This window comes from Pelophylax lessonae, assembly GCF_965119305.1.
Source record: "Pelophylax lessonae genome assembly, chromosome: 1".
In the NCBI taxonomy this organism is placed as follows: Eukaryota; Metazoa; Chordata; class Amphibia; order Anura; family Ranidae; genus Pelophylax; species Pelophylax lessonae.
The window spans coordinates 332,116,200-332,348,656 of NC_138768.1; the positions used below are offsets into that span (position 1 = coordinate 332,116,200).

General features: G+C 44.8%; 2 protein-coding genes across 4 annotated transcripts; one reads left to right on the forward strand and one right to left on the reverse strand.

Moving 5' to 3' along the window:
• Window positions 1-12,499: 12,499 nt before the first annotated feature.
• On the reverse strand, window positions 12,500-41,830 carry PSME2 (proteasome activator subunit 2). The gene is made up of 11 exons (XM_082263270.1): window positions 41,598-41,830; window positions 25,591-25,623; window positions 24,348-24,410; window positions 23,688-23,774; window positions 23,168-23,204; window positions 21,818-21,915; window positions 21,666-21,734; window positions 21,411-21,478; window positions 16,098-16,152; window positions 15,869-15,955; window positions 12,500-12,682 (listed from the first exon to the last, which is right to left on the reverse strand). Exons 1-11 carry the CDS (start codon window positions 41,643-41,645, stop codon window positions 12,602-12,604), a joined length of 726 nt encoding a protein of 241 aa, XP_082119396.1. The 5' UTR covers window positions 41,646-41,830; the 3' UTR covers window positions 12,500-12,601.
• A 17,407-nt stretch (window positions 41,831-59,237) lies between these two features.
• RNF31 (ring finger protein 31) lies at window positions 59,238-188,610 on the forward strand. Of its 3 annotated transcripts, none has more exons than XM_082269225.1 (22): window positions 59,238-59,309; window positions 94,274-94,458; window positions 94,631-94,774; window positions 99,666-99,821; window positions 99,936-99,995; window positions 106,641-106,689; window positions 114,531-114,693; window positions 114,777-115,377; window positions 115,473-115,670; window positions 123,861-124,109; window positions 142,920-143,102; window positions 146,350-146,574; window positions 147,461-147,634; window positions 150,075-150,173; window positions 157,379-157,468; window positions 161,138-161,252; window positions 161,348-161,466; window positions 169,188-169,301; window positions 183,835-183,892; window positions 185,607-185,703; window positions 188,212-188,380; window positions 188,474-188,610. In XM_082269225.1, the coding sequence occupies exons 2-22, from the start codon at window positions 94,303-94,305 to the stop codon at window positions 188,528-188,530; spliced, it is 3,276 nt and encodes a 1,091-aa protein (XP_082125351.1). In that variant the 5' UTR covers window positions 59,238-59,309; window positions 94,274-94,302; the 3' UTR covers window positions 188,531-188,610. The 3 variants fall into 3 exon arrangements, with proteins under 3 accessions (XP_082125351.1, XP_082125349.1, XP_082125350.1); XM_082269223.1 differs by having other exon boundaries at window positions 59,240-59,309; window positions 114,777-115,392; XM_082269224.1 differs by having other exon boundaries at window positions 59,240-59,309; window positions 114,534-114,693; window positions 114,777-115,392.
• The last annotated feature ends 43,847 nt before the right edge of the window (window positions 188,611-232,457 follow it).

Here is a 232,457-nt window from a genome sequence, read left to right on the forward strand (position 1 = left end):
CTTCCGATCGGACAAGCTTCCTAAACTGGGAGATCGACGCTACCCCACGGTATACCACGGCTGCTCTTCTGACTCCAAAACTAAAGGGGTGTGTATACTGATTAATAGTCGCGCCCCATGGACGTTCTCGGACTCGTGGACTGATGGTTCAGGGCGTGCTCTCTTTGTTAAGGGGCGACTGGGGGTCCTGCCGGTTACGTTGGTCAACCTTTATTTCCCGAATACTGGTCAGGTGGCTTTCATGGAATCCCTGCTCTCGCGGCTGGAGGAGTTTGCGGAGGGCCAGATCGTCATGGGTGGAGATTTTAACCTGGCTCTAGATCCGGTGGTGGACACATCTAAGGGGTCCTCCCACCTTTCTTATGCTGCCCTGAAACGTTTCAAGACGCTGTTCCAGGGTTCCGTCTGGTTGATCCTTGGCGTATCCTTCATCTGGAAACAAGGGACTACACCTTTTACTCCCCCCCTCATGCCTCTTATTCTCGCATCGACTTCTTCTTGTTGCCCCAGACCTTGCTGCCACGCGTCGTCGCGGCTTCCATTGGGTCTATTACATTCTCCGACCATGCCCCGGTCCTTTTGGATCTGGATCTGAGCTCCTCGGACCGCCCGCAGTGGCAGTGGCGGCTGAATGATAGTCTCCTCCATGACACTGCCGTGGTGGAGGAGCTGAGCTCGGAGCTTAGGGGTTTTTTTACCACGAATGCTACGTCCGAGAGCCCTCCCCTGATGGTATGGGAAGCGCATAAGAGTTACATGCGTGGCGTTCTCATCAAGTTAGGGTCGCGCCGCAAAAAAGAACGTATGCAGCAGTTGAGTGATCTTCTTTCTAAAATCGGCGCTCTGGAACTGACCCACAAGCGCTCTCTGGCTCGGGCTGCACTGCAGGAGTTGACGGTTTTGAGGGAGCAGTTGCGGTCCTTGGTCCTTTTCCGGGCTAAGGCGGCACTGGCCAAGTGCAGACGAACCTTTTACGAGAATGGGGACAAATGTGGGAAATTGCTGGCTCGAGCGCTCCGTGCGCAGAGGGCCCGCACCTTCGTACCTGAGCTCTCGACTTCGGGGGGTCGCAGAGTGCATTCTACATCAGACATCGCTGAAGCCTTCTGTCAATATTATTAGTCTCTTTACAATCTGTCACCGAACTCACCGTCCCATTCCGGGGCTGGGCGGATCGACGCGATCCGATCTTTTCTTAGTGCTTCGGGCCTCCCCTCCCTTCCGGTGGAGGATGTGGAGAGATTGGATGAACCTTTGCGCCCTGGGGAGCTGTTAATGGCTCTGAAGGCGACACAGCCGGGGAAGGCCCCGGGCCCGAAAGGCTATTTCATCCGTTACTACAAGTGCTTTAATTACATCCTTTCTCCCCATTTCCTTGCTGCATATAACGCTACGGGGGAGGGAGTCGCGTTCCTCACGGACTCACTTTGGGCTCACATCGCGGTTCTCGCGAAGGAAGGTAAGGATCCACTGGTCTGCGCCAGCTACAGGCCTATCTCGCTCTTAAACGTCGACCTGAAGCTATTTACTAAGATACTGGCCTCCAGGCTGCCAGGTTGGCTGCTTCCGCAATTGATCCACGACGACCAGGTGGGCTTTGTCGCTTTCCGGGAAGCCCGGGACAACACCACCAAAGCGCTTGACCTGGTGCACCTTGCCAATACTCGCCGAATCCCGACTTTACTTTTATCCACCGACGCAGAGAAGGCATTAGATCGGGTGAACTGGGAATTCCTCTTTGCTACCATGGAGCGCGTTGGAGCGGGGGAGCGGCTCATGTCATGGGTTCGAGCACTATACTCAGCCCCATCGGCGAGGGTGAGGGTCAATGGTCACCTATCTGACCCCCTGGTCATCTCCAACGGGACCCGACAGGGCTGCCCACTCTCCCCGCTGATCTTCGTCTTGACTCTCGAGCCTTTCCTGCGTACGGTGAGGGCCAATGTTGATGTTGCTGGGGTATCGGTCTCCCCGACGCTTTCCCCTAAGGTGGTGGCGTACGCGGATGACCTCCTCTTCTTTCTTACGAAACCTCTGACCTCTTTGCCCAATTTGCTGAGAGAGTTCCGCGTTTATGAATCCCTTTCATTCTATAAAATAAACCAAACTAAGTCCGAGGCCCTGGCGGTGGCCATTCCACCCGCTCTCTCTGCTCTCCTCCGGGCAAATTTCCCTTTAAGTGGGGATCGACCCATGTTCGCTATCTGGGGATTTCCCTGCCGCACTCCCCGGACCGAGCCTTTGACTGCAACTTCCCACCCTTATTGACACGAATCAAGAAGGATCTCGATGACTGGCACGGGGGACGATTTTCGTGGTTCGGGCGTTGCAATATCATAAAAATGAACGTGATGCCCCGCCTATTATATATGTTCCAGGCGGTCCCGGTGACCTTTCTGGTCTCCTTCCTCCGGAAGGTTAATCGAGTTTTTCGGGAGTTTCTGTGGCGCAGGGGCTCCCCGAGGCTGGCGTTGCGTGTTCTGCGCATGCCTAAATTGAGCGGTGGCATGGCTCTGCCGGATGCTGTCGCCTATTATGAGGCATGTCACTTGTCCCGTATTTTGGACTGGTACCGCCATGGCCCCCTGAAGCAGTGGGTTCGATTGGAGCGGAGCTCGGTGGGGACCCCGCCGAGGCCTCTCTGTGGACTCCCTCGGCTGTCCAGAGGGAACTTTCAGACCACCCGACTATTGGCCCTAACTTGCGGGTGGGAAGGCGACTGTGCCACGGGGGCTCATTGGCTACCCTGCCGTCCCCCCTTCTCCAGGTGGTTGACAGCCCTGATTTTCTTCCGGGGGTGGACCAGCCGGGATTCCGGTCTCTGAGGGATGCGGGACATGGTCAGGCACGCCACTTTGTGCGGGACGGGTCATGGATCACTAGATCTCGCCTTCACTCGGACGCCACCTTTTCCGAACTGAACTTCTGGCAACAGGTCCAACTCTCGCATTTTTTACAGTCTCTGCCAGCGGCGCCTCTATTTGCCAGACGTCTCACCTACTTTGAGGAACTCTGTTCCGTTCCGGCTCCTTTACGTCACACTATTTCCCTCATGTACAAGACTCTGGTCACCCCTGAGGCGTCATTCTGACCTCCCTACGTTGCACGTTGGGAGCGGGATCTTGCTCTATCCTTCACTGATCAACAGGTGGAACGCATACTGTTTTTCACATACAAAACATCGATTTGCTCTCGCTACCAGGAGGTAGGATATAAATGTCTGACCAGGTGGCACTATACCCCGGCGCGGTTGAGTCGGATGTTCCCGACCAGTGTTGACACCTGTTGGAGATGCGGGAAGGAGCGAGGGACGTACCTCCATATTTTCTGGTCTTGTGAACGGGTGCAGCCATTCTGGACATCGGTACGCCTCATTGCCCAAAAATTCACAGACCACCCTCTGACGCTTGACCCTGCGCTTTTCCTGCTCCACCATCACGAGTTCCCGAGGGCGTCATATCGGAAATACATCTTGCCGTTACTGTTCACGGCAGCGAAGAGTTGCATCCCCCCCCTTTGGAAGCAGACCCAGCCCCCGACCGTGGCCATGTGGCTTAACAAAGTCAAATGCATTAATGAGATGGAAGATCTGATGGCGACGGAGAGGGGAACCAGAGAGAAATTTACGAAACGCTGATTCTACTGGCACGAGTTTACATTCTCTGCGGAATACCGTGATTTGTTGCTTTAAATGCTCTGTAATTGTAGGTGCTGGTGGGCTGCGTGGTCCCCTACCCCCTCTCCCCCCTTATCTTTCTCCCTTACCCCTCTTTTTTCTTCTCATTTCTCTTTCTCCTTGCTGCCCCTCCTATACCCCTTTTTTTTTTATTATTCTGTCTGGCTTACTCTTGTAGGCATATTTATCTGCTTATCTGTTAAGATCTACGTCTTGCTCCTAGACGGACGTACTGGTGTCGATCCCCCCCTGCCCCTGAGGGGTTCTTGGGAGACCGTTGGGGGGCGGCCCCCCGCACGCCTGATACCGGCCATGTGTTGGATGCCGGTGGTGGCGGGGGTCTGCCTTGCGATGGCCCTTGGGCTCCTGATTTTACACTTGGTACCATTTTTCCTATGTGTTGGGTTCTGGGGGATCGGAATGCTTCTGTTTAAGTATCTGGGGCTATATGCCCCCATGTTTCACTATGTTATTATCCTGTTATTCCATGCTGTCTGAATGAGACGAGAGCTCTGTTTCCTACTTTTACATTGTTACTGCTTACTGTGTTTCTCTGGTGGCTTGTAATGTGCCTTACTTTTTGTTTCAATAAACAAATTAAAAAAAAAAAAAAAAAAATCGCACAGGTGATCAAATACCACCAAAAGAAAGCGCTATTTGTGGGAAAAAAAGGACGTCAAATTCATTTAGGTACAGCGTCGCACGACCGCGCAATTGTCCGTTAAAGTCACGCAGTGCCGAATCGCAAAATAGGCCCTGGTCAGGAAGGGGGTAAAATCTTCCGGGGCTTAAGTGGTTAACTGCCCCTGCCGCAATCCCATAAAGAAAAGGGGGGCTAAATTACAGCTCCCCTTTTCTCCATAACCGCCTTATCAGGGGCACAGACAGCAATAAAAACTAACAGATGTTCTAATCCTTCTCTCTATCCAAAACGAAAAAAAAAAAAAGAAGTTTTGCCTTTATTTATACTTTTATACTTTAACCCTTTCAGTTTGCTAAATATGGTCAACCTTTTCATAACTATCAAATATGCTTAAAGCGTAACTCTTGTGGGGGAAAATATAGCAAATAAAAAAAAAAAATTATAATATAGCGTTTACAATTGGGACACAAGACATAGTATAATTGAATGTTATTAAAAATACCTTTCCTTTCCAATCTGCAGCTGTTGTAATGTTCTGAAAATACAATGCAATATGGCTACCTGGAGCTTTTCTGTACACAGAATGTGTACTGACCACACCCCCGAAACATCATTTCCTGCTTGTGTGATTGGCTCACTAATTTTCCCAGAAGTCTGCACTAAGATACCAGTCAGATTTCTGGCATCCCCTGCAACAAAAATGTAATTTTTGGTGAGATACTCCCAATAGGAACACGTCTAAAGGGATGCAGACCCAGACATTTTCCTCATTAGAGCCCTACAGGCACAGCAGCTGATTGATAATTATGAAACCACTCAAAATTATATTCCCTCAGCACATGGACACATACACACAGGGATTTATTCAGAATAACAAAAGGTAGGGATCTGCAACAACGTTTGTTAAAATCCTTGTAATGTACATAGATCACCAAGAGGGGAATGTTTTTTTCTCTCAACAAAGGTGGAGTTACTCTTTAACTCTTTCATTGCTGTTGAATCAAGTTGCAAGATATGGTTAACCATTTTTTGTTATTAGTAGAAAAAATCTGTTTTTATGAACCCTGCCATTACAAAAGTATCTACCACCCTAAGAACCTGTGTGCCAACTGCCAGTAGTACTGCAGTAACCCCACAAACACCTTTGAGGATACCTGTGGACAGGGGAGGACTGGCCCAGGGGGCAGGGGGCAATTGCCCCCTGGGCAGCTCTGATGCCCCATAAGGGATTCCTGGTGAAGAGAAGTAAAAAGTTCCTGTCGCTGACCTAGTAAGCGCGGTTTGAAGACAAGGACAAAGCGCAGGCCTCCCCCCCAGCATGGAATGGTGTAAATTGTGTCTGAGCAGAGGTCAGTTCCATGCCCCACTGGAGACTCTTCTACCCCGCCAGCCCCAACTGAGCTGTCCCAGCTCCCTCCAACCTCCCCTTGCTGGCAAAGTTAGGAACCCTGATTTAGCCAGTGAGTAGAGAGTACCTGGAGCGAAACTTCAGCCTGGAATGGAGGTCAGGAGGAGGCAGGGAAGAGGTAGAGTGGTAGGGGGGGTTGAGTTTTCTGCACCATGGGCCTCTGGTTCGTACTTGCCCCCTGGGCCGAAAGTTGCCAGTCAGCCCCTGCCCGTGGACCTTGTATCCAATAGGAGATACCACATTTCACAGTGAGATTTAACAGTGTAGAAATGCCTCTCAGCAACCAGACTTCCTACAACAGTGCCTTCAAATCTGCCAACACATGTCTAGACTTACGGGCATGGTATGCCTATAGTGGATGGCAAAAACTTTGTTCAGATTTAGCAGAGTAGCAGGGCCTCCAAAGCTGCCAAACTATGCACCACCATCCAGACATCCCCCAATGCTGGATGTAAAACTGCCAACACCTTTCGGGTTCACCTACAGACTTGTACCCCAAGGTGTAATAGTCCCCCACCCCAACAAACTACACACTGCCAAAAAAAAAACAACAAACATGTCACAATTTGTCCAGCCTAGTGGACCAGATTTTCTCAGGGAACCATTTCCCATAAGGGATATCAAATTTTACATCCAGAATAGTCCATGCTCCTGCCAGGAAACAACTTTTAAACTCCCTTGGGTGCCCAAAAACAATAGGGTAGCCATTTTCAATAGGGAATACCAAATTTCACAGCAAGATGTTGCACACAGAGGCAGACTAACCTCCCACTCTGGGACAGTATGCACCAGCTCCTACAACACTGCCTGTTACCCTGCTAACACTCATCCAGCTTCTTCAGGTACCTGTATCAATCCAGGTTAGCCATTTACACCAGGGGATACCCAAATTTTACATTTTAGAACACTGCAATGTTGCCTTTCATCGTAAAAACTGCGCACCACCTACCAGACATTACCGAAGCGTTGTACTTCCAAGACTGCCAAAAGGTTTTCAACTCACCTGTGCACCAGCAAAATACTGATTTCTCAGATGGGATACCACATTCACAGTTAGATTTAACACTGTAAAAGTACCTGCTACCACCTGGACAGCAATAGGGCCTACAAATCTGGTAACCTATTTCTAGCTCCCCAGGGACTTCATGTGAACAATTTCAATTAAAGATACCAGCTTCACCATTGGGTGAACACTGCAACGGTGCCCTCTGCCCTGCACAATTGTCCTACCACAGTGCCCACAAACTTAAAACTTACTTAAAATAGTTGTAACCCTAAAAAAAAAATATCCTCATCTTTAAAGCATGATAGACAGCAATGCTTGTGCTGTGTCATTTACCTCTCTGTTTTAAAAAACCTGGTTGATCCTGCAAGTTCCTGTTTGTGCCCATGATAATCATGGCTGCTGATCCCCGTGGTCAGTTTACCTGCCTCCATCATCCCGCTTTATTCTTCTCTTCCCCTCCCTCCCTGTCTGTTAGCTTGGGAGTCTATAGCATTAGCATTAAGAAATCTTGTATTTTGCTCTTTTACAGGATTATATAACGTGCAGTGTATTGTGTAAAAAATATTGTGCAAAATACCTTATTTACAGTGCTGCTGGACGTTCACGTGACCTCCTGCTGCTCTCCTTCTCTCCTCCTGGTTGACGTCAGCAGGGGATCTCGGCCCCTCCCTCTGCAGTGCTCAGAGTGGGGAAGGAGAGCTCCGGCGGATCACATGAGTGCCCAGCAGTGCTGTAAATAAGGTATTTTGCACAATATTTTCACACAAACACACACACTGCACATTATATAATCCTGTAATAGAGCCGATTACAGGATTTCTTAATATGACATGAAAACCACTTTAAGTGTAAATTTGACTCCCACAGTGCCAAGCAGCCAATCCCAGACATCCTAACTAAGAACTTTCCTTTCAGTAATTCCCAAAGATGCAATAGCCAAATAGGGGTTATTAAATATCCCAACCTCTCCTGCAGCCCCTGTACAGCAGTTTTTCAGGCTCCAAGGGGTTTACACTGTATATAATTGTATTCCTAACAACTTGCCGACCGCCTGCCCCATATATACTGCAGAAGGCTGGCTCGGCTGCACGAATAGTCAAACCTGTACGGCGGTTCGCGGGAGCGATCCTGGGGGCAAGCGCGCACCCCCGGCGGCACGTGCTCGCCCCCACTAGGCAGCGGGGATTCCCATCCACAGGACCGATGGCACCCACGATCGCTCCCCGCTGAGAGAGAAGGATGGTCTGCTGTTGTAAACACAGCAGACTGTTGTTCTCTCTGAAATAATCACAGAGCGCCTGTGATCCTTCTATACAGGAACACAGGTCTCTATGTTCATTTCACAACTCCCTGCCCCATTCACTTAGAAAACACTCCCCTAGGCTCACACTTAACCCTTTGATCACCACTGGGTAACCCCTTCCCTGCCATTGTCATTATTACAGTAACAGTGCATATTTTTAGCACTGATTACTGTAGTAATGTCACTGGTCCCCCCAAAAGTGTCACAAATGTCAGTAAAAATGACACAAATCTTTCCCCTAGTTTGTAGACGTGATATATTTTGCGCACACCAATCAAAATACGCTTATTGCAATTTTTTTTATCAAAAATATGTAGCAGAATACAAATTGGCCTAAAATGATTTAAAAATTAGATTTTTAATTTTTTTGGGGGGAATGTTAAATAACAGAATGTGAAAAATATTGTTTTTTTTTTTTCAGAATTGTCACTCCTTTTTTGTTTATAGCGCAAAAAATAAAAAATCGACCTTGTGATCAAATACCACCAGAAGAAAGTTCTATTTGTGGAGAAAAAAGGACATCAATTTTATTTAGGTACAGTGTTGCATGACCGCGCAATTTTCCCTTAAAGTAGCGCAGTGCCGAATCGCAAAAAATGGCCTGGTCATTAAGGGGGCAAATCCTTCCAGTCAAGAAGTGGTTAACTGACCTATCTTTTAGGCCTCGCTAACACCATATGCGCAGAAAAACTGATGGAAAAAAAAACACACACAGATTTTATTTTCAGAGATATCAGTTTACATCAGTTTTCATGTGAATTTCAGTGAGTTTTATACATATTGCAGATTCCTGCGCAGAAAAAATCCACACGTGATGTTAGTGTTGTGGTGTGAACAAAATACATAGAAAACAATTATTTTCTTTGTGCCCTTGCAGAACGTGTGCAGAAAAACTCATGTCTCTACATGTGGTGTGAATGTGATCTTAAAGTGATTGTAGAGCCTTCATTCATTTTTTTCATTAATAAGATGTTATACTTACCTGCTCTGTACAGTGGTTTTGCACAGAGTGGGCCTGATTCTCCTCTTCTCGTGTCCCACAATGGCGCTCCTGGCTCCTCCTTCCTGTCGGGTGCCCCCATAGCAAGTTAACAGTGCATGTCAGAGCACAAACCAAGCCATGAAGTCCAAGGAATTGTCTGTAGACCTCCTAGACAGGATTGTATCAAGGCACAGATCTGGGAAAATGTACAGAAAATTTTCTGCAGCACTGAAGGTCCCAATGAGCACAGTGGCCTCCATCATTTGTAATTTGAAGAAGTTTGAAACCACCAGGACTCTTCCTAGAACTGGCTGCCTGGGCAAACTGAGCAATGGGGGGTGAAGAGCCTTAGTCAGGGAGGTGACCAAGAACCCGATGGTCACTCTAACAGAGCTCCAGCTTTTCTCAGTGGAGAGAGGAGAACCGTCCAGAAGAACAACTATCTCTGCAGCACTCCACCAATCAGGCCTGTATGGTAGAGTGGCCAGATGGAAGCCACTTCTCAGTAAAAGGCACATGACAGCCCACCTTGAGTTTGCCAAAAGGCACCTGAAGGACTCTCAGACCATGAGAAACAAAATTCTCTGGTCTGATAAAACAAAGATTGAACTCTTTGGCCTGAATGGCAAGCGTCATGTCTGGAGGAAACCAGGCATCACTTATTACCTGGCCAATACAATCCCTACTGTGAAGCATGATGGTGGCAGCATCATGTTGTGGGGTTGTTTTTAGCGGCAGGAACTGGGAGACTAGTCAGGATCGAGGGAAAGATGAATGCAGCAATGTACGGAGACATGCTTGATGAAAACCTGCTCCAGAGCGCTCTGGGCCTCAGACTGGAGCGAAAATTCATCTTCCAACATAACAGTGACCCTAAGCACACTGCCAGGATAACAAAGGAGTGGCTACTGGAAAACTTTGTGAATGTCCTTGAGTGGCCCAGCCAGAGCCCAGACTCAAACCCAATTGAACATCTCTGGAGAGATCTGAATATGGCTGTGCACCGATGCTCCCCATCCAGGCTGATGAAGCTTGAGAGGTCTTTCAAAGAAAAATGTAAGAAACTGCCTAAAAATAGGTCTGCTAAGCTTGTAGCATCCTACTCAAAAAGACTTGAGGGTGTAACTGGTGCCAAAAGGACTTCAACAAAGATTTGCGCAAAGGCTGTGAATACTTATGTACATGGGATTTTTTTTGTTTTTTATTTTTAATCTGCAAAGATTTTAAACTTCTTTCACGTTGTTATTATGGGGTATTTTTTGTAGAATTTTGAGAAAAATAATGAATTTAAACAGTTTTGGAATAAGGCCGTAACATAATAAAATGTGGAAAAAGTGAAGGGCTGTGAATACTTTTATATATATATATATATATATATATATATATATATATATATATATATATATATATATATATAGTATCTCACAAAAGTGAGTACACCCCTCACACTTTTGTAAATATTTTATTATATCTTTTCACGTGACAACACTGAGGAGAAATGACACTATGCTACAATGTAAAGTAGTGAGTGTACAGCTTGTATAACAGTGTAAATTTTCTGTTCCCTCAAAATAACTCAACACACAGCCATTAATGTCTAAACCGCTGGCAACAAACGTGAGTACACCCCTAAGTTAAAGTGTCCAAATTGGGCCCAATTTGCCATTTTCCTTTCCCGATGTCATGTGACTCGTTAGTGTTACAAGGTCTCATGTGTGAATGGGGAGCAGGTGTGTTAAATTTGGTGTTATCGCTCTTACTCTCTCATACTGGTCTCTGGAAAATCAACATGACACCTCATAGCAAAGAACTCCCTGAGTATCTGAAAAAAAGAATTGTTGCTCTACATAAAGATGGCCTAGGCTATAAGAAAATTGCCAAGACCCTGAAATTGAGCTGCAGCACGGTGGCCAGTACCATACAGTGGTTTAACAGGACAGATTCCAATCAGAACAGGCCTCGCCCTGGTCGACCAATTGAGTTTAGTGCACGTGCTCAGCGTCATATCCAGAGGTTGTCTTTGGGAAATAGATTGTATGAGTGCTGCCAGCATTGTTGCAGAGATTGAAGGGGTGGGGGATCGGCCTGTCAGTGCTCAGACCATACGCCGCACACTGCATCAAATTGGTCTGCATGGCTGTCATCCCAGAAGGAAGCCTCTTCTAAAGATTATGCACAAGAAAGCCCGCAAACAGTTTGCTGAAGACAAGCAGACTAAGGACATGGATTACCGGAACCATGTCCAGTGGTCTAATGAGACCAAGATAAACTTATTTGGTTCAGGGGGTGTCAAGCATGTGTGGCGGCAACCAGGTGAGGAGTACAAAGACAAGTGTGTCTTGCCTACAGTCAAGCATGGAGGTGGGAGTGTCATGGTCTGGGGCTGCATGAGTGCTGCCAGCACTGGGGAGCTACAGTTCATTGAGGGAACCATGAATGTCAACATGTACTGTGACATACTGAAGCAGAGCATGATCCCCTCTGGGCCACAGGACAGTATTCCAACATGATAACGACTCCAAACACACCTCCAAGATGACCACTGCCTTGGTAAAGAAGCTGAGGGTAAAGGTGATGGACTGGCCAAGCATGTCTCCAGACCTAAACCCTATTGAGCATCTATGGGGCATCCTCAAATAGATGGTGGAGGAGTGCAAGGTCTCTAACATCCACCAGCTCCGTGATGTCGTCAAGGAGGAGTGGAAGAGGACTCCAGTGGCAACCTGTGAAGCTCTGGTAAATTCCATGCCCAAGAGGGTTAAGGCAGTGCTGGAAAATAATGATGGCCACACAAAATATTGACACTTTGGGCCAATGTGGACATTTTAACTTAGAGGTGTACTCACTTTTGTTGCAAGACGTTTAGACATTAATGGCTGTGTGTTGAGTAATTTGGAGGGGACAGCAAATTTACACTGTTATACAAGCTGTACACTCACTACTTTACATTGTAGCAAAATGTAATTTCTTCAGTGTTGTCACATGAAAAGATATAATAAAATATGTACAAAAATGTGAAGGGTGTACTCACTTTTGTGAGATATTGTGTATATATATATATATATGTATATATATATAAATAATTATAATAATAGTATAATTTATTTTATTTTTTTTACCATATTAAAGAAAAATATGTACAAAGTCTCTACACATTATGTATATATACACTGAACAAAATTATAAATGCAACTTTTTGGTTTTTGCCCCCATTTTTCATGAGCTGAACTCAAAGATCTAAGACTTTTTCTATGTACACAAAAGGCCTATTTCTCTCAGATATTGTTCACAAATCTGTCTAAATTTTTGTTAGTGAGCACTTCTCCTTCGCATATATATATATATATATATATATATATATATATATGCAATTTAACCCTTTTGTGCTTTGACCTTTATTATTGCTAAGGTAGTCCTATGCTAAAGTCATCCAGTGTATACAACATATGAAATAATCATAATTCAAGGTCAGTCAATGTCACAGTCTTTCCAAGCTCATTTTATTGTATTTGTTTACAGTGTACAAGTAAGAAACAGAACATTCTGGGAGGATGTAGTACGTAGGAGTCATCCTGGATTAAGGTCAATACATTGGGCTTTTCTCCTCTCCTTTAGGGTTTGAGATTTTCTCAAAATTTTTGTAGATAATATCAAAAATTTCAACCTGAAACAGAAAAAAAATTTGTAATATTTGTATTAGTTTTTTTTTTTCTTTAAGTGCTTAGAAACAGTACTTTATTGTACACAGGACCTAAATGAAACCCACAAGTGGTTATCCCCTAAAACTTTAAAGAGAAAAGCAAGTTTTATATAATCTGTAGCAATCCATAACAGTAATCAGTGTGCGATACATTTTAAATCATTGCTCTTTAGTCAGTATGCTTGACATATCAGACACGGGATTTCAGGTAGCAGTTTCTATAGTGTAAAACTATATGTGTTAAAACCCGCGCTAAAGGTAAAAAATATATAAATAAGTGTTTCCTGAAGCTGCTGCTCACTTAGGTAAAAACCAAGGAAAAATAGTAAGACAATCTAAAACAGCGCTATCAGGCATAAATATTCACAATAATGATCATTATTGTGAATATTTATGCCTGATAGCGCTGTTTTAGATTGTCTTACTAGCAGTTTCTATAGGCTGAAGTGATGGCACCCATTAAAATGGTGGGGATTCTGACACTTTTAGTGCCACCACGGTTGATGCAAGATTCCAACAGGCTTAAGTACCTTTGCAATTATGAGCCAATTGGGGAGGAAGGCCTGATGTCAGCTGGTTCTGGGTCACAGGAGTGCACTCCTGTGACCCATGATAGAAGTATGGCCAAAAGAGCCTCACATCACTTGCTTTTAAATGTATTACACAGTGCAGTTATGAATATCACTCCATAGAAAATGCAATTAAAGGATATGTCAACCCAACATTTCATATTCCTGATATGAGCCTGCTGTACCATGTACTTGTATGAAAAATTATCATGTTCTCTTTGTATTGCTTTCTCTGTGTGAAATCCCTGATGTTCCTGCCAGTCCCTCTTCTTTCCTATTTAAAACTGACCACACTAAGCAGGAGAACACACCATTGTCAGTTCTCTAGCTATGCTGGAACTCAGTCTGCTCTCCTCCAATGATCAGACTGGTCCTGACATGCCTCTCACCCTCTCCCTCCAACCCCCCCCCCCCCCCCACACCTGCACAGCCTGTCAATGGGAAGCTGATTGTGCTGCTGTTTTCTCTCCCCCCCCAGCTCCTATGCAGCTGAGAACAGAGGAAATGTGATCACTTAAAAAGGGGGAAAAAAGTATTTATGATGTTTTTTTTTATATCTACACAACAATGTTTTGCCTTTTATTTCTATTTTAAACTGAAAGGCTTATTTTACAAGGTGATAATATACAATCTCTTACATACATTTCAGTTTGGATAAGTGAACCCTTACAGGCCATGAAAGTTTACATGATTAGATAACATAGCAACATAGAATGTGTCATAGTGGTGATGTTTTGAGTTTGCTCGCCATACATGTTAATGCTTTTAAAATATAGCATTATCATTAAGGTATGCCACACCTCTGTGCCTCTCCCTGTAATCAACAGCACAGACCCCTTCTGTTTTAATGCCTATTAAACAAATCCAACCCCCACCTCTGGCCATGTGGATAAATTAAATTTTTACAACTCGGTGATCCCTGGCCCATTGGCCAGTTTTTGAAATAGGTCAGAGGAATAATAACACCTGATTTTAGAAGGAGACTCCATGTGAAGGTTCTTATTCCATGTACCATAGATTTCTCTACCTAAAGCAGACCTGTCCCAACGCTTAGCAATTCTGATTCAGCATATGATAAAAAATACATAAGCTTATCATCAGTGAAAACCACATGTTAAATTGATCAACAGACTAATAAGTTAGAGGCAGCTGATGCACAGTAGCTTTTCCTGTAAACATTCAGTTTGGCCAGACCCTCCCATCTTATACTTCCAACTGGTCAAGGAGGCTGTCTATCACTAGGGTGCCTAATATGAGGCTTAGAAGGATTGGGAAAAGCTTTTTTTTTACGGAAAATAAGTTAAAGATTTTCTAAGCTTGTTTGACAGGTTTTCACTAGGTCTTTATTCCTGAACTTATACATAAGCCAAATCAGATAGACAATAGAATGTATTTTTTTTATATTGATTTTTCAAATAGAAAAAAGTTGTTTCATACTCCAAGTGAACCAACCTATGCACTTGTGCAAAGCAAAGAACACAAACACCCATAATACTAACAGAAGGGGCTTATATACCAGTTTACGGTGCCATGTGAAATGTAGGAGGGCAGCCTCCTGTGACGGGAAAGACCACAGTAACCGAGAAGGTAGGGACGATGGAAGAAGCCCACAGCAAATCTTAATGCCTATTAGAGGGCTGGGTCCACAGCAGTTGATGGGTCCTCAAGCCAGCATGCCCACTCTTTGTCAAATTTTCTTTTGCAACCCTTGTTTTTGTAAGTATCCCAGTACAGATAGAGGTTCGAGTTAACCAAGCATTTCCAAAAACGTCAGAGGTGAGATAGAGGTTTAAACCACTCACTTCACATCCCAGTGCCTAAAGCTGGATACACACTATACAACTTTTGTTGTTTGATTTCCTTTAGATTTACCTTCAACTATGTAGTGTAAGGGTCTACCTGATTGCATACAAATTGAAAGTGTTTAGGTTTGACCTCATATTATATGGATTTGGTAAATCTAAAGGAAAAAATCTAAAGAAAATTGTATAGTTTGTATCCAGCTTAAGGCTACATTCACATAGTTGTAACACAGCCATGAAACATTTACTGATCTTGAGGCAAGGAACAACAGTTCCTGCGTAAATGATCAGAAAATAGATCAATTTTTTATGGAAAAAGTGTTTTAGTTACATCTGTTCATCAAGTGCAAAAATATCAGTTGAACATGTCAGAAATTCAGAGCTGTCCTATGTCCATTTCCTGTGTTATCCCAGGGAGTCTAATAATTAGCCCTTCCAGTCGTTACCTTCGACTACAGAAAATCAGTGTGCATTTCTGACAAATCAACACCAGGGTCTTTAAAATGTATAAAATATGAGGAACTGTGCATTTATTTTTTTCACTTAAAAAGTACTCATTAAATGGGCCCCATGCCCTTTAGCCTGCTAGCGTTCAAAGGACAAACTGTTCTTGTTTCATACGGCAACTAAACATTATTTCCCTTTTTATTTTACTGGTGCAGGACTTGGGAGAACACAATCCAGAATCTAGTTAATTTTCATCAGTAATAACAAATGATGCTTTGATAAATACGTAAGTAATGAATTAGAGTCTCTTATTAGAAAAGTATAAAACTCACATAGATATTTCTCACTTCAATTAGAGCTAATCTTAGCTCTACAAAGGCACCTTCGTCTTTGTCATGGACCAGGGCTCTGTAGTCCATCTAGAAAAAAAAATAGGAGATCAAGAAAATGACAGGCAGAAGATAAATAAAACAGGGGATACAAATGATTACGACTGACAGAAAGAATAATGTAAAACAGAGAAAAACAGGAGAGCAATGTCTGAAATATACAGTCTCTCACCACATGGGTTTCCTTTGAAGCTTTAGCAACAGCATCTCCTCGTTCTGTGAAATACCTAAAAGGGCAAAACAGTAGACAAGTCTTTCCTTTATATTTTTATATTTTTCTAATGGATACATTTGAGGAATGATTTTATATATATATATATATATATATATATATATATATATATATACACACACTGCTCAAAAAAATTAAAGGAACACTTTGAAAACAGATCTCAGTGGGGAAAAATATCATGCTGGATATCTATACTGATATGGACTGGGTAATGTGTTAGGAAGGAGAGGATGCCACATCATTTAATGGAAATGAAAATTATCAACCGACAGAGGACTGAATTCAAAGACACCCCCAAAATCAAAGTGAAAAAATGATGCAGCAGGCTAGTTAATTTTGCAGAAATTTCATTGCAACAACTCAAAATGGTACTCAGTGGATTGTATGGCCCCCACATGCTTGAAGGTATGCCTGACAAGGTCGGGCATGCTCCTTTTAAGATGACGGATGGTGTCCTGGGGTATTTCCTCCCAGATCTGGACCAGGGCATCACTAAGCTTCTGAACAGACTGAGGTGCAACCTGGTGGTGTCAGATGGACCAAAACATAATGTTGCAGAGGTGTTCTATTGGATTTAGGTCAGGAGAGCGTAGGAAACATTCAATGGTATCAATTCTTTCATCCTCCAAGAACTGGCTGCATACTCTCGCCACATGAGGCCGGTTATCCTCGTGCACTAAGAGGAACCCAGGACCCACTGCACCAGCTTAGGGTCTGACAATGGGTGCAAAGATTTCATCCCAATACCTAATGGCAGTAAGGGTGCCATTGTCTAGCCTGTAGAGGTCTGTGCGTCCCTCCATGGATATGCCTCCCCAGACCATCACTGACCCACCACCAAACCGGTCATGGGGAATGATGTTCCAGGCAGCATAAAGTTCTCCATGGCTTATCCAGACCCTTTCACGTCTGTCACATGTGCTCAGGGTGAACCTGCTCTCATCTGTGAAAAGCACAGGGTGCCAGTGGCAGATCTGCCAATACTGGTGTTCAATGACAAATGCCAATCGAGCTGCACGGTGCCGGGCAGTAAACACGGGGCCCACTAGAGGACGTTGGGGCTCAGGCCACCCTTATTAAAGTGGAGTTCCATCCATTTTTGGAACTTTAGATCTATGTAATCCCCTTTAAAATGGCTTTTACCAATGGAAACTTTTTTTTTTTTTTTTTTTTTGCTAGTAAATACCTTAATTTCAGCTTTATTCCTCCTCTCCTCACTTCCTGGTCCGATCGGCGATGAGGTCATTCGGCGATCCGCAGTGTCTGCTGGGATGTATTCTATTCCAGAAATCTCGCAGTAGCTGTATCTGTACTGAGCCGTGCCTGCCCCGCCTCCGCCCCGCCTCCTCTCATTGAGTTGCATTGTATGAATGTATTAAGGCTGTTCTCTGCCCCGCCTCCGCCCCGCCTCCTCTCATTGAGTTGTATTGCAATACAACTCAATGAGAGGAGGCGGGGTGGAGGCGGGGCAGAGAACGGCCTTAATACATTCATACAATGCAACTCAATGAGAGGAGGCGGGGTGGAGGCGGGGCGGAGGCAGGGCAGGCACGGCTCAGTACAGATACAGCTACTGCGAGATTTCTGGAATTGAATACATCCCAGCAGACACTGCGGATCGCCGAATGACGTCATCGCCGATCGGACCAGGAAGTGAGGAGAGGAGGAATAAAGCCGAAATTAAGGTATTTACTAGCAAAAAAAAAAGTTTCCATTGGTAAAAGCCGTTTTAAAGGGGATTATATACAGCTATGTATTCCAACCTATTAAATATGGGTGGAACTCCGCTTTAAGTCTGTTTCTAATTGTTTGGTCAGAGATAGTCACACCAGTGGCCTGCTGGAGGTCATTTTGTAGGGCTCTGGTATTGCCCATCCTGTTCCCCCTTGCACAAAGGAGCAGATACCAGTCCTGCTGATGGGTTAAGGACCTTCTCTAGCCCTGTCCAGCTCTCCTAGAGTAACTGCCTGTCTCCTGGAATCTCCTCCATGCTCTTGAGACTGTGGTGGGAGACACAGAATCCCTTCTGGCAATGGCACCTATAAATATGCCATCCTGGAGGACTTGGAATGCCTGTGCAACCTCTATAGGGTCCGCTACCAGAAGTGACCCTAGCCAAGTGTAAAACTAGTGAAAAACACTCAGAAAAGATAAGCAGGGAATATAATGTCAGTGGCCTCCACCTGTAAACCATTCTGTTTTGGGGGTCGCCTCTTTGTTTCCCATCTAGTGCCCCTGTTGGTAATTTAATTAACAGCAAAGCAGCTGAAACTGAATTACAAACCCCTCTGCTACTTAACTGACAAGATCAATATCCCAGGAGTGTGTATATATATATAGATATAGATATAGATATATATATCTATATATATATATATATATGTGCATATACACTACATATATTTATCTTTTTCTTACTGCTGGATTTGGTAGTCTATAAACAGTTAAGGGTGTACTAAAACAACCCTTTTCTCTTGCCAAACATGCTAAAACCACTGTTGAATATATTCACTATTAAGCTTGCAAACAATACATTTAAAGAACAACTGTCCCTAGGTCCCAATTATACTGGGTGCTGCCATCTTGCCATTTACACAGCACAGAGAAGTTGAAGCCAGGCTGCAGGTCAAACGATACAGCTCTACCAACTACCAAAACAACTAAACAAGTCAATAAGTATAATTTGGGGTTAAATGGCCTTAAAATCATAAAGAACACCAAAACTATCCCCTGTCCCAGTTCTTCCACAGTTAAATGACTTCCCTGGTAAAACTACTGTCAGCCTTTTAGTTTCATATCTCGGTCCCATTCAATAAGTAGACACAACAGCAAGTGAGATTTAATTTCTCCAAAGTGATGGAAATTCTGCCTTAGATAGTTGTCCCTGGAACATGTTTCCCCATTAGAAGATTCCCCATCTATTTTTGTTCTGGGGACTCCAAACTCCATCACTTGGTCACTAGGAAAAGTAGAGTAAATCTCCCTAGCAGGGACATCAATAAAAAGCTGACATAGATTCTAACCCCTTACAACTCTATTCGAACATAAAATTAACAAAAAATTTGCTTTAGATCCCACAGTGTATATTACATTTGAAGTGGAACTTAAAGCGGAGTCCCACCCAAAAGTGGAACTTCCGCTTTATGCAGTTCTAACCCCCTGACATGCCACATTTGGCATGTCATTTTTTTGGGGGTTAGACCTAGTTTTGACAGGTACCCGCTCCCACTTCTGCTCGGAGCGCCCTGAGCAGAAGTTCTCCTCTCCCCCTCCCTCCCTGCAATCTTCTGGGACATGTCAGAGGTCCCAGAAGATTGCCGGCCAATCACGACGCGTAGCGCAACTCGCGCATGCGCAGTGCGTACCCGGCTGTGAAGCCGAAAACTGTCACAGCCGGGTGCCCACACCAGTGATGCCGGCGCCGCAGACAGAGAGGGAGAAGAGTGAGGCTTCGGGCGGCCGCATCGCTGGACCGTTGGACAGGTGAGTGTGTGAGGCTGGAACTCCGCTTTAAGTCAGAAAATTAAGTCCTGCTAGATCACTTCAGGCTGGCCCATTTTGCAGGTATAGTGATGTAAAACATTAAAAATAAGTGTCTATACTGTTTAAAACCCAATAATACATGGTTTCACCCTGTTCTGCACATGCTCAGTTGCTCTCCCATTTTAGGCATTACTGAGTTTGTAGAGGCCGATCTGCTGACAGCCTTAAAGCGGAAATCAAACCCTCCTATCCTTTACAGCCAAGGACGCTGCTTCTGTTTAAACTGCCATGGTGCAGCACATGTGATCAGTTATGACACCAGCCATCTGATGGTTTGAAAGTTTGGTTGGAGAAACAAGCAAATGTGACAGTTAGAAATCCTGGCATTCCAGGAATGCAATGGTTTTTAAACCATTAAATCAATGAGTTTAGTTCCAATTTATGATGTACTGCTGTTTGGGGGCTCTGGGCTTCAACAAAATGGCAGCCTCCAACAAGAAGCAAGTTGTTTTGGGTCAAATTCTAACATACACAACAAAGTCATCATAAAGGTGTTACTTTATGTTTTAATACGGAAGCCATTATTGTTCATGCTTCTAAGGCCAAACCAATGAGATTGCTTACAGTTTAACAATCCTGTGTTTTTCCAAATAGTTTTCTAAATCTTCCTAATACATGAATGCGGCCATTATGCAGATAGCAGGTCCTATTTTTTTTAACTATATATTAATACATACACAGACATAATAATACCTACATTTACACTATATGTTTGTACATTAATATATGTGTATAATAATGTATAGTTACAAATGTATATATAGTGGATCCGGAAAGTGAAAAGGAATAGTATATATATGTAGATGCTATCATTAAATTTTTAACAGCATAGGTCTAGGTTAACTCGCTCCCACACCTGCCCCATGGGTAGACACTGCATGGCCTGGCTGCAATGTATCCTTTGGATGTGTATGGACCTCCAGATGTTTGGTGAGCTTTGGTGATAGTTATTGTTTTTTTGACCGTGGATGGTTTGTGCAAACACATGCTTAATTAGAATTTTCTGTAATTTTTAGTTTGCTACTAATACTACCCTACACCTCCTGAAGAAGCGGGTCCCTACGAAATGCGTTAGACCCTCACCGAAGACACCCCAAGTGGAAGTCAATCGACTTAATCTGAAATTATACTCTTATCACTGGGGATCATATAATGGGGGTACTATGTAAAGGAAGGCGATCTGAAAGACTTTACCTCTATACAGTTTTTATCATATTCGTAATCTTTTGGATATTAATTAGTAAAATAGTATATTTTTTAATTGTGGGTTTTGTGTCCTGGCACCTTTAAAATCAATCTTTCCTTTTTGTATTAATCCCCTAAACATAATGAGCAATTAACCCTTCCACTGCAGGGATTTTTTTTTTTTTTATTGGAGTTTGACTTTAAGGATTTAACATTTATGGAACATTTCTAACTTGAGCTTTTTTTGGCAAGCAGTTAAACCAGTGGGTCTAGTGCCACCTGCTACTTTTCATGCTCTTGACTTAGAGGCTGCAAAGCTGGCGATCCCAATCATATTGTAACCTGCCATATCTAAAATATTTACCAGCATCATGCTTGGTTGGTGACAAATGTAATGGAGCCACTTATTCACATCATTTAGCTGCTTATGGCAGCTTAATATTGAATTAAAGATTTGATCCTATGGTTAAGGATGAAAGACTAGAAGGTTCTAAAATGTGAAATTCAGTTTTAGAATATACTTACTTGTTGATGTTAGTCTGAGTGGTTTCTACTTTGGTTTTTATGGCTGTAACACGTTCTAAGACTTTTTCCTTATGTGTGTAAAGAAAAGAACAACATGTAAAAAAGTTTGTTAAATGACCAGATATTTGTAGAAAAAAATCTATAGATTGTTAAATAACACATTTTATCCATATGTCATTGCTGTTCACTATCACCTTTTAAACTGCCAACATAAAATAAAGCACTCAGTATGAGGAAATACAAACAATTGCATACCTGTACTGAAACTCCAAAGTCATTTCCATCCTCAATTTTTGGGATGACATGATAGATCCAAGTGATAATCTACAAGAAATAAACTGCTGATATCAGGTTTTTGTAATTTGCATTTACTTTTCTCAGGCCACTGACTTCTATCACAGCCTTACCAGTGCACATCCCTCACGCAGAGTCCTTATCTCAGGTAGGACAATGTTCAGGATTTTATGAATCTTTTCATTTTCCTTCAAGAATCCGCATTTAGGAGCTGTGTAAACCAGAAAAACAAAGTCAGCATAGCAAACATATCTGCAGTCAACCCAAATGCCTTATTTTTGTTGTAGGTGGAACCTGGTAGGGAAAGTCAGATCTTGGCTTCTTATAGGTCTTATGTTTTGTCTCATGCATCTAATTAGCAGTGTGTGGTACAAGCCAGCAAATGTGCTAGCACATCTTGAGCCGGCCTTAGACAGTTTGAATCTCGGCCGGTTCAGCAGGAACCAACTGAGATTCGAACCATATATAGGCAGACTGAATGTACCCAAGTCGATTGATCGATTAATTTGGGTACAACCAGCCTGCCGAATTTTGCATGTGATTATTGCTAGCAGCTTTTATAGTCGCTAGCAATAATCAGTTTGTTCTCCTGGCGGGGACGGCTTCCCCCCTACCCCCCCCCCTTCTACTGGGAGAACACAATGGCTACACTAAAGGGATCCCCCTGTCAACACAGTGTGTGTTTACAGGAAAAAAAATTTGCTCCATCTGTGGCTGTTCTTAGTAGCTAAAATGATTCCACTAATAAACGATTGCTTAGTTTTAGTGGGTGGATCTTGGTGGGTAGGTGTGCAGACCCAGGAACAGAGATAAGAAAATCTACCAAAAGTTGAATTTGCCATAGTTTCAGGGAATGGTGCAAAATTTTGAAACCTTGGTTAGTGCAAACAAAACCTCATGCCTACCCAAGAATTCAATTACAGAGAAACTGTAAAGTAATATACCCCTCCAGCATTTATCAAACAGCAAAAAAGGTAAGTGTGTACAGGCGGTCCCCGGGTTACAAACATCTGACTTACAAATGACTCCTACTTACAAACGGAGGGAGACGACAGAAAGTAAGGAGAATTCTACCCCTAGGAAGGGAAATTCACTCCTGTAAGAGTTCTCATGGGAAAAAGGTGTCTCCACTGAAGCTTTATGACTAATCCTTGTCTCCACAACAACCCAAAATTTTCAAAATCCAGTTGTCATAGGGACAGGAAGTGAGGTCAAATCTACTGAACAGGGGCACAGACAGCAAACCAAATGGTACAAGGGTGGTAACCCTTCCCTATGCTATCCAAAAAAACGTAAAAATTATTATTTTGGCTGGGGCTACATCTAAAAAATGTACCTGTTCCAACTTTCAAACAAATTCGACTTAAGAACAAACCTACAGTCCCTATCTTGTTTGTATCCCGGGGACCGCCTGTATTGATTCTTTAATACAAAACTAAAAAGACAGAAGTGATATACACTACCTTTCTTTTCTTCTTTATCGGTTTCCATTTTAGAATCCTGAAAAGAAAATTAACTTTGTTCAAATATTTAAAAAACAAATAAGACATAACTTGACAGAAATATGAGCATGGCTCTATTTATTTATTAGGGATTACCTCCATGGGTGTGTGCCCAAGTTTATGTATAAGTATTAAAAGACATTGCAGTCTGTTTCCCCACTAGGGAGATTTTACTTAAATTGTTTTTATCCCAATGGGACTTGTTAGAGAGGAAGAAATGAAGGACTGGAGAAGTCTTCCACTGGGAATGCATGCTCTGATGACAATAAAAGGTGAGTTTTTATATTTTTGTTATTATTTTTTCTTGTGTATTAGGGACAGGAAATCTCCCCTTGCAAGTTCTCTATCCAAAACTAAAAGTTTGGAAGGTCTGCAGCCCAATGGCCAATTGAAGGAGCACACATGGCAGGCTGACAATGATGCTGCTTATTGACCAGCTTAGCTTTTCCCTTCATTTTTTTTACTGTTTTAGGTCTCTCACCTCAGATTCTTGAGAAGGAGGGTCAGGAATAGGAATATTCAACTCAGCATGAAGTGTTGTCAGATCCTTAACATTCAAGAGGTCACTCTGAGAAGGAAGAAAATAATCAAGTCATTTGGACTGCAACTTTATAAAGTTCATATATTTGTGACAACCTGTGAGTTAACCCAAAGATGATATTTAATTTATAGGTGGAACCTAGTAAAATAATTACTCCCAGCTTGCTTATACCACTTGAGATCTACGGTTACAAAATCTGCACGATATACAGTAGATCCTGGCTCTGCTCCCATCCACCCTGGATGCTGTCATTCACTTCTGGGTGTAATATAAAATAAATTCAAAACAAGCAGAATGAAATCCATTCATAATGGTAAGTAGACCCAAGAACTCACGGGTACAGACGTTGTCATCACAACCTCAATAGGTAAAAAATTTCATGCAAATAAATTCTCCAGCATCTAACAAAAACTGAAATATCTTCAAGTGGACTAACCTCTTAATTATATTATGGTGTAAATATATTGAGGGAAATACTTTTAGATTGCTAAAAGTTGGAATCACAAGTCAAAATGTGAGGCATTTTCTGTTTACTGCACATACGCAAACAACGTCAAGCGACAATAAACCCCAATTCATTCTGCAGTTCATCATTTATACCTTCAATAGATTATCCAGGAAGTGAATTTTCTCTGGGACAAAATTGGATAAGAAGTTTTGGACCTGCAGAGAAGAAAAGTTATGAGTGTCACAACATAATTCTAGTGGATAATATTACCTTTATTTTTGGCTTCGTAGAGCTCCGCCACAATGCTTTGTAAATGTTTATCCTATTGCTGTGTATATGTGTGGGTTCAGGAGTGACATGCAAACGGCTTGTTTTATCGTACCATAATGCGCAAGTGCAAAGTCAGTCTTTAACTTTTCAGGCTGATTATTTTACAGGCTTATAAAAACCGGGTATATTTGTTAAATCCTTGAAGGAGGATGTGTCAAAAAACATAACCCCCATCCTCTAAAGCTGTGATGGTCAATACCTGACATGGAGGGCCCCCTAACATCGGGCAGCAGGCATGCAACAGTAGATGGCCAGGGACTATGGAGCATGCCATAGAAGTGGTTTGAGAATGGAGACATGCTGCAGCAGATAGACACGCATAGGCCCCTTTCACACGGGCACTTCTCTCCACTGATACCCGTTGAGCAGGCGGATGACAGGTCCGCTCTGCTATGCAGAGCAGACACGGACACAGCCTGCTCTCGTCTATGGAGCAATCAGATGGAAACGGACCACCTGTCGGTTTCCATCTGATGCCATCCAATCCACCAGACGGATGGGGAAAAGGTCTTCCATCCGTCTGTTTTTGGCGGACAGGATCGGATAGGGGTGGGTGTCAGGGGATCTGCCTCTCCACAGAAGAGACTGGAGGGTCCGATCAGGTCCGCCTGAAAAACTGACAAGCGGACCTGATCAGATTGCCTGTGTAAAAGGGGACATAGACTGCAGAGACATTACATAGAAAAAAAAAAAAAAAATTACCACTATTACAGCCAACAAAGAAATACTTTGACATTTGTGTCCCCTTAAAAATGATGTGTGGCCCATGTAATATATCTCCCAGCAAGATATGTTACAAAAAGATGAGAATAAAAATAATATGAAAAAAAGGAAAGGGAAAGTTAACTTGAAATACCATAAACCAGTCTAAAGAATATTTCCCCTTTACTGGCCCGAGTACACACCTAAACACAGACTACGATCTGCAGGGGCCCTGAAGGCTGCACAATATGTACCAAAAGACAGCATATGGCCTCCATGCTGCAGGCTGGGCCCCAGGGCTGTATAGCCTTACTCATAGCATATAATAGATGAAAACTAACTTGACATCACTGTTAAAGTTACCTGATTGTAAAGGTTTGTACAGAATCCATCCACCTGTAAAAAAAAGAAATAAAAAAATGTTTATTCTGTGGTACTGGGCTCTTTTATTTTAAAAAATGATATTAGACAACCAGAGGGTTAACTACCTAAAAACATTTTCAGGGACCTTGTGTTGACAGTTTTGACATACCATCTGCATATTGTGCCTTTCAATGCCACGGTTTGCAGGAAAGAAATTCACTTGTCAATGGAATCCCTCCCGCAGAGCCATTGTCTTCTCCTGGTGGGGGAAGATTATTGCTAGCGTCCATAACAGCCGTTAGCGATAATCGAATGTAAAATCCGTCAGACTGACTGTACTCAACTTGGTACATTCAGCCTGCCCATACATGGTTCGAATCTAGGTCTGTTACTAAACCGGCAGAGATTCAAACCATCTATGGCCGGCTTTAGTGTCCCCATTGAAAGTTTTCCACTATCCCTGTGTAGGGATGGGCTCAGGCATGTTGGGATCGTAGTCCCAACCCACCTGAGCAATCGCGCCCAAGAAAGCCATCACTGCACACCGGCAATCATGAGCAGCCTAGTCAGGGAATGTGTTTGTGCAGATGCCGGCCAGGAAATGCCTATGATTGGCGGTGTGCAGTGACGGATTCCTGGCGGGATTGCTCTGGTGGGTTGGGACTACCATCCCAAACACGCCTCAGTCCATCACTATACCTGTGACAGCCTCCAGGATACGTAGGATGAATAAAAAAACTGAAAGACTCTAACTCTGCCTTTTTCCATCCAAAATTATCGGGGGTATCGGTGGCAAACACGCCACTCTACTACACAACGTACAAAGACTGACACTGTTGGTCTTAAAGTGGTTGTAAAGGCAGAAGGTTTTTTATCTTAAAGCATTCATTGCATTAGGACAAAAAGCCTTCTTTGGGCATCAGCCTCCCCAGCACCCCCTAATACTTACTGAGCTCCATCTCTAGCCAGCCATGTGCACGAGTGCCTTGGCCATCCCTCCTGATTGGCTGAGACACAGCAGTGGCGCCATTGGCTCCTGCTGCTATCAATCAAAGTCAGCTAGCCAATGAGGAGAGAGAGGGGGCAGGATACATGGAGCTGCTGCTTTGCTCGGGTGCCCCCCATAGCAAGCTGCTTGCTATGATGGCACTCGGCAGGAGGGAGGAGCCAGGAGTGCAGGAGAGGGGCCCGGAAAGAGGAGGATCCGGACTGCTCTGTGCAAAACCACTGCACAGATCAGGTGTGTATAACATGTTTGTTATCTTTATAGAAAAAAGAAAATACTTTACAATCACTTTAAAGTCCTCAGATTAAGTCCTCACCCCCCCCTCCTTTTACTTACCTGAGCCCTCGTTTGTTCCAACGCTGTGCATGTCTGCTGCTCTTCTCTCCCCTCACTTCCAGGTCTCGCTGGTTTTGCTGGGGCACCGGGAGCTATTGGCTCCCACTGCTATCAATCAAAGCCAGTGACGAGGGGGCAGGGCCGAATCCCGTTATATGTGTCAATGGATGCAGCAGTGGGGCTCGGGGGTGAGCACGCACAATTGTCTCCACTGGATGTCAGTCCTTTATGCTGTGACACATGCAAGTTTGACCATTATAATTTTTGGTCCAACCTATCTGCGATAATGCACTCCTTTATTTCATATATCCATCTGTGATCCCAGAGACGGAGTCCTTTCGCAGTATCACGGATCGATTCCCTAGCTGAGAACAGTTTATATGGCTATTGACCCTACTGGGTCTGGTAAGCAGCCATTTCATTATTAGGCTCCATGTACACGGGACGTTAGAAAAAACGTCCTGCAAAGCTATTTCTGACGCCGGGAAAAAGCAGCTGTTAAACGTGCTTTCAGTAGCTTTTTCCATTTGCGTTATTGCACGTTTGGCCACGTTGCTTTTAGCAGCGTTTTTCTGCCTCCATTCAAAATCAATGGTTCCCTATGGGAGCCTATTGATTTGAATGGAAGTCGCACCGCAAGTCGGATCCGACTTGCGGCGCGACCTGCACTGTGAGAATCTTGAGGGGGAACTCCACGCCAAAAATGGGAAAAAAAACTGCGTGGGGTTCCCCCCCAGGCCCTTCGGGTCCGGAATGGAATTTAAGGGTAGCCCCACGCCGAAAAAACGGCGTGGGGTCCCCCCCAAAATCCATACCAGACCCTTATCCGAGCATGCAGCCCGGCAGGCCAGGAAAGGGGAGGGGACGAGCGAGCGGCCCCACCCCCCCTGGACCACACCAGGCCACATGCCCTCAACATGGGGGGGGTGTTGGTGCTTTGGGGCAGGGGGAGCTCTGCACCCCCCACCTCAAAGCACCCTGCCCCCATGTTGATGAGGACAAGGGCCTCATCCCCACAACCCTGGCCGGTGGTTGTGGGGGTCTGCGGGCAGGGGGCTGATCGGAATCTGGAAGCCCCCTTTAACAAGGGGGCCCCCCAGATCCCGGACCCCCTCCCTGTGTGAATGGGTATTGGGGTACACTGTACCCCTACCCATTCACCCCATAAAAGATAGTGTATGTAAATAATGACAGGAGACGTTTTGGAAAGTTTATTAAAAATCTTCATCCGGCTCTTCGGGGTCTTCTCCTCTCCGGGGGACTTCTGCTCTTTTGCTGTCCGCCCTTCTGCTATCCTCTCCTCTCCGGGGGTCTTCTGCTGTCTTCTCTCGTGGGATCTTCTGCTCTTTTGCTGTCCGCCCTTCTGATGTCCTCTCTTCTTGTCTTCTCCTCTCCGGTCTTCTGCTCTTGTGCTGTCTGCTGTCGGCTCTCCTTCTTCCTCCGGTCCTCCTCCGACGACGTCTCCAGCGATTATGCCGGCCTCTGGTCTCTGCAGCTAATTATATAGCCATTAGGGGCGTGGCCGCCAGATGACATCATCGGGAGACCACGCCCCTTGTGTCACATGTGATGTCACATGTGACACAAGGGGCGTGGTCTCCCGATGACGTCATCTGGCGGCCACGCCCCTAATGGCTATATAATAAGCTGCAGAGACCAGAGGCCGGCATAATCGCTGGAGACGTCGTCGGAGGAGGACCGGAGGAAGAAGGAGAGCAGACAGCACAAGAGCAGAAGACCGGAGAGGAGAAGACAAGAAGAGAGGACATCAGAAGGGCGGACAGCAAAAGAGCAGAAGATCCCACGAGAGAAGACAGCAGAAGACCCCCGGAGAGGAGAGGATAGCAGAAGGGCGGACAGCAAAAGAGCAGAAGTCCCCCGGAGAGGAGAAGACCCCGAAGAGCCGGATGAAGATTTTTAATAAACTTTCCAAAACGTCTCCTGTCATTATTTACATACACTATCTTTTATGGGGTGAATGGGTAGGGGTACAGTGTACCCCAATACCCATTCACACAGGGAGGGGGTCCGGGATCTGGGGGGCCCCCTTGTTAAAGGGGGCTTCCAGATTCCGATCAGCCCCCTGCCCGCAGACCCCCACAACCACCGGCCAGGGTTGTGGGGATGAGGCCCTTGTCCTCATCAACATGGGGGCAGGGTGCTTTGAGGTGGGGGGTGCAGAGCTGCCCCAAAGCACCAACACCCCCCCCCATGTTGAGGGCATGTGGCCTGGTGTGGTCCAGGGGGGGTGGGGCCGCTCGCTCGTCCCCTCCCCTTTCCTGGCCTGCCGGGCTGCATGCTCGGATAAGGGTTTGGTATGGATTTTGGGGGGGACCCCACGCCGTTTTTTCGGCGTGGGGCTACCCTCAAATTCCATTCCGGACCCGAAGGGCCTGGTTTGGAACCTGGGGGGGAACCCCACGCAGTTTTTTTTCCCATTTTTGGCGTGGAGTTCCCCCTCAAGATTCTCACAGTGCAGGTCGTGCCGCAAGTCGGATCCGACTTGCGGTGCGACTTCCATTCAAATCAATAGGCTCCCATAGGGAACCATTGATTTTGAATGGAAGAAAAAAAACGTATAACGTGGCTGAACGTAGGTTCATCACGTTCAGTCACGTTTAGTCACGTTCGGCAGCGTTTCTGCGTTTGAAACGTCGGGAAACACACGTTCGAACGCAATATAATTGCGTTCTAAAAAAAGTCCCTGAACGCAACTGCCTGCAAATGACTGTAAACTACCATGTGTACATGGACAGATAAGATAACATGGAGCTGCGTTCAGGGACTTCTGAAAAAAACGCCCAACTGCTCCTAAACGGCCATTTCCAGCGTCCCGTGTACATGGAGCCTTATTTGGAACTTTTCTTCTATTGTAGCTTTTTGTATCTATTTATGTTTGCACTTTGGTTGTATCATGTTGGTACCCAGTATCTGATGTTTATTTTGGTTTTGGTGCACATGATCTTATGATTTATGAATTTATGCAGTATACACCTATACAGATTTTTCCTTTGTGATATAAAATTTTATGACAGCCAACTTTATCTATATATAGTATCTCACAAAAGTGAGTACACCCCTCACATTTTTGTAAATATTTGAATATATCTTTTCATGTGACAACACTGAAAAAATGACACTTTGCTACAATGTAAAGTAGTGAGTGTACAGCTTGCATAACAGTGTAAATTTGCTGTCCCCCCATAATAACTCAACACACAGCCATTAATGTCTAAACCGCTGGCAACAAAAGTGAGTACACCCCTAAATGAAAATGTCCAAATTGGAGCCAATTAGCCATTTACCCTCCCCGGTGTCATGTGACTCGTTAGTGTTATAAGGTCTCAGGTGTGAATGGGGAGCAGGTGTGTTAAATTTGGTGTTATCACTCTCACTCTCTCATACTGGTCACTGGAAATTTAACGGCACCTAATGGCAAAGAACTCCCTGAGGATCTGAAAAAAAGAATTGTTGCTTTACATAAAGATGGCCTAGGCTATAAGAGGATTGCCAAGAACCTGAAACGGAGCTGCAGCACTGTGGCCAAGACCATACAGCAGTTTAACAGGACAGGTTCCACTCAGAACAGGCCTTGCCATGGTCGACCAAAGAAGTTGAGTGCACATGCTCAGCATCATATCCAGAGGTTGTCTTTGGGAAATAGATGTATGAGTGCTGCCAGCATTGCTGCAGAGGTTGAAGGGGTGGGGGGTCAGCCTGTCAGTGCTCAGACCATACGCCGCACACTGCATCAAATTGGTCTGCATGGCTGTCATCCCAGAAGGTAGCCTCTTCTAAAGATGATGCACAAGAAAGCCCGCAAACAAAGACAAGCAGACTAAGGACATGGATTACTGGAACCATGTCCTGTGGTCTAAAAACCAAGATAAACTTATTTGGTTCAGATGGTGTCAAGCATGTGTGGCGGCAACCAGGTGAGGAGTACAAAGACAAGTGTGTCTGGCCTACAGTCAAGAATGGTGGTGGAATTGTCATGGTCTAGGGCTGCATAAGTTCTGCCGGCACTGGGGAGCCACAGTTCACTGAGGGAACCATAAATGCAAACATGTACTGTGACATACTGAAGCAGAGCATGATCCCCTCCCTTCAGAGACTGGGCCGCAGGGCAGTGTTCCAACAAGATAACGACCCCAAACACACCTCCAAGATGATCACTGCATTGCTAAAGAAGCTGAGGGTAAAGGTGATGGACTGGCCAAGCATGTCTCCAAACCTAAACCGTATTGAGCATCTGTGGGGCATCCTCAAACGGAAGGTGGAGGAGCTCAAGGTCTCTAACATCCACCAACTCCGTGATTTCATAATGGAGGAGTGGAAGAGGACTCCAGTGGCAACCTGTGAAGCTCTGGTGAACTCTATGCCCAAGAGGGTTGAGGCAGTGCTGGAAAATAATGGTGGCCACACAAAATATTGACACTTTGGGCCCAATTTTGACACTTCTCTTGGTTCACGTAGGGGTGTACTCACTTTTGTTGCCAGCAATTTAGACATTAATGGCTGTGTATTGAGTTATTTTGAGGGGACAGCAAATTTACACTGTTATACAAGCTGTACACTCACTACTTTACATTGTAGCAAAGTCTCATTTCTTCAGTGTTGTCACATGAAAAGATATAATAAAATATTTGCAAAAATGTGAGAGGTCTACTCACTTTTGCGAGATACTGTATTTTTTCACTTTATCTCCTGGTATTCAGGGAGTCTTAGGTGCAGCAGTCTCCATTGATTATAGGCCAGTCCATCCTTATGTTTACTTTTATCAGTATGTGATGTATTACAAACAAATAGTTACATAAATGTTTTTTTTATAAAAAATGCACATAGATCAGCTTCAAGGCATGAAAAATATAAAATGTCGGATATTGCTAAATGGAAGCAGTCACTCCTGCAGAACTGAAACTAAACTGGCATGAACTAAGAGCAATGACTCTGCAAAGATCAGTTGTGTGCATAGGCAGGGCCATGTTCTAATGGCCCATATATTTATTCACTTCCTAATGTAGTCATCCTAAACATTTTACAATCTGATTGTACAATCTCTTCAGATCTAATTGTCTTTAGATGTAAAACAACTATACAATATGAGGTTCTACCTTAACTGTACATTCAGCTTGTATCCAGTTAGACAGAACTTAGGGTCAGTTCACACCAGAACGCACAGATCCCAACTGTCCCTCATTTCGAGGGACTTTCCAAAATTTGGAACAAACTCCCTCTGTCCCTTGTCCCTCTTTCCTCCTCATTTGTCCCTCATTTTGGTTTGATCTATATATTTGTATATAAAATGCACTATTTATCTGTTAAAAAGTGTTCCCCAGTGCTTAAACCTTTCGGCCAAATTTTTAATTGCTGCATTTGTAAATTTCAAAAGCCAATATAAAGAAATGGTAGTGGTAAAAAAAAGCACTTGTGGGTTTAACTAATCTTTTTAAAATTCTCCTTTAAGGGAGTGTGGTAGTATGCCTACATACTCTTGCTAATAGGTGTCCCTCGTTCCCATCTCAAAAAGTTGGAAGGTATGAGATTGCAGTGTGGGAAACCCGCTTTCCGTACGCATTTCCGGCACCACGTTCAAACTGTACAACACTTGTAATCTGCAGTGGGTGTCAGTGTTAACTTAATGCCATTCCAAATGCAGGTCGCAGATGCAGTGCACCCAGATAGCATGTGAATCGCACAGAACCGCACATCGCTTTCCAGTGCGATTCACAGTGTGAACCAGCATTTAGAATTACTGTACATAGTTGATGGTAAATTCAAAGGAAATTCTACGATCTGACTGCAATGTGTACAGCCTTCTTTAGTGTCACCTGTACATGGAATACTTGTTTATATTCAGTCTCTCATTCTCTGCCTGAAACTGTTTAAATTAGCTGAATTCCAGCCAAGCACCTACATACAGAATATATATATTGTAGTATTGGGATGCCTGTCTTTACACGCACATGAACTTTAATGGCATCCCAGTCTTAGTCCGTAGGGTGTTCACTACTAAGTTGTCCCACCCTTTGCAGCTATAACAGCTTTAACTCTTCTGGGAAGGCTGTCCACAAGGTTTAGGATTGTGTTTATGGGAATGTTTGACCATTCTTGCAGAAGCGCGTTTCTTAGGTCAGGCACTGATGTGGATGAGAAGACCTGGTTCGCAGTCTCTGCTCTAATTAATCGCAAAAGTGTTCTATTGGGTTGAGGTGAGGACTCTGTGCAGGTCAGTCAAGCCCCTCCACCACAAACTCGCTCATTCATGTCTTTATGGACCTTGCTTTGTGCACTGGTGCGCAGTCATGTTGGAACAGGAAGGGCCAACCACAAACTGCTCCCACAAAGTTGGGAACATGATATTGTCCAAAATGTCTTAGTATCCTAATGCCTTAGGAGTTCCCTTCACTACAACTAAGGGGCCAAGCCCAACTTCTGAAAAATAACCCCACACTATAATCCCCCCTCCACCAAATTATTTGGACCAGTGCACAAAGCAAGGTCCATAAAGACATGGATGAGTGAGTTTGGGGTGGAGAAACTTGACTGGCCTGCACAGAGTCCTGACCTCAATCTTATAGAACACCTTTAGGATGAATAAGAGCGGAGACTGTGAGCCAGGCCTTCTCGTCCAACATCAGTACCTGACCTCACAAATGTGCTTCTGGAAGATGGTCAAACATTCCCATAGACACTCCTAAACCTTGTGGACAGCCTTCCCAGAAGAGTTGAAACTGTTATAGCTGCAAAGAGAGGGCCAACTCAATATTGAACCCTATGGACTAAGACTGGGATGCCATTAAAGTTCATCTGCGTGTAAAAGGCAGGCGTCCCAATACTTTTGTTAATATAGTGTGTGTATATATATATATATATATACACACATACATACATATTGTATATACAGTATATATATATATATATATATATATATATATATATATATATATATATATTATGGGATACATTATAACTGCCATCCAGTCCTGATATTCACACTGCGGTGTCTGGCAGGGAGGGGGGGGGGGAGAGACTTGATTTTTCTCTGCTGCAGTAAAGTACCACTCACAGGTATTGTCCCCCACCCTGTCAATGGAGAGTGAAAGGAGAAGCAGGAGGCTGATGGGTTCATCTCTCTGCTCTCTCCAACTATCAGCATGCCCCTCACACTTTAGCACAACTTATACTTTGTGTTGTACAGTAGACTGCTAGATACTGATGCAAAGTTGGATTTGGGTGCTTATACTGTGTGCTTTTATCAAAAATGCTTTTATTGATGTATTCATTGTGTCTTTAATATTTACCTGGAGTTCACCTTAAAATCCCAATTGTAGGGGGCACATGGTTGTGGCTTGGGGGGTGACATTTTTAGGGTTCAAGGCAACATATCATCTCCTCACAACCTGTCAAACACCCTCTGAAAAGAGATACACCGCAGACTGCTTTTCAAAGGGTCAGCATGGGCTGCCACTCATGAGAATGGGTCCAAGGAGGAGAATTCTGTGCACTCTGGGGAGATTTCCACTCACTTCCTGTTGTATCTCTAGACCAGGATGTGAACGGATACCTCCTGCAGGCAGGCAGCAAAAAAGAAACTTTGTATTATGTTACCAGTGTTGTGCTTGTTTTCACACTTAAATTACAAATATGAAATAAAAATATATACAACCAAGGATGAATCCAGTTACATCCTCCTAGGATCGAAATGAGATTAAAATTATAAACAAACACTGCTACAAAAGACACATGACTGTAATATATTTACAAACTACAGTATAATCAGTACAAAGGTTCACTTTACCTTGGGAAAGGCAATGAGAGAATATTTGCTGCAGCGATAGACATAATAAGCCAAACAAAAAATAAAAAATAGCTACTAGATGAAGCAGTACTACAAAAATAATCGAGCACCGTGAGTGACACACACATCCAATTTCCAGACCTTAAAGTGTTACTAAACCCAGGAGCATGCATTCACTATATCCAGTCTCCCACAGTACACAGAACATGGAAATGCAATTATTTTAGCTAAATACCTTTTCTCATCAGCAGTATATAGCAGTCTTGTGACTTCTATCAGTGTCTAGTTAAAGCTTGTATGATTATTTTTCATTCTCCACTGACTGTCCTAAGAGAATGCAGGACCCCTGACCCTCTGTCTGGACAATGCTGATTGGCCCTGTGCTGATCACATGCACCCTCCCAAGAAAAAAAAAACCTCTCTAGTAATACACACCAAACTGGGCATGTGCAGAGTGATTCCAAAGGCTGTGTCTTATCAGGAGATGGATTGGGGACTTTGGAAGAAGGGGAGGATCAGAGAAGACAGGATCAAACAGCCTTTTTACACAATGAGGAGGATTAACCCTTTAGGTGACACAGTGAGTATAACAAGCAAGCTTTACTGCATATACAGACTGGTTGTACTGTTGTGGGTTTAGTAAGACTTTGATTGATGTCAAAATTCAGACCTTAAAGCTGTATGGATGCCAGTTATGTCGGCATACACCACTATTAAGCAGATGCAGAATATTTTTTAATAGCTATATTGTCCAGTAAGGGTTCAAAAGTTGGGGGGGAGGGGGGTGTCATTTCTATCAGAGGATAAGTGCAGTTTTATTTGTAAGCACCAGAAAGGATCGGGGGCATGGTCCAAAAGAAGATGGCGGTGAGGCTGAATCGGAAAGGAATAGTGGGCAGCTTTTACATAGTCCGTGGCCCCATCGTCTTCAGTCTGATGCCCACCACTTGTAATATTATATGTAGACTTGTCAGCAAATAGTTGGTCTGTAAAGGCCTGGAAGTAGCAAAAAGGGCTCTTTCACACTGGTAGCCAGGGGCGGTAAAAACAAGTGGCCGCCCGCCAGAATGAAAACATTACAGACTGCCAGTGCTGTACGCATGCCGCAGACATGATGCTTTGCTTCCTGGCTGCAGCAATTTCAAAATAGAAGTCCAATCAAAACAAACCTGCTCCCATCCCCATTCTAAGTCCTATACTAGATACTCCATAGAGGAACGATGAGTATACTTACCTGTTTCCAGGTCGCTCTAGTCCGGTCACATGATCTCCCCAGTGGCCGGCTTCAGTGAAGAGGAGAAATCGGCAATAATGGCTGCAATGCTTATGCAGTGACGTCACCCATAGACTTACTGTGGGGCATCCATTGTCAGCTGTCCCTCCTCTTCACTGAAGACGTCACTGGGAGCCAATCAAGTGACTGGACCCAAACCCCCCCCCCCCCAGAATAGGTAAGTATGGACATCTTTCCTCTACAGAGAGTTAGTAGAGGGCTTAGGATGGAAGTGGAAGCAGGTTTTGGACTGGACTTCTACTTGAACTCGGGCAGCACCACCTGTCAAACTCGCCCATTGAGTTCAGTTGGGCCTTACCACAACCACAAGCCTAAATCTGAACTCGCAGTTGCGGTGCAGTCCCGCAATGTAAAATTGCCATTTGACAATTTAAAAAAAAAAAAAAAAAAGACGTTAGGACTGGAGGCAGCATGCCAGCCGCTGCTATACCCCACTCTGAAAGCCAATCCACTGTGGATTACTTTTCAGACAGAGGTAAGCCTACTGCCTGTTTGAAAGAGCCCGAAGGGCTGGTTCATTTCTCTCCAGTGTTGCATTTTAGGTGTGTTTTAGTTGCGCCACCATATATATGTATTGGGACACCTGCCTTTACATGGACATGAACTTTAATGGCATACCAGTCTTAGTCCGTAGGGTTCAATATTGAGTTGGTCCACTCTTTGCAGCTATAACAGCTTCAACTCTTCTGGGAAGGCTGTCCTCAAGGTTTAGGAGTGTCTACGGGAATGTTTGACCATTCTTCCAGAAGCGCATTTGTGAGGTCAGGCACTTATGTTGGACGAGATGGCCTGGCTCGCAGTTTCTGCTCTAATTCATCCCGAAGGTATTCTATTGGGTTGAGGTCCGGACTCTGTGCAGGCCAGTCATGTTCCTCCACCCCAAACTCGCTTATCCATGTCTTTATGGACCTTGCTTTGTGCACTGGTCCAAATCATTTGGTAGATGGGGGGATTATGTTGTGGGGTTGTTTTTCAGGGATTGGGCTTGGCCTCTTAGTTCCAGTGAAGGGAACTCTTAAGGCATCAGCATACCAAGACATTTGGGACAATTTCATGCTCCCAACTTTGTGGATGGCGCCTTCCTTTTCCAACATGACTGCGCACCAGTGCACAAAGCTAGGTCCATAAAGACATGGATGAGCGAGTTTGGGATGGAGGAACTTGACTGGCCTGCACAGAGTCCTGACCTCAACCTGATAGAACACCTTTGGGATGAATTAAAGTGCCTTCTCTCCAACATCAGTGCCTGACCTCACAAATGTGCTTCCTGAAGAATGGTCAAACATTCCCATAGACACTCCTAAACCTTGTGGACAGCCTTCCCAGAAGAGTTGATGCTGTTATAGCTGCAAAGGGTGGGCAAACTCAATATTGAACCCTAGGGACTGGTATGCCATTAAAGTTCATGTAAAGGCAGGTGTCCCAATACTTTTGGTGATATAGTGTGTGTGTGTGTGTGTGTGTGTGTGTGTGTGTGTGTGTGTGTGTGTGTGTGTGTGTGTGTGTGTGTGTGTGTGTGTGTGTGTGTGTGTGTGTGTGTGTGTGTGTGTGTGTGTGTGTGTGTGTGTGTGTGTGTGTGTGTGTGTGTGTGTGTGTGTGTGTGTGTGTGTGTGTGTGTGTGTGTGTGTGTGTGTGTGTGTGTGTGTGTGTGTGTGTGTGTGTGTATGTAAAGTAGTGAGTGTACAGCTTGTATAACAGTGTAAATTTGCTGTCCCCTCAAAATAACTCAACACATAGCCATTAATGTCTAAACCGCTGGCAACAAAAGTGAGTACACCCCTAAGTGAAAATGTACAATTCAGGCCCAAAGTGTTAATATTTTGTGTGGCCACCATTATTTCCAGCACTGCCTAACCCTCTTGGGCATGGAGTTCACCAGAGCTTCACAGGTTGCCACTGGAGTCCTTTTTCCACTCCTCCATGATGACATCACGGAGACGGTGTATGTTAGAGACCTTGCGCTCCTCCACCTTCCGTTTGAGGTAGCCCCACAGATGCTCAATAGGGTTTAGGTCTGGAGACATGCTTGGCCAGTCCATCACCTTTACCCTCAGATTCTTTAGCAAGGCAGTGGTCATCTTGGAGGTGTGTTTGGGGTCGTTATCATGTTGGAATACTGCCCTGCGGCCCAGTTTGCGAAGGGAGGGGATCATGCTCTGCTTCAGTATGTCACAGTACATGTTGGCATTCATGGTTCCCTCAAGCATCTGTAGCTCCACAGTGCCAGCAGCACTCATGCAGCCCCAGACTAGTGTGCAGAGACAGAGCTGTCAGGTCCCCGCTTTTCTCTATGGGAAAATCAGATAGGAACGGACCGCCTGTCCGTTCTCATCTGATCCCATCCGATCCGCTGGACGGATGGAAAATAGGGTTTCCATCCGTCCAGATTTGACGGATCGGATCGCTTGTCCGCTAACATCCGATGCCCCATAGAGATTCATGGGGCTTCCGTTCAGATCTGCCAAATAAACTGACAGACGTATCTGAACGGTCCGCAAGTGTGAAAGGGGCCTTAGGCTGAAGATACACACTGATGATGAAAACAACAACAGGAATAAAAACATTTTCTATACACAGATTAATCTATGTAGCTAGTGCTTCTTTAATCAAAGTTCTGAGTTCTCCAATAACAAATTTTATTGTATAACATGAATCAAGCTGCACGTACAGTAACATGGCAGATTGCGAATAAATGTTGTCATCATTTTAATTACTAACCTTTGAATTACACAGGTTCAGGGGACAACCTAATGCAGGCAAGAATATGAACGCGAAACATGTACATGTATATTAGATATGTCAGTACCACGTTGTAGATAGATCAGGGTTGAGACTCAAGGCTTGAGAATCAATATGAGCAAGCTGACAATATGCAGCTTGCTAGTGCTGAATATGTTTTCCTAAAGTTGAGATCCACCTAAGAGGGGAAGCTCCGCTTGTTTGTGCCCTCCCCCCTCTCCACTGCCACACTTGGCACTTTTTGGGGTGGAGTGGGTACCTGGTTTTGACCAGGTTCCCAGGTTCTGAGCCAGACTTTTAGCCCCTCCTCCTTTCCCTCTAGTCTTCTGGGACGCATGACGGGTCCTGGAGGACTGCAGGACCATTCTTAAGGTGTGGCGCAACTCGCGCGTGCGCAGTAGAAAACAGGCTGAGAAGTCGCAAGGCTTCACTTCCTGTTTCCCTTACTAGAGATGCGAGTGCATGCACCCAAAGCCGACTGAAGAATCAGTTTGGATGAGGACATCGCTGGATCCCTGGACAGGTAAGTGTCCTTATATTAAAAGTCAGCAGCTACAGTATTTGTAGCTGCTGACTTATTTTTTTCTGGAGGAGCCTGAAGCTCCGCTTTAAGCTAGCCTGAACACTATACAATCTCTGTGCATATTCCTTTAGGCTGGCCCCACACTATACAATTGGATTGGTACAATTTCAGTACAATCTCTTTTAGATTTACCAAAGCTATATAAGAAGAGAATAAGCCTAAACAATTCTTACAATTCAATCAGGCCTTTCCTAGTACTATATAGTTGATGGTAGATCTAAGGCTCCATTCACGCTAATGCGTTTTTTCATGCTTTTTGCAGAAACTTATTTCATTTTTTTTACATGGCTTCCTATAAAACACGTTCACATCAATGCATTTTTGTGCCTCTGCGTTTTTGGAAAGGGTCAGGGACTTTTTTCCCAGCAAAATGCAACGTTTTGCATGTAATAGACTTCAATGGGCATGTATTAAAAAACGCAAGTCCTGCGTTTTTTATGCATTTTAGATGCGTTTTGCGTTTTGCTTTATTTATAATGCCCAACAACAAACTGGCAAAATAAAAAAGAACCAAAAACACATGAAAAAGCGCATAAAAAAAGCGCCAAAACCGCATGTTCTTAAACACGGAAAGGACAGTAAAAAGCACAGCTAATGCATTTTTTCATGCTTTTTGCAGAAACGTATTTCATTTTTTTAACATGGGTTCCTATGAAACACGTTCACATCAATGTATTTTTGTGCCTCTGAGTTTTTGGAAAGGGTCAGGGACTTTTTTCCCCGCAAAATGCAACGTTTTGCATGTAATAGACTTCAATGGGCATGTATTAAAAAACGCAAGTCCTGCGTTTTTGATGCATTTTAGATGCGTTTTGCGTTTTGCATTATTTAATCTGCCCAACAACAAATTGGCCAAATAAATAAAAAAAAAAAGAATCAAAAACACATAAAAAAACGCATAAAAAAAACGCATGTTTGAAAACAAGGAAAGCACAGCAAAAAGCACTGCTGAAATGCTCAAAAGCAACATGCAAAGGTGTGAATTGAGCCTAAAGGGGATTGTACAATCAGATTGTGCAATGTATTGGCACCTTTAGGTCTGGTTCTGGTGCATTCTGGTGCATTTTTTAGTGCATTTTTAGTTTTGCAGAAACACACTACATTCCATTTAACATGGTTTCCTATGGGTCACGTTCACATATGTGCATTTTATGGAAAGAGCCAGGGACCAGCAGGTTGTGTTTTTGGTTCCATAGACTTCAATGGATCCAAAACGTGTATTGAAAAATGCAAAATGCACCTGAAATATGCAAACTGCAACCTGCATAGGTGTGAACCAGGCCTTAGAGTAATATTAAGACAGACCTAAGCAATGTATTTAATTGATAGCAAATCAGTAAGGCTCTTGCACTACATAGTTGATGACAGATCTAAAGAGGATTGTATAATCAGATTGTATAGTGTATGGTCATCAGCTTTAGTAGCAGGCATGTGGATTCTAGCCTGAACCTGCATGACCTATCCTGAAAGGAAGATGTCACTGTGGACCACCATTTATAAGCGGGCAAGGCATTCCCCACCCTGCGTATAGATGCAATCTGCAGTGACAATTTCATGGCGGGATAACCCAGGCAGGGTTTGGATTAGCATCCGTACACACCTAAACTTATCCGTCCTTAATGGTAACTGAATAACCCTTTATTTTACATGGATTATTAAGATTATGCTTAGATATCACGTAGTACAGTATTTGTATTCCTCTCAATTGTCTTGTTCCTTGTGTCTTTTGGCCTTTTTATTTTGCATTGTATTGATCTATTTTTTCATTACTTCTGTATATGTATCGGGATTTATCATTTATCTGTTTGACATTCTATATTGTTACGGTACTTTCCTAACATTCAATAAAAAGTCACAAAAAAAAAATGTCAGTGCTTAAAGGGATGAGTCAGCAAACATGTTCCTCTCAAAATATGAACTATATGCAGATCACTTTTTATTACATTGCTTCGTAAATAGGCTTCTATAAGCATTGCCAGGTGTGGAAGGCCCCAAAAACGCCAGTCATTGTACAATCAGCCTAATCTAGGCCTGCTTTATGTACTTAATTCATGGCAACTTCCTGATCTAAGTACTGGGCCTGAAAGGGTTTCCATACATCACACCGATAGGTGAAATAATACATTGCCAAGGCACTATTTCTATAAAATTCCTAAATCTCTGTTTTTAATATGTTTAGGTAAACTCTAAAAGCTCCCACTCTCATACATCTACTGCAGGCCTGAAATCTGCATTAACACACACTTACCTTTTCCTTGTTAGCAGGACTGATCTTCAGAGTGCAAGCTTTAGACATGTCTGCAGGGTTTCTAAGGCCTCTTGTCTGTCTCCGTACCTGTCCTTGGACTGTCGCTGGTCACTTCTTCTACCAAGATCTCCTTTGTTTTCTCTTTTTTTTTTTGTCTTCGGCCCTTTTTTACACTCTTGTGATCTGCCAGTACTTGCTCGGTCTGTGATACTTTCAGTTTCTCTTTAAATGAACTGTGCTTTTTAGAGGAAGGCGGGTATGGGAGTGCTTAACCAAAGGGACTTTCCAGCTCTAAACGGATTATACATACGCTGTGCATGCATATCATTTAATGGTCTAGGAACAGGACGGAAAAGATAAATAATAAACCAACTTTAGGAGCTCAATTACACTTGTGCTTGGGGGCTTTAGAGAAAGGCGGTTGAGTCACGTTTTTACGTCTCTCCTAAGCTGCTAAGGCAGACGGACAGGGGTGTAGACTAGGATGACCACATTTCCAAACTGCTATTCAGGGACACCCCCCTTCACAAAAAAAGATGAGGGGGGGGGAATGTAGTCTCGGGGTTGACGGGGAATTCAGGGCCGTGTGATTTGTCAGGGGAATAACTGGTGTTAGCACTTAAATCATCCCAAAACTATGCTTGATATGGTGTCAGGATGATCAAATCACATTATTTCTATTACTACATTGTGATATATAATGAAATAGTTCAACTCACCATAATGCAGAATCAGTGGGAACCCTGAGCGTATCACTTGCCACCAGATGCAGCGTGTCACCGTCGCCTACCATCAGATGCAGCTTGTTACTTGTCAGCGTTGTCTGTCACCAGATCCAGATTGTGACTTGCCACCACTGCCTGCCACCAGATGCAGCTGCCACCGCTGCCTGCCACCGTTGTCTGCCACCAGATGCAGTGCGTTTCTTGTCACCAGATGTAGCTTAGCTTGTCATTTGCCACCATTGCCTGCCTGCCAGATGCAGTGTGCCACTTGCCACGGTCGCCTGTCGCCAAATGCAGCGTGTCACTTGCTACCGCTGCCTGCCACCAAATGCAGCGTGTCACTGGCCACCGTTGACTACCACCAGATGCAGTGTGTCACTTGCCACCAGATGCAGCAATTCACTTGCCACCCATAGCCTGCCACCAGATGCAGTGTGCCACTTGCCACTCATTGTCTGCCACCAGATGCAGTGTGCCACTTGCCACTATAGCCTGCCGCCAGATGCAGTGTGCCACTTGCCACAGTCGCCTGCCACCAGATGCAGTGTGCCACTTGCCACAGTCGCCTGCCACCAGATGCAGAGTGTCACTTGCCGCCTTTGCCTGCCACCAGATGCAGTGTGCCACATGCCACCCATAGCCTGCCGCTAGATGCAGTGTGCCACTTGCTCCAATAGCTTGCAGCTAGATGCAGTGCGTCACTTGCCACCAGATGTAGTGTGTTACTTGTCACCATCACCTGCCACCAGATGCAGTGTGTCTCTTGCCACCCATAGCCTGCCACTAGATGCAGTGTACCACTTTCCACCCGTAGCCTGCCACCAGATGCAGTGTGCCACTTGTCACCCATAGCCTGCCGCTGGATGCAGTGTGCCACTTTCCACCCATAGCCTGCCACCAGATGCAGTGTGCCACTTGCCACCCAGATTAGTGTCAGGTAACCCCCCCGTATGGTGGAAGTGGTGTCAGGTTATCCCCTATGGTGATGGTGTCAGGTGGTGCAGGATAAAGAAGTATTCTTTGGTGTGACCTGGAGGTTGCAGTGACTGGGAGGAAGGACAGAAGAGCTCCAATCCATTGAACTGGCACTGACAGCTCCAGCACAGTCGGCTCTAGGTGCTCACACACAGTCTCCTGATCCATGTGACCGGAGGAAGATAGGACCCCCCCCCCCCGACCCTGGACACACATTACCCGGGTTCATGCTGGGTTCACCTGAAGATTGAGAAGGAGGTGGGTGGAGCTAAGCACTAGGCGCATACGTATGGGTAATAACTAGCCATACACACCCAGGGGGGCAACTGCTGGTAAAAATAAAAGGTTTAATTTGCACTGTAAACAGACGGTATCTGCAAACCAAAGTTAACAGAGGACATAGAGGCTGGTTTAACACAGTAATGGGCCCTAAAGATGTTAATTGAAGACCATGAGGCCGCTCTGCAGATTACTTCAGGGGCGACGTGCCGAGAGACTGCCCACGATGTAGAAATCCCTCTGGTTGAATGAGCAGTTACCGCTTCCGGAGGCACCAAGCCCTTAGCTCTATAAGCCCACTGAATGGTCTGAACAATCCAAGTTGCAATAGATCTCGAAGAGGCACACCGGCCCCTGCTCCTTCCATGGAAGAGAACGAACAGATTTTCGGACCGACTAAATGTTGGCAGGACATCCTCTTGATTTACGCGAAAATGGGAGGAAACCTTAGGGTTTGAACCCAGCATGGGAACCAGCGCTACACGATCAAGGAAGAACGTTAAAAATGGCTCTTTGCATCCTAAAGCACTGATTTTAGAGACACTGTCTACCAAGGTTATAGCCACCAGGAAGGCAATCTTAAGTGAAAGATTTTTGATGTAGAGTGGTCTTGCATGCTCCAGTTCGGTTGCTGAAAGGAAGTCTAGAACTAACGGGAAGTGCCACTTGGGGAATCTGGGTCTCCTAGGAGGCCTAAGCCTAGCAGGCTCCTCTGATGAACTGGCCTACAAGGGGATGCTTGGCCCAGGAAGTACTGGTAAAGGAAGAGGTGGCTGAAACCTGAACGCGAAGGGAGCTGACCGCCAGGGACAAGTCCAGGCCAGACTGAAGGAAACCAAGGATGTCTTGTATCTTAGGGTCGGTGAAAGAGCCAGCTACGTTGGAGGTATATTCCGTAAATTTAGACCAATTCTTTTCATACATTTTGTTGGTGTCAGGCCTTCTAGCACTTAGAAATGTAGAGATAGCCCCACTCGGACGACCTAGGACCTCCAACCTTTCCCTCTCAAGGACCAAGCCATCAGATGCAGATGTGCCAGACAAGGATGCAACACAGTTCCCTGTGACAGGAGGACCAGTCTGGAGGACAAGGGAACCGGATCCCGAAAGCTGAGTTGCGTCAATAGGGGGAACCACGGCCTGTTTAGCCAGTATCAAATTATCGCCACAATTTCTGCTTCCTCTATCCTGTAGGAATCTGAAGATGACCGGAAATGGGGGAAAGGCGTACAATTTGCAAAATCTCCACTGGTCCATCAAGGCATCCATGCCGCAAGCCTAGGGATAATGCCAACTCGTGTAGTACCTCTTCAGCTTGAAGTGGCACGGGGAGGCGAAGAAGTCTACTTCCGGGATGATCCTCAAGGATATGACCCACCTGAAGACTTCGGTGTGGAGGGACCATTCGTTGTCCAGGTGTACTCTCGAGAGAAAATCCGCCTGAACATTCTGGGCTCCAGGACGATAGACAGCTGTTAAGTCGGATAGATTTTTCTGAGCCCAGAACATGATTGGTTTCACCTCCTACAACAGAGAAAGACTGCGTGTCTCCGCCTGTCTCTTTAATGTATGAGACAGCTGTCGTGTTGTCCAATCTTAGGAGGACTGAGGACCCAGTTGATAAGTGGTGAAAGGCTTGAAGGACGCAGAATGCTGCCCGAAGCTCCAGAACATTCGAGACCACTCTGCGGGCAGGGAAGTCCCAACTGCCCAGAGCCACCTCTGACATACAGTGAGCACTCCAGCCTGAATTGCTGGCGTCGGTTGTGATTATAATCCAAGAGACAGGAATGATAGAGTGGCAATTGAGAAGGTTCTTCCGCTGTAGCCACCAAGAGAGGCTCTCCCGCATGGACAAAGTTATCCGTATGGGATGATCTTGACTTCCAGGACTCCATTTTTGGAGGAAGCCCTTCTGGAATGTCACATTCTTCACTGTGCCCACTTCACCATGGGAGCCGTGGCTACCATGGTTCCAATGACCTTCAGGCACCGTGAGGCCTGGAGATGAGGGGATGACAATGCCAGATGTATCCTGTCCCAAACCACTGGGATTTTTTCCAAGGGCTAGGAGATTGTGCCTTTGAGTGTGTGTCGAAATGGGCCCCCAGGAAAATCAGAGACTGCGTCGGCTCCAGGTGACTTTTTCCCGTGTTTAACAACCAGCCGAACTCGAGAAGACTGAAGATGAATTGAGATCTGTGCCGCAAGATTGGCTCCCAGTCCCGAGACAGCAGGTCGTCCAAGTAGTGATGGAGCCGAATGCCTTTGGACATGATTAGGGCTACGACAGCCAGTAGGAGTTTCGAAAAGACACGACGCGATGTTGTAAGCCCAAACGGGAGATAGGTAATCTGAAGGTGAACCTGGTCCATGGCGAAGCGAAGGAACTTCTGAAAATCTTTCACAATCGGAACGTGGATATAAGCGTCCTTCAGATCTATGGACACCATCCAGTCGCCCGGCTGCACCGCTTGGCGAACCCTAAAGAGTGTCTCCCTCCTGAATTTCTCTTTCTTCATGAAGGAATTCAAGTGCATTAGATCTATGACTGGTCTCCAAGAGAAGAGAGGCAAGTAAAGACCCTGAAATCTTTCATCGGCTGGGACGGGCACTGTGGAACCCTGGGCAACCAGGGAATCCAAATATGAAAAGAGAATCTGCCTTTTTTCTTCTGACCGTGGGGGGGGGGTTGTAGGTAAGAATCTCAGAATAGGAGGGCTGTTGAAAACCCAAGCATGACCGTAGGAGACTGTTTTGACGGTCCTGTGGTCCTTGATCGAGGCTTCCCTGACATGCCAGAAGAGGTGCAACTGCAAGCGAGTGACTACCAGAGCCGTCTGGACAGGCCCAATATCAAAAAGATTTAGTAGCTTCTCAAATGTCTGAAGATGCTCCCTTCGGAAACTTCTAACCAGTCAACTGGTTTTGCTTCCAGGTCTTTCTGAACTCACAACTAGGCCTATAGAGAAACACTTCTCTTGCACATTCGAGCCCTGCCTGCATTGGGCCCTCTTTCAGTCCAGCAGGCCTTGATTCTGGGGAAGGAACCCCGACCTACCGCCTGTGGCACAGGTGATGGTACTGTCTAACTTATTGCCGAAAAAGGGAGGAACCCTCAAAGGGAATCCTATACCACGCCTGCTTAGAGGCAAGATCGGCCAGCCAAGGGTACAGCCATAGGGCGTGCTTGGCCGTGACAGAAGAAAGCATGACCCGAGCTGCCAGGTGAATAATATCGATAGAGACCTCCCCCAGGAAAGCTGCCGCCGGCCTTAGCTCATGCTTGTGCTGTTCAGAGGACACCATGAGATATGTCATTAAGACCCGGTAGACCCAATATGGCCCCAAATATACATCCCCAAAGAAATCCCTGGGAAAATAGAGAAGAGCCATCTAGGATTTTCAGACATAAATCTCCTAGATATCGGATTCCTACTAGTAACAGATATTCCCCACTTAGGGATACAAGACCTTATACCCCTAGAGATGAAGGGGGTGGGAGATTTTTCAATGACCAGAGGAATTTCTTTTGGGGGAACAACTGAGGAAGACCACCCAGATACCAAGGTTGGTACAGTCAACCCAAACGACAAGGCTGGAGGGGACCACCTGGACATGCCAACCATTGGAATCCAGGTCCCATGAGAGACCAGGGATCTCCCTACCAAAGAAGAGACAGGAACCAAGTTCAATATCCAGGCGGCTACAATCAGGGGAAAACTGCGAGGCCGAATTCATGGACCACAGGATGGGAAAGAGGAAACGGACAAGAGGCAAATGGGGAGGAAAGAAGAAAAAGAAGAAGAGAGCACTAGGCACTGGGATCTTCAACTTAAATGGGGTGGAATTCACTAAGGAGGAGATATCGATTTTGGATTTAGGTCTAAAATATGCTCCTAATAAAGTTATTGATAAATTTATATTGACCTACAGAAGTTTATAAGGAAACTAAATATAATTTTTTTAATCTTAAAGGAAATTACAGACCTCCACAACCTACAGAATTTAAACATACTGGATTGAGAAACTAATCTTTGTTTAATCCTAAATTACCAGGAAATGAATGTGTGGGGGCCTTTAGGAAGAAGGTGGAGGAAGATGTTAAAAATCCAAGATAAAGGAAAAAGGGGTATTTGGAAAATGATTAATGGCAAAGAAAAGAAAAAAGACATTGTTATTAAACCAGCTGACAAGGGGGAAGGGCTGGTTATATTGAAAAAACAGGATTACGAGAAAGAGATGGAGAACCTCCTAAACGTGTCAGGGTGCCAGGAAACCAGACCAAATGAAGATGCAAGTAAAATAAAGCCATTTTATTAATGCAATAATAAAAAGTATAAAAGTAGTCAAACTCCCAAGAAAGAAGAAGACATGTGGCGCATCAATAACCCCGTGTTGGTGAGGTATAGCCAGTGGAACGTACACAGTTCAGTAACGTTCATGAAAGTTCATAAAGTTCAATATTATCAAATCCAAAAGATTCTTAATAACATCTGCCGTCCACCACACCGCGTGAGATAGTGCCACCACTCCCTTAAGGTAATACACTTACCAGAAATCTGGCAAATAAATGCGTGTCCTGCCCACCAATTTAAGGGCTGTAACAATAGCTCTCCCCAGGTTAACAGCAGCTTAATAAGCATCCATATATAAAACAAAAAATGGAAAAGACCATAGCGTAATACCGCAATCACACAAATTTATTAAAAATATATGTTCTACTCACATGTTAAAATATACAAGAAAGCATTTCAGACATCCTTCAATAGCTGAGACTGGGTCCAGGTAACGGAGGATCGTCAGAAAGCCGTCTCTACCACACGGGTCATCTGTCCAGGGACCACAATGTCACTTCTGGTCAGACGTCTAGTGTGTGTGATCAGTTCTCGTTGCCGTACAGGCTACGTCCCGACATGTTTTGTCATTGTAAATTAGTCATGGGATTGGCTGTACGGCACAGCAACGTTCTTTATATCTGCTGTAACAACAACCAATTGCCTGGCTGGTGTCCCCGCTACCTGAATCTGTGCAGATTACACACATAATACCAGTCGTAGCCTCGCAAATAATTAGTATTCAGCATCTATACAGATTAAATCAACTTAAATAAAATATAAAACAATCTATAAATAGATTAAATCACATAAGCCATAACCATAATACATTTAAAACATTAGACTATCAGTACATAATAATGGCAGTATTCAGGACAACAACACTTCATATGGTAACTTTATCATAGAGGTATAAAAACATAAATAAAAAAAAAATACCCCAAAATGTAAGAAATATATTTGTGTACATGAAAAGGCATCAATAATTACTAATAAAACAGTTCAAATCCAGTTTAATATTTAATCCTCTTGGAGTAAGGTTTTTTAATAGAAAAATCCATTTTGTTTCTCTTCGTGACAGATCCCTCACACGGTTAGAACCCCTCCATGGAGAGTACACACAATCGATGCCACAAAATTGCAATAATGTCGGGTCTCTATTATGTTTTTCCCTAAAGTATAGGGAGACACTGTGCTTTTTAAATCCTTTTCTAATATTCGCAATATGTTCTGAAATGCGAACGCGTAATAATCTCTTTGTTCTCCCTACATAATAAATTCCACATGGGCACCACAAAAAGTATACCACAAAAGTGGAATTACAGGTGATAAACTCATTGATGTTGAAACTATCACCATCAATATTAGTGAAAGAAGTTCTTCCTCTCTCATTTCTACAAACTGTTCTACAACAAATGCACTTACGGCATGGAAAAAAGCCCTGTAGATCCACATGGATCTTTTGGAGGGTCCAAAAATTTTTTTGAGCACCTGGTCACCAAAATTTGGAGACTTCCTATATATAAACTTTGGATTGGTTAGGATAACTGGTCCCAAATCCTTATCCAAAGTTAGAATATGCCAATGTTTTTGAATATACTTTCAATGTCCTTATAATGGTGATGAAAGCCAGAAATAAAACTCCATTGATGTTGGTTATTAAATTAATTTTCCGTATTATTTTTAACTTTAAGACACTCTTTTCTTGGTATCAGTGCTACTTCATTGATGGTCTTATCCAAAAAGGCCCCCCCCCCCCCCCCGCATAACCTTTCTGTAAAAATGTATTCTTTAGCAATTCTGACTGTTCTAGGAAAGTCTCTTGATTGGTACAATTGCGTTTAACTCGCAATATTTCACCCTTAGGAATATTTTTGAATCCAAGATGGATGATGGCCACTCCTGGTTGTCAGATAGCTGTTCCTATCCGTGGGTTTGAAGTACACACTAGTAGATAATGATGTTCCAGTGACCTCAATTTGTACATCCAAAAAATGGATCATGCTTTCACTCATTTTGTACTCCAGTTTAATATTATTAGTGTTACAGTTGAGGTGAGTGAGAAAATCTGACAATGATAGCTGACTACCTTCCCAGATAATCAGCAGATCATCAATAAATCGCCTATAAAGTTTAATGTGAGGTCTATGTTCATTAAACACAAATCTGTCCTCCCACTCAGTCATAAACAGGTTGGCGAGGCTGGGAGCGAATTTTTCTCCCATAGCTACACCAACCTGTTGAGAGTAGAACTGATTCTTGTACCAAAAGTTGTTATGAGTGATATAGAAATCAAGAACCTGCCCCAAAAACCTTTTTTGGATGAAAGGGTCACCCTCGTCATGCTTACTCATTGCCCAATTAAGGGACAATAGGGCATCATCATGTTGTATTACAGTATACAACGAGGCGACATCTGCTGTCACCAAAAATGTAGTCACCTCGGAATTTAAACGAATATCCTCCAAAGCTCGTAAAAGATCTGTGGTATCCTTCAAATAAGCCCTTGTGGTGACCACACTACTTTGAAGGAAGGTGTCCAAATATTCCCCTAGTCTGGCCGAAATGGATCCTATGCCATTTACAACTGGACATGCCGGTGGAGCCTGTGGATCCTTGTGGACCTTGGGTAATGTATATATAACGGGGACCCTTACAGAACTAGGTAGAAGATATATTTTCTCCTTTTTATTAATAGCCCCAGTTTTAAAACCCAACTCTAACAAAGACTCCAATTGCTTATAATAAAAATCCTCCCGCTTCCTGATTGGCCGAAAGGCAAACCCAGTGCCATTGGACGAGGAGACGCGGGGAGCCGGGGACTGAAGAGAAGCTGCGTGACCGTCCGTGAGGTAAGTGCATGGGTCTCGCGGGGGGATCGCTGGCACTCTGCAGTGGGCACTCTGCAATCATTGGGGGCAATGCTGTGTGCACTCTGCAATCATTGGGGGCAATGCTGTGGGCACTCTGCAATCATTGGGGGCAATGCTGTGGGCAATCTGCAATCATTGGGGGCAATGCTGTGGGCACTCTGCAATGATTGGGGGCAATGCTGTGGGCACTCTGCAATGATTGGGGGCAATGCTCTGGGCACTCTGCAATCATTGGGGGCAATGCTGTGGCACTCTGCAATCATTGGGGGCAATGCTGTGGCACTCTGCAATCATTGGGGGCAATGCTGTGGTCACTGTGCATTGAAAGGGGGCACGCTGCTCTCTCTGCATTGAAAGGGGGGCACGCAGTACTGTAAATTGAAAGGGGGGCACGCAGCACTGGTCACTGTGCATTGAAAGGGGGGCACGCAGCGCTGGTCACTGTGCATTGAAAGGGGGGCACGCTGGTCACTGTGCATTGAAAGGGGGCACGCTGGTCTCTCTGCAATGAAAGGGGGCACGCTGGTCACTGTGCATTGAAAGGGGGGCACGCTGGTCACTGTGCATTGAAAGGGGGGCATGCTGGTCACTGTGCATTGAAAGGGGGGCACGCTGGTCACTGTGCATTGAAAGGGGGCACGCTGGTCACTGTGCATTGAAAGAGGGGCACGCTGGTCACTGTGCATTGAAAGGGGGGCACGCTGGTCCCTGTGCATTGAAAGGGGGAACGCTGGTCATTCTGCATTAAAAGGGGGCACGCTGGTCACTGTGCATTGAAAGGGGGCACGCTCGTCATTCTGCTGGGAAAGTTGGAACTGGTTACTAAAATTTTTGAATCCCACCACTGCTTAAACCCCCTTCCTAACCAGACCAATTTTCAGCTTTCAGTGCTCTCACATTTTGAATGACAATTACTCAGTCATGCAACACTGTACCCATATGAAATTTTCGTCTTTTTTTTAACACAAACAGAGCTTTCTTTTGGTGGTATTTAATCATCATTGGGTTTTTTGTTTTTTGCGCTATAAATGAAAACAGACCAAACATTTTGTAAAAAAAAATGCATTTTTCTTTGTTTCGGTTTTAAAATTTTGCAAATGTAGTAATTTTTCTTCATACATTTTTGCCAAAATTTATACTGCTACATATCTTTAGTAAAAATAACCCAAATAAGTTTAAATTTTTTGGTCTTTGTGAAGGCTATAGATTCTACAAGATATGGTGCCAATCAATGAAAATTGATCACACCTGATGTACTGACGGCCTATCTCAATTCTCGAGACCCTAACAAGCCAGTAAAGTACAAATATCCCCCAAATTACCCCTTTTTGGAAAATAGACATTCCAAGGTATTTAGTAAGAAGCATGGTGAGTTTTTTGAAGTTGTAATTTTTTGTCACAATTCTTTGCAAAATTAAGATTTTTTAAAAAAGTTTTTTTCTTTTTCACAAAATGGTCATATTACAAAGTTTTTCCTCACAAACTTTATTGGCATACTTGCAATTACACCCAAAATACATTCTGCTACTCCTGCTGAGTATGGGGATACCACATGTGTGGGACTTTTCCACAGCATGACCACATACAGAGGGCAAACATCCAAGGAGCACCGTCAGGTGTTCTAGAAGCAAAAATTACACATATCATTTCCTGACAACCTATCACAGTTTTGAAGGCCGTAGAGCACCAGGAAAATAGAAAATCCAACAAAATGACCCCATTTTGGAAAGCAAATACCCCAACATATAATCTAGGAGGCATAATGAGTCTTTTGAACATGTCATTTTTTTCCACAAGTTTTTGGAAAATGTGGAAAGAAAATGAAAACGCATTTTTTTTTTACACGTTGTCCATTTATAAGATATTTCTAATACATAGCATGTATACAGCAAAAATGACACCCCAAAATACATTCTGCTACTCCTCCTGAGTATTGCGATACCCCATGTATGACACTTTTCTACAGCCTAGCCACATACAGAGGCCCAACATGCAGGGAGCACTGTCATTTCCTGACTTCCCATTACAATTCTGTGAGTCACTGTAGGGCACTGATGAGCACTGTAGTGGCACTAATGTGGCACGGATGAGCACTGACGTGGCATGGATGTGGCACGGATGAGGGATGAGCACTGATGTGGCACGGATGAGCATTGATGTGGCATGGATGTGGCATGGATAAGCATTGACATGGCATGGATGTGGCACTGATGAGCACTGACGTGGCATAGATGTGGCACTGATGCGCACTGATGTGGCATGGATGAGCACTGACATGGCATGGATGTGGCTTGGATGAGCACTGACATGGCATGGCTGTGGCACAGATAGGCACTGATGAGGCATGGATGTGGCACAGATGAGCACTGATGAGGCATGGATGAGCACTGATGTGGCATGGATGTGTCACGGATGAGCACTGATGTGGCATTGATGTGGCACGGATGAGCACTGACATGACATGGATGTGGCATGGATGAGCACTGACATGGCATTGATGTAGCACGGATGAGCACTGATGTGGCACAGATGTGGCATTAATGTGGCAGGGATGAGCACTGACGTGGCATAGATGTGGCATGGATGAGCACTGACGTGGCATGGATGTGGCACTGATGAGCACTGATGTGGCATGGATGTGGCACTGATAAGCACTGATGTGGCATGGATGAGCACTGACATGGCATGGATGTGGCACGGATGAGCACTGACATGGCATGGATGTGGCATGGATGAGCACTGACGTGGCATGAATGTGGCACAGATTAGCACTGATGAGGCATGGATGAGCACTAACGTGGCATGGATGTGGCACGGATGAGCACTGATGTGGCATGGATGTGGCACGGATGAGCACTGACATGACATGGATGTGGCACAGATGAGCACTGACGTGGCATGGATGTGGCACGGAGGAGCACTGATGTGGCACAGATGTGGCATTGATGTGGCACGGATGAGCACTGACGTGGCATGGATGTGGCACGGATGAGCACTGACGTGGCATGGATGAGCAATGTGGCAAGGATGAGCACTGGCGTGACAATTATGAGCACTGATGTGGCATGGATGAGCACGGATGTGGCATGGGTGGGCACGGATGTGACATGGAGGAGGCATGGATGTGGAACAGATGTGGCATGGATGTGGCACGGATGATGCATGGATGTGGCACGGATGATGCATGGATGTGGCATGGATGATGCATGGATGTGGAATGGATGAGGCATGGATGAGGCACGGATGAGGCACAGTTGAGGCAGAGCTACACATACTGTAGCTGCTGACTTTTAATATTAGGACACTTACCTGTGCTGGAATCCAGCGATGTCAGCACCGCAGCCGATGTTTCTATTGGCTGTCGCCATTGCCGGTAGGGGAACCCAGCAGTGAAGCCTTGCGGCTTCACGGGCGGGTCCCTACTGCGCATGCGCTGTGCACTCCTATTGGCTCGGCAGCGGGGGAAGGAGGAATGGGCCAAACTTCCAAGGGACGGTGCCGCGGCGCCGTATCCCACAAGTGGGGAATGGTACCTGTCAAACAAGAGCGGAAGTTCCACTTTTGGGTGGAACTCCGCTTTAAGCTTTGAGTTCAAGGCATGCCATGAATGATAAGGCTACTTTCACAATGATCCACAGCAAAACGCAATTATGCCGTGATTTTACCGTATTTGCGGTGCATTTTTTAAAGGACATGTGACTTATAACCGCACCAAAAATGTATCACGGGTGCATTTTTACTGCTTTTTCTATTGATTACAATGGAAAGGTGTGTTTTTGGTGCGGTTTTTTAAACATCTCAAACATACTCCAAAAATTATGCAAGCAGGATTTTTTTTTCACCGCACTGGAAGCGCATCGCCACAGTGTGAACACATATATTAATTTTAAAGGGAAACTTTTTTTTTTTAATAATTAAAAGCGCTTGAAAAACTCCTCAGTCTTATAACCAGTCATTCAACTGGTTATATAACTGATTACATATCCACATATACAGCACCATGACAAATGCAGATCCGACAGAAGCAGAATGCAGAAAAACTACAAGAATCAAATCCTGCTGTATAGAAATGTATGCAGAGAAACTGAGCTGGTGACATTTTTGAAATAATGCAGCAAAAAAAAATGCACCAAAATAGCAGTTGGTAACTTCCTTCTGTGGAGAACACAAATTAAGCTGTGTGTGTTTCACATGAAAACTGTTGCCTGTTGCCAGGACAAGAAAACTGTTGTACACTAAAGTCCCGTACACACACACCGATTGTCGGACGAACGATCGGCTGTCTTTTGTCCAGTGTTGTTTGTTGGTTGAAATGTGCTCTAGACTTGCACTGGACTTTTGTTGGCTGACAGAAACCAACTTCAGAAGTGATGTCATGTGATGGTTAACTTTCCCTGTGTTTTTTCTTCTCTGAGCATGCCCAGTCTTGCTCATCTGACTGTTGCCGGCTGAAATCTGTACTGACTGACGAACAATCGGCCGTTCTGGTGACGGCCAACAAAAATTTTATAGCATGCACACCAGATTTTGTTCGGCCGAAAAGTCGCAGTCGGTTGTCGGAATCATCATACTAACAAGCCGACAATCGGCCGATCGGACGTTGGCCGAATATTTACGGCCAACAATCGGTACGTGTGTACGGGGCTTTATACTGGCCATACACTATACAAAAAAATCGTTCAAACGAATTTTCGAAAAACGAACACTCAGCCGTGAGAGCAAACGATCGTGCCATCATGTAACGACCGAATGTTGATCAAAAAATCGTTCAATAGACATAAATTAATCAGTTTTTCCTTCATTTTGTCACATATGCCTAGCCCTAGTGCAAACAGTTCGGGCAAGAAACCCATTAACCTTTCAATTTATCATTCGATCAGCAGAATTTTCCAAACTGTTACTTCAATTTTTTTCAGCTCTGAAAAGTTTTTCTACCGATTTTCTATTTGTGCCCATTAACTGGAGGAAAAACAGACGAACGCACCAAATGACAGAATTTCTAACAATTTTTCAGCTAGTGTATGGCCAGCATTACAGGAGTTAAAAACAGTGGTTCTCTCCTTCCCCCTTGCTCCCCCCCTTTTTTTTTTTTACTTCTTTCTCTCTCTTCTTTTTTTTTTGTCTGTAAAATGGGAAAACATTTAAAAAAAAAAATAAAGATATGAAAAAAAGAAAAAAGAAAAAAAAAATACTGCACACACTCATCATAGGTTGAACTGGATGGACTGGTGTCTATTTCAACCTCACTAACTATGTAACTATGTAATAACAGTTTTGTGTATTAGCAACCTGGCAACAAGGCAGGATGTATCAATTTCTAACTGGGAGTTTTTCGGTCAGGCTTCCACCAGGTATGACAAAAAATGAATGAACATTTTACAAAGCTGCAAATTTTTTAAAATACCTTAGCCTTGAAGGTGGACCAGACCGTGTTATAAATCTAAACTTTTATATCCCCTGACTTGAGGATAACTACAGCAGCAGGTGCTCAAGCAGAGTCATCGCTGCCTGCCTTTCTCTGAATCAGCATTCCCACAATCAGCAGCTGTTTCTATGATATAAGGTACCAGCAACTGAAAGGAGCCTGCATTAGCTCATAGGTTAGCATGACACAGCTTTTCATAGTAGTTTAGGTTGTATACAGCTGGGGGAAAGGGACGAAGGGGGCTTGGATTGAAAAATAGTTTGGCCGCATGTGTGTCCTGGCATAATTGTAAAGATATAGGGCACAATTCACCAAAAGGTTATCGCATGCGTTATGTCGGTCACACGAAAATGTCAATTCACTATCGTTCGCATGCGGTATTTAACGGAAACACCAAAAACGCTTGTTAAATATCACATACAAAAGTCAATTCACTAAAGGAAATAAATAAGTAAATGCATGCAGTAATAACTGTAAGTACTGGTCGAAGCTTGGGATAACTATGCGATAACTATGGCAATGGTCAGATCCCCCAGTGATTGGTTTAACCACTTCAATACAGGGCCCTTTCACCCCCTTCCTGCCCAGGCCAATTTTCAGCTTTCAATAAGTAATCCTTTACTGATGTGCACTGATGAGGCTGCAATGATGGGCACTGATAGGCTGCACTGATGGGCACTGATGAGATGCTGTCATTTGTCTGCGGGCGGCAAGTGGTTAAACATAGGTGGGAAAGTGCAAGCATCAAATGTTTATTGCTCAAACTACCATTACCTGTTTTTCTATAAATACATGTTTAGTGAACACATAAGAAAACAAACACATACCTCAGGTCAAAACTGCTTCACAGCCGGTTTCCTAATGAGCAATGTGCGAAGCGCTCTGCGCTTTGTGAATGGGCCTGGCTGTGGGGTAAGGAGAGGGGGGCAAACTTCCGACTCTGTTCGCCACGGTCAAAACCAGATACCCATTCCCCCCCAAAAGGTGCCAAATGTGGCAGCAGAGGAGAAGCCTATTGGGTGGAGCTCTGCTTTAACCATTTGTCAACCAGCCGTCACATATACACTGCGGCAAAGTGGCGCTATTGCAGGAAACAACGTAACTGTACGTTGTTTTGTTAAATAGCCACTAGATGGGGTCATCACTCCACCAGGGGTGCGATCGCGCCATGATTGGCTAGCGGGGATGTCAATCAACGGGTCCAGCGGACCCCATGTCTGCAAGCCACCCGCAATCATCCCCGGGAGAGGCAGAAAGGGATCTGCCTATGTAAACAAGGCAGATCCCCGTTCTGCAAGGGGACAAGATTGAGAACCCGGATCTCTGTCTTTTCACAGTCAATGTAACCCCCCCCCCCCCCCCCCCCACAGTTAGTAAGCATGCTTAACCCTTTGATCGCCCCTGATTATAACCCCTTCCCTGCCAGTGTTATTAGTGCAATGACAGTGCATTTTTTTTTTTAGCACTGATCACTGTATTAATGTCACTGGTCAAAAAAAGTGTCAAAAGTGTCCGTTAGCTGTCTGATTTGTCTGCCATTACTAGTAAAAATAAATAAAAATTCCATAAAAATATTGCATCGTTTAAAGACGCTAAAACGTTTGTGCAAACCAATCAATATACACTTTTCAGGATTTTTTTTACCAAACATATGTAGCAGAATACATATTGGCCTAAATTGATGAAAAATAATTATTTTTTACATTTTTTTATTGGCTGTTTTTTTAGCAGAAAATAAAAAATATTTTTTATTTTTATTTTTTTTTCAAAATTGTCGCTCTTTTTTTGTTTATAGCGCAAAACATAAAAATCGCACAGGTGATCAAATACCACCAAAAGAAAGCTCTATTTGGGGGGAAAAAAAGGACATACATCTTTTTTGGCTTCAGCATCGCACGACTGCGCAATTGTCAGTTAAAATAATGCAGTGCCATATCGCAAAAAAATGACTTGGTCATTAAAGCGGAGTTCCAGCCTAACCGCACACTCACCTGTCCCACGGTCCAGCGATGCGCCGTCTTCTCCCTCTCTGCTCTGCGGCGCCGGCATCACTGATGTGGGCACCCGGCTGTGACAGTTTGCGGCTTCACAGCCGGTTATGCACTGCGCATGCGCGAGTCGCGCTATGCGTCGTGATTGGCCGGCAAACCTCTGACATGTCCCAGAAGATTTCAGGGAGGGAGGGAGAGAGGAGAACTTCCGCTCAGGGCGCCGCAGCGCTCCGAGCGGAAGTGGGAGCGGGTACATGTCAAACTAGGTACCCGCTCCCCCCCCCCCAAAAATGTCATGCCAAATGTGGCATGTCAGGGGGTTAGGACTATTTAAAGCGGAAGTTCCACTTTTGGGTGGAACTCCGCTTTAGGTTGGTAAAACCTTCCGGTCCAGAATGGGTTAAATACCAATATAACATTTTTGACAAACAGCATATACTTTATGTATCTTTTTTTGTTGTTGTTCCTTGCCGTGTTTACTCTGAAAACAGCTACCTGTAGTCTAAAGCCCCGTACACACGTACCGATGGTCGGCTTACAAATGTTCCTCTTTTCTCCCCGGGATGTCGGTGTCTGCTGAAAAGTGCAAAGACAGCACAAGGACAGCACAAGAATTTTGTCCGCCGACTGCAGAAGTGATGTCATGTAATGGTTAACTTTCCCTGTGTTTTCTATTTTCTGAGCATGCCCAGTCTTGCAAATCTGCGGTCTGTCGGCCGAATTGTGTACTGACAGGCGAACAATCGTCCGTTCTGGTGTCGGCATACAAATATTTTCATGTTTGCACGAAAGACTTTTGTCCGCGGATTGTGCGCAGACATCTGTCGGAGGCACCATACTAACACGCGTACAATCGGCAGATCCTTCGTCCACCGACGTTTGTATGCCGACGATCGGTACGTGTGTACGGGCCTTAACATCATAGTAGGTGGTTTACATTTAGCTTTCACTAATGCTGTTTATGAGCTGTTATGGGAGGGGTAATGCAGTCATGGGATAGGTGTACTAATTCCTCCGGCCACTGGGTGTCGCAGTGTCTCAGCTGGCGCGTATGACTGCTGTCACTTCTTAGAAAGAGGAAGTAAAGGAAAAGAAAGGAAAGAGCAGGTAAGTGCGGCCGCAGCTTGGCAAGAGGGGCATAATACCTACTGATAGGAGGTAGGTGGCTGTCTGGGGATATATATGGAAGACTATACGTGTACAGAGCTGCTGACAGAAAATAGAGCGGGGCTGTGCTGTGTGACTGTCAACAGTCTGTAGGACTACAGGTACCAGCGTGTGGAGGCAATGAGGACATGGAACACCTGACCCCCTTCAGTTGTCCTCATTGGGGGGGATCCTGCTATCTCTGTGTTCTCAGTATTCCTCCTTCCTGGTGTGAAGACCTACATATACCAGAAGTGTTCTATTACTCTATCATCCAAACACTGAGTCATTCTATCTCTTCCTATACTCTCTCTGATATATAGAAATATTTTTACAGCCTAACAATACAACAGAAAAGTATGAAAAATACCAGCTGGGTGTAACTGATCATCCTCAGTGATGTGACATGATATAGTATGTACTTACTGCTAAAAGTCTCATGTTATAGATCTATAGCAGCCCTTCTCAACCTTTCCAACACAGAGGAACCCTGGAAATAACTTTCCAGCAGTCTCATGGAACCCCTGCTAATAATTACTAGATCTACAACTCATCATGCATTAGTGTGATGGTCAGTGCGAAGAACTCTTATTGCATTTATGGTCGGTGAGAAGCGTTACCCCTTACAGATCGCTACAGAGATCAATGGTGTCAGTGTAAACTTATCTGAGAAGCAGAAATTGCTTAACCACTTTACCTCCAGTCACATTGCTGCTACTGCAGCAATGTGGCTCGTTATCGTCCAGCGACGTAGACCTACGTCGCTGGACTCCGCCACCTGCGGACGGCGTGCGCGCGCTGCCGGAGGCTCGCTCCCGCTGTGTTCAGTCACAGCGGGAGTCGGGCCAGGGGAGGAGCGGCGGCCATGGCTAGTTTGGAGATCCGCCCGCTTGTGTAAACAGAGCGGGCGGATCTCCTAAGTGACAGGCAGGGTCAGATTGCAGGGTTCAGCATAGCTGAACATGCGATCTGTCCTTCTGTCACTCAGTCACCTCCCCCCACACATACGTTAGTAAGCACCAGGCATACATTAACCCCTCCCTCTCCAATAAAATTAACCCTTTCCCTGCCAGTGTAATTTTTACAGTAACAGTGCATATTTATAGCACTGATTACTGCAGTAATGTCACTGGTACCCCCAAAAGTGTCAAAAAATGTCAGTCAAGGGTCCGATCTGTCCGCCGCAATGTCGCAGTCCCGCAAAAAAATCACAGATCGCCGCCATTACGCGTTAAAAAAAAAAAACACCAAAAATGACAGAAATCTTTCCCTTAGTTAGTAAACACAATAACTTTTGCGCAAACCAATCAAAATACGCTTATTGTGATTTTTTTTTTTTACCAAACATAGGTAGCAGAAAACAAATTGGCCAAAAATTTAAAAAAATTTAGATTTTTACATTTTTTTGGGGGAGGGGGGGAATTTCATATAAAAAAACGTGAAATATATTGTTATTTTTCAAAATTTACGCTTTTTTTTGTTTATAGCGCAAAAAGTAAAAATCGCACAGGTGATCAAATACCACCAAAAGAAAGCTCTATTTGGGGGGGGGGAAAAGGACATACATCTTTTTTGGCTTCAGCATCGCACGACTGCGCAATTGTCAGTTAAAATAATGCAGTGCCAAATCGCAAAAAGTGGCCTGGACGTGAGACAGCAAAATCCTCCGGTGGTAAAGTGGTTAAGGAGCCCCTAGTTGCCTCTGGAGGAACCCTAGAGCAGTGTTTCTCAAGCGCTTTTCAGTCAAGGTATTCTCCAAAATTATCTTAACAGTCTTGAGGCGCCCCATTCTAAAATGTAAAAACTATTCTAACGCAGCACGTAGGACACCCAATGTAAGAGGAAATATAGTCTTCCACAGCAAAAGTGTATTTGACTAGTATTTTAGTGTTTTTCTCCATCGCTTAGATAATAAGACCCCAAAGCTGATGGAGAGGGGCAGAGGAGGGTCAAACAAGGATGCTATGCAGGCAACGGAAATCCTCCTTATCAACTGATAATGTTATTGGTTGCTAGGAGGTTGGCAGCTAGAAGGTTGTAAGGGTGTACAAATTTCTGTGGCTTTATGTAACTAAAAGGCAGGTTTCATCTACCCACAGGCTTGTATATAATTTTGAGTCAATTTTTAGACCTTTTGGCAAAGCAACCCTGAAGAAACCTCAAGGCACCCTGGTTGAGAAACCCTGCTCTATATAGCAATGGCCAAGGGTGTAACCACAAGTTATGTGACCCCCTATAGCACAGTAATGATAGGGAACCCTGGCTAGCTCTCTGTGGAAGCTTGCAGCGTCAGCTGTGTCAGTGCATGTCATTGACCTTAAAGCTGAACTCTGCCCACAAAGGGATATTAAAGGTTCCTTTTTAAAAAGAATAGATCAATAAACATGTCATACTTACCTGCTCTGTGCAAAACCATTGATCCTCTTCTTCAGGGGTCCCCCACTGGCACCTAATCTTCGGCGAGTGGCTCCATAGGAAGCCGCTTCCTATAGGACACTTGTGCAGACTCGCTGCTGAGCCGCCTTGTCCATTGACACAGACCGGGTGGCTCGGTCCGGTCCCCCGCTCCTCGTCCCATCATTTTATTGACAGCAGTGGGAGCCCATGGCTCCTACTGCTATGAATTTGCCGGGAGAACCTCTGCTCTCATGCACAGTGCTGGATCGGGAATGGGCTCAGGTAAGTACAGAGGGGGATTCTGTTACACAGAAAGTTTAGAATAGAATGCATTACTTCTCGATCTGATGCTGCAGCTGTCCCCCTCCAAGTCTACACTGAGAACTGAGTGATCATAGACCTCTGATTGCTCGGTTCTCAGGACTGCTCTAAGGACAGAGCAGTGACTGTCGGTCAATACTATGTTGTCTGCCCGTTCAGCGCTCACTGGAGCGTCAGACTGTGGAGGAGGTGGGAGTGGTTGGTCAGGCTCCCTGCAGCTCAATAATGGGCCATACACACTATAAGATTTTCTGAAGACTTTTTCCTTTAGACTTACCAAAACCATATATGAGGTCAAACCTAAACACTTTCAATTTGTATGCAATCTGGCAGGCCCTTGCACTACATAGAAAAGGTAAATCTGAAGGAAAAAGTCTTCAGAAAATCTTATAGTGTGTATGGCCCTTAAGAGGCTGAGCCAGCTGTCAGTCAGGCATCTGAATCCTGACATTATTGTAGGGATCCCTGCAAAGCCTGGTCCGGCTCTGTGACGCGTGAAGTTCCATTGTCTGAATACAAAAGCACAGCAGGGAGGATTCCTCCATCCACCTCACTTGTGTGGATGGAGGAATCCATTTGTTTTTTTATTTAAATGCTTCTTACTGCACAGAGAGGGACCCGTGGCCATTTTGAGGTCTGACTTCAGCCATTCTGTACTGGAAACTTAAAGGAGAAATATAGCCAAAGCTTCTATAGATCACAGGAGTGCAGTTCTCTCTGCACACCTGTGATCCATTTTCAGCCGACAGCGGGCTAAAGCCCTCAGTCTGCTGACGTCACAAAGCTGGTCCAGGATCTGAAAAGATTCTGACCATATGGTCAGGATCCGCCCAGAAGCCTGGACCAACAGCTTGCTCAGCCTCTCAACAATCCACTAAGCCAGCCCCTCCACAGCCCAGTGCTTTAGCGAGGTAGGGGCAGAGCAGAGAGCCAGAGGTTGACAGTCCCTGGCACTCTGTCCACAGAATCCTGAGACCTGAGCGATTAAAGACCTCAGTGCAGAGCCAGCAGGGGACAGATACAGCATTGGATCGATGCATCATCCACCTAGGTGAGTATAACTTGTTTTGTTTTTTTATTTTTGTGGGGAAAGTCCATACTTCTCTTTTAACATTTTAGCTTTCCGTAAATGATAAGTTCACCTTTTAAGAAAGAAAGAAAGAAAGAAAGAAAGAAAAATAAATGTACACATTTTTGCAGAAAGAAAATGTGCAATTATTTTTTCCTGCAGAAGCCTGGGGAGCATTATATCCGTGATCAGTAGACCAGGGGTGCAATGTCAGGCTTCTGCAAACAAGCCCTGTAGCTTTCAGTGCTGACATTTACAAAGATGCAGGGTTTATGAATCAATACCAAAAATAACCGCGCTAAACACACTCTGAATTAAAGTAAATTGTGAATAAAGTGAACACAAATAGAAAATGTAAAATTATACAAAAGCTGCAGCTGAAGTGGGAACACACCAAAATACAAAATATAAAAATAAAGCCGCGCTTAACTTGAAACATAAATGATCAAACCATGTGCTTAAATGAAGCAATAAATGTCACATCCAAATAATAACATATGTTCATAAAAAGTATAGTCCAAATAAGATGTGCAGGGTGTAGAAACAGAAACTCCTCCACCGCAATATTATGACTTCTTAATCCGTGATAAATTGAGGACCACGCTATGCACTTACCACAAATTAGATGAATAAGAGCCCAGCACTATATATATGATGTGCAAAGTGTAGAAACAGAAACTCCTCCACCGCAATATTATGGCTTCTCAACCCGTGATAAAGTGAGGGTCACGCTATGCGCTTGCCACAAAATGAATGAATAAGAGCCCAGCAATATATTTAAATGATACGGCTCCTGTCCGATCCAATGGGAAACAGAATGACTCCTCCAGCTGGTTCAGCCTGGCGGAAGCACCAATCAGGAACGATGCTAAAACACGGACCGTCCAGATCTACCACTCTCAGGCTCTTTCTCCCTGAACACAACTCTCCACACTCACACAGGGTTTATGAATGAACTACAAGAGGGCTCTTCAGCACTCTCTGTTCATTCAAAACTACAAGCAGTCCGCTACGGTGGCTGACAGTAGTTGTGGCCTATCCATTGACAGGAAACTGTGGATAAATGACACAGCCATGTGGGTGGAGTATCGCACGGCTGTGCTTTTTTTGAATTGTGACAGTGGGTGTGAGGAAAAGATCCCCCGTCCACTGTCACTCTGAGGCAGGGATTGGGGGGGAGCCTGGAACATGTTACATGTTCCTCCCTTTCTGAATAGGTTGGAACATGTAACCTATTCAGAAAGGGGAACTTATCCTTTAACAAACTCCCTTATGACCTCCCTCCCACTCCAGGCCCCATAGCAGCTGCATCGGCTGTCATTGACACAAACATACATACTCCCCTCAATGCTGTCGCTGTTCCTTGCCATATCTAAGCCTGAGAACTGATGATTGCTCAGTTCTTGGTCTGCTGTGAGCAGAGAGGCGTGACTGTCATTCTTGGCTTTTTGCTATGCCCCCTCCAGCGCTCACTGGACGCTGGTAGGGAGTGGCTGGCTCAAGGTCTCAATGGCATGCTCAGAGACCGAGCCAGCTGCTGGTCAGGCATCAGGGTGGATCCTGACATTATTGTTGGGATCCTTCAAGAGCCTGGACCGGCTCTGTGACATCATCTGACAGCAGGCTTTAGCCTTCTTTTTGTTTGATTCTGGGTCACAAAAGGGCACAAGCAAGTGCACTCCTGTGACCCAGAAGAGAAGTATGGCCAAACAAGCTTTGGCCATAATTCTCTTTTATTAAACCCTAAAGAATAGTCTGCCACATTTTCAATAGACAGATGAACTTTAGAATGTGGGGTTGATTCACTAAGCAAAATTAGTTATTTTAGTAGTGAATGTAGTATTAGTAAATAGTAAATATTGTGAAGCTCCAAACGTGGTATCGCCATGATCGTAAGGGTCCTTTCACACGGCCGCTCCGTGTGTCCGCAAATCATCCTATTTATTTGCGGACATCAATGTAAGTGAATGGCACTGCGGATGTCAGCGGAATACCATCCGCTGACATCCGATTTTCCTCCTTTCAGTTCTGCTCCGTTTTTACGAATGGAACAGAACCCCATTTTTCCATCCGTGTAAAAAACAGAAAGGAAGGAAAATCGGATGTCAGCGGTGTCATCCGCTGACATCCGCAGTGCCATATACTTACATTATGTCCGCATATCATCCGCAAACGGATGGGATGATATGCGGGCACACGGAGCGGATGACAGAAAAAAAAAAAAAAAAGTCCCGCAGCGGACTTAAGCAGCGGAGCGGCCGTCTGAAAGGAGCCTTAGAGTGAGAGCAATAATTCTAGCACTAGACGTCCTCTGTAACTCTAAACTGGTAACCTGTAGAAATGTTTAAAGCGTCGCCTATGGAGATTTTTAGGTACCTAAGTTTGTCACCATTCCACGAGCGTGCGCAATTTTAAAGCATGACATGTTAGGTATTGTTTTACTCGGCATAACATTATCTTTTACATTATAGAAAAAAACTGAGCTAACTTTACTGTTTTCATATTTTTTTACTCAAAAAATTGAAAAAGTGTATTTTTGAAAAAAAAAATAGCGTTTGTAAGACCACTGCACAAATACGGTGTGATGTAAAGTATTGCAATGATCTCCTTTTTATTCTCTAGGGTCTCTTCTAAAAAATATATACAATGGTTGGGGGTTCCAAGTAATTTTCTAGCAAAAAATACAGATTTTAACTTGTAAACAACAAGTATCAGAAATAGCCTTTGTCCTTAAGTGGTTAAGGTTGTATAAAATCAAGTTAACAACCTCTGTAATTATGTATGTATTAAAATAGAAATATACACTCACCGGCTACTCTATTAAGTTACACCTGTTCAATTGCTTGGTAGCACAAATAGCTAATCAGCCAATTACAGGGCAGCAACTCAAGGCACTTAGGCATCTAGATGTGGTGAAGAAGAATTGCTGACGTTCAAACCGAGCATCAGAATGGGGAAGAAAGGGGATTTAAGTGACTTTGAACGTGGCATGGTTGTTGGTGCCAGACTGGCTGGTCTGAGTATTTCATAAACTGCTGATCTACTGGGATTTTCACGCACAACCATCTCTAGGGTTTTCAGAGAATGGCCTGAAAAAGAGAAAATATCCAGTGAGCCGCAGTTGTATGGAGAAAAATGCCTTGTTGATGTCAGAATGGAATGGCCAGACTGGTTCGAGATGATAGAAAGGCAACACTGACTCAGTCAACCACTCGTTACAACCAAGGTATGTAGAATACCATCTCTGAATGCACAACACAACTTGAAGCAGGTGGGCTACAGCAGCAGAAGACCACACCAGGTGCCACTCCTATCAGCTACGGACAGGAAATTGAGGCTACAATTCGCACATGCTCACCAAATTTGGACAATGGAAGATTGCTTGGTCTGATCAGTCTTGGATTTCCGCTGCGACATTACAATAGTAGGGTCAAAATTTGGCATACACAACATGAAAGAATGGATCCATCCTGCCCTGTATCAACCGTTCAGGCTGGTGGTGGTGTAATGGTGTGGGGGATATTTTCTTGGCACACTTTGGGCCCCTTAGTACCAATTGAGCATTGTTTAAACACCACAGCCTACCTGAGCTGACCATGTCCATCCCTTTATGACTACAGTGTACCCATCTTCTGATGGCTCCTTCCAGCAGGATAATGCACCATGTCACAAAGCTCAAATCATCTCACCACTGGTTTCTTGAACATGACAATGAGGTCACTGTACTCCAATGGCCTCCACAGTCACCAGATCTCAATCTATAGAGAACCTTTGGGATGTGGTGGAACGGGAGATTCACATTATGGATGTGTAGCTCACAAATTGGCAGCAACTGCGTGATGCTATCCTGTCACTATGGTCCAAAATCTCTAAGAAATGTTTCCAGCACCTTGTTAAATCTATGCCACAAAGAATTAAGGCAGTTCTGAATTCAAAAGGGGGTCCAACTACTACCAAGGTGTACCTAATAAAGTGGCCAGTGAGTGCATATACTCCCTGTATAAAACCTTCAAATGTGTGAATAGTGGTATAGATTCAATATATTGTTTGTGGCATCATTATATTAAATATTAATCATTTACAACCTATTCCATTACAAAATGTATGTAGAATAAGGCCTCTGTCATACTATATGTGCTTACAAACTCACAAAAAGCAGAAAATGTGTATTAGGCTTCTTTCACACGGGCGCTCCGTTTTTTTCGTCCGTTCAGTCACTTTTTTTTTTTTTTTTATGGACACGGATGACACTTGTGTCACCCGGTCCATATGTCCGCATATCATCCCATCCGTTTGCGGATGATATACGGACATAATGTATGTCTATGGGATTGCGGATGACACCGCTGACATCCGATTTTGTGTCCTTTCTGTTTTTTAAACGGAAGAAAAAATAGGGTTCTGTTCCGTTCCAAAAAACGGAACAGAACTGAAAGGACGCAAATCGGATGTCAGCGGATGGTCATCCGCTGACATCCGCAATCCCATTGACATGCATTATGTCCGTATATCACCCGCAAACGGATGGGGTGATATACGGACATACAGAACGCCCATGTGAAAGAGGCCTTACTGTGAAAATAGTGTCAGTTTTGATCAGTGGTGCCTTGCACTTTTAAAGGGCACTGCCGTGTGACATTTCATACATTTCTATGCACAGCGGCTTTGTTGCAGTGCGTAGAGACTAGGGCTGCTGAATTTAATCGTCGCATCGATGCATCGCGATTCGACCACCCGCGATTCTGCATCGATGCTGGGACCGGCTTTAATCAATGTCCTAATGACGTCATGAAGCGCCGCCCCCTCCCTCTCCGCACAGCGATGGCTCTTTAAAATTCGTAGCTGCGCCCTCTTTTCCCGCCTCCCGCTGACGTCATCCCCAGCCGCCCGGCGTCGCTGCAAGAGGAGATACGAGGAGCGAGTGTCCCTGACTGTTGGAGAGAATGAGATGGACTACGGTGTGCACTGTTCACACTTTACACATGCCTGATCCCTCCAGTAAGCCGACACTGCTCACCGCTAGGCTTGTGACGGTATCAGATTTTCATGCTGCGATTAATTGATTAAGGTTTTGCCACGGTATACGGTATTATCACGGTATTCTATTATTAAATTTAAATTATTAAATTTCCACCTCACTTCAATTTCATTGCTGAATTTAGGGGCTTTGGTTCACTTATGCACATTATTATATAGTCAGTCAGTACAGACTCTGTGAACCAGGCCTAAAATAGGTCATCAAGCAGTGTCTGGCCTAACTGGTGATAACTGGTCCTGGCGCTCGGCTCCGATCCGATGGCCTGGTCATTAAGAGGGCAAATCCTTGTGGTCAAGAAGTGGTTAAACCTGAAGGAGGTGTTGTTTATAAATTACTTTACTATCGCTTTAGGCCTGGTTCACATGTATGCGGGTTGGTGGTTCACATGTATGCGGGTTGGTGGTTCACATGTATGCGGGTTGGCGGTTCACATGTATGCGGGTTGGGGGCCCACATTTGCACAGGCATAGCAGCCCATTGATGTGAATGGGCTTGAGCTGCTATGCCTGCGTTTTCAGCTGAAAAAAGGTGCATGCAGAATTTAAAAAAATGCAGTGGCCATGAAATCCATCCTTCTTTTGCACCATGCGACTTACCTGCCTTTGCTGCACACGCAAACTGTTTTTAAATGCCGTGCCCACGTATACAAAAAATGCAGAAAGCTTGCCAGAGCAGGAACTGCAGGTTAGTCGCATGGTGCAAAAGCAGGATGGATTTCAAGGCCACTGAATTTTAAAAAAATGCTGCATGCACCTTTTTTCCGTGGAAAATGAGGGCATAGCAGCCCGTTCAAATCAATGGGCTGCTATGCCTGTGCAAATGTGGGCCGCCAACCCGCATACATGTGAACCGCCAACCCGCATACATGTGAACCACCAACCCGCATACATGTGAACCAGGCCTAAAGCAATAGTAAAGTCATTAATAGATAAAAACACCGGTCCTCCTGCAGGTTTAACCACTTCTGGATCGCAAGGATTTGCCCCTTTAAAGACCAGGCCATCGGATCAGAGCGCCAGGACCAGTCATCACCAGGTAGGCCAGACACTGCTTGATGGCTATATAATAATGTAATGTGGGCTGCTATGCGTGTGTGTGTGTGTGTGTATATATATATATATATATATATATATATATATATATATATATATATATATATATATTAGAGCTGCACGATTCTGGCCAAAATGAGATCACGATTTTTTAGCTTGGAATAAAGATCACGATTCTCTCACGATTCTCTGTGTAACAAAAAAAAAAAAAAAATTGGGATAACTTTACTGTTACGTTTTTTTGTTTTTTTTATTCATTAAAGTCTATTAATTGCGTTTGAAAGACTGCTGCGCAAATACAGTGTGACATAAAATATTACAACAATCGCCATTTTTTTTCTGTAGGGTCTCTGCTAAAAAATATATATAAAATGTTTGGGGTTCTAAGTACTTTTCTAGCAAAAAAAAAACTGATTTTAACTTGCAAGCAACAAGTGTCAGAGAAAGATCCAGTCTTTAAGAGGTTAAACTTCCTTTCTCCCTGGCAGAGGGAAGGAAAAGATACAATGTAAACATTTTTGTTTATAGTTACTGGGAGAGCGGTGTGAGTGAATGAGTCATCCAGCTCACTGAAATGTATCAATTCACAAGTCAGACCCAGGAGCAGATAAACTCGGTATTTTAAAAATGCCACAATAACAATACCGTGGCTATGCAATACCGCGATATATCGAATTACCGAAAACCGGCATATGTCTACTCACCGCTAATCACATTCAGTGAGACACTTCCCGATCAGCAGCTGCACAGATTGGGAAATGTCTCACTGCCTGTGATTCCCGGAGTGCAGTGTCGGCTTCCTGGCGGGATCGGGCACGTGAGGACTGTCATCTCTACTCTCGGACACTCAGTCTGCTGCGGGAGACTTGAGTGTCAGAGCGAATATCCCCCGCTCCCACATGCGTGCTGGTCCTCCTCCAGCGAGTGTCCTGACCATCCTCCAGCAAGTGTCCATGTCCATCCTCCTCACACAGGCCTCTGTGGGCAGAGGGAGACCCCCAGATGAGCGTCCCGGACCCCAACTCCCAGTCCTCCTTGGCTCAGGCATCTGCAGTGACTGTCATTATCACTGATCAGGTACTAATCTAAGTCTTCAAATACTATTACAAATGTTGTTGACATGACACAGAGAGGGAGCTGCAAAGCCAGGTGAGGGGACGGACAGGGGGAGCACACTGAGGGAGAGGGGGAGCCGGACTATCCATTATGGTCACAGCACCGGAGATTATCCAACCCGGATATCCCTGAGGAGACCCCCATCCAATGCCATGTATATAATATATATCACATCCCTGGTATCCCTGATAAGACCTCCATACACCAGTGTATGGGGGTCTCCTCAGGGATATCAGGGATGTGATATATACATGGCGGTGTATGGGGGTCTCCTCAGGGATATCAGGGATGTGATATATACATGGCGGTGTATGGGGGTCTCCTCAGGGATATCAGGGATGTGATATATACATGGCGGTGTATGGGGGTCTCCTCAGGGATATCAGGGATGTGATATATACATGGCGGTGTATGGGGGTCTCCTCAGGGATGTGATATATACATGGCGGTGTATGGGGGTCTCCTCAGGGATATCAGGGATGTGATATATACATGGTGGTGTATGGGGGTCTCCTGAGGGATGTGATATATACATGGCGGTGTATGGGGGTCTCCTCAGGGATATCCAGGATGTGATATATACATGGCGGTGTATGGGGGTCTCCTCAGGGATGTGATTTATACATGGTGGTATATGGGGGTCTCCTCAGGGATGTGATTTATACATGGTGGTGTATGGAGATCTCCTCAGGGATGTGATATATACATGGCGGTGTATGGAGGTCTCCTCAGACCCCCATACACCGCCATGTATATATCACACCCCGGATATCCCTGAGGAGACCCCCATACACCACCATGTATATATCATATCCCGGATATCCCTGAGGAGACCCCCATACACCACCATGTATATATCACATCCCGGATATCCCTGAGGAGACCCCCATACACCACCATGTATATATCACATCCCTGAAGACAACTCTATACACCGCTATGTATTTATCACAACCCTGAGGACACCTCTATACACCGCCATGTATTTATCACAACCCTGAGGACACCTCTATACACCGCCATATATTTATCACATCCCTGAGGAGACCTCCTATATGTTTGCACTATGGGCTGGGCATGGGCATTGGGCAGTAATCGTGATGCATCGTGATGCATCGCGGAATCGAATCGTATCGAATCGGTGCCCTAATAATCGTAATCGAATTGAATCGTGAGGTAGGTGAAGATGCGCAGCCCTAGTAGAGACACTAGAAATAGAGCTGCGAGGCAGGATGGTCCCCTGGATCACCTGGAGGCTGCATGTAATGTGAACAGGGCACATAGAAAACCATTAAGCCCCAGTGCATGGGGCTCTGGTGTTTAGCTGCAAGCAAAGGTGTCCCATTCCAGCACCGCTGCAGGTAGCCTTTCAAACTCTATAAGAGGCTGACCGATGCTGTGACTGGATGGAGCACCCAGTGTTTTGAATGTTTTGGGCAGTGTGTCAAATGTCTGGAATGCAAGAGGTCTGCATCCTGGTCATTCATCCCTGGGTGCATACTGCTCTAAATGTAAGGCCCCTTTCACACAGGGGAGTCCGTCGGCGGACTCCATTTTTCTCAGCGGGGGATCGGCGGATCAATCCCCCGCTGAGAAAAACGGAGTCCGCCGATGGACTTCCACATGTGAAAGGAGCCTTACATTTAGAGCAGTATGCACCCAGGGATGAATGACCAGGATGCAGACCTCTTGCATTCCAGACATTTGACACACTGCCCTAAACATTCAAAACACTGGGTGCTCCATCCAGCCACAGCATGCGGATGGCAGCTCTGTCTCCGCGCTGTGAGCGGAGACAGAGCTGTCAGGTCCCCGCTGTTCTCTATGGGGGAATCGGATGGGAACGGTCTGCCTGTCCGTTCTCATCCGATCCGATCCACTGGAAGGATGGAAAATAGGGTTTCCATCCGTCCAGATTTGATGGATCGGATGTCAGCGGACATGCCTCCGCTGACATCCGATGCCCCATAGAGATGCATGGGGCATCCGTTCAGATCCGCCAAAAAAACGGACATGCGGATCTGAACGGTCCACCTGTGTGAAAGGGGCCTTAATCCTGATAGGTACACCGTCCAGTGTCATCATACAATTAGTCAGCGAGGTATGGGAGGATCCTATGAGCATGCTCTAGCAGCTTGGAAAGCCTAAAGCAGACAGTACCAACATAAGGATGTAAGCTCTGCCATTATAGAACCAGACGCTCCTTGCAAAGGAAATCAGCAGCACAGACTGGTGTTTCTAACAGGAAATAGCAGATGACCGCTTGTTCTGTGCTTCATTGCAACATCTATCTTCATAGTGCAGGCAGATTTTCCAGCAATTACACACATCAATCCAGGTTTGGCAATAGCTGATCATTAGTAATCATTTTATTTGTATGCCTGGAGTTCAGTTTTAAGATTATCAAACAATCATATACAGTACAAATGTATACTCTGTGCTGAAGCCCTAAAATGCATTACAGATAATATTTGATGGAGGATAAGGGTGGAAGTATTTCATTCAGGAAACACAATTGGACAACACTCAATGGAATACCATTGGATACTGCCCAGGTAATCTGCCTTGTGGTCTGATGCCTGTTGCAATTATCAGTTTGAGATGAGGGGAGTCAGTACAGCGTGCCTCTAGACCAGTGGTCCTCAACTCCGGTCCTCAGGGCCCACTAACAGGCCAGATTTTAAGTATTACCTTGGGGAGATGCAGACAAGAGTACTGCAATCACTGAGCAGCAAATTATATCACCTGGGATGTATTGCAGTTATCTTGCAAACCTGGCCTGTTAGTGGGCCCTGAGGACCAGGGTTGAGGACCACTGCTCTAGACCCCTTCTGAGAAATTAAGTTCATTTTAAAGTTAAATGCTAAAAGCAAACAAAATTTGGAAGCATGTTTGAGTGACATTCATCAATGTATCAAATGTTCTGAGACTTTTCCTGTTTGTGTGAATGTTCATATGAGTGTTCATTCAACTTGTGTATGGCCTGGCCAGCTTCACTCTCGTGCACTACGGTGGTAGGCCACTATAAAAAAAATGATTTCCTGAGGTGGTAGTCTGAGTTCCTGCATGCATTTCAAGACCTAAATTGGATCTTCACTGTATCTGAGCACCACAAAAAAAAAAAAAAAAAAAATTATTTTTAATATTCAAAGCAAAATCCCCCATCCTCTATGTCTCCATGCTTTTATTTTGTTGAGAAATCACTTTTAAAAGTAACCCCCTAGCATTTCTGGCCATGGCCATCTTGAGTAAGAGCTGATGATTTATGTAAAATTCACTACCTGTAATCCTTAGCCCAAGCATGCATGCAGGAAAGTGTGTATAGCTGGGAAACCCCTCCTCCCCCACTTCCCCCTCCTGAAGACTCCTGGAATGTACAACCTCATTTGTCTAGGCAAGAAACCAGTAAGTAACCGAAGAAATGTAAAACAAAAAAAAAGTTTAAAACAAGTAAATATGTTTCCCTATCTAATGCTGGCAGCATGAGGATTAAAAATAATCAATGTTAATTGGGAGAGTGAAGCTCCACTTTAAAAGGTACGTAGTAGATGAATCTGAAAATTAAAGCAGAACTCCACCCAAAATGGGAAGCACTGCTTGTTTGCACCCCCTGCCACATTTGGCACTTTTTGGGGCGAAGGGGGGAGGGAATACCTGTCAAAACAAGGTACCTGCTCCCATTTACGGGTAAGATCGCCACACAGCGATCGCGGTGATCTATGAAATTTCTGGCCCCTCCTCCTCCCCGGGAGGGGGGGGGGCGAGGAGACGCAGGATACACGCAGCTCTATTTTATTCTCTAGGGTCTCTGCTAAAAAATATATAATGTTTGGGGGTTCCAAGTAGTTTTCTAGCAAAAAAAAAAATTGTGTCAGAAATAGGCCCGGTCCTTAAGTGGTTAAAAGTCAGCAGCTACAGTACTTGTAACTGCTGACTTTTACATTTTTTTTTTTTTTTCTAACTCCTCTTTAAACTCTTCTTTTTAATTATGTAAGCAGTCTCGGCATGCCTTGCAAGAATTTTCAGTGAAATAAGTCCCAACATGGTCCCTTAACAGCTATTGTGGAACTAAACATTTTAACATTCCCTGCCATCCACTGTGGAATTTTAATTTCAATCAGCAACAAAATTGAAATCTGTATTGAGAACTACTTGGGCTTCCATTGCTGACCTCCTCCTAAAGGCCCAGTTCACCTTTCTACAAAAAATAATAAATCCCCTTTTTTTTTTTTTTTTTTTTTCTTTGCAGGTAGAGAAATATAAATGTTTAATTTTTTTGTAGCAGGAGCCTGTAAATCATTGCACCAGTGATCAGCAGATCACTGATGCCATGCAGGTCTCCTGCAGATCTGTCCGTGTATCTGCTTACTCATATAAGGAAGCTAATACAGTCTGACAGGAAGACTCCGTGAACTACCACAGTGCTCACAGCGCCGTGGTAGTTTATTGAAAACCACAAGCTGACAGCTGCAAAGGCTGCCGGTCCTTGTAGTTTTCCATTCACAAAGGAATGTGAATGAGTGATGCGGCCGGGCAGGTGGTCTTTTTTTGAATTGTGGCAGTAGACACGGGGAGAAGATCCCCAGTCTGATGCCACAGCAGGGATCAGGGGTAGGGTGGCATGAATATGGGTGTAACATGTTATTAAAGGTGAACTTATCCTTTCAAATCCTAAATGGATCGTTATGCCTGACTTCAGCATATTCAGACAAGAACTCCTGATCTGAATACTTGTTCAACGTCAGTCACGATGAAAGTTCTGAGCTAACTGGATAGAGCCAGGGAACTAGCATTTTCCCGGGAGGTCTCTAAAATCGTCTTAAATACATCCTTGCTCCAGATTTGCATTAAAGTGTATGTACATCTGGCAAAATAAAAATAAAATATATGTCTGCAGTATATGCAAATTTCCCCAAGTCTCCTCACTTTAACCATTGTAAGCTGGGAAACGGGTAGCGGGTACAAAGCTCACTGGGATAAGCAGTCTCTCAGGCACAGATACCAAATCCAAGAATGTAGTGATAAACAGCGTGGTATTTATTTGTGATATTTACAAGGTACAGGTGCTGTAATGTGTCTCAGAAAACAAACAGGAACAAAAAAAAAAATAGAAAAACAAAAACCTAACCGTATCTCAGCACTAACTATACAAAATATACAGATCCTGACTACCAGGCTGTGCAAGCCTACAGCTTGTCAGCTTCAGCTTGTAAGTTTTCCCCAACCTCTTGCTCTCACAGACAGGTGTTGTCTGATTTCTCAGGCCGAGAGCACTGGCTGTCTGTCCCAGGTGAGCCTAAATTGACCTGGGGGAGAGGACCAAGACCCAAACTGGATTGTGGATCAGAGATCCCTAAAGCCCCGTACACACACGCAGATTGTCGTCATACAAATGTTCGTCTTTTCTCCCCGGGATGTCGGTGTCTGTTGAAAAGTGCAAAGACAGCACAAGGACAGCACAAGAATTTTGTCTGCAGACTTCAGCTGACTGCAGAAGTGATGTCATGTAATGGTTAACTTTCCCTGTGTTTTTTATTTTCTGAGCATGCCCAGTCTTGCAAATCTGCGGTCTTTCGGCTGATTTCTGTACTGACAGGCGAACAATCGTCCGTTCTGGTGTCCGCAGACAAAAATTTTCATGTTTGCAAGAAAGACTTTTGTCCGCGGATTGTGCGCAGACAGCTGTCGGAGGCACCATACTAACACGCGTACAATCGGCAGATCTTTCGTCCGCCGACGTTTGTATGCCGACGATCGGTACGTGTGTACGGGCCTTAAATGTGTAAGAGAGGAGACTGGGAGATGTATAAATCTGAACAGGACTCTTACCAGCGCTCACTGGTAAGCAGATGCTCTGCTACACAATTTTCTAAGTTACAGGAAAATACCTTTTAATATTTCAGGAAATCAGCTGTGTTATCAGCTCAAACAGAGTAGGGTGAAAAACACTGCTTGGGTTTTCAGTGCTCCTAGTGACCCACCTCCCACCACCAGCACTCCCTGCTTTGGCACAGCGGGCGGGGGCTATCCCCGCACCCACTGTTACAATTTGAAAACCGTGCATGGCCCCACCCACACTGCTGCATCATTCATTCAGTTTCCTGTTAATTATATATACTGCAAGTACCGTCGGCCTCTGTGGCCTAAGGTTTGTAGTTGTCAATGAACTGTGAGGGTGCTGGTGAGCATCCTCGTAGTCCAATGATACTTCCTGCCGCTCAGTAACTGCTTGCCTGTATCTGAGGTATGGGCAAACAGCTTCTGTAGGATCCATGCATTGCACCTGCCATCTGCTCATCGCTGGTGCAAACCTTTTAAAGGCTGCAATATAAAAAATAATGTACTTTTTTTACCTGCAAAAAAAAATGTGTGTGTGTGTGTGTATGTGTGTGTGTGTATATATATATATATATATATATATATATATATAATTTTTTTTTACAAAAGGTGAACTTATCCTTTTAAGAGCCCTCTTAGTTTCTTGCAAGATCAACTTGCTTTGGCTTAAATTACAGGATTTTTAAAGGGATTAAATGTGTTTTTTTTTTTTTTTTCTCCTCGGTATACACTTTAAGTCCCGGTTCACATTTGTGCGATGCGGGAACGATGCAAATATACAGTGTGTTCCCGCATCGCATCCGCACCCCTGGCAGTTCACAATGCCTTATGCGATACGCAGAGGGTATCAATTAAAAGTTAACGACACCCCCAGTTGAGATTGCATATCGCAGTGCGATCTGCAAGTTCGCACAGAATCGGATTGCACTAGTGTGAACCCCCATGCGATCCGATTCTGCTGCGGATTTAAAAAAGGGTCATGTGCGTGTTTAGTGCGATTGCGGTGCGAATTCAGCCATACAAACTGTATGGCTGAAAGTTGCACCGCACAGAGATCGCATGTAATTAAGGAGCAGCGTGCTCCGAATTACATGCGATCTCTGTGATCGCACTAATGTGAACCGGCACTAAAACTAAGACCTGCCATAGACTGTTCGATTCGGCAGGAAACGGCCAAGATTCGAACTGTGTGTGGCCAGGTTGAATGTACCAAAATAACCGATCAACTTGAGTACAACCAGCCTGGCGGATTCACTTGCAGTTATCACTAGCGGCTGCTATAGCTGTTAGCAATAATCACTCTCTTCCGCTCAACAGGAGGGATTCCCCTACCAGCACTGTCTGTGTTGATGGGGAAATGTTTTTTTCCTGCAACCAGTGATTGCATGAAAGACATTTGTACAGTATGTGGCTTGCCTTAGATTGGGCTAAACTACATTTTTACCTTCCAGTGAAGAGATTTGCAGTATTTAATGGACTATTCACACTAGCGCGACTAGCATGATTTCCAGTGTGACTTTTGGTGCAATTTTGATCCGACTTTACACTCAGTGGATATAAATCGCACCAAAGTAGTGCACCTTTCTGGTACAATCGTTTTAATTGGTTTAAACAAAGTCAAATTACAGGCTTGAGGAGAAAGAAGGCAAAATGATCCTGTGCAGGGGAACAAACATCAAAACATCAAATTACTGGTAAATACTAACAAAATTTTTAAAGTGATTTAGTAGAAGCATCTGGCACAAGTGATTTAGTAGAAGCATCTGGCACAAGTAACCGGCACAAGGGCCCGAGACCTGGTGGGACAGTGAGGGTGGGATTGTCGTCCCACGGTGGAGGAGAGGAGAAAAAGGGAAGGGGAAAGAGGAAAAAAAAATAAAAAGTGGGGAGGGTGGAATAGGGAGGGCTAGGGAAGCAGAGGGTGAGGTAAGGAGGAGGAGGAGCAAGGGTGGGAACCAAGTAGAAAAAAAAGAAGGAAGGAAAGAGATGCAGGGGGAGAAAAAGAGATGGTCAAGACAAGAATAGAAAAGATGATATAGGCGGGAAGAGAGCATGAAACCTGTGGGTTATATGGTATACTAACGTGGTCTGGAATACCCAAGCTGGCCGAGGTCAGAGTGGGGAGAGCATAGGACCACCAAGGGTTCCACACCTTGAGGAGCTTCGCATTAGTCATGAAGTATATTGGACATCTTCTCGTGCATGCAGGCACCCTTTCAAAGTCGCTACGACTTAAGGTCCCACCAATGTGAACGGATGCGATTGAAAAGAATGGGCTGCGAGTTATGCAACTTTGATGTCCAAAGTTGCATGACAAGTCACACAAGTGTGAATAAAGCCTTAAGCCCCGTACACACGCACAGATCGTCGTCATACAAATGTTCGTCTTTTCTCCCCGGGATGTCGGTGTCTGTTGAAAAGTGCAAAGACAGCACAAGGACAGCACAAGAATTTTGTCTGCAGACTTCAGCTGACTGCAGAAGTGATGTCATGTAATGGCTAACTTTCCCTGTGTTTTTTATTTTCTGAGCATGCCCAGTCTTGCAAATCTGCGGTCTGTCGGCTGATTTCTGTACTGACAGGCGAACAATCGTCCGTTCTGGTGTCCGCAGACAAAAATTTTCATGTTTGCAAGAAAGACTCTTGTCCGCGGATTGTGTGCAGACAGCTGTCGGAGGCACCATACTAACACGCGTACAATCGGCAGATCTTTCGTCCGCCGACGTTTGTATGACGACGATCTGTGCGTGTGTACGGGGCTTTAGTTGGCCTTAGTCCAGTAGTCGGTCCTAGCCACCGCTCTACAAATCCCAGGTCTTCGGCCATCCCACTCACCACTAGCAGGAATGTGCAATTCCTACCACTCTACTGTGTGTCCCAGGCGCCGGGGAAGTGCTTTTTCGTTTACATTTAGCCCTGCTGCTCCTGATCAGCAGGGTTTACTTTTTTTTTTTTTTTTCCCTGGCTGGATGGGTGGGGTGTGGAGACACTTCAAAGGGAAAGGGGTCTCATACTTTTGACTGTGTTTGCGAGATCTACGGAGGGGTTTGGCGCCAGCTGGCTGTGGTGGAAGTGTGTGAGGTGTGTGTACTAGGACCTTGCCATGCCTGCTGTGGAAGTGCCGCTCCCCGACTCGGGTAATGCCCTGTGCACTCCATTCTACCAGGATCGCCATCACCGGGCCAGGCTCCTCGGGGGATAACGCCATACATGGCCACCTCTTGGCTCCTCTGTCATAAGGTTGCAGGGTATAGATATAGGCAATTGAAGCGCTGGGGGACTTTTTGTACTGTTCATGAGACAAGGAAAACCCTAGTGAGAGTAATGTATTGGCTGACATGGCCATCCTTCTGGAAATGCTAATTGCCTGTCTGTTGCTGTGGTCCCTAATCTAGTAGGCCATGTAGATCAGGAACAGCAGCACTGACTTGATGGCTCAAGCTGCTGATGTCTGTTTTTGACAGCCAGGGGAACAGCATTTTCACGAGAGGTTAGCAGCACCTATATTTCCCTGTACATGAATGGTCATATTTACTGGTGATCTGTCCCCAGGATGGACTGACCTGATATCCCATATTAATGACTGCACTCTGCACAGCTTGGACTTTAACTGTTTCACACATTTATGTGTGTTTAGAGCCTTTTTAGACCTTGAGGAAAGCAGAACAGTTAGTTCCTATGGAGCCCATTCACATCAATGCAGTTTTCTGTAGTGCGTTGTGAAAGATGTGCAGGGCCATCCTGCAGGAAGGTCTGTTTTTGGGGTCCTTAGGACTGTGTTCGTATATATGCATGAGCGGTTGATGCATTTTTTGCAGTATGTTTTTCCAGCGCAGGTTTTTTTTTTTCATTTGCGTTTTTGTTGTTTCGACTGATGACCAGCATTTCCATGTTGCTAGGAGGAGTTGTCATGCAGAAAAATATGTATGCATGTAGAAAAAAAAATGCATAGATATTCGTATGATACAATTCCATAGAGGTCTATGGAGGCAAAAACGCACTGTGCTGCCTAGAAAAAAAAGTATGGCACCTTTCCCAAAAACATGTTGCAGGAAAATGCATTGATGCAAATGGGATCCCTAGGAAATAAGGTTAAATAGACCATTGTGCGTTTCTGCATATCTGTACAGCCCAAAAAGCACATAGATGTGAACTTGGCCCTAGACGTCAATGGAAGCAAAAAAAAATGTATGTAAATGTGTTTGATGTGTTATTGGTACAAAAAAAAATGAAAAAGCATCAAAAACTGGTTGCAAAAATGCATGAAAAGCACACGCACAGGTGTGAACCTAGCCTGAGGCAGGCTTCTGTACCTGCAGGGAAAAAGTCCCCCACTTTTTTTTTTTCGAAAACCAACTAACTGGACAAAACTGTATGGTTTTGGTTAAATTATTATTTTTTTATTTATTTTTTTATCATGACAAGTAGATTGTCATGAGGGACAAGTAGATTGGGAACCACCCCGATTTAGTACCCTGGACAAGTAGTTTTTAAAAAAAATTTCCACACCGCTGAGAGAGGCTCTCCCACACTCCCCTCTCCCTTGGCACCAACCAATTTGTGCACACCATGGCCCACCCCTCCTCCTTCCAGCCAGTTCCTGCGTGCCGTGCTGGAGACAAGCAGGGAGGCAAGAAGAGTCCAGTCCACACAGCATGTCACACACCACAACACACACATCAAAAATCTCAGCCCCAATAACCATGAGTGTCAAATCCTCACACTCCGAGAGCCCCAAGTGGAACACTCATCTCCTGTAACCACCCAGCGAGAAAGCTGTCCCCTCCATGTGCAAATTCAAGCCCTGCCATCTCCCTTGTCGAACATAAATCCCTGTTAGCCCAAAAAAACTGGCTCCTAACTTTTTTAACCAGCTCCTAGATTTAAAACAAATTTGTCAAGCCCTGGTCTTAGCCATGCAATGCATATTGCTAATATGATGTTCGATACAAGTTGCATACAGGTTGTTTTTTTTATATAGGTCAGTCATTCCTGCATGTTAAAACTGTATATTAACATTTTAATATTGGGGACGTGGCTTGGCAATGGATGCAGCTGAATTCTGGGTCTGCTCTCTTCGTTGAGTATCCGCAATAAAATCCTGCTGGCACCCATTAGACACCATCTAGAGTGGAACTAATGGCATCAGCCGACTACCCAACGACCCGGCTCTCACCCGATCACGCTACAGGGACCCAACAATATTTTTAAGGGGCAGAGCATGCGTCCCAAGATGGTGGCCTAACTCCTCGGCCGGTGAAGGAAAAGTACAAGAGGCAGCCCAAAAGTTCTTCGCTAAGACTGCTGTTGAGGGAGCCCCACTGCAACCTGCCTCTTCCAGTGACTATATTGGGGAACAATCACAAACGGATGACACAGTCCCCTTAGAAGACATCGCTATCTCCTTAACAGAATGGGACCGTGTGAGTACACCTGCAGACATGTCTGCTTTACATGCTACACCAGCCCCAGACTCAGAGGGTCCAGAGTCTACACTCAGATATTTTCTCAGCAGTGACTGCTTGCAATGCATTTATTACTTCATTAGCTAATGATATAAAAGGAGTTAAAGCTGAAGTTTCATTTATTCTTCAGGATATGCAAAAGCTCAGGGACCGCACCACAGCTCTTGAAGGGCATGTAAGCAATATGGAAGATATAGTGCCCATGCAACGTGACCTTGCTCATACATATACTACAGTTACTAAACATGCTGCACGGCTGGAGGATCTTGAAAACAGACTGCGGAGAAATAACATCAGAGCTATAGGGGTCCCTGAAAAAGCTGAGGGGAAAAACCCTGTCACATTTTTGAACAGTGGCTTCTATCTGTGACAGGGAAGGACTCCTTGTCTCCTATGTTCTCGGTGGAGAGAACGCATAGAATCCCTGCAAGCCCATTAACACCGGGTGCTCCCCCTTGCCCCTTTATATTTAAACTGCTGAATTATAAGGACAGAGATGCCATTCTGTCTAGGGTTAGAACCTTAGGGGTGGCCCTAGTTGTGGATAACTCTAAAGTCTCTTTATTTCCAGACTTTTCTGCTGAGGTATAAAAACGGAGTGCTTACTTTATGGACGTTAAGAAGAAGCTACGAAATCTGGAAATACAATATGCCATGTTTTATCCAGCTAGGCTATGCATTGTGGCTAAAGTGAGGTGCATTTCTTTGACAAGCCATCCTTGGCGGCACAAAGGCTGGATCGGTAAGAAAATACTCTACAGGAATATGTTGCGAATCGTTGACTACTTGAGGAATTTATTCTTTTTTAGTTCCACGCTACCTTTAAGAATGTGCCCCAGGTTCCTTTGTCAAGGATGTCTGTAAGAGCCTGGTGATCCCCCTCTGAATTGAACACTGTCCCATACTCTGCAGTTGAGACATTTTACATACGGAGTAGGCTAGCTGATATGTTTTCCCCAAAGTTGTCCTATGCGGACTTTACAGTATGTTATATTTGAGTTTCAGGACCCAGTCAGTCCGGCTGTTTTTTTCATTGAAAAACCTGTCTACCTGTGCTCTGTTGAACCTTTTGATTTTACTTCACTCGCAGCAAACTTGTGGAAGCTACCTACCTACCATGGTCATCGCAATTGCACTGTTTTCCATTTCTCAAATCATATAATCAATACATACTGGCTAGTATCTTTTGGATATGCCTATCATCAGAACTGTATGGCATATCCGGATAGTTATATCCCCCTGTAACCTATGGCAAAGTGAGCCTTGATTCTATCCGGGAATGTGAGAGGCATGGGTAACAAAGTAAAACGACTGGCTGTCTAGCGCTTTGCGAAGCATTTAAATACTTCTGTGATTTGCCTTCAAGAGACGCATTTAGCCTCTAGTGTTGACTCCCCATTCTCTAAGAGACTATATACTTACCAATTTCACTCTACTTAGTCTTCCTATGCTAGGGGAGTTAGTGTTTTAATTCCCAGAGGTATTCAATTTTCCTGTGTACATCAGGATATATATACAATGGGAAGATATGTTTTTTGCACTGTATATTGGAAGGTCAACAATTTCTATTGCTAAATATAAATATCCCTCCGCCCTTCTCAGGTGGAGTCTTGAAGTTGGCTGGCATTCCTGCCCTTGTATTGGGTGATTTTAATTATATCCTGAATGCCTCTTTGGACACATTTTTGGTTCATGCTTTAATGGACTCACTGCCCAGAGGCCCGTTGACATTTTTTCTAGGCTTGTTAGGGAAATGGGCTTGAGGGATGTCTGGAGAGTATTAAACCCTATGATGAAGCAATTTTCTTGTTCTTCAGCAACTCATGGAGGTCTATCTAGAATTGATTTAAGCTTGGTTAATGAAGAAATGCTTTGATTTCCTAAGCTCGGTATGAACCATGTACTGTTATCGGATCATTCTCCCCTATGGGTAAATTTAGCTAAGGTGGGATCTCTTTGTAAAATTAACCCCTTATGGCTGAATAATTCCCTACACCTGATCTAGTTATGGAGGTGATCTCCTATTTCTTTACTATCAATGAAGATACTGCCTTCCTAGGAATGCTGCGGGATGCCTTTTTTAAAGCTTTTTTGAGAGGTCAATTTATAAAGGTAATTTCTCAGATCAAAACCGGTACAAAAGAATGGGAAACTATGATTTTACAGAGGGCTACTAAGACTGCGGCTGATTTCGTTGCACACTAATGGCACAAGGAGGGCTTGGTTGAAGGCATACGCTATGGCACAACAGATAGCTTAATCTAAGGCTGAAAACAAATGTTTTCTCCAGCAACAAGCATTCTTTGAAGAGGGGGCAGGCACAGGACATATGTTAGCATTAGCAATGATGGCCAAAGCGAATAGGGGTTCCTTCTATATACCTGCCCTTACCACTTCTGCAGGAGACATGATCATGTCCCATGCAGCTATTCTGACAACCTTTTGGGACTTCTATATCGACATTATCTCCTCTAAAACCTCCCCTACAATGGAGGATATTGCGTCGTTCCTTTTGGAATGCCCACTACCCTGCCTTAGTTCCTCGGACTGTTCCCTGTTAGATGCTCCTCTTACTGTAGAGAAACTAGAAGAGGCCCTACCATTATCTGCTCCTGCTAACTCCCCGGGTGCTGATGGAGGGTTACAAGAGATATGCGGGCATATTACCTAGACTGTAACATTCCTTTGTGGATGCTTGGAGCAAGGTTGCCTCCCTGACTATGAATGAGGCCGTAATTGTACCCTTGCTGAAACCTGGCAAAGACAGTCTATCTCCTGACTCCTACAGACCCATTTCTCTATTGACCACTGATGTCAATTTACTGGCAAGGGTACTTTCAACTCTTGTAGCTAAAGTTATTTCTAAACTCCTACATGGAGACCAATCGGGTTTCATAACAAATAGGTCTACTGCTTTAAACATTCGACGACTGCTTTTGAATTTTCAGATTCCTGTTGACAACCCTGGCGGCAGGGCGATTCTATAGCTCGATGCTGCCAAGGCCTTTGACAGCATCGAATGGACATCTCTATGGGAGACACTGACTCCTGTTTTGGTTTGGGAACTCCGTTTATAGCATGGGGCAGATTGTTATACTCCCTAATGCTAGGATATGTATTAATAGGGATCTCACAAGGTCCTTCTTGCTCCATAGAGGCACATGGCAGGGGTACCCATTGTTGCCTCTGCCCTTTGCCCTGGCGATTGAGCCTCTGGCTTCTGCTATAAGAAATTCTTCACAAATAGTGGGGTTTAGACGTGATGTGGGGGAAGACAAGGTCTCGATGTATGCAAATGATACTCTTTTATATATTTGGGAGATGCATATGCCTCTTTGTGTCAAGTCATGTCTTAGAAAAACCAGATGGGGCTCCAAATCTGTTGATCAATTAACTAGAGCAAATCTGTGTTACTCCCTGTGGATGCCCTGACTCGGCCCTTTCCCTCTATGGCATGCGAGCTCAAAGTAGTTATGTCCTTCAAATATTTAGGGATACAGGTTACGGCTAATCCCCTGAAATATTTGCAACTAAATTTACTTCCCCTTCTTAGGCAACTCCAACTTAAGTGCACTACGTGGTGTAACCTGCATTTTAAATGTTAGGTTATGCCTCCTTTCCACTGAGTGGTACGGTACGGTTCGGAACGGTACACATTGCGTTTCCCCTGCCAATAGTACCCTTTCATGATAGGCGTGGGGTAGCAGGAAAGCTGTGATAGACGATTCTCTGTCAACCAATCAAAGTTTTGCAGAGTGTAGCTCCACCCTGTTGGTACGGTACTAATGTGCTTGGTACCCCAACTAAAGTGTACTAGACATATGCCGGTTTTCGGTAATTCGATATATCGCGGTATTGCATAGCCACGGTATTGTTATTGTGGCATTTTTAAAATACAGAGTTTCTCTGCTCCTGGGTCTGACTTGTGAATTGATACATTTCAGTGAGCTGGATGACTCATTCACTCACACAGCTAAGCCTTTCAGCATTAGTCTCCCAGTAACTATAAACAAAAATGATTACATTGTATCTTTTCCTTCCCTCTGCCAGGGAGAAAGGAAGTTTAACCTCTTAAAGACTGGATCTTTTTCTGACATTTGTTGCTTGCAAGTTAAAATCAGTTTTTTTTGCTAGAAAAGTACTTAGAACCCCCAAACATTTTATATATTTTTTTAGCAGAGACCCTACAGAAAAAAATGGCGATTGTTGTAATATTTTATGTCACACTGTATTTGCGCAGAAGTCTTTCAAACGCAATTAATAGACTTTAATGAATAAAAAAAAACGTAACAGTAAAGTTATCCCAATTTTTTATTTTGTTACACAGAGAATCGTGATCTTTATTCCAAGCTAAAAAATCGTGATTCTCATTTTGGCCAGAATCGTGCAGCTCTAATATATATATATATATATATATATATATATATATATATATATATATATATATATACACACACACGCATAGCAGCCCACATTACATTATTATATAGCCATCAAGCAGTGTCTGGCCTACCTGGTGATGACTGGTCCTGGCGCTCTGATCCGATGGCCTGGTCTTTAAAGGGGCAAATCCTTGCGATCCAGAAGTGGTTAAACCTGCAGGAGGACCGGTGTTTTTATCTATTAATGACTTTACTATTGCTTTAGGCCTGGTTCACATGTATGCGGGTTGGGGGCCCACATTTGCACAGGCATAGCAGCCCATTGATGTGAATGGGCTTGAGCTGCTATGCCTGCGTTTTCAGCTGAAAAAAGGTGCATGCAGAATTTAAAAAAATGCAGTGGCCATGAAATCCATCCTTCTTTTGCACCATGCGACTTACCTGCCGTTGCTGCACACGCAAACTGTTTTTAAATGCCGTGCCCACGCATACAAAAAATGCAGAAAGCTTGCCAGAGCAGGAACTGCAGGTTAGTCGCATGGTGCAAAAGCAGGATGGATTTCAAGGCCACTGAATTTTTAAAAAAATGCTGCATGCACCTTTTTTCTGCGGAAAATGAGGGCATAGCAGCCCGTTCAAATCAATGGGCTGCTATGCCTGTGCAAATGTGAACCGCCAACCCGCATACATGTGAACCGCCAACCCGCATACATGTGAACCACCAACCCGCATACATGTGAACCACCAACCCGCATACATGTGAACCAGGCCTAAAGCAATAGTAAAGTAATTTATAAACAACACCTCCTTCAGGTTTAACCACTTCTTGACCACAAGGATTTGCCCTCTTAATGACCAGGCCATCGGATCAGGACCAGTTATCACCAGTTAGGCCAGACACTGCTTGATGACCTATTTTAGGCCTGGTTCACAGAGTCTGTACTGACTGACTATATAATAATGTGCATAAGTGAACCAAAGCCCCTAAATTCAGCAATGAAATTGAAGTGAGGTGGAAATTTAATAAGTTAAATTTAATAACAGAATACCGTGATAATACCGTATACCGTGGCAAAACCTTAATCAATTAATCGCAGCATGAAAATCTGATACCGTCACAAGCCTAAAGTGTACCAAAAAGTGGTACGGTTCGGAATTAGGGTACCATTCATAATGGAAACGGCATAAATAGCGTACCGTACCGAACCGTACCAGAAAGCTCAGTGGAAACGAGCCATTAGAGTAAACTTAAAAAAAGGTAGAGTAAACTTGATAAAAATGATTTGGGCTCCACAACTACTATATATTTTTCATAAAGCTCCGTTGTGGATACCACATCGATGGTTCCAACGTATTGAAACCCTGTTAAGGTATCGTATCTGGTGGAAGAAACCTGCTAGAATACAATAACTACCTTGCAATATGGAAAAGATCAGGGGGGGGGGGGTTGGCAGTACCTATTCCCAAACTCTTTTTCTTGGCATCTCAACTCTTTGGAGGATGGGAAATTCCAGAATCGAAGGATCCCATAGGCAATCTTCTTCGGGGTAACTCTTCAGAAAGTACACTCCTAACTAGAAATTGATCGATTATCGGCAACACCGATATATCGGGAGCCTATATTTACTTTCCCCGATATATCGGAATAGGCCTTTGGATTTACTGATATTTTCGTTAAGTCATTGTGTATGTTGCACGCACACGTTCTGCCTTCTAACACCGCCTCCCACGCCTGCGTGGCCCATGCATGACGCCATTTCACGCGCGCTGCACACGTTCTCTGCCTTAAGACCGCCTCCCATGCCTCAGACAGCCTAGTGTACAGCCAGCTGCAGTCCGGTCTAGTCATGGTGCCAGCCATCCATCCATCCACCCACAGGCCCTGGCCTCAGCCAACCACCACAAGGTACCAGCCATCCGACCTTCAACAACAGAACAGGCAAGGGTGAGTGAGTGAGTGACACCAAGCTAGCCACCCCACCACATTGTTCCAGCAAGCCAGCCACCCATAACAGGGTGACACCAAGCCAGCTAGCCAGCCACCACAGTGTTCCTGTAAGCCAGCCACTCATAGGGTGACACCAATCCAGCCAGCCACCACAGTGTTCCTGCAAGCCAGCCACTCCTAACAGGGTGACGCCAAGCCAGCCACCCACTAAAGTGTTCCTGCAAGTTAGCCACCCAGAACAGGGTGACACCAAGCCAGCCAGCCACCACAGTTTTCCTGCAAGCCAGCCACCCAGAACAGGGTGACACCAATCCAGCCAGCCACCACAGTGTTCCTGCAAGCCAGCCACCCACCACAGGGTGACACTAAGCCAGCCACCCATAACAGGGTGACACCAACCCAGACACCCACCACAGTGTTCCTGCAAGCCAGCCACCCATAACAGGGTGACAGCCAGCCAGCCACCACAGTGTTCCTGCAAGCCAGCCACCCATAACAGGGTGACACCAAGCCAGCCATCAGCCACCACAGTGTTCCTGCAAGCCTGCCTCCCATAACAGGGTGACACCAAGCCAGCCACCACAGTGTTCCTGCAAACCAGCCCCCCACAACAGGGTGACATCAAGCCACCCACACTGCCAGGCGTCAGCCACCAACCCACAACAGGGTGCCAGCAAGCAACCCACACTGCCAGGGGTCAGCCACCAACCCACAACAGGGTGCCAGCAAGCAACCACCCAAACTGCCAGGCATCAGCCACCAACACACAACAGGGTGCCAGCAAGCAACCCACACTGCCAGGTGTCAGCCACCAACCCACAACAGGGTGCCAGTAAGCAACCACCCACACTGCCAGGCGTCAGCCACCAACCCACAACAGGGTGCCAGCAAGAAACCACCCACTCTGCCAGGCATCAGCCACCAACCCACAACAGGGTGCCAGCAACATCAGCAAGCCATTTTTTTAATCTTTTTTTGTGTCTTTCAAATTGAAATGGAGATGGATGAGGAGAGAAAAAGTAAAAGTGTGGTCTGGGACTATTTCTCGTCTCAACCTTCTCCGAGGAAAAGCAGCAGTGTGCAACAGATGTACAAACAACATAAGCATGGGATCAGTAACTGCAAAAAACAAAATACGTCAAATCTTTGGGCCCATCTAAGAGTTCATCATATTGAATTGTATCATGCAGCACAGAAAAAAAAATGAATATCAGTGTGATTTTGATTCAATACCTCCTCCGCTATCCCAGGCAACATTAACAGATATGTTTTGTGAAAAAAAAAATACGTCCCTGTCTAGATTCAGATGTAAAATCCCAACTGCTGGACAACTGCTGGACAGAGTAATCACAGAGATGATTGTCACTGATAACCAGCCATTTACAATGGTGTCCGACTCAGGATTTCAGCGGATGATGTCCATACTTGAGCCAAGCTACACACTGAAGAGTGAACAGTATTATCGAACCAAAATGCTGGCAAAGCTTCACCAAAAGGTCATTGACAAAGTAAAGGCTATGCTGCAACCAGAGAATGCTGGCAACTCACTCTCATTGATGACTGACTGCTGGTCACAAACCGAGTCAGTCACTATTGATTCTTACATGCCACTTTATTGACAGTGGATGGAAAAAAAGGCAATTGGTGTTAAATACAAAAGTGATGCTGATGCAAGGATCCCACACTGAGTACAGTAGAGAAATGTTTCTAGGCATGCTTGAAGAATGGGGAATCAACAAAGACAGAGTGATGCTTGTGCAACTTCGAGACAGTGGAGCAAACATTCGGAAAGGACAGGGGCTTGCTGATGTCGTACCTCAGTGTCATGGCACACAACACCCTCCAACTTTCAAATGATGGTCTGTCAAGCCAAAGAACTTTGATCAATATATGTTTTGAGAAGCATTAACAGATTAAAAATGTTGTGTTTGCAAGTCTTTTGAATCCTCGATCCAAGATCCATGCTTTCTCTTCTGATGATGTATTGGCTAAGGCGAAACAATGGCTGACAGAAGATATTCAACAGGAGGTGCAGGAGGTTCCTGCCGAAGAGTCCAGAACATTATTTTTATGAAGAGCAGCATGCTGCAAAAACAGGAAAATGTCCATAAATACGCCATGAACAGAAGAGAATCTTCGTCGTCGTCGAATATATCAGGACATTTTCAGTGTTTTTTTTGGGTCCTCATGCAGAGGATTTAATTTCTTCTGAATCTGCAACTATGAGCCTGGATGATGAACTTCATCTCTATTTGAAAGAAGCAGTAATTGACAGAAGAAGTCATCCTCTTCAGTGGTGGAAAGAAAACGAGGCACGCTACAAAAGACTTGCTTCCCATACTAGAAGATACCTCTCTCTTTCTGCTCCTCCTGTCCTCCACTCCTCCTGAGCAGGTTTATGAAGTGGCAGCATTGTATGAACAAAACAGAAGACCTTTAACAGGTGACCATGATGGACATGCTGAAATGTTCTGCTTTCTGCAGTATAATATTGTTCTACTTAACTGGGAGTATTGAGTAGTGTCCACTCCAATCCATTGTCTAGCTTTTGTATAGCTTTTTTCTAGCAGTTTTGCACTGACTGCTGTAGTTGCAGTGAGTGCCCTACTGCAGAGGTAGTCCACTGAGTGACTCCAATCCACTGTCCAGCTGTTGCCTAGCTTTTTTTCAAGCAGTTTTGCACTGACTGCTGTAGTTGCAGTGAGTGCCCTACTGCAGAGGTAGTCCACTGACTCCAGTCCAATCCACTGGGTAGCTGTTGCCTAGCTTGTTTTCTAGCAGTTTTGCACTGGCTGCAGTAGTTGCAGTGAGTGCCCTACTGCAAAGAGTCCAATCCAATGTCTAGCTGTTGCCTAGCTTTTTTTCAAGCAGTTTTGCACTGACTGCACTGCAGTAGTGATTTATTGCAGTGAGTGAGTGCAGTATTGCAGCTGTTTTATTATGCATTCCATTAATGCACAATCAGATGATGTAAAAATGATGTCCCTGCAAGTGCACTTTTCCTATCAGTTTTCATGCAGTTAAGGTGTGAAGAATGTTAATAAATAAAGATTTAACAGTTTTTTGTCGAAATTTGTGTTTATTTTGCAAAATTTTAAATATATGAAAATATCGTCCGATACCGATTTGCGATCTGCAAAATATCGGTATCGGCAACAAAAAAACGATATCGGTCGATCACTGCTTCTAACCCACCTAGAGGGGGATTTTTAGATTACCAGGCAGAGAGGTCCTACATTCTTGCTGATAATAAAAGTTTGGTCTATGCTTAAACAGTTGAAAATTACTGGTTACCTCAGGGAAACCCATTTGTGGCATTATGCAGAGTTATTCAAATTGGAGGGTTTTCAATTATGGAAATCTAGGGGAATAGGATACCTTTCTCAGTTGTATTCCCAGAATTGTTTGAAATCTTCCTTGGAGTTGCAGGGAGAGTTTGGTCTGCCTAGACAGCAGTTCTACCGCTATCTCCGGCTGATGTATATTCTACAGGCTCAGGCCTGATTTTCTACTATGCTACTGGTTGAGCATGCACTGGTTGGATAGGTAATGCTGGAAAGCGACAAAAAAGGCATGATTTCCAGATTCTATACGGCATTGGCATCCACTGCACAAGACTCCGTTCCAATTGCCATGCAGGAGTAAATGGGAGTAGGGCATAGGTGAAGTATGGGATTTATGCTTGCAATCAGTACCACTGACCTCTGTGTCTCCTTCTTATAAACTGTTGCAATTGTTTATCCTGCACAGATCTTACCGCACGCCAGTACAGTTATTTAGGTGGGTTTCGTAGGGATACCCCCTTTGCCCTAAATGTAAGATACATGAGGGGGATTTGGTTCATCTGCTATGGAGATGCCCGAAACTCTTTCGATACTGGAAAGAAGTGACAACTATTATATTCACTATACTCTGTTACAGTACCAATGGATCCAGCGGTATGCCTTTTGGGAGCGGTGGATGAGGAGGCATTTCCTCCAACCCTTCATTTTACTGTCATTAGACTCGTATATAGCTCGTAAGAAAATTGCTAGATTATGGATGTCTCCCTATGCCCCCACAATTAAACAATGGACTAATCAGGTTAACTCTGTGGTTATACGTGAAAAGCTGGCATATCAACATAGTCTAGCTCATCGTAAATTCTATTTGTTATGGCGGGCCTGGCTTGACCATGAGGTCTTGCTCCTCCTCAATTGATTATGGATCATTTATTACATTCATAGTGACCATCCGTTCTATGGAACAGTATTGCTACGGTTCACAATAATACCTATATGAGTAGTTTCTTAAGTATTCTTTATACAACACAGGAGACTGAAGTACTCCAGCGTTAAGCTGACTTCTACATAGTTTAAATCTTGTTTTTGTTCCTTTTTACTTTTTTATTTTTATTCTTTTCTTCTATTAATGCCACCACACCCTATTTTTGGAGATGTGTATACCTCTCTCTAGTTTGATTTTGTAACACAGAAATATATAATTTGTATGATCCTTACTATGTACAGTTTATGTATATTATGTTGTTGCTTTACAATTGACAGACATTTGGGTATTTGTACTTTTTGCATTTCTGCAGAACTCTATACTTAATTTTTTTTTTTTTGAATATTGCATACATAAGTGTAAAGATTATACAGTAGATAGGTATATTACTGGAAACTAAAGCTATATCTGCATCATGCAAGTCCGAGCACTGCCTAAAACACTGCATATGGGGATATGAGTAATGGTGAAATCGAAGCAACATTGTGGCTTTAATTGACCTCCAGGGCAAACTAAGAGTTTTTAAAAGGAATTCTGTAGAAATATCATCAAAGGAGAAAGTGTACTTATTGAGTCCATTCTCAGTCTGTGAATAATGCAAGAGTTCCCCAAAGGAAGTCTAACTGCTCGTCGATCAGGATTATGAAATTTCAGGAGGGTATCCAGCGGGTTCAACCAGGCCTTGTGAGAGAAGTTTTTCATTGTTAAAACAAAGGCTAAGAGTTTATCTGCGCTTAGAACCTAAATCAGCAGCTAAGCACTATAACCCAGATACTAGGCACAATATCAATAGATAAACAAAGTGTAGCGCTATGCATATAGTAAGTGCATAAATCGATAAACTATACAAAAAATTTAGTGTGAATTTAAAAAAAAAAAAAAGTCCATAGAAAGAAAGTCCCATAGGAAAATCCTTGCTAAAGAAATCCAGGGACCACAACCGTGACACCCAAAACAAGTTCACACTAGAGGCTTACCAGAGAAGCACCAACCCCCCCCCCCCCCCCCCCCTTACTCAGGGAGGTCAATAAATGCTCAATTAGACCTTTGATACACTCTCATAAGCTCAGGTGTCCTCTCGGATGGCCCCAAATGGTGAGTATAAAGAGAAGATTAACAGACAATCCAGGAAGCTGCATCAGGAGACCCTCAATCATGCTCAATGACTGGAGTAGTAAAATATAAAACTCCAGTGCAATACTGCATAAATTGTTTTATTTAATAAAAAGTAGGGCACTTACATTTAAAGCAGCATTAACAAGCATAAACACATGTCCTGTTGTAGACAGGTCAGTTTCCCAAAGTTTAGATGGCCGAACATCTGTCGCGTATGCGCAGTAGCGTGTGTACGCACCTCCATCTAATGCAATTCGTGGGGTACGTACACGTTCCAGGAACCAAGTTTTTGATTGTTGCAGTAACATAAGATTTCACAAAGGGGTTTTTTGGGGTGGGGAAAAAAGGCAATTAAAAAAAAAAAATTATTTTTTTGAGCAGCTGTAGAAGAGGGCGGTTGTTTGGTGGCTGAATTTACTAAACCTTTTTTTTGCATTGGATGCCCACATTGTGCCATGACTTAAGAATATGCATTCCTATGGATTCTGACAAGTCATTTCCAGAGTGGGAGGAAGAGTGAGGTATCAAGAGACAGCAAGCACAAATTCTATGCCAGGCAAGCCAGGTCAGGATTTGGAGACATCAGAGGAGGCAAAAGCTCCTTGTGGACGTGAAGAGCATAGACTAATATGCGGTAAAAGAATTTGATCAAGAAAAAAATCGGTGTACAGTGATGTACCATTAATCCAATCCCTATTATATCTTGGGAGAGAAACCAAATTACAAAGTTCACACCATTTAATAGGGTGATTCTGTAAAGTATGAAAACGAATAGCCTTTCTTTTTCCACCCCAAATGAGCTTTCTGAACGATCTGTAAAGACTGCTCCAATAGAATAGGGAGGGCTTGTGATGTTTAAAAATCTTTGGGCAAGCTACCGTTTTAATTAAACTAGTCTTTGTAATCCTATTTCTTAGGCTTCTATGTTGACTATATTGGCAAGGCCATGGCGAACCAGCAGCTGAGAGATGTTCTGGAACTTGCTTTAATTAACGAGCCAGAGGCTGTAACAACTGATCTGCTTGACAAGATGTTAGAAGTCCCTTTCAGAGAGCGATATCGTAAGCTGGATCTACCAAGTCTTCTTCCAGGAGGAGCACAGGTAAATGTTAATTCTATCCTTTTGTCCTTATGATATAATATATAATATATACCAAGAAAGTTTCAACCTACGAAGACCTTGCCTCTTCTGCATTTTTGCTGTAAGTTGCATCCATGAAGCTTTGGTTATTATCCTAACCATTACTGTGTTTTTTTTCCCTTTATGGGCTCAGGGACCAGCTCTCCGGTCTGTAATCACAGCTCTCAATATACTCGAGAAATATGGGAAGAACCTTCTTTCACCAAATCGACCTAAATTTTGGAGAAGTGTCAAGTTTAATAATCCTGTATTCAAGACAACAGTGGATGCTGTTGAGGTGATATTTTATGTGTTTACTTTAGCTCTACGTGATTTTATATCCTTTTGGAAAGTAAATTTAACTTTTTACTCTAGGCCTGTTTGTTGAGCTGTACCTTTGTCATTACTTAATATAGCATAGCAATACGTATGTTTTTATTTTCTGTGTACTCTATAGCAGGGCTTGACAAATTTACTTTAAATTTAGGAGCCGTTTTTTTTTTTTTTTTCTTTTATGGGATGACTACTTAATGAGCCCACTCAGGGGAACTGTCAGATTTAACATCTGCGGTCATGTATTGTCCTTGTGGAGAAGGTTGCACATTGGGGCGGACGGTGGCACGTTTAGGGGGGGGAGGGGGCACGCCTTCTTTCTCTAGCCTGCCCAGAATCAGTATCGGCAATTCATGTACAGGGCTGTACGCCATGTTGTCATACATGGGGCTAACATTGTTTTAAGAGAGGAAAACCTATACTTGTCTATAGCGGGTATCAACAGCCCCGTAAAAAAAAAAAAAAATACAAAAAATAAAATTAAATAATTTAAAAAAGGTTAAGGTAACAGCTGCTATCCTGTTTTTGATAACCTCAAAAATTCATATAATGAAGAAAAGGGGGAAAGCGCTAATCCCATCTATTAGTGACTTGCAGGACTTGATATTTTTTGGCATTAAATAGTTGGACTTTATAATTGGAAAGTTATTATATATGCACTCTGTTTCTGTATTAGCACAAGGCACCTTATTAGAAAATTATATATTATGTTTCTTTGTTTATTTGCACATGAATTAAGTAATATAGGATACATTGCACAGGGTAAAGTGTATGTGTGTATGTGTATATATACACACATTGCACATGGAATTAGCACCCCCCCCCCTTTTTTTCATTATGAGGGTTAACGTAAAATGGATTGTATCCCCTTCCTTGCTGCAAAAGGAAAATTAAAAAATTAACTATGCAATAAAAATTCTGGAGGACTACTAAGCTCAGCAAGCCTGCTATGGGAAAACCTAAAATATGATAAAGCAAGAAAAAAAAAGGAAAAAATCTAAACGGAGATTTAGAAATTCTGCATCCAATTGATAGAAGCAATTCACTGTGTGCAGTGTTTGCCCTGGCTGGACATGCTGGCAGGCAGAGGGATTACCTCCTCACACTTCTTCTGGTTCTCCAGCATTTCTATGAACTGCTCCCTGCTCAGCACCTCTTCTCTTGGGCTCAGCCTCTCCTCCAGCCAGAGGAGCAGTGCACTCTGGTGCCGGGAAACCGACAACTCCGGATCCCTCATGTTCTTGAGTCAAGCCGTTGTCTTGCTGAGCCGAGCTGCCGCCTCCCGCAATACCCTGGGGGAGGGTGGCAGCAGCAGTGGGGATGACGGGGGACACTGGGGATCCCCAGCTGGACTTCACTCTGCTGGCTGCTTGCTCCATATGCCATGTCAGCGGTTGCTGCGCCGCTGTCTTCCATCACTATCCCTGCTAATCACGTTCCCGAATGATGGTGGTGCCAAGCAGTGCTCTTTGTCCAAAGGACCTACGAGGCCCAGGCCACCTCCACCTTCCTGACCAAGACCCTGCAGCTCGCCTTGTATCAGAGGCACCTGTCACTGACAAAAGCTCAGGTGCCAGGGCGCAATTTCTAGTCGTAATGGTGACCTGGCACCTGGGATTGGTTGAGCCCTGCTCTATAGACCAACATAAAAATTAAACACACCAAAAATGCTTATTTTTCCTGTTTTTAAAGTGTGAACAAAGACAAAACCTTATTGAAGTTTTGGATAGAGTGTAGAGGGATTAGAACACGTGTAAGTTGAAAGTACCCAGTGTTAGTTTTAAAATAGAACCCAGTGTTATCTTAAATAAAAGTATATATTTTTCTATAATTTGTTCTTTTTCAAATTATACTAAAGTGTCATTTTCAAATGAAAAAAGGCATCTTTTTATTTAATTCTGCACATTAACCACTTAACCGCTATAAAAAATATGAATTTCATTTTTTAATTGAATTACTGAAATTAACTTTTTGATATTCATATTTTATGAGATGCACCTATACAACATTGTGAAGAGGAGTGTGAGATTCCAGTGAAATAGTGGCTGAGAGGCCTAGGCTACATATATACAACTAATGGCTCCTGGGACACCAAACTATTTGAAAGCCAGTGTGGCCTGCAGTGACACTATTACCCTACTGAAGTGTGAAAGAAGGCAAGCTCAGTTTCTCTATCATTCATCGACAGACGCAGCTCCATCTAGTCAGAGACTATAGGGTTATGCTCCTCCTATCAGGAATAGGCACTAGGCAGGAAAAAAGCTTAACCACACCTATGGGGGTTGTCCCTGCAGGCACAACCCCACATACCCTGCTATCATCAAACAGTTTTGTTTCTGCCTAGTAGGGATAGGACCTAGCTTCCTGCTGGGACTTTAGTCTTAGCTTTTATAGGAAAGTTTGTTCGTTTGTGTTTTTTTTTTTTTTTTTTTCACTAGTTAGTTCCTGAGGACCAAGATCCAAAGGAACTGCAAGCATCGGTGGGGGACTCCTGAGGTAGATCTGTTTGCTTCTCGCCTCAACAAGAAGGTTCAGAGATTCATAGCCAGGTCTCGAGATCCGCTGGCCGACGCCACAGACGCTCTGGTGGCTCCTTAGGGTCAGTATCGGCTAATTTATGCCTTTCCTCCCTTAAAACTCTTGCCAAGGTTTCTGCGCAGGATAGATGTGGAAGGGATTCCGGCCATTCTGGTGGCTCCGGACTGGCCTCGCAGTCTTGGTACGCAGACTTAGTAAGGTTGATCGCCGATGCTTCTTGGACACTTCCTCTCAGGGAAGATCTGTTGTCTCAAGGTCCAATTCTCCATCCTGCTTTACAGTCCCTGGCTTTAATGGCATGGCTGTTGAAAGCCAGGTGTTGAGAGAGAGGTCTTTCTGACTCTGTGATTCCTACACTGTTGAAGGCTAAGAAGTCGACTTCTAGGAAGATATATCATTGTACGTGGGAATCGTATATTCATGGTGTGGATCACTGAAGGTGCACCCTCGCTTGTTTTCGATAGCTAGAGTCTTGGCCTTTCTGCAGAAAGGGGTTGAACAGCGGTTGGCTTTGGGCACTATCAAGGGCCAAGTGTTGGCTTTGGCTATATATTTGCAAAGCCTGTTAGCTACGCATGCTTGGATTCGTACCTTTATACAGGGAGTGCACCATATGGCTCCTCAGCGAAGGTCCCTGCTACCTCAGTGGGACCTCAATCTGCTATTACCTGTTCTTTAAAAGCCTGCTTTTGAGAACATTCGGGAGATTTCTCTGCTTTCATTGTCACAGAAGGTTGCTTTCTTGGGGGCTATCACTTCCGCTCGCAGAGTATCTGAACTGTTGGCGTTGTCCTGCCACTCACTTTATCTGGTGATGCACAGGGATAAAGTGGCACTTCAACCTAATCCTTTTTCTTCCTAAGGTTGTTTCTGATTTTCATCTGCATGAAGACATTGTGTTGCCTTCACTCTGCCCTAAGCCCAAACATTCTAAGGAATTTGTTTTGCACTCTTTGGATGTGGTTCAGGCGATCAGGGTCTATCTGGAGTCCACTGAGTCTTTTAGAAAATAAATCAGACGCTCTTTTTATCCTTGCCAAAGGATCTGTAAGGGATTATCTGCGTCTGCAGCGAACATATCCAGATGGATCAGGCAGGCGGTAGTTCAGGCTTCTTCACTGAATGGTCAGGTTCCTCCTTTTCCGGTGAGGGCGCATTCTACGAGAGCGCCTAGTGCCTCTTGGGTTTTTCGCCATCAGGTATCGGTGCTGCATGTTTGCAAGGAGACAGCTTGGTCGTCGGCATACGTTTACAATATTCTACAAAGTAGATGTGTTGGCATCTTCGAATGCTTCCTTTGGCGCAAGGTTTTGCAGGCTGCTGTTAAAAGCAAACAGTTTTTTTTTAGTTTCTCTTTGAGGGTGTATTGTGATTTCAGGGTGAGCTCCACTTGTTCCTGGTTGAGCTCCATGTTACCTGGTTGGCTAAGTTTTTAGCCTTTGGGGAGTTACGTTTCCGTTTTTGTTGTCTTCCCACCCCTCAGGAATATACTGCTTTGGGACATCCCTATAGTCTCTGACTAGATTGAGTTGGGTCTGTTGATGAACAATAGGGAAAACCTGGATTTTTGTAAGAACTTACTGTAAAATCCTTTTCTCTGAAGTTCGACAGACGCAGCACCCGCCCCTCTACTTCTGAGTGAATGGGTTTTTTTTCTATTCTAAACACTGCTTGCAAATAAACTGTTTGATGATAGCAGGGTGTGTGGGGTTATGCCTGCAGGGACAGCCCCCATAGGTGTGGTTAAGCTTTTTTCCTGCCTAGTGCCTATTCCTGATAGGAGGAGCATAACCCTATAGTCTCTGACTAGATGGAGCTGCGTCTGTCGATTAACTTTAGAGAAAAGGATTTTACGGTAAGTTCTTACAAAAAATCAATTTTTCCCTGCAAAAGTCAGTATTTGCATATGTGAGTGCCTTTGGGCTGTGAAGCTCCTGGGGAGTTTACACAGTTATCTAAACTTGTGCAGGCACCTGAAAGTTCCTGTGGAGTGTTATTAAGTTTAAAGAAATGACAGGATTTCTGGTATTAGGCTGCCCATCACAGCAATTGGCAAAAAAGGAAGGTCAGGTAGGGGATGAATAGGTTCGGCCTCGGGGTTAAACCAGTGTCGGAATTTTACCTTTTAGGCCATCCCAGGATTTAAAACCTCTAAGGCATTCCTTATCTAAAGGTATGTGCAGACACTTTATAATTGGACATATTTAAAGAAACATACAGTATGCACCCTAACCTTCTCTACAGTTCCTTTTTGTTTGTCTATTCTTTTTATTCTTTAGTGTCCTTCATCAACAATAACCCTGCTTAATATCCTATAGGGTGGACGCCACGTGTTGTCATTGTATGGATACACGCACTCTCTTCCGGATGGCCTCAGCTTTCCAGATTCAGTGGCAGAGCCAGATACAGCTGAAGTTGCTGCAATAACTGCTGATGTCATTATCCTCCATCGGGAACTTAATCTTCTGATTTCAGTTAGTGTTGCATTGTGAAATCTGAGCATTGTTGTTACTATTCATTTTTCAAAAATGTACTACTGCCCTTTTTCTTTTAGAGTTTGGTAATATTATTATGGGTTTCCTTTACAGAATTCTCACCCACACCAGGATGAAGCTGCTCCAGAGCTATTGGGAGCAAAACTGCAACAGGTAAGCAGACATGACTGTATAGAGTAGATCATGAAGATATGCTGTGCTTAGGCTTAATGTTAAGTTTATTTTGCTTAACGCAGTTCTGTCATAGAGAAATGCAGCGCTGTCAGGTTTAAAGTGCAGGCACATTTTTCAAGTGGTTGTAAACGTCAGACATGAAATATGAACAAATCATATCCCTCTATAGTGTGTACTTGTCTCAATCCAGAGCATGAAGTGTAATTTCTGTCTGCTATCCTGTTCCTCTGCTATCTGCATGAGTCACAAATGTGACAGGAGAGGGATCTCCAGCACACAGCCTGTGATTGACAGCCTTAGCTCTATTTTTGGGTGCTGTGAAGGGGGTCCATCCTTGTTATCTCCTTCCGCTCATACCTTCATGTTGGCCTATCACTATAATGTTAGGAATGTGTGTGTTAGGGGTGGGGTAAACAAGCTTTCTCTTACGTCCTCCGACAGTCGCCGCCCTCTTCATATTCGTCACAATGGGGTATTAGACTTTGCTCCGAAGGAGTAGCTAGGCAACAGAATATGTTAATATAAAAGTTTTAACACATCCCACCCCCAGGGGGTGGTCCCCTCAGTCAATACCCTCCTACTTCCTGTATCCATACTCCAGTTTCAATGTCTAGCTTGTCAGGAGTAGCTGGATGTCTCTATGCTGGGGCATTTGTCTCAGCCTTTTCTCTATTCTTTTTTGATTTTGTTTGAGTTTTTTCTCTCTGTTTGCTTAGCTGTTCATTTTGTCAGCGTTAGTTAGTTCTTCTGATGAAGAGGATTCGTGCGGGCTGGGACTCGGGCTGATCCCCCTGGTCGCAGGTTGTGGGTCAGTGGTTTTCCCGGCCTGCCATCGAGCTTTCAGCCAGGTATTGCTCCTGGCACAGTGAACGACCCATCCCTGTTCGGTGCAGGGATGCTTGGTGAGGTGGCTACCTCACTGGACGCTGTGTGGTTTCTTAACCCCGGTTTCGTGCATCCTGGTTGCGACTCTCCCTGCCTCATGTGCTGCGGTTTGTTCGCCTGTGCGGGTCCCCCACGCCATTAGCAGGTAAGTGTACTTATGTGGGGACCTGTCTGTCGGGGGGTGTCAGTCTGGGACTGTGTAACCTGCCTCTATTCACACTATTGGGCTCCCTGTCATTCTGCCTGCACGCTGTGGGCTGCAGGAGGGGGGGCTGTGTGGCACTGTGTGTCTGCCTGTACTGTGTGAAGCGCTGTGTGCTGTGGGGCATGCCTGTGGTCATGTTGGGGGCACTGTACAGCGGTCGCTGCGGCGACCTGCCATGTTCTTTTTTACATGGGCGATGTGTTACATCGCAGAGCGGGGGAGCGGCGTTTTCGGCGCCAAGCGCCGCCATTTTGCCTGCATCGCCCCGGCCACATGTTTTCAATGCGGGCGGCCATTTTCTTGTAGCCTCTCATAGGCTTTACAAGAGCGCCCTGATTGCATCACTTCCTCTTTCCTGATGTGCACCGATCGCAGCAGCAGCTACTACAGGGGTCCCCTCAGGTTTTGTTTTAACTTTCCTATCTGCCTGTATCCATTGCCTGTTTTCTGTGCTCTCCCTGTGGGGGTCTCATTAGGCTTGTGTGTGTGGCGGTAGGCTGCGCTCGCCGCGCTTGTTAAGGGGGCAGTGACCCTTTCTTGTCAGCATAAGTTTTTGTGGGGCAATGGATTCTCAGGAGGGCAAATTTCCTGCCACATTGGTGGGTAGCCAGGGGACTGCTGTTTCTCCCCCAGGGGGGGATTTGGCTGTGATTGTGGCTAATCTTGCTGCCCAGGTGCAAATGTTGGTGGCTGCTCAATCCACAAAAAGGTCCAGAGTTTCTATTTCCTCTGGTTCAGAGGGTGATGGTGCGGGGGCTGATATGGCCGGGGTCTCCTTGTCGGGGTCCCGTTCCTCCCTGGATCTTGTGGGGTCCGAGGTGGAGGCTGAGGTTGAAGGGGTGGATAATTCTCCCCCTGGCTCGTCTGAAGAGCTTGCGCTCATGGATGACTTGGTTGCTTCCATCAAACAAACGCTGCGCTTGCAAGATGAACCGTGTCCTCCGGCTGCTTTGGCAGCTTATGGGACAAAGAGAAGGCGCAAAACATCGCAGGTTTTTCCCTGCACTGATGATTTTCAGAGCGCCGTTAAGGAACAATGGCGTAATATTCGCAAACCTTTTGCGGTACCCAGTAGGTTTAAACTGCGTTATCCTTTCACGCCCGCTACTGACGAGCGTTGGTGTGTACCACCTCCTGTGGATCACGCGATCGCGGTTCTGAATAAGTCCACTGCGATTCCTGCTGAGGATACCCCGGTATTCCGGGATGCCACTGACAAGAGGCTGGAGTCTCTTGCCCGTCATACCTATTCTATTATGGGTTCTATGCTAAAAGCTCTGTTTGCTTCCCTTATGGCGGCCCAGGCGGTCGCGAGTTGGACGCAGGTGCTTAGACGCGTTTTGGTGGCTGACTCAGCCCCGCAGGCGACATTGGACATGGTGGATCAAATCCATCAGGGTGTCATGTATTTGTGCGATGCGGACTTGGATATGGTCCCGTTGGCCGCACGTGTACACGGTGTGGTGGTGTTGTCTCGCCGTTTGGTTTGGTTGAAGTGTTGGTCGGTGGACCAATCTTCTCGCAAGACTTTAGCCAATCTTCCTTATGACGGTTCTCGCCTTTTTGGCGACTCCTTGGATACACTGATAAAGGGGATCACGGGTGGTAAGAGCACGCTCTTGCCCCAATCCCAGAAGGCTAAGTCGGCTCCTGGTAAGAAGCATGCTTCCTTTCGGCCCTCTCAGGGGTCCTTTCGTGCCTTTCGGCCGCACTTTAAGGGCAAACCGTTCAAAGGTCAGGGCACTCAAAAGAAGCCGTGGACAGGTAAGCAGAAGTCCGGCCAATCCGGATCCGCTGCCCACAACAGTGCGGCCTGAAGGGGCGCCCTCACCCAGTTCTGGGGTGGGGGGACGCTTGCTCGGTTTTCTACAACCTTGGCTGGCCCGTGTTCGGGACAGGTGGGTTCAGGAAATCGTTCGATCTGGTTACAAGATCGAGTTTCTCTCTCGGCCGGAGAGCAGATTTTTTCCCTCGAATCTTCAACTGTCTCCGGAGCGTTTGCGGGATCTGCACCTGGCGGTGCGGGACCTGAGAGCTCAGGGAGTGGTGGTCCCGGTGCCTCATCGGGACAGATTTCGGGGGTTCTATTCAAATCTGTTTACTGTACCCAGGAAGGAGGGCAAGGTTCGTCCAATTCTGGACCTGAAGGCTCTAAACCGCTTTGTGCGGGTTCGCAAGTTCTCTACGGTCGGTGGTGGCTGCCCTGGTTCCGGGGGAATTCATGGCCTCCATCGATCTGAAGGATGCGTACCTACACATTCCCATTTTCGAGGGTCACCAGAGGTACCTTCGATTCGCCATTGCGGAGGATCACTACCAATTTGTGGCGTTGCCTTTTGGCCTCGCTTCGGCTCCGCGGGTTTTCACCAAGGTGCTTGCGCCTCTGCTGGCCTTGTTGAGGGCCCAGGGCATCTCTGTCCTGGGGTATCTGGACGACATTCTGGTTCGGTCTGCGACCAGCCAGGGACTGGAGAAGGATCTGTCCGTCACGGTGCAGACTCTGCAAGAGTTTGGTTGGACGATAAATTATCCAAAATCGACACTGTGCCCGGCGGTTCGCCTTCCCTATTTGGGAATGATCCTGGACTCGGTCCAAGCGAAGGTCTTCCTACCGGACGACAAAATCAAGGTTCTTCAGGGAGAAGTCCAGTCCCTCAGAGACGTTCCGTGCTCATCCCTGCGGAAGTGCATGCGGTGTCTGGGTCTGATGGTCTCGGCTTTCGAGGCAATTCCCTTTGCCCAGTTTCACACGAGGGGTCTCCAAGCGGAGATTCTGTCCAAGTGGGACGGGCGTCCGCAGTCTCTGGATGTCGAGGTTTCTTTGAGCCGTCACACCAGAAGGGATCTTCTGTGGTGGCTCCAGTCCCCGGCGGTGTCGGGGGGGAAAGTCTTTTCGTCCTCTTTCATGGACGGTGATCACCACGGACGCCAGCCTGTCGGGCTGGGGTGGTGTTCTGGGCGTTCTGTCCACCCAGGGGACTTGGTCGGAGGAGGAATCCTCCCTTCCGATCAACATTCTGGAGTTGCGTGCGATAAATCTCTGCCTTCACCGTTGGACGGACAGGCTGCGCGGCTGTCCGGTTCGGGTGCAGACGGACAATGCCACGGCGGTAGCTTACGTCAATCACCAAGGGGGCACCAGGAGTGCCCGAGCGGCTCGGGAAGTGGCCGACATTCTTTCTTGGGCCGAGACTCATGTCCCGGCGATATCGGCGGTACACATCCCGGGGGTGGAGAACTGGCAGGCGGATTATCTGAGTCGCCAGACCCTGGATCAGGGGGAATGGTCTCTCCACCCGGCTGTCTTCCAGATGTTGTGCGCGAAGTGGGGTCTTCCGGAAGTGGACCTGTTCGCGTCTCGTCTGAACAACACGGTAAAAAGGTTCGTGGCAAGGACGCGCGATCCTCGGGCAGACGCGTCCGACGCGTTGGTGGCCCCGTGGCACCAGTATCGGCTGCTGTATGCGTTCCCGCCGATCCAATTGCTGCCCAGGTTCCTTCGCAGGTTGAACTCGGAACCACACACAGTGATTCTTGTGGCACCGGACTGGCCTCGCCGGTCCTGGTACGCGGATCTCGTGAACCTGACGGTCGACGCTCCTTGGCGTCTGCCTCTTCGAGAAGATCTCTTGTCTCAAGGGCCGATATTCCATCCTGCTTTACAGTCGCTGGCTTTGACGGCCTGGCTGTTGAAACCGAGGTCCTGAAGGATAGAGGTCTCTCTCCGGAGGTCATTCACACTTTGATTAACGCGAGGAAGTCTTCCTCGGGGAAGGTCTATCACCGTACTTGGAAGGCCTATTTTGCCTGGTGTGAGTCCAGGGGGTTTTCACCTCGCACTTACTCGGTGTCTAGGGTGTTGTCCTTCCTTCAGACGGGTGTCGACCAGCGTTTGGCGCTGGCTACGGTCAAGGGTCAGGTGTCTGCGCTGGCCGTTCTTTTTCAACGTCCTGTGGCGTCTAACTCTTTGGTTAGTACCTTTTGTTCAAGGGGTGCGACATCTGGTCCCTCCTAGGAGGGAACCTTTACCTCCTTGGGACTTGAATCTTGTTCTGTCCGTGCTACAGCATGCTCCCTTTGAACAGATCAGGAAGATCTCGTTGTCCATGTTGTCCAAAAAAGTCGCTTTTTTGGTGGCGATCACTTCAGCTCGCAGGGTTTCGGAGCTGGCAGCTTTGTCATGCAAGTCTCCGTATCTGGTCCTTCATCTAGATAAGGTGGTCTTACGACCTAACCCTTCTTTTCTCCCGAAGAGGGTTTCGGATTTTCACATCAATGAGGATGTTGTCCTGCCTTCGCTCTGCGCGAAGCCCAAGCATCCGAAGGAGGTGGAGCTGCATTCCTTGGATGTTGTTCGGGCGATCAGGGTTTACCTGAAATCGACTGAATCTTTCCGCAAGTCGGATTCCTTGTTTGTCCTTCCTGAGGGACCTCGGAAGGGCTTGGCTGCTTCGGCCTCTACCATTGCCAAATGGATCAGACAGACTGTGGAACAGGCCTATGCTTTGAAGGGGAAGGTTCCCCCTGTGCCTGTGAAGGCGCACTCTACACGATCTCGGAGTACGTCTTGGGCCTGTCGTCATGGGGCTTCTGTGGCCCAGGTGTGTAAGGCGGCGACTTGGTCGTCCGTTCACACCTTCACAAAATTCTACAGAGTGGATGTTCAGGCATCGGCAGATGCTTCCTTTGGCCGCAAGGTTCTTAGTGCGGCAGTTCCTTAGAGCCTATTGTATGGGCTCCTTGGCTGTTTGGGATACATGTTGTTATCCCTGGGTTATTTGTTTTCCTGGGATTTTTTGCTTCTGTTGAGCAAGTTTTTTCTTCTGTTGCCCAGAGGGTTTCCTTCCTTTTGGTAAGGTTCCTTTCTCTGCTGTGGAAACGGCGTTGCCTTGGGCGCGGCTGCGTTTCCCACCCCTCATGTTTGCACTGCTTTGGGACGTCCCCATTGTGACGAATATGAAGAGGGCGGCGACTGTCGGAGGACGTAAGAGAAAACTGAATTTTTGTAAAATCTTACCTGTAAAATTCCTTTCTCTGAGTCCTCCGACAGTCGCCGCCCCCGCCCCTCTTTTGGGGTTGAATGTACTCTCTACTGCTATTCCACTGAAACTGGAGTATGGATACAGGAAGTAGGAGGGTATTGACTGAGGGGACCACCCCCTGGGGGTGGGATGTGTTAAAACTTTTATATTAACATATTCTGTTGCCTAGCTACTCCTTCGGAGCAAAGTCTAATACCCCATTGTGACGAATATGAAGAGGGCGGCGACTGTCGGAGGACTCAGAGAAAGGAATTTTACAGGTAAGATTTTACAAAAATTCCGTTTTTGCACTACCAGGAAGCATTGTCGGCGGTTTGCCCATCACAGTGTACCAGTATTCGGAATTTAAAGGAAAAACCTGCTTCCTCTCTAGGTGGCTGCACTTCATACCGAACAACAGTGTGTTTGTTTTTTTTTTGTGTGTTTTTTTTCTTTAATAACATATTTACTTTAAAGTTCTTTTACGAACATCTGTTCTTTCTCTTCCTATAGCCATCTTTCGTTACAGATGCCGTTCCTTTCACTCAGACTCACTCCTCAGGTAATCATGTAGCATATTTGTAGTTAGAAAAATGTCTGTCTTTTCAACTTTTGTTGTATACAGTATGCTCATTGCAAAGTTGTTGGAATCCTAGGAAACCGTTATGTTTTAGAAAAGTTACTGTCTGCATTCTGATACCATGGTTTGTAAAAAATCATCTTTCTCTATCGTTCGACAGACACAGCTCCATCTAGCCAGAAACTATATGGTTATGCTCCTCCTATCAGGAATAGGCACTAGGAAAAAAGCTTAACCACACCTATGGGGGCTGTTCCTGCAGCCATAACCACACACACTCTGCTATCATCAAGCAGTTTGTTTCTGCCTAGTTTAAGGAATAGGACATAGCTTCCTGCTGGGACTTCGGTCTTAGCTATTATGGGAAAGTTTGTTAATTTTGTTATTTTTTGTTTTCACTAATTAGTTCCTGAGGACCAAGTTCCAGAGGAACTAAAAGCAACAGCCGGCTGAGGTTTCACACTGGATAATCTAGATCCTTAAGGTCTCCCAGCCTGGCCTGCGAGCATGAGCAGGTTATAATCCAAAACTAGGCCTAGCCACGACAGTGCCCAGCGGGACGAGCCTGTGAGTGGACTGTCTCTCTGGGATGCACATGACCTGGAACACCCTGAGCCGCAGCTTTCCCTTGGCTGACAGCACCCTCATCCTGGATGGAAGGTGATCTGTTTCGGAATGGCGCCCACCTGGTACTGTGGTATGGTGAGTAAATCCCCCCCCCCCCCCCCAAAAAAAAATCCCTGGTGGTCTCGGGGCGGATGTGGGCCCTTTCCTGGAATAGTCGGACCTTAGGGGCTCCCTTGGTTCCCCTGGCACCTTGGAGGACTAGTCCTGTGTACCCCTTGGCATTCACCTACCTTTAGCAGGTTTTTACCTTGGGGGAGGGGGGGAGTGGGGGCGATAATACCTCGGACGTTGTGGCGCTTATTTGAGGGGGGTGACTTGTCCTCTGTGGGTCCCTGGTCAGGGACCTTACGATGCCTATTGTTCTGGGCCCCCTTTTGGGGGTCCTGGAGACTGCATGCCACGCAGTGGGGGCCACCATTTTTCTGTGGATCATGATTTTTATATTCCCATTAGATTATATGGGCAGCCATTTTCTATGATTCCCCATTGAGAATGCATGAGCGGCCATTTTCCTGAGGTCCATAGGCTGGACAGACATGCGGCATGGCTTTTTAAATATGGAGGGTGAGTTTTCTCTTCCTCTTCTTGTACAGTCAGTGTCAGTTTCGTTTTTGCACAGATCGTGCTGGAAGTGTCCTCTGTGGTCTGGTAACATTTTCCTGGGGTTCCCTGTGGGTTTTTATTCATTCACTCTGCTATTATCCTGTAATAACCAGGGTTTGTGAGCCCGCACTGTGGGACCGTGTTTTTGGCGGTCTTAAAGAGACCCTGCCCAAATATTTTAAAAAGTGTAACACAGAGTCCCAGAAAAATATTTCACCTACTGGGAGCGATTGCGAGGCCTTCTGGTTCTCAGTCTCAGCCAGAGATTGCAGCTTTTTTGCAAAATCTGATGTCTAAGGTAGATTTTGTCATTGCTAGTGCTGCCAACCGGAAACGGTCTTCAGACTCTGAGATAGACATGGCTGCCGCAGACCACCCTGAGGGGTCGGTGTCATCGCATTCTGACGGTGAAGAAGACCTGTCCTCATCAGCCGCCATGAGGGAATGCGCTTTGGTGGAAGCTCTGATAGTTTCAGTTTGGGAAACGTTAAAATTGGCTGATGAACCCACAGCGCCGGGTACGCAGGTATCTTTTGGCTCCCGCAAATCCCGTAAACCGGGCAAGGTGTTCCCTTGTCCAGAATTGTTTCATACTATTGCGGACGAACAATAGCGGAGCATTAAGCATATGTTAGGGGTGCCTAAGCGTTTTGCATGCTTTACCCCTTTGCGGAGGCAGTGTCCACTAGGTGGACTGTACCACCAAAAGTGGATCCCCTGGTGTCCAAGTTGAATAAAGCGACTCTGGTACCGGAGGAAGAGTCTCCATCTTTTGCGGACCCCGTGGATAGACGGGTGGAAGCCTTGTCCTGCCATTTATACGTGGTAGCAGGTCACATATTAAAGACTACCTTTGTGAATGTTTTGGTTACGCAGACTTCTATGGAATGGGTGAAGTTACTTAAAAGTAACTTGGAAGCTGAACGGCTCCCCCCTGCAGTGTTGGAACTACTGGACCAGTTGGCTCAAGCCCTGGTGTTCATGTGTGATACGTCCCTGGATTCAGCCCCGTTGGTGGCCAGGGTGTCGGCAGTGGGGATTGCTATTAGGCGCATGATGTGGCTAAAAATCTGGTCGGCCAACCAGGCTTCTCAAAAGGCTTGGACTGATCTTCCCTTCTTAGGGGAGAGGCTGTTTGGATCCCCTCTGGATGAGTTGGATCCTCTCTGGATGACTAAATCATTCAGGTCTTCTGGGGGTTCCAAGACGCCATGGTCAGGGAAAGCAAAGACCGGCCAGTGTGGACCTACAGACAAGTCCTCATCTGCATGAAGGGGCGCCCTCACCCGATTCTGGGGTGGGGGGGACGTCTGTTTCTTTCTGGAACCCTGGACCTCCTTGATTCAGGACAAATGGGTTCATAAACTCATCCGATCTGGGTACAAGATCGAATTCCGGTCTCGCCCGTCAGACAGGTTCTTCCTGTCCAATCTTCGACTGTCCCCAGTCCAGTTAAGGGACTTGAAAGGGGCAGTACACGATTTGCTGTCGCAAGGAGTAATTGTACTGGTTCCTTTTCAGGAATGTTTTCAAGGGTTTTATTCAAACCTCTTCACCTTGCCCAGGAAGGAAGGCAAGGTGCATCCCATCCTGGATCTCAAGGCCCTGAACTGCTTCATGTGGGTACAGAAGTTTCGGATAGAATCCATCCGCACAGTAGTGGCATCACTACACCAGGGAGACTTATTAGCCTCTATTAGCCTCCATAGATATCAAGGATGCATATCTACACATCCCTATTTACGCTGGACACCATCGGTTTCTTTGCTTTGCGGTCGCAGAGGAGCATTATCAATTTGTGGTGTTACCCTTTGGTCTTGCCTCAGCTCCCAGAGTGTTTACCAAGGTCTTAGCACCGGTACTGGCATTGCTGCGCCAGCGGGGGATTGCGGTACTGGGGTACCTAGACTGACTCTCCTTCAGTCTTGTTGGGGGATCTGATGGTCACTGTCAGAATTCTGCAGGATTTTGGTTGGAACGTCAATTTCAAGAAATCCGCGCTGGTACCTGTCTTGAGACTGAATTATCTGGGCTTCCTTGCGAATCCTGCTCTGACTCCTGCTGCTGTGGGGAGGTAAATCTCTTTCTTGTACCCCTCACAATCAGCCACAGATAAATGTCTCCTCTGCTGCCTCTTCCAGTAAGGTAGCGACTAGTAGAAGGACCCTGGTGCTGTCAGCATGTTCGCAAGGAAGTTTACTGTCTGGTAGTCTGGAGAATATCATCACTCCCCATCTGATCTGTGAAATACTTGCCTTTGGTAAGAGTTTTCATATACCACACATCGGGTGAAAAAGTGAAAGGTTGGGATCCCTTTTCTATCTATTACACTGGCTGGTGTCATCTTTTCAAGTGTTTGATTATGTCGAGTTGGTAAGGGCATTACCTCTCTCTTCTTCACACGTGGGTGCCAAGAGGGATTCTGTGTCTGTACATCCTCTTCTTCACCTTTTTCACTTTTAACCGGTTGCAGACTGCTCACAGTATATTTACTGCGGCAGTCAGCCCCGGCCAGGCAGAGTGACGTAGGTCTGCGTCGCTCGCCTGTCACTCCTTTTAGAGCCAATAGCGGGCGCGCCCGCCGAGGCGCGCGCCCGCCTCGGCTCGTTCACAAAGGAGCGTGGGCGTGTGACCGGCGGACCCGATGACCGCCGGTCACACTACGATCTCCGGTACAGCGGGAGAAAGACAGAGCGGCTTATGTAAACAAGCCGCCTGTCATTCTCCCCTGTGTAAAAATTAACATCAGACGGTTCTACTATGTAGAACCGTTGATCTTTGTTTTTACACTAGGAGACCTGTCCCACTACAGTTAGAATCACTCCCCTAGGACACACTTAACCCCTCCCTGTCCAATACAGTTAACCCCTTCCCTGCCAGTGTCATTTTTGCAGTAACAGTGCATATATATACCCCCAAAAGTGTCAAAAATGTCAAGTCAAGGGTCCGATCTGTCCGCCGCAATGTCGCAGTACCGCAAAAAAATCGCAGATCGCCGCCATTACTCGTTAAAAAAAAAAAAAAACCAAAAATTACAAAAATCTTTCCCTTTGTTAGTAAACGCAATAACTTTTGCGCAAACCAATCAAAATACGCTTTTTGCGATTTTTTTTTTTTTTTTTTTTTTTACCAAACATATGTAGCGTAAAACAATTTGGCCGAAAATGTTAAAAAATTTAGATTTTTACATTTTTTTGGGGGGGAATTTCATATAAAAAAAAGTGAAAAATATTGTTATTTTTGCAAAAATTATGCTGTTTTTTTGTTTATAGCGCATGATCAAAAAATCGCACAGGTGATCAAATACCACCAAAAGAAAGCTCTGTTTGTGGGAAAAAAAGGACGTGAAATTCGTTTAGGTACAGTGTCGCACGACCGCGCAAATTGTCCGTCAAAGTCACGCAGTAAAAAATCGCAAAAAACCCCCTGGTCAGGAAGGGGGTAAAATCTTCCGGGGCTTAAGTGGTTAAGAAGACCATAGCCTTCCTCATTTGGACTTTTTTCATTTGGACTGATTTGTTTCAATTGTTCACATCACATCCATCTTCACATTATGCACAATACATTATAATATTTGTATTATATATTAATTTATCAGGTACTTTTTACACAGTGTTTTCCTTTTTTCTTAAAGTACACATTGTTCATTATCTAGCGCACTCATTTATTGCACATCACATGTTTACTTTATCCATGTTAAAGTTTTGGTCGCTTTTGGAGACACCTTTTTTGTTTTCGCACCTTATTTTTCAACATGTATATTTCCAATGCCCGTTAGCTACGCATGCTTTGGCTCGTACCTTTTATACAGGGAGTGCGCCATATGGCTCCTCCGAAGAAGGTCCCCACTACCGCCATGGGATCTCTATTTGGTATTATCTGTTCTTCAAAAGCCTCCTTTTGAGAACATTCAGGAGATTTCTCTGCTTTTGTTGTCCCACAAGGTTGCCTTCTTGGTGGCTATCACTTCTGCCCGCAAAGTATCTGAACTGTTGGCGTTGTCCTGCCGCTCACCTTATCTAGTGATACACAGGAATAAAGTGGTACTTCGACCTAAATAGTCGTTTCTTCCTAAGTTTGTTTCTGATTTTCATCTGCATTAAGACATTGTGTTGCCTTCACGCTGCCCGAAGCCCAGACGTTCTAAAGAATTTGCGTTGCACTCTTTAGATGTGGTTCGGGCGATCAGGGTCTACTGAGTCTTTTTTAGAAAATCAGATGCTCTTTTTATCCTTACCGAAGGATCTCGTAAGGGATTGGCTGCGTCTGCGGCGACCATATTCAGATGGATCCGGCAGACGGTAGTTCAGGCTTATTCACTGAATGGTCAGGTTCCTCCTTTCCCGGTAAAAGCGCATTCTACGAGAGCGCTGAGTGCCTCTTGGGCTTTTCTCCATCAGGCGTCGATGCTGTAAGTTTGCAATACGGCAACTTGGTCGTCTGTGCATACATTAACAAAATTTTACAAAGTAGATGTGTTGGCATCTTTGGATGCTTCCTTTGGCCACTAGGTTTTGCAGGCTGCGGTTTAACCACTTCAATACCAGGCACTTTCACCCCCTTCCTGCCCAGGCCAATTTTCAGCTTTTAGCGCTGTTGCATTTTGAATGACAATTGCGCGCCGTCATGCAACACTGTACCTAAACCAAATTTATGTCATTTTTTTCCCACAAATAAAGCTTTATTTTGGTGGTATTTGATCACCGCAAGGTTTTTTCTTTTTGCTAAACAAATAAAAAAAGACCGAAAAGTTTGGAAAAAAAAAAAAGTTTCTTTGTTTGTTATACAATTTTGTAAATAAGTTTTTTCCTGCACTGATAGTTGGCACTGATAGGTAGCATTGATAGGCGGCACTGATGGGCACTGATAGGCGGCACTGGTGGGCAATAATGGGCAGCAATGATGGGCACTGGTGGGCAGCACTGATGGGGAGGGCACTGGTGGGCAGCACTGATGGGGAGGGCACTGGCTGGCAGAACTGATGGGGAGGGGACTGGCAGGCTCTCTGAGCCCTGATTGCCATCCCTGGTGGCCATGGTGGGCATCCCTGGGGTCATGGGTGGGCATCCCTTGTGGTTCTAGTGGCACCCTGATTACCAGTGCAGGCCCCCCCCCCCCCTGTCAGGAGAGCAGCAGATCGGCTCTCCTCTACTCGTGCCTGTCAGGCACGAACTAAGCAAAGCCGATCAAAGGCTCTTCCTGTGTACTATGTGACCAGCTGTGATTGGACACAGCTGGTCATATGGTAAAGAGCCTACATCAGTAGGCTCTTTACCGAGATCAGAGATACGGTGTGTCAGTGACACCGCCGTCATATGACGTCCGGTCAGGATAATGCAACCACCTTCCCGACGTCCATCGCCTATAGGGCAGGCGGGAAGTGGTTAAAGAGAATTTTTTTTTTTTTTGTTTCTCTTTGAGGGTGTATTCTGATTTCATGGTGAGTTCCAGTTGTTCCTGGTTGAGCTCCATGTTACCTGGTTGGCTAAATTTAGCCTTTGGGGAGTAACGTTTCCGTTTGCGTTGTCTTCCCACCCCTCATGAATATACTGTTTAGGGACATTCCTATATTCTCTGACTAGATGGAGCTGCATCTGTCGATGAATGATAGAGAAAACTGGATTTTTGTAAGAACTTACTGTAATCTCCTTTTCTCTGAAGTTCATCGACAGACGCAGTACCCGCCCCTCTACTTCTGAGTGAATGGGGTTTTTTTCTATTCTAAACACTGCTTGCAACTAAACTGCTTGATGATAGCAGGGTGTGTGTGGGGTTATGCCTGCAGGGGACAGTCCCCATAGGTATGGTTAAGCTTTTTTCCTGCCTAATGCCTATTCCTGATATGAGGAGCATAACCCTATAGTCTCTGACTAGATGGAGCTGCGTCTGTTGATGAACTTCAGAGAAAAGGATTTTACAGTAAGTTCTTACAAAAATCCAGTTATTACACTTTCTGTTCATTTTTATTGAAAATATGGTAGCAGTTCTGTGATGGGCAGATATGAATAACACATCTCTTTCCTATACTGTCATATTGGATACAGTGTGTGCTGCTTCGCTGTAAGCATGAAGCAGATAGCACCATGTGGAGCAGTGAGAAGTATATATTGATAGTGCACACAACATAGTAGATACATTTGTTCTGTCATTGGAAAAACTAAGAGTAAAAGTCAAATAAGCAGTTTCTGAAAAATAGCGACCGCAAATATGTGCTGTTGATCTTGCCTTAAACTGGCTATGCAGTTATTTTCATTCATCCAGCAGGCTGAATGAAAACAATTGTACAAATTTCTCCATCCTCACGAACTAGGTGGATGAGCGAATTCCTCTTCAAGCTCCCCCGCCAGGCTACTATTTTCTGACAGAGGCACCCGCACAGAATGCATTGGTCAGTGTCTACAGTCTACATAAAATATTTTCAACCTGTTCCTTCGACAGAAGTCTATTACACAATTTGCTTTTGACAAGTGGAGGATTCCCACACACTGATTTCGATCAGTGTATGGCAAGCTTTACTTGTCAGTTGCTTGCATGGATTTTACTTGCATGTCTTCTAAAAACAGCCACTTGATAACCTTATGTTATTGTCTCAGAAGGCATTTCTGCTGGATGCTGCCTTTGTGGTGTGAAGAATGTCTCTGTATTGTGTTCTTCTTGTAATGAGACCCTCTGTTCGGCATGTGATCAGCGAGTACACTCTCACCCCAACCGATCACATCACCTTCGCTCTCCTTATGGTATTTCCACTACTAACAGGTACTGGTCACTTTTTGGTTTTAGTTATTGTAAGGTTGGCAAAAGACCATCTTGCAGACTTAATGTTTTTTTTTTCTTTCAAGGCTTAAGGAAGAGGAATTTATTTCACACCTTTCCTCTCGCCCTCCATGGGAATGTATGACTTGCAGTACTTTAAACAGAGGGGGTTCAGTGCTGTGCATCACTTGTAAACGTCCTCGTGGCTGTAACAACATCATGTCCAGCATGTTACAAGAAACATCCTTACAGAAAGATATGTGGGAGTGCCAGGCATGTACCCTACAAAACCCCTCTTCTGCTGTGCTGTGTGCAGTTTGTGACCGGCCTCGACTAGCTCGGAAACCATCTAGAGAAAATCCTGAATCCACTGCGTCATCATCTAAAGATGGTACAGATGCTAGGGATCGCTACAAAACGTTGCCCCTTCCTCAAAAGACTAGCCTTTTGTTGACGGAGAAAGAAATACAGCAGTCATTTGCATTTGGTAACAAAATTGAGAATGTAGAAAGAGCTAACCAAACATCAACAATCTACGGTGCAGGAGATATTGGTGCTTTCCCAAAGGATAGCTTAGATAACACATACACATCTGCGAACTCCATCAGTGACCCTGTCCATTTTTTAAGAACCAGTCTGGCCAATGTTGCTGAATCCTCAAAAGGAAGCATTGAGCAAGGAATAAAAGTGAGAAAACTAGAGGTAATGTATGGGGAAGCTAGCACTCTGTTTATGTGCCATGATATGTTAACATTTTTTGACCATTGTTCTATGATCTTTAGGGCTGGGAATGCTCCCACTGCACCTTTTATAACAAACATAGTGGACGTGTCTGTGAGATGTGTGACCGCACAAGTGGAATGGCTAGTCCTGCCAGAGAGAAAAAGATACTGGACGCACACAGGCAATTATTAAACCAGGAGGAGATGAGGCAGAAGAAGCTAAAAGAAGATGGTATCAAATTAGTGGCCTTAATTAAGGTAATGGTAATTTGTCACTGTACTTTGCACGACTTGTTATTACAGATCTGTACTTAGGCACCAGCCATTTCACAATATGGTAAATCTATCACTGTACGACTCATGAGCTGTATGGATATACAGAAAATACAAGAAAAAAACTGTACTGTTTTTTTTTTTTTTTTTTTTTTTTTTTTTATGCATTCTTTATTTAAAGAAAAGGGTTTTAATTTTTATACCATGAAATTACAAACCAAAACAAGAACCACAAACCACCTCAAGAAAGACTATTGTTAACTACTAGGAAGAAATCTCATCCAACCATAAGGTATGGAGGAGGAGAAAACTGGGTTGGATTTTTCAGGTGCCAGAAAATCAATAAGAACTTTTTTATATATAAAAATACAAATTTTATTATTACATTTAAAATAACCCAAAAAGAAAAAAGAAAGACATATATTGCACATATATATTGTTAAAATCTATTTGTTTGCTGCATATACACTCACTTCAGGTAGAAAATATACTGATATCACGGAGTAGCAATCCCGACATGTTTCACTGGAACGGTTTCTTCAGGGGATTCTTTCTGAGCTACTTCAATGGTGAAATCAAAAAAGAGGATTCGCTTTCAATATAGTATCAAACATTAAGTTGGCTATAGCACGGATCAAAGGGCGCACACAGGATTAATAGGTCAACTAACCGAGGCTCAAGCAGCTCTCAGGAAAGCATTCTTGCTGAAATGCAGACACAGAATATCCAAACTTTGGATCAAAAGGTTTGGGCAGATATACAAAGTCTCTCTATTCCCCAAGTGTTAGATAAAACTGAGTATCTGTATGTATATTTATTTTTAGGACTCCAAAACAAACTGCAGCAGGGATATCCGTGTATGGGGGTGCTGTGTATATATATATGTGTTTTTGTGTGTGTGTGTATCTGTGTGTATGTATGTATGTATGTATGTATATATATATATATATATATACATACACACACACACACACACACACACACACACACACACACACACACACACACACACACACACAGGAAAACGCAAATATAAAATTAAGCTCTATCACTAAAGATATACATCTGAAGAGACAGACATGGCACACACAGATGGGTAAAATGTTCAACCTTTTAAAGTCCCAATGTAAAGGGGTGCAGAATCCTGATGGTGATCTCACCAGGGAATGCCTGTAATTTATACAAAAAGTGCATCAGAAAGATGTGCTTTGATGTGTTTTCGATTTTGGTTTGCATGTTCTGTGGGGCCAAAATCGCTTTGGAGTTGCACCAAGTAGCCTCAACTCGATAGAACACCTTTAGGACGATTTAGAGCAGAGACTGTGAACCGGGCCTTCTCGTCCAACATCTGTGCCTGACCTCACAAATGCGCTTCTGGAAGAATGGTCAAACATTCCCACAGACACACTCCTAAACCTTGTGGACAGCCTTCCCAGAAGAGTTGAAGCTGTTATAGTTGTAAAGGGTGGGGCAACTCCATATTAAACCCTAGGAACTAAGACTGGGATGCTATCAATTAAAGTTAATGTGCGTGTAAAGGCAGAATGTTGACAATATAGTGTGTGCTGTGTGTGTGTGTATATATATATATATATATATATGAAGGGCTCAAAATTTGAATTCCTGAGCTACTAGCCAGGCTTTAAGAGTTACTCGCCACCAGTTTCCCCACCCAACCCCTATCCTCAAATTCTGCCCCTAAATTATCTCACTGTTAAAAAGTTTTTTTCAGAATTAAGTGACAAAAATACATATTAAACAACAAAACTTTAACTTGTTTAAAACAGTATAAACATGATATGTAAACAACGACATTACTCATACCAAGTTTACACTTAAAAAGTCAATATGGCATGACAAAATATCATCCCCACTGGGATACAGTTAAAAAACAAGTTCTGCTATGTATGCCACAGAGAGATGTTAGAGACTGCAGACATACTACAAGAGACGGCCAGAGACTGCAGACTTACTACAAGAGACAATCAAAGAGTGCAGACTTACTACAAGAGATGGTCAGAGAGTGCAGACATACTACAAGAGACGGTCAGAGACTGCAGACTTACTACAAGAGACGATCAGAGAGTGCAGACATACTACAAGAGACGGTCAGATAGTGCAGACATACTACAAGAGACGGTCAGATAGTGCAGACAGAATACAAGAGATGGTGAGAGACTTCAGACAGAATACAAGAGATGGTGAGACTGCAAACAGAATACAGGAGATGGTCACTGACTGCCGACAAAATACAGGAGATGGTCAGAGACTTCAGACAGAATACAAGAGATGGTCAGAGACTTCAGACAGAATACAAGAGATGGTCAGAGACTTCAGACAGAATACAAGAGATGGTCAGAGACTGCAGACAGAATACAGGGGATGGTCAGAGACTGCAGACAGAATACAGGGGATGGTCAGAGACTGCAGACAGAATACAAGAGATGGTCAGAGAGTGCAGACAGAATACAGGGGATGCTCAGAGAGTTTAGACAGAATACAGGAGATGGTCAGAGACTGCAGACAGAATACAGGAGATGGTGAGAGACTGCAGACATAGTATAAGAGATGGTCAGAGACTGCACACATACGGTAGTACAGGAGATGGTCAGAGGCTGTGGACAGAATATAAGACAGTAAATGGTTAACAAGTCTGATATTTTTTTCCCAACTATATATATTGCGATATTTTTTGCGGCGGATCATCTTTGTCGCGTAGGGAACTGGGTGGGAAGTATCACAGCAGGTTAAGAAGACAGTGTGGTGGAAGGCAGAGAAGTCGGGACTCACAGTGAGTAGAAGAACACAGCCTTATATCCGTGGGGGGGCAGAGAGGGACGCAGCATCTTTTGATTTGGGGGAGAGGGGGGTAAAAGAATATGTATTGGGGGGTGCTTTGGAAGGGGAGAGGACCCCCCCCCCCTCCACCAGCAGAAGTACTCTCTCCTCCCAAAGCACCCCCCAATACATATCCTCTTGCGCCCCCCCCTAATCACTCCATCATGTGTGCTACTTGCCCTTCCTGGTTACTGTGCCCTCCCCCTCCACTGTATCTATAACCATACACAGACCTCAGATCATCAGTGTGGCTCTGGCAGTGAAATCTCCCTCCTCCCGGGTTCCTTCTCCTGTCTGTTTACATCCGAACTTGTGCAGGGGGAGGGGGATGCTCAGTAAGATGTGTGGGATGCCAGTGTGGAGAGAGGTGTCTGCTGTTACAGGAGGATGATAGCTGCGAGTAGACACCGGGCTGCCCCCTCCCTTTAGCAGCGCTGTGTGTGATAGTACACGCTTCTCTGCCTTTTACACACACTGCCTTCTATCGCATGTTCCGGGGATGTGGCTATCGCCCAGGCTCACCACACAATGTCGATGTGAACATCGACTATCGTTCAGCCCTAACGCAGACCACCCTGAGGGGTCGGTGTCTTCACATTCTGACGGTGAAGAGGATCTGCCATCCTCGGCTGTCGCTCGAAAATGCGCCTTGGTGGAAAATTTGATAGATTCTGTGCGGGAGACTCTTAAAATGGCTGATGAACCCACAGCGTCAGGTATGCAGGTGTCTTTTGACTCCTGTAAATATCGCAAATCAGGTAAAGTATTCCCTTGTCCTGACTTGTTTCACTCTATTGTGGATGAACAATGGTGACGCATTAAGCACATGCTGGTGGTGCCTAAGCATTTTGCACGCCTTTATCTTTTTGCGGAGACGGTGGATACCAGGTGGGCTGTACCACCGAAGGTGGATTCCCCGGTGGCCAGGTTGAATAAAGCGACTCTGGTGCCGGTTGAAGAGTCGCCAACCTTTTCGGATTCCGTGGATAGACGGGTGGAAACCTTATCCTGCCATTTACATGTGGTGACGGGGCACATGTTAAAAGCTAACTTTGTGAACGTTCTCATAGCACAGACTGCTACTGAATGGGTGAAGTTGCTGAAGAGTAACTTGAAAACGACACAGCTTCCCCCTGTGGTTCTGAAACTGTTCCAGACCCTGGCGTTCGTGTGATACGTCCCTGGACTTGGCCTTATTGGTGGACAGGAGGTCCGCAGTGGGGGTTGCTGTTAGACGCCTGATATGGCTGAAATGCTGGTCGGCTGACCAGGCTTCTAAAAAAGCTGTTGCTGGTCTCCCTTTTAGGGGGGAGAAGCTATTTGGAGCCTCTCTGGACACGACTTGCGGTCGCAAGGGGTGATTGTGTCGATGGTTCCAGCTTCGGAATGCTTTCAGAGGTGTTATTCAAACCTGTTCACTGTTCCTGGAAAAGAAGGCAAGGTGCGCCCCATCCTAGATCTCAAAGCCCTGAACTGCTTTATGCGGGTACAGAGGTTTCGGATGGAGTCCATCCATACGGCAGTGGACATCCCCAGCGGTTTCTTCGCTTTGCGGTAGCGGAGCAGCATTATCAATTTGTGGCGTTACCCTTTGGTCTCGCCTCCACTCCCAAGGTGCCGGGGGGGGGGGATTACGGTACTGGGATACCTGGACGATCTCCTGTTGAGAGAGGTCTCTCATTCGGTTCTGTTGGAGAATCTGGAGATCACTGTCCGAGCTCTACAAGAGTTCGGCTGGAACATCAACTTCAAAAACTCTGCATTGACTCCAGTTCTGAGACTGGAGTACTTAGGCCCGACTCTGGATTCAGCCTTGGCAATTGCTTTCCTCCCCTCTGACAAACTTTGTCTAAGTCATTGGACGACTCGCCTACGCAATTGTCAGGTTCGGGTTCAATCAGACAACGCCACGGCTGTGGCTTACATCAATCACCAGGGGGGTACCAGGAGTGTCCTGGCAGCCAGGGAGGTGGCCAAAATTCTGACTTGGGCAGAAAGATTTGTTCCAACCCTCCCTGCTGCACATATCCCAGGTGTGGAAAACTGGCAGGCGGATTACCTGAGTTGTCAGGTGTTGGATCAAGGGGAGTGGTCCCTACACCCAGAGGTGTTTCACCTACTGTGTGCTCGGTGGTGGACCCCCGAGATCGATCTGTTTGCCTCCCGCCTCAACAAGAAGGTGCAGAATTTCAAAGCCAGGTCTCAAGATCTTCTGGCTAATGCCACAGATGCCCTGGTGGCTCCTTGGGGTCAGTATCAGCTGATTTATGCATTTCCCCCGTTTAAACTTCTGCTGCGCCTTCTGCGCAGGATAGAGGTGGAAAACATTCCGATCATTCTGGTGGCTCCAGACTGGCCTCTTCCATGTTGGTACACAGACCTCATAAGATTGGCCACCGATACCCCATTGGAGGCTTCCTCTCAGGGAATATCTGTTGTTTCAGGGTCCGATCTTCCATCCTGCTCTACAGTCACTGGCTTTAACAGCATGGCCGTTTGAAAGTTAGGTGTCGCGAAATAGGGGTCTCTCTGAGTCTGTAATCCCCACTCTCTCTTGAAGGCTAGAAAGTCGACTTCTTGAAAGATCTATCATCGCACGTGGAAATCGTACATTTCATGGTGCGAATCGCTGAAAGTGCACCCTCGCTTGTCTTTTTATCGCCAGGTTTTTGGCTTTTCTACAGAAAGAGGTTGAACAGCGGTTGGCCTTGGGTATTATGAAAGGCCAAGTTTTGGCTTTGGCTATCTATTTTCAATGCCCATTAGCCACGCACGCCTTTATCCGGACATTCATTCAAGGTGTGCACCATTTTGTGCCTCCATGGCGATCCCCGTTACAGCCATGGGATCTCAATTTTGTGCTGTCTGTTCTTCAAAAGCCCCCTTTTGAGAAAATTCGGGAGATTTGCCTGCTTGCTTTCTCAGAAGGTTGCCTTTCTTGGGGCAATCACTTCTGCCCACAGATTATCTGAATTGGCGGCATTGTCTTGCCACTCACCTTATCTGGTGGTTCACAGAGATAAGGTGGTACTTAGACCTAATCAGTCGTTCCTTCCTAAGGTGGTTTCTGATTTTCATCTAAATTAAGACATTGTACTGCCTTCCCTTTGTCCTAAACCTCAGTATCCTAAGGAGTATGCTTTTAAATTCTTTGGATGTGGTCTGGGCTATCAGGGTTTACTTAGAGACAACAAACAAAAAAACACACTGACCTGAATCAGTGAATTAGCGCTCACTGTATCAATAGGATGGGGGAGACCACACTATAGGTGGAATTGAGAACATAAGTGGTGAAGACAACTGTAAGGGAAGCATGAGCATAGAATAAAGATTCAATGAAACATCATTGGAACAGGGGGAACGTGTATAAAAACCTCATCCAAGGGTCATAAGTCTTCCGTCAGTGTTGTCCAAAGTAGCAACAAGTCCTTTTGCTATAAAAGTCACAAACTCCAAAGGGGGGCTGGAATGTGGTATTCAGACTGGAAGCTCCTCGAGAGGTAGGGAATCCCTCCAGGTATGTAATACAAAGGAAAACAAGGGCGCAAGGTCACAGGGGTGAATGTAAAACAAGACAATTTTATTGTATCAACTACATGTAAATAAAACAAGATCAGCATATGTGATGTCCAAAGGGGGTCTCCACAGTGAAGCCAGATGGTAAGTTGCGGGCTGTGAGGTCCAGATGACGGTTATGTGTTGAAGGAGCTCACGCCCCAGGCTCTGAGCTGAAGCCTGCAAATAGCAAAGGCTCCCTGGTTGGGCAGCCTCGCTAGCGCCGCTGATATCCGGAACCGGAACTGACCGGGAACCGGAACTGGAAGTGACACTATCGTGACCTGTCGGCTCCTCCACGGAGACCGACAGGGATCAGAATGCTAAACAAAACGTGGAGGGCGGGCTGCAATGTCGTTTCGGAGGACCTCCTCCTTCATCAGGCAGACCCGCCCCTCCACCAACATTGCACTTAAATAGGGAACATAACAAAGGGACTAATTAAATGATATGATAGGTATGTGTTGGAAAGTGACAGACCAGCAAGGGGGGGAAAATAAGTAAAGCGGGACCCTCATTGTGGACTATTAGAAGGCACCATAGACCAAAAGGCAGGATCAGGGCACCTACTAATTAAAACGAAAATGATGTATTTAAAAAATGGAGATGGGAATGGGGAAATGTTATTATATTAAACCACCATTAAGGGGGGAACCCCCCACCTATGCATCACTAATCTAAAAGCTTCTCATGGCATATTGTAAGACCTGACACAGTGGTGGTACATAGGCAAGCGGCTCTCCTGTTCATTTCCCTGAAGATTGCGGGAGCCCGACATCGATCGAGCCTGCTCCTCCTGCCGTCTGACTCCCACTGTGTCTAATCGCAACGGGAGCGTGGCTCAAAACGCATGCGCATAATCACGTAGCTCTACGTGATTATGCACAGCCGAGCCGCCCTGCCGCAATAAATCTGCATGGGGTGGTCGGCAAATGGTTGACTGCCATTTTAACCTGTGTGTGTCTGTACCAAGGCCAAACACTCCAGTATGTGTGTATGTATATATGTGATAATTGGAGAGGTATATGGCGCCACTCACTAGGATTAAAACAAAATAAAAATATAATGTAAATGATCCTCTGTATCACATAGACCATGGGTGAATAATAGAAAATTAGTAGAACTGATCAAGTGAGCCAATATATGTGAAGTTGAGGTGGTCATTATATAACGCAACAAAGTGCAGCAAAGATAAATAAATATAAATAATCATATATATTACATCAATCATAAATAGTAAATCAATAGTAGAAAATTCATAAAGTGCTGGTGACTAAAAATAATATGCATAAAGGTGAAGTGATGAATATAAAAAATGGATGCTATATTAAAGTTACCAAGTACAGCAGTTATTGAATAAATATATAACTAAATGTGTGTTATAATAACTATAGTTATATATTTTTTTATTAATTTTTTTGACTTGCAAGGTTGCGTTAGCTGTCATCAAATGCAAGTTAAAGGTCTTCTTTTTAAAAATGCTATAAAATTACCAGATAATTCACAATGAAGCAATACTGGTATTGCTACACTGTAACTCTTCTTACCACTGCAGATATTCTAGGAATGTAATTTTGCACTAGAACAGAAAGATCTGCTACTGTGTAAATCAAGTTCCGGCTGTCAAAATGACACCTGGATATTTCCAGTAAATTTGCCCAGAGAGCTGCAGGAAAGGAGGGCCTGGACATACTCCTTACGCCCAAAATATTTAGAGGGATTTTTTTGCATGTTTAGCACGCTCATAACAGTTTCCTTTCATTTTTTTCCTGCAACTAACAGGAAGGAGAGGCACATGGTGTGTCCCCTGAAGAGGTGTACAGCGCTCTCCAATACTCTGGAACAGAGGTGCCCCTAGGGTGGCTGCAGACAGAACTTCCCTATGTACTGGAACGGGTGATTGAAGCTGCCCAGAAAGCAGCACCTGACCTGGGGGCTTTTACAGCAGAAGAGGCTCGTACCGCATGGGTGGCTAGTGGAGGTGACATGGAGGATGCTGTGAACTTATCTATTATACAACGGAGGAGTAAGGTATAATGATTAAGACATATATGCTCTTTGATCTCTCATTTAGACTGACCGGCATCTATCTTCTTCCGAATGTCCAGCCTTAGTAGCACTGCTACTTTGTTCTCAAACTGTACTGACAAAAACTGTATGCTGTAATTTTTTTGTATTGTTTCACTGGCTGAATGTTGCAGCCATTTTCATTTTTAAACGCATTCTTGCATCAAAATAGCATTAAATAATTGTTAGACAAGATAATTCTAGTGGTATTATCTAGGGCAAATCTGCTTTAATTAGTGTCCTGCACTAATTCATTTGCATGTGAAGAAAATGGGCAACTATTTACGCCCCTCAAGGACTGGTGTTGCGTACCGCTGGTCTGTTTTTTTTTTTTGTTCATTTAGAAAAGTCTGTTTGTTTAGAAAAAGTGGTATGTCCTATTTAAATGTCAAACAATATTGAGGTTAGAATATCTGCCTACCATGGCCGCATCCCTAAATAATTAAAAAAAAAAGGTTTTCCCCCAGCCACAAGCTGTCACAGCCGGGTGCCCCCACCAGAGATGTCTGCACCATGGGGAGAAGACGGGGAGAACAGAGGCTCCCCCCGGGCAGCATCGATGGACCGTGGGACAGGTGAGTATGTGTTTATTAAAAGTCAGCAGCTACACTTTTTAAAGCTGCTGACTTTTAATAAACACAAAAACGGCTGGAACTCTGCTTTAAAGGCTCAAAAAGTTGCAAATATATTAAAAAGAATAATTTTATTTTCAATAAAGTTTGCATAAAACACAGTAATGAATTGTATCAAAAAGTCTGATGCACAGAAAAAGTAGGGGTTACACATTACTTCATTGTAATTTTACACATAGAAATATTGGTATCTACCTATGAAGAATGCATAGACCTGGCGACACGTTTCGGAGTCTGCTCCTTCCTCAATGATAGTTTTGCAGTAAATGTAGATGTAGTCTACAAGATGGAAATTATGTCCTAGTCAAAAAAACCTGTATGCTTTTATATATACACAGGCATCTTCTAAAGCAAAAGAGTGGGTTCATATTTTTCTTCCATATTGGTGCCAGGTGGTCCCATTGTATGCCTCCCTGGCCCCCTCAGCAATTTTTTTGGGCCCCTCTAACCACCTTCCCCTGCCAGCATCTAGTGGGATTAGGATGTTCTTCCGATGAGATGGTATTGCAGAGTTCTTATTTGTTTCTATTGATCCTTTTGAACCTCAGTTTTTGGGACACTTTGTAAGTACCTCATATGAACCCACTCTTTCTATACAAGATGCCTGTGTATATACAAGCATACATGTTCTTTTGAATATGACATGATTTTCATCTCGTAGACTACATTTACGTTTTACTGCAGAACATCCCTAAGGAAGGAGCCAAGTGACTCTGATATGCGTTAGATAAGTCTATGCATTCTTCATATGTAGATACCAATTTTTCTCTGTGTAAAATTACAATGTGGGAATGTGTACCCCCTACTTTCTCTGTGCACCATACTTTTTGATAGAATTCATTACTGTGTTTTATACGAACTTTATTGAAAATAAAATAGTTTTTAAATGTGTATACTCTTTGAGCCTTTAAAGTCTTATTTAATTGTAGTATCCAAATTATAACATACATTTTTCAAACCTTGAGCCCTTGTTCACACTGCTGCGGCTTCAAAGTTGTGCAACTTTGAATCTGACATCCCTGCGCAACTTCATCATGGCTTGCATACAACTTCTTTAGCAGAAATCAATACAAGTCGTGTTGAAGTCGCACCAAAGTCGTGCAGGAATCTTTTTCTAAGTCAAAGTGACTGATTAGAAAGGTTCTATTGCCGTTATAGGGCGCAACTTGCCATGCGACTTTAAACTCTCAATTTGCATGACAAGTCGCAGCAGTGTAAACCGGGGCTTAGGGCCCTTTCACGCTGATACGTTTTTCCTGCGTTTTTACCTTGCAAAGATCCTATGGAACTTTCTACACCCCTGCGTTACGGGTGCGGTTCTTTTTGAAAAGTCCAGCATGTTGCATCTTCACACCAAAAATGCAGCTCCCCATTGAAATGAATGGAAATCGCGGTAAAACCACACTGCGTTTTGCATTATTGGTGCGTTTTTGAGTCACATGTCCATTTTTCACAGCTGCAGGCACCCCAAAAACACACCGGAAATGTATCTGACACACAGCTTTTGCTACAGAGCAGTGTGAAAAGGCTCTTAATTTAGTGCCCAGAACTGCTTTGCTCTGCTGATTACTGGATGCTACCAAAATGCTGCTGTCAATAGACATGCTATATCAGCCTGATGCATGGACTAGAGGGAAAAAATATAGGTGCTATGCTTCACACAGTCCAATTTTGTTCCAAATTTGATCTTATTTACTGTGGAATTAGTAAAGAAATAAGAGGGCACTTTTTACGATTTATTAATGGCGGAAGTAATTAGTGTTGTAAAGACTTCTAAAGAGAGGGGCAGTGGTTCATCAGTACATTGAGTCATATTTCAATTCAAAGGCCCCTGTCAAATTATACACAAAAATAAATGGTTCCTCCCACTGGCCATGAGAACATTCCTGATAGGGAACTGCAACACCCTATAACCATGCTGGTTCCCCCCATGTCTGATCATGAATTGTCAAAATATCAGCATCATGATGATGGTGGTAATACAGAATATACAAGGAGCACTGGCTCCACCCACACAGTGATGGAATGCAATACTCATTCAGGGCACAATCTTAGTTGTATATAATCAGTGGCACAAGCACCACTGATGTACACATTGTTTATATTTACATATTGGCCCTGCAGCAGCAAATTACTTTAGTGTTTACATGCATACATCCTTTAAATAAGGCCTTCTAACACAACTGTCTCCTATTATTTTTATATATATATTTATGTTTACATATTCAGCAAAATATTTCCACTACTATAAGCAGCTATGTGCATGGACCCATAGCCTAGTATACAATTGTCTACGAGTATTTTGTCACTTTCGGTTTCGCCAGTTGTAAGCAAACCATTACTGGTTTGAAAAAAGCATTGGTTCATACTGATCTTGGTGTGAGCCAAAGCTTTAAAGGGTAGAGGAGCAATCTGGGGTCAAATAAACCCCTCAGTAAAGAGGACCTGTCACTGCCTATTGCTGTCACAAGGATCGTTTGCATCTCTTGTGACAACAATAAAAGTTATAAAAAAAAAAAAAAAAATTAAAGGTACAGTGTAAAAACAATACAATAAACAGTAAGAGTTAAAGTAAAGTGTCCCCATCCCCCTTTGCACGCAAAGGCGAATGCACGCATTGGTACGTAAACAGCGATTATATCACACATTTAAGGTATCACCGCGAACGGCTGATCTTGAGCAATAAATCTAGCACCAGTGGTAATAGTAAACCAATGCGCTAACCAATAGGGGAGTGGATAACAGGTGAAAGAGACTGTGAAACAGAACATAATAGCAGCCAATTTTTGCAGTGTCACCACTTGCAATAATAGAATCTAAAGTGTATGTGTGTGTATGTATATGTGTATATGTATATATACACGTGAATCAGGTAATAAAGCTATTGTGCATAAGATCAATACATATTAGTAAATAAACACTATAATATATATATATATATATATATATACAATGCCTTGCGAAAGTATTCGGCCCCCTTGAACTTTGCGACCTTTTGCCACATTTCAGGCTTCAAACATAAAGATATAAAATTGTAATTTTTTGTGATGAATCAACAACAAGTGGGACACAATCATGAAGTGGAACGAAATTTATGGGATATTTCAAACTTTGTTAAATAAAAAACAGAAAAATTGGGCGGGCAAAATTATTCAGCCCCTTTACTTTCAGTGCAGCAAACTCTCTCCAGAAGTTCAGTGAGGATCTCTGAATGATCCAATGTTGACCTAAATGACTAATGATGATAAATAAAATCCACCTGTGTGTAATCAAATCTCTGTATAAATGCACCTGCACTGTGATAGTCTCAGAGGTCAGTTTAAAGCGCAGAGAGCATCATGAAGAACAAGGAACACACCAGGCAGGTCTTAGATACTGTTGTGGAGAAGTTTAAAGCTGGATTTGTATATAAAAAGATTTCCCAAGCTTTAAACATCCCAAGGAGCACTGTGCAAGCGATACTATTGAAATGGAAGGAGTATCAGACCACTGAAAATCTACGAAGACCTGGCCGTCCCTCTAAACTTTCAGCTCATACAAGGAGAAGACTGATCAGAGATGCAGCCAAGAGGCCCATGATCACTCTGGATGAACTGCAGAGATCTACAGCTGAGGTGGGAGACTCTGTCCATAGGACAACAATAAGTCGTATACTGCACAAATCTGGCCTTTATGGAAGAGTGGCAAGAAGAAAGCCATCTATTAAAGATATCCATATAAAGTGTCATTTAAAGTTTGCCACAAGCCACCTGGGAGACACACCAAACATGTGGAAGAAGGAACTCTGGTCAGATGAAACCAAAATCAAACTTTTTGGCAACAATGCAAAAAGTTATGTTTGGCGTAAAAGCAACACAGCTCATCACCCTGAACACACCATCCCCACTGTCAAACATGGTGGTAGCAGCATCATGGTTTGGGCCTGCTTTTCTTCAGCAGGGACAGGGAAGATGGGTAAAATTGATGGGAAGATGGATGGAGCCAAATACAGGACCATTTTGGAAGAAAACCTTATGGAGTCTGCAAAAGACCTGAGACTGGGACGGAGATTTGTCTTCCAACAAGACAATGCTCCAAAACATAAAGCAAAATCTACAATGGAATGGTTCAAAAATAAACATATCCGGGTGTTAGAATGGCCAAGTCAAAGTCCAGACCTGAATCCAATCGAGAATCTGTGGAAAGAACTGAAAACTGCTGTTCACAAATGCTCTCCATCCAACCTCACTGAGCTCGAGCTGTTTTGCAAGGAGGAATGGGCAAAAATTTCAGTCTCTCGATGTGCAAAACTGATAGAGACATACCCCAAGAGACTTACAGCTGTAATCACAGCAAAAGGTGGCGCTACAAAGTATTAACTTAAGGGGGCTGAATAATTTTGCACGCCTAATTTTTCAGTTTTTTTGTTACAGTTTGAAATATCCAATAAATTTCGTTCCACTTCATGATCGTGTCCCACTTGTTGTTGATTCTTCCCAAAAAATTACAGTTTTATACTTTGTTTGAAGCCTGAAATGTGGCAAAAGGTCACAAAGTTCAAGGGGGCCGAACACTTTCGCAAGGCACTGTGTGTATGTGTATATATATATATATATATATATATAATATATATGAAAGTGCAGGGAATAATAGTCAGTGGTAATCCAAAAAGGTGATGCAAATCAATCACACAGTTTAACCGTTGTGAACAATCCAAACACAGAATCCAACATTGAGTGCAGTGGCTGCTCACCTCAGCAGTAGGACTAGGTGTAAACAATTTTGGCTACGCCCCTGAGGCAGTCCTAGGGGGTATACCATCACTTCTTGCTGCTTCCGTTTTTCTGCCTAGTAAGGATCTGGAACCTGTGCTCCTTGCATTTTTCTCCTTTTTAAATGGAATTTCTTTTTCTCTTTGCTTTTTTCTGTTCCTGCGTGAACTACAATCAACCTGTTCCTGTGTGAACCCCTATTCTAAGAGGGTGCGGTGGACATCCTGCATTCTTTTTACTGTGGGGGGTCCCTGGGGGTTTTCTCTGTCTTCGGTGGCCATGTTTTTGGTTTCCCTGTGTAATTGATAGTGCCGGACATTTTTTTATAGTGGGGTGACGTGCAGCAGGGGCCTCTAGTGTCAATATTGGCGCTTCCTCTTCCCTTTGATCGCAGTGTGGCAGACACTCTCCAGTTTGGCACTCTCCAGCTCTGGGGTGGTGAGTCTCTGTGGGTATACAATCCTTCCTCTGCTATATACAGCGCCGCAGGTGCGCTGCTACTTGTGGTGCTCCAAGTAGTGTCGGGGGGGTTACTTTTGGGAGAAAAACCCCCCCCCCCCCCCAAAAAACGTTTTACCATTTTTGTGCACAGCCCTGCTCCATTTCAACTATGGAGCCTCTGGAACGCGTATCACCACCTGACCCACTCTTTGAAGCCGCGGGACCTTCTGGGTCTCAGTCTGCCCTGGCGACCATAACCTCAGCCCTGCAGTCACTTGTGTCAAAGGTTGATATGGCCCTGCAAAGGCGGCCTAGCAAGAAGCGCCCCCCACCTTCACCTGTATCCTCTGCCTCCTCAGAGTTTCAGGTGGATTTGGCTGCCGCGAGTCAGCCCACTGGGTCTGCGTCCACGCACCATGAGTGCTCTAGCAGTGGGGATGAATCCTCCTCCTCTGAAAAAGTGCTGGTGGAGGCATTGATTGTGTCAGTGTGGGAAACTTTAAAGTTGGAGGACTGACAAGATTTTCACTAGTCAGTGGGGTTCCCCAAAATGCATGGTTGGGATACCTAAGTGTTTGGCGAGGAGTCTCTCCTGAAGAATCTGATGGTTCCAACTTCGGTGGACTCTCAGGTTTCCAGGCTAGATAAGGCCACGCTTTTACCATTGGTGGATTCTCCATCCTTTAAGGCTCTGGTCCGTTACCTTTTCACCGTGGCAGGTTCAATGTTGAGGCCGGTGTTTGCTATCACCTTGGTTTCTCAGACCTTAACGGAATGGGCAAAAATTTTATGCCAGGATCTGGCAGGGGGTCAACACCCTCCTGAGCTGGCGGATCAGTTGATCCAGGAGCTACAGTACATCTGTGATGCATCTTGGATACAGCCCCCTTGGCTGGCAGGGTATCCGTGATGGCAGTGATACTTCGTCGCATGATTTGGTTGAATAAAAAACACAAAGAAAGGAGTCCCACAGGGATTTGGATGGACATGGCCGGCCAATAGGTGAAGAAAGTACTGGAGAGAGTATAGTAGAGTAAAAACAATAATTTATTAACAAACATTAAATCAGTACATATATCATCCAGAATATTAATTTTCTAAAAAAATAAATAGATATGTAAAATGCAATATCTGGTGTATATCTGTGACAGAATATTAATATTCTAAAAATAAATATAAGGTGCAATATCTGATGTGTGTCTGTGACGAGGAATAAATTATGGCAAATAACTTTATTCTAAAAAATGGTAAAAAAATATGTAGGTTAAATTTTAAAACCAATAATCATATATACCATCATAAGCCTTTTTATAAAGTGCTTGTGCCACAGAATATATTGTGCAATACAAATATATATAAGGTGCTGGAAAGTGCAATAAAGAACCGATACAGTGCTAGTGATTACTTTGTAAATTTCTAATGTAGAAACGTATGTAAATTTCTAATGTAGAAACGTATGTGAATAAAAACGCATATACAAAATGGTGAATAAATAAATAGAATTAAATATTTGTTTAGACAGAAAATGTCGTTGATGATCAAATAAGGTGCATTTCTATGGTGCTCAAAGGGTTAAAGCCGTGATCCAACAAAAAACAGTTCGTGCAAGGTAGTGGATGATATTGCTTGAATATCAGGTGCTCCAGTGCATAAAGATGATAATCTTTGCCTCTTACCGGATACAGGTGGGTCACACAGACCCCACAAGCCTGTGATCCCTTTATCCTTTGGTGGATCAAACCATAGGAACACCTCCTCTCCTCTTGGATATTGGTTAAATAACTCCACAAAGTAATTAGCTCCTTCTCCTCACTCCTCCAAATAATTACCTCTCATAGGTGTTTTAAAAGCCCATGTGCAGGGAGACAAATAGAAAGCCAAAAATAGTGTAATACTGCAACTTTATTAACAAATTAACATCTATTTAAAAAGTGTCTGCTTACTATTAGATGTGCCCACCTGGCACAGGGCAATAGGCATTGGTTGCTCTGGGTGGCTGGATGGGGACAGGATCTGCAGACTCCTGCTGTTCTCCCTCTGTGTTGCTCCCTGTAGCATGCAATCTGATCTGTATACCAGTGCCTACAGTTGGGAGGTGACTTCTTCCTCTTTACTTCCGGGTTTAGCAGAGACCATAATGCATTTCGCTATCTGCTGCCTGATGACGCTGTGATAGCAAAATGCATTGTGGTCTCTGCTAAACCCGGTGTTCCGTGAGAATAACCTACCCCGTGAGAAATGCCTACCCTCATCACTTCCTGTCAGGAACAGCTGAGCAGCGTAGCAGTGCGCATGCTCAAAGCCCCGGATACGTCATTGAACAGCTGAGGAATTGACAAGTGCGCATGCTCGGAGGGCAATTCTATTTTTCTCTTACGTCCTCCGACAGTCGCCGCCCTCTTCATATTCGTCACAATGGGGTATTAGACTTTGCTCCGAAGGAGTAGCTAGGCAACAGAATATGTTAATATAAAAGTTCTAACACATCCCACCCCCAGGGGGTGGTCCCCTCAGTCAACACCCTCCTACCTCCTGTATCCATACTCCAGTTTCAATGTCTAGTTTGTCAGGAGTGGCTGGCTCTCTCTGTGCTGGGGCTTTGTGCCCCAGACTCTTTCTTCTTTTTTGATTTTTTGTTTGAGTTTTCTCTCTTGCTTTACTTAGCTGTTATTTTTTCAGCGTTAGTTAGTTCTTCTGATGAAGAGGATTCGTGCGGGCTGGGTCTCAGGCTGATCCCCCTGGTTGCAGGTTGTGGGTCGGTGGCTTCCCAGCCTGCCATCGAGCGTTCAGTCAGGTATCGCTCCTGGCGCAGTGAACAACCCATCCCTGTTCGGTGCAGGGATGCTTGGTGAGGTGGCTACCTCACTGGACGCTGTGCGGTTTCTTAACCCACCATTGTGCTGCGTCCTGGATGCGACTCTCCTTGCCTTGTGTGCAGCGGTTTGTTCGCCTGTGCGGGTTCCCCACGCCATCCGTGGAGGTAAGTGTATTTATGTGGGGACCTGTCTGTTTTGGGAGGGCTGTCAGTCTGGGACTGTGTTACCCTGCCTGTGTTTCACACTGTGGATTTGTTTCTCCCTGTCTCTCTGGCTGCATGCTGTGGGCATAAGGAGGGGGGGCTGGGCTGCACTGTCTGTGTCAGCCTGTGTATGTGTGAAGGCTGTGTGCTGTGGGACATGCTTTTGACCATGTTGGGGCACTTTACAGCGATCGCTACGGCGATCCGCCATGTTTTTTTGCATGGGTGGTGTTAATGCATCACTGTAGTGGGGGAGCGGCGGTTTCGGCGCCAAACGGCGCCATTTTGCCTGCACTCGCCCAGCCGCATGTTTTAACTGCGGGCGGCCATTTTCTTGTAGCCTTCCATAGGCTTTCACAGAGCGCCCTGATTGCATCACTTCCTCTTTCCTGGTGTGCACGATCGCGGCGGCAGCTACAGCGAGGTCTCCTTCAGGTTTTTACCTTCTGATCTTCCTTTATCCATTGCCTGGGTTCTGTGTCTTCCCTGTGGGGGTCTCAATTGTGCTGTGTGTGTGTGCGGTGGGCTGCGCTCGCTGCGCTTGTTAAAGGGGCAGTTAACCCCTTCTTGGCCAGCAGTAATTTTTGGGCAATGGATTCTCAGGAGGGCAAATTTCCTACCACATTGATGGGTAGTCAGGGGACTGCTGTTTCCCCCCCAGGGGGGGATTTGGCTGCGATTGTGGCTAATCTGGGAGCACAGGTGCAAATGCTGGTGGCTGCTCAATCCACAAAAAGGTCCAGAGATTCAATTGCCTCTGGTTCAGAGGGTGATGGTGCAGGGGCTGGTGTGGCCGGGGTCTCCTTATCAGGGTCCCGTTCCTCCCTGGATCTTGTGGGGTCCGAGGTGGAGGCTGAGGTTGAAGGGGTGGATGATTCTCCCCCTGGCTCGTCTGAAGAGCTTGCACTCATGGATGAAATGGTTGCTTCTATTAAACATACGCTGCGCTTGCAGGATGAACCGTGTCCACCGGCTGCCTTGGCAGCTTATGGGACAAAGAGACGGCGCAAAACATCGCAGGTTTTTCCCTGCACGGATGATTTTCAAAACGCTGTTAAAGAACAATGGCGTAATATCCGCAAGCCTTTTGCTGTACCCAGTAGGTTCAAATTGCGTTATCCTTTCACGCCCGCTACTGACGAGCGTTGGTGTGTACCACCTCCAGGGGATCACGCGATCGCGGTTTTGAATAAGTCCACTGCGATTCCTGCTGAGGATACCCCGGTGTTCCGGGATGCCACGGACAAGAGGCTGGAGTCTCTTGCCCGTCATACCTATTCTATTATGGGTTCTATGTTGAAAGCTCTGTTTGCTTCCCTTATGGCGGCCCAGGCGGTCGCGAGTTGGACGCAGGTGCTTAGACGCGTTTTGGTGGCTGACTCAGCCCCGCAGGCGACATTGGACATGGTGGATCAAATCCATCAGGGTGTCATGTATTTGTGCGATGCGGACTTGGATATGGTCCCGTTGGCCGCACGTGTACACGGTGTGGCGGTGTTGTCTCGCCGTTTGGTTTGGTTGAAGTGTTGGTCGGTGGACCAATCTTCTCGCAAGACTTTAGCCAATCTTCCTTATGACTGTTCTCGCCTTTTTGGTGAATCCTTGGATACACTGATAAAGGGGATCACGGGTGGTAAGAGCACGCTCCTGCCCCAATCCCAGAAGGCTAAGTCGACTCCTGGTAAGAAGCATGCTTCCTTTCGGCCCTCTCAGGGGTCCTTTCGTGCCTTTCGGCCGCACTTTAAGGGCAAACCGTTCCAAGGTCAGGGCTCTCAAAAGAAGCCGTGGACAGGTAAGCAGAAGTCCGGCCAATCCGGATCCGCTGCCCACAACAGTGCGGCCTGAAGGGGCGCCCTCACCCGGTTCTGGGGTGGGGGGACGCTTGCTCGGTTTTCTACAACCTTGGCTGGCCCGTGTTCGGGACAGGTGGGTTCAGGAAATCGTTCGATCTGGTTACAAGATCGAGTTTCTCTCTCGGCCGGAGAGCAGATTTTTTCCCTCAAATCTTCAACTGTCTCCGGAGCGTTTGCGGGATCTGCACCTGGCGGTGCGGGACCTGAGAGCTCAGGGAGTGGTGGTCCCAGTGCCTCATCGGGACAGATTTCGGGGGTTCTATTCGAATCTGTTCACTGTACCCAGGAAGGAGAGCAAGGTTCGTCCAATTCTGGACCTGAAGGCTCTATACCGCTTTGTGCGGGTTCGCAAGTTCCGCATGGAATCTCTGTGGTCGGTGGTGGCTGCCCTGGTTCCGGGGGAATTCATGGCCTCCATCGATCTGAAGGATGCGTACCTACACATCCCCATTTTCGAGGGTCACCAGAGGTACCTTCGATTCGCCATTGCGGAGGATCACGGTGCTTGCGCCACTGCTGGCCTTGTTAAGGGCCCAGGGCATCTCTGTCCTGGGGTATCTGGACGACATTCTGGTTCGGTCTGCGACCAGCCAGGGTCTGGAGAAGGATCTGTCCGTCACGGTGCAGACTCTGCAGGAGTTTGGTTGGACGATTAATTATCCAAAATCGACACTGTGCCCGGCGGTTCGTCTTCCCTATTTGGGAATGATCCTGGACTCGGTCCAAGCGAAGGTCTTCCTACCGGACGACAAACTCAAGGTTCTTCAGGGAGAAGTCCAGTCCCTCAGGGACGTTCCGTGCTCATCCCTGCGGAAGTGCATGCGGTGTCTGGGTCTGATGGTCTCGGCTTTCGAGGCAATTCCCTTTGCCCAGTTTCACACGAGGGGTCTCCAAGCGGAGATTCTGTCCAAGTGGGACGGGCGTCCGCAGTCTCTGGATGTCCAGATTTCGTTGAGCCGTCGCACCAGAAGGGATCTTCTGTGGTGGCTCCAGTCCCCGGCGGTGTCGGGGGGGAAAGTCTTTTCGTCCTCTTTCATGGACGGTGATCACCACGGACGCCAGCCTGTCGGGCTGGGGTGGTGTTCTGGGCGTTCTGTCCGCCCAGGGGACTTGGTCGGGGGAGGAATCCTCCCTTCCGATCAACATTCTGGAGTTGCGTGCGATAAATCTCTGCCTTCACCGTTGGACGGACAGGCTGCGCGGCTGTCCGGTTCGGGTGCAGACGGACAATGCCACGGCAGTGGCTTACGTCAATCACCAAGGGGGCACCAGGAGTGCCCGAGCGGCTCGGGAAGTGGCCGGCATTCTTTCTTGGGCCGAGACTCATGTCCCGGCGATATCGGCGGTACACATCCCGGGGGTGGAGAACTGGCAGGCGGATTATCTGAGTCGCCAGACCCTGGATCAGGGGGAATGGTCTCTCCACCCGGCTGTCTTCCAGATGTTGTGCGCGAGGTGGGGTCTTCCGGAAGTGGACCTGTTCGCGTCTCGTCTGAAAAACAAGGTAAAAAGGTTCGTGGCAAGGACGCGCAATCCTCGGGCGGACGCGTCCGACGCGTTGGTGGCCCCGTGGCACCAGTATCGGCTGCTGTATGCGTTCCCGCCGATCCAATTGCTGCCCAGGTTCCTTCGCAGGTTGAACTCGGAACCACACACTGTGATTCTTGTGGCACCGGACTGGCCTCGCCGGTCTTGGTACGCGGACCTCGTGAACCTGGCGGTCGACGCTCCTTGGCGTCTGCCTCTTCGAGAAGATCTCTTGTCTCAAGGACCGATATTCCATCCTGCTTTACAGTCGCTGGCTTTGACGGCCTGGCTGTTGAAACCGAGGTCCTGAAGGATAGGGGTCTCTCTCCGGAGGTCATTCACACTTTGATTAACGCGAGGAAGTCTTCCTTCGGGGAAGGTCTATCACCGTACTTGGAAGGCCTACTTTGCCTGGTGTGAGACCAGGGGGTTTTCACCTCGCACTTGGTGTCTAGGGTGTTGTCCTTCCTTCAGACGGGTGTCGACCAGCGTTTGGTGCTGGCTACGGTCAAGGGTCAGGTGTCTGCGCTGGCCGTTCTTTTTCAACGTCCTGTGGCGTCTAACTCTTTGGTTAGTACCTTTGTTCAAGGGGTGCGACATCTGGTCCCTCCTAGGAAGGAACCTTTACCTCCTTGGGACTTGAATCTTGTTCTGTCCGTGCTACAACATGCTCCCTTTGAACAGATCAGGAAGATCTCGTTGTCCATGTTGTCCAAGAAAGTCGCTTTTTTGGTGGCGATCACTTCGGCTCGCAGGGTTTCGGAGCTGGCAGCTTTGTCCTGCAAGTCTCCGTATCTGGTCCTTCATCTGGATAAGGTGGTCTTACGACCTAACCCTTCTTTTCTTCCGAAGAGGGTTTCGGATTTTCACATCAATGAGGATATTGTCCTGCCTTCGCTCTGCGCGAAGCCCAAACATCCGAAGGAGGTGGAGCTGCATTCCTTGGATGTTGTTCGGGCGATGAGGGTTTACCTGAAATCGACTGAATCTTTCCGCAAGTCGGATTCCTTGTTTGTCCTTCCTGAGGGACCTCGGAAGGGCTTGGCTGCATCGGCCTCTACCATTGCCAAATGGATCAGACAGACTGTGGAACAGGCCTATGCTTTGAAGGGGAGAGTTCCCCCTGTGCCTGTGAAGGCGCACTCTACAAGATCTCTGAGTACGTCTTGGGCCTGTCGTCATGGGGCTTCTGTGGTCCAGGTGTGTAAGGCGGCGACTTGGTCGTCCGTTCACACCTTCACAAAATTCTACAGAGTGGATGTTCAGGCATCGGCAGATGCTTCCTTTGCCCGCAGGTTCTTAGTGCGGCAGTTCCTTAGAGCCTCTTGTATGGGCTTCTTGGCTGTTGGGATACATGTTGTTATCCCTAGGTTATTTGTTTTCCTGGGATTTTTTTTTGCTTCTCTTGAGCAAGTTTTTTCTTCTGTTGCCCAGAGGGTTTCCTTCCTTTGGTAAGGTTCCTTTCTCTGCTGTGGAGACGGCGTTGCCTTGGGCGCGGCTGCGTTTCCCACCCCTCATGTTTGCACTGCTTTGGGACGTCCCCATTGTGACGAATATGAAGAGGGCGGCGACTGTCGGAGGACGTAAGAGAAAACGGAATTTTTGTAAAATCTTACCTGTAAAATTCCTTTCTCTGAGTCCTCCGACAGTCGCCGCCCCCGCCCCTCTTTTGGGGTTTAATGTACTCTCTACTGCTATTCCACTGAAACTGGAGTATGGATACAGGAGGTAGGAGGGTGTTGACTGAGGGGACCACCCCCTGGGGGTGGGATGTGTTAGAACTTTTATATTAACATATTCTGTTGCCTAGCTACTCCTTCGGAGCAAAGTCTAATACCCCATTGTGATGAATATGAAGAGGGCGGCGACTGTCGGAGGACTCAGAGAAAAGAATTTTACAGGTAAGATTTTACAAAAATTCCGTTATTTATTCACCATTTTGTATATGCGTTTTTATTCACATGTGTTTCTACATTAGAAATTTACAAAGTGATCACTAGCACTGTATCGGTTCTTTATTGCACTTCCAGCACCTTATATATATATATATATATATATATATTTGTTTTGCACAATATATTCTGTGGCACAAGCACTTTATAAAAAGGCTTATGATGGTATATATGATTATTGGTTTTAAAATTTAACCTACATATTTTTTTACCATTTTTTTGGAATAAGTTATTTGCCATAATTTATTCCTTGTCACAGACACACATCAGATATTGCACCTTATATTTAATTATTTTTAGAATATTAATATTCTGTCACAGATGTACACCAGATATTGCATTTTACATATCTATTTATTTTTTAGAAAATTAATATTCAGGTGCACCATTGTTACATATTTTATATTCAGGGATACCAGCACCTTTTTACCATTTTTTACCTAGCTTGTATTGCATCTTGCATTTAAAAGGGCAGCAGGTTCTACAATTCAAAAAAGTCCCCTAGGAACAAGGCGCCTTCACATTAATTACTCATATCATCCAACAGACATCAAATAATATAAAAAAATTATATGTATATGGCACAATACCAAACCATAACAGGTTCTTCTCATCTCTAAGGCTGAGGTGTCAAACTCCATCTCATCACGGGCCATATCAGCATTATGGTTGCCCTCAAAGGGCCGGTTGTATCTGTAGGACTGGATTTCCAGATCATCCCACCCATCCTTACATCAGATGTCAGCCCCCCCACCACCATCAGAATTCCCCCACCCTCCCTTACACCACAGTGCACCTCCCTTACCTTGTGCTGCTGCAAACCTGAGAAGCAGATAGTGCAGGGTCTGGTGGAGCACCAGAGGAGGGCTGGAGTCAGCTGCCGAAGTCTGAGTGCTGAGATTAGGTGAGGTGGAGATGAGGGGGAGCTGCACAGAGGGGCGCCGGATCTGTAGGAGAAGTTCTACAGCTAAAAAAAGGAGGAGGCCAAGATGAGCCTCTCTGTGGATGCAGGGAGAAATGCAGGATCTGGTGGAGGAGTTCCATCGTCCTCTCTGCTGCCGATTGCTTAGACAAGAAGAAGAAAAGGCTGCTGCAGCTGCAAGAGCCACATGAAATGGCCTGGAGGGCCGGATTCAGCCCCGGGCATTTTGTTTGACACTTATGGTCTAAGGCATGTAGTCAGTCTCATAAGGTGGGAGAACTGACCAAACGTGCAACATATAGACATCCTGACACTTTTCAAAATCTAGATTGATTTCTTCCTCAGAGGAAATTCAGAGCATAGACATATTGGATCTATGAGATACAATATGAGTAAAAATTAGTATCACATTCAATAATCAGGAGAGGTGGTTGAAGCACTGGTCTTCTACGGGGCAGTGCAGGACCTGTTCGCAGGAGGAGTCATTGTGCCAGTTCCAGAGTCGGAACGCTTTAAAGGTTTTTATTCAAATCTGTTTACCGTTCCCTGGAAGGTAGGCAAGGTTCGTCCGATCTTGGGCTTTAAGGCTCTGAACCACTTTGTGTGTATTCAGAAATTCCAGATGGGAGTCCATACGCAGGGATGTGCCTTTCCTTCATCAGGGGGATTTTATGATTTCCATCAATCTCAAGGACACCTACCTTCATATGTCAATATATCAGCATTTTCTTTGTTTTGCCATGGGTGAGGGCATTATCAATTCATGGCGTTACCCTTTGGTCTCGCTTCAGGTCCTCGGGTGTTTACAAAGGTCTTGGCCCTGGTGTTGGCCTTGTTTCGGCAGAAGGGGATTGCGGTACTGGGTTACCTGGACGATCTGCTTCTGCGTGCAGTCTGCCTCGGGTCCAGAAGTCAACTTGGACATTACTGTATGAACTCTGCAGGAGTTCGGATGGACACTGATTTTTTTCAAAAATCAGTCGGTCCACCAAGCTGGATTACTTGCGTCTGATGCTGGAATTCAGCGTCGGCCCGGGTGTTACTTCCACAGGTGAAACTTCTGAAGTTGCAGGATGCGATTCGGCTCCTGTTGTGCAACCGTTGTTCGTCGTTCAGGACTTGCATGCAAGTGCTGGGTCTGATGGTTTCCACCTTTAAGGCAGTTCCGTTTGCTCAGTTCCATACCAGACCGTTGCAAAGAGAGATTCTGGCCAGGTGGAACAAAGATCCGCTGTCTTTGGGCAATCTGATCATGTTGAGTCGGGGTAGGAGAGGGTCTCTGATCTGGTGGCCCCGCTCTCCATCACTTCGCTTGGGAAAATCCTTTCTTCCCCCTGTATTGGACTGTGATTTCCACAGATTCCAGTCTGTCCGGAAGGGGAGATGTCTTGGGAGTATACTCTGCTCAAGGTGTTTGGACTCTAAAAGAGTCCAGTCTGCCAATCAACATACTGGAGATTTGGGCGTTCAGACTTTGTCTGTCTCAATGGACGAATCGTCTGCAGGGACTCCCAGTGAGCATTCAATCGGACAATGCTACGGTGGTGGCATATGTCAATCATCAAGGGGGCACAAGGAGTGCCCTGGCGGCCCAGGAAGTAGCCGGAATTCTGAAGTGGGCGGACCTATATGTTCCTGCCCTCTCTGCTGTAAATTCTGGGGCTAGAGAATTGGCAAGCTGATTATCTCAGTCGGCAGACATTGGTTTAAGGAGAATGGTCTCTTCACCCAGAGGTGTTTCATCAGCTATGTCTCTGGTAGAAAGTGGACCTGTTGGCCTCCCGTCTCAACAGGAAGGTGCAGAGGTTCGTATCAAGGTCTCAGGATCCTCTGGCCGACGCTGCAGACGTCCCGGTGGGCCCTTGGGGTCAGTATCGTCTGATTTATGCTTTTCCTCCAATACAACTTCTGTCAGGACTGCTATGCAGAATCGAGGTAGAAGGGTAAGGCTGGTAGCAGACGTTCCTTGGAAATGTCCTCTCAGGGAAAATCCCCTGTCTCAGGGACCAATCTTCCATCCTTCCTTACAGTTGCTGGCTTTAACGGCTTGGCTATTGAAATCCAGGTGCTGAAGGACAGAGGGCTGTTTATAGTCGGTGATTCCTACTCTGTTAAAAGCTAGGAACTCTACTTCCAGGAATGTTTATCATCTTGTTTGGAAGGCGTACATTACTTGGTGTGAGTCTCGGGGGGGGGGGGTTTCTCACCATTCCTTTTCTGTGTCTCGCCTGTTGGAGTTTCTACAACTGGGTGTAGATCAACGTTTGACTCTGGGCACTATTAAGGGCCAGATTTCAGCTTTGGCCATATTTTTCCAAAGGCTGTTGGCGGCGAAACCCTTGGTTCATACTTTTTGTGCAGGGAGTTCTCCATCTGGCTCCTCTGATGCGATCCCTGGTACCTCCGTGGGATCTCAATTTGGTACGGTCGGGACTTCAAAAGTCTCCTTTTGAAAACATTTGTGAACTTCCTTTGCTCACTCTGTCGCAGAAGGTGGCCTTTTTGGTTGCTATTACTTCTGCGTGTAGGGTGTCGGAGTTGGCTGCGTTGTCCTGTCGGCCACCTTACCTGGTGGTTCACAGGGACAAAGTGGTGTTACGTCCCTGTCAGGCGTTCCTTGAGGTTGTCTCCAGGTTTCAATTGAATGAAGACATTGTGTCGCCGTCCTTTTGTCCTAAGCCGAAACCTCCTAAAGAAATTGCTCTACATTCCTTGGATGTAGTTAGGGCTATTTGGGTGTACCTGGCGGCGTCTGAGTCGATTCGGAAGTCTGATTCTTTGTTTGATCTTACGGATGGATCTCGTAAGGGGCTGGCCGCGTCTGCTGCTAACATTTCCAGATGGATCAGGCAGACGGTGGTGCAGGCCTATTCTATTTAGGGTCAGGTTCCTCCTTTCCCCGTCAAGACGCATTCTACGAGAGTCAGCGGTTCAGGTGTGCAAGGCGGCTTTGTGGTTGTCTGTACACACATTCACAAAGTTTTATAAGATGAATGTGCTGGCATCTTCGGATGCTGCTTTTGGCTGCAAAGTTTTGCAGGCTCCGGTTGTACCGCCTCCCTCCTCTTGAGGGTGTGTTTTTTATTTTATTTTATTTTTTTTTCCTGGTGGTGAGCTCCAGTTGTTCCTGGTTGGCTATGTTTAGCCCTGTTGGGAATTAGATGTATTGCTGTGTTTTTCCAACCCCTCATGTTGATACTGCTTTGGGACATCTCAAGGGTCTAGAAGACATTGAGCTGTGTCTCAGTGAACGAAAGAGAAACTGGATTTGTGTCTTACCGTAAAATCCTTTTCTCTGAGGTTCACTGACGGACACAGCACCCGCCCCTCTTTTGGGTTTGAGTTATGTATTCTTCTGACACTGCTTGTTAGAAACTGAAGTCCTATAGCAGGAAGTGATAGTATACCCCCTGGGACTGCCTTGGGCATAGCCAAAAATTTATTCCACCTAGTCCTACTCCTGGAGAGAGCAGCATAAGCCCAAGGGTCTACATGTATATGAGAAGTGTCAGAAAAGGCCTGGTCTTCAAGTGGTTAAAAATAATACCAGCTGTTTATGTGAAATATTTAGAAGTATAGTTACTTAATGGCTGTAGGATGCTTTAAAGCTACATTCAGTTTGTGGTATTGATCAAAAGACTTTGTTCAGCATTGTGGTCTTATGCTCTGACATCTAGGTGGAAGAACTATGCACATTGGGCTTCCAAAACCGTGATAATGTGGTTGCTGCCCTTTTTGAAACTGCTGGTGATGTTGGAAGAGCACTCTGTACACTACAAAAAACACTATTAGAGCCCTTTCTTCAGCGTGTGTGGGAAGACTCAGAAGTCCCCTTGCAGCTCGATTCAAAAAATAAGCAGGTATGTATGTTGTATAACTGAAAGTGTTGCTAAACCCCGGACACTGCATTCACTATATCTGGTCTCACACTACACGGAACATGGAAATGCAATTACCGTATTTATCGGCGTATAACACGCACCTAAATTTAAGGGCAGAAATTTCAGGAAAAAAGCTGAAATTTAAAATAAACAGCTTTGAACTCAGAACATTTTTTTAAAATTAAATGTAGTCTTACCAGTGCCCACTAATGCAGCCTCATCAGCGCAGTGTCCTTAAATGCAGCCTCGCCAGTGCAGTGCCCATACATGTAGCCTCACCATTGCAGTACCCATACATGCAGCCTCGCCATTGCAGTACCCATACATGCAGCCTCGCCAGTGCCCATACATGCAGCCTCGCCAGTGCCCATAATTGCAGCCTCGCCAGCGCAGTGCCCATACATGCAGCCTTGCCAGCTCAGTGCCCATACATGCAGCCTCGCCAGTGCCCATACATGCAGCCTCGCCAGTGCCCATACATGCAGCCTCGCCAGTGCCACTATACAAATCACTTGTCCAGAAAGCATTGCCGAGAAGTAGAAGGGGGCGGGCGGCGCAGAGGAGAAGGAAGGACGCGCTGTCATCGGAAGTCCCGGCGCCTATGATTAACGTCGGCATAGGAGGCGGGACTTCCAATGACAGCGCGTCCTCCCTTCTCCTCGGCGCCGCCCCCCCCTTTCTACCTCTCGGCGCTGCTAGTGCTTTCTGAACTTTTTTTTTTTTCTTATCTCGGCATATAACACGCACTGCTACTTTTTCCTCCATTTTTAGGAGGAAAAAGTGCGTGTTATACGCCGATAAATACGGTCAATTAGTAAATGTAAACTGCTAAATACCTTTTCTCATTAGCAGTTATAGCAGTCTTGTGAATTCTATCTGTGTCTGGCCGAGCACTGGTTAAAGCTTGTGGGAGTTTTCATTCTCTTCTGACTGTTTTATGAGTTTGCATGACCCCTGACCCTCTGGACAGTGCTGATCGGCCCTGTGCTGATCACATGCACCCTCCCAAAAAAAAAAAAAATCCTCTCCAGCAATAAACACCAAACTGAGCATGTGCAGAGTGCCCCCATGGCTCTGTACCATCAGCAGATGGATTGGGGACTGTGGAAGAAGGGGAATATCACAGAAGACAGTAGGGATCGACCAATATCCTTTTTCAAGAACCGATACCGATTTTCTGGCCACCCTTCAGACCGATACCCGAGATTAGGTGCCGATATTCTGCACATTTAAAGTTTTTTTATTTTTATACTGTTCTTTTTAAAAAAATATTTTTTGATCACAAGGAATCCAAACATCCTTTGTGACACTAATAGGCAGGGACAGGTACACTTTATGGGAGGGATCTGGGGTCTAAAAGACCCCAAACCCCTCCTTTGCCCTTAAAAGCATTCTTTTTGAATGCTGTAATTTTTTTTTTCAATCTGGCGCCTTTAAGGCTCTAGTACCCGGAAGTAATGTCATGACATCGCTTCTGGGTTTTTACATTGGAGATCCAATCTAAGCCGAATGCGGCTTTGTTCGGGTCTTCGGCCAGCCGGCAGACGTGCCGGCTGATCAGATCACTTGAGTCTTCCTGGTGGGACGGGAGACTCGGGGGGGAAGACACATCCCCTCCCACTCTTTGTAATCACAATTGAGCGGCTGCTCGGCCGCATCGGTTCTCATTGCAAGAAAGCTGGCCATCGGCTCAAAAAAAAAAACGGTTCCGGGGTTACACTTGAAGCATTATTGGGAAGTTTGTGGCCGATACTGATACTTCAAAAAAAGTGAACATTGGCCTCCGATAATCGGCCACACCGATAATCGGTCAATCCCTAGAAGACAGGATCAAGCAGCCTTTTTAGAAAATGCGTATGATTAACCCCTTAGGTTCCACAGTGAAACAAACATGCTTTACTGCATATACAGACATATGATTTTACTGTTGTGGGTTTAGTAACACTTTAACTTGTTTGTCTTCCATACCTGAGTTGAAGCTAATGATTACTGTGGCATCAGGCTGCAAAAGCTTTATGCCACAATCATGGATAGGCTGTAATCTTAGTCTTTTTTTTTTTTTTTAACCTAAATGCATTACTTACTCGATCCAGCACTGCGCCTGTGTTGCTAGTCTTTCACCCAGCTCTCAAAGGACAGATTGATTGCAGTGGGAGCCATTGGCTCCTGCTGCTGTCAATCAAATCCAGTAAGGAGGGAGTGGGGGCATGGCCGAGACCTGCTGTGTTTGTCTATGGATGCACACAGCCTGGCTTTGGAGCGTGCCCCCATGTGTGCCCTCACAGCACATGACTTATGAGGGCACATTCAGGAGAGAGAGCGGAGAGCCCTGGTGGGAGACTCAGGTTAAAGAATTCCAGTCTTTAAAACGGAGTTCCGCCCCCCTTAAAAAAATGTTAAAGTCAGCAGCTACAATTACTGTAGCTGCTGACTTTTAAATAGTAGAACTTACCTGTCCAAGGAGCCCCGAGATGTCGGCACCCGAAGCCGATTTACATATCGGCTCTCGAGTGCCACTGCCACCATCCAAGGTAAGGGAACCCTACTGCGCATGCGCAAAGCGCGCTGCGCTTTTTAATTGGCCCAGCGGCGGAGGAAAAAGGAGGGGGCCCAACTTCTGAGGGACAGCGCCGCAGCGCTGTCTCCCAGGAAATGGGGAAGGGTACCTGTAAAAAACAGGTACCCCCCCCCCCCCCCTCCCCCCTGAAAGGTGCCAAATGGGGCACCGGAGAGGGGGGGGGAGCAGAACAGATTCACTTTTTAATGTCACTATAATAATAATTTTGTAACTTTTTATAATATGTCCATAAACGGCCCCTACCATACGGGGCAGATCTCATTCCGATCAGCTCACAGATCCTCTGCTGATCGGAGCAAAGCAGGCTGATGACACATTCTACAGAGTGGACACGGATAGAGCCCGCTTTGCTCTATGGGAGTAAACGGACTCTGCTGTCCATTTACACTTGACTATCCTCCAGTCTGCTATGCTTAAGCATAAAAAAACATAACAGAATTTATTTTTATTTTATTTTTATTTTTTTTATAGCAAACCCGGAGGTAGGCAGGTGTGAACGGACACAAGTCTGTTTACATCTGCCTGTCAATAGGGATGAATGGACCTTCTGATCAGGTCCGCCTGAAAAACTGACAAGCAGACCTGATTGGAATGGCTGTGTGAAAGGGGCCTAAAAGGGTGTAGTTGTAACTGTTTGTGATCCCATAGGCACTTCTACGAAGATTGCTTGCAGAACATTCTCTGCACAGTTGGGGCCGTGCTGAACTGGCTTTGTCACTGCTTCAGGAAGGTGAAGGAAGGAAGGAAAGTGAAGGACGCTTTAGCCTGCAAGATGTTGTTGAGGCAGTAAGAGAATCTCAGGACCGTGATTTCATCAAGAGGATGCTAACTCAGGAGTGTGCAGTCTGCTCATGGGAGCTTCCTCGCAACAAGGTAAATTCTCCACCTTTTCATGCCTTGCAGTTTATCTGACTGTCATTTTCTTAGAATTAGAATGAGCGTTAAGCGAATTTCCCTTTTTGGACAATGCAGTTAACCGCTGCATATGAATTGCTGCATAATGCACTTTTACAGGTTTTTGTACAGTAGGACAACCAACAGGAAGCATTGCAGACTTCTTGTATGGATAGAAGCACCTGAACCACAATTATCTACAGAGATAACACCTGTTTATCAAGTTATCTAAAAAGGAAGAAGTGTTGTCCATAGCTTTACTTAGTGAAGTATGAAAGAAATGAGTAAAGAATCTGGTTGATTTTCTATAGACAACAAGTTCTTCCTCAGACACTTTGAGTCTATTAGATTTCATATTCTATATTATGTTTCTTTGTTTATACATAACCGTACATATTTGCCCTAAAAATGCAGTGAGGCAGATTTACAAAGACCAGAGCAGACAGAATCTGAAGTAGCTGTACATGCTAACCAGCCAGCTTCTTTCTTTCATTTTCAAAACCTAATTGAACAAGCTGAAGTTAGAAGCTCATCGGTTACTATGCATAGCTGCTTGAGATTGTCTGCTCCCATTTTATTAAATTCCCCCAAAGGGTCTTTTTTAAATTGCATATACTATGCTAGTCACACATTTCAGTTTTCTGGCAGCTACCTTCAACCAGCTTTGTAATTCAGAAATTACCGAACAAATCAATACAACCTACCACTAAATATTCCATTGAAATGTAAAACCATCAGATCTGTCAGTTATAGGTCAACTTTATCGATTCAGTAACATTTGCAATCGAAAGTGATTGGTATTACCTAATGATTGCCCTATAGATGAATTGATATATTTCAATTCCCCCTCTGCTTTTTTCCGTAGATGCGCTCTCTCACTTCATGTGAGTGTTGTATTTGCCCTGACTGTTTTCGGATGCACTTTACGGTTGCAGTAAAGGAGAAACACATCAGAGACATGGTGTGTCCAGCATGCGAGGAGCCTGAAATTAGTGATGAGGGTGAACTCCTGCATTATTTTTCTACGTTGGATATCTTGGTAAGTTTAAGCAAAATACTGTCCTCGTGTGACAACATATCTGGAGCCACTGAACAATTTTGCTAAGTGTCTCACTCTCCAGTTCAGTGCTCTGTAGAAGATATGAAGAACAAAAGTGATAGGCAGTAGTATAAAACGAATCTGGCCATAAAGCTGCATGCATGGTGTTATATCTTCAGTTTATTACCCTTTTTTTTTTTTTTTTTTTTTTTTTTTTTTTTATACAAGCACATTTTATAACAGTTTACATGAAATCAGATTAGCACAGCTCACCACAGTTCTAGAACATGATGACAAAATATAAAAAATAAATATTGCTTCAAATGCACCTAATTATTTTTTAGTTCTATTTGAGCCATTCACCTTACTCACAATATTTATCTTGAATTAAAGTTAAAGTGGTTGTAAACCGCTGCACTACTTCTTTTTTTTATTTTTTTCTAACATGCAAGGCAAAGGCATAATGTGTTAGAATGCAGTTCCTTTTAGCCCCCCCTTGTGTCTGATGGTCCTGTGGGTCATCTATCCCCTCTTTCTGCCCCCCATCCCCCCTTCACCTATACTGAGGTTGTATGGCTATCTCCTGGGGCAGGGTGTTGTACTGGCGATTGCGGGGGGGGGAGCTGTACCTGGTGGAGGGCTCCTGACATGGCCCCCCCTTCTTGCTCTCTATCTTGCCTGGGTCCCTGGTTCTTAAGAAGTGGACTGATCCCCCGGTTTCCAGGTTGAATAAGGCAACCATGATTCCGGTGGTAGAATTGCTGGCTTTTAAGGATCCGACTGACAGAAAGGCAGAGGCTATGGCCCGCAGTATGTTCACTGTGGCTGGCTTGGCACTCAGACCGGTCTTCACCATTGCCCTGGTGTCACAAACTTTGACCGAGTAGGCTAAGCTTTTACGCCGTGACCTGGAGGGTGAGCAGCTCCCCCCTGCCTTTGCGGAGCTGGCGGACCAGTTGGTCCAGGGGCTGCAGTTTATCTGTGATGCCTCTTTGGATGCAGCTCCCCTTAATTTCTAGACTGCCTGTTTCGGCAGTGGTCCTTAGGCGTGTTTTGTGGATCAAATGTTGGTCTGTGGACCAGACCTCTAAAATAAAAAAAAAAGCCTTACCTGATCTTCCTTTTCAAGGAGATCGCCTGTTTTGAGCTACCCTGGATGACATCATTAAGAGTCTCACAGGGGGGAAGAGCACCTTTCTTCCGCAGGCTAGTAAAGGTAAGGAACCTTGTCCTAGACATGGGTCCTCCTCCTCGGCTCACAGGAAGTTTTTTCTTCACTCAGGGTCAGCTGACAAGGGCTCAAAGCCTTTTAAGGCCTCTTCGTAAGGATCCAAGCAAACTTTGTCTGGCAAGTCCAAAGTGGGTTTCTCCAGACCAGATGACAAGGTGAAGGCATGAAGGTGCGCACTCACCTGTGCCTGGGGATGGGGGGGGGCATCTTTGCTGGTTTCTGGACCTGTGGACCTCCTTGGTGCAAGACAAGTGGGTCCACAAAGTAATACTGTCTGGCTCCAAGATCGAGTTTCGTTTTTACCCTCTGGAGCTGTTTTTTCCTTCCAATGTGCATCTGTCCCTGGACCGATTGCAAGCCCTCTTCGGGGCAGTGCAAGACCTGTTACTTCAAGGGTAATTGTTCCAGTTCCAACTCCGGAATATTTTCAGGGGTATTATTCAAACCTGTTCACAGTCCTGTAAAAGGAGGCAAGGTGCGTCCAGTTCTGGATCTCAAGGCCCTGAATTGCATTGTGCGGGTACAGAAATTCAGAATGGAGTCTGTTCGCACGGTGGTGGCATCCTTGCATCAGGGGGATTTCCTTGCCTCTATCTACATCAAGGATGCTTACTTACACATTCCAATATGTGTCTGTCACCAACACTTCCTCCGCTTTGCCATGGGAGAGGAGGAAGTGTTGGTGACAGACACACATTGGGCTTTCCGTCATCAGGCGTCAGTCACACAGGTGTGCAAGGCGGCTACTTGGTCATCGGTGCACACTTTCACAAGTGGATGGACGTTCCGTGGCATCGAGAATACACGTGTGTGTATATGTATGTATGTGTATATATATGTATATATATATATATATATATATATATATATATTCTCTATATAAACCAGCAGCTGACACTTCTTGCAGATGTTGGTTCTCAATCTCGGCTATATTCAGGTTCTCCACTGTCAAACTAGTTCCACAGATTGTGATCACTACACCAGGATGGCTCTGACAGGGTGATCACATGCAAGCTGAAGACTCCAATGCCAAAAATGAAAGCCTTTGGCCTGCAGATGAACACTGTCAATATGACCTAGTCATAGGTATCGGTGACTTTTGATCAACAAAGTGTTAAAGTTACTGTACATATCGTATTTGGATGTTCCATGGTGTAAACCTGGAGATTCTGGAGAAGTACTTTGATGATGTCTTCTGTTGTTTCTTAGTTACGGGATACTCTGGATGTAGATGCATACAATTTGTTCCACAAAAAGCTGACAGAGAGAACACTGATGAAAGATCCAAAGTTCCTCTGGTGCACTCATGTGAGTATTTGTTGAATAACTGCTTTAATAAAGACCTATCTGATGGGCTCTAGGCTTCTAAATGTTAACATTAGTGGCCCAGTAATAGGTTGGCCATAATTTATTTTTTTTCCAATCAGTGGATTAAACGAAAAAAAAACGGAGCCGATTCCCTTATTCATACATTCGAGGTGGATGGGAAAATCTTCCCTGCCGTGCCTTTGTATTCTGACAGAGGGAAGACTTTCATTATTGAGATGTACGTTGCTGATCCGCATCCATTAGACGTAGGCTGTGTTCAATTAAATATAAAGGTCATATAGTGTACATTTCGCCTGGTCAGATACATTATTGTATAAATGCCAGATAAACAGTAGAACACAGTCCTCAAACTAGCAAATGTAAGTACAGTAGCAAGATTTATCAAAGGTATTGTGACACTCGAATGAGAAAAAAAGAAACAACTAAAGAGATTTATCCACAAAAACCTAAAACCTACTCTAGGGATAAAGCCGGGGGGCGGTAGGTTTTTTTTTAAGCTAGCAATGCTATGTAATGTAAGAGAAATCCTAGCAGCTAATTTTAATTATGCAGGATTTATATAGCGCCAACTGTTTGCGCTTTACAATGCTAGGGCAAACAGTACAGTTACAATATACAGTAATTCAGTACAGGAGGAATCAGAGGGCCCTGCTCATTAGCTACTGGATAGCTTTTACAGACAGGGGAAAGGGGTCCCTCCCCCTCCTGCTACCTTCCTAAGCTCTCCTGTTTCATCGGGGAGCCCGGGACTGAAGCCGATGGTTCCACCGGCTAACTATAGAGTGAGGACTGGAACATACTGATCCTCTCTATAGTTTAAGACACCGGAAGCGATGAGTATGTTGTCACTTCCAGTTTCGGGTCTAATGTAAACAGGTCTGTAAAAGCATTGATTCAAACTGATCCTGATTACTGTTACCAGTATGCAGTAACTGGGTATCATGTGATCGCTATAATTGCTCAAATAGAAAAAAATTGGATAAAAAAAATTATTATTTTTTTTTTTTAAATACTGTCACCAGTCAGTATCCCTAATTACTACCACACCAGTCATATGATGATATGATGATGCTGTATCGCACTGGTGACAGTATGTAAAAAAGAAATCTATATATATTTTGTAAAAAAAATTACAACTTCAAAAAACTCACCATGCCTCTAACTAAATGCTTTAGACTGTCTACTTTCCAAAAAGGGGTCATTTTACTGTCCTAGAATTTTGCGTCCTCAATATATGACTACATCAGGATTGATCAATTTTCAAATATATATACCATAGTTTACAGACACTATAACTTTCATACAAACATACACTTGTTGGGATTGTTTTTTACCAAAGACATGTAGCTGAATACATTTTGTCCTAAATTTATGAAGAAATAAGATTTTAATTTTTTTTTTTTAACAGTAGAAAATATTGTTTTTCTTTCGTTCATTGACAGACACAGCTCCATATCTTCTTGATCCTTGGGTTTATGCTGCCCCCTACAGGAGTAGGACACTAGGCGGAAAAAAGTATGACTACGCCCATAGGGCAGTCCCAGGGGATATACTTCCACTTCCTGCTCTAGCTCTTCAGTTTTTTTTCTGCCTAGTCAGGAGTAAGGACATAGTTCCTTGCTGGGATCTCTGGTCCTGGCATTTTTTCCTTTTTAAACTGAATCTTTTTCTTCTTTTATTATTTTCTGTTCCTGTGAGAAATACAATCAATTTGGTTCCTGTGAGAACTACAATCAACAGCCGGACTGGGCCATGGACTGGATATCCTAGATCCTTATGGTCTTCCAAGTCAGGCCAGTGAGCGCGACCCGACCTTAGCTCCGCGCTGGGTTGGCCGCAACATAGCCCAAATGGACGCGGGGCTGGCCGGAGTTTAACATCTCACGAGGACACATTCATTGACAGACACAGCACTCACCCCTCTAATGAGTTGGGGTTTCTGTTCTTCTGACACTGCTTGTTACAAAACTGAAGAGCTAGAGCAGGAAGTGGGACTATATCCCCTGGGACTGCCCTATGAGCGTAGTCAAACTTTTTCCACCTAGTGTCCTACTCCTGTAGGGGGCAGCATAAACCCAAGGGTCAAGAAGATATGGAGCTGTGTCCGTCAATGAACTTCAGAGAAAAGGATTTTACGGTAAGACAAAAATCCCTTTTTTTTTCTTTTTTTTTTTTTTTTCAACATTGTCTGCCTTTTATAATTTATGTAACAAAATATTTAAAAACCCAGTGGTGATCAAATACCACCAAAAGCAGTGGCGGCTGGTGAAGTTTTAAGATGGGGGGCGCAAGACCCCGCCCTTCTATTTTGGCCCCTCCCATTTCTCAGAAGCCACACCCCTTATAGACCCCACCCATTTTGTCCCCTGTATTTTGCTTGCGTGAACCAATTCTCCCAATATATCACATATTAAGGGCTCCATCAGTACTAGTATATCCCATAAAAGGGAGCAGGGGCCCTATTATGGGATACACTGACTGAGAGTGGCACAAACCCCACAGTACAGGCCCCTTGTACAAACCCCACAGTACAGACCCCCTAGCACAAACCCCACACTACAGACTCCCTAGCACAAACCCCACACTACAGACCCCCTAGCACAAACCCCACAGTACAGACTCCCTAGCACAAACCCCACAGTACAGACTCCCTAGCACAAACCCCACAGTACAGACCCCCTAGCACAAACCCCACAGTACAGACCCCCTAGCACAAACCCCACAGTACAGACCCCCTAGCACAAACCCCACAGTACAGACCCCCTAGCACAAACCCCACAGTACAGACTCCCTAGCACAAACCCCACAGTACAGACCCCCCTAGCACAAACCCCACAGTACAGACCCCCTAGCACAGACCACACAGTACATGCCCCCTTTCAATGTAGTGACCAGCGTACATGCCCCCTTTCAATGTAGTGACCAGCGTACATGCCCCCTTTCAATGTAGTGACCAGTATACAGGCCCCCTTTCAATGTAGTGACCAGCGTACATGCCCCATTTCAATGTAGTGACCAGCGTACATGCCCCCTTTCAATGTAGTGACCAGCATACATGCCCCCTTTCAATGTAGTGACCAGCGTACATGCCCCCTTTCAATGTAGTGACCAGTATACAGGCCCCCTTTAAATGTAGTGACCAGCGTACATGCCCCCTTTCAATGTAGTGACCAGTATACAGGCCCCCTTTCAATGTAGTGACCAGCGTACATGCCCCCTTTCAATGTAGTGACCAGTATACAGGCCCCCTTTAAATGTAGTGACCAGCGTACATGCCCCCTTTCAATGTAGTGACCAGCATACATGCCCCCTTTCAATGTAGTGACCAGCGTACATGCCCCCTTTCAATGTAGTGACCAGCATACATGCCCCCTTTCAATGTAGTGACCAGCGTACATGCCCCCTTTCAATGTAGTGACCAGCATACATGCCCCCTTTCAATGTAGTGACCAGCGTACATGCCCCCTTTCAATGTAGTGACCAGCATACATGCCCCCTTTCAATGTAGTGACCAGCGTACATGCCCCCTTTCAATGTAGTGACCAGCATACAGGCCCCCTTTCAATGTAGTGACCAGCGTACATGCCCCCTTTCAATGTAGTGACCAGCATACATGCCCCCTTTCAATGTAGTGACCAGCGTACATGCCCCCTTTCAATGTAGTGACCAGCGTACATGCCCCCTTTCAATGTAGTGACCAGCGTACATGCCCCCTTTCAATGTAGTGACCAGCGTACATGCCCCCTTTCAATGTAGTGACCAGCGTACATGCCCCCTTTCAATGTAGTGACCAGTATACAGGCCCCCTTTCAATGTAGTGACCAGCTTACATGCCCCCTTTCAATGTAGTGACCAGTATACAGGCCCCCTTTCAATGTAGTGACCAGCGTACATGCCCCCTTTCAATGTAGTGACCAGCATACATGCCCCCTTTCAATGTAGTGACCAGTATACAGGCCCCCTTTCAATGTAGTGACCAGCGTACATGCCCCCTTTCAATGTAGTGACCAGCATACATGCCCCCTTTCAATGTAGTGACCAGCGTACATGCCCCCTTTCAATGTAGTGACCAGCGTACATGCCCCCTTTCAATGTAGTGACCAGCGTACATGCCCCCTTTCAATGTAGTGACCAGCGTACAGGCCCCCTTTCAATGCAGTGACAAGCGTACATGCCCCCTGCAGAGGTATGGCAGTGGGAGAGATGGGATCAGGCAGAGGGATGGAGGTGGGAGAGATGGGATCAGGCAGAGGGATGGAGGTGGGAGAGATGGGATCAGGCAGAGGGATGGAGGTGGGAGAGATGGGATCAGGCAGAGGGATGGAGGTGGGAGAGATGGGATCAGGCAGAGGGATGGAGGTGGGAGAGATTGGATCAGGCGGTGGGCGGGATGAGATCAGGCAGAGGGATGGAGGTGAGAGAGATGGGATCAGGCAGAGGGATGGCGGTGGGAGAGATGGGATCAGGCAGAGGGATGGCGGTGGGAGGGATGAGGGCATGAGGCAGAGAGGGATGGCAGTGGGAGGGATGGTCATGGGATGAGGCAGAGCAGAGGGGGATGGCAGTGGAAAGGCTGGATGGTTGGATGATCATGGGATGAGGCAGAGCAGAGGGGGATGGCGGTGGAAAGGCTGGATGGATGGATGGTCATGGGATGAGGCAGAGCAGAGGGGGATGGCGGTGGAAAGGCTGGATGGATGGATGGTCATGGGATGAGGCAGAGCAGAGGGGGACGGCGGTGAAAAGGCTGGATGGATGGATGGTCATGGGATGAGGCAGAGCAGAGAGGGATGGCGGTGGAAAGGCTGGATGAATGGATGGTCATGGGATAAGGCAGAGCAGAGGGGGATGGCGGTGGAAAGGCTGGATGGATGGTCATGGGATGAGGCAGAGCAGAGGGGGATGGCGGTGGAAAGGCTGGATGGATGGATGGATGGTCATGGGATGAGGCAGAGCAGAGGGGGATGGCGGTGGAAAGGCTGGATGGATGGATGGATGGTCATGGGATGAGGCAGAGCAGAGGGGGATGGCGGTGGAAAGGATGGATGGATGGTCATGGGATGAGGCAGAGCAGAGGGGGATGGCGGTGGAAAGGCTGGATGGATGGATGGTCATGGAGGACTGACAGGACAGGAGGACCACGAGGACTCACTTACCGGTGGTGATGTCTTCTTCCAGCAGATGACCTCCGCTCCTCGAGCTGCGGCCTGGTGAGGTGACCGGTCCGGTCGTCTGGATCAGATGCTGGTGGTCTGGTCTCCTCTCCGGTGCCGCCGTCACTCCCGTCCGGTGTCCACCCGACTCCATCGTCCGTCCGGGTCCGGTCCACTGCTGCGAGTGACGTCAGCGGGGTCAGCGTCGGATGTCCTGGATGCTGTGATTGGTCCAGGCTGGAGGCTGGACCAATCACAGCCAGGAATCCACGAAGTGGGGGTTTCCAAACAATCTGCCTTGCGCCCAGGTTACGCCCCCACGCCCCCCAAAAGGCAGCCAATCGGCGCCTCTTCTGGGTGGTAACCCCACCCCCCCACCCACTCCACATCGGGCGGCGAACGCAATTTTTTTTTTTCAAACTTTATTGCTAGTTTTGTAATCCTTTTTTTTTTTTTTTTTTTTTTTTTCTTTTTTTAGGGGGGGCGGCGCCCTGGCGCCTCCTATGCACCGGCCGCCACTGACCAAAAGAAAGACCTTTGTGTGATAAAAATTATATAAATTTAATTTGCGTACAGTGTTGCATGACCGGGCAATTGCCAGTTAAAGTAGCGCAGTGCTAAATAGCAAAAACTGCTCTGGTCATGAAGGGGTAAAACCTTCCGGAGCTCAAGTGGTTAACATGGTAAGTGCGGATCAGATGTTTACATCAGTACATCTGCAGTAAAATGTTTGTGTTTTTGCTGAGAAAAAAATCAATACATTTGTGAAAAAACAAAAACATTGAGATCCTTTTTTTTTTTTTTTTTTTTAACATTGAGATCCTTAGTGTCGGTTCACACTAGGGCGACACGACTTCGGGCGAGTTATGCCGTCGCCTGTACACCGCGACTTTGGCGCGGCTTGCAATGGCTTCACATAATGGAAGTCAATGCAAGTCGCTCCAATGTTGCCCCAAAGTAGTGCAGGAACCTTTTTCTAAGTCGGAGCGACTTGAGTCGCTCCTATTAGAACGGTTCGTCCTTATTAATGTGGACATTTCAATAACTTTACAAGTCTGCATAAATAAATTCCTGGCACGCCACCATATACAGGGACGGTATCGTATTTGAGAAAATCTCCACCTCATTACAAAACAATCTCCAAACCATTGACTTTGCCGAGATGATGCCACCAATCTTCTTCATGCAGGAGGAAACATTTCCTCAGTTCCCTTTTTAGTTTGTACCAAGTCACAAGGTGTAATGCTGCACCGGGGCGGTTCTGTGTGAGAAATTTATGAACACATCCCAAGAACTGCACAGGTACCAGGTTTTACATGAATTTGTCAACTTGCTCAAATTCTTTTGATTCAGGGAGCAGATGCTGACGTTGGATGATGCCTAAAGAAAATAAGCTCCACCCTCCTGCAGAGAAAACAGACTAAGGGCTCTTTCACACGGGCGCTCCGTATGTCCGTATTTCATCCCATTTTTTTGCGGATGAAAAATGGACATAATGCATGTCAATGGGATTGCGGATGTCCTTTCAGGTCTGTTCCATTTTTTGGAACGGAACAGAACCCTATTTTTCTTCCGTTTAAAAAACGGAATGAATGCAAAATCGGATGTCAGCGGTGTCATCCGCTGACATCCGCAATCCCCATAGACATACATTATGTCCGTATATCATCCGCAAACGGATGGGATGATATATGTGGACATACAGAGCGGATGACAAGAGTCATCCGTGTCTGTGAAAAAAAAAATAGTTCCGCAGCGGAATAAAAAATTGGAGCAGCCGTGTCAAAGAGCCCTAATGCATTGTTGGGCAGTACTTTGAACTTTGTGAGAGGTATTACACACCTAGAAGTATTACGCTTACACAATATCTACACATGCATCCATTTAACCTAGGAAATATATACAAATCTAGGTCCATTTAAATATAACAGTAAAATGATTGTTCTATACAACCTTTTTTTATAGAGCCAAGTTATTGTGCTGATCAAAGTAAATAAAACGCTGACTATTTTATTTATTTTTCTATTTCAGTGCTCATTTGGATTTATTTATGAACGAGATCAACTAGATGTCAAATGTCCTCAGTGTAAATGTAGTTTTTGCAGGAACTGCAAGAGACTAGTAAGTGCCCTGAATGCATAGGAAGATGGGCTAAAAGGATGTTACGGTTGCAGATCCAAGCTACTTTCTCACTGGTTAACCCCTTCTCATCCAGCCCCAGCATCCCTTTAACTGGATTATAATGCCAGGGGTGGGGGAAGGGTAGGAAGCTGATTGGCTGTCACAGTGGTCACATGGTCGGAAGTCAACTTTGCCGAAAACACCCTGTAATTTTGTTTTATGCACACAGTTGCAGCATGGTAAAAACTAGGTAAATTATTGCTTCCCAACTGCCTTCTGAAATGTGACACACCCTGGATCACTTTTCAGAAGGGTGGTGGACATCACTGCAAGTGTTAATGAGCCCTTATAAAGCAGAACTCCAGCAAAAAAAAAAATGAATAGCCCATTGAAAGATAAAATAAAAAGCAGATTTTGGTGTGATATCCATCCTGAGTTCATGGCTGTTTACCACAGTAATTAATATTTGACACTAGATAATCTAAGTTTACTAGGTTAAATAATATCCAGCATTACCTAGACCCCTTCCCCTAAGCCCAGGCTGTTATTGACTTGGCCCCTGGTGGGATATCAACAAGCAGCCTGGGCTCAGATTATTACTACACTGCATGATGTTTACCCCTCATTACCTTGACATCTTGAAGTGCAGCAGTATGGGCCACCCAAGGAAAAGCGGAAGGACCTATGATGTCCTCATGCTAGCCAGAAGATACGCATTATGGGGTTAAGGAGTATCTGTAAACTAGATTTCGACTGTAAATATATTTTTCAAACTAGTAAAGGTACCAGATACTGTGATATTGGCCATCTCCTGTATATCAGCAGATTGTGTCAGAGAGAAGTCAAATACTAGGAGTCCATTACATATAATGACAAGCAAAACGCCCACAGAAGGAGAGAGGAGAATGTTGACCTCATTACTGTGCTGAAGCTTCATTGTCCATTTATATAATGGAGGCAGAGGGAGACATGAGACCTAGCTGTATTACTTAAAATGTATATCAAGTCAAAATAAAAAAATGTATTTTATTCATCTCTGCAATATATACATATTTTTCCCCGTAATCATGCTGCAGGTACTCTTCAGTCATTTTTTTTTTCCATCTATTAAATCTTCTGCCCTTGTTGTTTTAACTTTGAATAGTAAAACATTTTTTTTTCTGCCAGTAAATACCTTATACAGCCCACTTCCTCTTTCTTGTCTGGTCATTAGCCTAGGGCTAGGCTAATGACATCATGCACAGCTCTCTCTCTCTCTCTCTCTCTCTCTCTCACTCATTCTTGTGAGTTTACCAGCAAGGGAGGAGGGATTAGTCATAGGAAAGCCAATAATAGCTGCAGAGCTGGAGGGGGCTGGATTAGGGCGGAGATAAAAGACTGCAGAGGGGAGAAGTGTGTGTGTGTGTATATGTGGGTGTGTATTAGTGATCGACCGATATCGTTTTTTCGTTGCCGATACTGATACTTTGGCCATCGCATATCGGTATCGGCCGATGTTGGCCGATATTTTTGAACATTTAAAATTTTGCTAAATAAACACAAATTTCGACACAAATCTGTTACTGAACATATCAAACTTTATTTATTAACAATTTTAACTTTAAGGGCTCGTTCTTCACACCTTAACTGCATGAAAACTGATAGGAAAACTTGAATTGCAGGTACATTTAGTTTCACATCATTCTTATTGTGCATTAATGCATAATAAACTGCTGCAGTAGTGCACTCAGTCACTGCAAAAATGTTAAATCACTACTGCAGTACAGTCAATGCAAAACTGCTAGAAAAAAAGCTAGGCAACACAACAGCTACACAGAGGATTGGATTGGAGTCAGTGAACTACCATTGCAGTATGGCACTCACTGCAACTACTGCAGTCAGTGCAAAACTGCTTGAAAAAAAGCTAGGCAAAACGGCTACACAGTGGATTGGACTGGAGTCAGTGGACTACCGCTGCAGTAGGGCACTCACTGCAACTACTACAGTCAGTGCAAAACTGCTAGAAAAAAGCTAAGCAACAGCTAGACATTGGATTGGAGTCAGTGGACTACCTCTGCAGTAGAGCACTTACTGCAACTACTGCAGTCAGTGCAAAACTGCTAAAAAAAAAAAAAAAAGCTAGGCAACAGCTACACAGTGGATTGGAGTCAGTGGTTTACCTCTGCAGTATGGCACTCACTGCAACTACTGCAGTCAGTGCTAAACATGCAAGAAAAAATCTAGACAACAGCTAAACCTTGGATTGGAGTCGGTGGACTACCTCTGCAGTAGGACACTCACTGCAACTACTGCAGTCAGTGCAAAAGTGCCAGAAAAAAAGCTAGGCAACAGCTAGACAGTGGATTTGAGTGCACACTATTCTTTTCAATACTCCCAGTTAAGTAGAACAATATTATACTGCAGAAAGCAGAACATTTCAGCATGTCCATGGTCACCTGTTAAAGGGCTTCTGTTTTGTTGATATAATGCTGCCACTTCATAAACATGCTCAGGAGGAGAGAGAGAGGTATCTTCTAGCATGGGAAGCAAGTTTTTTTGTAGCTTGCCTCATTTTCTTTCCACCACTGAAGAGGATCACTTCTTCTGTCAATTTCTGGTTCCTTCACATAGAGATGAAGTTCATCATCCAGCCTCCGCATGAGACTCCAATAAAACACTGAAAATTTCCTGATCAATTCGACCATGATGAAGAAGATTCTCTTCTGTTCGTTGACATATTTTTGGACATTTTTCTGTTTTTGCAGCATGCTGCTCTTTCATATTATCAAAATAGTGATCTGGACTTGTCTTTTTGGCAGGAACCTCCTGCCCCTCCTGTTGAAAATCTTCTGTCAGCCATTGTTTTACCTTTTCCAATACATCATCAGAAAAGAAAGCATTGTTCTTGTATTAAAGATTCAAAAGACTTGCAAGCACAACATTTTTAATCTGTTCATGCACAGGTTGAACTGGATGGACTATTGTCTTTATTCAACCTCAACTACTATGTAACTAAGTAACTATGTATACTCCACTTTTCCCTGGTGTACAGGCAGAGAGCACAGGAAATTATCAGTTCACAAGATTTCTAACCAAGTCGGCTTATGGAACAGATATTACAAAAACTTTCCATGGTATAGTCAACAGACCAAATTTGGCAAAGAAGAGACGTTTATTGTTTAGGGATAACATAAACTTTAACTGCAGTTGACAAAAGTCTAGTGATCAATCTGGTTTTGCTGCTTTTGTTAGTAGAGTGAGGAAAATACTGGCAATTATGTTTTTTATTGTTCTCTGTTGTTCAAGTAACAACCACTTTCCCCATTTCTTGTTCTGGTGTTGCAGGAACAGGAATTAAGGGGTAAATCCCCCCAAGGGGATCACAGGCAGGAATAAGAACTATAGTTAGGCTTAGAGTGTGGGTATTGCAGCATCGTGGTCCCCAAAGCGCTAGTGAATCAATCTTCAAAGAGTGTATAAAGTAATTTTCATAAGGTAATTTTACACATTTAAAGTCCTTTTAGAGCGTTTTATCACCAGTATGTTTTTAAGCTCCTGTGTGTCTTTATTTAGCTGCCTTGCCCCTGTAAACGTTGTACCTTTTTTATGTCTACTGCTCTTTTTAACCTGACTTCAGTTCACTAATTTTCCTTATTTTTCATTTGTCCTTTATTACCTAACTCTTTGTAGTGGGAGGAGCAGCACCGAAATCTGAGTTGTGAAGATTTCCAGAACTGGAAGAGAGAAAATGACGCTGAATATCAGGCACAAGGCTTGGCTGTATACCTGCAGGAAAATGGAATCAGTGAGTAGATTATACAATTATTACCCCATCCTCATCGTGGCTGGTATCTTTTAGTAGCTTTAAATATTGCCTATGTTTTGTTTTTTTTTTTCCAGCATGCCCACACTGCAAATTTTCCTATGCCCTTGCACGAGGTGGTTGCATGCACTTTATTTGTTCTCAGTGTCGGCATCAGTTCTGCAGTGGATGCTACAATACATTTCACCTCAAAAATGTGAGTAATTATTTTAATGATGTAATATGTAACTTGCTGTTTTTATCAGTAAATGGTTACTTTGAAAGTAGGCCTAGACTCCATGATGTTTATTAGCATTTCTGGTACATTGCATTTTTTTATTTTTTAACAATTTTTTTATTGATGAATTTGAGAATGACAAAACAACTTGTCATCCGAGCAGGGGATCATAACGAAAGAGCATAAAGTGGAAACATAGGTAGGATCACATACAACATGGCAAATTTGAATTATAAAATATCAGCAGGTTGACCCTGCAGTGTGAGCTGTGAATGACCTAAGTTCGGGACCTAGGGGCATACCGGGGAGAGACCAAGTGAGGGCAGGCAAAAACCGATTGCCAAAAGAGAAAAGTTAAAAAAAAAAAAGCGGGGGGGGGGGTCAGGTAGGATTGCCGCAGGTTTGGGTATAGATAGTCAATTCTAGGTTGCCCAGCCTGGTTGGATGCAGGGTGGGAGAGCATACGACCACCAAGGTGCCCACACTTTAATAAATTTGGCATGGAAAACATGTAAAATACCAGTTATCCTTTTATTAACCATAAGGCTGGTCAAACTGCTGCTCACCTCAGAAAACTTGACAGAGGGTTTCTTCCAGGGCCTAGCAATGTCAGGATTGGTGGCAATAAACAGGTTGCAAGCTTTTGTTGGTACGAGAATAGGCCCTGGATTGGGCAATGTAGTAGGGCAAGCTTCACATCCTTGCAGATGGGCACATGAAATAAGGTGTAAAGGAGTCTAAATCCCCGGACCAGAACCCTGTTAAACATGGGCAGGACCACCAGATATGAACTACATCCCCATGTTGGCTGCAGCCCCTAAAGCACCTATTGCTGTTTGATGGGTTCCAATTTGCTATACGGGCCAGGACCCAATACTATCTAAAGAGGACCTTGTATGCTGCCTCTAAGGTAGCAGTGGTAAAAGAACAATTTGCAATGGAAGACCTAGCCTTACTTCGGTTCTCATTCAATAGTGGTTGTTATATTTCGTTCCCACTGGAATTTTTGAAAGGTGGAAGTGGGGGAGTCAATAGCATTTAGGGAGAAGTAAATCATTGAGATGGTGCCCAGGGAGCCAATAGAGTGCAAGCAGGTATGTTCAAAGGCAGTTTTATGAAAGGGATAATTGGAATTATGTCTGAGGGTGGACACCCAGTGGCAGAGTTGGGCATAAAGAAAAAAACACAGGCAGCGCCCTTCCTGGATTGAGGGCCAAGAAGGAAAGGGCAGACCTCCATGAAGCCATGAGATGACCACCATGAGAATGCTCCTGGTTGTTTGAGACATGGTGGAAATAAAGGGATGTTGAGAAGAGGTAAGAAAGGGGACATAAAGTTGCCTGAGTAATAGACAGCGTCCAAGAGTCGCAAGCTATGTAGAATAAAGGGACTTACGGAAGGAGGGAGGATGAGTCCTTTGGGGAGCCACAAAAGGGCAGACACTGAAATTGACATGCATTTGGGAAGCTCCAAGAGCACCCACAGCGAAGCGTACGTTGTTACATGGAGCAGAGTAATTTGGGAGATTTGCGCGACCATGTAATGTTAATACATGGGAACTCTACAACTATTGCCAGAGGCATCTGTATCTTCTCCCACATACACTCATTAGATGGGTTTGCCATGCACTGCTCAAATGTTGCCAAATTCCTGCTGAATCAGCTGACACCACTCAGTTTGAATAAAATTCAACTGAATATTCAAATGCAGTCACTGTCCAGGTATTCAGACAGCTATTACCTGCTGTCTGAATACAAAAGCTGGCAGGGGACATTCTTCATCTACGCTGTTTAATGTGGATGGAGAAATCTGTACATATATGGCTAACTTTATAGGCCTTAGTTGTCACCCAAGGGAGGTGACCACAGCCTAGCATCTGGTTCATACCAGTACCTGTGTTATAAAGCAGCTGTTGGTATGTGATGTTTCATTACTGTGCTGGGGAGCTAAAAACAGCACCTTTAATTCAGTTCTATTCAGTGGTGCAATGAGGTGTACTGCATTGCAATATTCTGTATTGACTAAAAGTACAGCATGCAGCAGTTGGTGATCTGAACTGACCTTACCCATTTGTAAACGAGACAAATTGTATCCCAACACACCTGGTGTAAACAGGCCCTGAAATCCTTGTAGACAGCATAGGCAGCAGTTTATCAGCTACTGATATGTTTGTGGGCAGGCGCATGGTACTGTGGCCTAAATTTTTTTTTCTTTACACTTAGACCCTTCCTTTTAAATGAGAGTACTAGTCAAGTAGTCTTGTCATATAATACAGTATTATAATTTTAGTCAAGAATGCGACAGCATGACCGCACAATGCATGTTTTAAAACTGAATTTCAGGCATGTAAAACACCAACTACTATAGTTATGTATGCCTTACACTGTTGTAGGTAAACTTATTTTCATTTTTTCTATATGCACTAATATTGGTGCCTCAACTTCTGTTAAAATCAGCCTCCTGTCCTGCATAGCATAACTAGTAGCCTTTTGGGTTCTGCCAAATGCACATGTAGTGAACAGTAAGATAGAGTAGAGTGATGACTTATCAATATGCTGTTTCTCCTTTTGTTATCCCATCAGCAGGCTAAGGCAGGCCATACATTATGCAATGCCCATGGTTGACGGAAAGAAAATTGCTTAATTCCAGGATCAACGCAGTTGGTGTTGATAGGGAGGGGAATCCCTCACGCAGGGCTATAGTGTTTTTGCCAGTGGGGAGAATAGAGAGCCTTCCCCACTAGCAGAAGACAATGATCACTGCTGGCGACTTTTAATACAACCAGCCTGCCCATGCGTGGATCATAATTTGGCCGGTTCCTACTGAACTAGCCAAATTTCAATCCATTTATGGCTGGTTTAAGGGTGTGTTGTATTCTTGACCAAGCTTGAATTATTTGGCGTTGTTTTACCTGTGGCTAGGAGGCATAACTGGACATAATGTATAGTGGCTGCATTATTTTATCTTTTCTCTTTCATTCATTGACAGACCCAGCTTCTGGTATTCTTAACCATTGGGTTATACTGCCTCCTACAGGAGTAGGACACTAGGCAGAAAAAAATTCTGGCTACTCCCATGGGCAGTCCCAGTGGGTATACTCTCTCTCTCTGCTATAGCCACTCAGTTTTTTTCTGCCCAGTCAGGAGTAAGGACCTAGTTCCTTGCTGGGATATTTGGTCCTGGCAAAAAAATTTTTTTTAGATGGCAATTTTTTTGCCTCCTGGATTTTTCCTGTGAGATTTACGATCAACTGCCGGACTGGGCGATGGGCTGGATAATCTAGATCCAGTGGTCACCCCAGTCTGCCCAGTGAGCGTGCGCAGGCCTCAGCTCCGCGCTAGGTTGGCCGCGACATAGCCCCACTAGACGGGGCTGGCCCTGCGAGTTTAATGTCTCGCGAGGTCGCATACGATCTGGCCTCGGCCTGAGTGACAGTGTTCCTCCTGGCTGACAGCCCCCATTTTGATGGAGAGAAGGATCTGTTTGGAGCGGTGCCCTCCTGGTTCCTGATATGGTGAGTAGCTGACCCCCCTCTTCCCCTGGAGGGTTTTGGGGTGGATGCGGGCCCCTCCAGGGGAAGGTTGGATCCCCAGGTTCTCCTCCTTCCTGGCACCCCCCCCATCCTACCCATCACCACTATTGCGAGGTCTGTATGGTTGGTCACCCCCTGGGTCGCAGACGTGGGCCCTTCTTTTCCTGATGGATCCAAGCAAAATTAGTCTGGCAAGTCGAGAGCGGGCTTCTCCAGACCCACAGACAAGGCTTCTTCAGAATGAAGATCCGCCCCCACCCGTATCTGGGGTGGGGGGAGGTCTTCGCTGGTTCCCGGACCTGTGGACTTCCATGGTACATGACATGACAAGATCGAGTTTAGTGCTCGTCCTCCAGAAAGGTTCTTTCCTTCCAACGTGCAACTGTCCCCAGTCTGCTTACAGGCCCTCTTTGGGGCAGTGCAAGATCTTTGCTTTAAGGGGTGATTGTCCCGGTTCTGATTGCGGAACCTTGTTCAGGGGTTTTTACTCAACCTGTTAACAGTTCTGAGGAAGGAAAGCAAGGTGCGTCCAATCCTGGACCTCAAGGCGCTGAACTGCTTTTTGCAGGTGCAGAAGTTCAGGATGGAGTCCATTCGCACCGTGGATTTTTTTGCCTCCATAGATCAAATATGCCTACCTTAACATTCCAATATGTGTTGGTCACCAGCGCTTCCCCAGCTTTGCAGTGGGAGAGGAACACTATCAGTTTAGGTCATTACCATTTGGTCTCGCCTCTGCTCCCCGGGTCTTCACTACGGTGTTGGCCCCGGTTCTGGCATTGTTACGCCAGCGGGGGATCGCAGTCCTGATCTATTTATATGGTCGTCTCCTGCGAGCAGAGTCTTCTGCTGCACTGGCGGAAAACCTGAAGTTCCCCATATAAACTCTGAAGGAGTTCGGCTGGATCCTGAATCTTCGGAAGTCAGCCTTGGTCCCTTCTACGAAACTAGACTATCTGGGGCTGACTCTGGAGTCGACCTTAACCAGAGTTATAACATAATTATAAGAGTTAATGCCTTGTTATAACACTAGGGGGAGTGTTATATTCCTAATACACACTATAAAGTGTATATTTCTGATGCACTGTGTATCCCAGTGATATAGAAAATGATATAACCATAAAATGCCAGATGTGCAGATATTAAAAATTCAGATGAAGTGTGTGAGTATCAATTGATACATTATTGAACCAAATAAATGCTTGAAAATTAAAACCTGTGTAATGTCATGCAGTTCCAGCTGCTAAGTGCACCAAACCTTATAAAGTGCCAGTGTATAATATATAAAGTGCCTAGTGTATTTATAACACATTCTTCCTCCGGACAAACTTCAGACACTGCAGGATGCAGTTCGTCTCCTGCTGACCAGCAGATAGTCGTCCTTGCGGACTTGTATTCGGGTACTGGGCCTGATGCTGTCAACCATCGAGGGGGTCCGGTTTGCGCAGTTCCATGCGGGGTCCCTGCAACGGGAGAATCTCATCACATGGGTCGAGAATCCGCAATCTCTGGTCAATCAAATCCAGCTGAGCCGGGATACAAGAGAGTCCCTGATTTGGTGGCTTAGCTTCCCGGCGCTCTGGCAGGGCAAAATCCTTCCTACCTTTGTATTGGCAGTGGTCACCAGAATTTGGCAGAAGTTCTGCTCAGGGGGTCTGGACCCTGGAAGAATTCAGACTACCGCTCAATGTCCTGAGTTACGCGCGATCAGGCTGTGCCGGGAACATTGAGTGGATCGTCTACAAGGCTGTCCAGATCTCATTCAATCAGACAACGCCACCGTTGTGGCTTATGTCAATCTCCTAGTGGGCACAATAAGTGTCCTGGTGGCTCTGGAGGTAGCCGGCATTCTCAGGTGGACAGAATGTTTTGTTTTAGCCCTCCCTGCGGTTCACTTTCCCAAAGTGGAACATTGGCAGGAGGATTACCTCAGAGAAATGGATTTTACGGTAAGTTAAAAGTCCCATTTTTTTTCAGGCTTTTTTTTCACCTAGTAATCCTGCTAGCAACACATTTCCTGACCCTAGGTTGTCAACGCTCACTTACTGTAATGTGTCTATGAATGAACATGCAATGTTGTCACCCTAAGACAGGACATACAGCAGCTATCTATTTAACCACTTGCCTACTTGACCTATTTTTGACATTTGGTGTTTACAAGCTAAAATCAGTTGTTTTTGCTAGAAAACTACTTAGGACCCCCAAACATTCTATATATATATTTTTTTTAGCAGAGACCCCAGAGAATAAAATGGAGATTATTGCAATATTTTTTATCACACCGTATTTGCGCAGCGGTCTTCCAAGCGCAATTTTTTGGGAAAAAATGCACTTTTTTGAATTAAAAAATAAGAAACCAGTAAAGTTAGCCCAATTTTTTTCCATAATGTGAAAGATAATGTTACGCCGAGTAAATAGATACCCAACATGTCATGCTTCAAAATTGCTCACGGAATGGCAACAAAATTTGGTACTTGAAAATCTCCATAGACGACACTTTAAAAATTTCTACAGGTTGCCATCTTAGAGTTACAGAGGAGGTCTAGGGCTCAAATTATTGCTCTATCGATCGCGGTGATACCTTACATGTGTGGTTTGAACACCGTTTACATATGTGGGCAGGGTTTCCGTATGCATTCGCTTCTGTGCGCGAGCTAACGGGGACAGGACGCTTTAATTTTTTTTTTTTTTTTTTTTTTTACTATTTATATTATTTATATTATTTTTTATTTTTACACCATTTTTTAAAAAAAAAAATATTGATAATTTTTATTTCTATTACAAGGAATGTAAACATTCTTTGTAATAGAAATAGGCAGGACAGGACCTCTTTTTTGTGAGATCTGGGGTCAAAAAGTCCTCAGATCTCACAAGTACACTTAAAGATTGAAAAAAAGAAAAGGGGGACCTTTTAAGCCGGTTGCTAGGCAACGATGATTGCCGTAGCTCCGGTCCTCCAAGGCCATAGAGTCGAGTGAGGGCAAGCTTGCCCTCACTCGACATCCTGTCTGTGAGAATCCGGGACCCGATCGTTTTCCCCACTGCCGGCGGGTCCGATAAGCGGGGAAAAGGACCGGGACGCGGCGGGAGGGGGGGGCACCTCTTCTGCCATCCCGGAAGGGTGATCCCACGGCGAATCCGCCACTGGGACCACCCTTATCAGAAAGCCGATCGCCTGCAGTTTAAAAAAAATACCAGGGTTATGGCAGCTATCTGCTGCCATAACACCGGTATATAGGTTTAAACGCAGGAGGTATATATACAGTGGCCGGTAGGGAGGTGGTTAAAATAGGGAGGTGTTCCATATTCCAGAAATGTGAACAAGGCAGGGCTGATAAATGTTTAAAGTGACATTAAACTCTGGTTTAGTAAGGGAAATTCTATCAATACCGAAGAAAAAAACTTGTTCTCAGCCTTTTTTACAAATCTCCAAATTCCTTTTTTTTTTTTTTTTGGTTGTTGTTGCTGCGCTCCAGCTTCCTATTAGAGTGACTACATTCGTTCTCCATGTCCCCACTGTTTGTAGGAATGTAGCCACCCTCTCTATCTCACTCCCGTGATAGATTAGGGACTGTGGACTATGGGATTTGTCGTGTGCATAAAGCAGTGACCACAACTAATGTTCACTGCTTATTCTAAACAAATTGAAGTGAAGGGGCAATGTAGAGGTTTTCAGAGCTCAAGGAGGACATTATAAGGTGGCAGAAAAACACAATAAGAAATGATTTATTGAAAAATAGAATACAGGACCTATGAGTAGTGTGCATGGATTAATTTTGGAAAATAAAGATTATCGCTTCGTAGTTATTGCCTCACTGAATTTCTGCCAGGATCACTTTTTTATTATTATTTTTTTTTATTACAGGTATAACCAAGAGCTTTCAATGGTATATTTAACAGACACAAGGGAGAAATAAGAGAAGTCCATTGTTAGGGTTTACATAAACGTCAACTTATTTCTTAGAAGAAAAAAACTTTGAAAGCTAGTCGGCAACTAAAATTGAGTTATTCTTGTATTTAACATTATTTGTTTCTCTGCATGTATCACTTGCACTTGATTTTTTTTTTTGTACCCTATGAGCTATAAATAGGATTTTTGGATACAGGAATTTAGGTGATGCCATTTTAACCAGTGCTTAAAAATTCATGACTTTCTTTTGTCCCACAGAAATGCACAGTCCAGTCCTGCACTGTGAGAATGTCTCTTCATGCCCATCATCCCAGAAACTGCTTATTCTATCTGCGAGACTGGGAGGTGCCTCGTCTACAGAGACTTCTTACAGTGAGTAGACCTTTCTTTTTCTGTTTTACACTTTTTGTTAAACAATTCTTAATCAAACCCCACTGCAGTGGAATGAACTGAACTCATAGGAGGCATGGCTGCAAACTGCCTTGTCTATGCACTGGGACTGTGTTGGGCAAGACTGCACAGCTGAGCCCATCACATATGGTGTGAAAAGGTCTTTAGAACCCTTTAGCCGGTTGAACACTTGCAGTAGCCAGGGAGCATCATCGTGACTGTGTTTTAAGACACAGAATTCCGTAAATATAAGTATATCGCCTCCTTTCTGCAGGTTTTGCTTTTTCCTGTTTCAACCCTGTAGTGAATGTATTGTGTAAATATGAAATATTAAGTACGTTGTATTTTCAGCACACAGATAGAGCTCTGTTTTCTCTTTTATTCATTGACAGACACCACTCCTGTCATTGGGTTATGCTGCCCCCTACAGGAGTAGGACACTAGGCAGAAATAAACTTCTGGCTACACCCATGGGCAGTCCCAGGGGTTATACTCCCTCTCCCTACTATAGTCACTCAGCTTTTTTTCTGCCTGTCAGGAGTAATGACCTAGTTCCTTGCTGGGATCTTTGTTCCTGGCAAAAATTTTTAAAAAGAAAATTGTTTTCCTCCCTGGATTTTACCTGTGAGATCTACTATCACCTGGCGGATTGGGCGACGGGCTGGATAATCTAGATCCAGTGGTCACCCCAGTCTGGCCAGCGAGCGCACGCAGGCCTCAGCTCTGCGTTAGGTCAGCCATGACATAGCCCCACTGGACGGGGCTGGCCCTGTGAGTTAAACGCCTCGCAATGTCGCATATGACCTGGCCTTGGCCTGAGTCGCAGCATTCCTCCTGGCCGACAGCCCCCCCATTTCGATGGAGGAGGATCTGTCTGTAGCGGTGCCCACCTGGTTCCTGGTATGGTGAGTAGCTGTCTCCCCCCCGTAGGGTTTTGGGGTGGACACGGGCCCCTCCTTGGGACAGTCGGACCCCCAGATTCTCCTCCTTCCTGCAAGCACCCCCCCCCCCCCCTGCCAAGTTCCTCATCCTGCCCTCCCCTCATACACTGGGGATGTATTTTTTTGGTGTGGTCTGGCCACTTTCCTGGGATTGGGGCAGGGCTTTAATGGCATTGGGGGTGTGTGCTGCCGGCGACTGGACGATTGAATGGCGGGAGGGAGGGGAGATTGTACCTGGTGGGGGCTCCTGCCAGGACCCCCTGTCCTGCCTGGGCCTGTCCTGAGGCTTTGTCTCCCGATAGCTGGACCCCTGTAGGCCTTGTGGCGCCGCCATTTTGTTGTAGCCTTGTGTATTCCTATACACGACAGCCATGTTTGTGTAGTCTGCTGGCTATTTTCTTGTGGTTTGCATAGCAAATAGCGGTGGCCACGACAGTGGAGCCCCGTGGGCGGCGATTTCGGTGGTGGGAGCCCCTCCTTATCCCCTGGTGCGGACTTCTGGATCGTTTAGCTTCCAGATCGCCGCACGTGTAGTGCAGATTCTCCCGTTGATTGCAGGTGCCTGTGTCGGCGGGTGGTGAGTCTGGTGGGGTCCTCTCCCTCTCTGCTAAGGAGCACTCTGTGCCTTGTGCTTGGCGACCAGGTGGTGCTGCCAACGCGGTGTGGGGTTTGTCCCTTAGCAGTGTGTTCCACATTTTGTGGGGTCTCCCTGGTGATTCATTGAGTCTTTGGAGCATGTTTCCCCACCTGATCCCCTCTCTGAGGCTGCGGGGCCCTCCGGGTCCCAACCATCCATCCATGCACTGAAGGCGGTCCTGGAGTCCTTTGTGTCCTGGGTGGAGGTGACTTGTGGGCTTCAGGCTAGCAGAAAGCGCCCCCTGCCTTATCAGTCTCTTTATTTCCTGAATCTGATTCGGCTACCGCGGACGTGGGTCACCCTGCTGGGTCTACGACCACGTGCCTGGAATCCTCTGAGAGTGAGAATGATTCCTCCACGTCTGCGACAATGCTGGTAGAGCTGGAAGATGCACTGATTGTATTTGTGCGTGAGACCTTGAAGATGTAGGACGCAGCTGAAGCTGAAACAGAGGAGCAGGAACCTTTTGCACTCACAAGCCATCTAGAGCGGCAAAGGTGTTTCCTTTCCCTGCCTATTTTTACAGAATTGTTATTAAAGAGTGGGGGCGACCAAAGCGTCCCCGTGGGGTTCCTAAGCACTTTACTAGGTGTTACCCTTATGAGGAATCCCTTCTTAAGAAGTGGACTGTGCCACTGGTGGTGGACCCTCCGGTTTCCAGATTAACCAAGGCAACCATGATTCCAGTGGAAGCGTCTCCGGCCTTTAAGGATCCGGCTGACCAGAAGGCGGAGGCCGTGGCCCACGTTTATGTATACCTTAGCTGGTTCGGCAATGAGGCCGGTGTTTACCATTGCCCTAGAGTCGCAAAGTCTGACTGAGTGGGCTAAGCTCCTATGCTGTGGCCTGGAGAGTGAATAACTCCCTCCTGCCTCCAGCTGGTCCAGGGGCTGCAGTTTATCTGTGATGCCTCTTTGGATGCGTCTCCCCTGATGGCTTGCTCTCTGTTTTGGCGGTGGTCCTTCGGCGTGTCTTTTGGCTCAAATGCTGGTCTGCGAACCAGACTTCTAAAAAGGCCTTGACTGATCTTTCTTTTCAAGGCCATCGCCTGTTTGGAGCTACCCTGGATGACATCATTAAAGGTCTCACAGGGGGGAAAGAGTACCTTTCTTCCGCAGGCTACTAAGAGCAAGGAACCTTGTTGTAGACATGGACCTTCCTTCTGGGTTCATAGGAAGTTTTTTCGTCCTTCATGGTCGACTAACAAGGGCTCAAAGCTTTTTCAGGGCCTCCTCTGAAGGATCCACCGCGAGAGCGGATTTCTAAAAGCCCTCAGACAAGGCTCCTTCTGCATGAAGGTACGTCCTTGCCTGTATCGAGGGTGGGGGGCATCTTCGCCGGTTTCCGGTTCCAAGTGGGTCCACAAAGTCATTCAGTCCGGTTACAAGATCGAGTTACGCTCTTGTCCCCCGGCAAGATTTTTTCCTTCCAACCTGCGCCTGTCCGCAGACCGGTTTCAGTGTCGATTTGGGGAGGTACAAGACCTTTTCCTTCAAGGGGTGATCGTCTTGGTTCTGACTTCGGAAAACATTTTCCGGGTTTTTACCCAAACCTGTTCACAGTCCCCAGGAAGGAAGGCAGAGTCTGTCCAATCCTGGACCTCAAGGCGCTGAACTGCTTTGTGCGGGTACAGAAATTCAGAATGGAGTCTATTCGAACGGTGGTGGCATCCCTGCATCAGGGGGATTTCCTCACCTCCTATAGATCTCAAGGATGCATATCTTCACATTAAAATATGTGCCAGTTGCCAGCATTTTCTCCGCTTTGCTGTGGGAGAGGAGCATTATGAGTTTGTGGCGTTACCCTTTTGTCTCGCCTCCACTCCTCTTGTCTTCACAAAAGTGTTGGCTCTGGTGCTAGCCTTGCTACACCAATAGGGGATCGTGGTACTGGGCTACTTGGACGATCTTCTGACTAAGTCTCCGGTAGATTACGGTACGAACTCTGTGAGAGTTTCAGCTGGATTCTGAATCTTCAGAAGTCTGTCCTGGTTCCGTCCACGAAGCTGGACTCGGCCGTAGCCAGAGTGCTCCTTCCTCTGGACAAACTCCAGAATTTGCACACTGCAATTTGCCTCCTGCTGTCTAACAAATAATAATCCCTCCGGACTTGCATGCGGGTGCTGGGCCTGAGGGTATCTACCTTCAAGGCTGTTCCATTTGCACATAAAGGGAGATTCTGACCAAATGGGACAAGACTCCGCAGTCTCTGGACAATCAGATCCGGCTTAGTTGGCGAACAAAGAAATCCCTGATATGGTGGCTTCGCTCTCCAGTGCTTCAGCTGGGAAAATTCTTCCTCCCCTTGTATTGGACAGTGGTCACCACAGATGCCAGCCTTTACGGCTGGGGAGGCGTCCTCGGAAAGCATTCTGCTCAGGGTATCTGGACGCTGGACTGCCGATCAATGCCCTGGAACTCCAAGCAATCAGACTGTGTCTGGATTATTGGACAAATCGTCTTTAGGGATGCCCAGTGCACAGTCAATCGGACAATGCCATGGCTGTGGCTTATGTCAATCACAAAGAGGGCACAAGAGGTGCCCTGGCAGCTCTGGAGGTAACTGCCATTCTAAGTTGGTCAGAACGGTTCGTTCTAACCCTCTCTGCTGCGCACATTCCCAGGGTGGAAAATTGGCAGGCGGATTACCTCAGTCGGCAGGTGTTGGCCCAAGAGGAGTGGTCCCTTCATCCGGAGGTGTTTTATCAACTGTGTCTCCAGTGGGGCACCCCCAAGTAAATCTGTTGGCATCTCTGCTCATTAGAAAGGTGCAGAGATATGTGGCTTGGTCAAGGGATTCTCTGCGCGCTTGTGGCCCCGTGCGGTCAGTATCGTCAGATCTATGCCTTCCCTCCTCTCAAGCATCTGCCCAGATTCTTACGCAGGTTCGAGGCAGAAGGGATTCCAGTCATCTTAGTGGCTCCGGACTGGCCTTGCCGGTCCAGGTACGCCAACGTTACTTGGAAGCTTCCTCTCAGGGAGGATCTGCTGTCCCAAGGACTGATCTTCTATCCTGCTTTAGTCGCTGGCTTTGATGGCTTGGCTGTTGAACACCAGGTGCTAAAGGATAGAGGTTTGGCTGAGTCAGCGATTCCTACGTTTTTAAAAGCTAGGGAATCTACTTCTAGGAGGATCTACCATCATACGAGGAAGACGTACATTGCGTGGTGTGAGTGTCTTGGGGTTCATCCTCGCACCTCCTCAGTGGCTCGGATCTTAACCTTCCTTCAATGGCGGGTTGAACAGAAATTGGCCTTGAGTACCATCAAAGGCCAGGTATCGGCCTTGGCTGTTTTTTCTCTTTCGTTCATTGATGGACACAGCTCCTGTATCTTCCTAATCATTGGGTTATACTGCCCCCTACAAGAGTAGGACATTAGGCAGGGAAAAGATTGACTAGGCCTATGGGCAATCCCAGGGGGTATACACCCACATTCAGCTATAGGCGCTCAGTTTTTTTTCTGCCCTTTCAGGAGTTAGGATCCAGTAATTGTTCCCCTCTCTACCCCTGGAGGGTTTTGCGGTGGACATGGGCCCCTCCCTGGGTCAGTGGGACCCCCGAGTTCTCCCCCTCCCCCTTAATCACCGACTGCTGCCCCTTTAAATGTGAATCACACATGCAAAAAAATAAAGTAAGGCGTTGTGGGTATACTAAACAGTTACATACAAATCAATAGTGATATTCAAACCAATGAATACATAAAATATATAATAATTCAGTCCAAGTTGTGAGAAAATACTCCAAAATATGCAGAAACTTGTGGTAAATTACGAAACGTAGTCCGCATTTAATGAGTAGTACTTTCCACTCAGTGATCCCAACCACCTTCACACATGCATGTTGAAAAACATCTGTGTGCTCCACCATGTGAAGTGTCAAGTAAATATGCTCACCAAACTTCCCAGGTCCAAAAAGACCATGAGCCCTTATTCAATATGGGGTCACCCCAGCTGTCAGAACGCTTACCATTCACTCAACTCCCCACTTTCCTCTCCAGTGGCAAGTGACATATGCACAAAAAGGCAAAAAAAATGAATAATAGTGCAACCCTGTTAATTATGTCAATCCTAACACAAGGACATATGGTTGGCAGCTTACATTAGAAGTGCCTCGACCTGCACAGGCTCGAGTAGCATTTTGTTATATCCCACATAGAATCAGATTCTAGATCCGTTGGCTCCTGCCGTTCGCTTGGTCAGTCAGCCGGCTTGCATTCCACTAGCAGATCGGACGTGACATCAATGGTTGCCAGACCTCAATGCATTTCGCCGATCAGTTAGCATCATTAGGAAATCCGAGAGCAGCGTCAGCAGGAGTTGAACCTGCGTGGGGAGACCCCAATGGATTTCAAGTCCATCGCCTTAACCTCTTGGCCACAACTACCCAACAGTTTGCCTGATGATGCCTACTGATCAGCGAAATACATAATAATAAGGTCTGGCAACCAGTGAAGTCAGGTCCGGGGAGTGGAGTGAATGGTAACATTAGGAGAAGATACGTTCTGACAGCTGGGGTGACCCCATATTGAATAAGGCCTTAAAGTCCTTTTGGACCTGGGAAGTTTGGTGAGCATATTTACCTGATACTTCACGTGGTGGAGCCCACAGATGTTTTTCACCACGCTTGTGCGAAGGTGGTTGGGATCACTGAGTGGAAAGTACTACTACTAGTATTTTCTCACAACTTGGACTGAATTAATATATATTTGATGTATTCACGGATTTGAATATCACTATTGATTTGTATGCAACTGTTTAGTATACCTACAGTGCTTTATTTTTATTTTTTTGTACATATGTTTCACTATGGCTGGTTCGGCACTTAACTATTGCCCTGGTGTCGGAAACTCTGAAGAGTGGGCTAAACTTTTACACCGGGACCTGGCGGGGAAACGGCTTCCTCCGGCTTTTGCGGAACTACCGAATCAGTTGATCCAGGGGCTCCAGTTTATCTGTGATGCCTCTTTGGATGCGGCTCCTTTTCTGTATCAGCAGTGGTCCTTCGGCATCTTATCTGGCTGAAATGCTGGTCTGCAGGTCAGACTTCTAAGAAGGCCTTATCTGATCTCCCCTTTGCGGGGGATCGCCTGTTTGGAGCTTCTTTGGATAACATCATTAGGGTCTCACAGGGGGGAAGAGTACTCTTCTTCCGCAGGCTACCGAGGGCAAAGAGCCCCTTCGTAGACATGGGCCATTCTTTTCAGCTAATAAGAGGCTTTTTTTCGTCCTTCAAGGTATAAAAGTCCTTCAGGGCTTCCCCCCCGAAGGTTCCAAGAGGACCTGGTCTGGCAAGCCACGAGCAGGCTCTTCCAGACCTGCAGACAAGCATGAAGGGGCGCCCTCACCCGTATCTGGGGTCAGGGGACGTCTTCGCTGATTCCGGATCCGTGGACCTCTCTGGTACAGGTCAAGTGGGTCCACAAAGTCATTCAATCCAGCCACAAGATCGAGTTTTGGGCTTTTCCTCTTGGGAGGTTCTTCCCTTCCAACCTTCACTTGTCCCCAGATCGCTTACGGGGTCACTTTGGGACAGTGCAAGACTTGTTATTTCATGGGGTGATTGTTCCGGCTCTGAATGTTTTTAGGAGTTTTACTCAAACCTGTTTACAGTTCCCTGGAAGGAAGGCAGGGTACGTCCAATTCTGGACCTCAAGGCGCTAAAGTGCTTTGTGTGGGTACAGAAGTTCCGAGTCCATTCGCATGGTAGTGACGTCCCTACATCTGGGGAATTTTCTTGCTTTTATCAACATCAAGGATGCCTACCTTAACATCCCAATATGTGCCGATCACCAGCGCTTCCTCTTCTTTGCGAGGAGCATTATCCATTTGTGGCGTTTACCTTTGGTCTTGCCTCCGCTCCTCAGGTCTTCACAATGTGTTGGCCCCCGGTGCTAGCATGGTTGCGTCAGCGGGGGATCGCGGTACTGGGGTACCTGGACAATCTTCTTCTGTGAACAGAGTCTCCGACTGCTCTGATGGACATCTTGGAGATTACTCTGTGATCTCTTAGGGAGTTCAGTTGAATTCTGCACCTTCAGAAGTCTGCTCTGGTTCCGTCCACAAAACTGGACTATCTGGGTGGATTTGGCCTCAGCCAGAGTGTTGCTTCCTCTGAAAAAATTCCAGAAATTGCAGGAGTCAATTCAGCTTATGTTGTCCAGCAGACTGTCATCCCTCCGGGCTTGCATGCGGGTGCTGGACCTGATGGTGTCTAACTTCAAGATGGTTCTGTTTGCACAGTTCCACATGAGATCTCTGCAAAAAAAAACAGATTCTGGTGAAATTGGACAAGAATCCACAGTCTCTAGAGGTTGCTTCGTTCTCCGGTACTTCAACAGGGAAATCCTTTCTCCCCCTGTACTGGGCAGTTGTCACCATGGATGCCAGCCTGTCTGGGGGGTAGGCATCCTCGGCACGACTTGTGCTCAAGGGGTCTGGACTCGGGAAGAGTCCAGACTGCCTATCAATATACTGGAACTCCGAACGATCAGACTTTGTCTGTCTGGATCATTGGACAATTTGTCTTCAGGGGTGTCCGGTATGAATTCAATCAGGCAATGCCATGGGCATGGCCTATGTCAATCACTATGGGGGCACAAGAAGTGTCCTGGCAGATTGGGACGTAGCAAACATTCTAAGGTGGGCATAACAATCGTTCCAGCCCTCTCTGCTGTACACATTCCATTGAAGGTACAGAGGTTTTTGGCATGGTCTTGAGATCCTCTGGCCGATGCTGCAGACGCATTAGTGGCTCCTTGGCATCAGTATTGTTTGATATATGCCTTTCCCCCTCTCAAACTTCTGCCAAGACTCCTGTGCAGGATCAAGGCAGCAAGGGAATTCCAGTCTTTCTAGTGGCTCCAGACTGGCCTCGCCATTCTTAGTATGCCAATCTGGTACAGCTGGTCGCTGATGCTCCTTGGAGACTTCCTCTCAGGGAAGTTCTGCTGTCCCAAGGGCCAATCTTCCATCCTGCTTTACAGTCCCTGGTTTTAACTGCTTGGCTGTTGAAGCCAGGTGCTAAAGGATAGAGGTTTGTCTGAATCGTAAATTCCTACGCTGTTCAAGGCTAGAAAATCAACCTCTAGGAAGATCTACCATTTTACTTGAAAGACCTACTTTGCGCAGTGAGTTTTTTGGGGTTCTTCCTCATTTCTTTTCGGTGGCTCGGATCTTGGCTTTCCTCCAACGGGGGGTTTAGCAGCACCTGGCCTTGAGTACCATCAAGGGCCAAGTTTCAACCTTTGCTGTTTTTTTTTCAACGTCCATTGGCCACACATTCCTTGGTTGCGTACCTTTATCCAGGGAGCTTGACACTTGTTTCCCTCAGTGCGGTCTCCATTACTATCGTGGGTCTTTAAATTGGTGTTGTCAGTTATGCAGGAATCTCCCTTCGAAAATATTGGGTGGTTCCCCTGCTTACGTTGTCACAGAAGGTGGCCTTTTTAGTGGCTATTACTTCTGCATGCAGGGTGTCGGAGCTGGCTTGTCGTTAACTTTGCCTGTTGGTTTACAGAACAAAGGTGGTTCTTCGTCCCTGCCATTGTTCTTTCCAAAGGCAGTCACTGATTTCCATTTGGATTAAGACATTGTGTTGCCTTCCCTATGTCCCAGGCCTAAACATCCTAAGGAAATTGCTCTGCATTCCCTGGATGTGGTTTGGGCAATCAGGGTGTACCTGGCAGCTACAGAGTTTTTTTGGGAAGACTCACTATTTGTACTCACGGTTGGACCTCAAAGGGTTGGCCGCTTCTGCCGTGACTATTTCCAGATGGATCAGACAGACAGTGATTCAGGCTTATTCAATTAGGGGTCAGGTTCCTCCTTTCCCTCTTAAGACACACCCTTCTCAGGTGCTTAGTGACTCCTGGGCCTTCCGTCATCAGGCAATAGTAATGCAGGTTTGCAAGGCGGCCACCAAAGTTTTATAAAGCGGATATGTTGGCATCTGTGGATGCTTCCTTTGGCCGTAAGGTTTTGCAGGCTGCTGTTTAGAGGACCTGGTCCTCTTTGAGGGTGTATTGGTTTTTTCAGGTGAGCTCCAGTTGTTATGGTTGAGCTCCATGTTACCTGGTTGGCTATGGTTAGCCTTGGGGATTTTTTTCTGATGTTTTCCCTCCCCTCATGTTTAACACTGCTTTGGGACATTCCAATGGTTAAGATGAATCAGGAGCTGTGTCCGTCAATGAATGAAAGAGAAAATAGGATTTTTGACTTACTGTAAAATCTATTTCTCTGATGTTCATTGATGGACACAGCACCCACCCCTCTTTGGAGTTGGCTTTCTTCCGACACTGCTTGTAACAAAACTGTGTGCCTATAGCTGAGTGTGGGTGCATACCCCCTGGGACTGCCCATAGGCATAGTCAAGCTTTTTCCTGCCTAGTGTCCTACTCCTGTAGGGGGCAGTATAACCCAATGGTTAAGAAGAATCAGGAGCTGTGTCCGTCAGTGAATATCAGAGAAATATATATTTTGGTAAATATAGAGTAGCAAAGGAAATGTACAGGATTTTAAAGGTGCAAACACAATCAATTCAATGATGAAGAAAAAAACATTTCTTAAAAAATTATTTTACATTTTATTTAATCAAAATAACAAATATTGTTTTAAAAGCATATAAAAGAATAGAAAAAACTTGATGGTGTCTGCTCAACATGTTTCGCCATCTAGCAATGGCTTCTTCAGGAGACTAACGGACATCTCTTACAAGTAATTTTCTGTATATAATGAAAAAGTACATATGAGAATATTTGCATATATATATTATTAAACAGCAACTATAATCGGTTACATCGATAAGAAGATACATCAATATAGCAATTCTTCATAATAATAGGTACAAAAAACGAGGCATACCTCAAAAGACTGAATTGTGCCCTCTCTGGAAAAAAGTTGTAGATGATAAATGCTTCAGGACGAGGCAATCAAAGAGGAGACCCCCCCACCTTGCATACGGTAAATCATAGAGGCGGAAAAGCCAAGCCAGGGTACAAAATCTAATATTGATAAAATAGGGTATGAATGGCTTAACCTAACTGTATTTCAGATGATACTAAAATATATATAGGTATATATATTAATATATTATATTTACCCTTAAACCAAATGTTATAAAATAGGGCAGCATATAATGCTGTCCAAGGGAATTTAAAGGAGTTCAATCCTAGTTCCTTTTATATCACAGAGATTTCGTGAAAGAAAAAAGGAGGTTTTCAAATATCTCGTTCCAAAGCTAAAAGCAGAAAAACAAAAATAAATAAATATATACGGTACTTGAAGTTATTATGACCTAAGGTAAACCAGGGATAAACAAGTCCCTAAATACCTTTGGATTAATTGACTTCACATACAGATGGAAGTCATCATCTCAGGAATGGTTATTGTGCAGGAACTCTCCCTGAGCAATCAGGCTGAAAAATAATATAATAAAATACCTTTCATTAATTCATTAGTGAAAAAATCCTTAATTTAAAAGATAATTCATCAAAGACCATCCCATAGAATAATAATTCCCTGAGAATGATACTCTGTGTTAAAAAAGTCAAAAATGATATATGATTAGAAATGTCAATAGTACCTGTGAGGGCTCTTTCCTATCACCGCACAGTCAGACTGACTGCCGGTGCTATTGCTGGCGTTTTTATATTGCCTCCTCCACTCCGGTGGCGTCTGTCGTCACCTCCGGAGTGAGAGCCAAGGGTTCCACCACCTAAATCTTCCCTTCCAAAATTAAAGCCTCGCCATTGGGCGATGGCGTCATGTGATTAGCGAAACCCGGAAGTGCCTCGCGCGCATGCGCAGAACATCTTCCGAGGCCGCGGCCTTCATTTGAAATGAGGGAAACCTCCGCCTCTAATATAAAAGAGGAAGAATCCATTTAGTTCTACAATATCAAAGAAGGAAAAAAGGGGGAAAGCGGAAGGAGTCCCTGTTTATACTTATTCTTAACATAATATATTCTTGTTATTTGCTTTGTTTATGTCTGAAAAGACATTTTATTACAAATGTAAATTTTTAAATATCTACCTCAAGGGCAATGAAATTCCTCAAAATTAATTAAAAATGATAATGAAAAAAATCAATTTACCAAAAAATATATATGATTGTAGTTGGTACAATGTCTAGGTGGGGAAATAAAGCGGTTCAACCCATATGATCACAGGGAGATAAGACCGCGGGTGCTCATATGATGAACCAGTTGCAGCATGTAGGTCCCTTTGTTTCCTCTGTCAAGCAAAACAACAAATACATTCCAAAATATGGCACAATTTTACATAAGGATAAATATATATTCACTTAATACATATAATATAATATTGCATAAATCAATCTTATTTAAAAAAAAAAACTGAATGCAGAAAAGTGTTTTTACAAAAATGGTTTGAAGCTAATTGCGTCATTGATACCAGGGTATCGTGTGGCAGATAAATTAAAGATCCATTTAGTTTCTTTCTGTAATAAAATTTTGTCAACACTGCCACCCCTTTCATTAAGGGGGAAGTGTTCTAGGGCAAAAAACTTCATCTTGTTGTCATCGAAATTATGATAGAGTCCCATATGACGGCTGATGGGATTCTCAAATTTCTTACTTAAGACCAATTTGACATGGTCTCTGATACGATGGTAAAAAGGTCTTTTTGTTTTGCCAATATAAAAAGCCTTGCATTCACACTGCATATAATAGACAACACCAATTGTCTGACAATTTGCATAACCTGTAGATTTATATGAGCTTCCATTGGGGAGTTTCAATTCTCCTGTATTTAGCATATATTTGCAAAATTTTCATACCTTGCATGGGTATGTGCCAGTCATTTTTTTGTGATGTCCATTATTATGATGTGGCATAACTATGAACTAATTTGTCTTTGAGGGACTCTGACCTTTTAAAAGTGATCTCTGGATGATTTTTGATATGCTTTGCTACTGTCTCATCTGCCTGAAGGAGGTACCAGAATTTATTTAGAATAGAGCGCACCTGACCATGTTGTCCAGAATAGCGCGTGATCAGACGTACATTGTTTGTGTCATTTTTCTTTTTTCCTCTATAAATTAAAGAATTTCTTTCCTGGCTTTTGGCCTTGTGGTAAGATCTTTTTAAGCAAGACTTACTATATCCCCTAGATAGAAGACATTGCTGTAAGCCCTTGGCTTCAACTTCAAATTCCTCAAGTTTCGTACAGTTTTGCCTAAGGCGAAGATACTGACTATAGGGGATACTAGATATGAGAGGCCTAGGGTGAGATATATTTTGGTCAAACATCCCATTTTTTTATAAACGACCTTTGGCCACACTCTCCCTGGTGTGTGGCTATCACTTCTGTGCGCAGGGTGTCGGAACTGGCAGTGTTATCCTGTCATTCACCTTATTTGGTGATTCACAAGGATAAGGTGGTGCTTCGCCCCTGTCCGTCATTCCTTTCTAAGGTGGTCTATGACTTTCATTTGAATGAAGACATTGTTTTGCCTTCTCTGTGTCCCAGGCCTAAACATCCTAAGGAAATTGTGTTGCATGCCTTGGATGGGGTTTGGGCAATTAGGATATACCTGGCAGGTACAGAGTCTTTTAGGAAGTCAAACTCTCCATTTGTGCTCACGTAAGGACCTCGCAAAGGATCCGCTTCCTCTGCGACCATTTCCAGATGGTTCAGGCCTATTCCATTGGGGGTCAGGTTCCACCTTTCCCTGTCAAGGCACACTCTACTAGGGAGCTTAGTGCCTCCTGGGCCTTCTGTCATCAAGCATCAGTGACGCAGGTTTGCAAGGTGGCCACCTGGTCGTCGGTGCACACTTTTACAAAGTTTTATAAAGTGGATGTGTTGGAATCTGCGAATGCTTCCTTTGGCTGCGAGGTTTTGCAGGCTGCTGTTTAAGAGGACCTGATCCTCTTTGAGGGTGTATTGTTTTTTTCAGGTGGGCTCCATTTGGTTTGGATGAGCCCCTATTGCCTTGTTGGCTAACGTTTAGCCTTTGGAATTTTATGCTGCCGTCCCAATGGCCAAGAATGACAGGAGCTGTGTCAGTCAATGAATGAAAGAGAAAATGGGATTTTTGACTTACCGTAAAATCCATTTCTCTGATCATTGACGGACACAGCACCCACCCCTCTGTGGAGTTATAATTCTCCTGACACTGCTTGTAACAAAACTTAGTGACTATAGCAGGGAGAGGGAGTATACCCCCTGGGGCTGGCCATGGGTGTAGCCAGAAGTTTTTTCTGCCTAGGGTCCTACTCCTGTAGGAGGCAGCATAACCCAATGGTCAAGAATGACAGGAGCTGTGTCCTTCAATGAACATCAGAGAAATGGTTTTACTGTAAGTCAAAAATCCCTTTTTTTTTTCTGAATCATTTGCCATGGGTGCACCCTATATTAAAGGTTTTTTTGAAACACAACAATTTCATTTAAAAAAATAGTTAAAATACAGATACAAAGAGTGCTAAAAATTTGAGTTTTTATCTCACCATCAACAAGGTTTTACTGGGCATTTCTGAAAAACAATTATGTTTCTGTAATGCCTTTTCCAATCTGGTATCTTTAAACTGCTAAAGTACAGATTTACATATGCCTGGTCAATACTTAAAGCAGATCATGTATAATATAAAGTAGACTGAAGCAGAATTAAAGAAAACTGCATACATAAGAGGAGAATAAGAGAAAAATGAAAACTTACATGTGCAATACTGATCGTTTTATAGAGGGAGACTTCCTGCTACTGCCATGCCTGTTTTAGCTTAATAGTACAGATTTATGTTACTAGGCTGTAATGGTCCTTTTTCCTTTTGAGTATTGATCTGTAATGGAACATTTTAACTTTTAATAACACTTATATTTGTTCCTTTATTCTTTCAGAATAACCTGTAGTAGTTTGTATATATTTAGAACAAGAACAATATTCATGACTGACTGACTGTGATGTTTCTGTCTTGCTTTAAGATGTCCAGTGTGCAGTTTAACACGGATCCTCCAACTGGAACACAAGCTGGACCTGGAGGTGAAGAATAAATAAGAGCGATTTTACATTTTTACAATGCTTTGAAACACAATAACCTTTTGGCGCCGGAGGGCAGGGGGGGGGGGGGGACCTGGCGCCAAACGGCTGCATATTTGTGTGCATTAGTGCTAATACGGCTGTGCCAAGAGCACGTGCCCTGCAGTTACTGGCAACTAACAGAAAGCTTCTGATCGCTTGCACCATGGCGCTTACATGATCATAAAACCCACCTCGCCTTCTGGCATCCTAAACCCCTTAATGGGCCGGGAGGCGCCAGCTCCAAGGGGTTAAAAGAAAGCTCTGTTTTTTTTGTAAATGCCTGCTACATGGCTGTCATGGCTGTCATGTTATTCTAATGTTTTGAGTCATTGATCTAGAGCAAACATGGAGTTCTGACTTCCCATACTTTACTGCTAGTTCCTAGTTAGTGATTCTTAAAGCGGAACTTTACCCATAACCGCTTGATAAAAAATAATGTTCTTTAGCAAGGAACATGCATTCCACATTAATAATTATACAGCATTGTTCCGGTTTCTCTCCCCCCCCCCCTCTCTTTTTGCTGGAGGCTGCCATTTTGTTGAATAAAGAATATACTATAGACCGTCAGCAGATCAGCCTCTATAGTTTCTGAACAGTGCCAAAAAACATAGAGCAATTAAGCATGTTAAGAGCAGGGTGAGACAGTTTATTACTTGATTTTAAACAGTATGGGCACTGATTTTTAATGTTTTACATAGCTATATCTGCAAAAGGGGCCAGTCTGAAGTGATCTAGCTGGACTTATTTTCTTACTAAGTTCCACTTCCAGTTATAGAAGCCAGAGACAGCCAGGCAACTTGTATTTTCAAAAGGAGGTTTGTAGTTTCTGCTACTAATTTCTCTAAGTGCAGGTTTACTTTCATTGGGAGCAGAATAGTATACTATTTGCTGATTTATTTTACGTGTACATTTTCCAGTAAATCAGTACACTGCTTTTTTTAACCGCTTCATGACAAGGGTAAAACAAATCTTAATGCCTGAACACAGTTTTGCAACTTTCACATGCATTAGTAAAACTGTACATATCATAACTACTTGGTGTACCCATGCAATGGATAGCTCCTGTTTTTTTCTTTTTTTTTTTTTTTCTTTCTTTTTTTTACTTTCTTTTTTTTAGCATTAAAGTGAAACTGGCACAAAATTTAAAATATATATATTTTTTTTAAATGTAGCTGTATATTTCTTGTTTTCATTATAATATACCACCAAAGAACAACGTAAAATAAATTCTGCTCTTGACGATTGCACGGATACATATGTGTATGTTTTTTGTTTGTACCCATAGTAGGGCTCGGAAACAATAGTGCATATATTTTATCTTACCTAAAACACGCTGATACTAAATTAAGAAAAAAAAGCTGTGCTTTTTTTTTGTTTTTTAATCCTACTTAAAATACGCAGATCCTGATCTTTGACACTGAACTAGATCAAACCCTGATCTAGCCATTTTTCTTCTTTTTTAACACACACTTTTTCTCTATTCAAGAGGAAAAAAAAAAAAACATTGGGATGGGTGGACAGTGACTGTGATAGCCAACCAGAGGCTTCCTGGTTCCTGATCGTTGGTATGAGACCTGAGGCTCTTGGTGAGAGCCCAGTCTCTGTGCTGGGAGTGTGCTGTATATATGCTTATGCTTGTCGTGAAGTGATTAATGTAATGATTTTTCTTTATTAGGTGGGTGTCGGGTCATGGAGCAGAAAGAAACCCTGGATGGAATGAAGGATGAGGCATGTGGAAAACAAACCGCAGTGGGCTATGCTGGTTTGTGTGAGTGAGTATCATTCTATATTTTATCCCTAAATGGAATTGCTCTACTATATTTTTAAAACATGATTTAAAAAGTATGATTTATGCCATCTCTGTCTAATATATCTCCTTGTAAGTCATTAGCTTCTTGTTAACAACTTGAGCTGCTGAGAGCCCTTTTCTCTGTATAGCCCCCTTTGAGTTTCAGTTCCACACCTTGAGTCTCGAGATTCCACTCTTTATACCTCTTACCTTTGATAATCTTCCCTTACATACCATAAATAATTTTTCTCAGGACAAATTAAGGCTTTCATTTCAAAGAAAACTTGGATACATGTATTTTTATTCAAAGCCTACTCCACATTTATTTTCTCTCTAAATAGTTTGTCTGGGCCAAGCTGGCCCAAATGAGCTTTTTACTGAACGAACAGGTGCGCGGGATGGGCGCGCTGTACTGCATGATTGAATGAATACAAAGCTTCCTCTGACTGGCTGATGCAGATCATGACATCATCTGCCCCCCTCTTTACCTCAGCCAATCATTGTAAGCTTTGCATTCACTCATAGAATACAAAGCTTTCCCTGAATGGCTAAGCAGCGCTCAGCCTTACTCTGTTTTGTTCCGGGAGTGGAATGGGAAGCCTCTGTCCCACTGTCGAAACACAGCACTGTGTACTATATTACTGTATGTTGTGGAGGAACTGTTAGTATAGTTAATTTGGGTCATCTTGGCCAAAATTAATTATTTAAGGTATATTATACATAGAGTTAGGCTTTAATAGGTTTTAATGTTAAAGTTGCATTGCAAAAAATTTTAAGGAAAATGAATTTTTTTCAATATATATAAGATAATTTGTGAAGACCCAAGTACATATTAAGTATAACGGACAAAGTCGTCTGTTTAACCAGTTCCCGACCACCCGCCGCCTTTTTACTGCGGCAGGGTGGCTCGTACAGGCAAAACGACGTAGACCTACGTTGCTCGCCTGAGAGGGACTGGGGGGCGAGCGATTGCCTGACACTCTCGATCGTTCAATGCTGAGAGAGAAGGAGGGTCGGTGGTGTAAACACAGCCAACCGTCCTTCTCCCTGGGATGATTGCAGAGCTCATGTGATCCTGCTATATAGGATCACATGTCTCTGTGGTCATCTCAGAAGCCACTCCCCTAGGGTCACATTTAACTCCTTGATCACCTGTATGGTTAACCCCTTCCCTGCCAGTGTCATTATTACAGTAACAGTGCATGTTTTTAGCACTGATTACTGTAGTAATGTCACTGGTACCCCCAGAAGTGTCAAAAATGTCAGTCAGGGGTCCGATCTGTGCGCCGCAATGTCGCAGTCCCGCAAAAAATAGGGCCTGGTCATTAAGGGGGCAAATCCTTCTAATCCAGAACTAGTTAAATGTATAACAGTCTAATTATTTGTAAGCAAAATGGTAAAACTCAGTCAACGTATTGTTTTTTACTTGAGCTGAGCATTACTCCCCTTTAAATGATGATAAATTGCTACACACGCTAATGGCTTATGTAAATTATTAGAATGAAGTTAAGCTTAGATCAAGTCAGGTTGGAGAGGACACAAATCGGCACAATGGCAACATTATGGCAGGTTAAAGCAGAAGTCTGGGAATATAAAAAAAAAATACATACTTACCTACTGCAGCAGTTGTCTCTTGCTGGTTCTAAGCCCAAGAACTGAGCGATCACCTGACCACTGATCATTAAGTTCTCATGTTGGCTCTGAGGACAGAGCGGTGACTATCAGTCCCCACTCTTTGCTGTGCCCCTCACTTGAGCGCTGGGTAGGGGGTGGGAGTAACTGGCTCAGGCTCTCAGTGGCGTGCTGAGAGGCTGAAACAGCTGCCTATAAGACATCTAGGTGGATCACGACATTATTTTAGGGATAGATCCAGGGTCTGGAGTGGCTCTGTGACGTTAGCCAGCAGCAGGCTTTAGCCTGGTGTCTTCCAATTTTAGGTCATAGAGCACAAGTAATTGCACTCCTGTGACCCACATGAGAAGTATGGCCAAAAGAGCTTTGGCCATACTTCTTTTATTCAATAATTCAGAATGATGTTGCATTAGCTTGTATGGGAATTTGACACTTTGGCAAAATGTCTAACCGATCATCAAATGTTAAAGGAAATGTATTTTATAATACAAAACATGGACAGAACCTGTGGAAACTTTATGAATGTTACTTTCAGCTTTTCTACATAAGGTTACTACTTTCATTGGATATTGCTTTGTGAATTCCCAGACTGGTCATACTGGGAAAGATAATTTAATAGTATTGCAAAAGTGTCATGATAGGTGATATTGGGAAAAAAAAAAAAAAGAGTACAACAATAGCAATGTTCCAGTAATTATTTTGCATCTTAAAAATTGAATGTAATATATTTGCTGTCATGTTTGTAGCCAGTTTACCATATGTTTTTAGCTCTGTTGTTTTCGGAAAATACCCACTTATATACTCTATGTACATTGATACATAATACTGGATGGTAAAGCAGTCGTGTGCTCTCTTCTAGATCTCATTATAAGGAGTACCTTGTCAGCCGCATTAATGCTCACTCTTTGGACCCATGTATACTCTATGACATCGAAGAGGCTGTTACTGTATGTAAACGCTACTTGCAAGGCTGTCCTCCCAAAGAAGAAAATGTAGATGAGGCAACTTACAAAAATCACCTCATTCAAGTACGTTTTAATTTCATTTTTTTAGTCTGTCATTAGCATATATTAAGAAGTACTCTCCTAATATCTGTTTGTGCTGGGATTCTTCCTGTTTAGGTACTGATGACAGAGATCCCACTGAGTCTTCATGTCCAAAGAAGTCAACACCCGTAACTGCCTTCTTTCTGCTTGCTTTATGTACAGTCATGGAAGCTTTAAGTTTCTCAAACAGAATAAAAATATCTATATTGTTACTTTGGTGTCCTTTGTTATTAATAGGACTTGTAATTTTGAGAGGACAAGAGATCCCACCAATGAATCTAGTCACTGAACCCTGCATCTTTATTTACATATATATTTGTTCTTAGCTGTCTCTGCTTTTAAATGCTGCATGTAAACTCCTAAGGCTTTCCACAGACTGAAAAAAAAATATATTTTTAAATTGGGTTATAATACATTTACCAGACCTTTTACTTCTCATTTGTGTATTGTGTTAGAAAAACGAAACCACACTTTTTCTTTTTTTTTTTTCCTTTTTTTTTACCCTGGTGTTATATGTTGTGGTCTTGGTTTCAGGCCAAAATATGCTGTATATGACAAATTCTAAATTAGTAGGGTGCTGACTGCAAGTGCTGTGCATTTGATTGTGTTGTGAGTTTTCTACTAATAAGACCCGGATAAAATGCTGGGTGTGGGGGAACACATATCTATTTAAAATGGTTCAGAAGAATGCATCAGTGCAACTTCAAGGCCGTGTGCTGATACAACAAAACTTTAACTAAAGGCTAGAGCTGCACAATTCTGCATAAAATGAGAATCACAATTTTTGCTTAGAATAAAGATCACAATTCTGAACTTTTTATTGTAAAGATTTACAACCCCTGACCATTAGGCTATCAAACAAGTTGGAAATCTAATAAGACATAATACTCGTTGCTTCAATCAAATTTAAAGAAATGTAATAAAAAATAATGTAATGTGTAAAGAAATAAAAAAAAATTACCATTAACTTATATAAGGGGTTTTTCTTTTTTTTTTTTTTCTTCACCCACTGATAACAATTAGCGATACTTACCGCAACTTTTTTGTTCAAACTTCAGCTATCAGCAATAGTACAAAGCATTGAAAAGTTATGTAATTTTACAAATTAAAAAAATATATATTTTTTTAAATTTTGCGTATTTTTGTATGTTAAACATGTATGTTAAAGATGTACAAAATATTAATGAACTAAGCAAAAAAAAACAACAAAGGTTTAATTATTAACCCTTATGCTGCCAGGCCCTGTGCTCCACTTTTAAACTCAGCTGGCCAGACCATTTTCGCAATTTTTTTCATTGCTTTATTATTTTTCCGTTACAGCTTTCAGAGTTTATGCAAAACCCCCCAAACTATATTTTCTGAAAGCACATGACCAGTAGAATAAAAATAATTTGCCACTGATTTTTAGGGCATAATGATATTTGCACAAAAGTTTATCAAAAGAATATTTTTGCCAAAAATAAACTAAAAGTCATTATTGGCAGATACAAACACAGCAAATTTTACAAAATTTCTGCTAAATTATAAAAGCTTAACCTGTATTAAGTTAATAAATAACAAATATTCGTAAAGTTTAGGCTGCACCTTTTTGTGAAATGGTGAAAATTGAACATGCGCAAAAAAGTAAATATTCAAATTTCTATGAAAATGTAGGTTTTAATTTTTCACTTGCAGCTTCCAGAGAATGTAAAAGAACCCCCCCCCCCCCAACCATATATTTTCTGAAAGCACATGACCAGTAGAATAAAAGGAAGGTGCCACTGGTTTTTATTGCCCCATGATATTTGCACAAATGTTTATCAAAACAACTCCTCTCTGGTATGTTAGTTGTTTCCCCAACTAACATTCCTTTTCTCTTCTGTTTATCAAAACAATATTTTCTCTAAAAATACACTAAAATCATTATTAGCAGATACACAGCAAATGTTACAAAATGCCTACTAAATGTAAAAGTTTAGCCTCTGTTGAGTTAATAAATATTTGTAAATTTTAAATTGCGCATTTTTGCGAAATGGTGAAAATCGAATGTACGCAAAACTGTAAATGAACCATATTTCCTAAAAAATCTGGAGGTTTTCATTTTTCACTCACAGCTTTCAGAGTTTGCAAAAGACCCCCCCCAAACCATACATTTTCTGAAAGCACGTGACCAGTAGCCTAAAAAGAAGGTGCTACTGTAGGGGCAAAATATTTGTGCAATGCAAATGTTTATCAAATTGCTGTTTTAACTAAAAAAACACAAAAATCCTTATTAGCATAAAAAATACAACATAACTTAGAAAACTCCTGCTAAATTCCTACTAAGTCTTTGTTCACATGGGGTGTATCAAAGCATATGTCCAAGCCGTGGAGAGCCGTGTTTACCTGCACCTGTGCATCCCTGTGCAGGTAGTCAAATTCATGTCAATGGGGATGCAGCGGCTGTAAGGACAAATCTAACATCTGTTCGGGTGTAGACGCATGGCCCTAAACGCAGACCATGTTAGTTCAGGGATATGCGCCCACACAAATGTCAAGTTGGGAGCAGTGGCTGTGTCCATACATCCGCTATGTCTCAATTGACTTGCATGGGACTTCCTACACAGGAATGCATGGAACACCCGTGCATTCCCCTGCATCCACTGTATCCCAATTGACATTGATACGACTGTCTGCATGGGGATGCATGGAACACTTGTGCAGCTAAACACAAACTTGTTGTAAAAAATGTGCCGTTGAGCTGTGTTTCTGCCACCTGCCAACCTTCCCCCCTTAAGGTGTAAAATGTAGCAGATGGGGTTGTTTACATGCTGCAGCTGCAATGCGTCACCATGGCAAAGTTGCTTTGCACCCGCTGATTACTACACATTCAAGTTAATGGGGAAGTCCCGCAACTGCATGCTATTCATGTGGTTGCGGCACATTTGTTGGCAAAAATGGGGTTAAAACGGGCAGTGAGGAAGCAGCAGATGACTTCCTCACTACCTATCAGTAGCCACTGGAACATGAACTTAATGCAGATCGTGCTTCAGAGGCAAGAGAGACTTAGATGCATGTCTAAATCTACCCTTAGGCCCCTTCCACATGCCTGCTCAGTGGGGAATCTGTCCGCCGATCCTCACTGAGCAGGCAGAGGGCTGGTCTGTGTCCGCTCTGCTTATGCAGAACAAACACCGCCAGTCCGTTTACACCTGACTACCATCCGATCCGCTATATGGATGGGGAACATCCATCCTGTTTTTAGCAGATTGGATTGGATGTAGGCGGTGTAAACAGACATAAGTCAGTTTACATCCACTGCTCCATAGAGGATAATAGAGGGTCTTATTGGGTCAGCCAGAAAAACTGACAGGTGGACCCCATTGGTCCGCCCATGTGAAAGGGGCACAATTTTATTTTTATTTTTTTTATATTTTTTTTAAAGTCTGAACTGCCCAGGTTTGTAACGTTGTTGTTGATTATCTAAAGGAAAACAGGTTAGTGAAAAGGTAACAACTGTTGGCTGAACCAGATGGGTCTGATACTGAAATATACAAAATAACATAACCAGGGGCCAAGTCCTGGGAAAAGTGTGGGAACTCACTTCAAAAATAAAAGATTGTGTGTGTGTGTGCGTGTGCGTGTGTGTGTGTGTGTGTATGTATGTATATATATTTAATACGTACTCCTTTTTTTAAAAATAAAGTGCAACATTGTATTGTAAAGTGTCAGGTTACGAGGACACCTCCAAAATTCACATGCATTAAACAAATAAATATAGAACAGATGTAACAACAAAATAATTCAACCTGTATGCTGTTCTAACAAAAAAAAACACACCACAATGTGTGATAATGGTCCCCTCGCAGGGAATGTCTAAAACAAACCGTGTATAAAAAAAATCGTAACAGTCAATTGGAAAATATTCCACAAACAGGAATAAAGTTTCCCTTGCTGTTCAAGATGATCAACTTTTCGAGATTTAGTATCATCTGCACTGCGATATGTGGTCAGCCATTTTGAGACATATGGTAAAGGATCCCATAAATGCACAGGAGGGCCAATGAGACTGACAAACAAAAAAGAAGACACGCGTTCAATGCCAGGCCCACTCATAATGGGTGACATCACCAAATTCATTGTACTGAAGCCCCTCTCACAATCGCCAGATATCACTGGAAGACTGTTAACAGCTGCCACAACTGGTTTCAGATTTTCAGGGACCTCTGCACCACCATTATCAATTAAATATCTGAAACCTTCACAGATCATGGATCCATTGTTGAGACGGGATCTCTTGCACAGCTGCTCCAGCTTCATCTCCCCTTCAAACCAAAGAGTGTACACATGGATTGGCCAGCGTTGGGAATTCAGGATGTCAATTTCAGAGACAAGAATTTCAAATTCACGAAGTGTGATGAAGCTGCAGATCTGTTGCTCGCAGTTAAAGCATAAAGCCTGGAGCATAAATTGTCCACCAAACATTGATAAAATTGAGGGAGATTCATTCTCATTTGGCCTTTTTTACTCTTTGGATTGATGGTCACACCTTTGAAATTCCCTTTATCCAGAGATTTCATGACTTCTTTCAGATGTTTGCCAGGCATGTCTTGTCCATTTTTTCAATTGCACAAACTGACCGATTAATCAGCTGGTAGACTCGTGGAAGTGTGATTTAATCTCTTTGAAGGGTTTCAGATAACAGTCCCATTTCCTGAACAGCATCTGCAACCCCAGCAAGGTTTACCAAATAATTTTCTGACATCAGGACCTTGTTAAGGGCTACTAAATAGAGATTTATGCTTACTGTTATAAGCTGAATTTAGACTTGCTTTCATGAAGTGACTGTGCAGTGCAAGCTATGACTCCCAAACTGCTCATATAGCTCTCTAGCTTGAAGAAACCCTCCTAACTGAAAAAACTTTTCCAAATTTAAGAATTTGTACTGCTAATCCTTTTGCACATTCAGAGAGCTCAGACAAGTTTTTTGGTGACTGATAATACACAGCATACAACTTCTCAAAAAATTACATTACACAATGAAGACCAGGAATATAATCAATTGTATCTGAAATGCACAATTCAAGCCTAGGATACAAGAAGTGCCATTTCAAAAGCTGTGGATATTTTTCACAAAGTCGTTCCAGAACACCTGGCTTTCTTCCAAGCATTACACTTGCACCATCACTACAAACCCCAATCATGTTTTTAGCAAGAAATTCATTACTGAACCCATGTTTAGAAAGACAAGCTAGAAGAGTGACTTCAATAGACTGTGCATCTGCTTTAGGCAAATCGAGAAAGAAAGTGACTGGGTCTTTTCCGTTAACAGAGACACGAATATAAACAATTAACACTGAATGTGAAGAAACTATAGTAGATTCATCAACATATACAGAAATGTTTGGAGCCTGTTCAACAATTGCCTTGCAAAGCTTTTTTCTCATTTCACTGGCAATGCAATCTATTTGTGCAGCTGTATACTCACTATGGAGAATTACATCCTAAATCTGCACCATTTGCAACTTGCAAGCTGATAATATCTCGGAAGTCTGTGAAAGGGCGATTTTTGTTTTTCACAAAAGTAGGCAGTGTGAAATACTTTAGTGGTGGATGCAATGTTATGCTTCTGCTGTTCTGCAAAGTTGAATTGCAAAATCTCCTTTCTAGATACAGCTTTCTTTCTAGATACATATGCTTCTGAAATCCTATGCATATGGATTTTTTTACGCAGTGAGGTTAACATATCTTTTTTGTTTCCATATGAAGTAATCATACCAGTGCTTCATTCTTTTGAAATAGATACACCCTTGGAAACAAACACTCCAAGGTGTTTAACCTCACGACACACATTGCATCCTAAAAGGCCATTTTCTACAAACAGCCAAGGGTACTTTTTTTTTTTTTTTATTCTAACCACTGATTCTGGTCCCATCATTCTGGTAGAAGAATTCTCCCAATACTAGCAGCAGCTGTATCTTTAGTAACGAAGTCAACTACAGCTGAGTTACTGACTGGTGTAGTTTCTGCAGAGGACACTAGGGGTAACACTGAGAAGAGCAATTTGCAGACTCAGTATTTGATTTTTTTCACTAGAAGCCTTTGAGAAGAAATGTATAATGCCCTTCTGTTTGCTCATTTCTGTACAAATAAAAAATAATAATTTACTGAAATAGAAGGTGGAGTAAATCTAAATGATGGCAAAAATCTTTGAAGCCAAAATGGTAATTAATGTCTTAATAATGTAGTATTTTTTTCCATTACTCAGATATATAGGTTTTGTGTTCTGTATGCATCTTTAACACCACTTTTTGCATATCACTCTTTTGTTTTTCTTTTGGGAATCTCTCTCGTTTTAGTTAATGCCATTTACATTAAATATTTTCCTCACTATCAAGTTGGCCGGGGTATGTGCAATGTAGAAGGCTACCTGTTCCTTTTATTTCACAGAGCAGCTCTGCGCAGCTCCCGCTGCTCTTTGACCCATGGCATCACTTCCCCCCACAGCGAGCTGCATGGAGTTGCTGTGAATCATTTTGGGGGAAGCTAAAGGAGGACTCCTGGCAGCCTACTGCAGCTGCGTCTTTATCCTTTGCAGAGGCTCCTTTGCAGAGGCTCTGCTTCGAGCAAAGGAACCTCTGCTCAGCCTCAATCAGTGTGCGGCAGTTACACAGTGGTGACTCCAGGAACGATATATAGGGGGGCACATAAGATACCACAGTCAAAACTTGGAAGGGCACTCATAATTTTCACTACTATATCATACCACTGAAAAAAAACGTAAAGTACATACACTGCCTGGCCAAAAATAAGTTGCCACCAAAAAAAAAAAAAGGTCCCAAGTTGGACCGCCTTTAGCTTTGATTACGGCACGCATTCTCTGTGGCATTGTTTCGATAAGCTTCTGCAATGTCATAAGATTTATTTCCATCCAGTGTTGCATTCAATTTTCACCAAGATCTTGTATTGATGATGGGAGAGTCCAACCACTGTGCAAAGCCTTCTCCAGCACACCCAAAGATTCTCAATAGGGTTAAGTTCTGGACTCTGTGGTGGTCAATCCATGTGTGAAAATTATGTCTCATGCTCCCTGAACCACTCTTTCACAATTTGAGTCCAATGAATCCTGGCATTGTCATCTAGGAATTTACCTGTGCCATTAGGAATTCAGTACATTCAGGTAGTCAGCTGACCTCATTGTTTGGGCACATGCAGTAACTATCCAATAGGACACACAGGGTGTTTACATCAGGTGTCTCCATCAGAGTGCCCCTTTACATCTGTGTTCCCATCAAATGCTCCTTTACATCAGAGTATCCATCAGAGTGCTCCTTTACATCAGGTGTCCCCATCAGAGTGCTCCTTTACATCAGGTGTCCCCATCAGAGTGCTCCTTTACATCAGGTGTCCCCATCAGAGTGCTCCTTTACATCAGCGTCCCCATCAGAGTGCCCCTTTACATCAGTGTCTCCATCAGAGTGCTCCTTTACATCAGAGTCCCCATCAGAGTGCCCCTTTACATCAGTGTCCCTATCACAGTGCCCCTTTTACATCAGAGCTGTATGTACATGTACTGTACTCAGGACAATATTCTCACAATTTCCCAATAGGAATAATCCTCCCAATAAGTGCCCCTTTACATCAGGTGTCCCCATCAGAGTGCCCTCTTACATCAGACTCCAGATATACTTCTATTTGTCCCCATCAGAGCTGTATGTATGTGCATGCACAGAGAGCGAAGCACCTCGGCGTTCTCTGCGGTTAGCCTCTTGTCTGATAAAGCCTCAGAGAAACTGTGCATGCGCAGTGTCTTTGTCACGCCAGCTGATCGGGATATCAGCTGGAGTGACATTACGTACTGCGCATGTGCAGTTCGTCTGATGCATTTTTCATAGTTTGTGAGGTTGAAAAAAGACATCAGTCCATCCAGTTCAACCTATGGTGTGTGTGTGTGTGTGTGTGTGTTTGCTGTTAACCGTACATTGTATACGCCTTTATGTTGTGGTCTTTAAGGTGCCCAGCTAATAGTTTTTTGAAACTACCAATGCTCCCTGCTGATACCACTGCTTGTGGAAGAGAATTCCACATCCTTACTGCTCTGACAGTAAAGAACACCTTACTTATTTTAAGGTTTAACCGTTTTTCCTCTAGTTTTAGTGAGTGGCCACGTGTCTTTTTGTATTCCTTTTCTCTGAAAAGTTTGTTCCTTACGCTAGGGTCATCACCAGTACAGTGTTTGTACATTGATATCATATCCCCTCTCAAGCGTCTCTTCTCCAGAGAGAATAAGTTCAATGCTTGTAGTCGTTCCTCATAGCGGATGTCCTCCATTCCCCTAATTATTTTTGTCTTTTGTCTTGTTTTCTCTGGACTCTCTCCAGTTCCAGTTCCAGCACATCCTTTCTGAGGACCGGTGCCCAGAACCGGATGGAATACTCCAGACTTTTCGATGGGAGGCATTATTTGATAGAACATCGAAGCATCGACTCTGTTTCCTCTAGTGCAGGCTGAGCGGCTCTGTACTTCACACACACAGATGCCAAAGACAGCTCGCATACAAAGGACATTGACAGTCAGTCCTGCAGGACGTGGCTGCTAACGGGAACAGCATTCCTGCTGTGGAAAAAGTACAGGAATGCCGTTCCCATGCGTTCCTGCAGGACTCGAGCCCATATAATAGAATTATAGGAAATTAATACCACTGGTTGTGGTCTGACAACCAGAAAAATGCATAGACATTGGAACCACGGGTGAGCTGGTCAACATGTTATATTTAAGTGCTGAAAGCTAGGTACAACAACCTCCCACTGCTTGAGTTCTACTAACGTTACATAAGTAATGACAAATTCCCCAATTTGAGAAGACATGCATTAAAATATGCATCTGTGTTTGGAACAACTTACTGCTGTGAGTAGTTCTTTTCAAAACTTACCACCGCAAAGAGTCGACTGTACTCCAGACTGACCGACGCAAACCTGGAAAACCAGTTGCGAGTAGCAACTTCATCAACGCCAGCTAACATCACACACCTCACCAAAGAGAAGCAGTTCCCGCCATCACAGTAGGGGTGAGTTAATTAAATGTTTGACCAAATATAACAGGCTAATTTTTAAATTCATAATTTTGTACGGCCCCACCGAATGATGTTGTAAATTTCCAAATGGCCCTTGGCAGAAAAAAGGTTCCCCACCCCTGGTCTAGATCGTCTCCCGATGCTCACGTGACTACTCGGCTCTCTCCTCTACCAGGCTGACAGCTATAGCAGCCGGGGGCCGATAACTTCCACCGTCAACTGGGAGGAGAGGAGGAGAGAGTCGAGCAGTCACGTGAGCGCTCTGATATTAGGTACACATTTGCATTTTTTCTTTTCAGCACAGACACTGGGACACATATCATTAGCTAGCAGAAGGGATGGTATGTTTATTATACAGATATTTTAGCAGCAGGAAGGTAAGGGGCGGGGAGCAGAGTGGCACAGACTAGCTGACAATCAAGGAGGGGAGGGGGGAGAGCAGACGGGAGAGCTGAGGCTGGGCTGGGCTCAGCAGCCATGATAAACTGTGGTCAGTTTACAGGGGGGAGGGCAGAACCAGGCAGGATCAGTCAGGTTTTTTAAGTTAAACAAGGGGCCAAATTACACAGCACAAGCACTGAGCTGTTATACATGCTTTAAGGGAACAGGATCTATTTTATTTTTTTTGGGGGGGGGTTACAAGCACTTTAATAGACCCACATTAGGTCAATGGGCAAGCTGATGTAAATGTACATGGGTTTTTTTTACATCGGACTACCTCAGATCTTTATATTTATGTCCTAAAAACCAAAAAAGAAGGCAAACCTTTTCATTCTTTTTTCAGACCTAGATGGCTTAGAGCTAATCGCATGTAAACGGGTGCCTGTCTATTAACATCTGACAGCCCATAGACTAACCTAGAGATTCCGTTCAGACCCGCCTGAAAAGCTGGCAGGGCAGATCTGATCAGACCACCCATGTAAAAATTGTGCAATTTGGTGCTTTCAGTTTAACTGCTCTTAAAGAAAACAGAATACTGTGTGTCCAGGGTCCGATTAGAAACTGTAAAAACCGCTTAAGCTCATGTAAAGGCCGGTATAGCTAAACAGAGGACAATTTGATCTGGAAAGCATACGTTTTTTATTTTTTTTATTTTGTATTTAAAGTGCTGATGTGAATGTAGCCTTCATCCATATGTTTGTTTTTTTTATAGTTACGTATATTCTGTGTTTTATTCCGTATACAGTAAAAAAAAATGCTCTAGAAGCATCCAAAAAGTACATACAATGTAACATTGATTCATTTATAAACATATATGTTCTGAAGTCCCGGTTCAAGCTGGTGCGATGCGGGAAACCCTTCGATTCAGCACTGGTTCCCGCATAGCATCAGAATCGCACCGTGGTTCACACCGAGACCTGCAAAACGCTGGGGGTGTCACTGTAAAGTTAATGACACCCCCAGATTGGTTCTCAGATCGCAGTGCGAACTGTGAAATGATGCAGGAATCAGATCGCATAGGTGTGAACACCCATGCGATCCGATTCCAGTGCGAACCAACAAAGGGTCCTGCACTATTTTGGTGCAAATGTGATGTGATTTCAGCCATACAGTTTGTATGGCTGAAATTGCATCGCACAAACATTGCATGTTCTGCACAGCAATGCGGTGTCTGATATCGCACTAGTGTGAACAGGCACTAAAATATAAAATATTAGTTAAACGTTTTTCCACGAAAAATTGAGGCACGTAATCCAAATTAGTCATGCCCTCTACACCCCTACCCCTGAGGGAGCCAAACCCACTCAACTACCAGAACCCATTACTTGCCCTTCAAAGTCCAGGACTGTTAAGTATATTTACATTCCATAAGCTCTATAAGCCTATGATTCAGCCTGTTTTGCTGCAAAAATAGAGAGTCAGAATGGTCAGATGTAGCATTTGTTTACTGGGTGGATATACAAACTGTTCTAGGAATATTGTCAAAGATTCTTAAATGTTACCTACAGGATGGAGAAATGCATTCCTCATTATTTTGTCTTCTTTGCACACAAAACTGTAAGCCCCTGTTAACACCGGTGGGACTTGTTAACACCGGTGGGACTTGTCTGACAGGTCCAAATCACATGACAAGTCACACCCTATAGTCGGCAATGGAACTGGTCGTATTGGTGCGACTCTGTCTTTTTGCGGGGCCGCCCCGATTTGAAAAAAAAGCTCTTGCACTATTGTTTGCGATTTTAGGTCTGACTTGCATAGACAGCTGTGCATGAAGTCGTACAGTTGTCAATTAAGCCGCACCTGAAGTTGCACTGACCTGCAGCTTTCAAATCGTGTGACTTTAAAGTGAAGGTGCACGATTTCAAAGTTGGATTCAGTGTGAATGGGGACTAAAGCTGTATTAAACCCAAAACCAAAAATGTAATATACTGCAGCTTATCAATCACTAGATGTGGTGGCTGCATTAGTTATCTTTTTTAGACTTTTTCACCAGGTGATCTGGCCTGTAGCACACCACTTGTATTAGTGTCTCCACTCTGGATGAAGGAGCAGAGGGCACCTTTTGGACAGTAGCATTGTTAGTCTGGGGGAAAGGTAGTTTTAGATGTCCTAGCAGATGTAGATAGACTAAAAAATTTAAGTCAAACTCCAGATCAAACTGTAGTTAAAGCAACCGTTTTTTTTTCTTTTGTGATAAAGGTTTTACATATAAATTACATACATAAAAGTCAATCATTGTAAGCACCCCTGTCATTGGTAAAATGTTTGTCTCAACACTCTGATTTGCAGGAGAGCTTGTTCTGTTGTAAAACAGACTTACTGGCCAGATCACCAGGTTGAAACAAAGGTAAAAAAAAGAAAATGAATGCAGCCATCACATGTAAGAACTGGTAAGCTGCAATATAATAAATGTTTGCTTTTGGGTTTAATACCACTTTAACATGAAGGTTCACTTTAAAGCTTCTGAATTTTAGACTGACATCTATAACAGGCACCTAAAGATTCCTTTAGGTAGGTTCATATACCTTAGAGATCCCTGAAGCCATAAAGCTTGATGAGCTCAGGTATGCAGATAAGGTGGACCAATAGTATAAGACTCCTGTGGAGCAATGCATGAAATGTTGAGATATATATATATATATATATATATATATATATATATATATATATATATATAAGCAGGCAGATTTAGGTACCTGCTTTATATTTCTGCCTAACCTTTTAGGAGATGTAATGCAAACCTGTCCCAAAAGAATCATAGTGGCTCCTATGACTGTTCCCTCTAGCAAAAATGCTGAACGAAATTCTTTGGTGCAAAGCTTAATTTTAGACATCAAAATCCTAATTAACACAAACTAACTACAAGTGAGTCTAATTAGTCATTAAAGCGGAGTTCCGGCCACAAAATCGACAATCGATTTTGTGGCCATCCGCTTGCTTTTCGTCACCTGAAAAGGAAATAGATAGTTACGATTTATTTTTTTTTTTTTTACTTGTATTGTAGAAAAATATACTCACCTTTCTTCCACTTCCCCCCTCCGCGGCCGCGGCCCGCGCCGTCATTTCCAGTTTGCAATGATTCCTGGGAGCTGAGCGTCATCGCTCCCAGGAATCAATGCGCCGGCACCGGCCCCACTCGTCACTTCCGGTGCGGCACCGTATTCTCTGCTAAACAGCTTCTGGGCATGCCCAGAAGCTGTGGAGGAATGCGGCGCCGCACCGGAAGTGACGAGCGGGGCCGGTGCAGGCGCATTCTGGGAGAAGAGGACGCAGAAGAGGATCGCGCTGGCTTCAGCTGCCCACATCCAAGATGGCAACGCTGGAGAAGAAATTTTAAAGGTGAGTATTTCTTCTTGCAGGTAAGTGCGGCCCGGGACAGTACAGAGGCTAGCCATTGTGGAATGTACTAGCCCTGACTGTCCGGGGGGTATTTTTTATTGAAAATTTTTTTTCATGGCCGGAACTCCGCTTTAAATAGGTGTCCAGCAGACAGTTGATTATAAAAGTGGCATTACTTTACAAAGAAAACCCCTTCCCATTTCATGCTGTCAGCAATGGCACCACATGGAAGAGAAATGTCACAAGGCCTGAGAAAAACAATCATTTCTTTACACAAGAAAATACAAAATGTGGAATGGAGAGGAACATGAACTTTAAAGGCACTGGGTACTTAACATTTTATTGAATCACATAGATTAAAACATCAAAAAGAAAAGCAAAAACACAAACATCCCCTTCTAACAGGAGGGGGGAACAAAAATACAAATATAACCGATTCTGACAATTACATTGCTGATTAGTAATGAACAGATACAGATCATTGGAATAGCAGGATAGAATGGTTGATACTTCACATCAAGATGATCCGCCGAAGGCGACAGGGAGGTAAACTGTCTTCCCAGGGAGAACGAGCGATGTATATACATATGGATGTGATAATTCATTGAGCTGCGTTGCTCATTGAGCCTTGTTGCTCGACATGTTTCGCATTAAGCTCCCTCTGGAGCTAATAGATCAATGCTCTGTGTCTAGTCAACGATTCACAAAAGATAGTAGCAAAAAATAGCATATAATATAACAGGGTGGGTGGATGAGGAGTACAGATCATCAAAAATCGACAGGTATGTCACTATTGGCCAGCGGCCCACACATGTGCCCCACCAAAAGGTATGCCTAACAAGTAGGTATCACAAAGTAGGGTGATACGTAGCTACATAGAAGCTGGTGGCCAGGTAATATGGTCGACATAAATACATCAAGGGAGGGGCCGGTAAGTATACCCCTAATAGACTGCAAACGTGTACACTCCACCCTCCCCTAATGTAAAACATGTCGAGCAACACGGCTCAATTAATTATCACATCTATATATATATACATAGCTCGAGCTCCCTGGGCAGACAGTTTACCTCCCTGTCGCCTTCAGCGGATCGTCTTGATGTGAAGTATCAACCATTCTATCCTGCTATTCCAATGATCTGTATCTGTTCATTACTAATAAGCAATGTAATTGTCAGAATCGGTTATATTTGTATTTTTGTTCCCCCCTGTTAGAAGGGATGTTTGTGTTTTTGCTTTTCTTTTCGATGTTTTAATCTCTGTAATTCAATAAATGTTCTATTTTAAGTACCCAGTGCCTCCTTCAAAGTCCATGTTCCTCTCCATTCCATATTTTGTATAGTCTTGCAATAGGATGTGGCACTTAGTATCATATAGGCGCCCAGTTTATCTGGGAGCGGATTAAATCTATTTTTTTTTTACACAAGAAAGGTGAAGGCTACAAGAAGATCAGCAAAGCTTTATGCCCCTTTCACACGGCTTTTTTCCGTCGACAGACCCTTTCTGCTCAGTGGGGGATCAATCAGCTGATCCCCGCTGAGCAGGCGGATGACAGCTCCGTCTCCGTTCTGTGTGCGGAGACGGAGGTGTCAGATACCCGCTGTCCCCTATGGGGGAATCAGATGAGAATGGGACCGCCTTTCAGTTCTCATCCGATCCGCCAGACGGATGGAAAATAGGGTTTCTATCCGTCCGGATTTGATGGAAAGGATCGGATGTCAGCAGACATGTCTCCGCTGACATCCGCTGCCCCATAGAGATGCATGGGGCATCCATTCAGATCCACCTGAAAAACTGACAGGCTGATCTGAACGGTCCGCATGTGTGAAAGGGGCCTAACTTAGCAGTCAGAATACTGTAGCAAAAGTGATACTAAAATGTAACAAAGATGGAAATGCAACCATCTCACAGAGACGTCTAGGCCGTCCACGATAGTTAACACCTCAACAGGAGCATCTCCTGATGAGAAGGGTTTAAGAAAATTGCAATGCAAGTTCACTGCAGTTAGCTAAAGAAGTAGAAAGCCCAACTGGGGTGATTGTTTCCTGTGACACAATATGGCATACACTGCAGAGGAATGGCATGCATGGTTGTCGTCCACGAAGAGGCCACCCCTAAAGCCCATGTATAGAAAAGCTTGCCTAGAGTTTGCCAGGGCCCATGCTAAAAAAAAAACTACTGGGACTCTGTACTCTGGAGTGATGAGACCAAGATAAATGTTTTTGAAACTGATGGCTTCAAAACTGTAAGGTGTACAAAGAAAAATACATGGTACCTACAGTGAAACATGGTGGTGGCAGTGTCCTTCTGTGGAGCTACATGAGTGCTGCTGGTGTTGGGGAGCTGCATTTCATTGATGGTATCATCATGAATTCACAGATGTACTGCTCTATATTGAAAGAGAAGATGCTATCATCACTCCATGCCCTTGGTCGTTGTGCACTTTTCCAACATGACAATGATCCAAAACACACATCTAAGGCCAGTGTTGCATTTCTGAAGAAGAACAGGGTGAAAGTGATTCAGTGGCCAAGTATGTCTCCTGATCTGAACCCAATTGAACACCTATGGGGAATTCTGAAGGGACAAGTTGAGCATCACTCTCCACCAGTGATAATTTTGTCGACTAAAATGTTTTCGTCGACTAAATTAACACAATTTTAGTGGACTAAAATACGACTAAAACAAAAACAATTTAGATGACTAAAATTCAACTAAAAATAAAATGTCATTTTAGTCATGAGACTAAAATACGACTAAAACTAAAATGGCATTTTAGTCACAAGACTAAAAAGAAAAATAAATAAAAAATTGACATCAAAATTAATACTACTCTGCTGGCCATTTCTAAATCGGCAACACAATTCCATCCAGAGCATGTAATAATAGCACATTAAAGTTTAAACATGTATTACACCACTGCATAAGTAAGGGGCATCTACTAAGCTGCTGAAAGAGAAAAAAAATAGGAAAAAGGCTTATCTGATATTTTTTCTTAATATTTAATGCTAGTAATATTTTCAGGTAATATGTGCAATGACATTACAGCCAATAGAGTTTACAGGTTTTTTTTTTTTTTTTGTATTTTAAAGTTGCACTTGTGTTTGCCAAAAAGCAATATTTTTGTTTGTTTAGGAGACTTGGTTTTATTTATAAAGACGTTATTTATCGCAATGGCTAAATCCGTGTTTGAAGTTAATACCCATAATAATAACATATTAGATTTTTACTCCAATGGTATTTTAGTCAAAAGACTAAAATATGACTGATTGGCGCTCTTCTAGGGGTGTGTCGGGGTGCAGAGCAGTGCGCCCCGACACACCCCACTTTAACGATGTCCGGGCTGTGATTGGTACAGAGTCCAGCCTGGACCAATCACAGGAGGACATCGGACCTGGTTCACCTTCAGTTCCGGCCCGCCGGAGAAGAGGAGACAGGAGAGCCGCCGCCGCGCGTGATCGCACCTCATCCCGCCGCCCCGGGCCGACTCAGAGCAGCACGCCGTCCATGACGAGGTAAGTGTCTGCTTTGAAGGGGGCACGCACGCCGATCTCTGCATTGGGGATGGGGACATCGCATGTACACTGGTCACTGGCTGCATTGGGGGCACGCACGCTGATCTCTGCATTGGGAACATGTACACTGGTCACTGGCTGCATTGGAGGCATGCACGCTGATCTCTGCATTGGGGACATGTACACTGGTCACTGGCTGCATTGGAGGCACGCACGCTGATCTCTGCATTGGGGACATGTACGCTGGTCACTGGCTGCATTGGAGGCACGCACGCTGATCTCTGCATTGGGGACATGTACGCTGGTCACTGGCTGCATTGGAAGCACGCACGCTGATCTCTGCATTGGGGACATGTACACTGGTCACTGGCTGCATTAGAGGCACGCGCGCTGATCTCTGCATTGGGGACATGTACACTGGTCACTGGCTGCATTGGAGGCACGCGCGCTGATCTCTGCATTGGGGACATGTACGCTGGTCACTGGCTGCATTGGAGGCACGCGCGCTGATCTCTGCATTGGGGACATGTACGCTGGTCACTGGCTGCATTGGAGGAACGCAATTGATCTCTGCATTGGGGACATGTACGCTGGTCACTGGCTGCATTGGAGGCACGCATGCTGATCTCTGCATTGGGGACATGTACACTGGTCACTGGCTGCATTGGAGGCACGCACGCTGATCTCTGCATTGGGGACATGTACACTGGTCACTGGCTGCATTGGAGGCACGCACGCTGATCTCTGCATTGGGGACATGTACGCTGGTCACTGCATTGGGGACATGTACGCTGGTCACTGCATTGGGGACATGTACGCTGGTCACTGCATTGGGGATATGTATGCTGGTCACTGCATTGGGGACATGTATGCTGGTCACTGTATTGAAAGGGGGCATGTATACTGGTCACTACATTGAAGGGGGCATGTACTGTGGGGTTTGTGCTATGGGGCCTGTACTGTGGGGTTTGTGCTAGGGGGCCTGTACTGTGGGGTTTGTGCTGGGGGGGTCTTGACTGTGGGGTTTGTGCCACTCTGTCAGTGTATCCCATAATAGGGTGTCTCTCACAGTATATCCCATAATAGGGCCCCTGCTCCCTATTATGGGATATACTAGTACTGATGGACCCCTTAATATGTGATATATTGGGAGAATTTGTTCACGCAAGCAAAATACAGGGGACAAAATGGGTGGAGTCTACAAGGGGTGGGGCTTCTGAGAAATGGGAGGGGTCAAAATGGAAGGGCGGGTCTTGCACCCCCCCATTTTAAAACTTCACCAGCCGCCACTGACTGAGCAGTCTCTATCTGTGTACAGTGTCTAGAACTGTGCAGTCTCTATCTGTGTAGTGTCTAGCACTGAGCAGTCTCTATCTGTGTAGTGTCTAGCACTGAGCAGTCCCTATCTGTGTACAGTGTCTAGCACTGAGCAGTCCCTATCTGTGTACAGCGTCTAGCACTGAGCAGTCTCTATCTGTGTAAGGTGTCTAGCACTGAGCAGTCTCTATCTGTGTACTGTGTCTAGCACTGAGCAGTCTCTATCTGTGTACCGTGTCTAGCACTGAGCAGTCCCTATCTGTGTAGTACAGTGTCTAGCACTGAGCAGTCTCTATCTGTGTACAGTGTCTAGCACTGAGCAGTCCCTATCTGTGTACAGTGTCTAGCACTGAGCAGTCTCTATCTGTGTAAGGTGTCTAGCACTGAGCAGTCTCTATCTGTGTACTGTGTCTAGCACTGAGCAGTCTCTATCTGTGTACCGTGTCTAGCACTGAGCAGTCCCTATCTGTGTAGTACAGTGTCTAGCACTGAGCAGTCTCTATCTGTGTACAGTGTCTAGCACTGAGCAGTCCATATCTGTGTACAGTGTCTAGCACTGAGCAGTCCCTATCTGTGTACAGTGTCTAGCACTGAGCAGTCTCTATCTGTGTACAGTGTCTAGCACTGATAACTCTCTATCTCTGTACACTGTCTAGCACTGGGCAGTCTAGTGGGGTGCAGTCAGTGTACAGAGTCTAGTGGTGTGCGGTGTCTATCTGTGTACAGTGTGTAGAGCACTGAGCAGTCTAGTAGTGTGCAGTCTCTATCTGTATACAGTGTGTAGAGCACTGAGCAGTCTATAGTAGTGTGCAGTCTCTATGTGTGTACAGTGTGTAAAGCACTGAGCAGTCTAGTAGTGTGCAGTCTCTATCTGTATACAGTGTGTAGAGCACTGAGCAGTCTATAGTAGTGTGCAGTCTCTATGTGTGTATAGTGTGTACAGCACTGAGCAGTCTATAGTAGTGTGCAGTCTCTATCTGTATACAGTGTGTAGAGCACTGAGCAGTCTATAGTAGTATGCAGTCTCTGTGTACAATGTGTAGAGCACTGAGCAGTCTATAGTAGTGTGCAGTCTCTATCTGTGTACAGTGTGTAGAGCACTGAGCAGTCTATAGTAGTGTGCAGTCTCTATCTGTGTACAGTGTGTAGAGCACTGAGCAGTTTATAGTAGTGTGCAGTCTTTATCTGTGTACACTGTGTAGAGCACTGAGCAGTCTATACAGGGAGTGCAGAATTATTAGGCACATTAGTATTTTTGAGGATTAATTTTATTATTGAACAACAACCATGTTCTCAATGAACCCAAAAAACTCATTAATATCAAAGCTGACTATTTTTGGAAGTAGCTTTTAGTTTGTTTTTAGTTTTAGCTATTTTAGGGGGATATCTGTGTGTGCAGGTGACTATTACTGTGCATAATTATTAGGCAACTTAACAAAAATCAAATATACAGTATACCCATTTCAATTATTTATTTTTACCAGTGAAACCAATATAACATCTCAACATTCACAAATATACATTTCTGACATTCAAAAACAAAACAAAAACAAATCAGTGACCAATATAGCCACCTTTCTTTGCAAGGACACTCAAAAGCCTGCCATCCATGGATTCTGTCAGTGTTTTGATCTGTTCACCATCAACATTGCGTGCAGCAGCAACCACAGCCTCCCAGACACTGTTCAGAGAGGTGTACTGTTTTCCCTCCTTGTAAATCTCACATTTGATGATGGACCACAGGTTCTCAATGGGGTTCAGATCAGGTGAACAAGGAGGCCATGTCATTAGCTTTTCTTCTTTTTTACCCTTTCTTGCCAGCCACGCTGTGGAGTACTTGGACGCGTGTGATGGAGCATTGTCCTGCATGAAAATCATGTTTTTCTTGAAGGATGCAGACTTCTTCCTGTACCACTGCTTGAAGAAGGTGTCTTCCAGAAACTGGCAGTAGGACTGGGAGTTGAGCTTGACTCCATCCTCAACCCGAAAAGGCCCCACAAGCTCATCTTTGATGATACCAGCCCAAACCAGTACTCCACCTCCACCTTGCTGGCGTCTGAGTCGGACTGGAGCTCTCTGCCCTTTACCAATCCAGCCACGGGCCCATCCATCTGGCCCATCAAGACTCACTCTCATTTCATCAGTCCATAAAACCTTTGAAAAATCAGTCTTGAGATATTTCTTGGCCCAGTCTTGACGTTTCAGCTTGTGTGTCTTGTTCAGTGGTGGTCGTCTTTCAGCCTTTCTTACCTTGGCCATGTCTCTGAGTATTGCACACCTTGTGCTTTTGGGCACTCCAGTGATGTTGCAGCTCTGAAATATGGCCAAACTGGTGGCAAGTGGCATCTTGGCAGCTGCACGCTTGACTTTTCTCAGTTCATGGGCTGTTATTTTGCGCCTTGGTTTTTCCACACGCTTCTTGCGACCCTGTTGACTATTTTGAATGAAATGCTTGATTGTTCGATGATCACGCTTCAGAAGCTTTGCAATTTTAGGAGTGCTGCATCCCTCTGCAAGATATCTCACTATTTTTGACTTTTCTGAGCCTGTCAAGTCCTTCTTTTGACCCATTTTCCCCAAGGAAAGGAAGTTGCCTAATAATTACGCACACCTGATATAGGGTGTTGATGTCATTAGACCACACCCCTTCTCATTACAGAGATGCACATCACCTAATATGCTTAATTGGTAGTAGGCTTTCGAGCCTATACAGCTTGGAGTAAGACAACATGCATAAAGAGGATGATGTGGTCAAAATACTCATTTGCCTAATAATTCTGCACTCCCTGTAGTAGTGTACAGTCTCTATGTGTGTACAGTGTGTAGAGCACTGAGCAGTCTAATAGTGTGCAGTCTCTATGTGTGTAAAGCACTGAGCAGTCTAATAGTGTGCAGTCTCTATGTGTGTAAAGCACTGAGCAGTCTAATAGTGTGCAGTCTCTATGTGTGTAAAGCACTGAGCAGTCTAATTGTGTGCAGTCTCTGTGTGTAGAGCACTGAGCAGTCTATAGTAGTGTGCAGTCTCTGTGTGTAGAGCACTGAGCAGTCTATAGTAGTGTGCAGTCTCTGTGTGTAGAGCACTGAGCAGTCTATAGTAGTGTGCAGTCTCTGTGTGTAGAGCACTGAGCAGTCTATAGTAGTGTGCAGTCTCTGTGTAAAGTGTGTAAAGCACTGAGCAGTCTAGTAGTGTGCAGTCTCTATGTGTGTAAAGCACTAAGCAGTCTAGTAGTGTGCAGTCTCTATCTGTGTACAGTATGTAGAGCACTGAGCAGTCTATAGTAGTGTGCAGTCTCTTTCTGTATACAGTGTGTAGAGCACTGAGCAGTCTACAGTAGTGTGCAGTCTCTATGTGTGTACAGTGTGTAAAGCACTGAGCAGTCTATAGTAGTGTGCAGTCTCTATGTGTGTACAGTGTGTAGAGCACTGAGCAGTCTATAGTAGTGTGCAGTCTCTATGTGTGTACAGTGTGTAGAGCACTGAGCAGTCTATAGTAGTGTGCAGTCTCTATGTGTGTACAGTACTGAGCAGTCTATAGTAGTGAGCAGTCTCTATGTGTGTACAGTGTGTAGAGCACTAAGCAGTCTAGTAGTGTGCAGTCTCTATGTGTGTACAGTGTGTAGAGCACTGAGCAGTCTATAGTACTGTGCAGTTTCTATGTGTGTACAGTGTGTAGAGCACTGAGCAGTCTAGTGTGCAGTCTCTGTGTGTGTACAGTGTGTAAAGCACTGAGCAGTCTAGTGTGCAGTCTCTATGTGTGTACAGTGTGTAAAGCACTGAGCAGTCTAGTAGTGTGCAGTCTCTATGTGTGTACAGTGTGTAGAGCACTGAGCAGTCTATAGTAGTGTGCAGTCTCTATGTGTGTACAGTGTGTAAAGCACTGAGCAGTCTAGTAGTGTGCAGTCTTTATGTGTGTACAGTGTGTAGAGCACTGAGCAGTCTATAGTAGTGTGCAGTCTCTATGTATACAGTGTGTAGAGCACTGAGCAGTCTAGTAGTGTGCAGTCTTTATGTGTGTACAGTGTGTAGAGCACTGAGCAGTCTATAGTAGTGTGCAGTCTCTATGTATACAGTGTGTAGAGCACTAAGCAGTCTAGTAGTGTGCAGTCTCTATGTGTGTAGAGTACTGAGCAGTCTATAGTAGTGTGCAGTCTCTATGTGTGTACAGTGTGTACAGCACTGAGCAGTCTAGTAGTGTGCAGTCTCTATGTATACAGTTTGTACAGCACTGAGCAGTCTAGTAGTGTGCAGTCTCTATGTATACAGTGTGTACAGCACTGAGCAGTCTAGTAGTGTGCAGTCTCTATGTGTGTACAGTGTGTAAAGCACTGAGCAGTCTATAGTAGTGTGCAGTCTCTATCTGTGTACAGTGTGTAGAGCACTGAGCAGTCTATAGTAGTGTGCAGTCTCTTTCTGCATACAGTGTGTACAGCACTGAGCAGTCTAGTAGTGTGCAGTCTCTGTGTGTACAGTGTGTAAAGCACTAAGCAGTCTATAGTAGTGTGCAGTCTCTATGTGTGTACAGTGTGTACAGCACTGAGCAGTCTAGTAGTGTGCAGTCTCTATGTGTGTACAGTGTGTAAAGCACTGAGCAGTCTATAGTAGTGTGCAGTCTCTATGTGTGTACAGTGTGTACAGCACTGAGCAGTCTAGTAGTGTGCAGTCTCTATGTGTGTACAGTGTGTACAGCACTGAGCAGTCTAGTAGTGTGCAGTCTCTATGTGTGTACAGTACTGAGCAGTCTATAGTAGTGTGCAGTCTCTATGTGTGTAGAGCACTGAGCAGTCTATAGTAGTGTGCAGTCTCTATGTATACAGTGTGTAGAGCACTGAGCAGTCTATAGTAGTGTGCAGTCTCTATGTGTGTACAGTACTGAGCAGTCTATAGTAGTGTGCAGTCTCTATGTGTGTATAGTAGTGTGCAGTCTCTATGTGTGTACAGTACTGAGCAGTCTATAGTAGTGTGCAGTCTCTATGTGTATACAGTGTGTACAGTACTGAGCAGTCTATAGTAGTGTGCAGTCTCTATGTGTGTACAGTACTGAGCAGTCTATAGTAGTGTGCAGTCTCTATGTGTGTACAGTACTGAGCAGTCTATAGTAGTGTGCAGTCTCTATGTGTGTACAGTACTGAGCAGTCTATAGTAGTGTGCAGTCTCTATGTGTGTACAGTGTGTAGAGCACTGAGCAGTCTATAGTAGTGTGCAGTCTCTCTGTGTGTACAGTGTGTAGAGCACTGAGCAGTCTATAGTAGTGTGCAGTCTCTATGTGTGTATAGTGTGTAGAGCACTGAGCAGTCTAGTAGTGTGCAGTCTCTCTGTGTGTACAGTGTGTAGAGCACTGAGCAGTCTATAGTAGTGTGCAGTCTCTATGTGTGTACAGTACTGAGCAGTCTATAGTAGTGTGCAGTCTCTATGTGTGTACAGTGTGTAGAGCACTGAGCAGTCTATAGTAGTGTGCAGTCTCTATGTGTGTACAGTACTGAGCAGTCTATAGTAGTGTGCAGTCTCTATGTGTATACAGTGTGTACAGTACTGAGCAGTCTATAGTAGTGTGCAGTCTCTATGTGTGTACAGTACTGAGCAGTCTATAGTAGTGTGCAGTCTCTATGTGTGTACAGTGTGTAGAGCACTGAGCAGTCTAGTAGTGTGCAGTCTCTCTGTGTGTACAGTGTGTAGAGCACTGAGCAGTCTATAGTAGTGTGCAGTCTCTATGTGTGTACAGTACTGAGCAGTCTATAGTAGTGTGCAGTCTCTATGTGTGTACAGTGTGTAGAGCACTGAGCAGTCTATAGTAGTGTGCAGTCTCTATGTGTGTACAGTACTGAGCAGTCTATAGTAGTGTGCAGTCTCTATGTGTATACAGTGTGTACAGTACTGAGCAGTCTATAGTAGTGTGCAGTCTCTATGTGTGTACAGTACTGAGCAGTCTATAGTAGTGTGCAGTCTCTATGTGTATACAGTGTGTACAGTACTGAGCAGTCTATAGTAGTGTGCAGTCTCTATGTGTGTACAGTACTGAGCAGTCTATAGTAGTGTGCAGTCTCTATGTGTGTACAGTGTGTAGAGCACTGAGCAGTCTAGTAGTGTGCAGTCTCTCTGTGTGTACAGTGTGTAGAGCACTGAGCAGTCTATAGTAGTGTGCAGTCTCTATGTGTGTACAGTACTGAGCAGTCTATAGTAGTGTGCAGTCTCTATGTGTGTACAGTGTGTAGAGCACTGAGCAGTCTATAGTAGTGTGCAGTCTCTATGTGTGTACAGTACTGAGCAGTCTATAGTAGTGTGCAGTCTCTATGTGTATACAGTGTGTACAGTACTGAGCAGTCTATAGTAGTGTGCAGTCTCTATGTGTGTACAGTACTGAGCAGTCTATAGTAGTGTGCAGTCTCTATGTGTGTACAGTACTGAGCAGTCTATAGTAGTGTGCAGTCTCTATGTGTGTACAGTACTGAGCAGTCTATAGTAGTGTGCAGTCTCTATGTGTGTACAGTACTGAGCAGTCTATAGTAGTGTGCAGTCTCTATGTGTGTACAGTACTGAGCAGTCTATAGTAGTGTGCAGTCTCTATGTGTGTACAGTACTGAGCAGTCTATAGTAGTGTGCAGTCTCTATGTGTGTACAGTACTGAGCAGTCTAGTAGTGTGCAATCTCTATGTGTGTCCACTAGTTAGTGTTCAGGGGATGTGTGTTGTGTTGAGCTCAGGGCAGGTCACGTGATTTCTGGGAAAAGGAGGAAACCGTAGAGAAACAGCCTAGAGAGAGAATCTGAGGGCGGGTGTGAGAGCTGTGAGCTGACTAGAAGAAAAGAAACTGTGAGAGGAAAGGCTTGTAGAGTGGAAACAGAAGTAGACATAAAGGTGTAAGGTAGGTACTGTGGTTTTTTCATGTCTAGTAAGATAACCATGACGTGTAGTAGAACTTGCACTGACAATAACATAGAAAGTGGAGCCCACATGTCTGCTGTGTGTGCAGGGGGGAAACTTTAACATGAAACTACTTCCTGACATGTTTGGGATTTGTTCTTGGGGTCATGTGAGCTTATTTTTCTGGTTGTTGTCTCCACATATGACTTACCTTACAGGTCAACAGGTGAAGGGGCACCCTGTTGTTTCTCAATGTATAAATCAGTTTCATGGAAATTCTGCAGGATGGCTACACTTTCATTTAGTCATTTAAATGTATTCAGCAAAAATGTGTTTTTCCATGAGCTGTACAGTGTGAGAGAAGAAAAGTCTTTGTTGTGGTTTTTCTGTCTAACATCAGTGTTACCTCATTACAGTTTCTTAACCTCTCTTCCTGAACTTCAGGGCGCTGGGTAGGTCAGCTGCGGATGGCACGGGTTTCCTGCATTGCACCCTGGAAGTGGCTCTCCAGTTCAGGAAGCACCACAGCCACAGTGCTGACCCTCCAAGACCCTGGACCCCCGGCCAAATTTTGACATCTTTCGCCGACGTAAAAAAAAAATTCAGCGTTTGTTTTTTTTGTTTTTTTGCTGGAAAATTGCTTAGAACCCTCAAAAGGTCTATATACAGTAAACCCCCGCTCCATCGCGGTTCAGTTTTTGCGGTCCCGGTATATTGCGTTTTTTTCTGTAATGTTATTTTACTATATAAATCATTAAAAATTGAATTTCTCTATCGCTCATTGACAGACGTAGTCTTCTTGATTCTCAAGAGCTGGGTTATGTTGTCTCCGCAGGAGTAGGACTAGGCAGAATGACAAAAACGTTCTGGCTCCACCCTAGGGGGCAGTCCCTGAGGGTATATCCTCCCTCTCTCTGCTACAGGGAATCAGTTTTTTTCTGTCTAGTCAGGAGTAAGGACCTAAGTTCCTTGCTGGGATCTTTTGGTCCTGGCAAGACTTTTTTTCTTTAAGAAAAAGACATTTTTTAGGTAGTTTTCTCCAGTGTTTTTTTCCTGTGAGATCTTCAAGCAAAGATGCCGGACTGGGCGACACTTGTGGTCACCCCAGCCGGCCTACGAGCGCGTGCAGACCAGGCATTGCGCTTGGTCGGCCGCGACATATTCAAGTAAGTATGCGGGGCCGGGCGACGGGCTGGATGTGAATCCAGTGGTCACCCCGGTCTCTGCCTAAAAGCGCGTGCAGACCAGTGCGCTGAGTCGGCCGCGACGGAGTCCCAGTAAAGGGACTGACTTTGCGAGTTAAAAGCTCGCTTGGACGCCAGGACCAGAGAGTCGAGGCGTCCACAAACCCCCACCTCGGTGGAGAGGGTATTATGAAGAGAGGGTGCCTGTCGGTTCGGTATGGTGAGTAAAACGTTCCCTTTTTTTCCTCATTTATGAGGCAGTATATATTATGGGCCCCTCCATATATGGTCAGTAGTATATCTGACACTTACAAGTCCCCCTTGTAATACAGCATGTGTTGTGGGAAGTGGACTTGGTTCAAGAGCTAACACTCTACCCAGCAGACTGTAACATTACAGCAGACATAGGAGGTATAATCCTACCTTATGTGCAGTGTATCTCTGTAGATCCATATGTCACCTCTCAGCAGAGTGCAGGTGGATGTGCTGGGAAGACGATATCGGCGGTCCGCCGCCATTTTGCCGTAGACCGTATGCATGTATGTCCTCAGGTCACGCCGGCCGCCATGTTTTTGGAGTCTTATGTCTCTTCTATGGGGGCGGCCATGTTTTGTGAGCCCAGCTTCCTCGTGGAGGGCTGGGAACGCCGGAAGGCGTACACAGGGGGCGGAGCCACGCCTTCTGCCCGGGAAAAAGCAAACAGCTCCTTCCAGTCTGTGTAAGACAGACGCTGGCTGCAGTTTGTTGGAAACTACACTGCATCGGTTGGTGAGCCTTGGGGGTCCCTCTCTCTCTCTCTCTGGGTCGAGAAGCAGGTACTCTGAGGGGCGCTATTGCGCTAGGGGGAGACACACAAAAAAAAAAAAAAAAAGAAAAGTTTTTTTGTTTATTGCTGGCAAAAGTGTCCTGTATTAACATGGACCCTGCCACTCATGTATCTCCTCCGGATCCCCTCGAGGGGTCTGCGGGATCCTCCAGCACCCCATTGACAATTGAATCTTTGTCAGCCATTATGGAAACTTTTGTGTCCCGGGTGGAAGTGGCTTGTCAGGGACAGGGCGCAAGAAAGCGACCCCCGCCTAACCCCTTATTATCTGAAACCTCGGATTCAGACTCTGAGCCTATTTCTGCAGTTGCAGGTACTTCATCTGGTATTGGTGTCTCGGGTCCTGTCTCTTCAGACAGTGAGGAGGATGTTTCGGCATCAGCCATAGCCCGAGAGGAAGCGTTGGTAAACGCACTCATTGTATCTGTTCAAGAGACTTTAAGGTTACAGGGTATTCCATCAGAAATAGCTGAAACTGAGATCCCTTTTGGGACTAAAAAGCGCATCAAAGTGGCAAAGGTTTTTCCATTGCCCAAATGTTTTGGCAATCCAATCGATGAAGAATGGCGTCTGCCAAAACGCACTTTTAATATTTCCAAACGCATTGACAGGCGTTATCCGTTTGAGGAAACCCTTATTAAGAAATGGACAGAACCACCTGTGGTGGATTCACCAATTGCTAGATTGAATAAAGCCACGGTTATTCCTTTGGAAGACGCTCCGTCTTTTAAAGATCCAGTGGATCGCAAGATAGAAGCTATGTCTCGCACCATGTTTTCCTTGATTGGATCAGCTTTCAGGCCAATAATTGCTATTGGTCTGGTTTCGCAGGCTGTAACTGAATGGACCAAGTGGTTACGCCAGGACTTAGAAGAAGTCCCTCAGGCGGTATCAGATTTGTTGGAACAAATGATACAGGGGTTACAGTTTGTATGTGATGCGGCGTTAGACGCCACTCCATTAATGGCGCGAGCATCAGTCTCAGCAGTGGTTCTCAGGCGCACACTGTGGCTAAAAGGTTGGATAGCCGACCAAGGTTCCAAGAAAGCATTGGCTAATATCCCCTTTTCAGGAGAACGTCTATTTGGAGCCAACTTAGATGAGATCATTAAGGATCTCACCGGTGGAAAAAGCACCTTTTTACCGCAAAATTTTAAAGGTAGAGGAACTCGTCAAAGACGAGGGCCTTCTTTTTCTGCTCACAAGAGGTTTTTTCGTCCAGCGGGTGAAAAAACTAAGTCCTCCAAGCCTCCTGCAGGAGGCATCAGGGGTCGTTGGTCGGGCAAGCAAAAGCCCGCCCCCTCCAGACCTGAAGATAAACCATCCAAAGCCTGAAGGTGCGCCCCCACCCATAACTGGGGTGGGGGGACGTCTTCGCCGGTTCCCGGATCCATGGCTTTCCAGAATCCCGGACAAATGGGTTTGCGAAGTCATAAAGTCAGGGTACAAGATCGAGTTTCGATCTCTCCCACCGGCGCGATTCTTCCCTTCCAATATCCGACTATCTCCGGATCGTCTAGAAGATCTGCGGAGAGCAGTCACAGATCTACTACAACAAGGAGTGGTAGTCCACGTTCCTTGGACAGAACGGTTTCTAGGGTTTTATTCAAACCTGTTTACAATACCCAGGAAAGAGGGCAAAGTGCGTCCAATTCTGGACTTAAGAGCACTCAATTCTTTCGTCAACATAAGAAGATTCAGAATGGAGTCCATTCGCACGGTAGCAGCCTTCCTGCATCCAGGGGATGTCCTAGCGTCCATAGACATCAAGGACGCCTATCTTCACATTCCCATTTTCGCAGGACATCAGCGTTTTCTACGCTTTTCCGTAGAGGAGAACCACTATCAGTTTGTGGCGTTACCTTTCGGTCTCGCCACGGCTCCGCGGGTCTTCACAAAAGTGTTGGCCCCAATGTTGGCACTTCTGCGCCAAAGAGGTATATCGATTCTAGGTTACCTAGACGATCTTCTGCTTCATGCAGAGTCTCCTCAGACCTTGCTACAAAACATAGAAATTACTATGATTTCTTTACAGGAATTCGGGTGGCTGGTGAACCAGCAAAAGTCCTTTCTGGTTCCCACCCAGAGGCTCGAATATCTGGGTCTAATTCTAGACACAGTCAGGACAAGAGTGTTTCTTCCGGTAGGGAAACTTCGAAAGATTCAATCAGCAGTCCAGTTGTTACTGTCCAACAGCTGGTCTTCCCTTCGGACTTGCATGAGGGTTCTGGGGTTGATGGTGGCTTCATTCGAAGCAGTCCCATTTGCCCAGTCCCATACCCGAATTCTTCAGCAAGAGATTCTCCTCAGATGGAATCGGAATCCGGAATCCCTGGACAATCAGATACGATTGAGCAAACAGACCAGAGAGTCTCTGGTTTGGTGGCTTCGGTCTCCAATGCTCAGCCAGGGAAAGTCATTTCTGCCAATATATTGGACGATAGTGACCACGGATGCCAGTCTATCCGGATGGGGAGGAATTCTCGGTCAATTATCTGCCCAGGGACTTTGGTCCCCGGAAGAATCCAGATTACCGATAAATGTATTGGAACTGAGAGCGATCAGACTTTGTCTGATTCACTGGACCGAGCAGCTCCAGGGCAGCCCGGTTCGGATCCAGTCGGACAATGCCACGGCCGTGGCTTATGTCAATCACCAGGGGGGCACCAAGAGTGTCCGAGCGGCCAAAGAAGTGGCTTGCATTCTTCGCTGGGCGGAACGATTTGTTCCAGCAATCTCTGCGGTGTTCATTCCGGGGGTGGAGAATTGGCAGGCAGATTATCTCAGCCGTCAGACCCTGGATCAGGGGGAATGGTCCCTCCATCCAGACGTTTTCCACCAGTTGTGCCTACGGTGGGGCACCCCGGATGTGGATCTGTTGGCATCACGATTCAACAGGAAAGTTCAGAGATTCGTGGCTCGCTCCCGCGATCCTCTAGCAGAAACCGCAGACGCACTGATCGCCCCGTGGGGGCAATACCAGCTAATATATGCCTTCCCTCCTCTCGCGTTACTGCCAAGACTTCTTCGCAGGGTAGAGGAGGAAGGAATCCCAGTAATCCTGGTAGCTCCGGACTGGCCTCGTCGAGCTTGGTACGCCGACATGGTCAGACTGGTGGCGGACGTCCCGTGGAGACTTCCTCTCAGAGAGGATCTACTGTCTCAGGGACCGATCTTCCATCCTGCTTTACGATCGCTGGCTTTAACGGCCTGGCTATTGAGACCCAGGTGCTGAAAGACAAAGGTTTGTCAGCTTCAGTTATTCCTACTCTAGTTGAAGCAAGGAAAGCGACTTCCAGAAAGATTTATCATCGCACATGGAAGTCCTACATTGCATGGTGTGAACCTTTGGGGTTCCGTCCTCGGTCTTATTCGATTAGTCGAATATTGGCTTTTCTGCAACAAGGGGTTGAGCAGAAACTGGCCTTGAGTACTATCAAGGGTCAGGTCTCAGCATTAGCCATCTTCTTTCAGAAGCCTTTGGCTACTCATTCCTTGGTGCGGAATTTCATCCAGGGGGTGCGACATCTGGCTCCGCCAGTGCGCGCGCCGTTACCCCCCTGGGATCTTAATTTAGTGTTGTCGGTTCTTCAGAAACCTCCCTTTGAAGATATTAGGGAGATTCCTCTACCCACGTTGTCCCAGAAGGTGGCCTTCTTGGTGGCTATTACTTCTGCACGCAGGGTGTCAGAACTGGCCGCATTATCTTGTCGTTCACCATATCTGGTGGTTCATAGAGATAAGGTGGTTCTTCGTCCGAATCCATCCTTCCTACCAAAAGTAGTTTCAGAATTTCATCTGAATGAAGAAATTGTATTACCTTCCCTGTGTCCTAAGCCCAGTCATCCTCGGGAATTTGCTTTGCACTCCTTGGATGTGGTCCGGGCGATCAGGGTATACTTGAAAACGACAGACTCGTTTCGCAAGACGGATTCACTTTTTGTGATCCCAGATGGACCCAAAAAGGGGTTGCCTGCATCTGCCGCGACCATTTCCAGATGGATCAGACAGACGATAGTGCAGGCTTATTCTATTAAGGGTCGGGAGCCCCCGTTCCCTGTTAAGGCGCACTCCACTCGGGCACTTAGTGCGTCATGGGCCTTTCGCCATCAGGCGTCAGTGGTCCAGGTGTGCAAGGCGGCTACCTGGTCGTCGGTGCATACCTTCTCCAAACATTATAAAATTGATGTAATGGCATCGTCTGATGCCTCATTTGGCCGCAAGGTTTTGCAGGCCGCAATTTGAGGAGACCAGTGGTCTACCTCGAGGGTTTTTTTCCGTTGGAAAATTTTTTCTTTAGTCTCATTCTTTGTTTATAATGAGCCTTTAAAACTTCTAGTTTGGCACCGGTTGGGCCTACTAGATTGGATTTGATTTTGTCAATCCCACCCCTCATTTGTGGCACTGCTTCTGGATGTCCCAGCTCTTGAGAATCAAGAAGACTACGTCTGTCAATGAGCGATAGAGAAAAATGGATTTTTGTAAGAACTTACCGTAAAATCCTTTTCTCTTAAGCTCATTGACAGACGTAGTACCCGCCCCTCTATCATTGAGTTGGGTTGGGTTAATTTCTCTGTACTGCTTTAAACAGAACTGATTCCCTGTAGCAGAGAGAGGGAGGATATACCCTCAGGGACTGCCCCCTAGGGTGGAGCCAGAACGTTTTTGTCATTCTGCCTAGTCCTACTCCTGCGGAGACAACATAACCCAGCTCTTGAGAATCAAGAAGACTACGTCTGTCAATGAGCTTAAGAGAAAAGGATTTTACGGTAAGTTCTTACAAAAATCCATTTATTTTTGTGTTTTCCATAGCTCTTGCTATGTCTCTCAGTATCTTTTATGTGTTTAAATGAGTTTCTATTGTTTTAAAAGTGTGTTTAAAGACCTTAAAATGCTTTTACACGTACAGTGACAGAAAAAAAAAAACATGCCTACAATGCATTTTAATAGGGTTTTTCTTTTTCGCAGATTTTCACTTTTCGCGGCTGGGTCCGGAATGTAACTCCCGCAATGGAGGGGGGTTTACTGTATGTTTGAGCCCCGGTTCACACTTGTGCGAGTGGCGGGTTCGCATGTAATGTCGGAGCGCACTGCTCCTTCATTACATGCGATCGGCTGTGCGGTGCGAGTTTAGCCATACACTTTGTATGGCTAAATTCGCACCGCAGCCGCAGCAAACACGCACAGGGACCCTTTTTGGAAGCCGCATCAGGATCGGATCGCACAGCGGTTCACACTTGTGCGATCCGATCCTGTGCGAACTGCACGATTGCACTGCGATATGCGATCAAACTGGGGGTGTCGTTAAGATTACATTGACACCCCCAGCGTATCGCATATGGCAGTGTGAACTGCCGGGGGTGCGTGTGCGATGCGGGAACAGGCTGCGGATTCGCAGCCTTCCCGCACTCGCATAAGTGTGAACCGGGGCTTAGGGAGAAAATACACTTTAATGAATTTTACTGCACGCAAACACAATATAATTCCACATTTTTTGGTAAAACATTAATTGATGTTAAGGCAAGTAAATAGATCCCTAACATATGTCACGATTTTAAATTGCAAACGCCCAAGAAACGGCGACAAATTATGGTACCTAAAAATCTCCATAGGCGATGCTTTAAAAGTTTGTTCAGAATCCAAGATCTGGCGCCTGCTAAATAATGATGGCAGAATTAACGTGGCCTGAGAATATCCCAAGCTGCTCTAAAACAATTCTCCTTGGGGAAGAGAGACAAACAAGAATCAGCAATAAGGTGTACTAGAGAGCTAAAGAAACGGGCTTTCCCTTTTAAGCCTGTCCCTTAAAGCAGAGTTCCACCCAAAAGTGGAACTTCCGCTTTAGGGAGTCCTGACCCCCTGACATGCCACATTTGGCATGTCATTTTTTTGGGGGGGGGGAGCGGGTACCTAGTTTTGACAGGTACCCGCTCCCACTTCCGCTCGGAGCGCCGCGGCGCCCTGAACGGAAGTTCTCCTCTCCCCCTCCCTCCCTGCAATCTTCTGGGACACGTCAGAGGTCCCAGAAGATTGCCGGCCAATCAAGACGCGCAGCGCGACTCGCGCATGCGCAGTGGGTACCCGGCTGTGAAGCCGCAAACTGTCACAGCCGGGTGCCCACAGCAGTGATGCCGGCGCCGAGGGAGAGGATCGAGGCTTCGGGCGGCCGCATCGATGGACCGTTGGACAGGTGAGTGAATGTCTGGAACTCCGCTTTAAGTGCTCCAGTACACGTTATTGCGGATGCTTTAAAAGCCTTTAAAGGTTACCAGTTATCAGTTTCACAGGAGGCCTGGGGCTAGAATTAAAATGGATATTGTTCAGGACAGTGATGGGTTGGGTCATCATCCCATAAGTTACCTCACTGATGTACTTTTAAGGCCTACAAGTATCAAAACTCAGAATTTTAAAAATTTAACGCACAATAATAAAAAAGGCTGATCTTATAGTTGAGCAGCAATAGTATACATGAACAGTACTGTGCAGTATTGATTAGTAACAAAACATGGTCCAACCACAGCCTGTCAGGTAAAAGTCCTCTACAAGTACCCGACGCGTTTCAGGATCTCATCCTTTCATCAGGGGTGTGAAGCAGGTGGGCTGGAAACACTTCTAAAGGCAAACATTCATATGTAGTCAAAGGTATCAGACATGGCTAATACACATATCACAGCAACAAACAAACATTTTATTACTTACATAGCATTCGGTATACAAAGGATTAAAAACTGGTGGTAGTATCCATCCAGTTACCAGGGGAACAGTGCGGCCTTATGCCCATGCTCAAGGGGAGCATAGCAGAGATAGCTCAGGAAGAGACCAACATCAAGCCAAGGTTCCAATAAGGTAGTATCTAGTAAAAAGTAATATAGCAAGGTTGATGGTATCAGAATTGTTCATACAAAATTAAAATATATATTTTATATTGGGGGAATTTTTTATTTTGTATGAACTATTTTGATACCATCAACCTTTTCCCTAGCTACCACCTTAGAATCTTGGCTGGATGCCAACCTTTTCCTGAGCTATCCCTGCTATGCTCCCCTTAGGTATGGGCATAAGGCTGCACTGTTCACCTGGTAACTGGATGGATGCTACCACTAATCTTTTTGGCAGTTATTTGTATACTGAACACTATGGAAGTAATAGAATGAAGAAGTGTGTTGCTGTGATATGTGTTGGTCATGTCTGTGATACCTTTGACTACATATGTATGTTTGCCTTTAGAAGTGTTTTCGGTCCACCGGCTTCACACCCCTGATGAAAGGATGAGATTCTGAAATGCGTCTGGTGCTTGTTGGGATCTTCTACCTGAGAGGCCGCTGTTGGACCATGTTTTGTTACTAACTAATAATGCACAATACAGTTCATGTATACTATTACTTGCTGCTCCTCTATGATATCAGCCTTCAATCTTTTTAATCATTGAGCTCAGTAAACTTTGTATCAAGATTTTAAAATTCTGAGTTTTGACACTTGTAGGCCTTAACCTCCCTTGCAGTATGATTGTTTCCTATTTTAGGTGCTGAAAGCGGTACCATTATTTTGCATGTAATTCTTAAGGACGAGCAGCCCAAACCAACTATTTACATATGATTTTTTTTTACTGTGCGTTCTTCTTTATAACATCTTGGGTATGATAAAGTTTGAAACACAAAATCATAAATTATAATATAATAAATAACTATAAATTTGTTAAAGTGTTGTGTGTGTGTGTGTGTATATATATATATATATATATATATATATATATAATTTATTTATATCTATGTATGTATGTATGTATGTGTGTGTGTGTATGTATACATATATAGATATATGTGTGTGTGTGTGTGTATATATATATATAAAGTACAGTAAAACTGCAGGAAAGGGCACTGGGGGGCAAACTAATGTCAATTTATTTTATTTTGTAATGTAATCCAATAGGATTACAATATATCAGTGTGTTTGTGTGTTATACTATTTGAATTTTCCGCCGGTTCCACCCCCCATGCGAGCGTCGCGTCGCAGGAGACGGAAGCCACACTCGGGAATACCGCTAAGGAAGGTTAAAAGTCCCTCAGTGGGGTAGCTGCTGTCCTTTTCTTGGTTCTAGACATATTGCTCTGACATTCGCAATGATACCTCACATGTGTGGTGCATGTGGGACCTAGGCTTTTATTCACATTTGCGCGTGAGTACGGGGGGACGGGCTGCTTTGAAGTGGGTGTAAACACTCTTGTAGGATTTTTACCTATAGGTAAGCCTATAATGAGGCTTGCCCATAGGTACAGTAAATATCTCCTAACTGTGCACCTTCTAGGTGATATTTACTTTAGATGCAGCCGGTGACGACAACCTTTTAGGTGATATTTACTTTAGATGCAGCCGGTGACGACAACCGCACATGCGCTCTGAAGGAACCGCATACCCGCATATTATGCATACTAGCACATTATTAATTAAACTGACCGGTGCCTATTTTGTTTTTGTTTTTTTCTTGATGTGGTTGACTACCTCTTTAATCACTTGCCACCCACCCTTTAGCAGATTGATGGCGGCAAAGTGGTTTTATTATCCTGACTGGCCGTCATATGACATCCAGCAGGATAGAGCGCTCTGTGCGCCAACTGGGGGTGCTCAGAGCGGTGATCGGTGCTACGGTGTGTCATTCTGACACACTGCATCTCCGATCTCGGTAAAAAGCCTACTGAAGTAGGCTCTCTACCATATGACCAGCTGTGTCCAATCACAGCTGGCCACATAGTAAATAAGTGCTGTTGATCGGCTTTCCTCAGTGTGTGCCTGACAGGCACGAGTAGAGGAGTGCTGATCTGTGGCTCTCCTGATGGGGGGGGTCTGTGCTGATAATCAGAGCATTGATTACCAGTGCAGACCCTTGGGGGGTGCCACTAGAGCCACCAGGGATTGCCCACCCGTGGCTACCAGGGATGCCCACCCATGGCCACCAGGTATGGCAACCAGGGCTCAGGGACCCTTTCAGTGTCCTCCCCATCATAGCTGCCCATGATTGCCATCTATCAGTGCTGCCCACCAGTGCCCATCATTGCCCACCAGTGCCGCCTGTCAGTGCCACCTATCAGTGCTCACCATTGCTGCATATCAGTGCTACCTATCAGTGCCACATATCAGTGCCCATCAGTGCGGCATATCAGTGCCCATCAGTGCTGCATATTAGTGCCACCCCATCAGTGCCTTCTCATCAGTGCCTGTCAGTGCGGCCTTATCCATGCTCATCAGTGCAGGAAAAAACGTATCTATTTAGAAAATTTTATAACATAAACAAAAACGTATTTTTTTTTTTCAAACTTTTCAATATTTTTTTATTTGTTTAGCAAAAAAGAAAAAAACTTGTGGTGATCAAATACCAACAAAAGAAAGCTCTATTTGTTGGAAAAAAATTACATAAATTTGGTGTAGGTACAGTGTTGCATGACCGCGCAATTGTCATTCAAAATGCAACAGCGCTAAAGGCAGAAAATTGGCCTGGGCAGGAAGGAGGTGAAAGTGCCCTGTATTAAAGTGGTTAAAAAAAATATATATTTATATTATTTTATTTAAATATATTTCTTTTTCACTGTAACTTTTTAAAAAAAAAATTTGATCAACTTTATTGCTATCACAGGGGATGAACAACATCCCTTGTGATAGAATGGGCTGTGACAGTCTTTTAGATCCCATCTCTCTCCTCTTGGCTTCCAAAGCATCTGATCAAGCCGAGATCGGTTTTTGTAAGCTGTTAACAGCTTGTAAACAACAAACTGAAACCCGAACTGACAGAATCTTCTTCATCGCTTTTGGTTTCTGAACTCAAACAGTGGGAGAAACAACATCAGTTCCTGTCAATGTGCAGGGAAGCCGATGCTGCTGGTCAGAATGGTCCCCGGCTCTCCCATCCCACACATAAAACAGTACCGGGATCATGGTTGTAGCCTCAGCCATGATGCCAGTAAGACTACCTCAAAATGAGGCTGTATATATATATATATATACATACAGCAGTATTGAGGTGGTTAAAGCAGAACTAAAGTAAAAAGTTCTAAAATTGCCAGCAGCACTGAGCTGTGTGTACTACAAGCACACCTTGGTGCCAGGATAACGGAATTCCTGTGCACATGCATGGAAGTACCATCACTCCCTGCCAATCAATCAAGATGGCCGAAGACCTGGTACCCAGACAGAGCCAGAGAAGATGCCAGCACCGCATCGCTGGAGCAGAGTTATCTGCAGACTTTAGTTCTGCTTTACAGTATATCCAAACCCAAAACGTTTTTGTTTTTAGTTTTGGATAGATTGGTAAGGTTGGCCATACGTGGCTCAGTTTTGCATTCAGCCAGGAGGCTGAACAAAAAAGAAACAAAAAGCTCAACCAATTCCCACATCCACACATCTGAGGTGGATGCAGGAGTCCAACCCAATGTGTCATTGTATTCTAACAGCCAGGCTCCCCTGCCGTCAGAATACACTGATCAGCATTGCAGCTGATTGGCTGCAGCTCAGATCGAAGCAAAATTTTCTAACAAGCCAATTTGTGAGAAGTCAATTGTCAGATGGATTTCTCCTGAACAGGAACAGCAATAGATGGATAGATAGAAGGAGCTGTTGCTGGTGGGAAGGGAGCATTCATGCATAGGATTTTCCCTAACCTGCTCATATAGCAGTAGCCGGTGGGGAGGCAGGTGCTGAAATGTTGGTGCTATTGTTAAGTAAGGCCAACACTGCGTGAAAACATAAATGTTAATGTGACTGTGTGACAACCGGTGTTGCATGAGATAGAAGACGGAGCTAAGTCCTGCCGGCGGGTGAGAAAAATGTGAACTTCGCCCAGTCTGTCTCAAGCTACCAGCTGTTAATACAGTCACATTAGCTGTTAAATTCTCATGCAGTGCTGGCTTTGCCAAATAATAGCCCCGTCCTTTCGGTACCCACCTCCCCACTGGCAATAGATATATCAACATGTTGGGGAAAATACCATGCTCAAATGCTCTTCCCCCTTCTCAAGCCAACATTTTGCAGCTTGAAGTGTTCACCTTAACAGAAAAATTGTAAAGGTGAACTAACACCAGTCACCCTTCCTAACCCCCTGGTCCCCACTGTACTTGCCACCAGGGTTTTTTACCTGTCAGCACCCCACCCCAAGCCGGTCCAGGTATTTGAAATCCCCGCTCTTCTTCCTTATCCCAATGCTGCACTTCTAAAACTGACCAGATTGATTTTGATTGGTCAACAGTGTCACAATAAATTGATCTGGTCCATCCCAGAAGCACTGCATAAAGACTAGGGAGGAAAGCATGGATTTCAAATCCCTGGTCCACTGGACTGGCTGCAGCGATGCCGACATTTCAGCAACCCTGGTAGTAAGTACAGCAGGGACCAGGTGGTGTGGAGAGGGTGTCCAGGGTTAGTTCACAGAAAGGTACGTACAGTATCTCATAAAAGTGAGTACACCCCTCACATTTTTGTAAATATTTTATTATACAGAAAAAAATATGTGAACCCTTTGAAATGATATGGATTTCTGCACAAATTGGTCATAAAATGTGATCTGATCATCATCTAAGTCACAACAATAGACAATCACAGTCTGCTTAAACTAATAACACACAAAGAATGAAATGTTGCCATGTTTTTATTGAACACACCATGTAAACATTCACAGTGCAGGTGGAAAAAGTATGTGAACCCCTAGACCCGTGATGGCGAACCTTGGCACCCCAGAGGTTTTGGAACTTCATTTCCCATGATGCTCATGCACTCTGCAGTGTAGTTGAGAATCATGGGAAATGTAGTTACAAAACATCTGGAGTGCCAAGGTTCGCCATCACTGCCCTAGACTAATGACATCTCCAAGAGCTAATTGGAGTGAGATGTCAGCCAACTGGAGTCCAATCAACGAGGTTCGTACGGTCCTGGAAATCCTGGAAATGTCATGGAATTTTTACATGACACTTTCCAGGCCTGGAAAAGTCATGGAAAATTAGTAAACCCCACTAGGTGTTGGAAAAGTCATGGAATATGAGAACTGTGGAGGAGCGGGGAGCGGATGCTTAATGATTTTTTTGTTTCATTATTTTATTGCCTAATGATTTTATTGCCACATATTTAAATCGGTGTAAGCGTCCTTCCGGGTCCACGGTATGCGCTTACTGTCACTGGCCAGCAGCAGCAGCCGAGGAGATGAACCAATCAGGCAGCGGGGAGGGCCGGCCGCGGTTTGCCCCGAGACTGTGACTGGCCAGCAGCAGCAACAGCCGGGAGATTACAACCAATCAGGCAGCGGAAGCGTCACTGGAGGGCGGGCCGGCCGAATGAACGTGATGACGCGGGGGTGCGGTAACCGAAACGGTGACCGCTCCCTTTCGCGTCATCACATTCATGCGGCCTGCCCGCCCTCCAGTGACTATGCGCTCTCGCTGCCTGATTGGTTGTAATCTCCCGGCTGTTGCTGCTGGCCAGTCAGTCTCAGGGCAAACCACGGCTGTCCCTCCCCGCTGCCTGATTGGTTCATCTCCTCGGCTGCTGCTGCTGCTGGCCAGTGACAGTAAGGGCAAACTATGGACCCAGAAGGACACCTACCAGTCCTATACGCTTACACCAATGTAAAATATATGTCAATAAAATTATTAAGCATCCAATCCACTGAGTGGCGCCTTTCTGTTAACTCTTTTCTGCCTGTTTGTGGGACTGTAGGTTCGGCCTAAGAGTAGTAAGCGCCGCATTTTGTGAATTTAACTGTGCCATCCATTTCAGTGTCCAGCTGCACCTTCATGACTGCCTGAACTGCTTTATTCCGGCAAGCAGGAGCACCCATTACTGTTCTTTCTCCAAGAGTAAGTGCCGCATTTGTGCATCAGATCTGTGCCATCCATACCAGTCTGCCTGCACCTCATGACTGTGGCTTGGGCCTAAAAGAGTAAGTGCTGCATTTTGTGCATCTGACTGTCTGTGCCATCCATACCAGTCCGCCTGCACCTCCTCCATCATGACTGGCTTGGGCCTAAAAGAGTAAGTGCTGCATTTTGTGCATCTGACTGTGCCATCCACACCAGTCCGCCTGCACCTCCATCATGACTGCCTGAACTGATGCTTTATCCCCAAGCAGGAGCAGCCATTAATCTTTCTCCAGTTACAGTATATTGGTCAAATTACAACAGGGGTAACAGTTTCAGCTAAAGTTAGTGTGTTCACAGTGTTACAGCAATGCCAGGGAAATGCAGCTTTAAAAATGTATGGCTTCATGATGAAAAGTATGAGAGATGGCTGGAGAAAGATCAGGACCCGGGACGTGCTAAATGTACAGTGTGTCCTAAAACGTTTGACATTTCGAACATGGGAGAGGCAGCGCTGTCTAGCCACGCTAAAGGTGCAAAGCACCAGTCTGCAGCTGCGTGCTCGACAGCTTCCAATCCGATTGCTGACTTTTTCACCCGTGCGCCTGAAGTGACACCGGCTCCCAGCTGCGGCAGCGGTGCTTTCATCTCATCCACTGTAAAACAAGGGACCATTTTGAGTCACGCTGTATCCAGAAACGAAACCCTAACTGCAGAGGTACTGTCATTTATTTTAGTAAAAATATGCTGGGTGTGACATGGATTTTCTTCTTATTTAACATGTATACATAGACATTTAATGAAACATTAGGTCGTGAATATTTACGTGAAGTCATGGAAAAGTCATGGAATTTTATTGGTGAAAATGTGTATGAACCCTGTAATCAATGGGATGAGATTGGAGGTGTTGGTTACAGCTGCCCTGCCCTATAAAAAACACACACCAGTTCTGTGTTCGCTTTTCACAAGAAGCATTGACTGATGTGAATGATGCCTCACACAAAAGAGCTCTCAGAAGACCTACGATTAAGAATTGTTGACTTGCATAAAGCTGAAAAGGGTTATAAAATATCTCCAAAAGCCTTGTTGTTCATCAGTCCATGGTAAGACAAATTGTCTATAAATGGAGAAAGTTCAGCGCTGCTGCTACTTTCCCTAGGAGTGGCCGTCCTGTAAAGATGACTGCAAGAGCACAGCGCAGACTGCTCAATGAGGTGAAGAAGAATCCTAGAGTGTCAGCTAAAGACTTAAAAAAGTCACTGGCAAATGCTAACATCCCTGTTAGCGAATCTACAATACGTAAAACACTAAACAAGAATGTATTTCATGGGAGGATACCACAGAGGAAGCCTCTGCTGTCCAAACAAAACATTGCTGCACGTTTACAGTTTGCACAAGAGCACCTGGATGTTCAACAGCAGTACTGGCAAAATATTCTGTGGACAGATGAAACCAAAGTTGAGTTGTTTGGAAGAAACACACAACAGAATGGCTTAAACATAAGAAAATACGCCTTCTGAAGTGGCCCAGTCAGAGTCCTGACCTCAACCCGATTGAGATGCTGTGGCATGACCTCAAGAAAGTGATTCACACCAGACACCCCAAGAATATTGCTGAACTGAAACAGTTCTGTAAAGAGGAATGGTCTCCCGACCATTGTGCACGTCTGATCTGCAACTACAGGAAACGTTTGGTTGAAGTTATTGCTGCCAAAGGAGGTTCAACCAGTTATTAAATCCAAGGGTTCACATACTTTTTCCACCTGCACTGTGAATGTTTACATGGTGTGTTCAATAAAAACATGGCAACATTTCATTCTTTGTGTTATTAGCTTAAGCAGACTGCAATTGTCTATTGTTGTGATTTAGATGATGATCAGATCACAATTTATGACTAAATTGTGCAGAAATCCATATCATTCCAAAGGGTTCACATACTTTTTCTTGCAGCTGTATCTTTTCTTGTGAGCACACTGAAGAAATTACACTTTGCTACAATGAAAAGAAGTGAGTGTACAGCTTGTATAATAATAACAGTGTAAATTTGCTTTCCCCTCAAAATAACTCAACACACAGCCATTAATGTCTAAGACGTTGGCAACAAAAGCGAGTACACCCCCTAAGTTAAAATGTCCAAATTGGGTCCAAAGTGTCAATATTTTGTGTGGCCACCATTATTTTTTCGCACTGCCTTAACCCTCTTGGCATGGAGTTCACCAGAGCTTCACAGGTGGCCACTGGATCCCTCTTCCACTCCTGCATGACGACATCACGGAGCTGGTGGATGTTAGAGACCTTGTGCTCCTCCACCTTCCGTTTGAGGATGCCCCACATATGCTCAATAGGGTTTAGGTCTGGAGGCATGCTTGGCCTTTACCCTCAGCTTCTTTAGCAAGGCAGTGGTTGACAGTGGTCACCTTGGAGGTGTGTTTGGGGTCGCTATCATGTTGGAATACTACTCTATGGCCCAGTCTCCGAAGAGTGGGGATCATGCTCTGCTTCAGTATGTCACAGTACATGTTGGTATTCATGGTTCCCTCAATGAAATGTAGCTCCCCAGTGCCAGCAGCACTCTTGCAGCCCCAGACGATGACACTCCCACCACCATGCTTGACTGTAGGCAAGACACTTGTCTTTGTACTCCTCACTTGGTTGCCGCCACACACGCTTGACACCATCTGAACCAAATTAGTTTATCTTGGTCTTATCAGACCACAGGACATGGTTCCAGTAATCCATGTCCTTAGCCTTGTCTTCAACAAACTGTTTGCCGGCTTTCTTGTGCATCATCTTTAGAAGAGGCTTCCTTCTGGGACGGCAGCCATGCAAACCAATTTGATGCAGTGTGCGGTGTATGGTCTGAGCACTGACAGGTTGACCCCCACTCCTCAACCTCTGCAGCAATGCTGGCAGCACTCATACGTCTATTTCCTAAAGACAACCTCTGGATATGACGCTGAGCATGTGCACTCCTTTTCTTTGGTTGACCATGGCAAGACCTGTTCTGAGTGGAACCTGTCCTGTTAAACCACTGTATGGTCTTGGGCACCGTGCTGCAGCTCAGTTTCAGGGTCTTGGCAATCTACTTATAGCCTAGGCCATCTTTATGTAGAGCAACAATTCTTTTTTTTCAGATCCTCAGAGAGTTCTTTGCCATGAGAGGCCATGTTGGACTTCCAGTGACCAGTATGAGAGAATGAGAGCGATAACACCAAATTTAACACACCTGCAGTCACAGATTACAGGATTCAGCATAGCTCAACCTCCGATCTGTGCCTGTGTCACACAATCCCCTCCCCCCACACACGTCAGTAAACACCAGGCATACAATTAACCCCTAGATCACCAATAAAGTTAACCCCTTCCTTGCCAGTGTCATTATTATAGTAACAGTGAATATTTTTAGCACTGATTACTGTACTAATGTCATTGGTACCCCCAAAAGTGTCAAAAATGTCAGTCAGGGGTCCGATCTGTCCGCCACAATGTCGCAGTCCCAAAAAAAAAACCGCAGATCGCCGCCATTACTAGTTAAAAAAAAAAACAATAAAAATGACATAAATTTCCCGTAGTTAGTAGCTGCAAAAACTTTTGCGCAAACCAATCAAAATACGCTTATTGTGATTTTTTTTTTTTTTACCGAACATATGTAGCAGAAAATAAATTGGCCTAAAATGTTAAAAAATTTAGATTTTTAAATTTTGTGGGGGGAATTTCATATAAAAAAATGTGAAAAATATTGTTATTGTTTCAAAATTGTCGCTCTTTTTTTGTTTATAGCGCAAAAAGTAAAAATCGCACAGGTGATCAAATACCACCAAAAGAAATACATTTTGGCCTAAATATATGACAAAAATTGAATATATTGGATATTTTTTACCTGTCAAAGTAGAAAAATATTGTTATTTTTTCAAAATTGTTGCTCTTTTTTTATTAAAATCCCCAAAAATGAAAAGCGCAGAGGTGATCAAATACCACCAAAAGAAAGCTCTGTTTGTGGGAAAAAAAGGACCTAAATTTCGTTTGGGTACGGCGTTGCATGACCGCGCAATTGTCAGTTAAAGTCGCACAGTGCCAAGTTGCAAAAAGTGGCCTGGACGTAAAGCAGGAAAATCCTCCGGTTATAAAGTGGTTAAATGTAATGTAAATGTGCCTCCACCTTCTCTGGGTTAAGATGCTGATCTTCCCTGCAAAGAGTCTTTAACCACTTAAGCCCTGGCCCTATTTCGGATACTTTTTGTTTACAAGTTAAAACCAGTATTTTTTCCTAGAAAACTACTTAGAAACCCCAAACATTATATATATACAGTAAAACCTTGGTTTGAGAGTAACTTGGTTTAAGAGCGCTTTGCAAGACGAGCAAAATTTTCAAATAAATTTTGACTTGATATACAAGCGATGTCTTGATATACAAGTAGCCTCAAGTCACAGCTGAGTATAAAAGAGAAGAGAGGCGCCTCTAAGTGTAGCAATATGGTTACATTTAATGAAGGTACAACATTTAGCAACTCACATGGTTGATGATTGGAACAGGCACATCTAAGGATGCAGGCATCCAGGCTAAAGCTGTCTACATAGGACCATCCTCCGCACCGCCATCTACGTCATTCCTTCCATGCTGCCCCTCGCTTTCAGATCGCTTTACTGCAGGGTGGTCTTCCCGGTCAGGATTACAGAATGGCAGCCGGCGGTGCAGAAGACAGTCTATGTGGACAGCT

Bases quoted from the DNA above. Each gene is read 5' to 3' on its own strand.
- PSME2 (XM_082263270.1), bottom strand. From the start codon at position 41,645: ATGTCTAAAGCTTGCACTCTGAAGATCAGTCCTGCTAACAAGGAAAAG. The intron at 25,624-41,597 runs GTAAGTGTGTGT...TTTTTTTTACAG, and splicing joins GTCCTGCTAACAAGGAAAAG to GTGGATGGATTCTGTACAAA. The intron at 21,479-21,665 runs GTATGCAATTGT...TACACACATAAG, and splicing joins ACTTTGGAGTTTCAGTACAG to GAAAAAGTCTTAGAACGTGT.
- RNF31 (XM_082269223.1), top strand. From the start codon at position 94,303: ATGGCGAACCAGCAGCTGAGAGATGTTCTGGAACTTGCTTTAATTAAC. The intron at 99,996-106,640 runs GTAAGCAGACAT...CTCTTCCTATAG, and splicing joins TGGGAGCAAAACTGCAACAG to CCATCTTTCGTTACAGATGC. The intron at 115,671-123,860 runs GTAATGGTAATT...TGCAACTAACAG, and splicing joins AATTAGTGGCCTTAATTAAG to GAAGGAGAGGCACATGGTGT.